The 283908-nt window shown below is 46.4% G+C and overlaps 10 protein-coding genes and 1 pseudogene across 20 annotated transcripts in view; 7 read left to right on the top strand and 4 right to left on the bottom strand.

Moving 5' to 3' along the window:
- H6PD (hexose-6-phosphate dehydrogenase/glucose 1-dehydrogenase) overlaps positions 1-18886 on the bottom strand; it is a 19507-nt gene extending 621 nt beyond the window's left edge. Inside the window, exons 1-6 of one of the 2 annotated variants that reach the window (XM_081016083.1) lie at positions 18766-18886; positions 15121-15237; positions 12871-13518; positions 7851-7968; positions 3574-3843; positions 1-3149 (exon numbers count right to left, since the gene is read on the bottom strand). The exon at positions 1-3149 is cut by the window's left edge and continues 621 nt beyond it. In XM_081016083.1, coding sequence (XP_080872209.1) covers positions 1789-3149; positions 3574-3843; positions 7851-7968; positions 12871-13500 — 2379 coding nt within the window. In that variant the 5' untranslated portion in view covers positions 13501-13518; positions 15121-15237; positions 18766-18886 and the 3' untranslated portion in view covers positions 1-1788. The remainder of the gene's footprint in view (positions 3150-3573; positions 3844-7850; positions 7969-12870; positions 13519-15120; positions 15238-18765) is intronic. The other variant, XM_081016084.1, reaches the window with a different exon arrangement.
- Positions 18887-25925: 7039 nt separating this feature from the next.
- On the bottom strand, positions 25926-33754 carry LOC308482727 (uncharacterized protein). 2 transcript variants are annotated; one of them, XM_081016174.1, is made up of 2 exons: positions 30315-33754; positions 25926-28564 (listed from the first exon to the last, which is right to left on the bottom strand). In XM_081016174.1, exons 1-2 carry the CDS (start codon positions 31214-31216, stop codon positions 28471-28473), a joined length of 996 nt encoding a protein of 331 aa, XP_080872300.1. In that variant the 5' UTR covers positions 31217-33754; the 3' UTR covers positions 25926-28470. The 2 variants fall into 2 exon arrangements, with proteins under 2 accessions (XP_080872300.1, XP_080872299.1); XM_081016173.1 differs by having other exon boundaries at positions 25926-32049; positions 32101-33754.
- A 23459-nt stretch (positions 33755-57213) lies between these two features.
- On the top strand, positions 57214-71557 carry LOC308482809 (uncharacterized protein). Its single transcript, XM_081016340.1, has 4 exons — positions 57214-58141; positions 58861-58899; positions 63130-63213; positions 68928-71557. The coding sequence occupies exons 1-4, from the start codon at positions 57987-57989 to the stop codon at positions 69010-69012; spliced, it is 363 nt and encodes a 120-aa protein (XP_080872466.1). The 5' UTR covers positions 57214-57986; the 3' UTR covers positions 69013-71557.
- Positions 71558-77771: 6214 nt separating this feature from the next.
- On the top strand, positions 77772-93707 carry GPR157 (G protein-coupled receptor 157). Its single transcript, XM_081016249.1, has 5 exons — positions 77772-78778; positions 85130-85343; positions 87505-87699; positions 91358-91647; positions 92813-93707. Exons 1-4 carry the CDS (start codon positions 78402-78404, stop codon positions 91583-91585), a joined length of 1014 nt encoding a protein of 337 aa, XP_080872375.1. The 5' UTR covers positions 77772-78401; the 3' UTR covers positions 91586-91647; positions 92813-93707.
- Positions 93708-94197: 490 nt separating this feature from the next.
- Positions 94198-113218, top strand: LOC308482721 (solute carrier family 2, facilitated glucose transporter member 5-like). Of its 2 annotated transcripts, XM_081016161.1 has the most exons (13): positions 94221-94368; positions 96061-96137; positions 97825-97920; positions 99164-99324; positions 101502-101626; positions 103034-103186; positions 104834-104959; positions 105890-106077; positions 107577-107687; positions 108699-108800; positions 110538-110613; positions 111223-111350; positions 112807-113218. In XM_081016161.1, exons 2-13 carry the CDS (start codon positions 96096-96098, stop codon positions 112981-112983), a joined length of 1485 nt encoding a protein of 494 aa, XP_080872287.1. In that variant the 5' UTR covers positions 94221-94368; positions 96061-96095; the 3' UTR covers positions 112984-113218. The 2 variants fall into 2 exon arrangements, with proteins under 2 accessions (XP_080872288.1, XP_080872287.1); XM_081016162.1 differs by lacking the exon at positions 107577-107687 and having other exon boundaries at positions 94198-94368.
- A 4138-nt stretch (positions 113219-117356) lies between these two features.
- On the top strand, positions 117357-142967 carry LOC308482718 (solute carrier family 2, facilitated glucose transporter member 5-like). 3 transcript variants are annotated; one of them, XM_081016156.1, is made up of 14 exons: positions 117386-117501; positions 119975-120064; positions 120808-120878; positions 123584-123682; positions 126656-126816; positions 127810-127934; positions 130517-130669; positions 132448-132573; positions 134893-135080; positions 135423-135533; positions 136762-136863; positions 139186-139261; positions 140745-140872; positions 142093-142967. In XM_081016156.1, the coding sequence occupies exons 2-14, from the start codon at positions 120025-120027 to the stop codon at positions 142264-142266; spliced, it is 1554 nt and encodes a 517-aa protein (XP_080872282.1). In that variant the 5' UTR covers positions 117386-117501; positions 119975-120024; the 3' UTR covers positions 142267-142967. The 3 variants fall into 3 exon arrangements, with proteins under 3 accessions (XP_080872283.1, XP_080872284.1, XP_080872282.1); XM_081016157.1 differs by lacking the exon at positions 119975-120064 and having other exon boundaries at positions 117357-117501; XM_081016158.1 differs by lacking the exon at positions 135423-135533 and having other exon boundaries at positions 117382-117501.
- A 1810-nt stretch (positions 142968-144777) lies between these two features.
- Positions 144778-171217, top strand: LOC308482701 (solute carrier family 2, facilitated glucose transporter member 5-like). Of its 2 annotated transcripts, XM_081016119.1 has the most exons (14): positions 144780-145273; positions 147266-147349; positions 150960-151058; positions 152036-152199; positions 153329-153453; positions 160223-160375; positions 161927-162052; positions 162823-163010; positions 164415-164525; positions 165307-165408; positions 166465-166540; positions 168009-168136; positions 169762-169944; positions 170056-171217. In XM_081016119.1, exons 1-14 carry the CDS (start codon positions 145184-145186, stop codon positions 170410-170412), a joined length of 1986 nt encoding a protein of 661 aa, XP_080872245.1. In that variant the 5' UTR covers positions 144780-145183; the 3' UTR covers positions 170413-171217. The 2 variants fall into 2 exon arrangements, with proteins under 2 accessions (XP_080872246.1, XP_080872245.1); XM_081016120.1 differs by lacking the exon at positions 164415-164525 and having other exon boundaries at positions 144778-145273.
- A 2907-nt stretch (positions 171218-174124) lies between these two features.
- Positions 174125-200849, top strand: LOC308482719 (solute carrier family 2, facilitated glucose transporter member 5-like). The gene is made up of 13 exons (XM_081016159.1): positions 174125-174258; positions 179125-179206; positions 180122-180217; positions 181225-181370; positions 187486-187610; positions 188526-188678; positions 190083-190208; positions 192516-192703; positions 193902-194012; positions 194594-194695; positions 196662-196737; positions 198190-198317; positions 200597-200849. The coding sequence occupies exons 2-13, from the start codon at positions 179138-179140 to the stop codon at positions 200813-200815; spliced, it is 1539 nt and encodes a 512-aa protein (XP_080872285.1). The 5' UTR covers positions 174125-174258; positions 179125-179137; the 3' UTR covers positions 200816-200849.
- Positions 200850-208396: 7547 nt separating this feature from the next.
- On the bottom strand, positions 208397-208869 carry LOC308484051 (elongin-B pseudogene; annotated as a pseudogene). The gene has a single exon. The product of its transcript is annotated as an elongin-B pseudogene (transcript).
- Positions 208870-209158: 289 nt separating this feature from the next.
- On the top strand, positions 209159-247621 carry LOC308482717 (solute carrier family 2, facilitated glucose transporter member 5-like). 2 transcript variants are annotated; one of them, XM_081016155.1, is made up of 12 exons: positions 209159-209412; positions 231840-231938; positions 232377-232537; positions 233628-233752; positions 233924-234076; positions 235870-235995; positions 237651-237838; positions 238939-239049; positions 240103-240204; positions 240788-240860; positions 242027-242154; positions 242977-247621. In XM_081016155.1, exons 1-12 carry the CDS (start codon positions 209371-209373, stop codon positions 243211-243213), a joined length of 1545 nt encoding a protein of 514 aa, XP_080872281.1. In that variant the 5' UTR covers positions 209159-209370; the 3' UTR covers positions 243214-247621. The 2 variants fall into 2 exon arrangements, with proteins under 2 accessions (XP_080872281.1, XP_080872280.1); XM_081016154.1 differs by lacking the exon at positions 209159-209412 and adding an exon at positions 225910-226556.
- Positions 247622-247662: 41 nt separating this feature from the next.
- CA6 (carbonic anhydrase 6) lies at positions 247663-279139 on the bottom strand. Of its 3 annotated transcripts, none has more exons than XM_081016152.1 (10): positions 279022-279139; positions 269186-269328; positions 265270-265449; positions 258232-258380; positions 256312-256407; positions 254913-254979; positions 254544-254701; positions 252350-252473; positions 251387-251485; positions 247663-249753 (listed from the first exon to the last, which is right to left on the bottom strand). In XM_081016152.1, exons 2-10 carry the CDS (start codon positions 269262-269264, stop codon positions 249140-249142), a joined length of 1566 nt encoding a protein of 521 aa, XP_080872278.1. In that variant the 5' UTR covers positions 269265-269328; positions 279022-279139; the 3' UTR covers positions 247663-249139. The 3 variants fall into 3 exon arrangements, with proteins under 3 accessions (XP_080872278.1, XP_080872279.1, XP_080872277.1); XM_081016153.1 differs by lacking the exon at positions 279022-279139 and adding an exon at positions 270831-270978 and having other exon boundaries at positions 247663-249585; XM_081016151.1 differs by lacking the exon at positions 279022-279139 and adding an exon at positions 270831-270877.
- Positions 279140-283908: the final 4769 nt, after the last annotated feature.

Genomic DNA, 283908 nt, shown 5'->3' with positions numbered 1-283908 from the left:
AGGGCACAGGTTCCCCCCCCCCCCAGCTCTAGGCAATGAATTTCAGGTCGCATCCACACCACATTTCTTATGCACAATTCCTAGTGGTTCAGCAATAAAACTGCAGCACATTTGCAAAGCTGGTATGGTTTCAGATTGGATTGGGGGCCACATGTTGAGATTCCTGCCTTGCAAAGCATTGGGCTACGTGACTCTTGGAATTCCTTCCAACTCTATGATTCCATGGCTTCTCCTCAAAAATCCTGGGTACTGCCATTTGTTAAAGGTGCTGGGAATTGTAGTTCTGATATGTAACCTAGCATTCCCAGGATTTTAGAGGGACCGTGTGCTGTGTAAATCATAGAGTTGCAGAGCTAGAGGGGACTCTGAGGGTCATCTAGTACAACCCCTGCAATGTAGGAATGTATGGTGTGGCTGCGATTTGCGTTCATGCAGTCCTATGCCACATTTTATGGGAAAATCAGTAGGAACACAAAAGAGACTTCGAAAGCCACTATTTTTTTAAAGCCTAGTTTAAAAGAAACTCTTAACAAGAAAAAGTGGAAAACTCATGTAACAGCACCACCTTGTGGCAGAATCTAGTCGTCTTTCCTCTTTTTGCCATTCTGCTTCGATGCTAGGAACTGGCTTTGACATCCACCACCCTGCAAAGATGAGAAAATCCCCTAGGCTAGCACCTCAATGCAGCATTGAGCTAGGCTCACCTAAGGACACCGAAATTATCAGGCGTAGGAAAGCTTTCCTCCTCCCTGGATCAGGCTGCAATCCAGCTTTCACAGGAGGAAACAAGGTTTTTGGGACGGCTGGTGTTTTAATACTCTGCAGGAGGACTTGCTCAGTGCAAAGTGAGATCTCAGGTTGTGCAAAAGTTCATGAATTTGCTCAGTGCAAAGTGAGATCTCAGGTTGTGCAGAAGTTCATGAATTTGCATATTGGCTCCCTTTGCATGAATTATTCAGAAGAGGAGTTGTGGGTATGTTTGTATACCAGCACAGTGTGTGTGTATTTGTGCACGTGTGTGTGCGCACACACACACTATCTTTTATATATTTATATCTATATATGGAGAGATGCACCGTGGAGCCATTTACCAGGAGCCAAAACCTACAAATTTCCAAAGGGCTATTTAAACAAAGATTTCCACTGTGGATATTTTAGGGCATTTGTGAGAGGCAGATCATTTATAAGACCCCCCTCCTTTTCCTCTAGAGGAGAGGGGAAAGTGAGGCACACAGCTGTGAAGAGACTTGAGCATGGCAGAAGAAAGAGCCAGGAGGACATCTCGGCTCTTAAAGCCACCACTCATAAGCTCACAGGTCCCAATCGTTAACCGACGGAACTCACAGCCCCAAGATGTGGGAACAGGCATCAGCACAGACAGCTTTAAAAATCCCAAACAAAACAGGATTAGACAAATCCCACAGGGTAGAATGGGTTGATCAAGGGCTATGAGCCATGATGTCTAAATGGATCCTCTGCGCACGGTGGCAGTGTAGCACAATAGGGACATACCTGAAGGGCTTGTCACATCCTGCTTTTAAGTTTGCGGGCCAATGGTGAAATAAGGCCAGCTGTTGTCAGAAGCAGCAGGTTATCAGACAGGCCTTGGTCTGCAGATCTTTCTTTAAAAAATAAAATAAAAATACAGCCTCATTAACAGCCAGTGGAACTCCCTGCCACCAGACAGAAGAATTTTCCTGAAGACAGCTGCAACAGCTGCCCGATATCCTGAATGCCAAGACAGGCAAAGGGCGAGGGGGAGGTGGTGAAGGCAGCACTACCGGGGCATCATCCAAGCAGTGCCTCGTAGTCCACATACCATGCTATCTGGCCAGAGCTGGGGCTGACTCCGGAGACGGGCCATTTCTTGGGTTCGTGCCCCACCCTGCTGACTACCGTCACAATGTCATGCTTGCCCTTCCCCATCACCAGCACCGACACCCGCTTGGCCTTGTTGATGAGCGGCAAGGTGAGGGTCATGCGCTGGTGCGGCTTGACGGGGCTCTCGGTGAACACCACGCCCTGGCTCCCCTCGAGGCCCACGGGCGAGTGCGGGAAGAGCGAGGCTGTGTGCCCGTCGGCACCCACCCCCAGCAGCACCAGGTCGAAGCTGGAGTTGGTCACCAGGGCGGCGATCTCGTTGGCGTACAGCTCGGGACCCTTGTCCTCTTCCACGCAGAGCCTTCGGTTGAGGTGCACCGGCATGGGGTGGATGTTGAAGTAGGGGACTCGGACGTGGCGGAGCAGCTGTTCATGCAGGGTGCCGAAATTGGACTCCAGGTCGGTAAGAGGGACACAGCGCTCATCCACCAGCCACAGGTGGGTCTGCCTCCATGGGAAGCCGAAGTGACGCGTAGCCAACTGCCGGAACAAAGCCAGGGGGCTCGACCCTCCCGAGAGCGCCATGTGGAACTCCCCGGACCTCCGGACGGCACTTGCCGCCGTCGCTTCGATGTCCGACGCCAGCCGGTTGATCAGTTCCTCCGACCAAGCGGTGATCAGCTGGCTTTGCCGAAACCTGGACTGGATCGTCTTGTACTTGTCCGGGGTTTGTTCGTCCCTCGCGTCCATCAGTTCAATGGTCTCTTTCGCCACGAAGGACACTTCCCTGCCCACCATCTCAAAATCCAGGAGCTGCTCGTTCTCCCGTCCCCCTGGGTACAAACGCGGGACCTGGCTAGACAACCCGTCCAGCAGTGGCGTCCAAAACGCCCAGGATGCCAGCAGGTTCTCCACAGTGATGAAGGACTCTTTCTTGCCAGAGTAGATCCTGGAGATCAGGACTGAGTAGGCGTCCCTCTCTGCTACCGGGATGTAGACGTAGTAATCAGAGAGGGGCTGTCCGAAGATGCGCAGCTGGGGGCGGTCGCGGACTTCCTTCCAGCCGCTGTCCGGCATGGTGGGCTTGAAGAGATTGCGGCTGACCAGGATGGCGGGCGAGTTCAGCTCTCCCTGCCCGATGTGGAAGATGATCTGCCTGGGCTTGCACTGGCTGCTCTCGGGGTCCCACATCGTTTCGTTCTGGGTGCAGTAGGCCCGGTTCTTGAAGAGGATGCGTACATAGCTGATCCGTTCATCCAGGACTTTCCCGGAGGCGAGGATGAAAGGGACCCCTTCCCAGCGGAGGTTGTCCAAGTGAACCAGCACACCTGAAACAAAAGATGCAGAAGTGTTGTTATTATTGTTACGTCGCAACTGTCTTGGTTGTGAGTCCTGGAAGACCTGCTCCCTGACTCAGTGGGCTTTCCCCAACTGGCCTGACTGACTCCAGCTACAAAAGCTGAGGCTGCTGAACAGACTCTTGGACTGGCATATAGCTTAGGCCCAGGGGCTTTTGTTGGGGGGTGGGGTTGTTGCTGTTAATTGATATTAATTTTTTGTATCTTTTATTTTAGATACAAAAATTACTGGGGGGATGGAGAAGGGCTCATGCACCTTTAACAGGGAATTCCACCAAGTGCCGTTTAACAGGCAAGCAGCTATTAAAAGTGCCAGAGCCCCGTCCTTTTTTGCACCCGGGGAAGGTATTTTCTGACTTTTGCACTTGGCCACGCTTACCCCCACTGGACTTACCTGCGAAGGTTGGAGTCCTGCTGAAGTAGTCCTGCCCCTTCTGAAGCTCCTCCCTCACGTGGCTGTTGTATGCCACGTACTGGCCAATGACGGCGCTGGTTATCTCTGGGCTCTGGAGCGACGTGAAAGCCTGCAGCTTGCTCCGGATAACGTCTTTGGAGCTGCTGATATTTGCTGGGAGCTCCATGGCAAGGAACATTAAGATCTCGGTGAGGTGGTTCTGGTGGATGTCGCGGATGACCCCGTATTTTTCGTAGAAGCCAGTGCGATCTGAGCACCGGGGGTGGGAACAACAATAACAACAACAATACATAAATGATGCCCAAATAGCGAGAGAAGCTTGGCAACCCACTGGTTTATTTATGGTAAGGGCTGTAGCTCAGTGGCAGAACTTCTGCTTTGCATGCAGAAGGTCCTAGGTTCAATCCCTGGTATCTCCAGGTAGTTCAACCCCCTGCAATGCAGGAATCTCAACTCAATAGGCCCTCCTTGGATACAATGATGCCTCGGATTATACTACTCCGTGTAGACCAGGCTTCCTCAACCTTGGCCCTCCAGATGTTTTTGGCCTACAACTCCCATGATCCCTAGCTAGCAGGACCAGTGGTCAGGGATGATGGGAATTGTAGTCTCAAAACATCTGGAGAGCCGACGTTGAGGAAACCTGGTGTAGACAATACTGAGCTAGATGGATCTATGACTTCAAAAATCTTTACCCCAGTGGGTATCTGTCTTGGATTTGAACTGATTTTATTACGTGTTGCTGTTTTAAACTGTTTTTGTATTTATAATTGCTTTGCTAATTGTTTTTAGATATACAATTGTTAACTCTTTTCATACAAGTGACTGATGTATACATGCTGCTATATTTTAAATTGCATTGAGATGCCACAGTGGATGCGATTCATATATGAGATTTATAACAATAACAACAGCAACAGTTTGTAGACCTACAGAAATTAATAGGCCCATTAATCATGCTCACTAATGTCAATGGGCCTACTCAGAGTAGGACTAACATTGGAGACAATCCATTGAGTGATATTCAACTAAGTTTTGGTCAGAGGAGCCCCACTCAACTCAACAAGCATGACTAAGTTAGGCCCACTAATTTCAGTGTGTCTTCTCTGAGTAAAACTTAGTTGAATACCTTCCAATATTTCTATGCTGCCCAACAAGAAAAGTTTCCTGAGCAGCTAAGAATAGAGATTTTTTAAAAAATGAATTAAATGCAAAAGCATTTAATCTAGAATTTAGGAGATTGGCTGCCTCTTAACATGGCCATCATGACTATATTATTATTATTATTGTTATTATTATTATCCAGTGAGTTTCATGGTTGTGTGGGGATTCGAACCCTATTCTTCCATGTCTTAGTCCAACATTCAACCCACTACACTATGTTCACAAACCCATCCCCCATGAATTTATCCAATCCCTTTTTAGAACAACTTAGTTTTAGAACAACTAAGTCATAAATGTGTTACTATAACAGTGGCTGTGGACATGCCATACATTCAAAGCACACGCCCCTCAAAATAATCCTGGGAACTATAGGGTGTTGGGAATTGTAGCTCACTGAGGACTTAACTACAGTTCCCAGGATTCTCTTTGGAGGGGGGGGGGGCGTTCTTGAAATATATGTTGTTTATGCAGCCAAAATTTCCCTACTCCAGCTGAGAACCTAAGAAGTTTTAAGCTTCTGCTGTGCATGTTTGCAAAACACAGGCAATAGCCCTGTTCACCCGTGGGCTGCTACTGAGCTCCTCGGGAGGAAGAGCCAAGCAGAAATGAAACGGAACAAGAATAAATTGAAATAAAATTAAAAAGTCAGACTGGCTGGAAGGAGCGAGAGGTCCTGCTCAGCCTCATACTGCAGTGCCCTTGAGAGGTTACAGAAAAGGGTTAGCTGCAGGCCTTCCTTTCAACAGCCCTGGCTGGCTCATATCTTAGGCTGCACACATGCACCATCCCTTTAAAGCATCCCTTTAAAAAAACTCCTCCTCCAAAGAATTCTGGGAACTGTAGTTTACCCATTACAGAGCTACAATTCCCAGCATTTTTAAACTACGGCTCCCAGGACTCAGTGTGTGGTTGTGCTTCAAATGTAGGAAGTAGGAGCCATTCAACTTTACGCAGAGTAGATCCATTGATGTTAACAGACATAGCTGTTCATTTCAATGAGTCTACTCTGATTAAAACTGAGCGGGCAACCAGCCATGGTGTGTACACAACAACACCTGAAGATCAGGTGTGATGCATATGCTGGGGGGGGGGGGAGAAGTGGGAGGAAAGAAAGGCAATTTATCTCTAGGAGAACCCCCTCCCTCATTTCTCCTTGGTGCAGATGATCTCTCTGCAGATGACAGTGCGACTCTCTACCCTCTTAAAAACTTTGGAACTGAGAACACCCCATCTTCTTCCACATTCATTAACGTAATCAATGCTGCACACACATTTTGGCACAGGACCTGGGCAATGCAGGCATCACTTGAGCATTTGGGATGGGGGTGGGGGCTGGTGGCAGTGAGCTGTCAGCAAGTGAAAGATCACCCCTTGGAAGTCTTGCAAGGGGGAGAGAAATAAGGAGACAGCCTGATGGCATTGGGTTAAAGCCAATGCTAGACCTACTCAAGAGCAGACCCACTGAAATCAACTGCCACGGCTTGCTCAGGTCTGTTCATACTGAGTAGGTCTCAGCTGGCGACTATCCCCTTTTTTCTCTCAACCAGGATGCAGGGAGCAAACGGGAGTTTGCCAAACCACAACAACTTTAAAAAGAAAAGAAAAATCACTCAAGTATATATTTTTTTTAATAAGGCAATGGCTAACTGGCACGGCACCCCCGCTGCAGGGAGTGAAGGGTGGCCAAGTGGCTGCCCCCAGAACGGAGGCAGGCGGCAGGTGCAACCGGCGCTGCGGAAGTAATGCAGCAGCCACTGCAGGGAAATTGAGCACAGCTGTGTCCTTGAGTTCATGGGGACGTGAGGCCTGGCTTGTCCTGACGGAGCTGAGAATTGGGGTCGCAAGGAACAGGACCACAGCCAGCTTCCAGGCTGGGGGAAGCCCTGCAGCCTTCCCCACTCCTCAATAATACTAGAATGGAAGGTGGGGAGGGGGCTTCATTCAATGAGGATTTGCAGCTCAGGGAAAACCGCATTATACTGACTCCGGCGACTTGTGCATTGGGCATGAACACAATTATTATTATTATTTATCAGACCACCCATGTATTAATTTCCCCCTAAACCCCCACTGTCTCAAGGCAATTCCCACGTGAGAGCCAGTTTTCCATAGTGGTTAGAGCGCTGCACTAGGACCTGGGACATAAGGGTTGAAATCCTGCAGTGAAACTCACTGGGTGACCTTGGGCCCCTCACAGTCTCTCAGACTAGCTGACCTCACAGGGTTGCTGTGGGGATGAAACCACTGTCTTACGTTGATATCAGGTAATTCAAAATACAGCGGTACTTCTTTTGTGTCTGTGAGTATCTTGTGCTTTATTCTTGGCCTCCCCCCCCCCCCGATAAACTTAGAAATTTCCTTCTGCCATCTTTTGAGGCAATCATCTTTCACCATTACTGGGACTGACTGGAAAAGAAATAGCATTTTTGGCAAAACATTCATTTTTACCGCTGCTATTTTTCCTAGCAAGGAGGGATTCATTCTGCTCCATATTTCTAAATTTCTTTTTATCTCAAACCACACTTTTTCATAATTATCTTTGTAGATATTTTTGTTTCTTAATGTTAACCATATCCCTAAATATTTGAAGGGGAAAATGGGGGGGAATGATGAAGATGATATGTTATGATGATTTGTTATATTGAAATTATTAATAAAAATCTTTTTTTTTTAAAAAGAAGAAGACACATTCCAGATCTGCAAAGGGTCCCCTTTCCCACGGCCATATCTGCATCAGATATTTAAAGCGCCAAAGCATCCTGGCAACTTTAGGGTTTTGGTTTTTTTAAGGGTGCTGGGAACTGTAGCTCCGTGAGGGGTCTCCTAACAATTCCTAGAATCTTTAACAAATTGCAGTTCACAGGATGCTTTGGGAGAAGCCATGAAAAGTGGTATAAAAGCGCCCCCACACAACACATTTAAAGTACACGGCTTCTGCCAAAGGATTCTGGGAACTTTAGTTTGATGAAGGTGTTGGGAACTGTAGCTTTGTTGTGGGCAAACTATAGTTCCCAGGATTCAGAGAGGGGCCTGTTTTATTCAAATGCTCTCGAGCTAGGCCTCCAGCGGACTTCAAATCAAGACTCACGTACTCTTCACATCCACTGTCTCCTTCAGGACAATTTCCACCCTTTCAACGTGATGCCGGTTCCAGATCGGATCCAAATGGTGTCGGTTCTGGTCTCGGAATGGTAAGATGTGAGCCACAGCCTTTGGGGAGGAAATAATTGAGATGAAAGGGTAGAAAAGGCAGGGGAAGACAGAAGAGATTTTTTTAAAAAAATCAAAAGCAGAGGGATAAATGTTTAATTGCTTCTGGGGACTTGGCACAGAATATAAATAAATTACTGCGACAACTACGGAGATGATGGGAAATTCCACACCACGGGAAATTCCACACTGAGAGCCAGTGTGGTTTAGTAGTTAAGAGTGTCAGACTAGGACCAGGGTTCAAATCCTCACACTTGGCCACTGGGTGTGACCTTGGGCCAGTCACTGCCTCTCAGCCTACCTCACAGGGTTGGTGTAAGGACTAAATGAGTAGCAGGGGAGAGCCATGTACGTCACCTTGAGCTCCTTGGGAGGAAAAGGTGAGATATAAACGCAAAGAATAAAATGAATACATAATAATTTCAAATAATAGTTTAAACGATGCGCAGCATGAAGAAAGTCCTTTTTTCCTTGAATATCCCAAAATTCACCTTCACTGGATGGCCCCAAATTATAGGACGATGAGAGAGAGGAGGAGAAAAACCTCTCTCTCCATTTTCTCTGCACCAGGCATCATTTTTTGCATCTTACATTCTTATAAACCTCTACTGTGTCCTTAACAATTTTTCTAAGCTAAAAATACCCAAACATATTTCCTCATACGTGTGTGTGTTGCCCCTTAATATCTGATTCAGCATGGGGTGGGGTCCTAATATTTAGTCAACCAACAAAAAACAAGTTAACATTTTAATGCACTGTTGCCCTCCCATAGCCAAACATTGGTTGAACTGAAATATTTTATTTTTGGAGGTTGGAGAGGTACTGACCCCCCCCCCAAAAACACCCAAAATTAATTCAAAGCTGTATTTATATTTTATTTTTACTCTGGTGGGAGGAATGCTGGTAGAGATTTTAAGTCACGACCCTTCCAATATTATATAACTTTACCTAACATTTAATTCGGATTTTGAGGGGGAGAGGAAATCAAGGTGCTGGAATTTAGTAGCGGGGGGAAGAGAGAAAATTGGCAAACGGACAAAACTCTGAAGGTTTCATCTGAAAAAGCCTTTACCTGCAATAAATAAATAAAAATGTACACACACCACACACTTTTGAATTCCCTGTGGACTCAAAAGTGGCTGAATCAGACAGATGCTGTGAAGATCTAACCCCCTGCCTCCCCAGGGGGATTGGAGTTGCTGAGGTAAATATTCAAAGGCCAATATTCACATTACCAATGCAATACAGTGGAACCTCAGGTTAAGAACTTAATTCATTCTGGAGGTCCGTTCTTAACCTGAAACTGTTCTTAACCTGAAGCTAATGGGGCCTCCTGCTGCCACGCCGTCGGAGAACGATTTCTGTTCTCATCCTGAAGCAAAGTTCTTAACCTGAGGTAATATTTCTGGGTAACCTGAAGCGTATGTAACCTGAAGCGTAACCTGAAGCGTATGTAACCTGAGGTACCACTGTATGGCTGTGGTTGGAGGGTTGGAGGGATATCTCTTTCTTGAAAACCGAATGCACAGCACATGGCCTCAGGGCCTTTCAAAATGGACACCTCAAGGCCCTTCTCAGACATCCAGGGTGCATTTCTTCCTCAAGTGATGGAGGCCTTGGCTCCATAGATGCTATTGGAAACAGTCCTGGCTTCCTTCAGGGAATCATAGGAATTGTAGTATTTAAGGTGCTGAAAGGAGACCCCCCCCCAATTCCCCTCACAGAACTAAAATCCCCAGTTTCCTAGGATGAAGGACTGGTTGTTAAACCATTCTGGGAAGTGTAGCTATGTGATGTGGGGAAAGAGGCCTCCTCTCAGCACCGTTAACAAGCCACAATTCCCAGGATTCTTTGTGGGGAAGCCATGACAGTTTAAAGTGGCATAATAGTGCTTTAAATGTATGGTGTGGATGAGGCCTCAAATAAAGGCAGTCAACCCGTGTTGGGACTATACCAGTTCAGACTGCAACTGGAGGGCTACATGAAAAAATGCTCCCACAGAGTGATGTAGGCAGGTGGGGGTGGGGGGAGCCTCCCCCCATGTAGAAAGCTAGCATGTCAGGAGCTTGGCTCTCCTCGACATGTTAGATATCTGTGTGGAGAGAATACTGCATTTTGCCACGTGCTGGTCACGTAACAGTCGCACACCCCCTTTTTGGGAAAGGAAAAATCGGCACAAAAGATGCAACTGCTATGAGGGGAAATGCTGTATGTTTGCCTGGAAAGTCCCCACCTGCAGTCCAGTCCAGACACAGATGGACTACTTTTGTGAGGATTATTCATTCAGACATACATTCAATTTATGGGAATACCTGTGGCCTGAAACCCCAGGGAGCCACTGCCAGGTGGGCCTATGGTTTGGATGGCTGGCTAGGAGAACAAAACAAAAGGCCTGTGTGGTATTATCTGTTTGTGTGGAACATGGTTGACACGTGAAAGGTTAAGATACACCTTAATGATCTTTGTGTGAAACTTGGGCTTCATACACACAAGACATTTAAATTGCATTCCACCCCCTCAAAGAATTATGGGAACTGTAGTTTACCTCTCACAGAACTATAATTCTCAGAACCATTAACAGATTCTTTGTGGGGTGTGTGTGTGTATGATACTTTTTAGATATATGGTATGAACGCAGCCTCAGAATAAGGCTACGTCCTTGCAGGAAAAAAATATATAAATAAAATTTATAATTGGGAATAAAATTAGAAAAATGCTGATACCACGTTTCAAATTTAGGGGTTTAACTGCATTAATACTAGCCTGCGTAACAATAACAAATACCTGATTACCACTATCCAGAATCTGCTTCCTGAACCAAGGAATAAAAAACCCTCATCCCTCACTGGCGCCACAGTGACATATCCCCCCCTCCCACCGCCCATTTTGTTACTGCCTTGGAGCTAAAGACTTTGCCCCCTTGTAAAGCTGCCTGATCAAAAAACAAACAAGCAAACGTAAAGGAGAATTGTGCGTGCTCCACATTCCTTATCAAATTAAAAGCCTCGTTTGGAAAATCTGGCGCTTGGCTGACTCTCCGTTAGCGAGAGTGTGGAGGGCGGTTGGCGGGGGTTGATGACTCAGCGAAATTGAGGTTTCTGACCTTGGTTGGGAAGTCAGGTGGATACAGCTTTGCTGGTGTGGCCAGTTTACAGCAGTGGTGGGAGCTAATAAAATAACGGGCCATTATTACTTGGGTGGGGGAAACGCCTTCGTCAACAGCAGCAAACTTTTTCAGGCGACCTCCCCCTTGGGGAGTTAAAATAAAAACTAATCTCCAGTGCCCCCTACCCTACTCTATAAAAAACAATATTCAGCATAGCAGTTTGCGCAACCCTCTAAGGAAGATCATGGCGTAATAAAATTCAAAACAGCAACGATTAATTGCACATTTGCTCAAAATCCAGGTAAAACTATTTCGTTTAATTAATTCAACAAAACGAATGGCACCAGCTTTTCAAAGTCTGAGAGTCATTTACACCTCCAGTGCCTCACTGCTTCCCTTTTGCCTCTTAGAACCCCCCAGGTAATTCCACCACACACATTCGGAGCACTGGTCTACAGCTTTATTTCATAAGAACATAAGAAGAGCCCTGCTAGGTGAGGCCAGTGTCCCATGCAGTCCAGCATCCTGTTCTCACAGTGGTCAGCCAGGTGCCTCTAGGTGAAGCCCTCAAGCAGGACCTGAGTACCAGAGCACTTTCCCCACCTGAGATTCCCAGAACCGGCATTCAGAAGCATTGCTGCCCCTGGCAGTGGAGGGAGGACATGGCTATGGAGAGCCCTATTCTTCAGGAATTTGTTTCATCCAGGTTGGTAGCCATCACTACATCTTGCAACACTGAGCCCTGTGGGATCAGGCCAACGACCCATCCAGCTCAGCATCCTATTCCAACCAGATGCCCCCCCAAAAGCCCACAAGCAGGAGCTGAGTGTGACAGCACTGGTCATTTCCAACAGCTGGTATTCAGAGGCACAACAAGTCCAGCATCCTGTTCTCTCGGTGAGCAAACAGTTGCCTATGGGAAGCCCTATCCATAAGTAAACACACTCCCCATTTGTATTCCTAGCAACTGGCATTCAGGGGCAACCTGCACCCAACAGTGGAGGTCAGGGTTAGTAGCCACGGATGCATGGAACTGAAGCCCACCTTAGCCCAGGGGATGGGGAATTTGTGGCTCTCCGGGTGTTGGACTCCAACTCCCATCAGCCCTGACCAGCAATGCCAAAGGTCAAGCATGATGGGAGTACAATGACATATGGAGGGCACCACATTGGCTACCCCTGCTTTATTGTTTTATTTACAAATCCAGTACTTTTGAGGAATTTGACCACTATGTGCTATTGCACATGTTGATTCAGTCTTGCTTTTTTCCAGGGGGGATGTTGCCAGCCTCTGCTCACCTGCCCCAACCACCCTGGGCATGTTTTCCAGAAGACGAAGTTAAGAAAGCCTGTTTTAGAATGTCTACTTTGCAAGTAGAAGGTCTAACATTCAACCCCTGGCATCTCCAGGTAAGGCTGAGAATGTCCCCATCTGAAATCCTGGAAAGCTGCTCCCAGTCAGTGTGTCCAATACTGAGCTAGATAGTCTAATTTGCGATAAGGCAGCTTCCTATGTTCCTATACCTTACGGGAAGAGCTGTAGCTCAGTGGTAGGGCATCTGCCTTGCACACAGAAGGTCCCAGGTTCTATTCCAAGTGTTTCCAGGTAGGGCTGGGAGAGAACCCTGTCCAAACCCTGTCCAATAATGCCTACACAGACTGCTGTCAGTCTGTGTAGGCAACATTGATCTAGATGGACCAAGCCATTGGCTTGACTCATGTTTACTTACTATGTTTACCAGCAGCTTCCCATGTTTACCAGGTTATATCCCCTCCAGTTTTCACAAGGAGACTCACCTGTTTGCCAAGGTAGTGGTCCACCCTGTATATCTCCTCTTCCCGGAAGAAAGTCCTTAGCTCATCAGCCAACTCCTGGGCTGACCTGAGATCATGGCCAAAAGGCTTCTCCAGCACCACCCGTAGCCACAGCCCTGGTGGCGGCCTGCAGCTGCTGTTGATGTGGCGGGCAATCTCTGCGTAGGCAAACGGCGGCACGGAGAAGTAAAATATCCTGCCTGCTTCTTGCATGCCTTCCTGGCTGAGCGTGGTCGTAATCTGCCGGTTTAGGGTGGCGTAGTCCTCTGCTGTCTTGAGCTGGTGATAATCTGTCAGTTTGATGAACTGGTCCTTCAACACAGCACACCTGTTTGGGGGTACGTCTGAGGGACAGGCCAGCCTCTTCAGCCGTTCAAAGACCAGCCTCCGCCCTCGCTCAGGCTCTGTCTGAGCGGCCCCATGGAATGTGAAGCTATGCCCGTGGCTCACCTCGTCCAGGTACAGCTGGAAGAGTCCTTGCCACAAGTACTTATTGGCAAGGTCTCCTGTGGCACCCAGGAGGACCACAGAGATGTGGCCACGGGACTCTCTGGTCTCAGAAGGGAGGACTCCCCAGAGGAAGAGGAGGGCAAAGATGGCTCTGAAAAGCATCTTGGGAAACACAGAGAGCTGGAAGGAAAGTTTTAAAAGCTATGATCATTTCCTTTCATTTACCTAACAGAAATTTGCATGCCACTTGATCATAAAAAACCTCTAAGCGGTTTACATAAAATAAAAGTTATCAGTAAAAGTCAGAAGTTAAAACAAGTTTGCCTAATGTCACCCCCGAAATACATACATACAATGAGTTAAAAAATAACTGTCCATGCCCATTCATAGAATCGGAAGGGACCCTGAGGATCTTCTAGTCCAACCCCTGCGATGCAGGGATACGCAGCTATCCTGTTTGGAGATCAAACCTGCAATCTTGGCATTATCAGCATCACGCTCGAACCAACTGGGCTATCAATATAAAATTAAACTTGAAGGATTGTAGTAACCAACTCAGTCCTATTCAGAGTGGACTCACTGACATTAATGGACATAAGTGATTGTTTCCTTGCATTGATATTCCACGGGGGCATACATGGTTCTCCCCCTCCTCATTTAAGCCCCCCCCAAACAACCCTGCAAGGTAGTTTAAGTTGAGAAGCAGTGATGGGCTCAAGGTGGCCCAGTGAGCTCTACAGTTGATTGGGGGATTTGAACTCTGGTCTCCAAGGTTCTAGTTCCAATACTCTAACCACTACACCACACTGGCTCTGGTGTGAGGAATTTTTTTCAATGTGTTTACTCTGGGTAGGATTAGTTTTGCAAACAAACCTAATAATGTATCATCCTCTTGATATGTTGGGGTTTTTTTTAATGCACATTTTCCATTCAGCTCTCAGTAATACCTCAACATGTATTATGGCTTTGTAAGCCGCAATTTTAAGATTTTAAAAACAAATATATCTAGAAATAAAACTAGTTATTACAAAAGCACCCTTACGACCCCAATTCAACCTCATTACAAGGAATCAGATCCCCCTAATCAGGGCACACTGAAATATCCTACAACTTAGGGAAGTGGGGTGAGCTCCTTTACCCTTTTTGGTAGCAGTATATAACAACCCAGGTAAGGTATGGAACGTGGGTGGTGCTGTGGTCTAAACCGCTAAGCCTCTTGGGCTTGCTGATCAGAAGGTTGGTGGTTCGAATCCATGCAATGAGTTGAGCTCCCATTGCTCTGTTCCACCTTCTGCCAACCTAGCAGTTTGAAAGCACACCAGTGCAAGTAGATAAATAGGTACTGCTGTGACAGGAAGGTAAATGGCGTTTCTGTGTGCTTTGGTTTTTGTCATGGTGTTCCATTGCGCCAGAAGCGGTTTAGTCATGCTGGCCACATGACCCGGAAAGCAGTCTGTGGACAAACGCTGGCTCCCTTGGCCTGAAAGCAAGATGAGCACTGTACCCCATAATCACCTTTGACTGGATTTAACCATCCAGGGGTCCTTTACCTTTTACCTATAACAATCCAGGGCCTGCCAGATGTTATGCACTACAATTCCCATCAGCCCAATAGCAGGGGCTAATGGGAGTTCTAGTCCAAAACCTCTGGAGGGCACCAGTTTGGTGAATGCTGGTTTAGGACCAGAAGACCTACAACTAGCTGTGCTCATCCTCCCCTACCTTCTAAACAAATGCCAATCCAATTTATTGCCTTTTGCTGATCTTGCCATATAGACTTACCTAAGCCGTGGAATAAATCACCTGCAGAGGAACCAGCTTCTTTCTAGTTCTGCTGCCTTTATGTCTTCTAAACTTGTGAGAAAGAATCTGCAAAACCAGTCTGGCTGCTGTGTTCAGCTGTAAGGTAAACAAAAGACTACAGAGATAAGCAACTTTTCCTGGTTAAACTAGACCCCTCCTATTCCGGGCGGGGGGGGGCGGCGGGAATAGTAATGCATACATTCCTCCCTCCTTACACCACCCTGTTTTATATTCACCATGGCTAACATCTGTCCCTCTCAGGGTGCATGGGATTGATTGATTTGATTAATTAATTAATTAATTAATTACACTGCAATTTGTTTGTACAAAAACAATACCCCCCACAGTTTAAAATACCATAGACTGTTTAATTAGCCAAAGACCTAGGAGAAAAGGAATGCTTTTGCCTGGTGCCTAAAGATTTGTAATGAAGGTGTCAGGGGAGACTCCTTGGGGAGAGCATTCCACTGCAGAAAAGGCCCGTTCCCGTGTTGCCGCCCCCTGGACCTCTCATGGAGGAGGCACATGAAGATGGGTTTCAGGTGATGCTTGCAGGGTCTGAGCTGGTTTTGTGGTCCTGAGCTGGTTAAGGTACACAAGGGTTTTAAAGAGGCACACAAAAGTGCTTTAAAGAAATAATTTGGGTTCCTTTATAAAGACACAGTTTTTATTATGTAGTTTGTGTTCTCATTTTGTATCAGCCTTGTAAATAGCTCTGTACAAGATTCTAGTCCACAGTACACCTAAGCTAGTCCCTTGCAGCTTGAAAGAGTCAACTCTCAAAAAGCTTCCCTGATTGGTTGCCCAAAGCCAATTCTTACTTGCCGAAGAGGAGAGTAGTGATTTGAACCACACCTGAGCTTGTGGTGTCAAATGTAATATCTACAAATGTGCAAAGTATGCCCTGGTGTGTGTGTGTGTGTGTGTGTGTGTGTGCGCGTGCGCGAGCATTTTTCTTTTGCTGACGAGACCACAATACCAGAGATGGATCCATTCATCTCCTTGGAGCAGATTCAGCAGCTTGAAATGCTTCTAACACATTCCTCCTCCCACCAGAAAACTCCCTAGTTACACAACACCCATCCAATTGCACAAAATTCACCTAGCTGTTCCAACAATATTTCTTTATCTGTGCCCAGTTGTCATGCAAATAAACCCAGACTATTTGAGGGGAGGGGAAGCTGATAATTTGCTTAACTGCTTCCACGTCAGATTGATCAAACAAGGAAGTGTGTGAGTAGCACTGGACTACTGATTTTCAACCATCATGTGAGCAAAAGCAACTGGAGCAGCCTTGTGGGTGAATTGCTTGGAATATTATTCCGTGGAATAAAATCCCAGGGATAGGGAATCTTAGGACCTAATGTGGCTTCCCAAACCTCTCTGTATCACCTTTGAGGTTCTTAACTAGCCCTGCACATTCTAGCTTTTGCCTGTTCTTGAACTGTGACTCTTGCTGGCCTGGATGGAGAGGGGTGTTTGCGTGTTTGCATGGCTGGGATGTACCATTCTGCACAAAGGTGGTGCCCATGGGAGGCCTTGAGCCCCGCAAAGCTTTCCCTGGCACTCAAGTAAGACCTCAACCCACTGAAACAAATATAGGATGTCTGGAGTCTTCTCCATGTTCATAGCAGTTTATCATAACTGTCCAAGAAGAGTCTGATTGCTGGATAGGACAAAGGCCCATCTAGTCCACCATCCTGTTCTCTCAGCAGTCAACCAGATGCCCCAAGTGCGAATCCTGAAAGCAGGACCTCAGTGTCACAGCAACTCTCCCAACTTGCGATTCCCAGAATCTGGTACTCGGACTATGGAAGTAGGAGAAAGTCACCGTAGTTAGTAGTCACTGATAGTCTTAACCCCATGAATTGGTCCAATTGTTTTTTTGAGCTAGCCGAGAAAAATAGGGTGACTAAGAGCGTAAGAAGAGCCCTCCTGGATCAGACTAGAGGCTTGTCCTGTCCAGAATCCTGCTCTCCCAGTGGCCAACCGGAGGTCCCAATGGGAAGCCTGCAAGCAGGACCTGAGCGCAACAACACTCTCCCCACTTGCAATTCGCAGCAACGGTGGTTTAACAACCAACCCCTCTTCCCAGGGAACTCTGGGAACTGTAGCTCAGCAAGGGGAAGAGAAGTCTCTAATCCACCCTTTGCAAACTACAGTTCCCAGGATTCTTTGGGAGAAGCCAGTGACTGTTTAAAATGGTATGATACTGCTTTGAATGTATGGTGTGGCATTTGATAGTAATCAGAATACAGACTAGGACTAAGGAACATTTTCCAAACCAAGGGTGTCATTCTCTCATGGGGCAGCTTCTGTCAGCCATGCCTGGGTGGTGAATGCAAACTTGGGCAGAACGATGGATGTGACTCTCAGTTTCTCCTTCTTGCAAACTATAGTTCATTTCTACACATTTCCTTATGAGTTTGCAATTCTTTTTTTAAAAGATGAAAAATTGGCAGGTTTGGGTTTTTTTGTAAATTTCCCCTAAGGTACACAAGTTCATATGCAATTTCCCCTAATTTTATGCATTTTTGGTACGCTACTTTCACTAATATATTTGTTTATATGTACACTCTCCCCTAGGGGACACATTCATTGGCTGCAGAGGGCTGTTTCAGTTCACTGTAACTGCAAATTAGGTAGGTTCCCATTGAAATGCATCCTGAGTCAAATTTCCCCCCACGTTCCTAATTGCAGTTGTGCAAAAAGTGAGAGGTTTCGACACACCACACAAAAGGAAAGGCCTCTCCAAACCCTACTTGCAAAGAACCTGGGACCTTCTGTATGCAAAGCAAATGTTCTACTACCCAGCATACAAAATTTCTATTCTTTTTAATCTAGGCCAGAGGTGAGAACCTGTGGCCATCTGTATGCTGTTGGGACTCCATCTCCCATCAGCCCCAGCCACCTCAGGCAACAGTCAAGGATTATGGGTGTTGTAGGCCAGTTTTTAAAAAAGCAAAAGCAAGCGAGGTAAAGCCACATGTTCCTCAGCCCTGATTCAGGTCACACCAACACCACAGGTTTAAAGCAGTCATATGCCACTTTTAACAGCCATGACTCCCCTCCCCTCAAAGAACCCTGGGAACTGCAGTTTGTTAAAGGTGCTGACCTCCCAGAACTGCAATTGCCAGCACCCTTAAGGAACTACAGTTCCCAGGACTCTCCGTGACCCTGCAGAATGACCCGGGCAATTCCAGCTCTGTCTTGATTAAATGGCTAGGAGTTTTATTAGAAGCAAACCCAGGCCGAAGCGAGAAAGCTTCCTGATTTGGCTACGGTGCACCTTTTTTTTTTTTTTTTTTTTGCCATGCTCCACTGCAAGATCAGCTGGTCTGGTGCGGCGGAAGGCCAGATCTGGAGGTGGCTGCCTTGCTTGCCTTTGCAAAGAAACAGTTAAAAATAAACTAAAATCTCGTCTCCTGGGTCTTCCTCCAGCAGGCTCAGAACGAACCTTTTTTCTCCCAACGGCGCAACGCAACACTTTCAATTTGCAATGGTGCAATCAGGAACCTCTTTAGCGGGCGATGGGGGTGGAAGAGGAGTGGACTTGATTGACAGATCTGGACCGCCCCCCCTTCCCATTTTGCTGTAGGTCCAATGCTGATCCAGGGCACTCACCTCCCTCCCACTGGCGGCGTGGGACCCCCAAAAGCGAATTTTGCGGCAAAGGTGAAGCGCGCTCTTGATCTGATTTCCTTGGAAGGGCAAGAAGGCTCCTCCTCTTCCAAATGACAAGCAGGGTTTTTTTTTTTTATAAAAAAGAAAATATTTATGGTTCGCGTTGCACAAGCGCAGGCAGTTGTGATGCGGGAGGGAGAGTTTTAGATGCCTACTCGGAAGTCAGTCCCGTTAAGTTCAGTGGGGTTTACTCCCAGGTAAATAGGCTTAGGCGTGCAGCCAAAACTGTAACTGGTAACCAAGTGGGGAGGAAGGCGCTTGGGGTGGGGGTGGGGGTGGGGAGCTCTTCTTCCAAGTAACAGACTGCAACACTCCTCAATATTGTGCACGCATTTGCCTAAGAGAAAGTAGCAATGAACTCAACGGGGCTTACTTCTGAGTAGATATCCGTTGGGCTGCGTTGGTAAGGCTTTTTATAAAGCGTGGGGGAAGTAACTTTTTTTTATAAAAGCGTTTTTTGTTGCAAGGCAGTGTTGACCAATGGTTAGGTGCAATTTTTAATCTTGCTGTTCTTAGACCGCACTTGTGATGTTGTGGCCTTCAACACTGCAATCCCATACACACGTGCAGTGCTTTACTTGAGAGTAAGGACTATATCCAGTGTTGGTGGGCCCATTGGAATGAATAGACATGGTCCATTCATTCCAATAGGCCCTGCTCTTTCGAAAACATTGAAGCTTCAGAATGCAGAAAACAATATTGTCTTTTTTTAAAAAAAATATGGCTTGCTTCCTCCAAAGCGTCTTGAAGCGATTTCACAACACAATCTGCAAAAACAATGCAAAAGCACACCTGCGAAACAGGGCATTAATAATAATAATAATAATAATAATAATAATAATTCATCACCCGCTCTTCAACCAGCAGGTACCAGGACAGATTATGACAACTTAAAATTCAGAATTAAACAACAGATTACAGTCACAGCAATCAAGGTGGCCTCTGAAAACACACGGCTCTGTGGTTAAACGCCAGGATAAAAAGTTGTGTTTAATAATAATAATAATAATAATAAATTTCTATTTATATCCCACCCTCCCCAGCCGAAGCTGGGCTCAGAGTGGCTAACAGCAATAAAAGTAACACAATTTACATAAAATCACAATCAACTAATTGAAATGCATTCTAAAATCAATTCATTCTAAAATCAATTCAAAATCAAATTAATGGCAACCATTGGGCTAGAGTTCTGTGAGGATTACCAAAGGAGGGGGTCAGACTGTGCCTTGGCCAATATAACAACAATTAAAACAAGTATAGTATTTGTTTAAGGTATTTATATACTGCTTAACTATTAACATTTCTAAGCTGCGGGTGCTGAAAATTACAGAAAGTAAAATCAGCCTTACAAAACAATTACATATAGAACTAGACCTACTCAGAATAGGCCCCACTGAAGTTAACAAACATGCCTAACTTAGGCTCATTCATTCTTTTATTTCATTTTCTTTTTTGGGGTGGTGGTGGTAGTAAAGGTTTTTCTTTTCTTTTTCTTTTTAAAGACAAACAGAGAGAACAGTTTTAACAACAGATGAAAATTAAAAGGCAAAAACCAAAACCAAAAAACAGCCATGCACAATAAGCACAGTTCCATGTGGGTTAAAATAACAAAGTCCAAGTAAAGAACATTAGTGTTAACTGGTGATTATTATTATTATTATTATTATTATCATCATTTCATTTATTAAATTTGTATACCACCCTTCATCCGAAGATGACATGGCAGTTTGCAATGCCATTCATTTCAATGGGTCTGCTCTGAGTAAAATAATGGCTGGCTGCAACCCTGGCTGCCACGAAGCATCCACTCTCCATATTGATCTGTGCAGGGTTTAAATCCCTTGCAGCTTTCACAGCTTAATGAGATGGGCTCCTTTCCATCCCAACCTTTCTTCTCTCTCTCTCTTTCTTTGGAAAAGACAAGGACATTGCACCTGCAATGTCTACCCTGGCTAGTGGAGTGGAGGAGCCAGCCGGCCTGGAACACTCTGCAGCCGGCCGCCAGTTGCTGCAGTGGAGCTGCAATGCTCACACGCGCAGCATGTCCAGAGGACACATACCCGATGAGTTAGGAACTGCTGCAGTTACAGAAAGCTTGGGGAACTGCAGAGGTAGGTAGGAAGGAGGGGGTGTGGGCAAGCTCCCCTGGTGCTCTCCGATTCCTGATCCTAAGTGAGGGGGGTTTAAATGCTGCTATAATCTCCCCTGCCCCATCTGGCTTCATTCTGCCTACCCTCACCCCAGCAAGAAGGCCTTAAATATACAAATCATTGCTACCAGCGGGACTGCAAATCAAACTTAATGCATGCCGCCAAATAATTAAGCTGAAAGTCGTCACACTCCATGCACGAATCCGTTTTGGGTTGCGGCAGAGCTTGGAGAGGTTGGTTTGGAAGGTGAATTTTCCTGCACCTCCTAAATATTAATAAATAATAATAAAACTGCTTAGAATAATTATAATGAGATAATGCATCATAACCACAAACCTCCCTCTGCAACCCCCCTGCATTTGTGGCAGGCCTTAAAATTAGTCATAGGAATCAGAATCGAGCACGGCTGGATCAGGCGAAATTCACAAGCAAATTTGAGCATGAGGACCCTCCTGTCCCGTGGCTTCCAGCTGCTGGTATGCAGAATCATTGCTTCCTTCAACCATCAAGGCAGGTCATAGCTATCATGTCTAGTAGCCATAGGTGGGGAATGGCCTTGCTTGCTCCCATGTTTTTAAAGGCCTGGTCCGCAAACAGCAGGTGAAGAGTGTGGGTTTAGCTGGCTCTCCCTCACCCCAAACTCTTTTTATTTTTTAAGAACAAAATAATTGGAGGTTTTTTAACCAGTAGAGACTCATTTGAATGGGCGAAAGTGCTAGCTAGCCAAAGAGGAGGAGGAAGGAAGGAAAGAAATGTCCATGGGGCATAGAGAGCTGCTGAATACTGAGTGAGACCATTGGTCTATTTAGCTCAGCGTTGTCCTGGCACAAACTGCCAGCAGCTCTCCAGGATTTCAGGTTGAGGGCAATTCCCAGCCACACCTGGAGGTGCTGGAGATTGGATTTGGGGCAGTGGGGCTTTCTGCATGCTAGGCAGCTGCTCTGCCCCATAGCTGTTGGCACTCCTACCATATCTCTGTTTTATGGCCCAGTTTCATCATTTGAATGTTGCATTTTTGTATAATACCATTCTGAGATTTTTCAGATATTAAGTGGCTTAGAAATGCTTTTAAGTAGATCAATGTGTGTATGAACTACTGCTGACACTTAATTTTATTCTACTCTGTTGACTTTTGGGGCACTGCTTTTAAATATACATTATGGTAATATTTATTACTTTTCCAACAATTAAGCACACACACAAAAAATAGATAAAAAATACAAAAAATACAATACAATACAAAAACACTACATAACACAATAAACTAACAAAACAAAACAAAAACAGTTTAGAAAACATCAAACAATTTCAATATCTTATCTTTCATTCACTTATTTCCACAACCTCCTCACACCTCCCTTTTTGTATTCCACTTCTGTTAATTGTTTCAGCAATTCCTTTCCATCTTCCTCTGTTTTCTATCCTGTAATTATCTTAACACAATCTAACTTTATTTTTTCCTTTAATACTCTATTAATCTATTTATACTTAATTCCTTATAACATTTCTACTCAAGCCATATAACTTCATTCCAACATTTTTCTAACATTCATTAATTTTACAGTATTTCTGTAAATAGTCTTTAAACTTTTTCCAATCTTCTTCCACCAACTCTTCTCCCTGGTCTCGGATTCTGCCAGTCATTTCTGCCAGTTCCATATAGTCCATCAACTTCATCTGCCATTCTTCCCGGGTGGGTAAATCTTGTGTCTTCCAATACTTCACGATGAGTATTCTTGCTGCTGTTGTCGCATACATAAAAAAAGTTCTATCCTTCTTTCGCACCAATTGGCCGACCATGCCCAGGAGAAAGGCCTCTGGTTTCTTCAAGAAGGTATATTTGAATACCTTTTTCATTTCATTATAAATCATCTCCCAGAATGTCTTAATCCTTGGGCATGTCCACCAAAGGTGAAAGAATGTACCTTCAGTCTCATTACATTTCCAACATTTATTGTCGGGCAAATGGTAAATTTTTGCAAGCTTGGCTGGTGTCATGTACCACCTATAAATCATTTTCATTAAATTTTCTCTTAGGGCATTACATGCCGTGAATTTTATACCTGTGGTCCATAACTGTTCCCAGTCAGCCATCATTATGTTATGTCCAACATCTTGTGCCCATTTAATCATAACTGATTTCACCATTTCATCTTGAGTGTTCCATTTCAACAGCAAGTTATACATTCTTGACAAATTCTTAATTTTTGGATCTAACAATTCTGTTTCCAATTTTGATTTTTCCACCTGGAAACCAACTTTTTTGTCTAGATTGTATGCCTCCATTATTTGATAATAATGGAGCCAATCTCGCACTCTATTTTTCAATTTTTCAAAGCTCTGCAATTTTAATCTGTCTCCATCTTGTTCCAGAATTTCCCAATATTTCGGCCATTTGGCCTCCATATTGAGTTTTTTCTGTGCCTTCGCTTCCACTAAATACACATTATGTATTTGGGATGTTGCCGTGGGCAAAGCCCTGTGAAAGCAGGAAAGATGGGTTATAAATGTTCCAAATTATTATTTGCTTCTCTGCACGCACAAAAGATGTCTTTCAGGCGTAAAGGGTGGCTGGGTAGTAATCCTAACTTGCAGTCAAACTGTGATTAATTTGGAGGTCTAGCTAATGTTGATCCTACCCCAAGGAGACCCACTAAAATTGGTAGGCTGAAGTTACCCATTTCCATGAACCCATTCTGAGCAGGACTAACTTAGTAGAACTGCTGCATTAATTGACATGGGCAACTCAGCTCCACGAGTTCCAGTGGGCCTACTCTGAGTAGGACTTAGTTGGAGACAATTGTTTGTGTTTTAGATGGGGACCACTAATGTACAGGACTGGGGTTGGTCTAGATGACCACTGAGGTCCCTTCCAACTCTAAAATGATAGGATTCTAAGTTTTGCAGAGTAACACAAGCAGACACAAGTGTGTGCAAGCACACACAACGTTCCCAGGCCCCAAGAACTTTCCTGCGACAACTATCCATTAAAAAGAAGATGTTCAGAATAGCTTTGATGCATTCATTGACTAGCAACACTCTCTGGCTTCCACATTTGCAAAAAACTGATGGAGGCAGAATGCTGCCTCTGACGTGGGGGTGGTTTTTGCCTTTCCATAGGAAGATGCAATCCTGCAAAGTAAGTGATTTAATATATTTAATGTCCTCCCCATTGACACCCCCCCTTTTCTTGTCTCCTGTCCCTGCTTAAACAGCTTCTCTGAGCTTCCCTGGATGCTATCCGTGCAAGGACTCCTTCCCAGGTCCTGCCTCCTGAGCAGAAGCTTGTAACTTTTTAACAAGCATCATTCCACTGAGAGGAAGGCAGAGCTGCAGATCACAGGTCCGGGAGAAGGCAGGTAATGTGTGTGTGTTTGTGAAGCAAGAGTGTTTGATAACCTGACTCTGATGCAGCGTCAATTTATTTGAATTTATTTTTATTTTAAAATTATATTTCTGTAATATGCCCATGGTCTCCAGGAATCAAAACAGTTCCATTGATTTGCAGAAATGACTCGGTTTCAGGGACCAGCCTTCCTACCCGACTCCCATGGAGAAGATTCCCAGCTGCTCCTTCAACTTTTGATTTGGAGCCGGTTGGAATTATCCTAGGGGATCCATAGAAAGAACAGCTGAATTATATTCCCGTTTCCCTAAAACCACCCTCCGGGTTTCAATATTATTTCTGATTTAAGTTGCTGTGGGTGTGGGTGTGGGGTGGGGATTGCATGTGTCTGCTTGAGGTTAGAGGGTGATTTGATGCTTATAATTTTTCAAATTTTTTTTTGCATGTGAAAGAAACCCGGGTCTTCCCTGGGAAGTTGCTTGCGGCATATCCATTGCATTTTCCCCTCCCCTCCCCCTTCTTTATTCTGATGCAGTCTCGCTGCAGTGGGAACTCTGGGGGGAGGAAGGAAAAAACTGCAGAGCTTTTCCCTCTCCCCCTTCCCTTCCCTGCTGCAGAAAGAGTATGCATCAGAGGGCATCCTCTTGCAGCAGAAAGCATTTAGCAAGAGAAGCAGCAGCAGCAGCGGGAGGAGGGATGGTCTTCCAAGAATAATCTCTGCCTTGAATTTCATTGCTTCGCCCTTCCTCCTGCATTAGCGTGTCTCTGCTGAAATGCTTGAGAGCAGCCTATAACATTGCAGGTTGTGGGTTAGTGCAAAAAGGCCCCAACACTCTCCTTCAAATTATCTGTAGTTGGGTGGTTTAGGGCATCTTTCACTCTCTCTCTCTCTCTCTCTCTCTCACACACACACACACACACACACACATGCCTGCTGTTCAACTCTCTAAACTTGGGAATGGATCCATTACAGAATGGGGCACAGCTCTGCTCAGCTGTCTGGTCTCAGATATTAACCAGGGTTATCTTTCGGGGTTAATTTAGCAGGAAAAGCTACAGTGTTTGGGACTTTATTATGAGCGGGGTAGAAGAACCAAGGGGAAAGTAATTGTGGTTTATAAAATTATGGATAGTGTGGCATCACTTGGGAATGTATCTATTATTATTATTATTATTATTAGTAGTAGTAGTAGTAGTAGTAATAATTGCATTTTTATCTCACCTTTACCTCCAAGGAGCTCAAAGTGGCATCCATTGTTTTCCGCTCCTCATTTAATTCCCACAACTACCCTGTGAGGTAGGCAAGGCTGAGAGGCAGTCACTGGCCCAAGGTCACCCAGTGAGCTTCATGTCCGTGGGGATTCGAACTCGTGTCTCCCAGGTGCTTGTCGGACACTCTAACCACTACACCATGCCGGCTCTTATTGTAATGGCTCTCATTACAGATTCCTGAGTTTAATTCTGCTCAGCTGTTGAATCACATAAATTAGCCAGGATTATCCCCCAGGGTTATTTTAACTGGAAAGGCTGCTGTGTTTTGTTTTGTTTTGTTTTGTTTTGTTTTGTTTTGTTTTGTTTTGTTTTGTTTTGTTTTGTTTTGTTTTGTTTTGTTTTGTTGTTTTTAGTTGGGGGACAGATAACTTAGCGGGGGTTGACTGAGGTTTATAAAACCCTGCCTTTGGACTTCCTGGAACCATCTAATTGGCCACAGTCAGGATTCTCATAGAATCCTAGAATTGTGGAGTTGGAAGGGACCGCGAGGGTCATCTAGTCCAACCCCCTGCAATGCAGGAATCTTTTGCCCAACATGGGGCTTGAACCCACAACCCTGATGTTAAGAGTCTCATGCTCTATCAAGTAGGGAGCAGCAGGCTGGGTGAGATGGACCCATGGCTTGATGCAGCTGGACTCTTTCTTATGTTTAGCCGCAACATGTTCTGGGTGGCAGGTCCTTGCTGAGAAATTCAAAGTTTCGTGCCTGCTCTAACTCCTCTTCCTCTTTCCTTGTGCCCCTTCTGCATAGAGTAATGCATGCTTGGAAACGAATTCATTTTAGTTTTTGTTGATTCAGTTATATTTGAGGGAGGGGAGGCAGTCTCCAGTGACCCTTGAAGGTCCAGCCACTTTCCATTTTCCAATTTCCACTTTCCACTGACCCGACTGTAGCGCTGTGTTTAGGCTAGTGTGGGTGGTTCCCCTCCACAGGGTGCTGAGCTGAGGGGGCAAATAGCAATAATAATAATAATAATAATACCACCTATATTTATCTGGATGCCTTGCTCTGGGTGCCATATTACCAAAGCCCACCCCTGCCTGATTGCTTTCAGAACAAGGAACCTGTAATTAAGAAGGCAGCAGATTCAGGCACCAGAGGAAATTGTTGTCAAAGTGAACCTGGAATGATTTCTCCCAAAATACAGAGAATACTAAAGAAGGATTGTGTGTTGATGGCAGAGCAGAAAGTCCTAGATTCAACCCCCAGCATCTCCAGGTAGGGCTGGGATAAATACCTCTGCCTAAAACTCCAGAGAACAGCTGCCGGTCAGTGTAGACAATACTGGCATACACAGACCAATGGTCTGACTTGGTATAAGACAGGTTTCCTGTGTCTTTGTGGCACTGGCATAGGTGATGTAAACTTTCTCTTCCAAATTCTTGCAAGTGTGTTTTTATCCCTTGATCAATGCAGAGGCTGCACCCCTGCTTGCTGCACTCACCAACCTCCATCATGCCATTCCCCCTACGTTCACCCACTCCCATGCCATGTTGTGGAACCTGCCCTCTCTTTTGCTCCCTTGTCCCACCCAGTCCAGGATTGCGATGACAAATCCTCCAGAGGGACCTGCTTTCTGACTTCATACAAATCCTTCAGTTGGGGGCTGTGCGATGAAAGCCTTACATTTTTTATGTACATAGGAGCACATGTGTGTGTGTATTTTGGCCATTTTGCATTAGGAAAATAGGGAGCTGCTTTACACCAGGTCAGACTGCTCGTCCATCGAGCCCAATAATGTCTGCTCTGACTGGCAGCAGCTCTCTAGAGTCCCAAGGTATGTTTGCAATGCGGCTTAAAACACAGCAAGGTCATTTTGCACAGTGTTCTTCACATCACAAAGGGGATGGGGATGGCTTAACCTGATGTCCATGAACTTTTTGGTTCCCCACCCCCGGCCACCTTTCTCTGGGAACTCCTATTCCTGAAGCTGTCATCTGAGCAGGCCTACTCATTTGCGCATGCACAACAGCTGTTGGAATATGTTCACATTACCACTTACTCCACATCCAGCTTTCTAGTCAACTTTTAATTTATTTTTTTAAATTGCATTTATATCCCACCTTTTTCTCCAGATGAGCTCAAGGTGAAGTACATGGCTCTCCCTTTCCTCGTTTAATTCCCACAAGAACCCTGTGAGGCAGGTTAGGCTGAGAGGCAGTGACTGGCCCAAGGTCACCCAGTGAGTTTCATGGCTGAGTGGGGATTCGGATCCTGGTCTCCCAGGTTCTAATCCAACACTCTAACCGTTACACTACACTAGCTCTGATTTTTAAAAAAATGCATAGTATTTTGTAAAGAAACGCCTTACCACATATGGACCCCCTCAACTGCTTCTACAGTGGTACCTCAGGTTACAGACACTTCAGGTTACAGACGCTTCAGGTTACAGACTCCGCTAACCCAGAAATAGTACCTCGGGTTAAGAACTTTGCTTCAGGATGAGAACAGAAATCGTGCAGTAGCGGTGCGGCGGCAGCGGGAGGCCACATTAGCTAAAGTGGTGCTTCAGGTTAAGAACAGTTTCAGGCTTTTTTTTTACAGTCTAGTGGTGTATAGTAAACAAGCAAACAAACAGGATTGATATGGATTGATACAAATTGAGTCAGTGGGTCCCTTGGATGGTGCTGGACTCTCCTTCGCTGAAGGTTTTTAAGCAGAGGTTGGATGGCCATCTGTCATGGATGCTTGAGTTGAGATTCTTGCATTGCGGGGGGTTGGACTGGATGACCCTCAGGGTCCGTCGTGGTCTATGATTCTATGATATGGATTGCCTTGAGTACATGCAGCTTCCAAAAGTAGCAGCAGTGGGAGCGCACTTGATGCAGAGCAAGCAGAAATGCGAACAGATACTCAAAGAATCTTCCCCTTTTTAATTAGAGATGCTGAAGGATTGATCCCGGGGCCTTCTGTATGCAGAGCAGGTGTTCTCCCACTGAGCTACAGCCCGTTCCCTGTTCCTTTGGCTTTCTAGGAATACAAATGCATGGAGAAGGGCTGTACAGGGATGCGCATCAGCAACTGTGACTTTCATTCCAGTGCAATAGAAACCAAATTTCCTGTGCTGTGTAATTTCTCCCAGTTACAGAGAATGTATGTATGACTAGCTAACGCAGCCTGGGCAGCAATTTTTTTTTTTTTAAATAAAAATGGTGGCAAGCTCATTTGCCTGCATCGTCCCACTCTCCTATTGCTGGCAAATGGAATCACTTCCCTGCGGTTTCCCAAATCATCGCCTCTCTTCTCTGGCCTGATCACCTGCATTGAAAGCTGCCTTTCAGGATTGTCTACCTCAGAGGTGGAGCTTTTCTAGCCTCTGGGCAACTCTTTGAGGGCCATGTGCCAGTGGTGGGCAGGGCCAGAGGGAAAAGTGGGCGGAGCAAGGTGTGTGAAACACCTGAGATGAGGGCAAAAATGTGATGTGAATAAGGGCCTGGGGAGAGCTATGAGGGCCAGATAGAGAAGCCACATTTAAACCCTGGCCTGGGCCTGAGATTCTGCCCTCCATGTCTCCAGGATTTCAGACAGTCTTTTCCCAGCCTGCCCCGGAGATGCCAGGGATTGAACTTGGGGCCTTCTGCATTCAGAGCAGATGCTCTGCCACTGAGCTACAGCCATTCACTTAAGATACAGGAACAGAGAAAGCTGCCTTATACAGAGTCAGAATTTCAGGTGGGGAGTTTTCCCCATGAGGTTCCCATCTCCCAACATTCCCCTCCCAGAGCTGGTTTAGCAGTCAGTCCTTCCTTCCCAGGAAACGCTGGGAATTGCAGCTCTGTCAAGGGAATAGGGGTTCCCCTACAACTCTCAGCACCCTTAACAAACTACAGCTCCCAGGATTCCTTGGGGGAAGCAGTGACTGCTTAAAGCAGCACCCCAGTGCTTTCAATGGACATGGCCTCAGTCGCATTCAGAGGAGGCCTCTTGAAATGGATGGACCTCTGCCGGCCATGCCCATTCATCTCAATGGGTTTTTGCACTAAGCAGGGCTGACGCTGGAGACCTCCTGAGGAATCTGCTGCTCCCTTAATCCTGGAGAGAGCAGAACTCCCTTCATTTTTTTGCTGCGGTTCCGCGGCATCCCCTGCAATAAACTTCTCGGCTCGTGAATCAATCCCGCCCCTGCCCCCCCGCCCACTTAGAGAGGGATTGCCCGTCACGCCACCACTGCCTTGCTCGGCCACTTCATTTATTTCTGAGTTTATTGATTCTCTCCCCTTCATAACTCAACGTGTGGCACGTTCCCCTGGCTCCGCTACCCAGCACTGCAGCAAACGTGCATTTTTGTAAATCATTCGCTCTCCCCCTCCCAGCCCATCTCTGCAAGGCGTGGGCACGTGGTCGGCAAAGGAGGGCAGTAGGTGCAACGAAGAGGGAGCCTTCCAGGATTAGCGGTTCGAGGTTAAAGGATATGGGCAACCCCACATACTGTACCAAGGTTCCATCGAACACTTCCAAAAACTCTGTGATGATGGTGTCAATTTCTGACTGCAAAACGCTGTGGATGCCTGTAACTTCCAACCCCAGGGACGCAAACCAGTCCAGTCCCAGCAGGCTGGGCCGATTTTCATCGACCACGACTAACTTCAGCGGTCCCAAAAAGTCCTTGAAGGTCACTTTGAACTTGCCCACACCTACAACTGGAATGTTATTTCCCTGATAATCCCTCAAATGCAGGTAGGTGGAGTCCAGTTGTTTCTTAGATAATTTAGGAACCAACCTTTTGATGGTACTCCAAGAGACTATGGACATGGCAGGGCCCGTGTCAACTTCCATGTCGCATGGTTTGCCCTCAATAGTCACAGTGACATAAATTTTCCGGTGTTCAGACCCGCCAGCCCGGCCAACTGTCAGCTCGGCCGAGCAACGGCAGTTGGTGAGGGTGTGGCAGTCCTTGTTAGCATACCTTGCCGACGCCTTCTTGTTTCCCGGTGCCGGTAGCATATCTGCTGGAGTAGACGAGCAGCAAACCCTCGCAATATGACCCTTATGCGAACAACGCCGACAGGTGGCGTCCTTGAAACTGCATTTGGACCGAGGGTGGTTGCCACCGCAACCCGCAGTCTGATTGGTCCATCGTTCGCTGTTTGACCTTTCCACGTTCCTGCTTGATGCGGCAAACATCATCCTCTTCATCTGAGCAGCCCTCAGATTCGCTGATCTCTCCATGGTGGACCGAGGTTGGCTTCTTTGAAATTGTTGAGCTGTTGGCCTTGAGGATCTCCGCTGTTGACTTTTCGTTGCCTCTGCGGCTTGAGCTTCCTTGATGGCAAGTTTGAGAGTGAGATTGGACTTGGCAAGGAAATGGCACTGTAGTTTCTCATCCCTCACACCGCACACGATTCGATTCAGCAGGGCATCGTCCAAGTCCCGGAATTCACAGTGGTATGCAGCCTTTCTGAGGGCCGATAAGAATTTGCTGATTGTGTCCCCCTCAGTTTGGATTCGATGATGGAACACGTGACGGGCAGCAATTCTGGACACCTTGGGTGTGTAGTGTCCCTTGAGTTTCTCAGTCAGTGTGTCCCAAGGTGTGGCCTGCACCGCAAGCGGAGCCACAAGAGCCCTAGCTGTCTCGAAAACTTCTGAGCCGCAGACAGTGAGGAAAAGAGCTCTCTTCATATTTCCGTCAAATCAGTGAAAGCATTTGCCTCAAGGTAGCATTCGAACCGAGCGATATAAGACTGCCAGGACTCGGTTTCTGGCGAATACAGGGGTAGAGGCAGTAGCGATGCCATGTTTTCCCGGTGCCGGTTGAATGGTGAGGGATGGACGCTAGCCTCGGCGATATCTCAGCTATTGAGTGTTCAGCTCAGCAGTTTAGCTCTGGCTGTGTCTTGTTTCATCCGATCCCATCTTCGTCGCCAGTGTTGAATAGTGGAAATGATGGACGAAGGGCACTGCTCTGTTGGATTCACAGCTCTTTATTACAGCAGTTAGAACTGCTCCTGGAATCAGACTGACTGCAACCTAGCTGGCTGCTTTATATAATACTAAGTAACTTGTAACAGTAACAACTCACAACTAGCTAACCAATCAATGAGCGATAGTTTTCAATCCTTCATTTCTATACTGGTGGCCCTGAGTGAGAACTGCAACTAATCTTACTACATAACAGTGGCAGTTGTAACGACGACAGAAAGTAGTGACAGTAGTGGCGGCAGCCTGCGAGGCCTCTCAGCAGAGGCCTGCAGCGACTTGCAGCAATGACAGGAGGTGACAGCAGTAGCCGGATCCTGCGAGGCCTTTTGGCGGCAACAGGAAATGGCAGCAATAGCAGTGGTAGCCTGCAAGGCCTCGTGGCAACACAAGCAATGGGGTTTGCGAGGCCTCACCATGGTGGCAATAAGTGCCAGCGGCCAGCAAGTCCTCCTGGTGGTAGTGGGAAGTGGTGACAGAAGTTGCAGCAGCCTCCCTCAGCAAAGCCTTCAGGCCACCTCTGCTTCTGCCACCATCTCCTGCCGCCACTGCAAGACCTTGCAGGCCACCAGTACTGCTGCCACCACGACAAGGCCTCGCAGGCTGCCATTGCTTCTGCTGCCTAGCAGGCCTGCTGGCAGTCTGGCAGTCCCAGATTATTTGTATTCACTATGACTCATCACTGTACTTTGGATTGGCCTGAATACCACCATTTGGTAGCCAAGCTCCAAACCAAAAGTCTCATTTGGATGCATTTTGGCTTGCCTGCCGCTTAAAGTGACCATGTGGTGATTGATGATATCATTTATCAGTTCAAACATGATGTCGATTTTTTCCCCTTGTATCTCTAATATTTCCTCTGACGTAACGATTGGCACATATGCCCTTCTGGGCATTCTTTCTAGTCTTGGAGGTGCTGGTAGAGCCGGTGGAGAACAGGCTGGTTTTGAAGGGGGATTGGGTCTGTGTAGAGATCCAGATCCGCCTTGCTCCCGATTCTGCTCCCCATTACATAAATGTTTGGCAGTTGGGGGAACCTTGAAGGAGATATTTGATGTCTTAATTGTTGCTCCTTTTTATTTCCCCCCTGTCTTTTCATCTTTCAGGGGAGACTGGGGCAAAGGGGAGGCCGGCCGGCCTGCCAAGCACCCAGGGTGACGCTGAGCTGCTCCTGGTGCCATGCGCGGGTAAAACGGGGTGGCAGCGCTGCCATTGTCCCGCTCACTCCACTTTTGGGGGCAGCAGAGGCTTTTCAGAGGGGGATTGGGTCCCAAGGGGGTGCACAGGACAGGCAGCGGCCTTGGCAGGCCTCCTCAGCAGCCCGGAAAGTCGGCCTATGTGAAGAAAATTCACTTATCAGTTTTAGACCCTTAAGTAGTAGCAGTTGCCAGGACATTGTCCTGTTTGCCTCTGTGTAGTTCCTTCCTTATTTCAGATATGTGATATATTGATGTACTGTGATTTTTAGCTGGTGATATATCATGATATTGAAAACCAGTTATCGCCCAGCCCTAATATAGAGTTGGAAGGTAACTGGAGGGTCATCTAGTCCACCCCCTGTAATGTTGTTGTTGTTGTTGTTGTAGATCAGAGGCTGACAACCTCTAGCCTGTGGGCTTAATCAGGCACCTGTCAAACCTGGGCTGCAGGTAGAAGGGGGCATAATAGGGCTCTGGATCCAGTTCCCCACCTCTGTTGTGCAACTTCATTATTATTATTTCAAAAAGGTTTGTCACATGACAAATCTGAAGAATCATGAATTGTGTAGGATGTTTATGTTAGCCAGATTTAATATGTTTCCCTCGATTATAGTGAGAGGAAGATATTTAGCTCTCCCAGAATCAGAGCGTCTCTGCAAATGTGGTAAACAGGAACCTGATACTTTGAAGCACATTTTCTTTTCTTGTGATTTTGGCATTTATGCCAGAAGACAATTATTAGAGGCCTTACAACTAAATAGGCTGACTTCTACGCTACCAACGGTTCAGAACCTGCTTTCAGACAGTAATGATCAAATTACTTTAATAGTGGCCGAATTTTTGAGTGCTGTCCATGTAGAAAGGCTGGGGCATTATAAAGAGATTTAGTGGTTGTATTGTATTATTTATGCAAATTGATTTTCTCTGGAGTTAAAGATCTGACTGGGACAAACCTTGTTATGTTGAGCTTGTATTTTGCATAATTTGTATACTGTGTCTGTTTCATAATGTGTGGTTTGCTATGTCTAATAAAGGATATTTGATTTGATTATTATTATTATTTTAAAAAATAAGTTGCTCCAAGCATTGCTCTTGCAATTGGAGGAAGTGTTTCCAAACTATATCAGAAAAGAAAGGGACAAGAAATGGATTACTGAGCAATCTCAAAGCAGTTTACAAAAATAATAATAATAACATTGTCAGTAATAAAAGAGTTAAAAAGTACTGTTTAAAACATTTAAAAAATAAGATTCAGATGGCACAAAAAAGAATACAGTGAAGGTGTCTGTCTACCTGATTTCATAGGCAGGGAGTGCTGTGAGTAAAAGACCAATTTCTTACAAATGCAGGATGGGTATTATGGTAAGGTGATCTTGCAGGTAAACTGGTCCATGCCAAGTCTGTTGCAGCAAACAGCTAATTTAAAGAAATTCAGAGGCATAAGCATTTTCATGAGTAAGCCGTCTTTTTACGAAACAGAATACGTCGGGCTGAGGTGGGGAGAAAATCAAATTATTTAAGTGCTGGTGTTGCAGTCCAGGTGTTTAAACACCTGGAATTCTAACACACACACACACACACACACACACACACACACACACACCCCGCTGCTGTCAACACCTCAGATAACAGCAACCCAAAACCTCTTGCTGTTGGAGGTTGCCCATTACCGCTGCTCCAAAGCTTTCTCCTGTTCGTGCTGCAGCCATTGGTGCCGTGCTTTAAAGTGCTTTTAAATCCTGTTTCTTTCCCCCTAGTTTCTTCCAGCTGACTGCATCTCTGCAGAATCCAGAGTAACTATAGGAGTGGGGTGATTGGGAGATGATGTATACAAGGGGGAGATGCTGACTATTTAAGATTTTGGGAGTGGGGGCCGCCATGTGAATTTTTTTGGAGGTAGGAATACGGCCCACAGTCTGTGCATAGATGGTGTTCATTTTCAGTTATTTCACTTTCTTTTACCAAAATATTTTGGTAAATATTTTTTTATTTCATTTTATAATGCAGAGAGAACGGTCACAATGAAAGATAAAAAATAAAATATGAGAAGCAAAACACTGAAACAGGCACGTAGAATAAGTACAGTTGCACGCGGGTTAAAACAGCAAATTCCAAGTAAAGAATATTAGCATCATCTGATTATCAAGTATAGTTGCAGACTTTGGCTATTTCATTTCTAGAACGACGTCTGTGCTAATTGTTTGGAAGGGGAGAAACCCTGCCAAAGAGTCTTGTGACACTTTAAAAAAACTAACAATTAAAAAACAAAAGAGACTAGCTAAAGAAGGCTGACTATTTAGCTGGCCCTGCCTGTGGCGTTTCACCAGCCAACCTACCTCTGCGAAGAGCTTAATGGTTTTTAGCTCTATTCCCAGGTGCCCTGGCCAATTCTGCTTCCACCCACCCACTTTGCGAAACTGCATGAGGCTGCGTGATGGAGCGATAGCATTCCGGTGCCCTTCTGCAGCCAACGGCTGCACAGTTGCGAGGGCTGATGATTTGGCATGTTGTATGGAGTGGGAAAAGCAAGCAGGACGTTCTGCAATAACTGAATGGAATTTCCATGTGCCCTTGTCCCCTCTCTTGTCATGCAAGACGATCGGCTTCATTCAGTGGGTGGCAGGTTCAGGTGGCGCTTCCTCGCGCTTGTGGAACTCCCTGCTACGAGATTGCGGCAGCTTGCTTGAGCAACTTTGATGGTGAAAAGAGGCTGAAATAAATTTATGAGGGACTAACAACTTGTACCCAGTGTTGTTTGGGAATTCTAAGAAACAAAAAAAAAACACACCCACACCCCAATGTACAGTAGTTTAGATTTCAGTGGTTAAAATCAAGGCAATTTTGAAAGGTTCAGGGTTCCATCCAATGCTAGTCCTGCTCAGAACAGGCATATAGAAATGAATAGAAATAAATAATCAAGGTCCATTCTTCTCTGAGTAGAACTTGATCGGATACAACCCCCAGCATCTTGATTCAAAAGAGCATCCAATTGCATCTAAACAGAGACAAAAACCTGTTCCTTGCTCCCACAGAAACATAGGGACAGAAGCAAAGCCTGCTTGGTGAGGCCAGTGGCCCATCTAGTCCAGCATCCTGTTTTCACAGTGGCCATCCATATGCCCCAAATGGGAAGCCCACAAGCAGGACCCAAACACAAAATCGCTTTCCCCTCCTATGGTTTTCAGGAACTGGTATTCAGAAGCATTGTTGCCTCCGATTATGGAGTCAGAGCATAGCTATTGTGGCTAGTAGTTATTGATATCTTCTAAAGCAATCCAAGTTGGTAGCCATCACTGCCTCCTGTGGCAGTGAGTTCCATAGTTTAACTCTGCTCTGCGTGAAGAAGTCCTTTACCCGTCCTGAATCTTCCAGATTTCAATTTCCCTGGATGTCTGAAAGGTCTAGTGTTCTGAGAGAGGTAGAAAAACTTTTGTCTATCCACTTTCTCCATGCCATGCTTAATTTTATGAACTTCCATCATGCCACCTTTTCTCTAAACTGAAAAATCCCCAATGCTGAAGCCTTTTCTTCTTAGGGTAGTTGCTCCGTCCCTTCGATTGTTTGTTGTCTCAGCAACCGCCATGCAAAATGTGGTGTCCAAATGCAAAACGAGCAAACAACTTTCCCAAAAACATAGTAGCTTTGAGTTACAAAAGCTAAGTAGATCCTCCAGTTACAGAGGCAGTGTATCTCAGAATTCCGGGGCTCTTGGCTTCCTGCCCTGCTCTTATAGGAAAATTGGAAGGTGGAGTAGATGGGTCTTTGTTGTTCTCTAGTAAGGCAGGAGTGCGGAGACTTTTTCACCCCAAGGGTTGCGTGCTTGTGGGGGGTGGAGCTGGAGGCAAACTGACCAATCAACGGGTATAGACTTTATTACCTTTGTACCATAGGCTAGTTTCTATGCTCACTCACACACTCATTTGCCTCCATCCTGACACACAAAAGCCACTCACACAATTCAAGGATTTTTTCCAACTAGGCAAAAACATGTGAGGAGGGAGTGGAGCAGGCTTAGTAAAGGGTGTGACCTTGAGAGAGGGGACATGGCCTTAGGTAAGTCCCAAGGGCCAGACAGAGATGCCTGGGGGGCTTCATCCCCCACCCCTGCTAAAGAACCACACAGTAAAGAGACCAGAGGGGTTTTGCATCTTTAGGTCCTCCCTTCTACTCTCGCTTTCCCTCTTGCAATACAATTTCCTGCTCCCCTTTTTTCAGAGCTAACCATGGTTTCCTTCTCTGAACTGCACACCAGAGTTGGTATTAGAACTAGGTTTGCAAACCCTCTTTCAAAGTAACCATGGTTAACATTAGGTTTGGAGCCCCAGCAACATGAAAATGGCAGCGGGAAAGGGAGGTCTGCTTGAGCTTTTGAGGAATTCCTGATCTCCTAACCATAATTAGGAGATTGGGCTGCATTAGAGCCAGGTTTGCAAACCCTAGTTCAAACTAACCATGTTGAGGGGAGGGTGGGAAAATAAATATCTGGCATGCTGGGCCAAAAATGTTTCCTCGTCTTGGTTGTACCACATCACAGCAAAGTGATTGTTATCCCTCACCATTGGCTGTGATGGCTAGGACTGGTGGGAGTTCTTTCCTCCTTCCTTATTGTATCCTCACAACAACCCTGTGAGGTACGTTAGGTTGAGAGGCGTTGACTGGCCTGAGCTTCGTGGCCAAGTGCGGATTTGAACCCTGGTCCTCCTTGGTCTGGTTCTGGCACTCTACCTACTGCATCAGTAATGTGGAGGAGAGAAAGTTCTGGAATGCCCTTAATGGGGAGCCAACCTCTTTCTCCTTCCCCCTGCCCCACCTAGTGATAACCCCGATTTACCAGCCTCTGATGTGGGCTTTGGGCATGAGAGTCTCCTGTTGGCGTCTAAACGCACCTTGAGTTTGCCAAGGAGGATGCTCAAGCATCCTCTCCTGAGACTGTTCTGATGTGCCAAGTCTGCGCTGTAACGTTTGGCAGTACAGCTTGCTGGAAGAAGAGGAAACTACCTGGTGCGCATGTGTGTGTGTATGTTGATAAAGGTGATAGAGGATAGAAAACATGGTGAGATCATTCGAAGCTTGAAAGCAGCAGTGGGTTGGCAGGGTGCAAGGCAGGGAGCCTAACAGTAGGTGGCACCAGAGGCAATGACAGGCTGAGCCAGCTGAATCTAGTTTTGCCTCCATGATGAGTTCTATAAGGGGCAACACTGAAACTGAGGAGGAGGAGGAAGTGGACAGCCAGGGCCTGGGCCATCCCCTAGACTGCTTGTAAATAAGAAGGCAGACATAGATTAGTGGGGCAGTGTCTCCATTCACCCAGGTGGACCAGCCTCTGCAGCCGGAATGACTATAGCAGGGGTCAGCAGCCTTTTTCAGCCATGGGCCGGTCCACTGTCCCTCAGACCATGTGGTGATGGGCCAGACTATATTTTTTTGAGGGAAATGAACGAATTCCTATGCCCCACAAATAACCCAGAGATGCATTTTAAATAAAAGGACACATTCTACTCATGTAAAACCACTCTGATTCCCAGACTGTCCGCGGGCCAGATTGAGAAGGCGATTGGGCCGCATCTAGCCCCCGGGCCTTAGGTTGCCTGCTCCTGGACTATAGGCTAAAATTGGTCCAGGGCAGTGAGAGGAGGCTTCTTCTTGGATATTCTGCCAGCACTAACTGTGTGTGTGTGGATGTTGTGATTCAAGTGTGAGCTGGAACTCCGTCTCCTGAGCCAAAACGTCAGCTCTATCACAAGGAGGCCACTGGGCAGCTCTAGGCAAGTCCACAAGCCTCAACTTTCTCTCTTTTGCAAGGGGCAAGCAAAAGAAAGTGCATCGTTAAACTGTGGAACTTCCTTGTGCAGGAGGCAGCGATGGCCACCAACTTGCACTATCTCCCATGGGACAGCCCTTTACTACAGACAATGTACACATCATACAATTAAAGCACATGAGCTTCCTCCAATGAATTCTACGGGTTGTAGTTAACCCCCCGTAGATCAACAACACCCAGTACCCTTAAACTACAGTTCCCAGAATTCCTTGGGTGGGTGAGTGCATACTGTGTAAATGCATGTTGTGGGTGCACAGCCAATGTCATTCCCTAGCCTCAGCTGCCCCGCTTTGTAAAATGGGCATAAAGAGAGAGCTGCTTCACAGGCTATTTATAAAGAGGAGAAAATGCTGCAGTTGCCAATCGCTGCTATGTTGACAGCACCTTTCATCTGCATTCCTGAAACATAACTATTTTGAGTGGATGCTTTTTATTTATTTTTTAAAAAGAGCAAAATCCAATATGTGTCAACTGCAACCGTTTTTCATGCCTGGGGGCCTCCTGGCTTCTCAACTCTGTGCAAAAGGGAAAGGGGTAACTATTGAAGGTCGGCTGATGGTGTATGAATATCCGAAAGACTCCTGTGATGTTTGTACAGTTTTACAATTATTGGCAAGCTAATCTCCCCTTGCTTCTCCCTTTTTTCTATTTTGAGGGCTTGGCTGGGAGCCCAGTGTGATCAGAGTTTTTGCGGAAATCAAGGGCCGGAATAAAATGATGCAACTGTGGAGGTTTCCATGGGCAGCGAGCTGGCTTTGGTTTGCAAAACACACATCCTCGTGCAGCACAGGATGTGGGAGACCAGGAAGTTCGCTGAGCAAATAATTTGTCCTTAACCCCACTGGTTTACGGACTGAGTTTCGGGGACTCCTGTGGTTCCTCCGAATAGGGCTGGTGGCAGGGGTCAGAATCATTGGGCATCCGCCAGTGCCCACACCCTTGGAGGGGGCGGCCTTGGCTGAACCTCAGAACATCCTGGCTCGGCCGCTGCTTAACCTTGCTATCACTGCCTGTTTACCTGGCCTTTCGTTGGAGTCACTGTTGTAGCACAATGGTTAAAACACTGATCTGTGAACTGGGAAGTTCCAGGTTTGATTGTTTTCTGTCTCTTTAGCCAAGCCATTCTCTGCACCACCATTGGCTCTCACTACTTGCTCCCCAACACAATCTGTAGTATGGAGAATAACAATATTGAATTCCCTGATGGGCTAATTTCATTAGTCTGTTTATTGTTGGCCCGCCCCATACAGTACTTGAGGGTTCTGTTCTGGGGCTCCGTACGCAAAGGCAAAATTTTGCAAAGTCAGGAACCGCTGTCCTGAGAGGTGGAGGTTTGCATACTGGCCTCCAAGAAGGACGCACAAGGACTTTGTAAGTTCCCAAGACCCTCTTGCAACTTTCCCAGAGCTGGGTGCACAGGTAAGGAAAAAATAAATAAATGGAGAGCAGGGGACAATGGGCTTCTCCCGCTCTCCATTTACTTACTTATTCATTCCTCCCTCCCACATAAGGTTGCCATTGTGTACATAAATTGAGCGTAAGTTCTGGGCCCACTGTATTTGCAAAAAAATTCTCTGCCGCCAAAGCTAATTAAAAAATGATTACAGCAGAGTATAGCATGAAATCATGAATTATTATAATTTTATCCCGCCTTTCCCCCACACTGGGATTCAAGGCAGCTTACACAAATTAAAACAACTCAAGTAAAATAAGAAAGCTAGAAACAGAAAAAAGACAATAAGTTAAAAAGTAATTGAACTCTGAAACAATTAAAACAATATAAAAACACATCTATTTTAAAATATAGATTGTAAAAACAGCACAACACTATTTTAAAAAATTAGTCAGTTCCCAAAAGCCCACAGGTATATAACCTGCCAGTGGAAGGACAGCAAGGAAGGAGCCAGTCTATCTTCTCTAGGAAGGGAGTTCCAAAGTTGTCTGGGAGCAGCCACCGAGAAGGCCCTATTCTGCATCCCCACTAAGCGTGCCTGTGAAGGTGGCAGGATTGAGAGAAGGGCCTCCCACAGCAAAATCAGAGCCTGGGCAGGTTCTTCTTGGAGATTACGGTCCTTCAAATAGCTTGGGTTTAAGCTTTGCAGAGTCTGAATCTTGCCTCTGCCTAGTCAAGTCATTCTCCTTCTCTTTACCTCCTCCTCCCCCAATCTGCAATATGGAAATAATAATCTTGCACTCCTTGATGGTCTCATTTATTTAGTGCATTTATTTATTGATGTGTTTGAAAAAAAATTCTGCACTGCCAAAGTTAAGAAAAAGGACATAGTGGCAGTGAACAGCATGAAAACAAGAATAAAATTGCTTTCATAAAACAAGTCAGGAAATCCATCAGCAGATCAGTTTTATACATCTGCATAGCTGGAGTGCTCCTCGGGGGGCGGGGGGAGCCTGGGCAGTTAGGTGAGGTCTAAGCTGGTGCATAAATGCCAAAATTGTAAGTACTTCTCTGATACTTTCCCTCGACTGTTGGAGGCAGTATGCCCCTGAATACCAGTTGTTGGGAATCACAGGTAGGAAAAATTTCTGTTGCATTCATATCCAGCTTTCAAACTTCCCATAAGAGGTTGTCCACTTTAAGGATGCTGGACTTAGATAGGTGGCTGGCCTGATCCAGCAGGGCTCTTGATACCAAATAGTTAAACTAGGGAATTCATGGCCGCAAGATGTGGTAATGACCACCAATTTAGATGGCTTCCAAAGGATGTCTGCTAGCTGCAACGGTTGCATTCTACCTCCATTTGCCATAGGCAGCAATGCTGAATACCAGTTGCTGGAAGCTGCAGGAGGGGAGAGGGCTCTTGTGCTCAGATCCTGCTAGCGGGCCTTGTATTGAAGCATATGGGTGGCCACTATGAGAACAGGATGCTGGGTTGGATGGGCCTTTGGCCTGATAAAACGGGGGAGAAGCTTATAGGGATGGCATCAGGGTGGAGACTTCCATTCCGCTCACATTTGAATGCGTACCTTTCCTGAGCCAATTTCCCAAACTGAGGTGCCACTCTTCTTTGAAATGCATGCTTCTCCGAGGTTTGCAATGAAGTTCTTTGGCCAAAATAAAATAAATGTACACAAAGTGTGTATATTAGTGGGGGGGAAGTAGCATACCATATGCATTGCATTAGGGGTACTAGCTAGCAAAATAATGTGTATATTTGTGTGCAGAAATGCACACATTAGGACAAATGCATGCAGACTTTAGAATTTTTTTCAAAGGGATGCAGAAATGAGGCAAATTGGATTTGAGATTGGAAAAGGGGGGAACTGAGAGAAAATGACAGATTTGTTCATCTTTAGTAAGTCAGAAGAGCCCTGAAGCAGGATCAGTCCAGTGGCCCATCTGCTCTAGCATCCTGTTCTCACAGTGGCCACCCAGATACCCCAATGAGAAGCCTGCAAGCAATGGTATCAGGTTTTCGGATGCTTGTCTAGACCTGCAATTCAACTCATTGAAGGTGTCTTGGCAAGGATTCTGTAATTCAAGGTCTACACTGCTTTCAGACTTCACTGTGGCTTGGGGTGCATGCTTCCCCAGGTATGGTGTGTGACTTGGTAAGCCACTCCCTTAACAGATGGGATGTGTATGGTTATTTCAACCAAACAGTGTGCTTTTTCAAGGATGTGCTTTGGACATTGTCCAGGAGGGGGAGCTGTCTGCTCAGCTGGTGTAGAAAACACCTTTCTGCGCAGATTGGAGAGGGCCCTCTATCCTTAAGAACTTCATCACCTGCAGGGAAGCATTCATTCCCCCTAAGCAGGGTGGAGAAATGCAGGATAAACTCTGTTTTTTATGTGTACCGAAACGCTAAGCAAACCAAAACACAGCTATGCACTTCTTGTTGCAGTTCTCCAACTCCAAAAATATGTCCAAAAATGCATATATTAGAGGAAAGTGTGCCTTAAAATGCATATAAACATGCAGATTAATATAGAAATATGCATTATGTTAGGGGAATTCTGGACCTCTTCATGCAATACATATGGAACTCACTGCCACAGGAGGCAGTGATGGACACCCAACTTGGATGGCTTTAAAAGGGGACTGGACAAATTCATAGAGAAGCCTAGCAATGGCCACTAGCTACGATGACTGTGCTCTGCCTTCAACCATGCTTCTGAATACCACAGTGGGTGGGAGTGCTTGGGTTCTGCTTACTCACGGACTTCCCATTGGGGTATCAGGTTGGCCCTGTGAGAACCGGATGCTGGACATTTGTCTGATCCAGCCAGTTCTTTTTATGTTCTTATACTCAGATGTATTCTGCCCTCTCTATTTAATGCAGTTTCTTGTTTTGTTTTTTTAAAAAAACTGCTACCAAAGACCAGTTTACAATATCAAGCCCCCACCTCAGCTGGAAGTTAGACCTGGCCTCCTTTAGTTACTTCCGGGCTGGATATCTGCACTGACCTCTATGTGGGGTTGCTGCCGCCTTTGAAAACAGCCTGCAAAAAAAGCACCAACTCGTTCAAAATCAGGCAGCCAGACTTTTATCAGGTGCTGAAGAACTGGAGCACATAATTGCTCCAGCCTCGTTCCAGCTGCATCGGTTTGTTTGTGGGTTCAATTTAAAGCGCTGACCATTGATTGATTGATTGATTGATTGATCCTACCTTCTTTCCCCACCCTCCGCCACCCAAGGAGCTGAAGGTGCTTCTTCCCTTCCTCATTTGATGCCCACAACAAGTACATCCATTGGCTTGCATTTAATGTAGTGCTAATTAACTTGTTTTAAAAGGCAGTAAGACAAATTCATGGAGGAGAAGGCTATCAACCCAAGTGGGAGAGCTCAGCTGGTGGAGCATGAGACTCTTAATCTCAGGGTTGTGTTTGTGAGCCCCACTTTGGGCAAATGATTCCTGCATTTCTTGTGTTCCCTTCCAACTCTAGAATTCTGTGATTCTGTGATGGGCTACCAGCCACAGTGGCTATTTTGCACTTCTTCTGTTAGAGGCATTATCCTTCTGACTAGAACCAGTGTGGTGTAGTGGTTAGAGTGTTGGACTAGGACCTGGGAGACCAGGGTTCGAATCCCCATTCAGCCATGAAGCTCACTGGGTGTGAACATGGGCCAGTCACAGCCTCTCAGCCTAAACGCCCTCACAGGGTTGTTGTGGAGATTAAATGAGGATGAGGGAGAGCCTTGTACACCACCCCTGAGATCCTAGGGGTGAGAAAGGGTGGAAGAAAAATGCAAAAAATAACCAGTAAATTAAGAAATGCCAGTAGGTGGGAATTTCAAGTGGGCAGAGTGCAGAGTGGGAAGTTCAAGTGGGCAGAATGTTATTGGGCTCCTTTCCAGCTTGCAGGCTTCCTATAGGCATCTGGGTGGCCACTCTGAGAATAGGATGCTGGTTGGAGTGTGGTGCTGATAATACCAAGGTTGCAGGTTCGATCCCCGTATGGGACAGCTGCATAGTTCTGCATTGCAGGGGTTGGACAAGATAATCCTGAGATTCCCTTCCAACTCTACAATTCTATGACAAGGTGAGCTGTTGGCCTGATGCAGCAGGGCTCTTCTTCTGTTTGTGCAAGGATTTACACTTAAGCAATGGAACATCCCCCCTCTTCCCTCACCACACAACCAGTAAGTGTGTTCTGGGGGGGTTCTTCCATCTCTCTAGAGCAGATTTGGGGAGGAATGCGGGGTGGGCGGGCGGGCAGACAGAGTTCTGTTCCACAGGACAGACAAAAGAAAGGACTTCTTCATTCAGTGCATAGTTAAACTATGGAACTCACTTCCACAGGAGGCAGTTATGGCCACCAACCTAGATGACTTTAAAGGAAGACTAAACAAATGAATGGGGGAGAGGACTGTCAAGGGCTACTAGTCATAATGGCTATGCTCTGCCTATATCGTTGGAGGAGGCACTGCTTCTGAATACTGGTTGCTTGAAACCACAGGAGGGGAGAATGCGCCAAGGCTCAAATCCTGCTTGTGTGCTTCCCTTTGGGGCATCTGGTCAGCCACTGTGAGAACAGGATGTTGGACTAAATGGGCCATTGGCCGGATCCAGCAGGACTCTTCTTACGCTCTTAATCAGGTCATGACCATTAACTTCAGCGGGTCTGCTCTGAGTAGGACTAGCAGCGGATACAACCGAGTTACGACAATCAGGTTCTCCCAGAGGAAATTTGGACCTGAGTTCATATTGTTTTGGTTTGCAAGGGGTTAGGTGGGGTGGGCTTAGCAGCCGAGTGAAAAACAAGGCTCAGTCATAGACAGCTCATCTCGTCGTGGCTTCCCCTTCCTAACCACAACCACCTTCCTTCCTCGCTCTCCCGTGGCCTGAGTAGCCTCTGAGTAACCAGTGAGCACACTCTTGAACGCTGATCAAGGCCGTATGGTTCCGGTGACTCACAGAGGATGGGAACCGGGGCTTCGGAAACCCTTATTGTTACACGGACCTCTTCCGCCCAAAGTGGGGCCGTCAACATCCATCTACAGATGTCAAGTCCCAGATGCCTCTCTTCACCCCCCCTCCCCTTCCCCTTCTCTCGGCGGCGTTGCCACAACACTGCTCAAAATGGCAGCATGTCAGAGCGTGAGGCGGCTCTTAATTACTTGATAGAAATGGCAAAGAATGTGAAAGGGTGTCATTGCATATCCACACCTTCTTTGCAAGCAAAACGTCCCCCGTTCAACCCCTGGCATCTCCAAGTAGGGCTGGAAGAGACATTCCCTCCCCCCCAAAAAACCTCCCTAACTGAACCCACAGAGAGCTGCTGCCAGTCAGTGTAGACAGCACCCAGCTTGACAGAGCAGCTGTTTGACTAAGTATAAAATAGATTCCTATGTTCTTAGAACACAAGCCCTAATGCCTCTCCTGGCTGGTAGGTGTTTTTGCTGGCTAGTAGCCACCAGCCTGTAAATGCTGGTCATGCTGACACAAGCATTTGCTAGCCGACAAGACCCATTTAGGGCAAGGGCCGTAGCTCAGTGGTAGAGCATCTGCTTTGCATGCAGAAGGCCCCAGTTTCAATCCTGGCACCTGCCAGTCAGTGTAAGCAGTGCTGAGCTAGATGGACCAATAGTCTGATTCAGTACAGTGGTACCTCAGGTTAAGTACTTAATTCGTTCCAGAGGTCCGTACTTAACCTGAAACTGTTCTTAACTTGAAGCACCACTTTAGCTAATGGGGCCTCCTGCTGCCGCCACGCCGCCGGAGCACAATTTCTGTTCTCATCTTGAAGCAAAGTTCTTAACCCGAGGTACTATTTCTGGGTTAGCAGAGTCTGTAACCTGAAGCGTATGTAACCCGAGGTACCACTGTATAAGACAATTTCCTATGTTCCTGTTTCAGGGACTGGCACCATTGTGGGACAGATTTCCCAGTGTTTCTGCCCTGTATGTCTCTTTTGTAAGGATTTCTGCTATGTGACTAGCATATGCATCCCATAAAATTGAGGCCCTGGACCAGCTAAAATTAATCATGTCCAAGTCTCATCGAAAGAATAAGTAGCTTGAGTTGCTTTAGTGGCACATGAATCCCACCTAACATTAGTTGGAGTGCAGTCTTAATAATCTACAGTGGTACCTCGGGTTACATATGCTTCAGGTTACATACGCTTCAGGTTACAGACTCTGCTAACCCAGAAATAGTACCTCAGGTTAAGTACTTTGCTTCAGGATGAGAACAGGAATTGTGTTCCGGCAGTGCAGCGGCAGCAAGAGGCCCCATTAGCTAAAGTGGTGTTTCAGGTTAATAACGGACCTCCGGAACGAATTAAGTACTTAACCTGAGGTACCACTGTACTTCATATTTATTGTTTTGATTCATATAGAGTTTTATGCAGATTTTACTCAGTTTACTGAGCAAATCTATGCACATGTCTGTTCAATGCACGAGTTCAATAGGAGTAGGGATGGCGGGCAATTGAATTAAGTTTGAACCCTACCTAATTCAGACTTTTCACCGCAATACACAAACTGAAACCCAGCCGCCCTTTGAAATTTGCCCTTCTCCAAACTTCGCAATGCAGTTCTGTGGCCAAGCAATGTGTACAAAAATGCAGATACTGAGGTATAAGTGTGCATAAGGGATATAGTATTCATATGTGAAAAATAGCATGCAGAAATTAAGGAAATCTGCTGGGGGGCAGAGAATATATTAGGCAAAATTGCATATAGGAAATGTATGCATTAGGAGGAAATTTATGGCAGAATGCTGAAATATGGCAAACAATTTAAGAGTGGAAAAATGAGAAACTGAAGTGGACAGATTTCATAGAGTCATAGAATTGTAGAGTTGTAAAGGGACCCCTAGGGTCATCTAGTCCAACCACCTGCAGTGCAGGAATTTGCCCATCCCTACTCCCAAGTAAGCACATATAGGATTGCAACTGCAAAGAGCCAATTGAAACCCATGCAATGAACCAAATGCTGTTTGTTCAATGGTATGGCTGGCCTTGTTCCCCTCCCCATTGAGATGCAATCTTTCCCTGGAGAATTCTGCAGTCAGGAACCCTTTTTCTAATGGTTATTATTATTATTATTATTATTATTATTACTTTAAAAGTTGCCCTACGGAGACTCTGTCCTTAATGTCTAGCCTAAACTATTCCTTCCCTTTTGCCACTGAGGCTCTTGGCTGTTTATCGTCCTGCCTCCTTCTGAGGCTGTGGATAAATCCCTTCCTTCATTTAGCCTTTTACCTCTGTGTTATTTATAGAACTTCTGATCATCTCTGTCTGCTCTCTCGCTCGCTCCCACAGTCTTTGCATTGCCAGAATGCATCTCAGTGTCCCTGGCTGTGTTTCCCAGGTCTTATGACTGCAGTTACCTGGAGCGTGTCTCTACGTTTGTCTGTCTTAAAAGTCTTTCCAGGCCTTTTCAGCTTCTTGTTTTGTGCATTTGGCTGTTGATCTGTGTCAGCTGTATGCAGAACCTCAGGCACGCAGGCTGAATGTGGCCCTCAGGACCTCTCCACCTGGCCCCTGGCACTTCTAGTCATGGCACACTGCTCATTGGCTCAGCTTAGAACTACTTTGTGACTTGCGCTAAATCAACAGGACTTCACTTAGTCATGGCTGCTTTTCATTTCAACGAAAGATGAGCACAACTACTGTAGCTTAGTTAGATTCATAGAATAATAGAATTGTAGAGTTGGAAGGGACCCCGAGGAGAACTATGCAACTGTCACATACGGGTATTGAACCTGCAGCCTCAGCATTATCAGCACCATGCTCTAACCAACTGAGCTATCCAGGTTAAGAATATGCCATGAGTATTGACTGACAATTGCATGATCTATTTAGGGCTGCAATGCTTGGTTAATCCTCCAAATTCATCGAGGATAAGACTATCAGTGGCTACTAGTCATAATGGCTATTCTAGCTAGGAATGATGGGAATTGTAGTTCAAAAGCAGCTGGAGACCCAGGTTTGGGAAATCCTAGGTTTGATTAATCCATTAAATAGCTTTTGATTTAAAATGATGCCCTTGATTAAACATATAGCAGGTTGGTTGTTGCTCTGCAAACTTATGGATAGTGGAGACCATCTTAGAAGAGGCATTTCCACTGTCCCCCCAACAAAGACAGAATGCCTTTTTCAACACATCTTAGAAGAGGCTTTTCCCTCAGATGGTAACGCCTCGTCAAAGCTGATGCCTATTGCAATGTGGGTAACCACCTCTGAGAAGAAAGACATAATGTTTTTGTGCTCTTCAGAATGATTGTTTTGTTCATCGGCTGAGATATGCAGTTGCGTTCAATTAACCAAATTAAAGCCCTCCCAATTAAGATTTCTTCAGTTGGGTTGCAGCCCTGATTCCAATATTGTGTTGGTTTTGGGAACACCTTCTGTTTTAATAAATTTAAAATGTGGTTCTTACATGTAAATCATGATCTGCCTCTTTAGAATGCAGATGACATCAGTGTTGTTTTAAATTGCTTCAATGTGTTTTCAGAAAATGCAGTTTGGTTCCAGGCTCACTCCTCAAACCATTATAAACATCCTGTATAAACTTCAAGTTTCTAGTCCTTAGTCTTTATTCAAAGCTTTTCCCTTCTCTGCACTTAACACTGACTGACCCCTCTTTCCGAGAGTGTGCCCTCTAAGAGTAATAGTCCTGATTTTGGGTAAGCTTTCTGTTTATATGGGAAGGGATGCATGTAGCTTTGCAATGTAGCTCAGATGCATTTTGTTTGTGACACCCTCGCCCCCACCAGAGATTACTTAGATTGCTTATCAGAGCTACTTGTGTGGGTTTCATTAATCCCTCTGTTATCTTACTTTTGTTGCATCCATCTGTCTCCGGAGACAAAGGACGAGTTTGTCTTTGGGGGTGAAGTCAAAGTGTTGGAAGTTTGCAGTGCTTGCTATGGCTGTAGAGACTGATAGTGGAGAGACTTTTTGTTTCAGCTGGGGCAGCTGAAGGCATCGGGTTGAATGCAGCACGTATAGGAACATAGGAAGCTGCCTTATACTGACTCCATCTAGCTCAATATAGTTAACACTGACTGGCAGAGGCTCTCCAGGGTTTCAGGCAGTGTTCTCTCCCAGCCTTACTTGGAGATGCCATTGCGGGGGTTGAAGCTGGGACCACTTGCATGCAAAGCAGTTTGCTACGGCCAGTCACTTCTGCTCTTACTGATTTCAGTAACCAGAATGAAATGGGTTTAGTCTTAAAGTCCATTATTATTATTATTATTATTATTAGTTGCCCACCCTTCATCATAAGGCCCCAGGGCAGGTAACAGCAACTTTAAGTTCAATATTAAAACAGTTTAAAACAAGTTACATTTCTAGGCATAGGGTGTGTACTGAAAATGCTATCTCAGGTGTCAATGACCTGAGATGGTGTCTTTAGCATGTGATGGAAATGATCCAATGAAGGTGCTGGATGCACTTCTGTGGGGAGGAAATTTCACAGCTTCTGGTTTGCCAATAACAGTGCCCACTCCTGGACTCCCCCCCCCAACTTCTGGGGTGGTGGAACTACCATGAGAGCCCCTTCTGCCAATAGGAAAACCCGAGAGGGTCTGTAAGGAATGAGGCGGTCTTTCAGATATTGGGGACCCAAGTCGTTTAGGGCTTTAAACACTAACATGATAGCCTTCAATCAAACTGGCATCCCATGCATCTGTTTTAAAACAGGGGTTCTATTATTTTTAAACTGAACCCCGGGCAGTAATCTGGTTGCTGCGTTTTGGGGATTAGGATTGCTTGGCTCTGGAAATAGGTGATCTGGAGACAGATGTTCCAGGTAGATCACTCTACTTCTAAACAGCATGGGTTGTCTCCAACGTTAGAGTCGACCCATTGAAATGAATGCACAGGGCGAAACGTAGGTCTGTGAATTTCAGTGGGTCTATTATGAGCAAAACCTAGTTGGCTGCAACTAGGAATGGAGGAAGAATTAGATTTTGTTGGCATTTGAAGGAGAAATCCCCCAGTTTGCACGTCTCAAATCGAAACAGCTATCTGTTGAAATTCATCCTCCTGTGAATTTTGTGATGATTCCATTCTCCAACCTAGCAGTATGTACAAAAATGCATCTGTGGGCAGTTGTTGGGCACATAAATGCCTACATTACTGAAAATGACACAGACATCCTTTGAAAGTCACACTTCTCTGAATTTTGCAATGCGGTTCTTGAGGCAAGTAATGTGTACAAAAATGCATTATATTAGGGTAAGTGGCTTGCAAAAATGTGTATATTATCAAAACTGCATACAAAGAAATGCATCAGCCCAAAAATGCTGATGAATTTTCATGCAGATTTTTTTATATAAAACCCCCCCAATAATTCACAGTTTGCTGTGGAAATGTGGGGACCTGAATTTAAGACTGGAAGAATGAGATGCTTAGAGGACCAAAACTGACAGATTCTTCCATTCCCTAGATCAAGCCCCAACGCCTCTTTTTCCTCCTCCTCCTTGAAGAAATAGAGAAGCAGGCTGGGGAAAAATTCAATCCATTGGCCTGAACTTAGTAGTATTAAGCATGGGCGTTATTGTCATGAGGTGGCTGAGACCCTGGAGTCACTGGCCCCTTCCTTCCTTTTCGAAACTTAATTTTATATATTAAGGCGGGGGGGGGACACCTTTGCATATAGTTTATTATATGCACAATGCAAACTGCAGTAGTGGTGAAACCCTGGTCACCCACATCTTAATTTCCCGAGGCATCTACACAAAGAAATTAGCATATGAAATGTCTTGGGTCCTGAGTCTTAGCAAAACCTCCAGCATTGTAGGTGTGTGTGTGTCTTTAAAGTCCTAAAGGCTCTTTTGGGAGAAAGGGTGAGATTTTAATGATAATAAATAACAATGGTGATAATGAATGATAATGGTGATGATGAAATTGGCTGGTTTAGCATCATTTTTTGCAATCACTTTTGCTGTTGATTCAATGCATTAAAACATTCCTAAATAGTAGCGTGTAACTGATTGACAAATACACGATCTCAAACAGACGGTTTTGCATTTACACACCATTAAGACGAATGACTTTGCACCTCTAATTGTTTCAAAAGGAATTTGTTCAATTGATAGTTATTCGCACACACCTGCCTGTTACGAAATATCCCCCAATAAAGAGGATGGGTCTCATGAATCCTGTGTTCTACTTATTCCAGTGGGTGGCCGATATCAGGCCCAGGGTCCAGGTGTGACTCTCTGGGCTCCTCTGTCTGGCCCTCAGAAGCCCCCCCAGGCAACAGCCCTAACTGATTTTGCTTTGCGTCTTCCTTGAGTGCTTTTGCCTCACTGGAAATGTGTCCTTGAATTCTGCCGTTTGCTTCCTTGGGTGGAGGATAGAGAGGAGTGCGTGAGTGCGTGCAGAAACTAGCCTGCGGTACAAAGGTAAAATTTATATCCATTGCTCCACCCACTTTTGGCTCCACCCCCACTGGCATCTGGCCCCTGGGAGGTTGCCCAGAAAGGAACGTGGCCCCCGGCTGAAAAAGGTTTCCCCATCTCCTACTTATTCCAAAGTAGAACAAACAAGCTCTGCTTTTCAAGGAACCTGCCGCCTTTCGCACTGACTTCTCCCTCGAACCTGAGGCCAGGCGGTTACCAGCTCTGAACGGGTGGTTTCCTGGTGGCCAAACTGATGCCCCTAAAGGGTAGCCCACAAGCAGGACTTGAGCGTGAGAGTAACTCTCCCCGCTTGTGATTTCCAGCAACTGACAGCTTAATGCAGTGCATAAGCTTGCCCTCCCATATGTTCTCTCCCCACAACAACCCTTGGAGGTAGACCACAGCTGGCCCAAGGTCACTGGATGCTCTTCGTGGCCGAGTGAGGATTTGAACCCAGGCCTTCCCTGTCTCAGTCTGACACTTTAACCATTACATCGCAACTCACTTACATTCAGGCTGCTCTCTGTGGTGGTCTTTTTTCCAGATCTCGGTCCAGAAGCTACACAGGAGCTTTCTGGGCACTAGGTGTGCAAAAGCACAAGGACCAAAGTCTAACAGAATCAGTGCTGGTGGCCCAGTCCTCTTTTTGTAAGACTGGGTGAAAATAGCTTTGCATTTATAGGCCCCAATTTTCCTTTGCTTGCTCTCTCTAAATGGGGACGCTTAAAAAAAACAACCAGGACGCACCTTTAACTAGCAAGCTCAGTCTGCAGATAGCCAGGTATTCTGGAATTCAAGATCCCACCTCTCAATGGGACTCTGTTGTAGACACTTTTTTTAACCGTGGTGATACTTCTCAGGCTGTGGACACACCATTCATTTAAAGCACATTTCTCCCGACTTCCCAAAGAATCCCAGGAATAGACATTTACCCCTCACAGATCTACAGTTCCCAGCACCCTTAACAAATGACAGCTCCCAGGGTTCTTTGAGAGGAGGAAGAGATGTGCTTTAAATGTATGGTGTAAAAAATGGGGCTAACGCTGGCCAGCAATGCAGGGCCGTTGTGCGGCTGCATGGGATTAACAGAAGCCTTCCTTAAGCCACCACAGTAGTTCTTTACAGGACAGAGTTGAATAAAGCAGCTTTCATGCGCAGTTTGAGGCCACTAAAAAGGTGTGCAATCAGCTGGGAATGTCTCTTCTGCGTGGCCTGCTTGGGGTATGCTCATGGTGTGTGTGTGTGTGTGTGTGTGTGTGTGTGTGTGTGTGTGTTTGCACTGGAGCACTGCAGTGTTCTTTCCTTTGCACGTCCTCCTCCGTCCCGGCGCGAAGCCATGCCATGCGCAGGTGATGCGCGTGCAACCAAGACAGCCGTTCAAACTGTGGTCCCAGGGAGCATCCCCGCACACTTAACAAATATCTCTCCTCTGCTAGAATGAGAGAGAAGAAGAACAGGGAAAGGAGGGGGGGTTGTCCAGATGACCTTGCTGATGCTCTCATGCGCCCTTGAGCCTGCGACCGCCAATCGCACTCCTTTTAATTAATTAATTTCCCCCCCTCACCTCCCCCACTGCCTTTATTCCCATGCCTGCCTTTGGGGCTTCTTGGAGAGGGTGCCTTCCCCTTTAAGAGTCTCCTGAACATGCTGATATGCAGAACTCCTGCAGCTCTGTGTTGCGGCACTGTGGGGGGAAGTCTGCTGAGCTGAGCAGTTTGCTCTGCCAGAGATCCCGAACAATGTCATTGTGTGCGAGAGGGAGAAGAAGAAGACACTGCAGTCAACTTTCAAGCCAGCTAAGCTGGCTAGCCGACTTCTCTCCATCCATCCATCTATCCATCCAAGGCTCGCCTCTCCTTTGGACGCTTGGACAGCAAGGTAAGTGACCTTTCTCTCCCTTTCTCTCTTTTAAATTCTACCTTTCTCCAGGTGTTAAGAAATAAAAATGAGGTAGCAAAGGTGATCTGTATCACCCTCTCTTTCTCTAAAATAGGAGGAAATGCAAATCCTTGTGTCTGGTTTGACTTCGGGTTCCATCCTCAGTCTCTGAAAGCTGGGGGAGTCTCATCTTGCGCCTCTGCATGGAACTCTTTCGGACCCACTTTGAAAAGCCAAAATCCTTTTGGATTTTAAAGTCGGTCCTTACAGCTCAGCGCCTGGATTTCTGCAAGTGCTGTAGCTTAAGTGGCTTGTGGATTGAACTAATTATATTTTACTTCTCTTCCCCATCTTTGTCCTGCTCCATTTGAGTTTTGAATTTAAATTTCATTAGGCAGGCTAATGAATATATATTTACAGATTCAGTATGTGTGTGTGTGTATTTAGTGAGCTTGGGATGGACTGGAATTAGCTGAAGGCTGCAAAGCCCTATTGCATGCTTACCTGGGAGTAACTTGCATCAAAGTGTGTGGGACTTACTCCTGGGTAAAATTTATGATCTAGAAGAGAGTCGATATTGTCATCTTCGCTACTTCTGGAAAATGGTCACTGGAAGTATCCGACGAAGTCCTACTCAGAGTAGCCCAATTGAAACTTAATGTCCGTAAGTTCATCATGCGTCCAGTCATTTCACTGAGCTTGCTCTTGAGTAGAATTAATGTGGGAGATGACCCACTAGGTGTAAATGGAATTTCCATTTTCTAAATTATTTTTGAGTTACGGTTTAGAAGAGGCTATCTTCTTGTTTCAAAGTGCTACCTGGATTCTGCATTTAAAATTTGTGGGTTTTACACACACACACACACACACACACACACAAACTCCCCTCTGGCAAGCGATGTCGGCTCATCTTCTGGAGTTTGATTACTGCAGGGAAAAATTAGTGTCAGGATAAGTTACGATGACACTCAGGACTCCATTAGCTTTTGAGATTTATGGCTGGTTAAAAGCTCATTGGGTGACACTGCTTTTCGTTTTGTTTTCAAGACTTCCAGGAAAATAATTTTCGGTCCTCTCTCCACAGAGCCAGATCGGAGGCTCGTTCTTACAGCTCTCAAAAAATACCTCAGACAGGACCAGTCTCTTTATTGCAGCACTCCATGTTTTAGTCTTGAATTCTCTGTTGCCGTGCTCATAGCCAGGAAGGTACAAATTTATGGTTGCCCGCAGTAGAGGCCTTTTTAGGACACAAGTCTACAGCTGGAGGTCCCTATGACCAAGAGGGCTAGAAACTTGAACAGGCTTTCATTTCTTTCTTTCTTTCGAGCCTCATGGCTTTCCATGCAGAGGAAAAAAAATATGAGTGAGTTGAGAGAATTGGCAGGTGCTCCGGTTTCGAGAGTTTGGCTCTGTGGGAGAGGTCTGCTCAAAGCTGTGCTTTCAGGCCATACTACTAGGAAGCAAAACCCACTGAACTCAATGGCCCCTTATTTCTGGGTTCAACACTTTTCCGTGCAGAAACCTACTTAATATTGATGGGTTATCAGCGCACTTAACGTGCATGCACCAATTGCAATTTTGCCGCAGTTCTAAAAAGTATTGAGTTGTCTCCACCGCTGGCCCTACTCAGAGTAGACCCATTGAAATTACACCACACTAGTAACTTGGGTCCATTAATTTTAGTGGGCTCGCTCTAAGTAGGACTTAGTTGGATACCATCCTCGGATAGGGACGGTGGGGGATCCCAATTACTTAAGCATAGCTTGGTAAGGGACTTTGTGTATGTATATATATATAAATCTGGAATAATGGGCTTTCATTAACAATGCTTCTGAATCTGAGCATCACCCAGAGACCGAAACTGAAGGAAATAGGTAGCAGAAAGAAGGCAGGCAGGCATATCTTGAATCTTTTATTCATGTGCATTGCAGTGGGTCCCCTCCTCCCTTCTTCTTTAGGTTTAGCAAGAGTGATGGGCACCAGCTTGAAAGCATGATTTTTGTATTGCTGTTTGGAGCAAGTTTTAGCGAGAGGAGAAGAGGCAGGAGGGAGATGGTAGTGTTTGTGGTAAAGTTGGGGGGGTATCAGTAACAGAAGCAGATGGACTAGCTAGCTTACATGAGTTGAACGTGGCTGTCTAGGCTCGTGGTTTGTGATGTCATCGCTGCAGTATTCTGTCCTCGCCTGCCGATTTGGCTTTTCCAAATCACTCAAGTGTCTATGCCATGGGTGACTGCGAAAATGCTCACCTTCCGTGGCTGTGAGGAAGGCCTCTTCTACTCATCGTCAAACACTCTTCAAGCCACGTGTGGCGGGGCAGACAGAATGGATGATGAGCATGGCTGGATCAGGCCAAAGTTTTTCCAACTGTGGAGCAGCCTCTAAGAAGTAGGCCATGAAGAGAATGGATTGCTTCTTCAGAGGTACACTGCCATGGGAGATGGGGCTTCTATCTAAAAGCCATGGAGCTGTTGCCCACAAAAACATCCTGCAGCAGAGAATTCCACAGAGTGTATGCAAAAAGACCGTCTGCTGTGAATTGTCAACCAATCAGCTTAACTGGATGAGCCCCTAGTAGTATTATTGAAAAAATTCTCTCTATTCAGAATTGTATTAACTTCTATCATGTTCTCTGTTTAGGACGCCACCCAGCCAAAAAAAGTATATTGCTTAGGTGCAATCTCAGCGCACTTCTCTATTCATGCGCTTCAGCCACAGTCAAAAGTGCGCATTTGCCCAGGATAAGTGTAATCACCCCGTTTTCTGAATCTCACGCCTTCATGCTCAAAAGATCCCACAGATGAGTGCAGCGCTGCTTGAGGGCCTGTGTAACTCCAAACTTGCACAGTTAGGTGGCTAACACCTATTTTACTGTATTCATTCTCAAGAAGCTGCGCTGCACAAACGTATTTTTTAAAGAATGATCAAATGCTTCCAAAAAGGTGCTTCCCCTTTGGGAATCGACAGTGCTTGAAATGCACATCCTATTCCAAGTTAACTGTCTATACGCATTAGTATTTTTGCTTTTTATATACTACCCTTACAACCACTACTAGTTTTTGAAAATCATTGTCAGCATCATTATTTATGGCTTGCATCCATTTCAGTTATAAACTCAGAGTAAGCTCACTGAAATCAATGAGCTTACTCATTAAAGCCATATCCATTAATGGCAACGAGTCTACTTTTGAGTAGGGCCAGCACTGGATGCAACATGTTATGGTTAGACTATATTGTGCTTTCAAAGCATCTTCCATACATTCACCCCAATCCATCAACAGGCATCCATGCACACAGTCAGTCTTCTACGTGTGCCGCCAATACAGACGTCAATGTGCATTGAAAGCTCATTTCCACATGCACCGAAATACTTGGCCAACCCCTGATGAATCGATTGAAGAGTTTTCTGATGGGCATTGCCATGTAATTACCCCTCCCTGCCTCCAGAGCCACCAGTAGCTGTGTGCTACTAATTTGCCCAGGGCTAGATCTGCCCTTGGACCATTTTATCAGCAATCCTTACAACAACCCTGCAAGGTAGTATTTTTCGCTTATCTTCAATCTTCAAAAGGTGTGTGTATTTCAGAAGGTCACTGAGAATGAGCGAAGGTCGCTGTCCTGAAAAGTTTCTAAATTCAGGTAGGTAGCTGTGTTGGTCTGACGTAGTCAAAATAAATTAATAAATTGTCCAAGGTAAAGGGACCCCTGACCATTAGGTCCAGTCACGGACGAATCTGGGGTTGCGGCGCTCATCTCGCTTTATTGGCCGAGGGAGCCGGCGTACAGCTTCTGGGTTATGTGGCCAGCATGACAAAGCCGCTTCTGGCGAACCAGAGCAGCGCACGGAAACGCCGTTTGCCTTCCCGCCGGAGCGGTACCTATTTATCTACTTACACTTGGATGTGCTTTTGAACTGCTAGGTTGGCAGGAGCAGGGACCGAGCAACGGGAGCTCACCCTGTCGTGGGGATTTGAACCGCTGACCTTCCAATCGGCAAGCCCTAGGCTCTGTGGTTTAGACCACAGCACCACCCACGTTTGTTCTGGGTGTAAGCTTTCATGTGCATGCACACTTCTTCAGATGTACTGAAACAGAAGTCACCAGACCCTTAAACATAGTGGGAGAGTGGGGTAGGGCTTTTCTCAGGAAGGTAGTAGGAGATGGGTGATTGACTCAATGGGTATGGTAAACCTGTTGACAACTGTTGACAACTGCAATTAGTCCTACAGGAAAAAACAAGGGATAGTATGCAGATGACCAAAAATAGTTTTAGCATATGTAATGAGACAAGACTCTGATATCTCTATTCAGCCCAGGTCTCTCCATAGTTTTCAGTTTATTAAGAAGTTGTAATTCAGCAACTTCTCTAAAAAGTTTCTGCGTGAGTTTATGACCGGGTTGGTCTTTGAGCGGTTGTTTTATATTTTTATTCATTGCATTTATATCCCCACCTTTTTTTCTCCAATGAGCTCCAGGTCCTCCACGCACTTGGTCCTCCACGTCTTCATCTAATCCCCGCAACAACCCTGTGAGGTAGGCTAGGCTGAGAGGCAGTGACTGGCCAAAGTGAGCTTCATGGCTAATAGGAAGATTTGAGCCCCAGTCTCCCAGGTCCTCATCTGACACTCTAAGCTGGCAATCAAGTCTTGTATCCTCTGCCTCCTTTCCCCTCTGATGAAGAATGCTGTGTGAACTCAAAGCTTGCATGCTCCCACACTGCTGGTAGAAAGATAAGCTGAGCAAAAGATTCACCGCTATGACGGCTGCTGGCTTCCTCGTGATCTGCCTGGGCTTGCCTGGACTTGTTCAGCCACTTCACTCAGAAGCCCCATCCTGGTGCACCAACGTTTTGAAAACTCTCCAGAGTTTCCCTTTCACTTCCAAGTATGCTAACTTTCCAGGTTTGTGCAGGTAGGATGTATATATTTTGCAAAATTCATGATCTGCAATGCACATTTGTTTTGTGTGTGTTTTTTGTGTGTACACTAACTCAGTACAGGAATATAGTGGAATAAGTACAATGCATTCATCAAATATTGCTTGGCTTCTGGAATGGGGGGTGGGGGTGGGAGCGGTTAGAGAAAAGGCTAGGAAGCTCTCTGCACATGTACATAGGATATTTATAATATCCTATATTATAATATCCTATATTATATTATTTATAATATCCTATATTATAATATCCTATATTATATTATACCTGGTGTATATTATACCTGGTGCGAGAGGTCAGCCAGGCTGCAAAAAAGCCAGGGTGCAGAGGAGTTAACTAAACTACAGGAGCTGCTGTCGTGGGGGGGGGGGAGCAGGGCCTTGAAGCCCTCCTCCCAACAGTGTAGCACTATTTAACACGTGACACCCTTGTTAAAACATCTGCACTGGCTGCCCATCTGCTACCAAGCCAGTTTCAAGGTCTCTGCATTGATTGACAAAGCAGCTTAGGTCCAGGGTACTGCGAGGGTCACCTGAACCCTTATATCCCAGCTCGATCGTTCAGATCATCTGCAGCGGGGGTTGTTGGTGAGTTTCATTTGGTGGCGACATCAAACTGAGCCTTTGATGTCATCTTCCCAGCCCTGTGGAATGCTCTGCCTTCTGTCCCAGCTCTGAAAACTTTTCTGTTCCTTCAGGCTTATGCAGGGAAGGAAGAATGCATCTTTCCACAACAGGTGATTTCAACTTTTAAAATATGGTTTTTTTTCTTGTTATAAGCCGTATTTTGTTTCTGTTCATGAATGGCAGAGTATATTCTTGCTGTTTGCTCTAATTTTATTTCGTTTACAAATAACGTTCAATGTTACTGTTTTAAATGGAGAATCCTGGGACCTGTAGTGTGTTCAGGGTGCTGGGAACTGTAGCTCTTGTGAGGCATAGCTGTCAACCTTCCCTTTTTTTGTGGGAAATTCCCTTATTCCAGTGCCGTTTCCCGCTGCTTCCCACTGCTATCCTGAATTGTTAGATATCCCGTAGACTGTCCCGGGATAGGTGAGGCTGCTGATCCCTTATTTTTGAGGCTTCTGATCCCTTATTTTCAAATCTGAAAGTTGACAGCTATGTTGTGAGGTCAGCACTCTTTACACATGGAGGTTCCCAGCATTCTCCATGACTGTTAAAGTGGTATAATAGCTCGCTAAATGTACGGTGCGGATGTGGCCTAAGTTTTCCTCAAAGTTAACGAGTTGAAATTAAGAGACTTGAGTTAGTTATGTCCATCAACTTCAGTGGGACTACTCTGAGCAGGACTGGTATTGGCTGCAACCCTACATGTGCTGCCTCTGAGCTGCAGTCCTCACCCCCCAATTTAGCTGGCCCCGAGGATTTCTTGAAATGCATAAAAAAGCCAAAAAGCTGGTTTTCACACAGTATCATTAAAGGAGGGAGGGGGTGTTTCAGGAAATCATCTTATCACAGCGGTGGCAGACGTTTTGAAATAATCTTTGGCAAGTGGGTAATTATGTGCCCTTTACTGATGGTCTTACATTTATGGATGGGTTTTGTATAGATTGGGATGGGTGAACCTGTCAGTATCAGTTTCTCATTATTCCAAATGTAAGTTAAAGGATGCATTTTTGCATCAGCTATTACGCCCCCTTAAGTCGTCATGAAAATTTGCCACCGTTTCCTTTACATACATATTTTGTGTGTGCAATTTTGCCTAAAAGATGCATTCCTCCTGAATGATTCCCCCAATATATGCATTTGTTGTTGTTGGAGAACCATACCGCAAAAACCAACAAACCGTCAATGGGGAAGGGTGGCTTCATTGCAATTCACACATTGTTTTGGGAACAAATTAGGTAATTTTGCATTAAAATTGTAAACTGCACTGAATTGCTCCTGTGTCCCTATATATAGAAGATTTGATAAATAAAACCTGACTATTGCTATTTTAGAGGGACGCGGGTGGCGCTGTGGGTTAAACCACAGAGCCTAGGACTTGCCGATCAAAAGGTCGGCGGTTCGAATCCCCGTGACGGGGTGAGCTCAAGTTGCTCGGTCCCTGCTCCTGCCAACCTAGCAGTTTGAAAGCACCTCAAAGTGCAAGTAGATAAATAGGTACCGCTCCGGCGGGAAGGTAAATGGCGTTTCCATGTGCTGCTCTGGTTCGCCAGAGGCAGCTTGGTCATGCTGGCCACATGACTTGGAAGCTGTCTGCGGACAAACGCCGGCTCCCTTGGCCAATAAAACGAGATGAGTGCCGCAACCCCAGAGTCGGTCACGACTGGACCTAATGGTCAGGGGTCCCTTTACCTTTACCTTTTTATTGCTATTTTTTAAGCCACACAGAATGAGATCAACTTTTGTCCTGAATTCAAAGGAACTACATAAAGTGAAGCAACGTCTTGATACATATAGATAGATGATAGATAGATAGATAGATAGATAGATAGATAGATGTGTGTGTGTGTGTGTGTGTGTGTGTGTGTGTGTATAGACAGTGTATTCCTACACATAGTCCCATTGAGCTCAGTGACACTTGCTCCTAGGTAAGTGTCTATGGGATTGCAACCCAAAGGCCCATCTGCACTATGCCTTTAAAGCAGTATTATACCACTTTTTAAACTCCCAAAGAATCCTGGGAGTTGTGGTTTGTTAAGAGTGCTGAGAATTGTTAGGAGGACCCAATTCCTCTAACAGACCTACAATTCCCAGAGCTTTGATTGTCTGAAAAAAACATCCCCTGATTAATTAGGTGGCAGACACATTTTTTCAAAAATGCATATGTGAAATTTAATACAGATACGTGCAAACCCTGCAGATGACAAGCATCGTTTTAGAAGAGGTATTCCCTTCTGTGTGGAAGAGAATTGGCGACAGGGAGATGAGAATGCCTCTTTTGACATGGTCCTGGCAACAACACTTTGCTGCAGCGTTCTGAAATAACCTTGGAAGTGGGCGAGTCATCTGAATACTGATGATGAGATGTGGCAAAATCACCTGCTTTCTCTGGGTGACTAGAAGGAGAGCCAGAGCAGGCACTCGCACAGAGAGGCAACGGGAAGCCCCTTTAGTTGGGTGGCCTCACACAGAAGCCTGAAATGTTGTTAGTTCATGTCTCACAAGGTACTCATGCAAACTTGCCCTAGCACAAGGTTTAAGAATGACTAAGCTAGTTAGGTAGCCTTTACCTTTTTGAGAGAGTTGCATAATTACTGTGGCTTTTATAGGCCCTTGTCAAACTGGGTCGTTCAGCCTGCTGTTTGTTCCCGGGGCCTGTGACTCAGAACTGACGCTGTGTGTGTTTTAAGGGTGTGTGAGTTGCCCTTTGCTCGATCCCATCTCTTAGCCTCAGTCCTCCTTCCCCACACCCTGCCCTTCGCTGTGAATACAAGTCAACCCACATGGTTAAGCCAGTGCAAGGATTACAGCTCTTAAAAAAACAGGGGCAGGGCCTGAGTGACAGATGGGTGGCTATTACAGCCAAGAAGTTTTGATCTCTTTAAGATGCCTTTCTTTCCTTCCCCCTTGTCTTTTGTTGAGGGAGTGTATATTTGCCCACTGGTTAGTTTTGGGTTAGTATTTTTGCCTTGTTTCAACAAAAGGCTCACAAAAAGTGAGCAGAGGTTGGATGGCCATCTGTCTTGGATGCTTTAGTTGAGATTCCTGCATTGCAGGGGGTTGGACTAGATGACCCTTGGGGTCCCTTCCAACTCTACCATTCTGTGATTCTGTCATTCTAAGGTGATTTACAGAATTAAAGGGTTGTGTCTGAATAGGTTCTGCTCAGGGTAGACTCAATTTTCACCCAATTTGCACCAAAGCCAGAATGGGGACTCGCGCAGAGTGGGCAGCCTCCCCTAGAGTGATTTATTATTTGCAATCTGAGCCCCATTCAGAGCAGACCCATTGAAATTAATGGACCTAAGTTGGTCATGGTCATTAACCTCACATTGTCTACTCTGAGTAGATCTAGCACTGGAGACAACCCAATGATCATGAATAAATTGGGCCTGTTCATTTCAGTGGGTCTTCTCTGAGAAAAACTTAGTTGGATACAACCCCCTGGTAGGCATGTTCAATAACTTCAGTGGGTCTACTCTGAATTGGACCAGCTTTGGATACAACCACCTAATGAATCAACTAATGAACTCAAGTTAGTAATGTACATTGACTTAAGTGGCCCTACACAGAGTTGGACATTAGACACACACCTTTCTTTTTCAAAACATAACACAGCTGGTGCTGTAACCTTCCAACAGTTTGATTTCACCCCCAAAGGTTCATTCCTCCATTGTCTCCTGAGACAGACGGATGCCAACCAATAGGGATACTCTTAAAATAATAATTTTAGGGAGCCAGTGTAGTGTAATGGTTACAGTATAGGTCTAAGAGCTATACCAGCAGGTTCTGGTTACCATTCATCCACGAAGCTCAGTGGGTGATGTTGGGACAGCCACTGCCTCTCAGCCTAACCTACCTCCCAGGGCTGTTGTGAGGATATAATGGAGTGGGGAAGAACTCTATACGCCACCTTGAGTTCCTTGGGGGAAAGGTGGAGTGTAAACATTTAAAAACAAACCAGAAACTAAAATGACATAAAAACAGCACTTGGAAGAGAGTCATAAGGACTAGCAACTTGGGTTTGTTTTTTTAAAAAAATTGAGATTCCCCAGGAAGTGAGATTCAACACTTGGTTGCATTTATCGGGCTCTTGCTCTAAGCCCTGGGCTGGGTGTCTCAGTTCTTGGAATGTCCTAAGATAGGCAGGTCCAAGGGGGGGTGGGGAGAGAGAGAGAAATCATAAGAATGGGCTGGAAGGGCAACCATGGAGGGCAAAGGGGTGAAGCGTCACTCTGTTTTGCTTCAAAACTTTCTGCATTCAGCCTTATGGATGACTCATCCAGAAACTCTTTCTCTTTCTCTCCGTTTCCTTTTTTCCCTCTGGTTTTGCTTTTCAGAACGCCAAAGCCTGGCCAAGACGTCTCACGTTTCCTCCTTCGACTCTCCCTTGTCCATCCAGGTGCAGGGATGGCAATGGGCAGGTGAGGTCAGTGGGTCAATGAAACTTCGGAGTTCCCTGTCCTCGCACAAGGAAGCGTGGCTTTTTGGAACAATGTGTGAGTGTGTCTCTGTGTATTTCAACACTAGGTTAAAGTGCTGACTGTGGGGCAGGGGGGCTCCACCCTTCGGCGGGGAGGAGACTGGCTCCTTCTGCTGCCCGGCTGATATCCTCGGCAGTCGTCCTGTTGACGACCGAACAGGATGCTAGTCCTGAAGACCTTCGTGGAACAGGTAAATTGACTACTTTTCTGTTTCTTTCGACCTTACGTCTCCTAATGCCACATCTGGGCAGCTTTAATTCTATGGTGGGGGAAAAACCTGTGTCCTATTCCAAGTCTATTCCAACACTGGAAGCTGCCTTCTAGCTTGGCTTTACCTACACTGACTGGCAGCAGCTCTCCAGGAGCCTCTTCCAGCCCTACATGGAGATGCCAAGGCTTGAACCCAAGACTTTCTGCTGCTCTGCCTTCACTTAAGACGCAGGAGCTTTGGAATCTGTCTTATACTGAGCCAGACACATTGGTCCATCAAGCTCAGTATTGTCTACACTGGCTGGAAGCAGTTCTCCAGGGTTTCAGGCAGGAGCCTCTCCCAGCCCTACCGGGAGATACCAGGAATTGAACTTGGGACTTCCTGCATGCAAAGCAGATGCTCGGCCACTGAGCTATGGTATTTCCTGTAAACGTAATGTAAGATTCTGGTCCTCATGATTCAAAATTAAAGGCTGATTTAAATAAGAACAAAGGAAGCTGCCTTGTGCCTAGTCAAGACCATTGGTCCAGATATCTCAGTACTGTCTGCACTGACTGGCAACAGCTTCCCTGAGGTTTCAGGCAGGGCCTATATTCTCAGCCTTACTGGGAGATGCTGGGGGGTTGAACCTGGGAACTTCTGCATGCAAGGCAGATGCTCTGTAAAAATATTCTAGTCCTCCTGTTTCTAAATAGAGAGCTGAGTTTCCATTATGGGATGGCATGATGGTTTTGCCCTAGGGCGAGGTGGGATTAGATGTTAGCAGGGGCATTTCCCCCCTTTCCTGTGCTCAGCAGCCTGGCCCCCAAACCCTGCCCCAGAGTGCCCTTGCGTGTTTCTTTTCAAAGCCCCAGATTGGCGTTTTCCTGCCAGCCTTCTGCACCAGCCAAGTTCCCCCTTTTCCTGCTGGCGTGGCTGCTCGCCTGTGTCAAGACGAATCCTGTGAGTCTCCGATGATTCATGGGTGCACCCCCTGTAACCCCACTGTGCTTTCTTCCAGAGCGCTCTGTTTGGGGAGAAACAGGGTGGAGCTGGGAAAGGCAACCCTGTGACAGTCTAATGAGTGAGGGCAGGAACGTGGCTCAGTGGCATCATGGAATCATAGAACTGCAGAGTTAGGAGCGAACCCAAATGGTCATCTAGTCCAACCCCCTGCAATAGAGGGCACTTCCTAGAGCAGCCTTCGCCAGCCTCATGACCTCCAGACATTTTGGACTACAGCTCCCATGAGCCTCTGCCAGCACAGTAGACGGGAGCTGGAGGGCACCAGGTTGGCAAAGGGCTGCTCTGCAATCACGCCTAAGTGCGGACGTCTCCCACTGTCTTGTAGATCTGTGCTTTCCCATGCAAAATGCAAGTTTCTAGGCCTTAATATCACAATGGCTTTCCTTTACAGCGGCAGAGCATCTGCATTTCGTGCAGAAGGCCCCAGGTAAGGTTGGCACACAGGTAAGGTATAGGGACACGGGTGGCACTGTGGGTTAAACCACAGAGCCTAGGACCTGTCGATCAGAAGGTCAGCGGTTCAAATCCCTGCGACGGGGTGAGCTCCCGTTGCTTGGTCCCTGATCCTGCCAACCTAGCAGTTCGAAAGCACGTCAAAGTGCAAGTAGATAAATAGGTACCACTCCGGCGGGAAGCTAAACTGTGTTTCCGTGCGCTGCTCTGGTTCACCAGAAGCGGCTTAGTCATGCTGGCCACATGACCCGGAAGCTGTACACCGGCTCCCTCAGCCAATAAAGCGAGATGAGTGCCGCAACCCCAGAGTCGGCTATGGCTGGACCTAATGGTCAGGGGTCCCTTTACCTTTACCTTTAAGGTTGGCAGCAGGCCCAGGTAGGAGTGGAAATGACCCCTGCCTGTAAATCCTGGAGGGCTGCTGCCAGTCAGAGTAGGCAATGCTTACTAGGTGGACCAATTGTCTGACTCGGAAGAAGGCAGCTTCCTGTGCTCTTTGACATTAGGACAGACTGCGCTAACCTGGCGCCCTCCAGATGTTTTGGACTACAACTCCCAGCTGAAGAACACCAGGTTGGTAAAGTCTTACATCTTTCTTTGCTTCGCTTTGAAGGTCAAAATATTGGCTGGGGCAGAGGGAGAAATCTAGGTATAGTAAGCATTTTAACATGAGCCCTACCTAATTCACACATCTTGAAAACATTTTCAAACTGAAATGCAGCTGTCCTTCGAAACTCATGCCTTCCCAAATTTTGGGATGCGGTTTTCTGAACAAACCATACAAAAATGCATGTATTGGTGCATGGAAACATGCAGAGTAGTGAAAATAATACACAAAAATGCATTATAATAGAGGAAATTGCTGGCAGAAATTTGTATATTTGGAGAAACGTGCTTTAAAATGGGGATGGATTTTTAGCCATTTCTATTTATTTAACACTGTATTTTATTTTGTTTAGACTCAATGAAGTAAACCAAAATTTCCATATACTTGCACTATTACAACAGGTTGAAAGCAGCATAAAGTTGAACAATATAATTAATCTTATTCCAAAAATCCCACCCATTTTTCCAAAAACCTACTAGGTAGATTTATGTGTGTTCTTTTCTAATAGGTTAACTTGACTTAATCATTGTTGCTATAGATCTGACGTTTCCAAGCCATTTGCATACAGTGGGAGATATACTTTAGTCTTACATTTTGCTAACAGAAGTGTGACGAACTAAATGCAAGATTGGAAAAATGAGAAACTGAGATGAATGGAAATTGACAGACTGGTCCACACCTAAGCTTGACCCAGAATCCTTTTTGTTGGTGCAAGGGATTCTGGGATGTACATAGCTCAGGTGGGGTCAGCCATGACCCAATGAAGATCAATGGACTCATGGGTCAGCTCTGAGAATGACTAATGTGGAATACCATCCAAACTAAAGAATTGACAACCGACTTCCCTTTTAATAGGATTCTATTGATTAGTTTCTGTAAAATATTTATAACTTGCCCTTCATCAGTGCAGATGCAGAACACAGAATAGCCAGCCAAATAATAAAAATGACAATAATCTGTATTATAAAACAAACCACGAAACTGAAAGCAAAACAGGAGGAAAAAAACAATATCACAACAGCTTATCGAGAGAGCATACCTGAGCTTAACTTTTTATTTATTTACTTAGGTGACTTAGAGCCTGCCCTTCAGTCAAATCAATCTAAGATTGGAAAGCAACATAAGAATATATACAATACATAATAACAAAAAACAATCTTGGGGGGGGGGGGGATCAAACCAAAGTAGGAGGCGTTTGGCTACCTTAAGAGAGGAAGTAGTTGGGAGATTAGAGGATTCCCTCCTGGAAAGTCATGCGGGTTGGGCCTGATGGGAGTTGGAGTCCCACAAGATCTTGAGGGCCACAGGTTCCCCATCCCTAATGGTAGAGCCAGCCTGGCTAGAGAGAAACAGAATATCCTAAGGACAGCAGAAGAGCCCTGCTGGGTTGGGTCAAAAGGACCACCTAGCCTAGCATCCTGTTATCACAGTGGCCAACCAGATGCCCCAGTATGAAGCCCACAAGCAGGACCTGAGTGCAGTAGGAACCCTCCCTGCTTGATATCCCCAGCAACTGTAAGTACGATGCACATTGCCTCTGGCAGAAACAGTATTATTATGATGGCTATGTATGCACCATCCCTTTAAAGCATATTTCCCTCCCTCCCCCCAAATAAAAAAAAAAGAATCCTGGGAACTGTAGTTTATCACAAACCAAACAAACTACAGTTCCCAGGATTCTTTGTGGGGTGTGTGCTTTAAACATATGGTGTGTACGCAACCTGTATCAAGCCATATTAAGCCTGTAACATAGCTAAGTCAAAAGGATGTCCTTGGCCGAGACCCTGCCAAAATCTAGGTGCTGGTTGTGGCATCAAGCTTCTAGTCCTCTTTGAGTAAACCTTTTTTCCCCTCTTCTTCTTTTCTTCCCAGGGCTTTTAACCTCAAGAAAGAAGGTGAGGTGGAGAGGCTGGTGTCTTTCCCTGTGTCTGCCTCACCGGCCAGCTCTCTGTGAGTGCTTCTCTGGCAGTGTCTTAGCTGGTTGTTGTGTGCAATGATGGAGGAAGCAATCAGCAAGAATACTGCTGCAGAAGTGCTACACACTTTCATGCCTGCTGAGCTTTTCCTCCTGCAGAGCCAAAGCGAAAGGACTCCTATTCCTGGAAACGGGATGGGCCTCTGTTCATCCCACACCTACTCTGGACAGCTTCTAGGAAACCAGGAGGACTTCAGGAGCTACAGAAAGCACCAGGTTCAGGGAGAGGAGGGTAGGGTAGGGTTGTCAGAAGCACCCCCAGACACAGAGGTTTTAGGACCCAAACCTGAGACCTAGGGGCTTCCCTCCTGGCAGTCATGGGAGGTGGGGGTTAATTGGGAGAGGGAAACAGAGGAGGGCAGACCCCACTCCGAGTTTCTGTGCTATAATTTGAGGCCAACTCCTGCCAAGCTGAAGCTTGCAAGCTGCATGTGCACTCTTCTGAATAATTTTGTTAGTACAATTTTGTCGTTTTAATTTTATAATTAAAGGCACTCTCGCCCACCTGGAGATTCAAGCCCTCCGACTGCCACCTGGAGGGGGCCAGGCAAGGCTAGAGACTTCACATCTGGAGGTCTGACAACCCTAACACGACCCTGAGATTTAGAGTCCCATGCTCTGCCGACTGAGCTGTGTTGAGACTGGCTGATTTCTCTGCCATTAGACTTTATTGCCATGCTTCAGCTGCTCATTCGGAAATAGCACAGGAGCCCTGCTTGGAAAAAAAGTTGGCAGCCTTCTACAGGATCTAAGGACAGAAGAGGCTGTGGGCGTGTAGGTGGGGTTAACATTCAACATAGGGACTTCGGAAGTTGCCTTATACCAAGTCAGACCATTGATCTATCTAGCTCAGTACTGCCAACACTGACTGGCAGCAGCTCTCCAGAATTTCCAGCAGTGGGCCTTTGCTCATCCCTCCCTAGAAGTGTCCTGTATAAAACCTGGGATCTTCTGCATGCAAGGCAGGTGCCCTGCCACTGAGTTATGACCCCTCCTCAATAAGGTTGCCACCTTTTCTTTTGTCCCAGCTCCTGTGCCTTTCAACAGCAACCTGAACACAAAGAAATTAAGCTAGGGGAACCCTTGCCCACCACTTCTGTTTGTGTCAGTAAAAAAAAAAAAGTTACCAAGCTTCAGCATATCAATCAAGCTGATGCTAAATGCACAAGAGCAGGGTGGTGGGGTGGAGTTGGCAACCAAAGCCATGCTTCTGGGTGAGAGGAAACTAGTTCTACTCAGAGCAAACCCATTAAAATTAATGGAGATAAAAGGTTTCTGGGAAAAGATATATAATGAACTGAAAAAGATGTTGAAATACACATTTGTTAAGAAACCGGAGGCCTTTCTATTGGGATTGGTAGGAAATGAAATAAATAAAGATTGTAAACTTTTCCAATACACAGTAACAGCAGCGAGAATACTTCTGGCCCAAAAATGGAAACAGGAAGAACTACCAACAGTGGAAGAATGGAGATCGAAATTGACTGACTATGCAGAATTGGATAAATTAACAGGGAAGATTCGATATCAGCGAGACCATGAGTTCATCGAGGACTGGGGAAGATTCACAGATTATCTGAAAAGTATATGTGACGAACAGATAACGCTTGTAGGTTTTCAAGAGGCTCTGTGAAAAACTGAGGAATATTGTAAAAAAGGGAATAAAATGGGGGAGGATATTTTTAAAGGCAATATTAAGTGTAGATATGCGTTAATAATATAAACTAAACGGAAGATTTGCAGAGAAACTGAGGGAAGTAAAAAAAAAGAAGAATGTGTGATAAAATGTGATATGTTGTATAAATTTGTGTTTCAAAATGAATAAAAATATTATAAAAAATATATAAAAAAATAATGGAGATAACTAACTTAGGGCCATTAATTTCAGAAGGTGATTAGAACTTAATTGGATACAACACTACAATTTTGACAGGTTAAGCTTTTGCAGTTTTGGGGTGTGTGTGTGTTATATATTTACTCTTTGGGGTGTAACTCGATAGAAAGCAGCAATAGCCTAATCAAGTGGCGAAACTGATTGACTGAACTAATTAAAAGCCTCATAGTAGCAATGGGTCAATACCAGCAATATCTTGAGCATATTTAAAGAAGATAAGAGAGCGCCTCTCTTGACTAAACTTCGGAAGCGAATCATGGGGAGCTGTAACAAGAAATGGTATAACCAGTTATGCAATAAGAACACAAAATGGGGCCATCAAAGATCTCCCCCCGCCCTCCACAAAGGCTAATTAATGGTGTGTTCTCCATTGATACCAAGTTGCAGCATTATGGACTTTTTGGTTTGGAGAAAAGGTGACAGGATAGAAGTTTATAAAAATTATGCGTGGCATGGAGAAAGTGAATACAGAAAAGTTCCTCTCCCTCTCTCATAGCACCAGAACTCACAGACATCCAGTGAATGTTGAAATATTCAGGACAGATAAAAGAAAGGACTTCTTCACGCAGTGCAAAGTTAATCTGTGGAACTCACTCCCACAGGAGCCAGTGAAGGCCATCCAACTAAAAGAGGATGGGACAACTTTACCCTGGAGGCTACATTGCTTCTGACAAAGAGTGACATGTTCTCTGTTGAGGCCAAGAATTTGTGGGAGATTTCACTTGGTACAGCATGAGACTTTTAATCTCAGGGTCGTGGGTTCAAGCCTCACATTTGGCAAAAGATTCCTGCATTGCAGGGGGTTGGACTAGATGACCCCTGAGGTCCCTTCCAACTCTACAGTTCTATGAAATTGATTGCCCTCCTGGGAAATCACAGCATTCAATGACTTATAAAGGAACCCTAACCATAAGAACATAAGAAGAGTGTGTTGGATCAGGCCAGTGGCCCACCTAGCCCAGCATCCTGTTCTCACATTGGCCAACCAGGTGCCTGTGGGAAACACGCAAGCAGGATTCAAGCACAAGAGCGCTCTCTCTCCTCTCCAGTGGTTTCCAGCAAGTGGTATTCAGAAGCCTTGCTGCCTCTTAACTGCAGAGACAGAGTGCAGCCATCCTGGCTAGTAGCCATTGATAGCTCTCTCCTCCAGGAATTGGTCCAGTACAATAATCCTGCAAAGCTGAGCCCATGCATCAAAAATTGCCCTCAGGGCTTAGTCATCTGCAAAAGGCAGCTCCGGTGAGTGCTTGACTAGGGTTTTTCCAAGAATCTCAAGTGTCTGGCCAAAATTCCAATGTGTGGTTGCAGCAGAGTTGGTGCACAAGAATATGTTGACAAGCGTGTCTTCAGTACAAGAATGTTTTCAGGGAGCAAAGGATTGGCTGTGTCTAATGGGCAAGGAGAGGGGGGAAGGAAATACCCAAATCTCTGAGAGTTCAGCAGCCACCCCCCCCCCAGACTTTCAACAAGTATAATGAGGTCTAGAAACTTGCTTTGATGTTGTTGTTGTTTGAAAAAAGGAAACAGAATTGCAGAGAGCTGTAAGGTAAAGGTAAAGGTAAAGGGACCCCTGACCATTAGGTCAAGTCACGGAGGACTCTGGGGTTGCGGTGCTCATCTTGCTTTATTGGCCGAGGGAGCTGGCATATAGCTCCCAGGTCATGTGGCCAGCATGACTAAGCCGCTTCTTGCGAACCAGAGCAGCATGCAGAAACACTGTTTACCTTCCCGCCACAGCGGTACCTATTTATCCACTTGCACTTCGTGCTTTCGAACTGCTATGTTGGCAGGAGCAGGGACCGAGCAACGGGAGCTCACCCCGTTGCGGAGATTCGAACCGCTGGCCTTCTGATTAGCAGGTCCTAGGCTTTGTGGTTTAACCCACAGCGCCACCCGTGTCCCTGCAGGGAGCTGTACTCTGTGCCAAATACCACATTTTGCAGGTTTTCTTATATACCTACAAAATAGGAACAAGCTATGCCTAACACAGGTGGAGGCAAAAGATATCAGAGGTCACATCCACACCATACATTGAAAGCACATGGGTTTCCCCCAAAGAATCCTGGGAATGGTCATTTACCCCCTCACTGAGCTACAATTCCCAGCACCCAGCACAAACTACCGTTCCCACGATTCTTTGTGGGAGGCTATGTGCATTAAATGTGTGGCTGTGACCAGAGTCTTGGCTGAATAAGACTGATCTCTGCTGCTGCATTCCTGTTCCACTTTCTTTTTATAAGTCAAAAGAGTTATACTTTGGGGAGGGCGGTAGCAATAGTTTCAACAGCTGCAGAAACCCACCTGCGGTTAAAAAGTGTCGGGAACCTCAAGCCTGTAGATTATGTATGGCCCTCCAGCTCTCTCTATCTGGCGTTCAGGACTCATCGTAAATCAGGGATCGGCAGCCTAAGGCCCATGGGCCACAAGCGGTCCATGAGGATCGTTTAACTGGCCCATGGACCCCTGCCGCCTGCTTGGCTGGCTCTCATGCGCGGAGCAGAGTGGGGACCGCCCTCCGTGACACTGGCTGGCTTCCCATTGGCTGCAGGAAGCTCCTGCAGCCAATAGGAAGCTGCGCACGCCTCCTCTGTGCCAGAAATAGTGTTTGCTCATGTGCACATGCACTCCAGCCCACTGCAACGTGTGCAGGACCATGGCTCCACCCCCACACCCCTCCACAGGCCACACCTGATCTGCACCTGATCTCCTTTGCCTCTGTTGCACAGATGGGCCATATGGCTCCTGTACAAAGCTAAGTCTCATGTATTGCCCTACGCACAGCTTGACTTGGACCACACCCACTCCTGAAATGTGGCCCCTTGAAGCTTACTCATGAAAGAATGTGGCCCACTGAAAAAGGCCCCCTACCCCTGCTCTAAAAGTTGGGCTTTAGAAGTTGCTTATGTATGATCCCAAAGTGAAATTTTATTTAATAAAATACAATAAAAACAAAGTACATGCTTCTCTTCTTGCTTTTGCTACCTTGGATGCTTAAGTTGAAAGACCTAGGGACAGGTGGGTGAAAAATATTATCCGGTCCATAGTTAAAAGGTGAACCCACCTAATTTGCCATGTCCAAAACAACCTGCAAAATTCACACTTTTTCGTGTCTACAAAAACTCAGGGTGCATAAAAATGCATATGTTTGAGAAACGTACGAAGATGGGTTATTATTTCTTTAAGATTCCAGGGCAGATTATAACATTAAAACACAATATTAACAATGGTTTAAAACAACTTCTGGTTGCAGATATTGGGGGAAATGTGCATACTGGGCAAATTTGTATCTTAAGAATGCGTATCTTGGGAGAAATTTGCTTTGAAGAGTTTTCATGAGGACTTAAAAAACACACACACCATAAACTGATATAGAAATGTGGAGAACTGAAGACTGAGGAAATGAGACACCTAGAGGAACCAAAACAGACAGATCTGCCAGTCTCTAGACACATGGGTGACACTTGTATGTCACCCTTGTGTGCTCTTTCTCAAGTCATTTCACTCCTGCACCTCCCAACACTTGGGCTCCAAGCCTGATATATATTGACTAGCCAAGATTAAAAAGCAAGAATGCTTCACATATCTCCATGACAAGAGAGTCCTTCTACATTCCACTGAGAGTAAATCCACCGGACTGAAAATAATGCTGGCGCCAGCCTAAGGGTGAGACTTTGGTTTTATTTCCTTTTTTAAGGGGCTCATTCTAAACCTGTAAACTCTGTTTCCGCCTGTCCACTCTACAATCCCAGTGCTGTGTTTCCAACAGAGGACAGTTGGGTGCTGATGCTGAATTCATGAGCTAAATACATGAATGTTCTCGTTTTAACCCATTGTTTTCCCTCACCCCATGGTTTTCGGTGGTATACTGGTCCTGTGCATGGAGGTTCACTTCTACTTATCTATCTATCTATCTATCTATCTAGACGATTTCTCTTCCACTTGATTGCCTAAAGACGTTCTCAAAGCAGTTTACCAAAATTTGCTGTATCAATCAAAAACATTATCATTCAAAATTATATATTCCTTTTCAACGCATCTGGGTCTTGAAGCAGCTTAAAATAATTGCACCAAACAACATTTTATAGCCTAACTTAAAATATCAAAGAATAAAATACCGGAACAGCATTCACGGTGCAAAGAAGCCTCCTGAAATAAGTAACCTGGCAGCTGAAACTCTGCAAAGTTAGTACCTGCCTGAGTTCTAGTGGGAGGGAGTTCCACAGAGATGGGCCCCCTACATTGAAGACATGTCTCCTCATCGACATGAGGTGTGCTTCTCAACTAGTGGATCATTAGTAGTGCTCCCTCAGATGATCACAGTGGTCAACCTGGGATGTCTGAGGCAAGGCATAAATTAAGGACAAATGGGGCAGTGCCCTACCAAGGCAGTAAGGCCACAGCAAACCCTGCCTTCTTACAACCAGCCCAGGGGGTGGCAATGCCTGCTGCCTCCCTCCTCATTCACAGGGAGGAGGATGGACACAGTTAGAATCAGCTCTGTCTCTCATGGGCTCTGGCGCCACCTACTGTTGGGTTCCCTTTACAGATAGGTAGCCGTGTTGGTCTGCCATAGTCAAAATAAAAAAAATCCTTCCAGTAGCACCTTTAAGACCAACTAAGTTAGTTCTTGGTATGAGCTTTCGTGTGCAAGCACGAAGAAGTGTGCTTGCACACGAAAGCTCATACCAAGAACTAACTTAGTTGGTCTTAAAGGTGCTACTGGAAGGATTTTTTTTATGTTGGGTTCCCTGACTTCCATCCCACCAGACCCAATAGGCCCCAGTTCATATGGCAGCCTTATGGTCTAAAGCAGAGGTTTTCAACCTTTTCGAGTCCACGGCTCCCTTGACCAACTACATTCTTTCTGTGGCACCCCTGTGGGGCTCAGGAGCCCAGTTATGTCACCCCTTGCCTGCCGAGCTGGCAGCCTCTCACCCTTTTTCGGACACCCTCCCTTGTGGATGGTTCCCTCAGCCTCCTATCCTCTCCTGTCTCCTTGGGAGTCCTCTGGGCAGCTGCTGCTGCCATCCCTGGTTTCTGAGCAAAGCCCCTGCCCCAAAGAGAGGTGCCTCCCAGAGGTATCATTCACCTGCGGAGCTTATAGCCAGGGCTGCTGCAACGAACAGCTGTGCAAGCCTTGGGGAGGCAGAAATGTGAGAGGGCATCAGAGGAGGGAGGGAACAAGAGAGGTTCAGAAGCCAGTGTTGCCCATGGCACCCCTGACCACCAGTCAAGGCACCCCAGGGTGCCATGGCACACTGGTTGAAAACCACTGGTCTAAGGAATTACAGTGGTACCTCAGGTTACATATGCTTCAGGTTACATACGCTTCAGGTTACAGACTCCGCTAACCCAGAAATAGTACCTCGGGTTAAGAACTTTGCTTCAGGATGAAAACAGAAATCATGCTCCGGCAGCGCAGCGGCAGCAGGAGGCCCCATTAACTAAAGTGGTGCTTCAAGTTAAGAACAGTTTCAGGTTAAGAACGGACCTCTGAAACGAATTAAGTACCGTATTTTTTTCTCTATAAGACTCACTTTTTCCCTCCTAAAAAGGAAGGGGAAATGTGTATGCATCTTATGGAGCGAATGCAGGCTGCGCAGCTATCCCAGAAGCCAGAACAGCAAGAGGGATTGCTGCTTTCACTGCATAGCGATCCCTCTTGCTGTTCTGGCTTCGGAGATTCAGAATTTTTTTTTTTCTTGTTTTCCTCCTCCAAAAACTAGGTGCATCTTGTGGTCTGGTGCGTCTTATAGAGCGAAAAATACGGTACTTAACCCGAGGTACCACTGTATTCAGGTCTGCCCTCATTCTTGATCTTCCCTGGTGCTGCTCTTTTGACTTTTGTGCTGTTTTGAAAGGAAAAAAAAACCCTGTATTATAATTGCATTCCTCTTGTACAAACCCTTTGAAAATAGAAAATATGCATTTTCAGTTCATTCATCGGTAAAACATGCATTGCGCACATTTTTTACGTGAGATGCATATTTTTGTAATGCACCGAAACTGACGTGCAAAAATTCAGAGGGGTGATTAAACTGCATGGGAGTTGCATTCTGATCTACAGGCAATGTAGACACTGATTCCGGCCCCCTGGGGGAAAAAAATTCCTGCAAAAAGTGGACTGAAGAAATTCCTCCCCATTCGTAATTTATAGTAACCTGTTCTGTAAAAACCCAGCAGATAAGCTGTCTCAAGGTATAAAATTAAGCATATATCTGCAGATCAAGCTGCTGTTAAAGGCACAGCAACAGAGGCTGATTGAAAAGTTGGCAACCGTACTCCCAAAGATAACTCTCTCACTTAAAAAAAAAAAAGATTGAGGAAAATAATTCTCCTTCTGCTTGATATCTGACTTACCTAAGTGTTCTGACTGTCTGGAAAGAAATGTCTCTTGGAGCCAATGGGACTGATCAGATTAAATGTCAGGGACAGGATAGCAGGCAAGGCAAACATTTCTCATTGTGGAAGGGTGTCAGAGGATGCACCAGTCAGGAAGCTAGATGAGAACTTTGTTATCTCTTAGACAATGGTAGAAACTCCTGATTCCACCCAATTATGACTAAATTCAGTGCCACCAAGCAACTAGATCAGCCGTGGGGAACGTCAGACTCAAAATGCAGCTCTCCAGACCTTTCTGGCCCTTTTTTGCATCTTTTTTGCACCTGTTTGCCCTTTTTTGCACCTTCCTCAACTGCCTTTTCAACACTGGCCTGGTAGAATGCTCTGCCTCATGAGACCAGGGCCCTGCAGGATCTGATTTCTTTCCTCAGGGCCTGTAAGACAGAGTTGTTCCGCCTGGCCTTTGGCTTGGAGCCAATTTGATTCCCTCCCCCTCTTTCTTTTTTCTTTCTCCACCTGTGATGAGGCTGCATTTTAATATTTTAATGTTTCAATATTTTAATGTTGTATTTTAATCTTGTTTTTAAGTTGTATTCATTCAACTTGTTTTCATTATTGCTTGTTAGCCACCCTGAGCCTGGGGAGGGCGGGCTATAAATAAAAAATATTATTATTATTATTATTATTATTATTACAAACCCCAAAATCTGAAACCTGTGCCAAAGTTTTGTAGGATTTGGTAGCAAAACCCCCGTGTTTTGTATGTCCCCCCAAACTGAGTAAATGATACTCAAATTGGGGTCCTAGGTATCCCCCCCAAAAAACCAAAATTTGGGGGTTCATGAAGCTCTCTCACTGTGCCTCTTCCTGGCCTGAGGGGAGGACAGAGAGTGGTGTGTAAATGTGTGTGGAGACCGACTATCTTGCAAAGGTAAAATTAGCATTCATTGGTATTTTTGCCTCTGGCCAAAAAGTCTGCCCCCCCTTCATCATTGCCTTGTGGCCCCCAGAAGCTCACACAGAATAGAATGCGGCCCTAGGGAGGGAAAGGTTCCCCCCAATGGGATTGCAGCATAAAAACTATCCACGCATCTCACTCCCCCTTTTGTTTGAAGAAACTAAAACAAATCAATACTGATTAGATTTTAGTACCGGTAATCTGTCACTTATCTCTAAATGACGGGTGGGGAACAACCAGCCTGTAGTCCGGATGCATCTTGCCGATAAGATCTTACCTCCTCCACGCCTTGCTCCTCCCGATGAAAAGAATTCATCTGCTAAAAGGCTACTTTCGATCCTAATTGTGACACAGAGGTGGCAGTTTTCAGGGGAGGGAGTCGCAGCTGGGGAGGGAAGAGTTAACCCTGCAATGTCCGGGAAAATTATTAGGATTCCATTGTAAGTATCTGTCCTGGTTGGGATCTCAATTATCCCAGGAACTCACTAAATTGCCTTAAATAGACTACACTCTATCTGCTCCCCGCCACTCCAAACTACAATCTGGAGAGAAATTAAATGTACAAAAAAGCCCTGCTGGCACAGGCCCATCTTGTCCAGAATTCTGTTCTCACACTGGAGAATCAAATGCCTGTAAGAAGCAATCAGGCAGGAACCTTAGCACAACAGTAACACTGGCCTTCCTTACAGGTTTGTTGTAAGTTTCAGCATAATATAATGACGATAGCTCGGGCACATGTTTGCATCCTGAGAGCTTGATCTGGGACAATGCTGACATCTAGAGGTCGAAGTGGAGAATGCATGCTCTGAAATAAAAGCCGAGACAATGCGCGAGTCAGTACCACTGATTTCCACTGAGGCTTACTCCCGCGGAAGTAGGTATAATAGGACTGCAGCCAGGGATAACCCGTAGATATTATTGAAATAACGAAATAATAAATAATCCAACGAATAATAAAACAGACAGTGAAATTAAGTAAATAATGACTGTATTAATACAAACAAATTAAGAAAACACATAGTCCACATGATAAAGATAGGACGGTGCTGGTGCTGCTATCTTAGAGGAGGGCGCTCTGTGCATGCTCAGAAACTCAGCTGCTGGGGGGAAGGGGCTGGGCCACTTCAAGAAGGAGGCATCTGCTGGCACAGCCTCCTTCATCCAGTCCGCTGACTACGGCGCTCCGAAGAAGGCACGGACGCGAAAGGAGGAGCCAGCCAGCAGCCCCCGGCCTGGGTGGGAGGGGACGCGGCGTCGAGGCCTCCGCCCGGGGCTTGAGGAGCGGCAGGGCGGGACGGAGCCGAGAGCCGGAGCCGGAGCCTGCTCTGCCTTCTGCCTCTGGGCGCCTCAGCCGGAGTCCGCAGCCGGCTCCTCCCTGCGCGCTTTGTTTCCCTTTCCTTTGAACTCCCGGGCTCTCCCCCGCGTTCTTCTCCTTTCACTTTTCCAGGTCGCTCTCGCTCGCTCTCGCTCTCTTTCCGCCTTCCCTGCAAAGACACCCCTCCCCTCCTCACTTTCCTTAACTTTCTTCCTCCGTTGCTCCCCTTCCTTCCTCGCCTCCCACTGCGCGCCCTTCCTTTCTCTTAACTCCTTCCCTGATTTGCCCTGCTGAGATTTCTCTCCCCCCCCCACACCGCCCCACTCCGACCCCTTGCCTCTGCGGCCAGGCCAGCCTCTCCTTCCGCCATGCCCCACGGCGCTCTGCAGACGGAACTGTACCCCTTCGAGAGGGTGACGGTGCTGGTCTCGTGCGCCCTCTCCTTCCTAGGGTCCAGCCTCTTGGTGGGCACCCACGCGCTGTGGCCCGAGCTGCGGACGCGGCCCCGGCAGCTCCTGCTCTACCTCTCCTTGGCCGACCTCCTCTCGGCCGCCTCCTACTTCTACGGGGCCCTGAAGGACTTCGGCTCGTCCACGTGGGAATGCGTGGCCCAGGGCGCCGTGTCCACCTTCTCCAACACCAGCTCCTTCTTCTGGACGATGGCCATCGCCTTGTACCTCTACATCAGCATCGTGCAGGGATCGCCGACGGGGACCAGCCTCCTCTGCTTCTTCCACGTGGTGAGGTTCGTGGTCTTCCCCGTCTCTCCATCTTCCCTGTCCTCGGGGACTCCCCTTACGGGCCACTGCCAAAAAAACCAAGCAAGGAAAACAAAGGTTTTCCTGGAAGTTTTGAACTGAGGAAACTTTCTGGGGAATTTTCCCAGGAAACTTTCTAGTGCGAATTAAGGAAGCTTGTTTTAGGGGACCTTCCCCCGGGGTGAAGCAAATAAATTTGGGAGCCAAATTGCATGATCTAATCTGGCATAGTTTATCTTCCGTGTATTTAGTAAACCACTCCCCTCGCCTAATAATTGTAATTGCGACTGGCAAACCAATTCATTGATACGAACAACATTTGTGCAGAAAAATACAGCACGGGACTTTCCCACCCCAACACATCGCTGCCCAGTCCTGGTGTCCAAAGGAGAAATATACAAGCTTCTCTGGGCAGAAACTCGCCTCTTTATGTAGCTCCTGGGGTGTCCCTCCACAGTGTGGTGTAGTGGTTAGAGTGACAGACTTGGACTTTGGGGGAATCATAGAATTGTAGAGTTGAAGGGGCCCCTTGGATCCTCTCATCTAACCCCCTTCAATGCAGGAATTTTTGTAAGGGGATCAAACCTACAAACTTAGCATTGTCAGCACCATGCTCTAACCAGCTGAGACCAGGGTTCAAATCCTTGCTCAGCCATGAACCTCACTGGGCCAGTCCCTCGCTCTCAGGCTGCTTGGCTTCAGCTGGTAGACCTCAAGGTTCTTGCTAAAATAAGAAAAAAGCAGTTTCCACAACCACAAGCCTGTAGTCTGCTCCCCTCTAGCACTCTCCATCGCCCTTCACATACTGAGATAGACCAATGGTTCATCCATCTCAGTGTTGTTTACACTGACCCGGCAGCAGCTCTCCAGGGTTCCGGGCAGAGATTCTCAGCCTTACCTGGAGATGCTGGGGATTGAACCTGGGACCTTCTGTACACAGAGCTAGGATCCATCCCTTCCCCCTACTCTCTTATCATGCCTACTGATGGAACCTAGATTGTCAGTTCCTTGAAACAGGGTGGGGTGAGAATGCGATCAATAGGTGACCTAACAAGAGAGCTTGGGGAAGGGATCAGCGAAAGAAACAGCAGCTTTAATTCACTTGCTGGGGCTTCCCCTGCCTCCCTCTGTGAGCCGATTTGCCAAGTCGAAGAAAAGCCTTTATTATGCCATGTGAGATGGGCAGTGGTCACATGCCAGCCTCCAAGCTGCGAGGAGTGACCCTTTGACGCCTAGGCCTGCCAGCTGTTCGGTCTGAATTATTTTAGAAGTCATCTAGTTCAGCAAGGGGGTATTTGTTTAATAGGTTACTTATCTTCTTTTTATTTGCTCCCCCCCGGTACCTTTTCAATTAATTTAATGCCAACTTTGTTAATCTGGTACCCTCCAGATGTTTTGGATTATGACGGCCCTGATGGGAGCTGCAGTCTTAAACATCTGGAGGGCAGCAGATTGGTGAAGGCTGGTTTCATTCATTTCAGCAGCCGCTTGCTCGCCATAAGCGACGGGATTCCACAGAGGCACAAAAATACAGCGGACAGAGAGCACTTCCCTGCTCTCTGAGCCCCCAGCGAGCTAGCAAAACATTTTGCGGGCTAGTAATTTTTGTGGGCTTATTTACAAGGCTGCTTTTGTATAGCTCCAGCTTCCCCTCTATTGGGGCGGTGGGGGTGGGACTTCTCAAGGCAGCTTACAATGCAAAACCTTAAAATGAAATAATAAGCAATTAATCGAATAAACAGTGCTGCACTAAAACCGCAGCACAGGATATTATCCTAGGAGAGATGCACAAACCATTTCTGTTAGATGAAGAATCACGGAAGCAAGGTGGACTTAGCCTGGTTCCTAGAGCTGCAGTCTCATGCCCATTTACCTGGAGAGAGGATCATAGCTCTGGCGGAGCACCTGCTTTGCATGCAGAAGGTTCCAGGTTCAATCCCTGGCATCTCCAAGTAGGAGTCAAAAAGGGACCTTTTTTCAGCCCAAGGGTTGCGCTCCCTTATGGGTGATCTTCTAGGGGGCCCATGCAAGTGGTAGGCGGGGTCAGAGGCAAAAGTGGGTGGAGTCACGACTGCGGCTCCTCCCGTTGTGCAATACAGTGGTACCTCAGGTTACATACGCTTCAGGTTACACACTCCGCTAACCCAGAAATAGTGCTTCAGGATAAGAACAGAAATCGGGCTCCTGCGGCGTGGCAGCAGCAGGAGGCCCCATTAGCTAAAGTGGTGCTTCAGGTTAAGAACAGTTTCAGGTTAAGAACGGACCTCTGGAATGAATTAAGTACTTAACCTGAGGTACCACTGTACAGGTTTCTTGGCATATCCCTCTCTCTACTCATCCTAGCAAGCAAGATGGATTTTCATGATTCTTATGTTGGATGGATCAAAGGTCTGGCTATGGAAGCATTGTGTGCTCAGTCGTTCTCCCGGACCTCAGGAGGAAAACCTGTTCTGCGCTTGTCCTGGCAAGGATTTGAACTCTGCCCATCCTAGTCCTGACATGCTGTTTGGCATGTTTGTCTCCTCTCTCTCTCTCTCTCCTTGAGAACTTGGCCATCATCAGAACAGAGCTTGGGTGTGGCTTGAGATTACCTTTGCTTGTCTCCCAGGATAGCTTCTGTTCTCCTCAGTAGGTGAGGCCTGTCGATTGGAGTAAGAAGCTTCTCTTTCCCGTCCAAAACACGCTTTCAACCTAACCTATATCTGGAGGTAGCAGTACCCTGGCAGTAAGTTTTTGCCAAGTTCGATAGCATTCTGGGTGGCTCAGATTTTGTCTTTGGAACTGCAGTGCAAAATAGCAAGCTCCACACTCAGTTTTGCCCTCTGCACATGCTTTTTGCGCTCTACGGTCGAGATCCATCGGTAGGAACCTATAACAAGCTTAACAGGTGGTTACACTGGCTTTTGGCCCAGCCAGACTCCATACATACCAATCATTTGAAGCACGTTTCCCCACCCAAAGAATTCTGGGAATATGATAGCCTTTGTGGTGTGGTGGTTAGAGTGTCGGATTAGAGCCCGGGAGATGAGGGTTCAAATCCCTACTCCGCCATGAATTAAACTCAGGAATCTGTCATGAGAGCCATTACAATGAGAGCCGGCATGGTGTAGTGATTAGTGTCAGACAAGTACCTGGGAGACACGGGTTCGAATCCCCACTGACATGAAGCTCACTGGATGATTTTGAGCCAGTCATTGCCTCTCAGCCTTGCCTACCTCTCCAGGTTGTTGCTGGGATTAAAGGAGGGGGTGGAGAACCGTGTCCACCACCTTGAGCGCCTTGGAAGAAAAGGTGGGCTATAACGTCTGGTATGCCTCTGGGAGGTGCATTGCTCCTGTTGTGGTTGCTGAGCAGAACAGCTGTCCCAGAACAGTGACTCATGCAGAAACACGACAGGTAGACTCCTTGGAGATGAGGTTTCCTTAATATGGACCATTTGGGGAGGAGGCTAAAGGTGAAACAGGGTTCTTGGCATGACGAGCTCTTTGGAGAAAAAAAGGGGGATATGAGCCAATGCAATGTAGTATTGCTGCCCCACTCTTGTACCTGGGGGGTTGCCTTTGTCTGTTAGAAACTCTCAAAGCACTTGGGTGCCAGTATTGGAGCGCCTTGCCCATCGATGATGTTTCTCAAGTGCGTAAGAGGCTTTTTTGTTTTGAAACTCTTTAGGGCTGGCAGTGAGATTTGGAATGAAAGACTAGACGGGCTGGTCACCTGCAAAGGGACATCAACAAGCAGTCAGCCTCTTAGCTTGTGACTAGGGCATATTTATAGATCACTGGAGAAAGGGGAGGCCTTTCAGAAAGCCAGCTGATTCTTAGGCAGCCAGGCACAACTTATATTCATTATTTATTTGCATATTCATGACCCACACTTTCATAACCTATGCCAAAGGTGGCTTATGTGACTGAAATGCTTTTATCTGTGTTTTAATTTGTGTAGGCGACTTTGAGCCCCCAGTCTTGGGGGGGGGGGAGGCAGGATATAATAAATAAATTTGTTTGTTTCATGGAGTTTATGCACTGCTTGCTTGTAAAAATACAAAAAAATAGAATCATCACCAAGAAAAATTAAGAACAATAGTTTAAGGCTTTTGAAAAGTTAACTCGCATCAACTTTCTAAACATCTAGGTAGGTTTTTCTAAACAAAAATGTGTTTAGCAGGTGCTGAAAACAGTACATTGATGGCGCCTGCCTGATATCAATAATACAATAAAATCAATCAGTATCTGTAAAATGTAAATTTAAAAACATGGATAAGATCAAATAGGTCAAAAAGAAAAATTCATACTGTAAACACCTGTCTAAAAAGTAGAGTTTGACAAAGTCATCCCAAGAGAAGGCAGGGGTGGTTGCTGCCAAACCTCAAGCAGCAGGGAGTTCCACAGGGCAGGGCCTGCCACATGAAAGACTCAGTCCCTGGTGAAGGCCAACCTAATCTCACAGGTGTGTGAGGAACCACCAGAAATGCCCCATCAGAGGATATACCAGTGATCAAGGTGGAGTATAAGGGATCAGGGGGTCCTTAGGTTACTTTGGAGGCAAGGCATTTAAGGCTTTCTGAATTGACACAACAGCCTTGATCTTGATAGCAAATCAGGAGTGTTTAAGCATCTTGGGAACACTGAGTGGAAAGTGATAGTATTATCCACCTAGCTTGTTTGTCTGTGAATTGGCCACCTCACAGTCACTTGATTTGGCTGCTGGGACGCGGGTGGCGCTGTGGGTTAAACCACAGAGCCTAGAATTTGCCAATCAGAAGGTCAGCGGTTCGAATCCCCACGACGGGATGAGCTCCCGTTGCTCAGTCCCTTCTCCTGCCAACCTAGCAGTTCAAAAGCACGTCAAAGGGCAAGTAGATAAATAGGTACCACTCTGGCGGGAAGGTAAACGGCGTTTCCATCTGCTGCTCTGGTACGCCAGAAGCGGCTTAGTCATGCTGGCCACATGACCCGGAAGCTGTACGCCGGCTTCCTCGGCCAGTAAAGCGAGATGAGCGTCACAACCCCAGAGTCGGCCACTACTGGACCTAATGGTCACGGGTCCCTTTACCTTTACCTAGCATGCATTACAGATGTAAACCAGTCTTGCAGTCTGTTTAACAGTTTTGATGCCAGACCAAGGCGTGGTGGGAATTGCAGGTTGATGAGGGATTACGAACATAGGAAGCTGAAATCCCAGAGAGCTGTTGCCAGTCAGTATCAGCAATAGTGAGCTAACTTAGTGGCTCGGGCAACCCAGTCAGATGGGCAGAATTATTATAGCTATGGTTATTCTAGTATACGGCAGATTCTATGTCTTAAGAAAAAGGCTGCAGCTTAGTGTTAGAGCATCTGCTTTGCATGCAGAAGGTCCCAATTTCCACTGCCAGCATCTCCAATGAAACCCTGGAGTGTTGCTGCCGGTCAGTGCAGACAGTGCTGAGCCAGATGGACCAGTGGTACAACTTAGTAAAAGGCAGCTTCCTCCCTCTTAAGGGAAGGGCTTTAGCTCAGTGGTAGAGCAGCTGCCTTGCATGCAGAAGGTTCTGGGTTCAGTTCCAGGCAGGGCTGGGAGATACCCCTGTGCTGCTGCTAGTCAGTGTAGACACTACTGAGCTAGATGGAACCTAAACGTGCAGCGTTAGCCAACAGATTTAGAATAGACCACACACACACACTTCTTTCCCATGCTTTGGGATCAAATGCCTTCTCATCAATTGGTCAGTCACGTCTCGGGTCAACTGGCTGAAGTCCGTCTTGCTGAAGTCAATGTTTGCGTCTCGCTAAGGTTGCAGCATAACGCCTTTGCACAATTGAGCAAACAGGCTTGTCCTCTCATAAACTCTGTTCTAGTTCTGGGATGGGAGGGCAGAATATCCAGATGATAAGGTAAGGGGAGGCAGGAAATTAAGAGGCGATTTCCTTAACCCTTGAGAGTGATTTCTGGAGTTGCAGGCGCCAAGGATTGAGATGCAACTGTGTCTGCTTAGAGCACCACCTGGAATGGGTATCTCCACCGCCCAGACTGGCTCCTTGAGATCTTCTGCAGGCAGCTCAGGTTGTGGCTTGTCATCTCTAAAGATTTGGAGGGTGAAGACCGTGGTACCTGGTGCTCCTTGAGAGTGGTAGGGCAGAGGACAAGGGTGCGTGTTGGACAGGGGATTCTTCCCACTTGCTTTTCTTGCAATGAGGAGAAATTGATTTGAGTATGAACCTTCCTAATTCAGGTTCCGTGGATTGCTGTACAAACCAACACATGGCTATCCTTCAAAATCAAGTCACTATCCATGAATTTTTTGACACAGTTCCTGAACTGGAACCAAAACATGCCTTAACTATTCCCCTCTCTGCCTGCAGCTGGGGAGTCCCGCTCGTCATCACTGTGTTGGCCGTGATTCTGAAGAAGATCGGTTACGACGCCTCCGATGTCTCTGTGGGCTGGTGCTGGATCGACATTGAGGCGGAGGATCGGATCCTGTGGATGCTCCTTGCAGGGAAGCTGTGGGAGATCCTGGCCTACGTGACTCTCCCGGTCTTCTACATCCTCATAAAGAAGCACATCAACCGAGCGGTAGGTATTTCTTTTTTTCCAGGTAGGGGAAGACTAATTGTCTAGGGTGAGCATGAATTTCCTCCAGGATTCAGGGATGCAAGTGGCCATTTGGGGCCTAAGGGCTATGCTTTCTTGTTGTCATCATTGCCTCATCCAGCAGGGATGTTGACACAAAATTGGAGGCTGCAGGAGCACCGTGTGGGAAGTCAGGGATGGGTCAGGCTTGGAACTGATTGCAGGAGGAGCTTTGCGCCTGAGACTAGAACTCCCAGAGGAACATCCCAGACCAACAGGGCCTATAGGCCAGAACCTGGACCCCTCACATTCTCCTGAAAAACCAGGCCTCCCAACATTCATTTCATTTCATTTATTAGGCTTATAGGGGAGCAGAACTGAAGCACGTGACTTCACCTGTAGATGCGTTCTTTTCCACTGCGTGGTGTCATCGCAGTCCCCAAACCTGCGAAAATAGTTTTGCAGTTAGAATGCCCATGTTGTTATGCTCATTTTGCAATAAGCGTCTGTCCCCCGTTGGTGGGTGCGTTTTGTTTCTTTCTTTCTGGCTTTTCCTGGTGGTGGAGAGTAATTTTCTGGCAACAGAAATAATTCCAGATTCTCATGCCGTTCCATCCTCCTCTGCAGGGGGCCAGACAGCTGCCCTAGTCGTCTGGCTAAAAACAAGTCACGATTTGTGTGTTGGAACAGGTGTTGGCAGCGGGACGGTCCTGTAACCGGATCTGACCCAGGCAGCCGCATTCCACGCCGGGCGTTCCAAGCCAGCGTCTTTCCCTTTGCTTATCTGTATTTGAGCACGAATGACTCCACCTTCGATATCCCTGAGCCACCTCCAAAGCTGCTGGGTGTGTGTGTTCCTCACTAAGTCCTGCTCAGATCTGACCCATTGACATTAAGGGACATAAGAGAGCCAGGGGGGGTGTAGTGGCTAGGGCCTGGGAGACCCTGGGCCAGTCACTGCCTCTCAGCCTAACCTACCTTGCTGGGTTGTTGTGAGAATGAAATGGGGATGAGAGAACCATGTATGCTACTTGAACTCCTTGGACGAAAGGAGGGAGACAACACAAGGAAGGAAGGAAGGAAGGAAGGAAGGAAGGAAGGAAGGAAGGAAGGAAGGTGACGCGTTTGGTGGGTCAGTAAGCAGGTCTCTGGCTGGCGCTATACATAGGTGCAAAGAGTGTTCCTCGTTCAGAGTGACAGGCATGGTCAGGGCTAGTGTCCAGGGTTGCCATATTTTGGCAAAATCACACAAAAAGAAGTTGTTGACCTATTTTTAAGGGAAACCGCCAAGTACGACATTGCCCACATGGGTTGCCATACATCCAGATTTTCCCGGACACTTTGCCTATTTCCGCCCAGACACTGCTTCTGACTGTAGCATTCCGACTATTTCTGGGAAATTCTGGACATATGGGAACCCTACTAGTGTCAAAGATGGGTGGAGCAATGAAAGCGGATGTTACCTTTTGCTACTTTCTACGCACTGTTCTACGCATACAATGGTCACCAACTTGGATGCTTTACACTCCAATGGCAAATTGATGGGGGATAAGGCTATCAGTCGTGGGACGTGGGTGGCGCTGTGGGTTAAACCATAGAGCCTAGGACTTGCCGATCAGAAGGTCGGTGGTTCGAATCCCTGCAACGGGGTGAGCTCCCGTTGCTCGGTCCCTGCTCCTGCCAACCTAGCAGTTCGAAAGCACGTCAAAGTGCAAGTAGATAAATAGGTTCCGCTCTGGCGGGAAGGTAAACGGCGTTTCCGTGCGCTGCTCTGGTTCACCAGAAGCGGCTTAGTTATGCTGGCCACATGACCCGGAAGCTGTTCGCCGGCTCCCTCGGCCAGTAAAGCGAGATGAGCGCTGCAACCCCAGAGTCGGCCATGACTGAACCTAATGGTCAGGGGTCCCTTTACTTTTTTTTTACACGCTCTTCTTGCACGCCCCTCTCTCTGTCCAAGCGAACAAGAGGCACGATCAGAGTTCAACAGCACATCCCTGAATCGGGGTTGGTGAGGTGTGTGGTGAGGGCCTGGCAGGAGGACTTGGGGGGCCGCAGTCAGCCTCTGGACTTTGAGGTTCCCCACCCTTGAGACAGATGCTAAATTGATCCTGCCCCCACCCACGCTTTCCCCTCGCTCCTCATGGTGGTCTTCCTTTTCCCAAAGCATGCTGCGCTGTCAGAGTATCGCCCTATCCTGTCGAGGACCCCGGCTTTACACCTGAGGACTTCCGTAGCGGATAAGAAGCTGATCCTGATTCCAGTGATATTCATTTTCCTCCGAATCTGGAGCACCATCCGGTTCGTCTTGACGCTGTGCAGCTCCCCTGCTGTTCAAAACCCGCTGCTGGTGGTACTTCACGTGAGTAACTTATTTGATTGTTTGATTATTTGATTGTTGTTAGCCGCCCTGAGCCCGGCTTCGGCTGGGGAGGGCGGGATATAAATAAAATTTATTATTATTATTATTATTATTATTATTATTATTATTTATTAACTTAGCTATAAGGCGGGTGGGAGGTCCTGGAATCTGGTCACTTCATCCTAGAGGTTCCCAAAAGGTCTATGAGGCAGACTTTCACTTAATTTATTTTTATTGTGACATGAATATTTATTTTTATTGTGACTTTAAAACTTTTCTTCCAAGGACCTCAAGGCAATGTTTGTGGTTCTTCCCCTGCAGTGCCTAATTTTATCCTCACAACAACCCTGTGAGGTGGGTCAGGCTGAGAGGTTATTTAGTAGCCAAAGGGCTCCTGTTCAGCTTCAGGGCTGAGTGAGAATCATCATCATATTTATACCCCACCCATTTGGCTGAGTTTCCTCAGCCACTCTGGGCAGCTCCCAACAGAATATAAAAAATGTGCTAAAACACCAAACATTAAAAACTTCCCTAAACAGGGCTGTCTTCAGGTGTCTTCTAAAAGTCAGATAGTTGTTTGTTTCCTTGACATCTGATGGGAGGGCATTCACAGGGCGGGTGCCACCACTGAGAAGGCCCTCTGCCTGGTTCCCTGTAGCTTCATTTCTCGCAGTGAGGGAACTGCCAGAAGGCCCTCAGAGCTGGACCTCAGTGTCCTGGCTGAATGATAGAGGTGGAGATGCTCCTTCAGGTATACTGGGCTGAGGCCGTTTAGGACTTTAAAGGTCAGCACCAACACTTTGATTGTGCTTGGAAACGTACTGGGAGCCAATGTAGGTCTTTCAGGACTGGTGTTATATGGTCTCGGCGGCCACTCCCAGTCACCAGTCTAGCTGCCACATTCTGGATTAGTTGTAAAGATTTGAACCCTGTTCTCTTGGACCTCTGTCTTTTTATCCCCTGCAACACACACCTTTCAGTATTTTGAAAAGCATGGTGTAATTAATAATAATAATAATAATAATAATAATAATAATAATAATATTTTACCCCACCCATCTGATGGGTTGCCCTGGCCACTCTGGGTGGCTTCCAGCATATATAAAAACATAGTAAAACCTTAAACCTTAAAAAGCTTCCCTATACAGGGCTGCCTTCAGATGTTTCCTAAATGTTATATAATTACTCATCTCCTTAACATCTGATGGATAGATAAAGGCACAGCTTGATACTCATTTGGATCAGCCACTGGTCTCTGCAACTTGAGTTTGCAAAATGCAAACGTGTGTAAACTACTAAGCCAGCGACAGAAAAATTAAAATTAAAAAAAAGCTAATGCAATTTTAGGCTGAATCAACAGAAGTAGCTGGAAAGTGGTGCCAGCTGCATTGATAAACCCTGGGCAAAGAAACAGCCGATATATAAAACCATTTGGGCCAGTAGTCATTGCTACCCTTATCTAATCCCCTTTCTAAGGCATCCAGGGAGAATGCAATGAATAAGAAGATAAAAAGAGCCCGGTGTGATTAGACCAAAGGAGCTCTTTAGCACACTATTTTGGGCTGCCTACACACCATATATTTAAAGCATGTCCCCTTCTACTTTCCAATAATCCTGAGAATTGTAGTTTACCTCTTACAGGAGGAGATATAAAGGAAAAGGAGCCTATTGATGCATGTGGTAGTCTTGCAAACCAGTGTACAAATTTGGGAAGAGGTAATAAAGGAAATTCCTGATATAATAGGTGCACCACTGCCTTTAAGCCCCAAACTGTGCCTAGTATCAATTTTTGATGGGACAAATGCGGACTTAATATGTAAACTACTTTTTCTATTAATAGCTGCTCATTTGACCAAATCACAGGACTGGGAGGAGTTGTTGGGGTTTGTTTGTCGTTTGTTTGAAGATTTATGTCCATAAAGTAATGTTTATTCTCACGTCTGAGAAACTGACTTATGAAACTTAGTTGGGGTGCAGCTAAATCTCCATTGGTTACTTATATGATTAGTCAATCATAGAGATGGCAAGTTCTGATGGAATATGCCTTTATTTGGTGTTCACAATATTTGGTTTGTAGTCTTTTTGTGTCGGGTTGTATCTTGTATGGCATAGCAGAATTGGCTGCATAGAATCATAGAGTTGGAAGGGACGTCAAGGTTCATCTAGTCCAACCCTCCAATGCAGGAACCTCAACACAAGGTCCCCCATCCAATTTGAAACCATATTGGACCCTGCTTAGTTTTGCAATTGTGCTAGCAGTTTTATTGCTGCACCACTGGGAGGCCATAAGCCACATTCTACATTTGTAAGAACTCCAATATTTTAGTGTGGCATCATCTGCACTTTGGAACTCCCTGCCTATTGATATCAGGCAGGCTGCCTTCACCGTACTCTTTTTTGGTGCCTGCTAAAAACATTTTGGTTTAGACAGGCCTACACAGATGCTTAGAAGGTCGCTGTGAGTCTTAATCTGTTTTTAATTTGTTTTAAGCTTCCAAATGGGACGCGGGTGGCGCTGTGGGTTAAACCACAGAGCCTAGAGCTTGCTGATTGGAAGGTCGGCGGTTTGAATCCCTGCGATGGGGTGAGCTCCCATTGCTCGATCCCTGCTCCTGCCAACCTAGCAGTTCGAAAGCACATCAAAAGTGCAAGTAGATAAATAGGTACCGCTCCGGCGGGAAGGTAAACGGCGTTTCCGTGCGCTGCTCTGGTTCGCCAGAAGCGGCTTAGTCACGCTGGCCACATGACCCTGAAGCTGTATGCCGGCTCCCTCGGCCGATAAAGCGAGATGAGCGCCGCAACCCCAGAGTCGGCCACAACTGGACCTAATGGTCAGGGGTCCCTTTACCTTTACTAAGCTTCCAAATGCCTTAAATTATTGCTTGGTGATAATTTTATCGTTTTATCTTTTTTTGTGTTTGTGTAAACCAGGGGTGGCCAACTCCCAAGAGACTGCGATCTACTCACAGATTTAAAAACTGGCTTTTTTAGGGAAGAGGAAGGCCCGTTCTTTAGGGGTTCAGGTCAAAGTTCTTGAGCTTCTTTTTATGGGCTGCAGGGCTAAAATGTTTAGCTTTTTTTAGGGGAGCCAAAGTTCTTGGGCTTCTTTGCGGGGAGCCAGTGATCTACCGGTAGATCACAATCTACCTGTTGGCCGTGCCTGGTGTAAACCATTTTGAGGTTGTATTTTTACAGTCAAGTGGTGTATACTGTTGGCTATTTGCAGTTTAGTTGCGCTGCAGAAAGCTTGCTGGGGAGACCACGCATTACAAGGAACTTAAAAATAACTTTAACAAGGTTTTAATAACAAAAAGAAAAACTCCTTTTACACTAAATATATCAACAAGCATAACCCGTCCCCCCAGGGTTACTGAGAGAGCTAGGTGCTGCTCTTTACATACTATACCCAATTGCTGACACAGCTTAATTAACACAACTTATCAGCACCTGCTATGCTGTTTCACAGCTGTAAAACTGGGTCTCGATATTTGCTCTGGCCCTTAAAGACATACACATCTGGTGGAACAATAATGAACCTTCACATTTAAAGAGACCATTCAACATTTTGAGGTTGTATTTTTACAGTCAATTGGTGCATACAATTTATGAATTGTATACTGAGCTTTTCCATGAACCGCCTGCCTCTCTCCCTCCCCAGGGCATCGGTAACACATTCCAAGGTGGCGCCAACTGCATTATGTTCGTCCTTTGCACGCGGGTCGTCCGGAACAAGCTTCTTTCCTCCCTGTGCTGCTGGAGATCCAGTAGCCCAGAGCATTCCCTGGCGAGCCCAGAGAGCCACTCCCAGGGCCCTGATTCGGCCACCAAGGACTGGGGGGATGCGCGAGAAGGCGACCGAGCGAGAGCGGAATTCTCAAGCACCTGATCCTCCAATGAACGCCCCTGTTTCAATGGAAGACGGGGCCTTGTCCAGTCAGGATTTTATCTGTGAGTGTTTTCAGCTTTTGGGGGCTTCTGGCAAAGATTTGGGGCTGCCCCCAACTCGAAGCGGACCCACTGAAATGAATGTACCTCAGCCATGCTCATTTGTGACAGTGAGTCTACTCTTGAGTCAAATCTAAAACCCTCAGCCAGGTATTTCACAAAACGCGGAATCGAGGCTGCCTCCACACTGAGAATTTACTGTGGACTAGCCGCGCTCTGTTCACTCACATTTTGTGTGGCGTCTGCACAGTGTCGTTAGCAAAACGTATCCTGTTTCCCTTTTTTGGCTTCTCTCCCCCCCCCCCAACCTGCAACAGAAACCCGACTTTTTAAAAATGCAGTGGAATTTCCCCTGACTCAGAATGCAGATGGTGCTGCTATTCTGGCCAATTACATTGCTGGAGCCGTTTTCGAGGTTGTGCCCTCTAGCCACTTCCTTCTCTATGGTCTGCCTCTCCTCCCTAGGAATTAATCCCTAGCATCTCCAGGGAGGCTGAGAATGTCCCCTGCCTGAAGACTCTGTAGAAGGTGTCTTCCTTCCTATGCCCCTCAGGGGGGAGGTGGAAATGGAAGGGATGTTTCTGAGCCATAGCTGTCAACCGTCCCTTATTTGGCGGGAAAGTCCCTTATCCCAGCGCCGTGTCCTGCTGCTGTCCCTTATTGATGATGTCCCTTAAATTTCCCGGGTTTCAAAGGAAGCAGCTCCTCTCCCTCCCTCCCTGACGGCCAGGGAGGAGGGAGGCTCCAACTGTGTTGCTTGGCTGCGTTGCTCACCCAATAAGGAGTCTAAGAACAACTGGGGGGTGGAGTTTGCATGCCTTGTGCCTATCAAATTGGCCGCGTTGCCTGGAGACTCACCTTTGCTCAGAGCTTCCCAGCGGAGAGGTGACGGTGGTTTTCCTTGCTGCATCCCCTTTGCTGGGTTGCTGCGCCGTGGGAACCACCGCTTGAGGCTTCGTTTGGCTGCTGGCTGGACTTTCTGCCTTTGGCTCGGAGGGGCTCAGAAGTTGAACATACCTGTGCTTGGAAAATCCCTTATTTTGGCTGCTGATCCCTTATTTTTGAGGCTGCTGGTCCTTTATTTTCAAATCTGTAAGTTGACAGCTATGTTCTGAGCACAACTAGCTCTCCTCTCACTGACTCACTCTTTGTTTTGCTGTCTGGGCAGGTAACAGAAATGCCTCCAAGTGCCTACAGAGGGAGCTACTTGCCTGAGAAAAAAGTAGCCAAAGTTTTCACGGGTCTGCGGTGAGGGGGCTTTTACGATGAACGTGCCCCTTTCTGGAATCCAGTTCCTCGACTGACTTTTCACTTCTCTCTCTCTCTCTCTCTCTCTTTTTTATCATGGGGGCGTTGCAAAGATACTTCCCAGCTTCCACTTTTAATTCTCCTCCTCTAAGGCTTGTTTTAGTGCTGTAGTTTTCTTTTAAGAGACTTGGGGAATTCTCAAAGCTTTAGCAAGGGCTTCTTTTCAGGCGGGGAAGAAGGCGAGGAAGAAAACCCTGTAAGGGATTTGACTGCTGCAGATTCACTCCAAAGAGAGGAAGTGCTCCAGATTTTAGGTTTTGCATGATTGGTTGATTTACAGCGGCTGGTGCGTTACAAGCACCCTCCAGGTGTGTTTGACTGACTACAACTCTCATCAGCCCAAACCAGCTTGCCAGAACATTGGGTCTCCACGCAGAGAGGTGGGTTTTTCTTTCACAGTGTGCTCAATTCAGAAATTTCTACAGGATGAAAGAAGAGAGGAAGAGTCTGTGATTCGCTACAGAGCTTTACTGTGCAAATAGATATAACCCGTGAGACTCCCTGGACTTGTATCTTTCCAGAGGACTGTGGACTGAACACTGTTTAAAAAGACCGTGTTTCCTGTTGGAATTGTCATAATTATGCACTGGAGTTTTGTGTGTGGTTTTTTTAATTATTAATTTTTTTATAAAACAAGTAGACAGAGACTAACTTTGAGCTGCTACCTTAAGTTTTCTTGATTTTCTTTCTTTCAAATTTTTTTAAAGAAATGAATAAATAAAGTAGCTACCATTTTGGTGAACAACCTATAAGAACTACGAATCCTCTGTCTATCTATCTATCGTTACTGTTGTTTTAATTTCGATTCATGCGTCCCTTCCCATGAGGTATCCTGGAGCGATTTGCGATAGGAGAACATATGTAAAAACATTTATATAATTATAATATATTTTTTTTAAAAAAACAAGTTTAAAGCAACAAAAGCCCATATATAAAATCAGATTTCAAATCCAAGACAGGATCTTTATCCACTGGGATAAAGATTTAGAAGGCTCTTTGAAAGAGGGAATATTTAGCAGGAACATATTTAGCTAGAGCTGGCATGAGTCTGAATGCTGGGAATCGCTCTTGCAGGGAGAGTACTCTTGCACTCATAACCTGTTTGTGGGCATCCCATAATAGGCATCTGGTTGGCCACTGTGAAGACCGAGTGCTGGTCTAGGTGGGCCATTGGCTTCATGCTGCAGGTTATACCAGTTCTGTTGTGCTGGCAACAATTCTGATGTGCTCCTACATTGGCCTTCTCTATTGGGCCTTCCAACTGTCAACAGCTGCTTTCCCCGGAATCTTCCAGCTTCCTTCCTCTGATTGGCTCTTGCTATACCGTCTGCCTTTTGATGTCTTCCTTTCAAGGGAAAACAGAGCTTGGCTGATTCCCCCCCCCCCCCGCTCTCCTTGCCAGGGCAAAAAGCTGTGGTAAGTTTCCGTGCCTCTGGAGGAATGCACCAGGTGTGTGGGGTGGCTCCATAATAGAGGGGCTTCACCGCTACCCACTTCTGGGATTCTTGATCCAATCGACCGCCCTGAGAGAGAACGGCTGAAGTTCCAGCTTTCGACTTTGCTTCAATCTGGGAGTGGGGGAACCAGCCCCCCTCCAGATGTTGTGGGACTACGACAACTACCATCTCTGCCAGCAGCTGGGATGGATGGGAATTGGGAGTACAACAATGTTTGGAGGTTCCCTCGTCCCCTTTTTAAGCTGTCTTACTAACGGCCAGAGCAGCCACTCATGCAGAGACATGGCAGGGAGCCTCCTTTCCGAATGGTGCTCCTGCGGGCTTTTCAGATATTGCTGGACTACAAATCCCACCATCCCTGATCCCTAATCAAAGTGTTTGGGGGATTGTAGATCTGGGAGTTCTCCTAAGAACTCTCAGCCCCCTTACCACACTGCAGCACCCAGGATATTTTCTGGAATTGTTGATTTCAGAAAACTTTTTAAAAAAGGTTTTTATTAAATACTTTATTGTGTTACAAAACAAATAAACAGGGGAAAGCATGTCTGTGCCCCCACTACCAATTCATAGAGTCCTTTTCACAGTTCTTTTATATGTGGTGGGAGACACTTTTGTCGTAGACATCTTGCAGTTGGGGGGGGGGAGAGAAGGGAGGGAGAGAGATGGGGTTTTTGTTCTTATAATAATAATAATAATAATAATATAATTTATTATTTATACCCCAGCCACTCTGGGCAGCTCCCAACAGAATATAATAATAAAAAAGCGATAAAACATCAAACATTAAAAACTTCCCTAAACAGGGCTGCCTAAAAGTCAGATAGTTGTTTGTTTCCTTGACATCTGATGGGAGGGTGTTTCACAGGGCACCACTACCGAGAAGGCCCTGTGCCTGGTTCCCTGTAACCTCGCAGTGAGGGAACCACCAGAAGGCCCTTGGAGCTGGACCTCAGTGTCTGGGCTGAATGATGGGGATGGAGACGCTCCTTCAGGTATACTGGGCCAAGGTTGTTTTGTTCTGTTGCACAGTGTTAGTGTAGGGATTTGTGTCAGCATCACACAGGTATATCCTTTGTTACAAAGAAGCTGCACTGCAATCATGAACGCAAACCAACCAAGCTCTGGAGCCCTTAATCTCTTGCAATGTCAATAAAAACAAACAACAAACAGTGTAAAGAAAGCATTGCAAAAATACATGGTTGCATGTAAAAATGTTACATTAATACAAAGTTACCAATATATAGAAATCAATATCGGTTAATTTTCCTTCCGACACACCCTCCCTCTCAGACTCTGGGTTTTCACCCCAGGGTCCAAACAAACTCTCAGCTCACCCACAAAAGTCTCATAACCAAAAGAGTTCCTGGAAACAGCAAATGTCGCCTTAGTCTCTCATTGTAGGCTTGCTTTCTATGAGCAGGCCCAAGGTGGATGTTACCTCCCTAGGCTGCTACAGCTGTGTCCCATTCAGCTGCCTTCTCCACACTCAGTTCCAGGTACAACAGGTTTGTTGATTTCCCCAGGGGGTCCAGAGGATGGGGAAGGGGCCCCCTTCCACTCACAGCTCTTTCTTCACCCTCTGTCCTCTCCTCCTCCGACTCCTCTAGTTGATACCATCTTGGAACGCCCAAATTCTTCTTTCTCCCTACAGCTCCTTGCCTATTTTTCACCCATACCCAGGGAACTATGGAAACTTCGAATACTTCAATTCCCAAACGCAAGAAAAAGGTGAGTTCAGATGCATCCTGGCTCCCCCTGGTGAGATTCAAATCAAAATCAGCCACAATGGTTCAAAGTTCTAAAGCTGGGCAAAGCAAATGGGTACCAGAACTCCCCACTGTCCCTCCTCATTGGCCATGCTGGCTGGGACTGATGCGAATTCGAGTCCAGCAACAATTGAAGGCCGCCATCTTAGCCAGTGTGGTATGGTGGTGAGGTTGTCCAATGAAGACCTGGGAGACCAAATCCCCACTTGGCCATGAAGTGAAGAAGAAGAAGAAGAAGAAGAAGAAGAAGAAGAAGAAGAAGAAGAAGGGGCCACTCATGCAGAGATGTAGCAGGCAGCCTCCTACCTTGATGATGTCCCAGCTCCCAGGCACATTTAGTCCAGGGATGGGCAGCCTGTGGATTTCCATATGTTGTTGGACTACAACTCCCATCCTCCCCGACCGTTGGCCAGGCTGTTTTTGGGCAGATGGAAGTTGAAATCCAACCAAATCTGGAGAGCTGGAGGCAAAGTTTGTTTCTGCCTTTGCTGTTGCCTCTGCTTCTTTGCAGTTGGATTTATCCCTAGTAGTAGTAGTAGTAGTAGTAGTACAGTGGTACCGCTGGTTATAGGCTTAATTCGTTCCGGAGGTCTGTTCTTAACCTGAAACCGTTCTTAACCTGAGGTACCACTTTAGCTAATGTGGCCTCCCACTGCCACCGCACCGCCAGCACACGATTTCTGTTCTCATCCTGCGGTAAAGTTCTTAACCTGAGGTACTATTTCTGGGTTAGCGGAGTCTATAATCTGAAGTGTTTGTAACCCAAGGTACCACTGTAATTAATTAGTTAGTGCCCATCTAACTGGATGGCCACTCTGGGTGGCTTCAAACAAATTTAAAAGTGAGACATCAAACATTCAAAACTTCCCTATAAAGGACAGCCTTCAGATGCCTTCTAAAAGTCAGATAGTTGTTTGTTTCCTTGACATCTGATGGGAGGCATGACTACCGAGAAGGCCCTCTGTCTGGTTCCATTGTAACCTCACTTTTCTCAGTGAGGGAATTGCCAGAAAGCCCTCGGAGCTGGACCTCAGCGTCCGGGCTGAATGATGGGGGTGGAGACTCTCCTTCAGGTATGCAGGGCCAAAGCCATTCAGGGCTTTAAAGGTCAGCACCAACTCTTTGAATTGTGCTCAGAAATGTTTCCCAAGAAGGGGTGGGCTCTTCACCGATAGGGCAGGTGCTGGAGTCACCCCAATGGCTTGTGAAGTCGTGCTCAGGGTTTCTGGTGCCGTGGGATGTACCACTCACCTGAAACACCCACACCCACCCGTCCTACTTTGCATGCAAATTGCTGCCTCTCAGTCTGCCCGGACTGTAGGTCCTGCTCACTGAATCAGGACAACCGTGCCTGTGCAATTTTTGCCTCCTAATGTAGCCTGGGGATTGTGGCAGACCACATTTGACCACTGGCTGAGAAAGGCAGTGACTGGCCCAAGTTCACCCCAGTAAACGTCATGGTGGAGCAGGGGATTCAAACCCTGGTATCCCAAGACCCAGACCGACATGCTAACCACTACACCACACTCTCTCTGGAGTGTCTGGCCATGCTTCGTTTTATGGGTAGGGCTGGGTTTTCACTAGTAGGTGTCTCTAACACACCTGCACAGTGTACAACCAGCAACCCTGTCTACTGCTCTTTCCTATAGGAACTGACATCCGGACTTCTAATTGCTACAGTGATTCCCTCCATTGGATCCTTGCAACTGGGATACATCTACTGGGTTGTCCTCAACCCAGTGACGGTATGCCAGCCCTATCATCTGTGGGACTACTTAGAATCATGGAACTGTAAGAGTTGGAAGGGAACTCCAAGAGTCATCTAGTCCAACCCCGTGCAATGCAGGAATCTACATAGGGCAGGGGTGGGTCAATGCATTCACTTGGAAAAGCCGTAGCTCAGCAGTGGAGCATCTGCTTTGCATGCAGGAGTCTCCTGGTTCAAAACCCGTAACATCCCCGAGCAGGGCTGGGAAAGATCAGAATCTGAAACCTCAAGAGCAGCTGCCAGTCAGTGCAGACACTACTAGGCTAGATTGGGGGGGGATGCTTCTACTGGTTCTACCAGGGACTTAGGTGGTGTCATGGGCTGTTTGGACACAGAGGATTGGTGGAGGGCACCAGCTGGGGAGCCCCCAACGGAAGAAAGTGGTGGGATGACAAAGAATGGTCAGAGGCAGAAGACTGGGGAAAGGAGGTGTCAGAGCTGAAGAGGTAGCAGGGTTGAGTGAGCAGGGGGAGTCTGTGGGCCATAGCTCAGTTTTAGAGGGCAAATGTTGCATGTGGGGTGGTCCCGGGGCAACCCAAAGCATTTCTAGTTATTGTTTTTGCTGAGGGCAGCAGGTGATGGTAAAGAGCTCTGCTTGAGACTCTGGGAAACTGCTGCCATTCAGAGTACAGTGGTACCTTGGTTCCCAAACGTAATCCGTTCTGGAAGTCCATTCCAAAACCAAGGTGCGCTTTCCCATAGAAAGTAATGCAAAATGGATTAATCGGTTCCAGACTTTTAAAAACAACCCCTAAAACAGCAATTTAACATGAATTTTACTATCTCATGAGACCCTTGACCCATAAAATGAAAGCAATAAACAATGTACTGCAGTCACACAATCAATCCATCAGTAGCTGAACTGGGTTCCACACAGTCACAGAAACAAAACAAAAAGAGCCGCAAAAACGAAAACGCAAAGTAAATAGCAAAAACAAACAGACCTCAGTGTAACGTTCAAAATGGAAGCATGGCACTCAAATCGGAAGCGTAACACTCAAAACAGAGCATGTTTGGCTTCTGAAAAAAGTTCGCAAACTGGAACGCTTACTTCCGGGTTTGCAGTGTTTGGGTTCCAAGTTGTTTGAGTACCAAGGTGTTTGAGAACCAGGGTACCGCTGTAGGTGATACTGCGCTGGATGGTATAAGTTAGTTTCCTGTGTCTCAGATCCTGTGTGCTTGTCCCACTCTCTTTCATCTGATGTCTCTCTTCCACTTAGGTCTCACATATAAATTCCAACATAACGGAAGAGACCGAAAGGATGGACATCAGAATCGAAGAGACTCTGAGTGGCCGGATGGCCTTTAACGCTATGGTCTTCCCAATTGGAGGCATCATTGGGTCGCTGATGCTCGGCACCTTGGTGGATAGCTGCGGCAGGTACAGAGATAATAGGGGGATGGAGAACAGTAGGCACAGCAAGAGGTGTTGGGGGTGGGGAATATGACTATCACTGACCCACATCCCCCACAGATCTCTAGTTAAGCTATGTGTTGGGTCATTGCCTTAGAAACATAGGAAAACACAACACAAAGGAATACAGATAAATAAAGAAAAGCGGCTCACATGACTCTGTATGCAGTTATATAGAACTTATATAAAAGACAACATATAAAAAAAAGACATTTATATGCCACCAAGCATCCATTTCTTTAAATATAGCCTTTACATAATACACGGGTGGCGCTGTGGGTTAAACCACAGAACCTAGGACTTGCCAATCAGAAAGTCGGCAGTTCGAATCCCCGCGACGGGGTGAGCTCCTGTTGCTTGCTCCCTGCTCCTTCCTACCTAGCAGTTCAAAAGCATGTCAAAGTGCAAGTAGATAAATAGGTACCGCTCCGGCGGGAAGGTAAACGGCGTTTCCGTGGGCTGCTCTGGTTCGCCAGAAGCGGCTCAGTCATGCTGGCCATATGACCTGGAAGCTGTACGCCGGCTCCCTTGGCCAATAAAGCGAGATGAGTGCCACAACCCGAGTCGGTCACGACTGGACTGAATGGTCAGGGGTCCCTTTACCTTTACATAATATATACAATACCAAAAAGATGCTCAATATGGGACGACTCAAAACCAAATTTCCGTCCAAATGTTCCTTCATTCAATACAGAGAAAAGAATCTCTGCAAATATACTTATTGCTAAAGGATAATCCACAAACAGGATAGAGTCATAAAACTGTAGAGCTGGAAGAGACCCAAAGAGTTATCTAGTCCAGCCTCCTGTAATGCAGGAATCTACATAGAGCAGGGGTAAAAAGGTAAAGGGACCCCTGACCATTAGGTCCAGTCGTGACCGACTCTGGGGTTGCGGCACTCTTCTCGCTTTATTGGTCGAGGGAGCCGGCGTACAGCTTCTGGGTCATGTGGCCAGCATGACTAAGCCGCTTCTGGCGAACCAGAGCAGCGCACGGAAACACCGTTTACCTTCCCGCTGGAGTGGTACCTATTTATCTACTTGCACTTTGACGTGCTTTCGAACTGCTAGGTTGGCAGGAGCAGGGACCGAGCAACGGGAGCTCACCCCGTCGCAGGGATTCGAACCACCAACCTTCTGATCGGCAAGTCCTAGGTCAATGCATTTGCTTGGGAAAGTTGTAGCTCAGCAGCAGAGCATCCACTTTGCAAGCAGGAGTCTTCTGCTCTCGATCGCTCAAACCGCAGTAGTAGTGCCCCAGCTGTGTGAAATCCCATGTGGAACTCAGAAGACAACAAAACCACTTGGTGAAAAAATCTGTTTCAAATATCTTCCTGTGGTCGGCCTAGAATGGACTGAAGACAGCAAAACTCCTGCTCAAGGAGATAAGTCGGCTGCATACACTTGCTCATTCTATAAGGGCTGATTGCACATGGTGGAATACACGTCTAATTTTTTACGTTTTGTCTTTGGGCTGTTTCAGACTGTTGGTTCATCTGAATCAGTAGACCAGGGGTCAGCAAACTTTTTCAGCAGGGAGCCAGTCCACTGTCCCTCCGGCCTTGTGGGGGGCCAGACTATACAGTGGTACCTCAGGTTAAGTACTTAATTCGTTCCGGAGGTCCGTACTTAACCTGGAACTGTTCTTAACCTGAAGCACCACTTTAGCTAATGGGGCCTCCTGCTGCCGCTGCGCTGCTGGATCACGATTTCTGTTTTCATCCTGAAGCAAAGTTCTTAACCTGAAGCACTATTTCTGGGTTAGCGGAGTCTGTAACCTGAAGCATATGTAACCTGAAGCGTATGTAACCCGAGGTACTACTGTATTAATAAAAAATAAAAAATGAACGAATTCCTATGCCCCACAAATAACCCAGAGATGCATTTTAAACAAAAACACACATTCTACTCATGTAAAAACACTCTGATTCCTGGACCATCCACGGGCCGGATTTAGAAGGCGATTGGGCCGGATCCGGCCCCCGGGCCTTAGTTTGCCTACCCATGCAGTAGACAATCAGCGTTGTCTACACTGACTGGCAGCAGCACTTCAGTCAACTCCGCAGCTGCCCTCCCTCCTCTACTTTTTTCGCTGCTTGGGGCCTGCTCATCTCCTCCTCACCCCCCTTTCTGCTGTCTTTTCAGGAGACGCTCCTTGATGCTCAATAATGCTGCAGCCGCCGTTGCCTGTGGATTAATGGGTGCTTCCGACGCAGGGAAATTCTACGACTTTGGCATTTTTGCTCGCTTCCTCGTCGGGATATCTTCAGGTGAAAAAAAAGCGCACCGCATGTAGTCTTTGAATTGCCTTTTAACAAATCCAAGCCAAACAAAAGCAGAAAGCTGCCTTGAACCCGTGTCTGTGGTTTGACGCTTTGACTCCTGAACCCAGATGCCTAGGCTGCTTATCAGCATTAAAAAGTTAAGGAGCTGTGCACAATGTTAATCCTACTCAGAGTAGACCTGTTGAAAATAATAGGCGTGACTAACTTAGGGCTGAGTTGGCTCCCATTTGCAATGTACGTTCAAAGCAGTATCATACCACTTTAAATACTTATCCAATAGAGGATTCTGTTTCAACTTTTAAACCCCTCTGGGCAGCTTTCAACAGAATGTTAAAAACACGATAAAACATCAAACATTAAAAACTTCCTTAAACAGAGTTGCCTTCAGATGCCTTATAAAAGTCAGATAGTTGTTTATTTCTTTGACATCTGATGGGAGGGCGTTCCACAGGGCAGGTGCCACTACCAAGAAGGCCCTCTGCCTGGTTCCCTGCAGGGTAATTTTTTTCCATTTGTCTCTCCAGCTCTGACCAGCGCACTTCTCGTTTTCTTGCTGTGCATCATTTTTATTTATTTATTTTACTTTCCCCCTGTTTAGCGCTCATAAAAAAAAAAGGTGATCAAGTGATCTAGGTGCAAAATTTGTGTGTATTCCCGCTCGTTTGTGATGGCTCCAATCGCAACTTTATTTTCTGTCTTTAATAATATGTATTCAATAATACATATTGGAAAGATCCCGTTTCCTTTTACGTATGTCAAATGATTGTCTGATTCATCTGGTTTCCTGGTTTTCTGATTCTCTTCTGATTCCCTGCCATGGGTGGGTGCAGCTGAAGGTGGAGACAACATGAGAAGCAGGCTATACAGTCATGGAGTCATAGAACTGTAGAGTTGGAAAGGACCCCAGGGTCATCTAGTCCAACCCCCTGCAATGCAGGAATCTTTTGCCCAATGTGGGGTTCAAACCAACGACCCTGAGATTCAGAGTCTTGTGCTCTACTGACCAGGCTATCGCAGTTATATTGATTATAGGAAGAATAAATGGGATAACGTAGGGTTTCTGGGGTCTTTCCCCAAGTAAAATTAGAGGCAAAAATCCCAGGTGGGAACATGCAGTCCCAGATCAAATAGAAAATGTGGCAAAGAGGTATGGACTTAAGAGAAAGTGTGGCTGGGCCCTGAGTTCAAGTGGTGGGAGGCAGAACGGCTGGGACCAGCAAAGTTCTACTCACAGCAAACCCACTGATATTAACAGAGTTAGTTGTGTGCACTAGTCTGTTCAGAGCAGGATTAATAGTGGTTGCAGCCGTATGCCACAAATGTTGAAGTAACGCCATGGATGAGGTCCCTCTGCCAGTTGTGCCTGTGACCCTTTGATTCTCATTTAACCAGGCTTGTTTTCCACTATGATCCCGTTATATGTTGGAGAGCTCGCCCCCGTAAGCATGAGGGGGGCCTTCACGATGATGTCCATACTGTTCTTCACTGTGGGTCTCCTCTTGGCTCAGGCCATCAGCAGTCCCAACATCCTTGGGAACAAGAAACGTAAGTTGGAGAAAAGAGGGCGGGGTCAGGGATGTGGGGGTAGCGCTATGGTCTAAACCACTGAGCCTCTTGGACTTGCCAATCAGAAGGTCGGCCGTTCGAATCCGTGCGACGGAGTGAGCTCCCGTTGCTCTGTCCCAGCTCCTGCCAACCTGGCAGTTTGAAAGTATGCCAGTGCAAGTAGATAAATAGGTACCACTGTGATGGGAAAGTAAACGGCATTTCCGTGCGTTCTGGTTTTCGTCACGGTGTTCCGCTGCGCCAGAAGCGGTTTAGTCATGCTGGCCACATGACCCAGAAAGCTGTAGACAAATGGCGGCTCCCTCGGCCTGAAAGCGAGATGAGCGCCGCAACCCCATAGTCGCCTTTGACTGGGCTTAACCCTCCAGGGGTCCTTTGCCTTTTACATCCTATGATATGTAGGCAGACTAGGCATGGCATCCTACTTCATAATTAAGAAGAGCCAATTTTAAACAACTTTTTAATCTCATCGTGTATCATTTCCCCAAATACCCTTGCTTTCTTGCAAGCCCACCACATATATAGTAGATACAGTGGAACCTCGGGTTGCAAACGTGATCCGTGCGGGAGACACGTTTGCAACTCACAGCATTCGCAACCTGCAGCACTGCATCTGCGCACGCGCGGGTCACGATTCAGCACTTCTGTGCATGCGCAAAGCACCGAAACCCGGAAGTAACCCGTTTCAGTACTTCCGGGTTCGGTGCGTGCACAACCCGAAAACGTGTAACCTGAAGCGTCTGTAACCCAAGGTACCACTGTATATACAATCCATCTACCTTCTTTACACTTTCAGCAATTGTTAGGAACCTTCTTATATATTTTAGATCATTTGTTAAAATGAGTATACCAAAAAAGAAGCCAGAAGCATTTTTCTATGAGGGATTATAGGCATAAATCCCAAAGAAAATGTTAAAGTTGTTTATATATGTAACGACAACAGCTTTATGTGCAGAAATGGAAGGAAGGAAGAAGTTCCCACCAAAGAAGAATGAATAAGTGAGATAATGGACTATGCAGAACTGGCAAAATTAAGAGAATCTCACGATGATCGTTTTATGGAAGAATGGATGTCTTTTTTGAACTGCTTAGAGAAATATTATAGTATGATGAACTCATGAGCGAGATGCGAGCAATGAGCAACTGAAGTAATTAGATTATAATATAGAAGATGGGGGCAGCAGAAGCGGAGAAGCCACAAATCCATGGAAAACGGGTTGGGAGGTCAAAAAAATAAGAGAAAAGATGAAATTGTGCTTTGATTGTATATGTTTAAAAAGTTGAAACTTAATAAAACATAATTGAAAAGAAAAACATAACAAGAGCCTTCCAGAGCAAGCCAGTTGCCATCAATCGCCCTTTCCTCCACGAGTTTGTCCCATCCTCTTTTAAAACCATCTAAGTTGGTGGCCACCCTGGCCTCTTGTGGAAGTGAGTTCCACAGTTCAGCTCTTCCTGTGGTTGGCCCCTTCTTTTCTCTGCCCTGCATTCAGTTTTGCAGGATGCGTCTTGGTCCTGGCGTTAGGAGAGGGGGAGAAAAGTGCTCCCCCCTCCACTGCCTCCACTCCATGCTTCACTTTGTAAACGTACCTTGTCGCGACTTATTCACATGTCTTGTTTTCTTAGGTCTGCCAGTGATGCTGGGCCTGACTGGGATAGTTGCTTTCTTCAACATCCCGCTCCTGCTCCTGTGCCCTGAAAGTCCTCGCTACCTGTTTATTCAGATGAAGAATGAAGCAAAAGCGAGGAAAGGTATGCTGGCTTTGTAGCTTTGTGTTATGTACTGAAGTTCTCACCCTGGGCCAGCAGGGGGATACTGTATATAGTTTTCACTCAGGTCCACATATGCAAATAAGGGATTGAAAGTGACGTTCAGTGATTGGCTAGTTACAGAAAATGGTTACTGTTGCGTTCTAGTGGAGCTCTATATAAGCAGGCTGGCTGAACCCTTCAGTTCAGTTTTGTTCTGGCCTGTGAATAAACAAGAGCTGTTTGAAGAATTGCTGTGTCGTCTGATATGTTCACCCACAACTGAACTCTTTGTATGCAGAAGGCCCCCGGGCCCAATCCCTAGTGTCTCCAGGTAAGGCTGCGAGGAGGTGGGAACTGATATCGGGATTGACAGTGAAGCGTTTGCTCCTCCTGCCCGTCAAAGTTTGCCTGGGCTGTGACTGATGTCAGACCCTCCAAGTGTCCCTATTTTCCAGTCCCGGGATTACAGAAGCCATCCCAGTTTCTGATTTGATCCTGGAATGTCCCACTTTCCCATAGGACGTCCCTATTTATCATCGGATAAATATTGGAGGGTATGGTAGGGTGGCCCCTATTTTCATCGGCGAAATGTTGGAGGGTTATGGAGTCATGCAACCCTCGAGCGAAGGAGATAAGTAAGTATACAACCTTTAGGAGATAAGTAAGTATACATCTGAAGGCAGTTTTATTATGTTTTTATCCATGTTGGAAGTCTCCCAGAGCAGCTGCGTTCAACCCAGTCAGATGGGTGGGGTATACATAATAAAAGTATGATGGAAAAGGATGTTTCTATTTTCATCGGAGAAATGTTGGAGGGTATGTGATGTTTACGCTCTAGTCTGGACTGTGCATAATGCTTGAATGCTCTTCCTCAGATTCTCTCTCTCTCTCTCTCTCTCTCTCTCTCTCTCTCTCTCTCTCACCACCCAGCCTTGAAAATGCTCAGGAACAAGGTTGACATGGAAAATGAGATCGAGGAGCTCCGAAAGGAGGAGAAGTATGAGATACAAGAAAAGGACATGACGATACTTTCGCTTCTGAAAAGCCATAGTCTCCGCCGCCAAGTCATCACCGTCGCCATCTTGTTGGGGGGCCAGCAATTTTCTGGCATAATTGGGGTGAGGAAGCCAACGTTCCACGTGGCTCAGGAGCTGTGGGAGAAGGGATGAGGAACCTTTCTCTGCCGGGAGGGGGCATGTTCCTGTCCCAGAAAGTGCCTGAGGGTCACATGATGTTGGTGAAACTCTTTGGCTCCTGTAATAATGGGGGAGACCCCCTATTTTTTCAACTGGTGAATGAAGGAAAGAAAGGGTTAAGGAAAGGAAGACCAGAAGGAAAGCGGACTGAGACTTTTACGTCCTTCAGCAGTGAAATGATATAGTAAAGCTGGACCCACAGTTGTGGCCAAAATTGGCAGATTTCAGGGAAGCCAGATAACCTCCAGGGGAGAACTGATATTCTTTAATGGTTCAGGAATATATTTCTTCAAGCTCCTCTCGAACCATTGAAGAATTTCACTTATGTTTGTCAGAAAAAACATCCTCTGAGAAGCTTTGCGCTATAATCAGCATTCAGAGGCTGTAACACCAGGTTGCTGATTTGTGTGTGTGCGTGTGTGTGTGTGTGTGTGTGTGCGCACACACACACACCAGACAAGGAATTCCAGAACATTCTCCCAGGTGAAGAGGTGGGGAACTGAATCCAGCTGGAGGAGCAATTTTGACACCCCCAGCTCTCGCAGGCCAAGTTTGACAGGGTGGGGGCAATTGCCTCTGTTATGTACTGAAGTTCTCACCCTGGGCCAGCAGGGGGATACTGTAGATAGTTATGCAAATGAAGGATCGAAAAGTGACGTTCAGTGATTGGATAGTTTTGAATGCAAATGAAGGATCGAAAAGTGACGTTCAGTGATTGGATAGTTTTGAATGCAAATGAAGGATCGAAAAGTGACGTTCAGTGATTGGATAGTTTTGAATGCAAATGAAGGATCGAAAAGTGACGTTCAGTGATTGGATAGTTTTAGAAAATGGCAACAGTTACATTGTTCTGGAGCTCTATATAAGCAGGCTGACTGAGCTCCTCAGCTTAGTTCTGTTCCAGCTTACAAAATAAAGAGCTGCTTTGGAGAAATCGCTGTGTCGTCTGCTATGTCAACCCACAACTTAACAGCCTCATGTCACGTGTGGCAACCCTGTGTTGCTGTTTTTTGCCAGGCATTTTAACTGAATTCCAGTTTTGTCGTTTTAACCGATTTTTATTTTGTTGCCGTGTACACCTCTGAGGGAAGGATGAAATCAAATGTGGGTGTATTGCCTAGAATAGAATGCATAAATAAATATCCTCCTTCATTGGAGGCATTGAAACAGAGCTTGAAGGGCCACTTGCCATGGGTTTGTTAGGCGCGATTCCTTCATTGCAGGAGATGAACCTTGGGCTCCATTCCAGTTCTTTGGCTTTATGATTCTAAAATACATTAAAGGCAACTCTCATCAGCGAAGGGTTGTTTGGGGTGGTTTCTATTTTATTTCATTTTGCTTTTTCCTCTTTCCTGAAAATTCCCGGTAGCCGGCATCATCTTCCGCAGCTGATGTCTTTGTTTGCTGTGATCTGCTTGCAGGGCTACTTCTACGCAGAGAAAATCTACAGGTCGCTTCTAAGCAAAGAGAGCCATATCTTTTATATGAATTTGTTTGTGACGTGTTGGCTCTTGTTTGTGGCCTCCATAATGGTGAGCCATCCCCTCTTTCCTTCCCTTTCAAATCTCCAAACTCAATCCCAGAGAGACTTGCATTTGGCCTATAGTTTTCCCACCTTACCAATTAAAGAGAGGAAAGTTACATGATGTTGGCCATTTATCTATTCACTCTGGCTTGTTGGCAAGGAGGGTTTAGATAAGGCCACATCAAAGCAACTTTTCTTTACGTTCCTCCAGAACTTTCCTTATTGCAAAAAGTTTGATCTTTTGAGGGATTTTTTTTTTGGGGGGGGGAGCAGTTTTGTTGCACAAGACACCCAATCAATTGTATAGAAAACTTTTAACTCTTTTTATTTATATTTTTATGTTCCTTGTAAGCCGCTTAGCTTTCTTCCAGTCAAGCAGTATGTAAATTTTCTTAAATAAACTATAAACACTTGTAAGAAATCGATCTCTTAGCATGGCAGCACCTATGCTATTGACATCAGGCAGATAGATACCTTTGCTGTCTTCTTTTCAGCAACAAAATTGGTTTAGCCCACAGTTAGTTTCGTTTTATTTCTTTTTCTCCCGTTGGTTTTAATAATATTTTGGATATTTTTAAAAAATACATTTTTATTGATAATTTTTCATATTTCCTGCGAACTAAGAAGCTTCATGGCAATCAAGTAGGATATAATTTTTGTTAAATAAATATACGCAGGTATTTGCATGCATTTAGGAAGTTTGTCTTGAGGAAGACAGCCCAGTTCCTCACTTGGTTTGCTGGTTGGCAGCAGCTATTTTCGGGCAGAAACCATGGAGAGAGGGAGAGGGGAGATCTTGGATTTAAAATGTTCCCATAGGAAATAATGGAAATTATCAGCTCGTTATGTGAACACTAGCCTAACGAACGATTTCCTGGGAACGCCTTCTGTCTGGTAAGCGGGACCTGCATGTAAAATCAATAAATCAGCTGTAACTCTGCAGCCTGAAGCTGTTGGCTGTGATCAGAGGCTTCCTTTCTCTCTCTCTCCCCCCCCCCCCCGCCTTTATATTCCCTAGATGTCTGTGATTGACTCTGTGGGGCGGAGGTTTCTCCTACTTCTGGGATTTCTGATCTGTAGCGTTGCCTGCGTCTTGCTAACCTTGACCCTCGAACTTCAGGTGAGTAAATCGCGACCGGCAGAATGCAGAGCTGAATGTCGCTCATTAAAATTAGCTATTCTGCTTTGTTTAGGCCATTATTATAATTATATAATAATTCTTAATAATAATAATAATAATAATAATAATAATAATAAGTATTCTAACCTGGCCTTCACCATAAACAACTCAGGTCCTCAATACCTGAGGAACCTCCTCCTTCCCAGAATCCTCTTGGATTCTGAGATTTCAGAAGCGGGCGCTTTTGTTAGTTTTGTTAGTTCCTCCACCCGCAGAGCCGCAGGGTGGTGGCAGTGGCGGCCAAGGAGAGAGATTCCTCTACGGTGGCCCCTAAGTTATGGAACTCCCCACAGAAGTGTGTTTGATACCTTCTTTACGAAGCTTCTGGCAACTGCTGAAGACATACCTCTTTGCCTTGGCTTTTGACCCTTGTGGTGTGTATTTTTAGGACGCAGCTAATTTTTTGAGATTGCAAGCTGTTTTAAACTGTTTTTAATATTGTGTTTTAACCTGCCCTGGGACCTTAGGGTAATAAATCAATCAATGACAACAACCCCACGATTCTTGAAGGAGATGTTTCTAACCGAAACTGTTTTTAGATTTTTATTTTTAAAAATCTCTTAACTTTTATGACTGTTTCAGCTGTTTTTGTGAGAATCAGTCCTACTAGAAAAACCAGCACAGACTGAGGTCAAAAAAGTAAGGGCAGATTTCATTCCATTTGGCATGATTTTATTTTCCATGTCAAAAACATAGAACATATCCACTCTCCCAGCTATAAATGCTGTGGATAATACAATAAAATGGGAATACATGCTTCTTCTTCTTTGGTGATCACTCACAGCTGAATAAGATTGTCCTCCATGAACACGGTTTTAACAGAGCATCTGTAAGTGACTGTGGAGGCCAGTTCTGGGGCCGCACATCCTTCCACAAGTGGGGACATAGGTTTCCGGGTGGGCAGTAACGTTTGCTGGAAATACACCCCCTAGAAAATAAGAGATATCGATGTTGATCACATTTTTACCTTTATAAACTTGTTATATAATTCCTTTTATACCGTAAGTGTGGACTGTGTTACTGATGTCTCTGGCCCCTCTCTTTATCTCTCCTTTGAGATTTCATGCCTGTTTTCCATGATGATTTTGTACTAAGCTTGATTTTATTTTCATTATTGCATTTATATGCCACCTTTTTAATCCAGGTGGGGTACCTGCTTCTTCCCCCCCCCCCCAATAGACTAGGTTTGAGAGGCAGTGACTTCGTCCAAGTTCACCCAGCAAGCTTCATGGTCGATTGGGGGATTTGAACCCTGGTCTCCCAGGTCCCCAGGATGACACTCTAACTGGCGCTCTGATTTGGCATTTTAATAAAATTGTGGCTGTGTTGGCTGCCCTGGGATCCTCTGAGAGGAAGGGCAGGGTATAAATTCAATAAATAATAAGGTCCCAGGGCAGGCTCCAGCTATGGATGGGGGAGAAGACTCCATTCAGTTTGCTTTCAAGGGGAAATCTAACCAATCTGTGCTTTCCATAGCAATTCACAAATGGAGGCAAAATTCACCCTGCTCTGGATGCAAAGGAGTTCAAGGAATGTACTCAAAGACATGTATATGGGGGAGTTATGTGTGTGTACAAAGATGCCTATATCGTCCAAATCAAAGGGTGTGGTGATTCCCCACCCCTGCCTCAAAATGAGAGGCAGCCTCGCTCATGCACAACTCTCTTTCTGCAACAGGCCATGCACCCATGGATGATTTACTTGAGCTCCGTTTTAGTCATTGCCATGCTCACTGGATACATGTTTGGGCCAGGTAAGGGCTCAGGCGACACACAAAACTTATTTGAGGCGGGTGAAGAACACAGGCCTTTTCTGTGGTGGCTCCCCATTTGTGGAATGCTCTCCCTGGGGAGACTCGCCTGGTGCCTTCGTTACATATCTTTAGGTGCCAAGCAAAAACGTCTCTCTTCGACCAGGCCTTTGGCTCATTAAACAACCTATGGCCTTTTAAATGTGTTTTTTTGGGGGGGGCGGAGGGGAGTTATCAGTTTGTTTTTGTTTTATTATGTGTTTTGAGTTCTCATGTTGTATTTTTGTGTTGTGACCTCTGGGTGAAGGGCGATATGCAAATTCAATTAATTAAGATGGAAAAGACATAGATCCAGCACTGGAAGGGAGTTATAGCTCCAAATATCTGCAGGGCCCTATCTGTACTGTATGTTGAAAGAAGTTTCGTATCACTTTAAACGGTCATGGCCTTCCCCCCCAAAGAATTCTGGGAACTGTGGAGTGGGTAGGAGACCCCCCTGTTCCCTTCGCAGAGCCACAATTCCCAGCGTTCCCTGGGAAGAGGGTGTGACTGTTAAATCACTCTGGGAGGAGGGAGCCAAATTCAACACCCAGCTTTGTTCTGTCCTCCCAGCTATAATCACCTACGTGGTCACTCTCGAGATCTTCCTTCAGTCATCGCGGGCTACAGCCTTCACGTTGGGCGGCATAGTGAACTGGGTCACCCGCTGTTTTGCTGTGGGGATCTTCCTTAAGCTAGAGGTGAGTGGTTCTGCCAGGTCCCTTTTATCGGGAAACAAATAAATAAAACGGCAATAAAAATCACATTTCGTCGAGCCACAAACGGTATCTAGCAAACACAACAGCTCCGCCCCAACGGTAGGAAATGACGTGGGAATGCTGGGAGAATGCAGGGAACCAGTTTGCATCTGTTGCTGTTTAAAAGAGCTCAGCTCCAGCTTGCTCCTTGCTCGAGCAGCTTCTGAGCTCAGTTGCTCCCCAGAGCACAGCCTTCATGTTTGCAGACGGCTGGTCCCACTTTGCCTTCTGCTTGGCTTGAACCTCATCTCACCCTATACCCCGCAGGGCAAGACAACAAGCCCCTGAAATTGGTAGGCCAGGTGAAGTTCCTGAACTGAGGACTGTGGCCGTTCCGCTTTTGCATGCTCGACAAAACGACCTTTCCTGGAGGTCCTGGATCGGCAACTGGACACCGTGCATTAAATGGAAACCGAACCCTGGAAAGACAGGATCCCTATGGGTGGGCTCTTCCACGGTCCAGGTGTCAGGTCCACGTGTATGTTCTGGGTGGGGTGGCACCCCCGTGAAAGCGGAGGTCAGCAGACCTTCCCGTCCCGAGGGCCGCATTTCCTTCTGGGGGCCACATGAGATGAGCAGGGCCAGCGGCACAAGGAGGGTGTGTTGAGCAACTGTGCTGGTCCCAAGGGCTAACCGTGCAGCGAAGTCCGAGTCCAGTCCAAGGTCGAGGGTGCAGTATGGAGGCTGTCCATCAAAGCTGAAGCGGTGTCCAAGGCAGGGAGTTGGGTGAGGTCAGGAACTCTGGCAGAAGAGCAGGACAGGGTTCAGGCAGGAACAGGCTACCAACAATGTTGCTCCCGCAACCTGGGACCGGGCTGGCTGGCTTTTATCTGCCCCAAGGCATAGGGCGGCCCCGGTCCACAGGTGACCTGCCTCTCCTGGCCTGGAGGCGAGCACTCCTCCTGCGAGAACTCTTCCTGCGAGAACTTAATTCCCTCCACCTCTCTGCCCTGAGCCTCTGCAGCTCAGGAGAGGCTGGAGGATTACCGGACCCAGAGGCAACCTCAGCTTCTCCTGACGGGGCTGAGAGTGGAGCACCTGCAGGCAATGGGTCCTCCATCACCTCCAGAGCAGACTCAACTGGTGCCTGCACCTGAGGATCCAGCACAGGTGAGGACCCTTCAGGCTCAAGCCCCAGCCCCGGCTCAGCTGCTTCTGGAGGTGGGGACTCCTGTGCAGGCTGGGATTCCTCAGGTTCAGCCTCCGAGTCCGAATCCCAGGCCATCACAGCAACACATGCAGATTTCCTCTTTGCACGCTCGGTTACAACTCACAAACTGTGGTGGAAATGCCCGGAGCTGAAATGGAGACTGGGAAAACAAGGAGCCCGCTGGGACACATTGGTCAACCCCTGCTTACCTCCCCCTGTTCCCTCCCCCTTTTGTCTTTCCAACTCCAGCCGCTCACTGGGCCTTACAGCCTCCTGATCCTTTGGCCTCTCTGCATGGTGACCTTTATTTATATTTCCGCGATGGTTCCGGAAACCAGAGGCATGACCTTTCTTGAAATCCGCAAGTCCATGGATCTCCAAGCCAAGGAGGATAAGGAACAGATAGATAGAAACCCAGATAGTTAGAAACTCAGAAGGCGTCGATGCTGTGCTTAATTGTTATTTTTTAAGATACAACGGTCCAAAGAGATCCCCTTCATGCTGTCCTTCAGTCGCCTCAGCTCTGTTAACACGTACGGCCATTTTCCTTTCAGTCCAGAAGAGCAACCCAAGCTGTTTCCCCTTCCCCTGTGTGCACTTTTCTATTGTTCTACCACAAATGTTGTTTCTTTATTAAATTACGAAGGGTGAGCACAATCAATCCAGAGCCAAATGTGTGAAATGACTCTCGAGCCCACAAAATCATGACCGCCGGCAATGGGCCTTCATTCACCACAGCTTTCCTTGGTCAGAACAGCAGCGGCCTCTGGGGAACCCACAAAAGTGGAGTCCCCAGGCCTATAAATCACACAGAGGCATTTGCACACACAGAGAGAAATCAAGTCACGTTCACAAGCAGAGATTGCAGTTAGATTAATAATAATAATAATAATAATAATAATAATAATAATTTATTATTTATTATTTATACCCCGCCCATCTGGCTGAGTTTCCCCAGCCACTCTGGGCGGCTCCCAATCAAGTGTTAAAAACAGTACAGCGTTACATATTAAAAACTTCCCTGAACAGCGCTGCCTTAAGATGTCTTCTGAATGTCAGGTAGTTGTTTATCTCTTTGACATCTGATGGGAGGGCATTCCACAGGGCGGGCGCCACTACCGAGAAGGCCCTCTGTCTGGTTCCCTGTAGCCTCACTTCTCGCAATGAGGGGACCGCCAGAAGGCCCTCGGCGCTGGATCTCAGTGTCCGGGCTGAATGATGGGGGTGGAGACGCTCCTTCAGGTATACAGGACCGAGGCCGTTTAGGGCTTTAAAGGTCAGCATCAACACTTTGAATCGTGCTCGGAAACGTACTGGGAGCCAATGCAGATTTCTCAGAACCGGTGTTATGTGGTCCCGGCGGCCACTCCCAGTCACCAGTCTAGCTGCCGCATTCTGGATTAATTGCAGTTTCCGGGTCACCTTCAAAGGTAGCCCCACACGGCCTTCCTCTGGGCCCTGACCTGCTCTCTTGGAGCATTAGCCACCGTGGAGTAGGCTTGGGCCAGACCTGGGCTTGGCCACATGTCCTTGCCCTCCCAATGCTCTCCTACCTTTCTTCCTCAGTAGCGGTAGAGGTGTGGCAAGGTTGGGGCTCCCCTCTTTTTTGTCCTTCCTCTTTCTCTCTCTTCCTTCTTCTTCTCCTCTCCTCCTTCTCCCTGCATTGGTTCCGGGGTTTTCTTGGCCCCAGAGCACTGCTGGGCAGGTGGCCGGGCTCTCGCTCCTGGCTCGATTTGGGTCATGGGGGGGGCGTCAGTGGTTCCCCCAGTTGATGCGCTGGGCATCCCCCGGTTCCCCCTTGGCAGTGGCGGTGGCAGCAGCAGTCTCAGCAGCCTGGAGCCAGCCTGGTAGCACAGTTGGCTCTGGCTGGCTTCAGGAGCTGCTCACTGCCATGGTGCCCGCCATTTTGCCTCGCCGGAAGTCCCCATATGATGTGTCTTGTGCCGTTGAACCAATCACACAACATTCATTCCCTACTAATAAATCTATAACACTTAAAATATAAATCCGGGGACATTAAATGAAATCCGGGGACATTCCAGGGATGGATTTTGTCCGGGGACAGATTTGTAAATTGGGGGGGCTGTCCCCGGGAAACGGGGACGTCTGGTAACCATAATCTATCGGTGTCTGCAAATTTCTTTGCACTTCTCCATGGACATCAGCCTGGATAGCTCAGTTGGTTAGAGCATAGTGCTGTTAATGCCAAGGTTGCAGGATCAATCCCCATATGGGACAGCTGCGTATTGGTTGGACTAGATCAGGGCTTCCCAAACTTGGGTCTCTAGCTGTTTTGGGACTACAACTCCCATCATCCTTAGCTAGCAGGACCAGTGGTCAGGGATGATGGGAAGTGTAGTCCCAAAACAGTTGGCGACCCAAGTTTGGGAAACACTGAACTAGATGAGCCTTGTGGTCCTGCCCAACTCTACAGTTTTATGATCTCAGGTCTTTTACAACATCCTGCACCCTCCTCCTTTTACTGTCTATGTATCTTCAGTGTGTTATGTCACTATGTTTTCCAACACAGCATGGTGGGTCGGAGCTGCCTGCCTGTCCCTGGCATTGTTGTGGGTTGCCTGGACAGAGGTGGGCATGGGGCTGTGGCAACGCAATGGGTGGGAGTAATAATAATAATAATAATAATAATAATAATAATATATATTTTTATTTATACTCCGCCCTCCCCATCCAAGACCGGGCTCAGGGCGGCTAATAACCAATAATAAAAACAAGTTGATTAAAATACAATTTAAAAGATTAAGATACAACATTAAAACTACATTAGGCTGCAGTCTCTTCATAGGAGGAGAAAGGAAAAAGAAAGAAGGGGAGGGAATCAAACTGATTCTAAGCCAAAGGCCAGGTGGAACAACTCTGTCTTACAGGCCCTGCGGAAAGAAATCAGATCCCGCAGGGCCCTGGTCTCATGAGTACCGGATTGGTTCCACCAGTGCTCCCAGCATCTCCAGCACCCCACTGATTCATCATATTGCCAGGACGGATGAAACTCAATATGTACATACCCATTCGTCTCTGGTAACAAAGGTTTGACTCCAGGTGACCAGACCTGATCCAATATAAATGGGATTCCTTCTCTATTTTTTTCTCCCACGCTTCGGGTGAACCAGATACCTTAAAATGATTAGCATTTATGGGCAGGCTTGCTAGCTAAAAGGTTTGTGTGGTCACCTTCACCTTTTAGTAAGCTGATTTGCAAGGTTGGAGTTGCACCATGGGAACAAGCGTCATTGAAATTTGGTCTGTAGGAGATCTGGGTTTGAACTTAGGGCATCAAAAGCCTGGGTAGCAGAGAAGAACAAAAGGCGGTCCCGGGTTCAAATCCCCAACTGAAATCTAGATTTGCCAAGTGTGGCCACACACCCCTCACCTATGTTCCTGATTGCTGAGGTGGACATTGACCACAGTGGTGGCAGCCCAGTTACAGTGAGGGTGGGGCACTGTCCCAACAATTTCAGTCTGCGCTCAGCCAGCCCCCACCTGCCTGATTTCTTTCTTGCTACTTGAGGGGTATTGGCACCAGTAGCGTAGTGGCAAACTGAGAAGTGCAGGGCCCTTTCTTGATCGTCACAGCCTCGCCCCTTCTAAGATTATACAGCTTCCTAATATTATACTGTACAGTAATTTTATAGTTGCACAATAATAATAATAATAATGGATGCATTGCAGCAATCAATGCAGATCTTTGTGTCTTGCCGTTCAGCTACATACACTATTTTCTGTGCACAGAAATTTGGAGCGCTCCGATGCCTTCTTTCCAAAGTGACTTCAGTTTTGTTTCCCTTGAGGTTCCATTGTGCATAACGGCACTTGCAATGCATTGTTCTCTCGGAACAGAGTGCTCCTAAATGCTCAGCTTTGGCGCAGAACTAACTGCAGAGTGACCCTAGGAGCCAATCCTCAGTGGCCAACTCGACTTCACTCAGATTGTCTCCAAAGATCACAAAGGGAGAGAAGACTTCTTTTCAATGGCTAGCAGGCTTCTGCGTCATGCTGATTGGGCAGCTGTAGGACTCTGGAGGGAAGGCCCCTGTTGTAAAGGGCCTTTGACCTCTACAGTCCCAGATCACTACATCTGTGGGGGGGCCCCTGCCTGTCAGCTCCTTGTAGAATTCAGCAGGGAGGAGGAGGAGGAAAGTGGGGACAACTCTAGAATTGGTTGGCTCTAACTTTCTTTGGGACGCGTTTGGGGCTGTGGGTTAAACCACAGAGCCTAGGACTTGCTAATCAGAAGGTTGGCGGTTCAAATTCCGCGATCGGGTGAGCTCCCGTTGCTCGGTCCCTGCTCCTGCCAACCTAGCAGTTCGAAAGCACGTCAAAGTGCAAGTAGATTAATAGGTACCACTCCGGCAGGAAGGTAAACGGTGTTTCCGTGCGCTGCTCTGGTTCGCCAGAAGCGGCTTAGTCATGCTGGCCACATGACCCGGAAGCTGTACGCCGGCTCCCTCGGCCAATAAAGTGAGAAGAGCACCACAACCCAGAGTCGGTCACGACTGGACCTAATGGTCAGGGGTCCCTTTACCTTTACCTTACCTTTCATTGGCTCTGACTCCAGTTACCATTTGGGCTCCCTGCCTTCCACTCCACCTTCCAACACTGTCTGGCCACGTGGTAAGGCTGTCAGATGTGGTTGGAATCTGTTGTGCACAGAGCTCTCTGTCCAGGGTGCCACTGAAGCCTTCAACATTCCTTTTGTACCACTGGGGGCCATTACTCGGAACAGCACTGTTCTATCCCCGCCTCCTTCCTGCCGTGATTGGTTCTCACCTCCACTGCCAACTGCCAACAGCTTCCCATGGAACTTCCTGGCGCCGTTCTCCCGATTGGATCTCGCAGTGGTGTTTGGTTTCCTGGTGCCTGTTTTCAAGGGAAAATAGGGACTGGCTGACATCATTCTCTACTCACCTGTACAGAAAAGCTGTGGTCAGTCTGCATCCTCTCTGCCTATTTATCCCCGAATGTCCCTGTGGGAATTACAGTGGTACCTCGGGTTACATACGCTTCAGGTTACATACGCTTCAGGTTACAGACTCCGCTAACCCAGAAATAGTACCTCGGGTTAAGAACTTTGCTTCAGGATGAGAACAGAAATCGTGCTCTGACGGCGCGGTGGCAGCAGGAGGCCCCATTAGCTAAAGTGGTGCTTCAGGTTAAGAACAGTTTCAGGTTAAGAACGGACCTCTGGAACGAATTAAGTACTTAACCTGAGGTACCACTTTACTCTCCATCGGTTTCATAGGAACATAAGAAGATGCCTTACAGAGAATCAGACCAATGGTCCATTTAGCTCCAGGTTTCAGGCAGGTGACATTCCCAGCCCTACAAGGATATGCCCTGGGATTCAACCTGGGACCATATGTAAGCAAATCCCTTAAGACAGGGATGGAACAGCTCAGCCCCCTGGGCCAAATCTGGCCTCCAAGCCTCTGTATTTGGCCCTCAGAATTCTCCTCAAGTCACCAACCACCTCGGCCTTCCTTTACACCCTTAGTACTTTTGCCTGCTTGGAATGTATCCTTGAACTCTTGCTCACCTGGATAGAGGAGAGAGAGGGGTGTAGAAACTAGCCTACTTGGCAAAGGTCAAGTTCACATTAATTGCTCCACCCACTTTTGCCTCTGGCCCCGCCCACCACCACTGGGCAGCCCAGGCAGTTACCCAGAAGGGAAGGTGACCATTGTGTTGAATTTTTTCCCCCAAATATAGGAAATGGCAGGGACTAGCAGGATGCTGACAAGGGTGCACTGGGGGAAGAGGGGCTGGAATCTGGCTCGGGAGAGCGGGGCAGTAATTCATGGGGACATGTACTAGCCAGGAAGCAAGAATCAAAGGCTGGGGAAGCTTCGGAATGGGAGGAAGAGGTAAGCAAAGGGCTGGGTGCTTCCCCACCTTCCTCTGCATCACTGTCTCCCAGAACCAGGAGCGGACTGAAGTGAGAAGAGCAGAGGCAGCTTCCACACAGGCGTAGTCTCTGGCTACGTGCACGCAGCTCGGTGGGGGAAGGAGAGTGGTCCCCAGTTGCTGCAACTGCTCCATAGATCATAGACCTGGGAATGGCTGCCTAGACTAGTGTACATAGTTCTGCAGAGCTGAGTGACAATAAAGAGTTAACTCTCGACTGTGTGCATTCCTTAGCTGGGAAGCGCTCTGGACACAGGAAGCTGCTTTCTACTGAATCACACCACTGAGCCATCAGATCTGTGTTGTCTACACTGCCTGGCAGCACCTCTCCTGAGCTTCAGGCAGGGGTCCCTCCCAGCCAGGTCTGCAGATGCTGGGAATTAAACCTGGGACCTTCTGGGTGGGAGTCAGATGCTATACTACGGAGCTACAGCCCTGTAGGCAGGTTTTGCAACTATCCATGCAATCCGTTAATTCATGTATTGGGCTCCCTGCCTTCACCCCTACCAGTCCAAATGGTCTCCTGCCACCCCTCTTTGACTACTTGGCAAAACTTCTGGCTTTGCTTAAATCTTCCAAGTGTGAATTTGAGATTTGTTGCCACATATGTGTGATGGCCACTGGACTAAGATGCTGGTGGTCAAAGAGGAGGTCCAAGTTAATATCCATGCCCTCCTTATGAGCTTCCTGGAGGTGGCTTGCTAGTGGATGCTGGACCAGATGGGCCTTTGTTTTCACATTTTTATTCTTTTACTCAACAGCCTCCTAATAATATCCCCCTGCCTCTCCATCCTATAAACCAGGGGTCAGCAACCTTTTTCAGCCATGGGCCGGTCCACTGTCCCTCAGACCTTGTGGTGGGCCAGACTATATTTTGAAAAAAATATATGAACAAATTCCTATGCCTCACAAATAACCCAGAGATGCATTTTAAATAAAAGCACACATTCTACTCATGGAAAAACACGCTCATTCCCGGACCATCCGTGGGCCGGATTGAGAAGGCGATTGGGCTGCATCCGGCCCCTGGGCCTTAGGTTGCCTTCCCCTGCTATAAACCATGCTCTGTTCAAAAGCATTGCAGAGCCCTCAGTCTGGAGCCCTGAAGGGGAGGTTAAACAAGCAAACCTTATTGTCAACACAAATTGAAGGGCTTCAGAAATAGAAATTCCAGCATGCTGTTATCAAAGCCACTGTTACAAGACGGGCAAGGCCATAACCAGGCAGACAAACAAAGCAACTGTTATAAGACAGGGAAGGCCGTAGCAGGCAGACAAACGAAAAATGAGTAAATTAAGAAGTGTTAACCTTCAAAAGGAGAAACATGGAATGTTAGAGCCTGATTGGATAAGAATGTAAAGTCTCACTCTCTGTTTTTTTGTATAGTCTATAAAAAGTGGGCGCACCGTGACTGGGGTGTGCAGATTGTGAGCTTATTGCTCTGTACCTTTGTCCTGCATATGCATTTCAAATAATTCCTTTCGAATCCTGCAAGGTTGATTGCCACTTTGTGTGAATCTGTGCTCCGGGGGCCCAATAGCAGATATGGAACAGGTCCAACAAAATGACCCTGTGAATCTGGAGAGTATCAATAACACATAGAGCAATTCTATAGACTAGGAAGGGATCCCCAAAGATCATCTAGCCCAGTCCCCTGCATGGCATGCTCTTGTGCATGGGTCGGCAAGGTTTACCTCGACTGGGTTCGCTCCAGTGGAGATCCCTCCGTGGGCCGGATCAAACACGCGCAGCCGCGATTTTCAGCGTCTGCGTCTGAACAGATGTGATTTTCGGCACCGCAGAAACGAGTCCCCGCGCCACGCTGCACCAGTTTAGTGCAGCACGTGGGGACTCGCCAAGCGGGCGGCTCAGTTCAGGGGTGGCTCGCAGGCCGGTTAAACGGCCCCCGTGGGCCACTTTTGGCCCATGGGCCTTAGGTTGCCTACCCCTGCTCTTGTGTATTACACTTTTTATTGTGATGTATTCAATTTTTAAAAAAAATCAAACTCTTGTTATGGAAATTGCCAGGGTGGATGTGTTTTATGCTTCTTCACTCTTCCAGAGTGGCTAAATATTGTATTTACTGCAACATGTAAAACTTGCCAGGGACTGTTTTGTTTTAAAAAAAAAAAAATTAAGCAAACTTAAAACTATAAGTTTTAGTTTTCTATGAAAACTATAAGTTTTCTATGCCTGGCATTCTAAATCATGGAACAGTTATTAGTAATTTTATTGCTGTGCCCTTCTGTTTGGTTTGGCATTGTTTTATACATTTGCACAGTTTCTTTTCTGAATATTGCTCATCGACTGTTAATTCCTCTTCCACAGCTGAGCCCTGGTTTCTGAGCCCTGCTTCAGAGAGAATGAAAAGCGAAGAGGAAGACAAACCCACTGAAAGGGTGAGTTGGGAGAGTGCTCTATCCAGTTGCATTTATAAATCATTGGCCATCTAAAGTAGGGTTGCTGTACATCTGCGATTCCAATGACGGAATCAGCGTCCGGGGGGGTGGGTAATCAGCAAAATGTCTGGGTTTTTGAAACTTTCCCAAAGCTCAAAAACATTTTGTGTCCGGATTTGTATTTCTTGAAATATGGCAACCCTACCTAAAGTAGAGAAGGGGAACATCTGCCAGACTCTAGATTATTATTATTTTATTTATACCCTGCCGATATGATTCAGTTGCCCCAGCCACTCTGGGCGGCTTCCAACACATATAAAAAACCGTAACAAAACATCGACCGTTAAAAATCTCCAGTTACAAGGCTGCCTTTAGATGTTGTTGGACTCCATCTGTTTTTTTTAATATAATTTTTATTAACAAACCAATCAAATCACATCAATTCCAAATTACAAAGCCAAATTTTTAAATTTTTGTTAGGGGTACCCATGCTTCGAGCTCAGAAAGGAATCCAAACATCTCTCTTGCTGCTGCTTTAATGTTCACAGTTCTGTCCAAATAATATTCACAGTTCTGTCCAATCTTCTCTTTATTATTTTCCTCATCTTCTTGTTGTTATCATATATTCCTTTCTTTGTGACCTCTGATAGTCTCCACGAGCGGGTTGAAAACAAACGTTGTTATATCCTGTGTGGATTTTCCATTCCTCCAAGAGCTATATTCAAACAGACAGATGCCATTTCCACACTTCCGTACAAAACATTCTTAAAGTCTGCCCATTAATCCTCGCAGGCCTGTCAGTCTCTCCTCAATCTTCTTAGGGGGTTCTGCCAGGTCAAACTCACAGTCCGATATAATAACAAAGCCATGGTCTCCTCCCCCTCGATCATAAATCCTGTAGCCAGACCTGCTTCCTAATGATTCTCTTTTTATAAGTGCGTCATTCCTTTCCAGATATTCCACAAGCCATGTCTTTGATTAGTAATTCATTTCCACACAGTTCTTAATCATCTTCCCGCTTATAATCAGTAATTGCAACGATTCTTCTTGGGGGAGGATTGTTAGGTACTCACATATGATAAAAAAAAGAAAAGTTTCCCCCCTCCATTCCGTCCCGTTCCGACATAACGACCCTTTGATGTGTCTTCTTCGTAATATATTTTCCTGTTAAATCCAGCCCATTGCTCGACTTCACAGAGGTCACTTCAGTTAGCAGTCTTGACTCCCGTTCTTCACTCGAAATATGTGCATTTGCTTCTCTCTAATTGTTTATTTTGAGCTCCTGCAACCAGGCCGCGCAATCAGAGACAGCATCCGGGAGAGCCGTCCCACACGGGTGCTGTGCGCCTAGTGCTCTCACCCCCTTCTTTCGAACTCGGGGGTGATTTATGGCAACCACAGGCGAGGCAGTGTTCCCCATTCCCTTGGGGTAACAAGGGAGGCTGCATACTCCCATATCAGCCTCTTAATTATCTCGTGTGAGCCGGAGAGATGGTATTGTCGGCCATCTTCCAATGCGCCCCTAGCGGCCCCCGTTGTTGGACTCAGCCTCAATTGCTGTGGCAAGAGATTATGGGAGCTGGAGTTCAGCAATATCTAAAAGGCCACACAGTACCCAGCCAGTAATCTAAAAGGCCACACAGTACCCTGATCAATCTGATGTACAACAGCCTCCAGATGTCTATTAGGTCAAAATTATCAACTAAGTAAAAAAAAGTCCTTGGGAGTGTTCCCTGTTTGGACTTTTTCTTTTTTACTGATCTATCCATTTCCGGCATCACCACTCCATTACAGTCCCCCATTAATATTATTTTCTGGTCTACAGTTTCTATCAATCTTTCTTCCAACCTCTTGTAAAATTCTGCCTTATTTACGTTAGGTGCATAAATTCCCACCATGATCAGTTTCTCCCCCAGAATGTAATTTGCACCACAATTATTCTCCCCTCCTCATCTTTTGAGATTAACTTAGGTTCCAGTTTCTCTTTAATATACATTACCACACCTCTTTTCTTATTAACTTCCGAGGATATAAACTCAGTACCCAACCTCTTATTTTTCAAAATATGTCTGTGTTTCTTTGCAACGTGGGTTTCTTGCAAACAAATCACGTCTAAATTTCTTTTTTTCAAAACATTTTCCACTTTATTTCTCTTAGATTTCTCATTTAGCCGGTTTACATTCCAAGTTAACAGTTTCAAATTCATAATAAAAAAACACTCAAACTTAAACTTTAATTTAGATCTGGGTGGTTTTTGACCTCTAAGATCTCCTCCTCTTCTGCTTCTGCTTCTTCCTCATCTTCTATTTCTTCCTCTTCTCCTTCATCCTTTTCTTCCTCTTCTTTATTTCTTTCCTTTCTTCTTCTTTTTTCTCTCTACTGGTAAGAATATTCATTTCCTTCGTTCTACACTTATCTACTGCCGGGGGGGGGGGGGAAACCGATTCCCTGAAGCCTGACCATATTTCAAAAAGCGAAAATCCAGACATAAAAGTTGTAGAGCTTTTTTTAATGTTTTTGAGCTATTTTTAAGGAAATTCACCAAAAACGACACTTCTGACATGGGTTTCCATATGTCCGGATGTTACAGATGTCCGGCCGCTGTTACAGATGGCCGAATCCCATGCATCAGGAGCTAACAAATGTTTATGGAGGATGGACCCCGTACTCTAAAATTCATGGTTTCTGCTGCTCTGTTCCAATAGAAACTGACAAGCATCCTGGTGCTAGCTGCAATGACTGCTGGTTTTGGATCGTCTTTCCAATATGGCTACAACGTCTTTGTGATCAACTACGCAGCGGAGGTATGGTCTGTTATTATTTGTTCAGAGCATTTGCACACTATTCTTAATATATGTAGGGTTTGGTGTCAGCGTTGCTTGTGCAGGTTCTTTGCTGTTCGCTTGTTTCCTTTGGTGGTGAGAAAGGTTAGCGTTGGCCTAGGGTGTGGTTGTTCATTTGTGGTTGGCTGTGGTGGTCTTTGTTTTTTCATGTGTGAGTGGGGTGTGTGTGTGTTTTGGATCAGGTTAGCCATATCGATTTGTATGGATTGGTTGATGGATTTTTGTCATTGTCTTGTTGGGCTGTGTGTGTGATAAAGGGCAGCCATACCGGTGTGAAGGCGTCTTCTTCTATTTGTCTCCATGTCAGTTTCAGTTTATTGGTTAGTTTTTCTAGTAAGGCTGTTTCCTGTACTATTTGGTACCATTGGTCCATGCTTACTCCTGACAGGTCTCTCCAGTGTCTGGTTATGATGTTTCTATTCTTTAGCCAACAGGACTCCCAGAGTGGCTTAGGTGCAGTTGATTATAACAAAACAATCCCTGCCTGCAGGCTTACAATATAAATTCACAACATGCAAGGAAAAAGGACAGGGAGGGAAGGGCATGGGGAAATAAAATTCAGGCACCAATTCTTCAATGGGAGTTCATCTAATGATCAGCAGGCACAGCAGTGGTGTAGCATGGGCTTCCAGTGTCCGGAGCCATGTGGGAAAGGAAGGGAGGGAACTGGCATGCACATTCAACTCCCTAACGGCATAGCTGTCAACTGTCCCTTATTTAGCAGGAAAGTCCCTTATCCTAGTGCTGTGTCCCACTGCTGTCCCTTATTGATGATGTCCCTTAAATTTCCCAGGTTTCAAAGGAAGCAGCTCCTCTCCCTCCCTCCCTGCCGGCCAGGGAGGAGGGAGGCTCCAACTGTGTTGCTTGGCTGCGTTGCTCACCCAATAAGGAGTCTAAGAACGACTGGGGGGTGGAGCTTGCATGCCTTGTGCCGATCAAATCGGCCGCGTTGCCTGGGGACTCGCCTTTGCTCAGCGCTTCCCAGCAGAGAGGTGACGGTGGTTTTCCTTGCTGCATCCCCTTTGCTGGGTTGCTGCGTTGTGGGAACCACCGCTTGAGGCTTCGTTTGGCTGCTGGCTGGGCTTTCTGCCTTTGGCTCAGAAGTTGAACATACCTGTGCTTGGAAAATCCCTTATTTTGGCTGCTGTTCCCTTATTTTCAAATCTGTAAGTTGACAGCTATGCCTAACGGTGTCTGCATCAACCAGGAGATTGCAGTCACTGAGATAAGAAAAGAAGAATCGTTTCTCTGGGGAGGTCACTTCCTGGTTCACATGGAGAAGCAACAGAAGCACACAGCTGTATTGCGGCAGCACTAGGTGTCAAAATTTTGCGACCCTAACAATTTTGCGCCCGGGGCAACCACCCACTACACTGTGCCACAGTTCAGGGGCAGGAGGATGGAGCTGAGCTTTGGGGCAAAGCTGATGGAGCGAGCTCAGCTTCCCATCTCTCCCACTGGTGGAATGCCTGAGGGAGAGGAGGCGCAACAGCCTTGCAGTGTGGGCAACTCCTTGCAGGGGGTCAGTGCAAATGTTCTACCTTTTTCTATTTAGCACAGACATTTCTGGTATTTGTTCTGTCATTTGCAGAAGATGGGGGAGGGGGGAATGGGACCTTGGACCACTTGCACACAATAAGTTTAATAAGAAGCAGAGAGACAGAAGGTTCAGGTGAGTAACACGGTCCATCGATACGCTAATCCACACCTAGACATGTTTTCTCCCTTCATGGTGGAAAGATCCACACTATATATTTAAAGGTAAAGGTAAAGGGACCCCTGACCATTAGGTCCAGTCGTGACCGACTCTGGGGTTGCGGCGCTCATCTTGCTTTATTGGCCGAGGGAGCCGGCGTACAGCTTCAGGGTCATGTGGCCAGCATGACTAAGCCGCTTCTGGCGAACCAGAGCAGCGCACGGAAACACCGTTTACCTTCCCGCTGGAGCGGTACCTATTTATCTTCTTGCAGTTTGACGTGCCTTTGAACTGCTAGGTGGGCAGGAGCAGGGACCGAGCAACGGGAGCTCACCCCATCGCGGGGATTCGAACCACCGACCTTCTGATCGGCAAGTCCTAGGCTCTGTAAACTATATATTTACTATATATATACATATATATATATATATATATATATGCAGTAAATATATAGTAAACTATATATTTACTGCACATTTAAAGGACATGACTTCCCCCAAAGAATCCTGGGAACTGTTGTTCTCCCCTTTTGCAGAGCTACAGTTTCCAGAACCCTTAACCAACTACAGTGGTACCTCGGTTAAGTACTTAATTTGTTCCGGAGGTCCGTTCTTAACTTAAAACTGTTCTTAACCTGAAGCACCACTTTAGCTAATGGGGCCTCCTGCTGCTGCCATGCCACCGGAGCACGATTTCTGTTCTCATCCTGAAGCAAATTTCTTAACCCAGGGTTAGCGGAGTCTGTAACCTGAAGCGTATGTAACATGAGGTAAAGGTAAAGGGACCTCTGACTATTAGGTCCAGTTGCGGACGACTCTGGGGTTGCGGCGCTCATCTCGCTTTATTGGCCGAGGGAGCCGGCATACAGCTTCTGGGTCATGTGGCCAGCATGACAAAGCCGCTTCTGGCAAACCAGAGCAGTACATGGAAACTCCATTTACCTTTCCGCTGGAGTGGTACCTATTTATCTACTTGCACTTTGACGTGCTTTCGAACTGCTAGGTGGGTACCACTGTACAGTTCCAAGGATGCCTTGGGGAAAGCCATGTGCTTCAAACGGGGGTTGAGAGAGTGTGCGTTTGCCCACAAGGATGTTGAACGAGAACCACAAACACGGTAGTCAAGGCTGCCTTGCCCCTCCTGGTCAGATCTGCCTGGCCCCCAAACCATGGTTTACTGTGGCTTAATGTGCAGGAAGAAGACCCTGATGCTGACTGTTGCACGCTCTTCTCCCCTAGTTCATTAAAAGCTTTTACAACGAGACCTACCGATGGAGGAATCACATCAGCATAGACCACAGCTTGCTCCTGTTCCAGTGGGGTCTGACGGTTTCATTCTTCCCAGTCGGAGGCATGGTTGGGTCTCTTTTGGTGGCTCGTCTGGCAGATAATTGTGGCAGGTACAGTGATAACCCTGGAGATGGAGGTTAATTGGGAGAGAAAAGGAAGGCGTGAAGTAGGGCAGATACCCCACCATGAGAATCTGTGCAATAACTGGCAGTCTTGCAAAAACTGAAGTGTACAAGTGACACACATAGTCTTCTTAGTCTCTCTATTTTGCTTGCTTTCTTGCCACCTGGAGATTCAAACTTTCCCTCTACTGCCTGGAGGGGGACGGACGAACCTGGAGATCTGGCAATCCTAGTGAATGACCTTCTTATCCCAGGGCCTATGAAAGCACTATGGGGAGGGCATTGGAGGGGAAAGGTTGTGTGGCTTCTCCTGATCCATTCTTTTACAGGAAAAGAATCTACATCAAAGCATAGGAAGCTGTCTTATGCTCAATGAGGCCATTGGCCTATCTAGTTTTGCCAACACTGACTGGCAGCAGCTCTGCAGGCTTTCAAACAAGGGAGATTCCTCGCCCTACCTGGAGACGCCAGGGATTGAACCTGGGATCTTCTGCTTGCAAAGCAGGCGCTCATACTGCTGAGCTATTACCCCTCCTTTAAGACAAATGGTCCACCTAGCTCAGTATTGTCTACACTGACTGGCAGCAGCTCCCCAGCTCAGCGTGGTTTACGCCAGTGTTCTTTGACCTTGGGTCCCCCAAAATCGTTGGACTACAACTCCCATCATTCCCAAGACAGCTTAACCAATGGTCAGCGATGGTGGGTGCAGCAGTTCAGCAACACCTAAAGTCAAAAAGTAACGACCTACACTGACTGGCAGCAACTATCCAAGGGAATCAGAACAGGGGTGTTCCTAGTCCTATGTGGAGATGCTAGGGAGCAAACCTGCTTGCCCTTTCCAACAATTAACGAAACCAGGACAAAGTACCAGTAATTGTAACAGTAGCATAGCAGTTGCAATTTCCTCTCCCTTATGCTTTTCCATCTGCTTTTATACATCCATCAGTATCCACCCTGCCCTTTCCCTCCTTGCCTTTTCAGAAAACGTACTTTGCAGGTGAATAATATTTTGGCCATAATCTCTGCTGTCCTCATGGGCTGCTCCAGAGCAGTGCACTCCTTTGAGTTCATCATCTTTTCACGTTTGGTTATTGGAATATGTGCAGGTGAGTCGGAGACAGGAGGTGTTGTTTAATATATATGCTGGTGATGCACTTCCTTTGACCTGGGCCTCTCCAGACATCCTGTATATTGTGCATTCACAATTATTGTGATCATGATGGTATTGGGGTGGTATTGGCTTGTTTACAATACTGTTTTGTTCCTGAAAATGTTTTGGGGGTGGCTGCTTTGCTTCCAACAGACAGCTGTATAGTGGTCCGTGTTCATAGGGGCGGGAAAAGAATCATAGAGTTGGAAAGGGCCCCCAGGGGGTCGTCTAGTCCAACCCCCTGCAAGGCAGGAATCTCAACTAAAGCATCCGTAACAGATGAGCATTCAACCTCTGCTTTCAAAACCTCCAAGGAGAGCCCACGGTTTTCCCAGCTAAGTTATACTCATAGGAGACCCATTGAAATTAATAAATTTCAGTGAGCCGTGTCCATTCACTTCAATGGGTTGTTAGTCCAAGATTAGTCCTACTTAGAGTAGACCCATTGAAGATAATGGGCATGGCTCACTTACTGTAGGTTTATTAGTACCTATGAGATCATATTACCCCATATATGCTCACTTGATCACTTTGATCTGCAGAACTGGCACTGTTGCAGGTTTTATTCTGCGTTTGCCAATAAATTGATTTTTTACCTACACTTTGGAACTCACCGCCTATTGATATCAAGCAGACACTTTTTGGCATGTGTGTCTCAATGTGACTTTTAGCTTATCGTTGATTTAAATCCTTTTTCTTTTTTTTTTGAAGTTTATAAATAGTTGGTTTTAACCAATAATTTCTTTGTTCTATTCTTTTTGTAAACTGCTGTTATAAGACTGCTTTAAGGTTGGTTGTTTTTTTTTAAAGTATTATATAATTTTTGTGAAATAATTAAATAATTTCCAATAGGTCTACTTTGAGTTACACTGTGTCTTTTAACCTTTTTGTACACGGTTTGTATTGTATGTTTTTATGTATTTTCAGTGCTTTTCTTCGGGGCAGACGAAGGGTTACGCTTACTCCTACACATTTTGTGAATCTAAGTTTGGCCTCATTGAGGGGCAGTATTTCAATATGAGTAGGAAAATGAGAGTACCCCTAAATATTTTTTAAGAAAAAAAGCACTCTGTATTTTTGTTATAAACGCCCTAAATATTTTCAGAAATGGAAAAAAGAAATCAACACCTGCTTGGCAACAGTCCAATGAGTCTTGTTATAGATCTGGGGCCGTGGGGGTGGGGGAGGGAATCCTCCTAAGCCCTAGGAATGAAGGAAATGTTCGGATTTTGATTAATTGGGATATGGACTAAGACACCAACTGCAGAGTTGGGCCAGACAGGGAAATCCTGGGCTGGCTTATGCAAACCAATCTTGATAGCTACAGCTATCAAGAGTACAACAGAGGCCATTAACAATACAATGGAACTCCCTTGTCGCCCCCAGATGTGAACAGAGACTGGGGATTTGGAAGGTTGCCAGGGTAACTGCTCTGGGGGAGGGCAAGGGGTTTTCTGGGAGGTAAAGGTAAAGGGACCCCTGGGGTTGTGGCACTCATCTCGCTTTATTGGCCGAGGGAGCCTGTGTACATCTTCCGGGTCATGTGGCCAGCATGACTAAGCCGCTTCTGGTGAACCAGAGCAGTGCACGGAAACACCGTTTACCTTCCCGCTGGAGTGGTACCTATTTATCTACTTGCACTTTGATGTGCTTTCGAACTGCTAGGTTGGCAGGAGCAGGGACAGAGCAATGGGAGCTCACCCCGTTGCGGGGATTCGAACCGCCGACCTTCTGATCGGCAAGTCCTAGGCTCTGTGGTTTAACCCACAGTGCCACCTGCGTCCCTTGCTGGGAGAAAGAAGGGGCAAAAAAAAAGCTGAGATCTATCTTGGAGAGGGAGGTGAAAAGTTCCCTGTGGGCCATGTTGTAAGATCCGGACTTCCTCCATGCAGACAGAAGGTGTAAATAGGTGAATGAACCATATTTCTTGAAGCACGACAGTCTCCGCCGCATCTTCTGTTCTCCAAAGGGACACAGACCCTGCGTGTGTGCCTGGGACCCCATGGGCCCTTGCCACCACTTGGCAGAGGGAGGAGCAGGCACCCAGCTTTTTAAACAGTCTGCTCTGAGTAGGACTTTGCATTGTCTGTGAAATATACTCGGAGTCGAGTGTGGATTTCATGCTCTTTATTCAGCTCATAGTAGTGAGGAATGAATGTTCCCCCCAAATATCTGCTTTATATACATTATTTACACAATGGGCTGCACGTGATTGGCTAATTCCGGGATTCTCCCGTGGGCCAATCAGGTTGCGGATTCACTTCCACCTGGAGCTGGATTGGGTGGCTCCTGCTTACCAATCATACTGCTGCATTGTTCTAGGACCAATCAGACTGCTGCATTCTGAATCCTATTGTTCTAGGACCAATCAGACTGCTGCATTTTGGATCCTATTGTTCTAGGACCAATCAGACTGCTGCCTTTTGGATCCTATTCAACTCAGTACATAACAGTCTGCCAGCCCAGAAATATGTTCAGATGCTTCTGTGCGTAGCCTATGCACATTCAATTATCTTTTGCTTTTTACCTTGTCAACAGGGATCTCCTTCAGCGTGGTTCCCATGTACCTCACAGAGATTGCCCCTGAAAACCTGCGAGGAGCCATAGCCATCACTGGCCATTTCTTTATCATCTTTGGTAGCCTGATGGCTCGCATATTTGGCCTTGACAAACTCCTAGGGACCCAAGAAGGTAAGTCTGAGAGATGCCCCTTTTGGCCTCTTGGGCTCACATTGCTTCAAGGGACAACCCTCTAGCCACGCCCACTTCTACACTCTGGCCATGCCCACAAAGTTTGAATGTGAGCGTGGCCGGCCCATTTAATTTTTAAACCCACCCACTCACGCACACTTGGCATCCTGTCCAGACATGTAGTTATTGACATGTGGTTTAATAACCAATCTCAGTGGCGTAGCGTGGGGGGTGCAGGGGGGGCCGGCCGCACCGGGCGCAACATCTGGGGGGGGTGCGCTCGCACTCGCAGCTCTCTGCCCCTACCTGGCTCACTCACTCTCTCTCACTGCAGTGCTGGCTGTGCGAATCCGATCCGAGCCGCTGGGTCGCCGCCCACTGTGGAGGGGGTGGGTGCCAGGCGTGCGGTGCGGAGAGAGAGCGAGGGACTATCTGGGGGAGGGACAGTGCAGCGGCCGCCCAGCGCAGCGCTGAGCGCGGGAGAGAACCACACCAGACCAGACCAGGCAGCAGCAAGAAGAAGCTGGCAGCGGCGGCAGGTTAGGGGTTAGGGGGCGCAAATTACTTGCCTTGCCCTGGGTTAGGGGGCGCAAATTACTTGCCTTGCCCCGGGTGCTGACAACCCACGCTACGCCGCTGACCAATCTGTCTCCATAGGGAACTCTGGGAACAGTAGTTCTGTGAGAGGGAACAGGGGCAACTCTCAGCCCCTTTTGCAAACTATAGCTCCCAGAAGTCTTTGGGGGGAGAAGCCATGAGGGTTTAAAGTGGTATCATAGCACTATAAATGTATGGTGTGAATTTGGATCCTGTGTGCAACATGGTGTTATGTGAAAAAACTGCTCCTTTTTCCTTATGTGGTATTCCCCTATAGAGTCCTTAAGTGGGTTTCCTATTGGTAGGAGAAAGTAACAGAGGCCAACCAGAGTATATTGAGAAGCCAAGTGGCTAGTAAGCCTGATCTTTATTCAAGGAACTGTTGTAACAAGGTCCCCACTCACCACACACAGGAGGGAGGAGAACCCTGAACAATGGTGCACAAGCCCTTATGTAGACTTTTGAAATTGCCCACCCTGTAGCCCAACCACCCCCATAAAAATCATACATCACAGAAGGAGGCGGTCTACAGCAGAAATACATCACAGGAGGTGGTCTACAGCAGAAATCCTGTCTGCCAGGATACCTGATAATGGTCTCTGATTGCATTACCTGGGCAGTCCAGCCATTCTTTTGTGATGGTTAATACTTTAGTTCCTGAATCCAGGTCACAGGCTCATCCTATTCATACACAAATGCACCCTTGAGACAGGATTTGTAAGCAAAAGACAATGGGAAGGCTTTCCCCATTTGCCTCCCTGACTGCAGAGGAATATTTAAGGTCATTGGGAGAGTCAAAATGGCTTCAGGATTGCTCTCTCGTACTATTTCAGACACATGGTAAATATTTTTAGATATGTGTGCATTTATGAATATTTATTCTATATTTGAGACCTTAAAATTCTTATAACAATGGTCTTCAGGTTTATGCCTTGGTCCTATAATGCTTGGCTTATATTGTTTGGTTATTCCTATCCAGTCATAGTTTGCTTTTTCTTTCTTATTGTTTATAACGAAAACACCATAAAAATGATTTTTTTTAAAAAAAAATCACATTGAGGTGGCGGAGCTGGGCGGGGGACCAACACACACCTTGGTGGGGGCCAGATACTGTCTCTGGTCTATGGATTAGCCACCTAGTTGTGCTATCACATTTCATGTCTCTTACCATCTATGTGCAGGTTGGCCGTTCCTGCTGAGCCTCACTGGGGTTCCGGCATTATTTCAGCTCATTTTCCTGCCGTTCTTCCCCGAAAGTCCTCGGTACCTCCTGATTCAGAGGCATGACGAAGAAGCAGCCAGAGAAGGTAGAAACTGAATGGAAAAACATGTGGATGTGGTTATTATCATCAGTCTTCATGCCCCAAACCTTTAAGCCCAGGGTTGTACGCCACTAATTAGAGTAGACCCACTGAAGTGAGTGAGCACCAAAAGCGCTGCTGTTTTCACTTTCTGTGTGAGGTAGCCTAATAAGAACCTGCTGGATCAGGCCAATGAACCATCTAGTTCACCATCCTGTTCTCACGGTGCCCAACAAGATGCCTCAATGAGAAGGAACAAGCAGAAGATATACGGTGGTACCTCAGGTTAAGTACTTAATTCGTTCCGGAGGTCTGTACTTAACCTGAAACTGTTCTTAATCTGAAGTACCACTTTAGCTAATGGGGCCTGCTGCTGCTGCCGCACCGCCGGAGCACAATTTCTTTTCTCATCCTGAAGCAAAGTTCTTAACCTGAAGCACTATTTCTGGGTTAGCGGAGTCTGTAACCTGAAGCGTATGTAACCTGAGGTACCCCTGTAGAAGCATGATTAGTCGCACCAACAGGGTAAAGAACAGCTTCTATCCGTGGGCTGTTAGGCTGCTGAATGAAAAGACAACAACAGGGCAACTGACTTTCGGGTTTGGTGGGTGTGCGACAGTAAACGAGGGGAATTAAGACTAAGAGAGCTGAGTGGGGGGTGCTCGTGTAATCTCACTGTATTCAAGTTATAGACGTGACAATAAAGTACAGTGGTACCTCGGATTACATACGCTTCAGGTTACATACGCTTCAGGTTACAGACTCCGCTAACCCAGAAATATTACCTCGGGTTAAGAACTTTGCTTCAGGTTGAGAACAGAAATTGTGCTCCAGTGGCGCGGCAGCAGCGGGAGGCCCCATTAGCTAATGTGGTGCTTCAGGTTAAGAACAGTTTCAGGTTAAGAACAGACCTCCGGAACGAATTAAATACTTAACCCGAGGTACCACTGTATTTCAATTTCACTTCAGGACCTGAGCACGAGCCCTTTCCCCTCCTGTGGTTTCCAGCAACTGAGATTCAGAAGCATTCCTGCCTCCAACCGTGGAGGCAGAACGCAACCATCAAAACTAGTAGCCGTTGATACTATAGCCTTCCTCTCCATCAATTTGCCCAGTCCTCTTTTAAAGCCATCCAAGTTGGTGGCCGGTCGCTGCCTCCTGCAGGAGAGAGTTTGGTAGTGCACTGAAGTCGTTTCTTTTGTCTGTGCTGAATCTTTCAACACTCAGCTTCCTAGGATGTCGGTGAATTCTAGAGAGAGAGGGGGGGAGAAGCTTCTCTCCATCCACTTTCTCCATGCCACACGTAGTTGTAGCACAAGAAAATTTGCAGGGTGCCTTCCGAACTCCTGCTACTTTGCAAGAGGGATTCCTGTGTATCCTTGAACAGTTTTGCACATTGAAAGTGATTTTAAAATGCTATTTTGCCCTAGGACAACAAATCTACTTCTTCTTTTTTTTTAAAAAAAATCGACTTTTGGTAGTTTGGAAAGTGATGGAGGAAAGTATGGAATGAATGAACGGTTAAAGGGAAATGTAAAAACAACCCAAAAGCAAACCAGAGAATGCTCCTTGTCATATTGTAAAGGTAAAGGGACCCCTGACCATTAGGTCCAGCCGTGGCTGACTCTGGGTTTGCAGCGCTCATCTCGCTTTATTGGCCGAGGGAGCCGGCGTACAGCTTCCGGGTCATGTGGCCAGCATGACTAAGCCGCTTCTGGCGAACCAGAGCAGTGCATGGAAACGCCGTTTACCTTCCCGCCGGAGTGGTACCTATTTATCTACTTGCAGTTTGATGTGCTTTCGAACTGCTAGGTTGGCAGGAGCAGGGACCGAGCAACGGGAGCTCATGCCGTTGAGGGGATTCAAACCACCAACCTTCTGATCAGCAAGTCCTAGGCTCTGTGGTTTAACCCACATCGCCACCCGTGTCCCCCTTATCATATAACCACCCCGTAAAGATATCTGAAAGAATGTTAAATATAGACTGATTGTTTGGTGTAGTCTAATCTCTGCATAAACTGGCTATGTTCTCCTTAGGCTCAGTGTTGAACTCAGCAGGGGGGGACGAAGAAGATGGGGAGAAAGCTAGAATTCATTGGCTTTACCTACCATTGGCTCTAGCACCCCTAGCCGTCTGCTCTGGCGCCCCCTACTGTTGACCTCCCTGAGCTCTGCCATATCAGTTCCAGCGGGCACCAGCCTCCACTGCAGGAAGAGGCGGTGTGTACAGACTGGGGGTGGGGGGCCCTAAGAACCCTCCATATGCTGCTGAGCTGACATGGGTGGTCTGTGGCACTCGTAAGCCAGTTGTCTCCTTCCACACAGCCTTAGTGAAGCTAAGGGGCTGCGACAACGTGGAGGATGAAATCGAAGAGCTCCACGAGGAGGACCTCTCTGAGGAACTGGAAAAGGATATGGACCTCTTTACGATGTATCACTTTGATGACATATGGAACCACCTCGTCTCTGCCGTCGTCTTGATGGGCGGGCAGCAGCTCACTGGCATTAACGCGGTAGGGCAATCTCCCCGAGGAGAACGGGCCTTTTCGGTGGTGGCTCCTTTGTGTGGGATGCTTTCCGCAGGGAAGCCTGCCTGGTGCCCTCGCTGGCTGATTTGAGGTGCCAGGCAAAAATGTTTTCAGCCAGGCGTTTGGCCTTTAGCCTGGGGAACTGTAGATATTGTGGCCTCTTCCAGTGGGTGGGATATTGAGCAGTGAAAAATCCCCCTCCTCACTGGATCTCTGTGGAGAACTGAAATTAAGACTGAAAAAACGACAGAAACTGAAATGGACAGATTTGTCTGTATCCTGATAGAGGGTCATCATTCCACTAAGAATGTCTGTTTCTCCTTTCAGGCCAGCTATTATATGGAGATACTCTACATGTCTATGGGGTTAGAAAAGAAAATTGTCGGGTATATCAGCATAACGATATACATTTTGCTTATGTTCATAACTCTCCTGGTGGTAAGATTCTCTCCCATTTCTACATCAACGCCAACATGGTGAGCTCCAGGTGTTGTGGCCTACAACTCCATAATCCCTAAGCATTGGTCACACAGGCTGGGGCTGATGGGAATTGTAGTCCAAAATGTCTAGAAGGCACCATGTTGGTCTCCCCTGATATGAATGTTTAGCTCCTCCTTGTAATGCTTCTACCCTTGGCCTACTCCAAAGGCCAGCACTTCTATAGTGTGCGTCTGTGTTAAGCTGGCCGAGTTGTTCCAGTTTCCTACAGACAAACTACAAGTCCAGGTTCGGATGGCACGCAAAGACAAACCGTGGCTTAGCTCACAGCAGGAGGATCAGAGAAGGGGCAAAAAGGCTGCCATCGCCTCTCCAGAGATCTGGGTAGAATATAAAAAACGCTGCGGAAATGCTTTTGAAAAAAAGTTTTGGAAAATTTATTGGATTTGCCATAGCTCACCATCGCCATCTAGTGTCACATTTGTATAATGCACTTTACAACACAGTTTAAATGTTTTATTTGCAACTGTATAGCTGAGTCCCTGGTTTGGCTTAGGGTTAAGTAAAAACAGAGCTTCCGTCTCTGGGCTCATCTAGGCTGTTGCTAATTTTGGGTGGGATTCAGATGGGCTCAATCCCCAGTTGCATCTCCAGGTTGGGATGGGAATGTACTCTGCCAGAAACTCTGGAGAGCTGCTGCCAGCCAGTATAGACAATACTGAGTTCGATTGGCTAATGGGCTTCACTCAATATAAGATAGTTTTTTATATTCCTACGTCTGTAGGGCTATAGTTCAATAGTAGAACATCTGCTTTGCAGGCAGAAGGTCCTAGGTTCAATCCCCAGTATCTCAAGGGAAGACACCCTGGCTGAAACCCTGCAAAACTACTGCCAGTCAGTGCAGACATTGCTGAGCTAGAGGGATGCAATGGTCTGACTTGGCACAAGGGAGCTTCTCAGGTTCCTAATCACATACTAGCCAATTCACATCGAGCAGCGAGAGCTGATTGGGAGGTTTAGCGCAACAAACCCTCTTCCCAAAAATGCAGGAAACGACAAGGAAATGCACTGGAATTATCTAATCTCCCTGTAAGATAATAAATATGGCCACCCATTAAATAGCTGACATCTCCCTGCAAATAAATCAGAATGTATTCTCAATAGACAAGCCATCTTGAAGCACCCTTCCTCTCTCTTTCTAACTTTTCTGCTTTATTGTATCCTTTAGATACGTTTTGCTGATTCTTCGGGGCACAGAAATCTGCTGCTCAGTGGCTTGGGGATTTGCAGCATCACCTGCGTCCTCTTAGCCATGGCGATTGAATTACAGGTCTGTATTGCAAGTCTACAAACTCTTGAAGTCTGACGCTAAGCACCCACCAATGCAGTGCCCTCAGTTCTTAGGATAATGATGATAATAATTTATCTGTTGCATTTGTTAGTCTTTTTTGTTTGCAGAAAGTAAAGTCCCAAAGGGACTTGCAATGTAAGACAAGAATGAAAACCAAAACTGAAATAAAATAAAAGCTAAAAGCACTCTTATGCATGAAACAAAGGAGGCCACAACAACAACAACAACAACAACAATTTATTATTTATACCCCGCCCATCTGGCTGAGTTTCCCCAGCCACTCTGGGCGGCTCCCAATCAAGTATTAAAAACAATACAGCGTTAAATATTAAAAACTTCCCTGAACAGGGCTGCCTTCAGATGTCTTCTGAATGTCAGGTAGTTGTTTATCTCTTTGACATCTGATGGGAGGGCGTTCCACAGGGCGGGCGCCACTACCGAGAAGGCCCTCTGTCTGGTTCCCTGTAACCTCACTTCTCGCAATGAGGGAACCGCCAGAAGGCCCTCGGCGCTGGATCTCAGTGTCCGGGCTGAACGATAGGGGTGGAGACGCTCCTTCAGGTATACATGACAGTATCCCAAACTCCCCGAGCCTGGCTGAAAAGAAACACTTTTGCCTGGTGCCCCTAAGTAGTTAGTGATGGTGAACCTCCCTGGGAAGAGAGCATTTCATAAGCAGGTGCCACCACTGAAAAGACCATTCTCCAGTTGCCACTCTATGGAGATGGCACATGGAGGAGAACATCAAATGATGAATGATGCTGATTTTGTGTAGTGGATGCTGTTTAATGGAAATTATGGGTTGCAGTCAACTGAATCCTACTCAGAGGGAACCCATTATAATTATGTGGTGTGGTGGGGAGCTGGTGTAGTGCAGTGATTAGTCAGGGGTCAGCAAACTTTTTCAGCAGGAGGCCGGTCCACTGTCCCTCAGACCTTGTGGGGGGCTGGACTATATATTTTTTGGGGGTGGAAATGAAAGAATTCCTGTGCCCCACAAATAAACCAGAGATGCATTTTAAATAAAAGGACACATTCTACTCATGTAAAAACACGCTGATTCCCGGACCGTCCACGGGACAGATTTAGAAGGTGATTGGGCTGGATCTGGCCCCCGGGCCTTGGTTTGCCTACCCATGGATTAGATTGTCAGATTGGGGTGTGGGGAGAACAGGGTTCGAATCCCCACTCGGGTCACAAAGCTCACAGGGTGTGACTTTGAGGCCAGCCTCTCAGTCTACCGTACCTCACCGGGTTATTGTGTGGGAGATTAAATGAGGAGAGGGAGAATCATGTGTATGCCACCTGGACATCCTTGGAGGAAAAGGTGGGATAGAAATGCAATAGATAATTAAATAATAAATGAAGAAATCCATTAACTTCAGCGCTGCATACCAGCCAAGATGAGCTAAAGTCCATTAACTTCAGTGAGTCTGCTCTGAGTTGGACTGGCATTGGATAAAACCCTATAATTTTATTTATTTGTTCATTTATTTCTACAGTCATGGAACATGAACATTTACACATTGACAAAATGGGAGCTCTATGGGGGAAGCTCAGGAATTTCTGGCACCAAACTGCAATTCTAAGAATTGCTTGCAGGAGGTGACAACAATTGAACTGGTATAAAACTGAGGAATTTTGCAGGACAGAGCAGATAGGCTGTTAATTAAACCATGTTGTTGTTTTGTTGTTGTTTTGATTTTTCTTCCTCCCTGCCTCCCAAAGGAGCCCAGGGTAAAACATGCAACAATGATTATTTATTTTATAAAAAAAAAACCAACGCAACTCAAAGCAGTTTTAAAACACTCTAAAACCAGTTAAAACCCTTTTTATGTATTAAAAGAACAGTTAAAAACACTCTTAGCTGGTGATCATAGGGTTGCCAGGAGCAGTGTCTTTCAGCTATCAAATGCCTAGGTTAAACAAGAGTGTTATTAAATTCCTGAAAGTAAGTAATGAAGGGAGAGGGTGAGAAACGCATCACACCAGGGAGGACATTCCACAGGCAAGGAGCCACCATTGAAAAGGCCCTGTTATGTGTCAACACCAACCGGGCAGTCCCCAGTGGCACCACCACCAACAGGGCTTCATCTGCTGATCGTAGGGCCTAAGATGGTTGATTCTGGGGAGAAGAAAGCACCACTGAGTTCAATGGAGCTTATGCCCAGGCATAGGAACACAGTCACGGTCCTATTAAATAGGGTTTTCTGATGATAATGACTGCAGTAGTGGAGTATCTATGTCATTTGCAACCACAACACTGTCTCTGCTTGAACTGTGAGTCCTTTTCTCCAACAGAAGACCATCTGGTGGATGTCATACGTCAGCTCATCTTTCGTTACCCTCTTCCTCATTGGACAGTCCATCGGGCCAGGTAAGCTCTCTGATGAAGATGATTTATGAGACTTGTCCATCTCTCGTTACACTGAGCTCTCCAGTACAGTGGTACCTTGGTTTACGAACTTAATCCGTTCCGGAAGTCCATTCTTAAACCAAAGCGTTCTTAAACCAAGGCATGCTTTCCCATAGCAGGGGGGGACTCACTCAACAGGAAGTGGAACATGTTCTGCTTCCAAGGCAAAGTTCACAAACCAAAACACCTACTTCTAGGTTTGGAACATTCTTAATCCAAGTTGTTCATAAACTAAGCTGTTCTTAAACCAAGGTACCACTGTACTGACATAGTTGGACAAAGACATGCTCAGTCCATAAAAATATATGCAATGCCACACAGACACACCCCAAACAGCTATGTAAGGGTGCTGCCAAACATCATAAGTCTGAAGGGGAATCCAACATTCGTGCTGCCCAGAGTAGATCCATTGAAGCTAGCAAACGTGGCTAACTTCAGTTCGCTAATTTCAGTAGGTCTTTTCTGCGTAGAATTTCACTGGCTACAACCCTAAGTCTTTACCTGGGCCACATTCCCAACCATACATTTAAAGCAGAATCATAGCACGTCAAGCAGTCATGGCTTCCCCCAAGGAATTCTGGGAGCTGTAGTTTGTTATGGGTGCCGAGAGTTATTGGGAGAATCCTCTACTCCAGGCATAGGCAAACTCAGCCCTCCAGATGTTTTGGGACTACAACTCCCATGATCCCTAGCTAACAGGACCAGTGGTCAGGGATGATGGGAATTGTAGTCCCAAAACATATGAAGGGATGAGTTTGCCTATGCCTGCTCTACTCCCCTCACAGAGTTCTCTGAGAAGAAGAGTTGGTTGTTAAACCAGTCTGAGAATTTCAGCTGGGGTGGGGGGATAGGGGCATCCTAGCCACTCTCTGCACCTCTAACAAATGGCAGCTCCCATAATTCTCTGTAGGAAGCCACGACCATTCAAAGTGGCATCGTAGCGCTTTAAATATATGGCCAGGATGTTCAGGGCTCCTTGAGGAAGCACAAGAGATGAGTAGCATAGATAAACTTCCCTGTTTAGGAATTTTTTTAATGACTGATATTTTAATGTACAGTGGTACCTCTGGATGTGAACGGGATCCATTCTGGAGCCCCGTTCGCATCCTGAAGCGAATGCAACCCACGTCTGCGCGTGCGCGGGTTGCGATTCGCAGCTTCTGCGCATGCACGTGACATCATTTTGAGCATCTGCGCATGCATGAGCAGCGAAACCTGGAAGTAACATGTTCCATTACTTCCGGGTCATCGTGGAGTGCAACCCGAAAACGCTCAACCTGAAGCAACTTCAACCCGAGGTATGACTGTACTTTTAATATTTTGTTAGAAGCTGACCAGAGTGGCTGGGGAAACCCAGCCAGATGGTCGGGGTATAAATAAAAAAATATTGTTATATTGTTATTAGCGAAAATGAAAATGGGGCATTCTCTCTCTCCTGGCCCAGATCCGGTTCCAGTGGTGATTGTAGCAGAGCTGTTCCTTCAGTCATCCCGGTCCACTGCCTTCATGGCTGGGGGCTGTGTTCACTGGTTCTGCAAATTCGTTATCGGAGTCGTGTTCCTTCAGATGGAGGTAAGTGGGTTTGGCTAATACATCCAAGGTTCTCTTAGAGGAGTCCCAGGTCATCGAATCTGAGCTTCCACAGACTTTACCCGTCATGAGGCACCATTGGCAGCAGCAGCAGCAGCAGCAGCAGCAATGTTCTATGCTTATGATAATATTTTATTCTCCGGATAATTGTGCTGTTTTAAATGTGCATTTGATACTTGACTTCCTTTAGCAATGTTTTCTTTTGAAATGTTTAAGATAATGGTTTTTTGTGTGTTGACTTTGCTGCATTAAATGTGCATTCTGTAGCTGGCCTCCTTTGCAATTAAGATACAGATTTCCAAAATTTCTCAAATTAGATAATTACATAACGACTATGTTTCATAGATTGGCTTCCCTCCCACCCACCCCCTGTGTTTTTATTCAAACCCTTTTCTGCTGCGTTATATAACAAACTCTTATCTGTTACAAAAAAAAAATCTCTCTAGTACAATTATTTTATCTTTTTTTGTCCGCTCCTCGTATCTCGAAACCTGCCCGCAATTTCATTTGGCTATAATGCTTTTTCAAATAGTCCCCAAATGGCCTCCACTCATCTATTAAAAAGTTTGTCATTTCGACCTCTTGGTTTTGCTGTCAGCTTTGCCATTTCTGCATAGTCTGTTACTTTCAGAAGCCATTCCTCCTTCAGAGACTGGTTTGCTGAAGCACCTGCCCCCTCCATTAAACCTTGCTTTAGCTGTGTTGAACAAGGGTGTTAAGTTGTCTGTGAACATATCAGACGACACAGTGGTTCTTCAAACAGCTCTTGTTTATTCACAGGCCAGAACAGAACTGAACTGAAGGGTTCAGCCAGCCTGCTTATATAGAGCTCCACTAGAACGCAACAGTAACCATTTTCTGTAACTATCCAATCACTGAACGTGACTTTCAATCCCTTATTTGCATATGTGGACCTGAGTGAAAACTATCTACAGTATCCCCCTGCTGGCCCAGGGTGAGAACTTCAGTACATAACAAAGGGTGCTTCAGAGAACAGTTTGCCAAACTGCTCTGAGAAGTGCCTCCAATCTCTGCCCCGTTAAACAGCTTGCATGGGCTGCCTGCCACCCATGCTGCTTGCTTGCCTGCCTGCCATTTTGCTTGAGTTGGTGTGGCTGCTACTATCTTTTTCTCTTACACACATTCCATATCGTGCCCAAGTCCTATATCTCTCTATCTTTTTCTCTCTTTTTTCTCTCCAGATACACATTGAGCCTTACAGCTTTCTCCTCTTTTGGCCTCTCTGCGTAGCCATCTTAATTTATGCGTTCAAGCAGATCCCGGAAACCAGCGGCCAGAACTTCCTGGATATCAGGAGGACCGAGGCAATCCGAATGACCAGGACCCTCCTGCTCATGCAAATCTCAGAGGACTAGAAACTTGGGAGACAGTCCATGCAGCGATTTAGAGATATTCTGTTCGGTTGGCCCATTGGTGATCGCAGCTGTTTCCCTTCTGGTCTAACTGAACAGCCTGGACTTTATTCCTTCTTTTTCCTACACTGGACTCCGACTGCCACCACCTCTCACTATTGGCTTATACACCTACCTGACGGGTCATAGGCTACCCATCCGTGTTTTAATCAGTCTTAATAAAAGCTGGATCAGCCACTCATGCAGAGACACAGCAGGGAACTTCATTTCTGGATGATGCGTCCAGCTCTCAGGCACCTGTAATCCACATATGGGGGACCAGATGTCTCCAGATGTTGCTGAACTGTGACTCCCATCACCCCTGACCACTGGCCATGCTGGCTGGGGCTGATGGGAGTTGGACTCCCACATCAGGAGTCCCCCATCCCTCCCACAACATCACGAGTTCCCCATCCCTCCTCTAACAGATATAGAGTTATGCCCAGTGGCCATCCTGCTCAGAGTAGGCCCATTGAAACTAATGAACTCGGCTTCCTCAATATCTTTTTTTAAAAGAAAAAACTGTCTAACCTCAGGCTATTTTTCTATTGGTGCTTATTGCTCAGCCTTCATTATCATTATTACATTTTTGTTGATAATAACACATGCTGTATAAACTGAAGTATAATAATAATAATAAATCCATGTGTGATGTATATCCCTGTTTCCAGGAAGTCTGTGTGTTTCTTTTCATAGAATCATAGAATTGTAGAGTTGGAAGGGACCCTGAGGATCATCCAGTCCAACCCCCTGCAATGCAGGAATATGCAGCTGTCACAGACAGGGATCAAACACACAACCTTGGTGTTATCAGCACCACACGCTAACCAAGTGAGCTATCCAGGCTCTAACAACCACAAAATTACAATCCTGCCTGCTTCTCCAAGGAGCTGAAGGCAGCATCCATGGTTCTCTCCTCCATTTTGCCCTCACAACAACCCTGTGAAGTAGGTTAGGCTGGGAGGTGGTCCCAAGGCCATCCCAATGAGCTCCCAGATACTCTTTGCTGCGAGAAGCCACAATTGACGCCTTTGCCTCGAAGGCCTGAGATAAAAGTGTCCCAAAGGTTTCTTAAATTCAGTCATGAGGCATGTGGAGGAGATGCCATGGAGGCGACGGGTGGATTCCAAAGAGATGGTGGGGCCAGCAAAGACGGAGGTGGAGTTAGATGGCCCAGAAGAAGGCCTGTGTGAGGTGAGGGAGGCGGAATTGGGGCGTCAGGGAATGTTGGAGCTTGCAGAAGTGACAAGGGATCAAAAGGCTCAGGAGCCGGATTCTGGGGAAGGTTCTGGTGGGTTGTCAGTGGGCTTGCCGATGAGAAGGTTGGCAGTTCGAATCCCCGCAACAGTGTTGCTCTGTCCCAGCTCCTGCCAACCTAGCAGTTCGAAAGCACGCCAGTGCAAGTAGATAAATAGGCATCACTGTGGTGGGATGGTAAACGGCGTTTCCATGCACTCTGGTTTCTGTCACGGTGTTATGTTGCACCAGAAGCGGTTTAGTCATGCTGGCCACATAACCCGGAAAGCTGTTTGTGGACAAACGCCGGCTCCCTCGGCCTATAGAGCAAGATGAGCGCTGCAACCCCATAGTCGCCTTTGGCTGGGCTTAACTGTCCAGGGGTCCTTTACCTTTTTACCTTGCTAACAGCAACCTGCTGGATCAGGCCTAGTTCAGCATCCTGTTCCCCAAAATTCCTGTGAGAAACCGGCAAGTAGGACCCGAGCGCAAGAGCACCCTTCTGTGGCTCCCAAGAACTGGACTTCTGAAGCATCACAGCCTCCAACTATGGAAGCACAGTACAGCCATCTTGGCTAGTAGCCATTGATAGCCTTGTCCTCCATGAATTTGTCTAGACCTCTTATAAAGCCATCCAGTTTTGTGGCCATCACTGCCTTTAGTGGGAGGGAGTTCCACAGGTTAAATGCACACTGCATGAAGCAGTCCTTTCTTTTCTCTGTCCTAAATCTTCCAACACTCAGCTTCGTTGGGTGGACCTGGGTTCTAGTGTTATGTGAGGGGGAGGGGAAAAAACCCCTTTCCTATATGCTTTCTCCATATCACAATGCGTAATTCTATACATCTCTTGTCAGGTCACCTCTTTTTTATTCTCTAAAGTAACAAACCCACAAATGTAATGTTTCCTCCCATAAGCGCTACACGAATGCTGAACACTTGAAAGCCCCATACTAATTATTATATTACCCTTTAAAATCCTCCGGGATTTAATGGGAAATTCTAGCAAAAGAAGAGTAGCTCCAGGCAATGAAAGCAGCGCCGTTCCATCCCTACCGGGATGAACTTCTTATATCTTCAGCCATCATGTAAAGTAGATCAATATATTTAATACTGTATTTAATTGTTGTGGGGCGAAGGTCATGTTGTTGTTGTTGTTGTTGTTGTTGTTATTGTTATATAAACACTTCAAGCTCCTGCTTTGCAATTTGGAGGGGAGGAAGTGCTAAACTCAAGAGTGTGTGGCTTTCCTAAGGCCATTTTGTGTGCTTGTGTTAAAGGTGGTTTTAAGTCAGGATTTGCTGATGGTCCCTTAGCCTGGTTTCTTGCAGAGAGGATACATAATCCTGTTAATACTCTGAGTAGCTATGCTACACCAGCTGTATTACTCAGGTTGCAAATCATTCAGATCTGATACGCTCCAACATGGGCGTCCTTTATTGGGCCTTCCAACTGTCAACAGCTTCCCCTGGAATGTTCCAGCCACCATCCCCTGATTGGCTCTTGCAACGCCGTGAACCTTCCGAATGACTTGTTTCAATGAGAAATAGAGCCTGGCTGCCTGTTCCGCCATTCACCAGTTCCGAAAGCTTGGGCTAGTCTGCGTGTCCTTTGCCTCTCCGTCCCCTACCCAGCCTAAGAAGGAAGGATGACTGCCAACAACCTAGAACTGGAGAACCAGTTGGACGCTCCAAATGTTGGACTCGAACCCTCGACTGCCAGCCTGACAGAGGATAAGGTATGATGGGAGATGTACACCAATGAGATATTCAGCGGGACAAGGTTATCTCTGCATACAAACTCAACAGGGAGGACAGGGAAGGATGTACTGTAAGTGACATCCCATAAGAAGAGTCCGCTGGATCGGGTCAAAGGACCATCTAGTCCAGCATCCTGTTCTCGCCATAGCCAACCAGTTGCCCCAATGGGAAGCCCATAAGCAGGACCTGAGTGCAGCAGCAACTCACCCTACTTGTGGTTCCCAGGCACTCCCAGGCATACTGCCTCCAACAGAGGAGATAGAACATAGCCATTGTGGTTAGTAGCCATTGTTAAGCTCCGGAATTCACTGTCACAAGCTGTACAATGGTCACCAACTTGGATGCTTTACACTCCAATGGCAAATTGATGGGGGATAAGGCTATCAGTCGTGGGATGTGGGTGGCGCTGTGGGTTAAACCACAGAGCCTAGGACTTGCCGATCAGAAGGTCGGCGGTTCGAATCCCTGCGACGGGGTGAGCTCCCATTGCTCGTTCCCTGCTCCTGCCAACCTCGCAGTTCGAAAGCACGTCAAAGTGCAAGTAGATAAATAGGTACCACTCCAGCGGGAAGGTAAACTGCGTTTTCGTGTGCTGCTCTGGTTCGTCAGAAGCGGCTTAGGCATGCTGGCCACATGACCCAGAAGCTGCACGTCGGCTCCCTCAGCCAATAAAGCAAGATGAGCGCCGCAACCCCAGAGTCGGCAACGACTGGACCTAATGGTCAGGGGTCCCTTTACCTTTACTTAAGGCTATCAGTGTTTTTTTGGCCTTGATGGTGTCCAGGTATTGTCAGGGACTGGACTGAGGAGGAATGGTAGGGGCCGACCTCCCTTCTCCTGAACCTTCCCAAGAACAGGAGGACAGTATAGATTTAGAACAGTGGTTTGCAGAAGGCCATAGTTCAGAGGCTGCAGAAGGGAAATATTGAGAGAAGAACAGCAGGAAGAAGCAGCGCTGGGGGAGAAACAGCTGACAGACTCAGTGTCTTTGGAAGGCCTTCCTGAGCCCCCCTCTTCCAGGACTAGGCGGGCATTGAGAGTAGTAGAACAGAAAACTCAGAGGCAGAAAGCTCAGTTCAGCCATCGCAGGGATGACAGAGGGGGTTGGACTTTACTCGGAGCGATGCCATTATTTAATAGAGACTGCATTCCTTCGTCTCTCTCTCTCTGTGAATACTGAATAAATGACGTGGTAAGAACTCTTCTTGTTTATCTGCTTTTTGGCTGCCATCGGGGGAGGGATCGGATTCACTGAAGCCTGACAGGTATTTTAATTGCTGGTTTTAATTGTGTTGTGGCACCCTTTAATTTATTTTAACCAGTGTGTATTTCTTACTCTGTACCTTATAACTGAACTTCTAAAATGTTGTAAGCTGCTTTGAATCCCTACTTGGGAGAAAGGCAGGATATAATATATTTATACCTTATAATATTTTACCTTATAATATATTAAATAATGGCAACAACAACATTTGTTTGTTTGTTTGTTTGTTTATATGCTACCCAACCACCACTCTGGGTGGCTTCCAGCAACTTAAAACACAATATGACATCATACATTAAAAACTTCCCTGAACAGGGCTGCCTTCAGATGTCTTCTAAAAGTTTGGTAGTTGTTTATTTCCTTGACATCTGACAGGAGGTCGTTCCACAGGTCGGGCACAACTACCAAGAAGGCAACAGAAGGCTAATGCTATGTTCTAAATAAAAAAATTCCTTCCTGTAGCACCTTAAAGACCAACTAAGTTAGTTCTTGGTATAAGCTTTCGTGTGCATGCACACTTCTTCAGATACACTGTGTGCATGCACACGAAAGCTTATACCAAGAACTAACTTAGTTGGTCTTTAAGGTGCTACAGGAAGGAATTTTTTTATTTCGACTATGGCAGACCAACACGGCTACCCATCTGTAACTGGAGCTATGTTCTAAAGTAATTTGCAGCAGTCGATAACATTTTCCTTTTCCCCAGGTAAGCCAGTCATCTGATACTCAGCATCGAAAATCCACGGCAAGCATTTCAATAAGGAGAAGAAAGTCCGGATCCCGCAAATGGGTAAGTTCAGAGGGTTTGTTCACCCAGCGAGGTTTTGTTAAACAAACTGATGTCTGTTTGTTTCCAGAATGCAAATAGGTCTGGCAGGAAATCCCATCAAATGTATTTATTTTATTTATTGGGGGGCGGGCGGGGCGGGAATGTGTTAATGCGAAAACTCTTTTAAGGCTAAATGGGTTACATAGTAAAATGCAGTTAAAATGAGCAAAATGTTTCAAACCAAATATGCATAACTAAATCCTTTTGTCTGGGTCAGGCTGCTGTCTAAAATGATATAGCGAGGGTGCTTGCCTCATACAATATTATTGCTAAAACTTGTTAGAAACAAAGGAGAATAATTGAGGAAATAAAGTAGCAGAGCAGGGTGTAAGAGGACAAAATGCTTCTGGGTTTCTTTCACTGAGACCAGCAGGACATTTTTCAAATATAGTCGTACCTCGGCTCCTGAACGCCTTGGGAGTTGAATGTTCTGGCTTCAGAACGATCGAAAACTGGAAGTGAGTGTTCCAGTTTTTGAACATTCTTTTGGAAGCTGAATGTCCGATGGGCGAGGACTGTGGGGAGTGGGACTGTGGGGAATGGGTGAGCTGGATGAAGGGTGATGGAGACAATTTTGGGTTGGAATCCCCCAGAGACCTACTCCTCAATGAGAAAGGAAAGAAACTAAGACAGAGACCAACAAGAGACAAGGAAAAGGGCAAGCACAAACAAGATGAAGAAGAATTGCAGAAGGGACATGGAAGAGATTTAAGGGCCTCGGACATAAGGCTTCCAGGTTGATGGACTAGACGGAATGGACAATAAGGACAATAAGGACTGACATGACCCAAGACCAGGAAGAAGAGACGCTGGATGATGATTGGAAGAGAATTTATAATGGAAACTCTTTTATTTTAGAATCAGCTAATGAATATTAGAGAAAATGTGGGAATGAAACTATACGACTCTAGCAGAAATGATATTAGGAGTTATGTATATTTGAAATTTAAGATTTAAATTTTAAGGCACTTAGGGGTAAGATAAGGTTAAATAAATTAAGGTAATCTGAATAATAGAATATGGGGAAAGATGGTAAGGATTTGTTGAGTTAATTATTAGGTTAAATTGTTAAGACAAATTTTATAACAAAAATTGAGAAAGATGGAAAGAATTTGCTGAAATAATTACTAAACTAGAATACAGAAACGGAGGTGTGAGGAGGTCAATGAAACAAGCAAATGGAAATTATGGCTATGCAATTTGGGATCTGTGTTTCCCCCCCCCTCTTTTTTCTTCTTTTTTACTTTTTTTATTGCTGTATTGTTATATTGGTTTTCACATTTTGTGCTTTTCTCTTTTTTTATTGTCTTCTTTTTCTTTTTTCTTTTTTTGTATTGTAGTGTTGTTTGCTATTTTTTATTTTTCTTGTAATTTTGAAATTATCAATAAATATTATTTAAAAATAAATAAATGAATGTCCGATGGGGCTTCCGTGGCTTCTGATTGGCTGCAGGAGCTTTGTGCAGCTTATCAGAAGCCGCACTTTGGTTTCCGAACATTTCGGAAGTCGGACGGACTTCCGGAACGGATTCTGTTCGACTTCCGAGGTGTGACTGTACATGCATCTCAGATCAGATGCATATGTAAGCGACTCCCCACTTTTGCAGCAGTTGCATTCCGGTGCCCCATGCACATAACTGAAAATCACATAAGTGGGGGGCACCCTCCAAACACCCTTTAAATGCCCTCTCGGACACTCTCTATCCAATCCAAATTTTAAAAAAATACTGTACCACAATATATCCACAACTGGAATTGGAGCTGTGGGCATAGCTGTCAACTGTCCCTTATTTGGGGACTCGCCTTTGCTCAGCGCTTCCCAGCGGAGAGGTGACAGTGGTTTTCCTTGCTGCATCCCCTTTGCCGGGTTGCTGTGCTGTGGGAACCACCGCTTGAGGCTTCGTTTGGCTGCTGGCTGGTTCTTTCTGCCTTTGGCTCGGAGGGGCTCAGAAGTTGAACATACCTGTACTTGGAAAATCCCTTATTTGGGCTGCTGATTTTCGAAGCTGCTGGTCCCTTATTTTCAAATCTGTAAGTTGACAGCTATGGCTCTGGGGCTGGCTGGATGCTGGAGGATGTGTGGAGAAGCAGCTGCTGCTGGGCCGCCACATGCATCAGCTGTTGGGCGGGGAGGCCGAGCAGTCTAAACAGAGTCCTGCTACATCTCCAGTCTCTTCTCCACCCTCACTGAAGTCCCCTTCAGGCTCTGGGGAGGGTCTCCTTGTGACTCTCCAGCTCTCACACTCCATTTCCTGGTATGAATTAAATTACTTAATTATTTCCCAGAGCTGCACAAGTGAGGAGCCCCCCCGTATTCTTTTCCCTGCACACTTTCTCTACACCACGTGTAAATATCATAGGGCACCCGTGCTGGAACCTGGTAACATTTATTTGTAAGCAGTCCTCTTACAACCTTCAAGCAGAGTGTTCATAAAAGCTTGCAATGTCAGCACTTAATAATGCTTTCTGCAATATTATAATAGGCAGTGCCTTTTTTTCAGGGGATACTCAAGGCACCTCTTTTTGTTGTTGTTGTTACAGTAAGTGCCACACTTTTTAACAACTTCATGGCAAGTACCGGCACCTATTTTTCTAGGGGGAAAGCACTGGTAATTGGTGATTTAAAGATTTAAAGGTACTACTGGGTACAAACTGCCCATGGATCCTCTAAACACCAGAAACACCAGAAATTAATGGTAAAAATGTAAGAACATAAGAGCCTCCTGAATCAAGCCAATGACACATCTAGTCCCATATTCTTAATTAATTCTAATTATTAGTTTGCTTTTTCCTCCCTTTTTAAAGTACTTATTAATGTCTGTAAATAAGAACAAGAAAAGGGGGGGGGGATTTGCATGCAAACAAAAGAAAAGAACAGGAAAACATATTGCAAGAAACCAGTGTTTTTGCAATATAGCACGCTTTTATTTTATTTACAAATGAAGACACCCATGATTGTATGATGCTTCCTGTTTATCCCAAGTTGTGGATTTTGTGAAAGTATGTTTATGTTGACATATATTCTTTGTCCTTAAATTTCTGTTGGGGTACTAGCAGTTGGGAAGCAAGGGAAACAATGATGTCGACTTTTCATTCCTTCATTTGTATGTGAATTCCTTAGTTTATGGGAATGTTTCGTTTCCTTGCAGGAAGAACCCAAATAATAATAATAATAATAATAATAATAATAATAATAATAATAATTTATTTATACCCCGCCCATCTGGCTGGGCCTCCCCAGCCACTCTGGGCGGCTTCCCAAAAAATATTAAAATACTGTAATACATCAAACATTAAAGGCTTCCCTAAACAGGGCTGCCTTCAGATGTCTTCTAAAAGTCTGCCCTTTGCCACTTAGAGATGTTTGTGCTGCTGAAATGTCTGGCCCAGATCCTTGCTTTTTGGATTTCTCTGCTAGACCAAACCAGGACAGCGTCAGACCTCTCTTTTACTATGTGTTTAAGTTTCTTTTTCTGAAGTTCTACATGTATTGAATAAACTATCAATTTAAAAGGATGCTTCGCCCTCTACACTCAAAGGCCTCAGTATCTACTTCTGCTCCTTCCCATAGGCGCTGACAAGGCAGCTTCTGCTAGTTACATTGCTTACTTCCTCTGGCTCATCTCTACAATATGGTTACAACCTCTGGGTGGCCAGCCATCCATCTACGGTAAGATCAGACATGTAATGGTCTGGGATTGCAGAGGGTCAAAGATCTGTTACTATTTCTGCAGCAGGGACCCCATGTCATCTGAAACAGCATGAAACAGGAGCTTTTTAGCCACCTGTCAAAGAACGAGCCAGCAGCAAACTTTATTAGCAAAAACACAATCTGCACAGCATTGGCTGAGTGTCAGGCCTAGTGAGCACAGCAGCTCATCTCTGTTAGGCCTTATCCCATCAAATCCCTGCCTCTCCAAGTACCATCGTCTCCAGGGCTTTCCCCAAGCAATCAGAGACTACTCCTGCATGCAACCTGCCACTGCTCCACCCGTTTCAGCCCTCTTCTGGTTCTGGGAGACAAGCAGGGAGGGGAGCTTGCCGCAGCAGGGGGGAGAGACACACACGACTCTTCACCAACCTGGCTCTTGGCCTCTCCCCTCCCACTTACTGATTTCAGTTTCTGCCTCTGATTCCAGACTTCTCTCCGCAATCAAGTCAGCGGGAGTCAGCATCAGAAACGCCGCTGCTTAGGGTGATATGAAGGGTCAATTGTGCAAGGCCACCTACACCTCGTCGGTAGCAATTCTATCTTCCGCATTTCCGCTACAGTGCCAATTTGCCCTCAAATTTAAAACCCAGCCAACGAAAATCCTCCAGGCGAATGGGCAGCACCCAAAATGCCCACAGCATGTGTCCCATGTCCCATGAGATTATGCTTCACAGCAGGAGGAAGCAGGGGAGGTGGTTCGGGAAGCTGCACAACCTGTTCCAAATCTATACTGTCCTCCTGCTGGGAAGTTTCAGGATCCTGATCAGGAACAGGAGCAGAGGGAGGCTCCCACCATTCCTCCTCAGCACGGTCCCTGACACTATTGCACGAAGGAGTTGAGTGCATACCAGAACTTGATTTGTGGGCAAATCAAGTCCATTAAAGGGCTCTGCTCTCCCAGGGCAACCATTCATATCTACTCCTCCCTTTCCTAGCTCATATCAAACTTTTACAATGGCACATATCAACAGAGGAAGAATGCCAACGTAGATGAAGAAGACTATATTGATTTCCTCTACACTTTCACCATTGCAATCTATTCCCTTGGAGGCCTGATTGGGTCCCTTCTGGTCAGCTTCATGGTGGACAGATATGGCAGGTAAAGAGGGAATATGTTTATGGGGCTCTGGCACAGGGGTGGGTCCTTTTAGGCTTTGCAGGCCAGATGCTTCTCTGGTTCTAGCCTTAGAGCTGCTTGCCTGTCAGTCGCCAAATGTCACAATGGCATTAGGTGATTGGGTGCTTTGAAGTCCCAATGTCAGGACTTCAAAGCACCACACAGGAGCCCATGGCGGTGCTCTGAAGTGCCCAAGGCTTCTATTTTAACAAAGCTGACGGGTGGTAGAACCAGTGTCTGATTTCCCTTGCCAATGCCACTTTAAGGCTCCTCCCTGTGCATTGGCAGCTATGCCTCTATCTGCCCCACACTTGACGTTACATATGAGGTCAAGCAAGGACAAGTGGGTGTGCTTTGAGGGAAACAGCCTCATAGGCCAAGTCTGGCCTGTGGGCTGGAGATTCCTCGCCCCTGTGTAGTGGGGTAGGAGGTGTTTATTAGGGGACATTTGGGGGTGGGGGGGGAATGCAAACAGATGTGAAAATGTGGAGAGCTGAAAAAATAGGAAATGGAAATAAACAGATTTGCCCATCCCTAGCCAAGATGCAAAAGCAACTTAAATAGAAATACTTGCAAGTATAAGATTGGCTTAGGATTTAAATATGTGATGTTATAGAATAATATGTTTAAAGTTAATATGAAAAGAAAGAAAGATGTTACTCGACTAAGTAAATTTTATGAGAAATTAGTTTTGGAAAACCGTTACAATGATACACATTGAAACTCAGCCAGGGGGATTTGAGGAAGTCACTTAATAATGTTAACAAAAGTGGAATTATTACAGTTAGGATTTATGTTTGTCTGTTTGTTTATAAATTTGGAAAATCAATAAAAAAATTTAGGGGAAGGAGATGAAAAAGCAAGTTGCTAGTCCATGTGAAGTTGGCAGCTGAAGTCTCAGACGTCAAAGGAGGGGGTTGAATGGGGTTTACAGTAGTTGGGGGTTTCCAGGAGCTCTCCTGCCTTGCATAGCTCCTTGTCCTTCCCATAACTATTGAAAATAGACCAAATTGCCCACCAAAAGACCTTACTGCAATTCAACAGCTCCTCTCCTGCTTGTACATGTATTGGCTCCCTCTACCTCTCCTACCCCTTTTCCCTGTCTTTTCAGGAAAGGGGCCTTGGTAATAAATAACATTATGTCCATATTCTCTGCTGGCTTCATGGGATGTTCTGCTGTGATACATGCCTATGAATACACCATATTTTCACGCTTGGTCACTGGAATGTGCTCAGGTGAGAGAGGGCCCTGGGCTTAGTGGTTTTAGCAAAGCCACTTAAATAATGCAAGGGGCATTATCAGGGTGCAATTCCAGCCAGGCAGGAAGCACTGGAGGAGGGTTTAAAGCTGGGATGGTGAAGGGTGTGCCCTGGGGGGAGGCGTGCATCTTGGGGAGAGTCCTCAAGGCCAGATAGAGAGGCTTGGGGTGCTGCATTTGTTTTTGTTTTTGTTTTAATAATTTTTTATTAAGGTTTTAAACAAAGAAAAAGAAAAAAACAACACACAGAAAAAAACAATACAAAGTTTAACAATAAAAACACAAAACATAACAATTAAAAACAAACTCTCTTTTCCATTCCCGATTTTAAATTACTTATTTTCTGGACTTCCTCATACCTCCCTCTTTTGTATTCCAATCTGCATTATTTGTCCAGCAGTTTCTTTTCCACTTTTTTAAACCCAATCTTTAATTTAATAAAATATTAAAATATATAGCTTCAACTTTTTTAAACATAATCCTTGTTCTTAATGTCATATACCTTTAAATTTTCCCCTTTTATTATCAAATTTCCATTTCTTTAAACATCTTTAATCTTGATCTTTAATCTTAATCTATCCTTAACTTTAACCTGTACAGCTGGAAACCGCTTATTTTCAATCCAACATCACTCTAACATTCCTTAATTTTGCAGTGTTTCTGAAGATAGTCTTTGAATTTCTTCCAGTCTTCCTCCATCGACTCTTCTCCCTGGTCACGGATTCTGCCAGTCATTTCCGCCAATTCCATATAGTCCATAAGTTTCATCTGCCATTCCTCCAGCGTGGGAAGTTCTTGTGTCTTCCAATACTTTGCGATGAGTATTCTTGCTGCTGTTGTTGCATACATAAAGAAAGTTCTATCCTTTTTTAACACCATTTGGCCCACTATGCCCAGGAGAAAGGCCTCTGGTTTCTTGGGGAAGGTATACTTAAATACCTTTTTTAATTCATTATATATCATTTCCCAGAAAGCCTTAATCTTTGGGCACGTCCACCAAAGGTGAAAAAATGTACCTTCAGTTTCTTTACATTTCCAACATTTGTTATCGGGCAAGTGATAGATTTTCGCAAGCTTGACTGGGGTTATGTACCACCTGTATATCATTTTCATAATATTCTCTCTTAAGGCATTACATGCCGTAAATTTCATACCAGTGGTCCATAACTGTTCCCAGTCAGCAAACATAATGTTATGTCCTACGTCCTGTGCCCATTTAATCATAGCCGATTTTACCGTTTCATCTTGAGTATTCCATTTCAGCAGCAAGTTATACATTCTTGACAGATTCTTAGTATTGGGTTCTAACAATTCTGTTTCTAATTTTAATTTTTCCACCTGGAAGCCAATTTTCCTGTCTAATTTAAATGCCTCCATTATTTGATAATAATGAAGCCAGTCTCGCACTTTGTTTTTTAGTTTTTCAAAACTCTGCAATTTCAGTCTATCTCCGTCTTGTTCCAAAATTTCCCAATATTTTGGCCATTTGACCTCCATATTGACCCTTTTCAAGGCTTTCGCTTCCATTGGTGACAGCCACCTTGGGGTTTTATTTTCTAGCAAATCCTTATATCTTATCCATACATTAAATAGCGCTTTCCTGACAATGTGGTTTTTAAATGCTTTGTGTGCTTTGACCTTATCATACCATAAATATGCATGCCATCCAAATACATTATTGAAACCTTCCAAATCCAAAATATCAGTGTTTTCAAGAAGTAGCCATTCTTTCAACCAGCAAAAAGCTGCTGATTCATAATAAAGTTTGAGGTCTGGCAGGGCAAATCCACCTCTTTCCTTTGCATCTGTTAGTATTTTAAATTTTATTCTAGGTTTCTTGCCCTGCCAGACAAATTTAGAAATATCTTTCTGCCACCTCTTGAAACAGTCCATTTTGTCCACAATCTGCAAAGTTTGAAACAAAAACGACATTCTAGGCAATACATTCATTTTTATCGCAGCAATACGGCCTAGCAGTGAAAGCTTCAAGTTTGACCAAATTTCTAAATCTTTTTTCACTTCTGACCAACATTTTTCATAATTATCTTTAAATAAATTCCCATTTTTTGCTGTCATGTTAATCCCCAGGTATTTAACTTTCTTAACCACTGTTAACCCTGTCTCATTCTGAAACCTCTCTCTTTCAAACGGTGTTAAATTTTTCTCTAAAACCTTGGTTTTTGATTTGTTCAATTTAAATCCTGCCACTTGACCAAATTCTTGAATCAGTTCTAAAACCCTTTTTGTACTAGATTCTGGCTCCTGTAACGTCAATACTAAGTCATCTGCAAATGCTCTCAATTTATAGTGTTTAGTTCCGACCTGTATACCTTTAACCATCTGGTCCCTTCTAATCATATTCAGCAACACCTCCAGGACCGAAATAAAAAGAAGAGGGGAAATTGGGCAACCTTGTCGTGTCCCTTTTTCAATTTTAAGTTCTTCCGTCACAACGTTATTTACAATTAGTTTAGCCTTTTGTTCTGAATAAATTGCACTTATACCATTCTCAAAACCTTGGCCTACCCCCATACCCTGAAGATTCTTCTTCATAAAATTCCAAGAAATATTGTCAAAGGCTTTCTCCGCGTCTACGAATATCAACACTGCTTTAGTGTTTATATTCACTTCTAGTTTTTCCAAAATATCAATTATATTCCTCAGATTATCAGACAAGTGTCTTCCTGGGAGAAAGCCCGCTTGGTCTTTATGAATCTCTTCCAACAGCACTTTTTTAAATCTCTTCGCCAAAATATCTGCAAAAATTTTGTAATCCACATTAAGTAATGATATTGGGCGGTAGTTCTTTAGTTGTGTCTTTTCAGCCTCTGTTTTTGGTACAAGTGTAATATATGCTTCTTTCCACGACTCTGGTGCCCTCCTCCCCTCCATTATTTCGTTGCAGACCTCTTTCAATGGTTGAATTAGCCATTCTTTTAAAGATCTATAGTATCTAGAGGTCAAGCCGTCTGGGCCTGGAGATTTACCCAGTTGCATGTTTTGAATGGCACCTTCTATTTCCTGTTCCGTTATTCTGTCATTCAAAATTAGTCTCTTTTCTTGAGATATTTTTTGTAATCCATTTGTTTTCAGAAATTGGTCTAAGTCTGTTTCTTTCACAGGCCCTTGAGTGTATAGTCTTTTAAAATACTTCTGGAAACAACTTCTAATCTCTGCAGGGTTCTGTATATTCCTTCCATCCACTTCTAGATTCGTAATCGTATTTAGTTTTTGTCTCTTTTTCATTTGCCATGCCAACAATTTACCACATTTATTGGCTGATTCAAAAGTCTTTTGTCTCATTTGTTTAATTTTCCATTCTATTTCCTGATTCATTATTTTCATATATTGTACTTGATATAACTTTAACTCTCTCAAAATCTCTTGAGATTTGGGATTTACTCGCAATCTTTTTTCACATTCATTCATTTTGTTCATAATTTTATCCTTCTTCTCATTTTGAGTTCTTTTCTTTATCGCGTTCTGTTGTATTAAGAACCCTCTCATAACAGCTTTACTTGCATCCCAGATTACTCTTTTCTCCACGTTGGAACTAAGATTTATCTCAAAGTAGTCTCTTAGAGTTTTTTGGGCCTTCTTAAGAAATTCTTCATCTCTAAATAAGGTGTCATTCATCTTCCATCTGAAGGAGCCAGTTGGCATTAGTTTCATTTCCATCTTAACAGTGTTATGGTCGGAGCAAATTTTCGGGCAGATTTCCACCTTTCTTGTCTTTGGTGCCATTCCTCTAGTTATCCAAATTTGGTCAATTCTTGTCCAAGTCATTTTGGCTTCAGAAAAGAAAGTTCCCTCTTTTGCCAAGGGGTTTCTAATTCTCCAAATATCCACTAAGTCCAAGTTGTCTGTCATATCAAAAAAAGTTTTCGGTAGTCTACCATCTTTGGTGACTACCTGTCTTTGTGCCTTGTCCATGTAAGTAGATACCACTCCATTCATATCTCCCATCAAAATTATGTTGTAATCCATATGGTCCATCAAGGTCTCATGCAACTTCTTAAAAAAATCAGATTTCCCGTCGTTTGGTGCGTAAACTCCTACAATCAAAAATTTTTCTCCTTGTGTTTGAATTTCAATTGCCACAAATCTTCCTTGGTCATCCTTGAAAACAAATTTTGGTGATAAATTGTCTTTTGCGTAGATCACAACCCCTCTCTTTTTAACTTTATCTGACGAAATAAATTCCTGACCAAGTCTTTTATTTATCAACAATTTCCTGTGTAATCTTGTTATATGTGTTTCTTGTAAACAAATTAGGTCTAATTGTTCCTTTTTTAATATATGAAATACTGACTTCCTCTTCTGAGAGGAATTCAAACCCCGGCAGTTCCATGTTAAAAGTTGCAGGGCCATGATGTTATTGTTTTAGTTCTCCTCCTACTGCACCTAGTGCCTGTTCCTCGTCCGTCGGTGGTATCCCTTCTTTCGAACTGTCTTTTGGTTCCGGAAATAGTTCTTTTTGTAGGTCTTCTCCGTGGTCCCTGTAAAATTTATCTTTATCGTCTTCCGATCTTATTTTCCTCTTCTTTCCCTTGTAACTAAAAGACAGGCCTTGAGGGAGTTCCCACCTGAAATTGATGTTGTTCCTTCTCAGCAGGATAACCAGGTCTTTGTATTTTGATCTGAGATCCAGAAGATATTTCGGAATATCTTTGAATATTTCCACCCTTTTCCGATGGATTTCCAATGTCTTCTTGAAATGTAGGCCCAAAATCTTATCCCTCTCTTCTTTTGTTCTAAAAGTAATCAGGCAGTCTCTCACCTTCTTCTCTCCTCTTCTCCCAAGTCTAAAAGCATTTACTATTGTGAAACTGTCTTTTGCCAGTTCTGGGTCCCAAAAGTCCAAAAATTCCTGCGTGAGAAATTCAGCTAAATTGTCCTTTTCCACCTCTGGTACTGATCTGACCCGAAGATTCACTTGCTTCTCCTTCAAATCTAACATAGACAGAGTTAGTTTGTGGTCTTCCAATTGTTTATGCAGTGTTGGTAGTTCCTCTTGAACCTCCTTAACATCCGTAGCAGAAGTTGTAGCAATTTCTTTAGCCTCTTCAGCAATCTGGCGAATTGAGGCTGATTCCTCTAATAATTTCTGAATAGTCTCTGTGTTAGTATTTACTTTTTGGCCCAAATTATTTATACTTGCTGTATTCTGGTTAATACTCGCTGTATTCTGATTGATACTTATTGTATTTTGGTCAGTCTTATCAGAAGCCTCTGCTACTTGTTGACTTATTTTATTCAAAGATTCATTAACTTTGGCCAAAACTTGAGCAAAGGCTTCTTCACTTGTCGAACTTTTTACCTTTGATTGTGCCGATGAGGCTATTGTTGAGGTTCCAGAAGGGCCTGAGGCCGAGGCTCTCCTTTGTAATCCTTCTTCTGTGCGAATAGTCCTCCCCGATCTTGTAGTCGAAGCATCCGCCTTCTTTATATCTGCCATTCCTTAGATAATTCTCAAGGTCAGACACGTAGTTAGAATTGAACAGTGGAAATTTCCTCCCAAGCAGTGTGAGAACTCCTCAAGCCTGCTACAGTTACAGTTATAACAAGTTGCAACAATTCCAAGTTCCACTAGGGGGACACTGTAACAGTCATAAAAGTTCTTGGATACTTTAGTTTCCTTTTTAAGCCCCCCTAGTTTGTTCAGAAGGAAAACAGTCTATCACAGTTTTCAACTTAGGACCAGGAGATATATATTCACAAAATCTATCCAAACTTTTATTTCCAGTGCAGGACTAGCTGTCAAAATATATTACAAGACAGTACCTCTCTTACTTTCCTAGGATCTGGAAAATCCTTCCCCAGGAAATTGAGTGATGGTTTAATCTCTTCTTTTCCACTCTTTATAAAGAAATCACCTCCAGAGATCTCCCCCTTTTTCCCTCAACTTATAGAGGGAAAAGTCCAGGTTAGATGATTGGATTAAAGTCCGCTGAAACGTACTTTCCAAATGCTTCCGCTTTCAAGTTCAATGCTTGAAATTTATCTACAATAAAGGAGGCTGACTTCCTTTTTAAACCTCCTTCCGTTTTCAGCCTAATTTCAGTTTTCAATTTGTACAGTTCCAATTTGAGTATATCCTACTCACGGATCGTTGATTTCCAGGTCCGGATTTTAAGGAAGAAAGGCAGCGCTCTCCGGTCAACAGCTTGCGGCTTCACACCACGAACGAGCAGACAGCCCACAGCACAGCGCTCTCCCCCGCTCCGATTTCAAGCCCGTTTCTGGGCTTTTTGCCGGGTTGGGGGGGGCGCCAAATGTGCCCGCTGGGTCCCAGGTTCACAGGCTTCCCCCGCCTGTGATTTTTAGGGGTCCCCCGCTGCGCCGAAGCGGGATTCGACCCTTTTTTTCGTGGCACTGATTCCCTCTAACCGAGGAAATCCGCCATCGACCGCTGGCGCCGCCTCCGGAAGTCCTTGGGGTGCTGCATTTGGTCCCCAGCCCAAAGATTCCTTGCCCCTGCCATCAAATACCGTATTTATTGATTATTGCAATGTCTATTTCCCCCGCCCCCCAAAGTAGCAATTTAAATGCCTGTTACATCATGGACCAATCTCCACTACCCAACATGCAGGGGCACAGAATGCCACTCTGAAGAATGCCACCCAAAGCTGGGGCGAAGATCAATTGGCCACCTCCACCCAGCGGAAGAACCTCCCATGTTCCTTGAAAATGTTGCCGTGTCCCATCCATGCTGTTAATCGTCCCTTTGTCTACCATCTAACCAGGCATGTTCTCCTGCATCGTCCCACTATACCTTGGAGAGATATCCCCTAGAAACATGAGGGGGTCCATTATGACGGTCCCTATGATCTTTGTCACCATTGGCGTCATGGTCTCACAGATCCTTAGTCTTCAAGAGCTTCTCGGGACTGAGAAAGGTAACCTTGGCAGATCATCACAAGGGATGTTGGAGAGTTTCAGCAGAAATGGAAAAGGAAGCAGGACGTGCGGGTGCTGCTGGTCAGGATGGCGATGCTCGGCCTCCACAGTTCCAAATACCTGTTGCTGTAAGCCACAGGAGGGGAGAGGGGTCAAATCCTGCTTGTGGGTTTCCCACAGGGATCTGGCTGGCCACTGTGAGATGAGGATGCTAGACTAAATGAGCCATTGGCCTGATCCAGCAGAGGTCTTCTTATAATCTTATGTTTATGTGATGATGAGGAGGAGGAGGATCAGGGGAGCCAACTTGGGCCCCCGATTATGGGTGCCCAGTGTGCGTGAAGTCATGATGTCAGGTTGTAATGTGATGTCATGATGTCACGCTCGCCCACTGGCCTCAGAATGTGATTTGTGGTGGTACCGGAAGTCAGGTTCCAGGACCTCGCAACACCTCAGAAAGCCCCCCAATTTCTGTTGCCACTGGAAGTTGGGTTCCAAGGTCTCAGAAGTTCTCAGAAAGCATCTCCGAGGCCTTGGAGATGCTGTCTGAGGCCTTGCAAGACCTCAGAAGTTGTGGGGGGAGGCCCTGTGGTGTGGGTGCTCAGGCATTCAGAGCCCCCATATTTGGCACGCCTGATGATGATAATTTTATTATTTATATGCGACCCATCTGACTGGGTTGCCCCAGCCACTCTGGGCAGCTCCCAACAAAGTATTTAAGCACAATAAAACATCAATGATGTTTGCTTATCCATCCCATGACTGGAATGGAAATCAATCAATCTGGCAAACTTAATCATTGTTGCCGTGGCTTTCTATTTGCAAATGATACATCATGGATTATGGTCCATCCATGTCAAGCTGCTGGTTGTCCAGGAATGTACAAAGACAAGGGAATGTTTTTTACCGTCCTATTTTTATTCAGTATTTAGAGAGAGGCTATAGAACCCAGCCTCTTGGATAATGGCATTGTCCCGAGTGAATCTCCACCACCTGTCTCTCTCACTTCCTCATTCGTCACTTCTGCGGGTGCTGCTATGTGCCCTCTGTCTTTGAGCTCTTTGCTCTCCTACTTTCAAGGCTCGCCGGGTTCTGGGAGAGGGTAGGTCTCTGTCTCTATCAGCTGCTGCCCCATCTGCTGCTGCTTCCTCCTCATCCTCCTTCTCTCCCATTATTTCCCAACTTTCCCCCTCATCTGCCTCAAACCCCTGCTGTAAATCTAAACTCTCTTCCTCTTCTCTGGAAGGGTCAGGCTGGGGAGGCAGTCTCCACCATTCCTTCTCTGCCCAGTCCATTCCGCAATTTGCATCGAGTTACGCTACTACGAATAAAATGTAGCAGCGTACTGGCAACATAATTTCCGTCATTAATTGCACAAATGCCGTGGGTTACATAATTCCCACACAGTGGACAGTGAGAGGGAAAATACTGTTTTTGGCAGAAGGCAAACTGCAGAGGAAAGGAAACAGTGCAGCTTGAGTTGGAAAGATGGCGGAAAGGAAAGGGATGCCTTCTCTCACCCCCAGTCGTAACCACATCTTCTTGTACAGGTTGGCCGCTATTGCTGTGCTTCACTGGAATCCTGGCGGTGTTTCAAGTCATCGTCTTGCCCAGCTTCCCCGAAAGCCCAAGGTTTCTCCTGATTCAGAGGAATGATAAGGTGAAAGCCAGGCAAGGTACAATCGCCTTGAGTGCACAGGAACATTACGGCATGGGGACCCTACATAGAGGCCTGTGGGAGTCTCTGAGCAAAGGCTGGCAGCTCCCGCTCTCCCATATACAGCACTGGGAGCATCCTCAGACCTACCCAGGAGACACAAGGGGGGCGAGGAAGATAGGAAGCTTCTCCCAGTCCCACCAAGAGATGCTGGGGACTGAAACTGTGGCCAGAGCTGGCCCAGCCATTGGGCAGGGTGAGGCCATTGCCTCAGGGAACAGAAGCCCTACCAGGTAGCACCCCTATGGGCACCCTGCCTGCCCTGCCGTCTCTGCCATTGGCACTGATTTCAGGCAAGATCTCACACGATTTGGAGTGAAAGCTCCCCCCCCCCAATCATTGCAATCTTCCTTGAAATCGGCGCTGGTGGTGGTGGTGCTTCTCTGCCGGTGGCAGAGGTGGCAGGGTACATGGAGTTGGCAGAGCAAATGGGGGCAGCGGCAGTAGCAGGGCAGGGTGGCAACACATAGGAACATAGGAAGCTGCCTTATACTGAGTCTGACCATTGGCCCATCTGGCTCAGTAAGAGGAGGCATTGTCCACACTGACTGGCGGCAGCTCTCCAAGGTGTAAGGCAGGGGTCGCCCCCCCCGGCCAGTCCTTACCTGGAGATGCCAGGGACTGAACCTGGGACATACAAAGCTCTACCACTATTCTTCCGCATTGTTGTTTCTTCATCTCTTCCTGCCCTGGTGGCTCAGCATAAATCCATTCCCTGCTCCCTTCCAGTCTTGCAGAGGCTGAGATGCCATGATGATGTGGAGAGTGAGCTTGAGGAGCTCAACCAGGAGAACGTCTCGGTAAGGGTGGAGAAGGAGATGAATGGGATGAAGCTGCTGTGCAACCAAGCCATGCGTTGGCAAATCATCTCCGTGGTCATCCTCATGAGTGGCCAGCAGCTCACAGGTGTCAATGCGGTAAGAGAGGCAGCTTCCCAGTTGGGCTAGAAGGCTGAGCGAGTGTTAATATTCATCCGAACGACCACTCATGCAGAGATGCAGCAGGGAACCTCCTTCTCTGCGTGGTGATCCCAGCTCCCAGAAGACTCTAGTCCAGGTCTAAGGCACCTGTGGACTCCCAGTGGTTGCTGAGCTACAGCTCCCATAATCTCTAGCTATTGGCCAGGATTGCAGGGGCTGATGGGAGTTACAGCTGAGCAACATCCTGAGGGTCAAAGTTCCCCCATCCCTGGACTAAAGGCTCCTGGAAGCTGAGAACATCGCCCAGGAAAAAAGAGGTTCCCTGCTGTGTCACTGTATGAGTGGCTGCTTTGGCTCAGAGAAAAGGCGAGCCATAGGTGGCTCAAGAGTTGCATAAAATTATGCAAGGTGTGCAAAAAGTAGAGAGAAGTTTTTGTCCACCTCTCAGCTACAGATGGAGGATAAATTTGATTTGGCCTTCATTCCATTGCAGACTTGCCTGATTCATACTTTCCAAAGCAATATCAGAACCAAAAGACAGCCCTCCATCAAAATCTGCACTCCTTTGAATTTTGCAATGCATTTCTCTGTTGTACTAACATGTCCAAAAGTGCATACAGTAGGATTAAAGTGTGTCTTAAGGTGCATCTACTGGTGAAAATAACAGAAAAATGTGTATTATATTAAATTGCCTTGCAGGTATGTGCATATTAGGGAAAACTATCCAAAAATATGTTTAATTGGGAGAAAAATGCACTAAAATGCTGATTAATTTTTAGGAGGACTTAGCAAAAAAAACCAACAACATGCTGGTGAAGAATACATGTGTAGAACTGGAACTCCAACTTGGAAAAATGAGAAACCGGGAGAAACCAAAATGGACAGATTCAGCCATCCCTAACCACAAGTGCTGGTGGGATTTTGACTACAGCTCCCACAATCCTCCCTGATTCTTGGGCCATGCTGGCTGGGGCTGATGGGAGCTGTAGTCTAGCAACATCTGGAGGGCCACAGGTTCCACAACTGCTCTGGAGTTTGCAGACACATGGGCTAATGACATGTTGCAGAATACAAACACTGTATATATATCCCAGGATGCATTTCATTCGCTCCCACAAAATGCTGGTAGTCTGGGAGTTAAGAGCATCAGAACATGAGAAGAGCCTACTGGATCAGGCCAATGGCCCACCCAGTCTAGCATCCTGTTCTCACAGCGGCCAACCAGATCCCTCTGGGAAACCCGCAAGCAGGTCCCATCCCCAAGAGCCCTCTCTTTTCTTGTGGTCCACAGCACCTGGTAGCCATCATGGCAAGCAGCCATTGAAAGCCATGATTTTGTCCAATCTTCTGCCATCCCTTCCTCCGGTTGGAGGGCATTCCATGGTTGTGGTTTGCTTCCAGGTGTTCTATTACTCAGAGAGAATCTATGCAACTTTGAGGGTCAAGAAGCAGGAAGCCCGGTATATCACTGTGTTGGCAAGTATTTTCATCGCAATCTCGCTGATGATCGTGGTAAGCCTCTCTCTCTCTCTCTCTCTCTCTCTCTCTCTCTCTCTCTTCCTAAAATCAAAAGTTCCAATCTGTTTCAAATGGTGTTAAAATTGTGCTGTTGTCACGTCAAAGAATCCCTGGGGGAACCCTTATAGGACATGTGCAGATGCTCCAAGTGTCCCTATTTTCCAGGGACAGTCCTGGATTTACAGAAGCTGTCCTGGTTTTCCTTAGGATGTCCCTATTTTCATCAGAGAAATATTGGAGGCTAAAGTAAAGGTAATGGACCCCTGGACAGTTAAGCCCCATCAAAGGTGACTATGGGGTGTGGAGCTCATCTCGCTTTTCAGGCCCAGGGAGCCGGCGTTTGTCCCCAGACAGCTTTCCGGGTCATGTGGCCAGCATGACTAAACCGCTTCTGGTGCAACGGGACACCATGACGCAAACCAGAGCGCACGGAAACGCCCTTTACCTTCCCGTTGCAGCACTACCTATTTATCTACTTGTACTGGAGTGCTTTCAAATTGCTAGGTTGGCAGGAGCTGGGACAGAGCAATAGGAGCTCACCCCGTCGCACAGATTTGAACCGCCAACCTTCTGATCAACAAGCCCAAGAGGCTCAGTGGTTTAGACCACAGCGCCAACCACGTTGGAGGGTATATGGAGTTATGGGACCCCTGAGCCATCCGAAGGCAGCCCTGTATATGGAAGTTACCTCTGTTGATTCCTGGTGGCCTCATTTTATTCTCTTTCTCATTTCTGTACGCAAACTCTCTTTCTTCTCTGTTCTTATACCCTCTAGGTTTATGCAGTGGATTTAGTGGGTCGAAGGATCCTCCTCCTCACTGGATTTGCGATATGCAGCATCCTCTGCATTCTGTTAACCATGACCCTTGAACTTCAGGTTTGCTGATCAAAACCTGGTGTGATTTAGCCAGTGTCACCAGCAAGGGAAGGGCTGTAGCTCCATCACAGAGCACCTGCTTGGCATGCAGAAGGTCCCAGGTTCAGTCCACCGCAGCATCTGAAACCCTGAAGAACCACTGCTGGTCAGTGTAGACCAGGGTTTCCCAAACTTGGATCTCCAGTTGTTTTTGGACTACAATTCCCATCATCCCTGACCACTGGTCCTGCTTGCTAGGGATGATGGGAGTTGTAGTCCAAGAAGAGCTGGAGACCCATGTTTGGCAAACCCTGGTGTGGACCAAACTGAGCCAGATGGAGCATTGGTTTCCTTCAGGATAAGGCAGCTGAAAATCCACTCAGATTTGGTGTCAGGTGGAAGAGCGGGAAGGAATGTTGTTGGCGGGTCTTTCCTGCAAAAATGTATCTGGCTCTTGCATTCCCAGCCCTCCATGCTCTGCTGCAAGTGCCTTGGAACATAACCCCCACATAAATGCCAAGTTGCCTGGATCTTAATCCAGGGGTGGGGTCCCTCAGGCTGGGGAAGGGGTGCAAATGTGGCCCTCTGGCTCTCTTTGCCTGGCCCTCAGAACATTCACTAGGCCACACCCCCTCTCACCAGGCCACACCACTCTCTGGCTGTGCTTTAACCAGGAGGGTTTTTTGCCTGTCCAGAACGTGTCCTTGAACCCTGATCACGCCTCTCGCTTGTCTTGATGGAGACATGTGTGAATGTGAGTGAAACCAGCCTACTGGGAAAGGGAGATTCCAATGGGCTCTCCTTCCCAGGAGGCTTTTTAATGTTGGATGGCCACCAGTCAAGGCTTCTTTAGCTGTGATTCCTGCATTGCAAGGGGTTGGACTAGATGACCTGGGGAGGACCCGTCCAACTCTATAACCCCTTGTCCACCCACTTTTGCCTCTGTCCCACCCGCCACTGATTTGTGGTTCGGAAGGCCCTCAATCTGAGAAGTGCTCCTCCCTCCTGCTTTAATTTAAGGCGTGCCAGGCACTCTCATTCATACATGTCTGAAGAACGCTCAACTTTTTCCCACAGGAAACCATGCCATGGATGACATACGTCACTTCAGTCTTTTTCCTCATCTTGATCTTTGGGCACATCCTTGGGCCAGGTAAGGTGACCTAGAGAGTTCCTTCAAAGAGGCAAACAGGGTGGGCCGCTTGTTTTATTTCTGTTTAAGTGGTGTTTTTTTTTAAAAATATTTATTGAAAAACAAAGAGTACATAATTACAAGTGCACAGAGTAAGATTAGACATAAAAAGAAGAAAAAATGGTACCCATGTAGAAAACAAAACTAATAATAATAATAATAATTCTATATATTACAGAAGAGAAAAAGATAAAGAAAATTGTTATTGTAGTTAACCAGACCATAACCTAATACAGTGGTACCTTGGGTTACAAACACCTCGGGTTACAAACACTTTGGGTTACAGACTCTGCTAACCTGGAAGTGGTACCTCAGGTTAAGAACTTTACCTCAGGATGAGAACATAAATCGCATGGTGGTGGTGCAGCGGCAGCAGGAGGCCCCATTAGCTAAAGTGGTACCTCAGGTTAAGAACCGTTTCAGGTTAAGAACAGACCTCCGGAACGAATTAAGTTCATAACCAGAGATACCACTGTACAGTAGAGTCGTACCTTGGTTCTCGAACACCCCAGAACTCGTACATTTTGGCTCCCGACAATCGAAAACCGTGAGTGTTCCGGTTTTCGAACATTCTTTTGGAAGCCGAACGTCCAACGGGACTTCCACGGCTTCTGATTGGCTGCAGGAGCTGCCGCCACCACCAGGTTTGTGGTGTGGTGAACCGGCTTATACTCGAGTCAATAAGTTTTCCCAGTTTTTTGTGCTAAAATTAGGTGCCTTGGCTTATATTTGGGTCGGCTTATACTCGAGTATATACGGTATTTGATTTTTAGAAGACATCTGAAGGCAGCCCTGTTTAGGGAAGTTTTTAATGGTTGATGTTTTGTTCTGTTTTTAATATTTTGTTGAGAGCTGCCCTGAGTGGCTGGGACAACCCAATCAGAAATAATAATAATAATAATAATAATAATAATAATAATAATAATAATAATGGCAATGGCTCCCCTGCAAAAAGGATCCTGGGAACTGCGCCCTCAGTGAGCTACCATACTTAGCAAACTACGGTGGGAGTTTTCCAGGGAACTTTGCTACTATTTCCCACCCAGTGATCTACACTCATGGTTTATAACCTTAAGGAAGGGTTAAGGAACGATTTTCATAACGTGATGGACACTTATGTTTTCCTTGTAACGTGAATAACGTGTTATTAAAATGTGATACCTGAGGACGCTGCAGAGCAACCAGGACCCGACAACAGGAAAACTGCATTGTTAAAAGGAAGCGACGTTTTTAATTTACCAGTTGCCCTGTGACGTTTTAGAACTATATATCGTTCTAATAATGTTTAAAAGGTCAGTGTAGATCCAGCCAAGGTTTCAACTAGGCACTTGAGAGCTCTTAACTGCATGGCACCAGTTCCTTTCGAATCGCTATGGATGAATGAGCAAGTCCATGAAAAACAGCCTCGAATCCTTTCTTCCCCGCCCAGGTCCCATACCCAACGTGATCATACTGGAGCTGTTCCTCCAGCCATCCCGCTCCATAGCCTTCATGCTCGGGGGCTTTGTGCACTGGTTCCTGCACTTCATTATGGGGATGATATTCATTCAGATAGAGGTGAGTTGTTTGGATGAGAAGAGGGGGTGGTCTGAACTGGTTTGGGAGCACAGGAAGATGCCTTCCACTGAGTCAGACCATTGGTCCATCTAACTCACCCAGGTGAGGAGCTTTTGGCCTTCCAGGTGTTGCTGAAGCTCTTCCCTTGTAGGCTCGTCAAACCAGAGTCTGCACATCTTCCAGAAACTACAAATGATGTCAAATTTTTTTAATGAAACTACCTGGAGGTGGACATAATATTTCTTACCTATTATTGCATTTATATCCCGCCTATCCTCCCAGAAGCTCCAGGCGGCTTGCCTGGGTCTCCCCCGCACCTTTCCATTTCATCCTCACGAAAACCCTGCAAGATACTTAGGCTGAGGGTTCATGACTGGCCTAAAGTCGCCCAGTGAGCCCCATGGAGCAGTGGAGATTTGAACCCTGGTCTCTCCCAGCTCCCGGTTCGACACTATAACCACTCCACCTCACTGGCTGTGTACTGGAGGTGGGGAATACTGGCCTGCAAGATGTTGATGAAATAAGTCCTACTCCAGGGAGAGCTGCTGAAATTAATGGACTTTAGTAGTTAGCCATGTCCATTCACCTCAATGGGTCTACTTCGAGTAGGACTATCTGTATATGTGTTGTTGCTGGCATCTTGAGAGACAATGGAGTGGGGGGTGAAGTCAAACCGCTGCATTAGTAGCACCAAAGTGACCTCTCTGGGGTGTAAGCCTGGGTAGAGTGTATGGAGCTCCTGAGCTGCCAAGAAGTCAAGACACTTGACATCATCAGCCTCGATGATGTAGTCCAAAGGAAAGCAAAGTAATACGCCGGGCACCAGCTTGGCTGCAGGAGTTGCCAGGAGGCATACAAGGCGCCAACCAACCGTCTTAGGGACTCCACTTCTCCTGAAGATATCCCACAAGGCTGCAGAGGTTTAGGACAGGGGTCAGCAACCTTTTTCAGCCGTGGGTTGATCCACCATCCCTCAGACCTTGTGAGGGGCAGGACTATATTTTTTTTTGGGGGGGGGGGATGAACGAATTCCTATGCCCCACAAATAACCCAGAGATGCATTTTAAATAAAAGGACACATTCTACTCATGTAAAAACGTGCTGATTCCTGGTCCGTCCGTGGGCCGGATTGAGAAGGCGATTGGGCTGGATCTGGCCCCCGGGCCTTAGGTTGCCTACCCCTGGTTTAGGATAACAGTTTTCCTTCTCCTAGATGGGTTGCCTTCCCAGGTTGGCGAGTCCTATCTGCTCCTCACTGGAAGTTGGGTTCAGGGGGCTTTCCAAGGTCTTGGAACTTGATTACCACCGCAATTCAGTTTCCGAGGCCGGGTGTGTGTGTGCATGACGTCATGACGTCACGTTACGACCTGACATCATGACTTCACGCACGCTGGGTACCCATAATCAGGGGCCCAAGTTGGCTGCCCTGATTATTATCATCATCATAATCATCACATAAACATAAGATTATAAGAAGACCTCTGTTGGATCAGTCCAATGGGCCATCTAGTCTAGCATCCTCATCTCACAGTAGCCAACCAGATGCCTGTTATATATTGTGGTTATGCCCATCTCCCTTCCCACCCCCACCCCTCTCATTTTCTTATTTCAACGTTCCTTTCTAGACACGGATTGGTTCCTACACCTTCCTCCTCTTCTGGCCTCTCTGCGTGTTCAGCTTCGTTTACATCTTCAAGGTTATCCCAGAAACCAACGGCAAGACCTTTCTGGAAAACAAGAAGTACATGTCGTCAATGGCCAAGAAGGTGAAAGTCCAGGTCCAGTTCCCAATCCGGCGGACGTTACAGGTATTTTTAGTCTTTTGTTGGAAGCCGCTCGGAGTGGTTGAGGAAACCCAGCCAGATGGATGAAGTATAAATAAATTATTATTATTATTATTATTATTACTACTACTACAGGACAAGGACAGAAGGCGGTCAACACGCCACAGCGTCAGAAGCGACAGCGTCAGAAGGGATAGCATCAGACCCGATAGCGGCAGACAGGATAGCATCAGACCCGATAGCGGCAGACGGGATAGCGGCGGCAGACGGGAAAGCGGCGGCAGACGGGAAAGCGGCGGCAGACGGGAAAGCGGCGGCAGACGGGAAAGCGGCGGCAGACGGGAAAGTGGCGGCAAACGGGATAGCAGCGCCAAACGGGATAGCAGCGCCAAACGGGATAGCGGCCCCAAACGGGATAGCGGCGGCAAACGGGATAGCATGAAACACAAAGAAAGCCTCAAAAGAAAACAAAGACCGTCCGTCGTTTCTTAATGCTACCTGCCCTTCGCTGGTATACGAACGACGGTTGCTTCTCTTCCTATCCAAAACCTACTCTTTTTCTGTTCAGACTTTTCTACTCTCCTACCATGAATTACTGCTATTAATATTATTACCAAATACACACCTAATTGTAGAGTCAATTATATATCTATATATAAAATCACATTAGAAACAGGTAACAAAGAAAAGACAATCATTTGCAAACACCAGAGTGAAATACTTTATACAGCAGTCCCTCACTTTACTCAGGAGTTCGGTTCCAAGGGTTTCATGTTCACATGAAAATCAAAGCAAATCCTTGGAGCTGCGCCACTCCTCCAGCAAGGCAGAGAGCGTAAAAGGTCATTTTGTACCAGGTCCACTCAGGGTTACCTGGCACAAAAAGAGCTTTTAAGCTCTCTGACTTCCTTGCGGGGTGAGGCCCTCTCAGTACGCTGGCTCTGGAAGGCTAGGGAGACCACGTGGGGAACTGACATTGCTCCGCGAGACCTCATGAGAACATCCCAGAGCTTTCCAGAGTTGGTGTGCCCAGTGGGTCTTGACCAGCAAGCTTAAAAGCACTTTTCACACCAGGTAGCCCCGAACCGACCTGGCACAAACAGAGCTTTTAAACTCTTCACCCTGCTTGGGACTTGACTTGTGCAATTTCAGCCTCCCAGGATTGAACTCACATGCAAAATGAGCAGTTACTCTTTGCCATATCGGCTTCTCCTACAGTTCTATTGTTCTATCTTATTCAAGGATTAAAAGGTATTAAAGAACAATTATAAGGCGGTATATTATTGCACACCGAGTATTACTCATTGCCCTTTTGTTAATAATAATAATAATAATAATAATAATAATAATAATAATAATTTATTATTTGTACCCCGCCCATCTGGCTGGGTTTCCCCAGCCACTCTGGGCGGCTTCCACAGAAACCAAAAATACACTAAAATCACACACTAAAAAACTTCCCTGAAACTTCCCCTGTTCTAAGTCAATGTCAGGTTCCCATCCCAAAACACGACGTCTCTTCCTTGAGAGTAAAGGGGAGATCTTTATATAGGATAACAGCAGTATTGACTCAGCAGCCAAGCACTGGGTCCGGAAGTCAGGATTCTGAGGTAGTCAAGATCCCAAGGTGAGTGGGCATGGCAAGAGGTTCATAACCGAACAGACACTACAAAGATGTCCCTACAGTTGATGTGCTCTTCCCGCCAAGCTCTTAAAGACAAGGCAGAGTGAGCTCATGCACAAGACTCTCTTGCCCAATGCTCTGGGTGGGTGAGTCTGATCCCACCTACAAAGGTGTTCCCAGGTTCTTGAAGATTAGACAGTCATTATTATTACCTTTGCGACCCTGGTGACGCTGTGGGTTAAACCCCAGAGCCTAGGATTTGCCGATCAGAAGGTCGGTGGTTCAAATCCCCGCAACGGGGTAAGCTTCCGTTGCTTGGTCCCTGCTCCTGCCAACCTAGCAGTTCGAAAGCACGTCAAAGTGCAAGTAGATAAATAGGTACTGCTCCGGCGGGAAGGTAAACGGCGTTTCTGTGTGCTGCTCTGGTTCGCCAGAAGTGGCTTAGTCATGCTGGCCACATGACCCGGAAGCTGTACGCCGGCTCCCTCGGCCAATAAAGCGAAATGAGCGCCGCAACCCCAGAGTCGTCTGCGACTGGACCTAATGGTCAGGGGTCCCTTTACCCTTTACCTATTATTACCTTTATAGCCCACCTTTCTTCCAATGAGCCCAAGGTGGTGTACACAATTCTACCTCTCTTCACAACAACCCCATGAGGTAGGTCAGGCTGAGAGATGGTGACTGACCCAAGGTCACCTAATAAGTTTCGTGGTCAGTTGGAGGTTTGAACCCACGTCTGCCAAGTTCTAGTCCAGCACTCTAACAGTTACACCACCATGGCTCTCTGGTCATCAGTCTCCAACTCTGCCTCTACCCCTACCTGTTCAGCCCCTTCCCCTTGCTGGTCAAGAGGGGCAGGGGAGAGAGTCAGCAGTTCTGCCCCCCCCCCGCCTTGTACCTGACACAGGGACCTTCCTCTGCCATCCCTAGGTACCAGTCTTACAGCCCGCCACCTGCTCCTCCTTCTTCCTCCCATCTTGGGCTGCCAAACCAGGCCAGATTCGAGGGCCTGCCAAGGATATTTTGACACCTGAGGCAAACCACAAAATGGTGGGGGGCACCTCCCAAAGGGCAAAAGGGGTGAGGGAAGATCTAATATCAGGAGCAAGGAAAAAATAACGATCTGTATCAAAAGCAAGGGTGGGAAGGGATGAGCAGTGCCTCCTATTTGCCAAGATGCCTCTGTAATAATAGTAGTAATAATAATAATAATAATAATAATAATAATAATAATAATTTATACCCTGCCTTTCCCGGTTCAAAAACCGGGCTCAGGGCGGCTAACAACAAATTTAAAACAATTGTAAAAGCATCTTAAAATACAGCATAAAAACATGAATAACAATAAAATTCAAAATTCAGAAATCAATTTAGGGGAAATAAGCATTAGATAATCCCCAGGGCTAGCTGGCTGAATTGGTCCTATTTGGGCCAGCAAGGAGGCCAGGGGAGAATTAGCTGTGGGGTCTCAGAGCGGGTAATCTTTATAAAAGAGGAGGTGAGGGAAGAGAAGGGAAATAAAATATCAGGCTGAATTCAAATTAAAGGCCAGGCGGAATAGCTCTGTCTTACAGGTTCAATGGAAGGAGTTAAATCCTGAAGGGCCCTAGTCTCATGGAACAGAGCATTCCACTAGGTCGGAGCCATCACTGAAAAGGCCCTGGCCCTGGTAGAGGATAGTCTGACTTCCTTAGGGCCTGGGACCTCTAAACTATGGTTATTCATGGACCTTAGGTCCTCTGTGGGGCATACCAGGAGAGGTGGTCCCGTAAATAGAGGTGGCATTGGGGGGCTGCTGGCTTCCAAGGAGCATGCTGGGGCTGTTGCTCTCACCATGGCAGTGGCAGCAGCCAATGCATTCATTGGAGGCCGAATCTGCTGTCCCTATGAATGCTGCCTCCTAAGGTGGTTGCCTCAACTTGCCTCATGGTTGCGCCGGCCTTACCAAATCCTTACAGGACTGAGGGGCACACAACAGTAAGCTTTGTCATTTACGTAATTTCCCACTTCCCACCCACCCAATCTACTGTAGCTGGAAGATTTTAGTTTTTCCAGAATTGGGCCACGCATCATCATTATTTTGCCCCAATCAGCACACTACTGAGCAGTCCTGTATTAGGGGCTCTTAGCTTCTTGTTTGCAGTGTTTTGAGATTTCCTGTGACTGCATCCGGGAGAACTGCCTACAAAAAACGTGTCTGTCGGGGGAAATTTGCCCCAAACCCCTGATGAATCTTTGTGAGGGCTTTAAAAATCAGAAACCGGTTTAATCCCCACAACAACCCTGTGAGGTAGGTTAGGCTGGTCCAAAGTCAGGCCCAAAGAGCTTCATGTGGTCAAGAGCAGGGGAATCCGAACCCTGGTCACCTATGTCCTAGTCCAGCTTCCCAACCACTACGCCATGCTGGCTCTTTCGATGGGTCTACTCTGAGTAGGGCTCGGTTAGCGACAACCCAATAATAACAATCTTGCACGTGGCTGAGTTAAGGCCGCCTAGCATGCTCACTGCTCAGCTGCTCAGCCACGATGGGATCCTGGTATACCTAATTCAATCACCTGGCCTTCCAACTGCCAACAGCTCCCCCAAATGGAATCTTTCAGCATCCTTCCTCTGATTGGCTCTTGCAATACTGCCTGCCCTTTGATGTCTTTCTTTCAAGAGAAAACAGGGCGGGGCTGATTTCACCCCTCTACTTCCAAGAACAGAAAGCTGTGGTAAGTTACCGTGGCTTGCATAGCTGTCAACCTTCCCTTTTTTGGCGGGAAATTCCCTTATTCCAGCGCCGTTTTCCGCTGCTTCCCACTGCTATCTCGGATTGTTAGATATCCCATAGACTGTCCCCGGGACAGGTGAGGCTGCTGATCCCTTATTTTCGAGGCTGCTGATCCCTTATTTTCAAATTTGAAAGTTGACAGCTATGGTGCCTTGAGGGGGTGGGTTGGCTCCCTACAGACAGACTTCACCGCTACCCACTTCTGGGACTGTTGACCCAATGGATTACCTTGGAGGACAACTGCTTCGGTTTTCCCTCCATCGTTTCTGACTTGGTTTAAGTCTGGGAGTAGGAAACTTGTCCCCCCCCCCCAGGTGTGGTTGGACCACGACTCCCACCCCTGCTTCCTGTTGGCCATGCTGGCTGGGCCTGATGGGAGTTGAAGTCCAAGAACAGATGGAGCCCACAGGCTCCCTATCCCTGCCTTAATCAGTTGTATTAAAAAGCCAGAACAGGCACTCATGCAGAGACTGAGCAGGAAGCCTCCTTGTCTGGGTGGTGCTCCCAGCTCCCAGAAGTCTGCCTCTCTGTGTTCGTGATTTCTTTAAACATTCAGGAGACAAGTCACAGGCTTTAAGCATGTCCCTGCCACAAGCATTCACTACCACAAGACATACCTCTAGCTTTTTAGACTTTTTTTGTTTCCCACCCTGGGACTGAAAATATTCAGTGAAAAGTGGACTATAAACACCGCTATTAAGTAAGTAAGTAAGTAAGTAAATGCATTTTGTAGGAGGGTTTCCAGCACACAGGAGAAATTTAGGTTTGTGCAATTGAAGTGGATTAAAAGGCAATATCACCCCAGTGCAATAAACACACTTTTGAAAAGAAAAAAGGAACAGACTTTTTGCAGCTTGGAAAATGATGTGGAAATGCCTAGAAAAGTGTAGAAGGAAGGAATGCCTGACAAGCAAATCAGGCTGAGTGCTGAGCTCACCATCATATAATCACCCTGCGAACAATGTGGTATAGTGGTTAGAGTGTCAGACTAAGGCCCAGATGGCCAGGATTCAAATGCCTACTCGGCTATGAAGCTCACTAGGTGACCTTGGGCTGATCACTGTCCTCTCAGCCTAACCTGCCTCCCAGGGCTGTCATGAGGAGGTGGAGAAACATATACCGTATGTCACTTTGAGCTTCTTGGAGATAAAGGTGGGATGTAGACTGGATAACTTATTTAAAAAATAATAAGTGAGGAGGGTAGTGAAATTAAATTTAAAAAGTTTGAAGAATTGCCAAGTATGTTAATAAACTGGTTGCAATATTATCAACTAAATGAATTGTTTAAAACAGATAAAAAGTTAGGTTTTGGGAACCAATCATTCCAATTGGAGAAAGACCTGCTAGATAGTAATATTAAGGTAATTTCAGAAACGTATAAGATAAGCAAACAAAAGATGAGCAAGTGAAATCTTCTATGATACACTGGGCAGTGGATAGAAAAAAGGAATAAATCTGAATCAAATGTTTGCTGGAAGTGCAAAGAAAAAGAAGGTACCTTTTTCCATATGTGGTGGACTTGTAAGAAGGAAAAGCCTACTGGGAAATGATATACAATGAGCTGAAAAAAATGTTTAAGGTAACTTTTTATAAGAAACCAGAGGCTTTTCTTTTAGAGATTAGAGATACCTAAACAATATAAAAACTTGTTTATATATGTGACCACAGCTGCTCGTATGATATTTGTCCAAAGATGGAAAGAAGACAATGTCCCAACCAAAGAAGAATGGCAACAAAAAATTATTGGAATATGTAGAAATGGCAAAACTCACCGGAAGAATAAGAAATCAATACAACAAAGTATTTGATTTAGTGTGGAAATTGTTTATTGAATATTTTATAAACTATTGCAAACAGATACAATCATTAGCAGATTTAACGTAAAGACGTGCAGTGTGATAAAACTAATTTCCAATATATGGGTAAACTAATAATTAGGCTTAAACAGGGAGTTGCTGTAAAGATACTATAAATATAAGAAACCACAGAAAGGGAGGAGGCAGGCAGAAATGGAGTTTTGAAATTTGATGTAAAACAATATCTTTTTTGTTTGATGGTAAATGGAAAATGATACACACACACACACACAAATACCGTATATATAGGAGAAAGGTGGTATATAAATGCAATTAAAAAATCGATAAATCAAAGTGAACTCTCAGCAAAGACTGATGATTGGCGACTTCCAGGTTGGCGCCTCTGGCAATGGCGGATTTCCTCCGATCGGGAGGAATCCGCTCCGTGGAAAACAGGGTCTGAACCGCCACGGCGAGGCGGAGACCCATCAAAAACCACAGGCGGGAGAAGCCTGTGGACGTGGGATTCGGCTGGCACCTTTGCGCCCCCCCTACTCGCGGGGAAACCCTATTTTGGGGATCCGGAGCGACGTGGGGTGAGTGGCGCGGTGCTTTGAATCGACTGCTTCTTTCACAGAGTGAAGCCGCATTGCTGTTGCCGGAGAGCGCTGACTTTTTCCTGTGGACAATTGGATTTCAAACAACTGCCCGTGAGTAGAACGGAAAATTGGACTATGGAATTTCTTAATTAGGCACCAAAAGCGGGAAGGTCTAAACAGGAAGTCCGCCTTCCGCTTTTGTAGATAGATTGAAGCAAAGACACGGCAAGCTAGAGTTCAGAAAGTCGTTTGGAAAGGACTAAATTTTCATCATTTAAAATTACTGAAACCCCCTTGGAAGCAGGAGAAGAGGGGGGAACCTTTTTTAGACTGTTTAAACCTGCAGAAGAGAGAGTAAAGAAAGGTAATTTTCCATCATCTTGAACCTGGGAGCGGGGTGTCAAGACAGACGTTTTGGAGAAGCTCATTGACTATGGACAAACGTTTTTGACAGATAGTTAAAAGAACAGAAACATATTGATTCCATTGTTCCCTTTCGCTTTTAAAAGGAACAAAATATCGACAAAATATCCGAAAAAGGAAAACTTTGTTGCTAAATCTGCTTTAAAAAAAAAAGGGAAAAAAAGATGGATACAAATAGAAATTGTTTCCCCTAGAGGGAGCTTGTGAAACTGTTATTAAAGTCAAACTGGGGAGTTTTGCAGCTGTAAAAGATTAAATATCGTGGGACCAGACTTTGACCTTGAACAAGAATGTGCTCAGAGGCTTTGGTGCTTGCCTTTTGCAAGACAAGTGCTTTATTGGAACAGTTACATGAGAAAATGGATTTGATGACAGTTGCGATAGGAAATTTTGGACAGGCAGTGGGTACCTATATAGAACCCACTCAGGAATTAATCCAGGAATGTGCTTTGACAGATGAGATGAGGGAGGAGGCTGTTGTTGGACCTCGGGTGGCAGAGATGGAGGGAGCTGTGGCCCAGCAGGAACATGAGTCGTTGGATTTGACGAATGAACCTGGAAAAAGTCAGATTTGGAGAGATGGAGTTCTGCTTGGTTTGGAGATGGGGGGCTGGATGGACCCCCCTATGCAGGGATGTTTTGACTTTTCAAGTCTGGCTTTAGGCCGGGGGGAGCTCGGAGTTGTGGGGGCCCCTAATTTTGGAGGGGCCTTGAAACATGCCTTTAAATACCACATGGATTTCAGTGTTGACTATGGAAAAGGGGCTGACTTGTCGAGAAGGGACAAAAATATTGTCAAGTTGGAGTCTCCCAGAGTGAAAGGAGCAGAAGACAAAGTAAAGTACAGGTATAAACATGAAGAAGACCTGCGGAAGGGACATGGAAAAGACTTAAGAGCCTCGGATATAAGGTCACCAGGTTGATGGACTAGATGGATGGGATAGAAAGGACTGACAAAACCCGAGACCAGGAGAAGAGACGATGGATGAAGATTGGAAGAAAGTTTTAAAAATTTATTTAGAAAAGTATCGTAAAATTAATGAGTATTAGAAAAATGTTGGAATGAAATTATTTGGCTTTAGCAGAAATGTTAAAAAGAATTATGTAAGAATATGCTATGGTTAAAAGAATTCGGTATAAATAAGATTTAAGTTTTAAGTTTTAGGGTTTTTTATGGTAAGATAAGGTTAAAATAGATTAAGGTAATTTAATGACAGAATATTGTGAAAGATGGAAAGGATTTGCTGAGATAATTAACAACTAGAATACAAAAAAGGGAGGTGTGAGGAGGTCGATGAAATAAGTTAATGAAAGTTAAGGATTTGGGAATATTGGACTTGTTTTTAAATTTGTTGTTTATTTCTGTTTTTTGATTGTGTTGCATTGTGTGTTTTGTTTTTTCTTTTTGATTTTGGTTTTTATTGATTTGTATTGTTTAATTGTTACTTTTATCTACTTTTTTCTTTCTTTTTCTCTTTCTCTTGTTTTTTCCTTCTTCTTTTCTTTGTAACTTTAAAATTCTCAATAAATATCATTTAAAAAAAAAGACTGGTGATTGGCATACATTTAAAGGGGACTGTAGCTTGTAAAGGGTTTGGGGAACTGTAGGTCAGTAAGGGGAAAACTATAGTTCCCATTATCCTTTGGCGGAAGCCATAGGGTTTAAATGCGTGGTGTGTACATAGCCATAATCAAACCCCTGCAAAAACAAATCAGGAGGGATGCCCAGTAAACAGGCTGTCAGGAGGAGCTGTCCATGGACCATTTAGTCAAGCATAGGCAAACTCCGGCCCTCCAGATGTCTTGGAATTACAATTCCCATCATCCCTAGCTAACAGGACCAGTGGTCAGGGATGATGGGAATTGTAGTCTCAAAACATCTGGAGGGCCGGAGTTTGCCTATGCCAGGTTTGGCTATTCTTATGTTCTTAAAGAAGTTGCAAGAGATAATAACCGCCTGACAAAATGTCCCTCTTCTTTCCCCCACAGCTGAGACTCAATTATGAAAACTACCGGAAGAAGCATTGATAGCAAGGCAGTGCTGGAACCAAAGCCCGTAGTCCGCAAATGGGTGAGTTTGGACATGGCCAACTCCCTGCAATGCAGGAATATGCAGCTGTCCCACATGGGGATTGAACTTGCAGCCTTGGCATTATCCCCACCATGTTCTAAACGTCCAATTTGACCTAAGAGGCCATTTTTAAAATTCAACCCTCCCACATCAAACAAGTGACATCACACAACCAGAATACTGGGGAGCGTTCTGCTGTTGCACTCAGGTCCTGCTACCTTCTTTTCTAAATGATGCTGCCGGCTCCCAGAAGCCTTTGGTCCAGCAATAGGGGGAACTGTGGGCCTTCTAGATACTGCTGAACCGCAGCTCCCACTAACCCTGACTACTGACCATGCTGGCTTGGGGCTGATGGGAAATGGAGTCCAGCAATGCCTGGAGGGCCACAGGTTATATCACCTTGCACCATAAACACTCCTCCTATGAGCAGAACTCTGCCCACACTGCCTTAAGATCCAAGCCATTTGTCTTTCATTAACTATGTCCTATGCATTGATGGGGACACGGGTGGTGCTGTGGGTTAAACCACAGAGCCTAGGGCTTGCCGATCAGAAGGTTGGCGGTTTGAATCCCCGTGACGGGGTGAGCTCCCGTTGCTCGGTCCCTGCTCCTGCCAACCTAGCAGTTCGAAAGCACGTCAAAGTCCAAGTAGATAAATAGGTACCACTCCGGCGGGAAGCTAAACAGCATTTCCGTGCACTGCTCTTGTTCGCCAGAAGCAGCTTAGTCATGCTGGCCACATGACCCAGAAGCTGTACGCCGGCTCCCTCGGCCAATAAAACGAGCTGAGCATCGCAACCCCAGAGTCGGTCACAACTGGACCTAATGGTCAGGGGTCCCTTTACCTTTTACCTTATGCATTGATGAATGCTTTGCCTGACAGCTGCTCTTATCTGCTGCTTTGATTTCCTGTAGGAGGTGACAAATTCGCTTCTCCGAACAGTGCTGGTCACCAGTTTGGGATCTATCCAATATGGTTACGTCATCTGGGTAGTCTATTCCCCAGTGCTGGTAAGAGGACCCTGCGGCACAGGCGGTTTCTTACAACAGGGGCTTCTGACTAAGCTTCTGGGAGTTAGCAAATCATGGAACAGTAGAGTAGGAAGAGACCCCCAGCGGTCATCTAGTTGAACCCCTTGCGATCCAGGAATCACAGCTAAAGTCATCAGAGATATTTTCAGGTTGTATCTAGGGGTGGAGAGAAATTTGAAATAGTTTGTGTTTTAAGGGCACAACTACCTAGAATACACTTTCCAAAACAAGTTGCCAACTGGAACACCCTTCAAAATTCACACTTCTCAGAATTTTGTGGTGCAGTGTTTCAGCTAGTGTATACAAAAAATAAAATGTGTATATTATTAGTGCAGATAAATGCATATATATTAGTTAAAATGAGATAGGCTTCCCACCAGGTTTTACTCAGCATAGTGCCATAGGGGTCTCCTAACAACTCTCAGCATCCTTAACAAATGAAATCATTTGGTGACGATGGAGCCTTGGTTTCTTGCAGCAAAAACTCGAAAGTGTCTAGTGGGACTTTAAAACAGGTGTGGAGGATCTTTCTTCAGCCCAAGGCTCACATTCCCTTCTGAGCAACCATTGGTAGATGCCGTTGGTGGACAAGGCTGGAGGAAGAACCATTTACAGAAAGAAGAAAACAATGAAATGCTTAGGTTTTATTTTACAAAGTTGAAATCAACTATTTAAAACCTTTTTAAAAAATGAAAATTAAAATCAACGGTAAGCCGAAAACCAGATTCAAACAGACACCAACGCTCTATGTGTCTGTATAGGCTTTCTCAAAAGAAAACGTTTTTAGCAGTCGCCGAAAAGAATACAGTGAAGGCGCCTGCTTGATATCAAGAGGCAGGGAGTTCCAAAGTGCAAATGCTGCCACTCTAATAGAGAGAAGTTCTACATATGAGTATTATGTGGCACCTGCAAGGGTGCCAGTTCCTTCTGATTAGGATGTGTTGTGGATACACTAACCCTGCCCATGATATGATTTCCTCTCTTAGCTCATGGAAGACATGGGTAATGCTGCGAAGAATCCAGGAGAGCAGCAGTATCTGCTCTTCATGCTAGGCCTTGCCATCAGTTTGTTCCCTATTGGAGGCCTTACTGGAGCACTCGTCGCAGGAGTCATGGTGGATGAATATGGAAGGTATATATAGATGACCTGGTGATTAGTGAACTTCCAGTCCTAACTTTGGACGTGGGGCAGGTGGGCAGGGGAGTGGGGCTTCTGCTGAGCCCTGTCTCCCCAGCCGAGGCTCGATTTAACTTCTGGCTGAGGAGGTTCACCCTGTAAAAAGGCATCCCACATTTTAACAAAAGATATTCAGCCAGCTGAAATAATGCCATCATTTGGGTGGCATTCGACAAAGCTTTTACTCAGAGCAGACCCATTCAAATGAATGAGCCAGACTGAGTGAGCCCCCCCTGATTTCAGTGGGTCATCTCTGAGCAAAACTCAGCCAATGACTGCCCTTAGATTTTAAGCGGAAATGCAAGGAATCTTGCAAAAGATGTACTGTATTGCCATTGAGATGGCTGGTGTGGCTCAGACACCACATCAAAGAAAAGGAAAGAAGTACCAGCCTCTGCTTAATGGTTTCCCTCATTCTGTGGACTTTCTCCATGCTAATAGGGCTGCGTACATACCATGTATTCAAAGCACAAGGCTTTCCCCAAAGAAACCCGAAGACTGCAGTGTACCTTTCACAGAGCTACACTTCCTGGCACCCTTAACAAGCTACCATTCCCAGGATTATTTGGATTACAGGAACTACTGTTTAGAAAGTGCCCAAGTTTTCATTTGGATTTTCCTATTCCCTCCATATCCCTTTTCCTTCCGTGACTTTTGTTGTTGTTGTGAGAGGGGTTTTTTTAGATTGTAAGCCTGCAGATAGGGACTGGCTGCCTTGCTTTGGTTTTACTAAGCCTCCCTGGGATCCCTTTTGGTATAAAATTAAGCTAAACATATGATCAGAATTAAATAAGTCTTGAAAATAAGTAGCCGGGTTGCCAGGTGAAATATACTCAGAGTCGCAAAGTGATTTCATGCTCTTTATTCAGCTCATAGTGGTGAGGAGGAATGAATAAATGTCCCCTCACAGTATCTGCTTTATATACATTATTTACACAATGGGCTGCACATGATTGGCTAATTCTGGAATTCTACTGTAAGCCAATCAGGTTGTGGATTCACTTCTATCTGGAGCAGGATTGGGTGGTTCCTGCCAATCAATCATACTGCTGCATTGTTCTAGGACCAATCAGACTGCTGCATTCTGAATCCTATTGTTCTAGGACCAATCAGACTGCTGCCTTTTGGATCCTATTGTTCTAGGACCAATCAGACTGCTACAGTTTGGATCCTATTCAACTCAGTACATAACACCCCTCCCCTCTAAGTTCCAGTCCTGCCCGGGAGGTCGCATTCATAGTCCTCAAGGTATGCCGGCGGCCTACGTGTGCGTTGTGGCCTGGGGTGTTCCCTGGTCCGGGCTCCGGGTTCTGGCTCGTGTTCCAAGGATGCTGGCTGTGATGCGGCTGTTTGGTCTGGTGCAACCGGCTCGCTCAGTCGTGGTTCTGGTTCCGGTGTCCTTTCGGCCTCACGGGTCCTCTCTGTATTTACTGATTCTGCCTCTCCTGCTGGCCCCTCCTGCTCTATGGGCCTCACTGCCCCGCTGTTCCCTTGGGACTCCTCTGACCTGTCCTCCTCCTGGTTTTCTCCCGGGAATCGTCGCCGTATCTGGTCGCAGTGGCGGCGCCAGCATTGCCCCCCATCCGTTAGCACCTCGTACGACACGGGGCCAGTGACCCTGGTGATTGTGGCGGGTACCCATGCTGGGCCTGCCCCAAAATTCTTTGCGTACACTGGGTCCTGGGCCTCGAAGGTCCGGGGGTTCCTGCCTTCCCCCACCACTACCTCATCCTGAGCTCTATCGGGGTGAAGGCGGTCCAATCTGATTGCAAGGCGCCGACCCATTAGTAGTTCAGCGGGGCTCCGGCCAGTCGTTGAGCTGGGGGTGCTGTGCTGTGCTAGAAGGAATGTGGCAAGGCGGTACTCCCAGTCCCCTTGCGTCATGCGGCGAAGGGTGTCCTTGGTGGTCCGCACCATGCGTTCTGCTTGGCCATTGGTGGCAGGGTGGAACGGCGCCGAACGGATGTGGCGGATGGCGTTCTGCGCTGTGAAGGTTTGGAATTCTCCTGACGTAAATGCAGTCCCGTTGTCTGAGACGAGAGTGTCAGGGAGCCCGTGGGTTGCAAACAGCCTGCGTAGTACCCGGATGGCTGCGGACGTGGAAGTGGACGGTACCAGTGCGACTTCCAGCCATTTGGTGTAGGAGTCCACCACTATGAAGAATGTTTTCCCCTGAAAGGGGCCAGCGAAATCCACATGCAGGCGTGACCATGGTGCTCGGGCGGACTCCCAGGACTGGACTGGGGCCCTTGGGGGGTCTGGGCGGGATTCTTGGCAGGCCTGGCAGTGTTTGACCCAGGCCTCTATCTCTCCATCGATCCCCGGCCACCACACATAACTCCTGGCAAGGGCCTTCATTCTTACTACCCCTGGATGTGTCTCGTGTAGGGCTGTGAGGACCCTTTTGCAGAGGGGCTGGGGAACAACGACTCTGCTTCCCCATAACAGGCACCCCTTGTGGGCCGACAGTTCATGTTTGCGGGTTGTGTAGCCGGCGAATTCTGGCCCGGGGCTGCTGCTGGGCCATCCCCTCCACACCCAGTCCAGGACCCGGGAGATGACCCTATCTTTCTTGGAATGGTGTGCAACTTCTTGTGCCTGAATGGGGCGGTCGGGAAGCAGCTCCAGGCTCATAACCTCTTGTGCAGGTGCTGGGTCAGGGCCTGTTTCCGGTAGTGGTAGCCTGCTGAGGGCGTCCGCATGGCCCATCGCCTTCCCAGGTCGGTGAATCAGTGCATACTGGTAGCTGGCAAGGAAAATTGACCACCTGAGGACGCGAGGAGACAGCACTTGGGGGGTCTGCTTTTCGGGGGCAAACAAGCCAAGCAACGGCTTGTGGTCAGTCACCACGGTGAAGGGCCGCCCGTACAAGAAATCATGGAATTTTTTTACTCCCTTTGCGATTGCCAGACCCTCCTTGTCGATTTGCGAGTAGTTCCGCTCGGTTGTGTTGAGTGTCTGGGAAAAGTACGCCACCGGTACCTCTCTTCCATCCGGGAGTTGGTGCCCCAGGACAGCTCCAATGCCATAGGGTGAGGCGTCGCATGCTAGCACCACCGGCAGCCTCTCGTCGAAGTGTGCCAAGACCGAGTTTGAGACAAGCAAGTCCTTGACTGCCTGGAATGCGGCCTCCTGGCGCTGGCCCCACACCCAAGGGGCCCGCTTGTCCAGGAGTCTGTGTAGGGGCTCCGCTACCGCCGCCTTGTGGGGAAGGAAGGAATGGTAAAAGTTCAATAGTCCCAAGAAGGCCTGAAGTTCAGTCTTGCTCTTGGGCGCTGGGGCATCACAAATGGCCCGTACCTTGTCCCCAGTCGGGTGGACCCCTTCTGCGTCCACCATAAATCCCAGAAAGTCCACCTGAGGCACTCCTAGTAGACATTTTTCCCGCTTCACCTTGAGACCCGCCGTCTGGAAACGGTGCAGAACGGTGCGGAGGCGGTCCTCAAACTCCTCTGGTGTGGGGCCGGCAATCAACACATCATCGAAGAAGGGGGTGACGCCAGGAATCCCTTTAAGGAGAGAGTCCATTATATTCTGGAATATGCCTGGTGCCACGCTGACACCGAATTGCAGCCGCTTTACCCTGAACGCTCCTCTGTGCGTCACAATCGTCTGTGCCTCTGCTGTGGCCTCATCTACTGGCAGCTGTTGATATGCTTGGGCCAAGTCCAGCTTGCCAAAAATTTTCGACCCAGCCAGGGTGGCAAGGACATGGCTGACCACTGGCACTGGGTATGCGTGGGCCGTGAGGGCCTTGTTTATGGTACATTTGTAGTCTGCGCAGATGTGGACCGAACCATTAGGCTTGACGGGTGTGACGATTGGGGTTTCCCAGGGAGCATTAGGCACCGGCTCCAGCACTCCTTGCTCTACGAGTCGGTCCAATTCCTCGTCTATACGGGGTTTCAAGGCGAACGGGACCCGGCGGGCCTTGAGCCTGACCGGTCGTACTGCGGGGTCAAGCTGTAGCGCAATGGGGGGGCCCGTATACTGTCCCAATTTCCCATCGAAAACCCCTGGAAATTCCTTGCATATGGCGTCCACGTCCACTTGTAAGCTAGTGTGGTTCACCCCGGTGACAGCTAGCCCCAGTGGTCCAAACCATGCCAATCCCAGTAAGCTAATGTAGGGGCCCTTGACCACAAGCAAGTCCAGTTGCCGCGTCCGCCCTCGGTATTGCACCCTGAAGGTCCCCACCCCCATTGTGGGGACCTTACGTTTCTGGAAGTCCCGGAGGGTGAATGGGGCCGGCCTGAGTTTGGGACCCCCAGTGGGACACAGTTTCCTTAAGGTCCTTGCCGAGATTATGGATAGAGTTGAACCCGTGTCAAGCTCCATGCGGCATGGGGCCCCCTCTATCTGTACCTCTACATAAATTTTCTCTACGTTGGGGTGGGGCAACTGGTATACCTGGAAGTCCGTGAGCTCCGTCGAGTTGCCTTGGTGCGTTGGGCCCCGGGACCTGGGGCTCTTGGATTGGTCATCTGATGCCTGGTGTCGGGTGGGCCGAGCCCGACACACCCGGGCGATGTGTCCCGATTTTCTGCACTGCCTGCACTCTGCGTTGCGGAAACGGCAGGTCCTCCTCTCGTGACTCTCCCCGCAGCTTGCGCAGTTCCCTCCTTCTCGTCGAGGCAGCTGTGGTCTGTGCGCTGCTTGAGTGCGCTGCTGTACTCGGTGCACCTCCTCCCTGTCGGATCCTGAGTCGTCGGTGAGGTCTTCATGGTGGACCCTCGGTTGGGATGGCAGGCTCGGCCGTGCCTCTTGGGTCGACCTCTCGGCAGCTTCTGTTGCCAGGGCCTCCTCCAGAGCGACCTGGAACGTTAGGTCCTTCTTAGCGTAGAGGCGTCGTTGCAGCTTCTCATCCTTCAGGCCACCGACGAGGCGGTCACGAAGCATGTTCTCCAGCTCTGAGAAGTTGCAGAACCGGGCGGCTTGGCGGAGAGAGGTCACAAACCCAGTTATGGTTTCCCCAGGGGCTTGCCGCTTTGCGTAGAAGGCATTTCGACGAGCCACCACTGAGGGCTGCGGCGAAAAGTGCCCCTTCAGCTGTTCCATTATTGTTTTGTATGGAACAGTAGCGACGTCTTCAGGCGCAAGGAGAGCCCGGGCGATTTCAAACGTCTCCTCTCCGCAGACGCTGAAGAATATCGCCCTCTTCTTGGCGTCTTCTTCGTCGGTGACCCCTTTGGCTTCTAGGAGGAAGGTGAAACGGGAGGCGTACGCTTCCCAGTCTCCAGATGCTGGGTTGAATGGCGAGAAGCTGCTGTTGGCTGCCATTCTGAGTTCCTTGTGCCCCGGAGCTGAAGCCTGGATACACGGTGCGAGGCAGCGGTGCGGCAGTTGGCGGTGCTGCGGTGCTGTGTGTGGCAGTCAGCTCAGCGGGATCCCACCTTCGTCGCCAGTGAAATATACTCAGAGTCGCAAAGTGATTTCATGCTCTTTATTCAGCTCATAGTGGTGAGGAGGAATGAATAAATGTCCCCTCACAGTATCTGCTTTATATACATTATTTACACAATGGGCTGCACATGATTGGCTAATTCTGGAATTCTACTGTAAGCCAATCAGGTTGTGGATTCACTTCTATCTGGAGCAGGATTGGGTGGTTCCTGCCAATCAATCATACTGCTGCATTGTTCTAGGACCAATCAGACTGCTGCATTCTGAATCCTATTGTTCTAGGACCAATCAGACTGCTGCCTTTTGGATCCTATTGTTCTAGGACCAATCAGACTGCTACAGTTTGGATCCTATTCAACTCAGTACATAACACCAGGTTATACGGCTTTATGATCCCAACTAATTCCCCTCCCCTCTCTGGTCCTGCACCCACCATGTCCTTGGACGATTCTTCTGGGATGAACAAGGTACGCAGGTGTATCTTTGACTGAGCCGGGATTAGAAATTTAACGCCAGCAGAGCCAGGAGTCAGCCCGCTGAGACGCACAACCTCCTAAACTGCTCCTCCTGGCAGATCTTGCTTCCCCCAAAGGATGCGGGGAACTCTTCCAATCATTCCACATGTTCAGTGGCCCAGTCATTCCCTTCCTTTCCCCACTCTTTCCAGGAAAGGTGCCTTGCTGATCAATTGCTTCTGCTCCATGGTGTCCTCTATGTTTATGGTTTGCGCCACTGTGGTGCAAGCCTTCCTGTTCACAATGGTTTCACGCTTCATCGTTGGAATAACCATAGGTGAGTCGGGCTACTTCCTGGATTTAGTAAGGGTGTGGGGTTAAGAGAAAAATCTGAGTTGGGAAGGAACCAGTGCTTGCAATTCAAAGACGTCCTGTGCACATATCAAAAGAAGAACCTCACCACCACCACCATAATAATAATAATAATAATAATAATAATATATTATTTATACCCCGCCCATCTGGCTGAGTTTCCCCAGCCACTTTGGGCGGCTCCCAATCAAGTGTTAAAAACAATACAGCGTTAAATATTAAAAACTTCCCTGAACAGGGCTGCCTTCAGATGTCTTTTAAAGATAGGATAGCTGCTTATTTCCTTCACATCTGAAGGGAGGGTGTTCCACAGGGTGGGCACCACTACCGAGAAGGCCCTCTGTCTGGTTCCCTGTAACTTCACTTCTCGCAATGAGGGAACCGCCAGAAGGCCCTCGGCGCTGGATCTCAGTGTCCGGGCTGAACAATGAGAGTGGAGACACTCCTTCAGGTATACACTGCTTTGGGGAGCCTCCAGCCCATGGGCCAAACCTGGCCCATCAGCAGGGATGTAGCTAACAATAATGATAGCAATTATAAATATTTTTTAAAAGACCGTTTAGAAAGAGCAACAGCACACACATCAGCCAGATTTGGATCCAAGACAGATACCAGCTGCTGAAATAGCAGGTGCCAAAAAGGCAATAGAGAAGGCGCCTGCCTGATACGCAGTGGGAGGGAGTTCCAGAGGCTACGTGCCGCCAAACTAAAGGCATGATTCTGGCCATCATGTGGAATGGACCTCTTGGTAGGATGGCATCTGCAGGATGCCCTCTCTTGCAGAACACAATGACAGGTTGGGTAAGTGGGAGATGTTTGTATGCTTCTATGGCTGTCACATGCCTACTGTGAATAATGCCTTGATTTATCCCCTAACCAGGCATCTTCTCCATCGTGGTCCCATTGTACCTCATAGAGATCTCCCCACTGAACATGAGGGGAGCCATTGGCATGCTGCCTCACTTCTTTCTAGCTGTAGGTGTCCTCCTGGCTCAGTTACTCTCTTTTCCTGAAATGCTGGGGAACGAAGAAGGTAAATCAGAGAAGAGCACCTCTTAGCCCAAAGGTCATGGTAGAATTGTAGAGATGGAAGGTATTGCCAGGGGTCATTTAGTCCAACGTGCTGCAATGCTGGAAAGAGTCTCCAACAGATGACTCAACTCCCAATGAAGAATAGCTCGCCACCTTCTGAGGGAGACAGTTCCATGACCCCTCCAGTTCCATGTGGTGCTCACAAGCACCAGTGAACCCCCACCAGTACCACCTATGGTGCCCACAAAAAGTCTTACATATGCCCACTTGGATCCCAGGATCGGACAGCCAGCGACCCATCAGTTCTGAACAATGGAGAAGTACAGTGGTAGCTTGGTTCTCAAACTTAATCTATTCCGGAAGTGCGTTCCAAAACCCAAGTGTTCCAAAACCAAGGTGTGCTTTCCCATAGAAAGTAATGCAAAACGAATTGATCCATTCCAGACTTTTAAAAACAACGCCTAAAACAGCAATTTAACATGAATGTTACTAACGAGACCATTGATCCATAAAATGAAAGCAATAAACAATGTACTGCAGGCACACAATCAATCAGTAGCTGAACTGGGTTCCACACAGTCACAAAAACAAAAAAAGAGCCGCAAAAACAAAAACGCAAAATAAATAGCAAAAACAAACAGACCTCAGCGTACCACTCAAAATGGAAGTGTGGCACTCAAATCAGTGTAACACTCAAAACAGAGCACGTTTGGCTTCTGAAAAAAGTTCGCAAACTGGAACACTTACTTCTGGGTTTGCAGTGTTTGGGTTTTAAGTTGTTTGAGTACCAAGGCATTTGAGAACCAAGGTACCACTGTACAGAAACCTTCTCTCTGTGAGCAAGCATAGCGATGGCTGATATAGGTGCCTCCCCCTGCCTGTTGGTGTGGGGCACACCCATGGTTATGTCTCTTTTCTTTGCTTTTTTTCCGTTAAACGTGGCCACCATAACACCATGCCCCCACAACAGCCATTTCCCCACATCCCCACGGCAGCCATTTTGTATTATACCCCCATGGCAGCCATTTTGTGTCATGCTACGCTTTCCCTCATGACAACCAATGGCTAGCACCGATGGCACTTCCCCAAAGGTGCCCACTGACCCAGGAAGGCCATTGATTCCCTCCCTTAGCGTTGGGCAATTCTGTTGTGCCATCTGAGTTGATACCTTTCAAGAGCCAGGGTGGCATGGTAGTTAGATTGTTGGGCTAGGACCTGGGAGGCCAGGGTTCAAATCCTGACTCAGACCTTGGGCCATTCCCAGTCTCTCAGCCTAACCTCCCTCACAGGGTTGCTGTGAGGATAAGATGGGGAGGAAGAGAAGCACGTACGCCACCTTGAACTCCTTGGAGGAAAGGTGGGGTGTAAATGTAATAAATAAAATTAATTGCTCCTTCTTGCGCAGATTGGCCAATACTGACAAGTGTCCCTGGAATACTGGCATTATTTCAGACCATTGTCGTTCCTTCCTTCCCCGAAAGCCCCAGGTATCTACTGATTCAGAAAAATGATGAAGAAAAGGCCATGCTAGGTAATCACATACATGAACCACTTACATATTGGAGGGTGAGGGATAATAACATTCAAAGTCTTATTAGTGTTTACCTGAGAAGACAATCTGAGAATACAACTGATAGCGCCTAGTGCTTTTTCTGGATGAAACATGTATGTTTGGTGGGGTGAGTCTGGATGGCTTCTTAGGCAACACTCCAAATCTGTCATTCTTGGTTCTCAGAGAGAGAACAGCTGAAATCATTATACTGAATCATACCATTGGTCCATCTAGCTCAGTATTGCTTACACGGACTGGCAGCAGCTCTCTGGGGTTTCAGGCAGGGATCTCACCTAACCCTTCCCGGCGAGCCTTTTCAGTGGTGGCTCCCCTCTTGTGGAGGGCTCCAGTTTCTTCTTTGGAGGTGACCTCAGTTGTGTTTGTGGGATGTAATCCATTGGTGCAGTCAAATGCAACATTCCTTGTTTCCCTAGAGTGGGCACAGGCAGGGGACATCCAGTGTAACTTCCTGTTCCACTGCTCTGGAGCATCCTCCCCCTGCATGTGACCTGGGAGATGGGCGTGGCTCTGGCTGACTCCATAAAAGAGCCGAGTCATGCAGCTATTTTCTCAGTCTTAATTACTTGCTTCACTTGCTCTCTTGCTTGCTGCTCTCTTGCTGCCATGCTGCTCTCCTGCAGCCATTTTGTTCTCTTATTAATGTACCGTATTTTTCCATCTATAAGATGCCCCCATGTATAAGACTATGTGGGGTGACTCTGATTTAAGAAAATGGGAAATATCTATCCATGTATAAGACACCCCCAAATTTTGGACATTATTTTTTAGGGAAGCAACCTAGTCTTATACACGGAAAAATACGGTAATTTTTGCTGTCTACTGGCACTCAGCCAGCTCTGAACAACAACAAGCAACACGTTGGCTAATAATATACCGACAGATGGGTAGCCGTGTTGGTCTGCCATAGTCGAAGTAAAAAATTCTTTCCTGTAGCACCTTAAAGACCAACTAAGTTAGTTCTTGGTATAAGCTTTCGTGTGCATGCACACTTCTTCAGATATCTGAAGAAGTGTGCATGCACACGAAAGCTTATACCAAGAACTAACTTAGTTGGTCTTTAAGGTGCTACAGGAAAGAATTTTTTACTTCGAATATACCGACAGTATTTTTATAACACTATAAACAGAAGACATATAATATGTGCATGGAGTCACAAACTAATAAGAATCAGATAAATGTTCCATAACCAGGAATGGTAGGATTGGTAAGTCACTGTCAAGGATCACTGAAATAGAGGAAGAATGCCTTTCCACAGTCAATATCCTATCCAAAATATAGTTGGAAGTAAGTTGGAGCACGGTGGTGCTACGGGCACAACACTACAAACGTGAGATGATGGGTGCTCCAAATGTCGCAATAGGGTGCTCCGAGCACAGCAACAGGCAGAACAGTTCTTCCAGGATAATGAACTGTTTCAGTGATGGATCTTCGCCAGCAAATTAATAATCCCCAAAGGTACATCAAATGGCCGTGGATCAGCTATCACTCAAAAGTAAGCACATGAGTTCAGTCTTCATATGAGATGAACTCACAGTTTGTTGTGTAACCACTAAGTAAAGCCTGCCTTTCTGGGATCAAATTGTGAACTGAAATGTGAGTAAACTTTTTGTTACTTTACTCAGAAAGACTCTTGTCTCTTTATTCTTTTAAGGGGGAATAAACTTAACTAAGAGATTCAAAAGAATCTGCAAACTAGCTTCCAGCTATATTGAGGGGAATTTGCTCTGCTACATCACTTCACTAGCCTGAGTGAAGAAAGGATAATACTTATTCAATATATCCTTTCCTACTATCTTTAACATTCCCACAGTGTTTTCCGTGAAGCTCCACTGAATGTAGCAGAACACCCATCAATCGATTGATCGATTGACAGGTAATAGAACTAGAACACCATTCTCTTGAAACGGAGGCAGCTTATGTTTGCAGTGCTCCCAAACGCTTAGCTTTGGCGCATGCAGAACAGCTCCTCCTTGGTGTCTTTCTCCAGAGTGACCCTAGGAGCCAGTCCTCAGTGGCCGACTCACCTGTCTTCACTCAGATTGGCTCCAAGCATCACAACGGGTGAGGTGGAACATCTTCTCAGTGGCCAAAAAGCTGGCTGGGTGTCTCTGGGATGCTGGAGACCGGGAACCCGCTGCAGAATTTGTAACTGGTTTTTGCCCCCCCCCCCACTACACCTCTTGTGTTTGGTACTGCAAGAAACTCTCCCCACCAGCCTCTGTCCCCTGCTATTCAAAGGCTTTTTCCATTGCTGCTTCTTTCCAGCCTTGCAGAAGCTGAGGCACAATGAGGACGTGCAGGAGGAGATAGAAGAGTTGCAGCAGGAGAAGATGGCTGAGAAGACGGAGAAGAGCATGAACTCACTTAAGCTGCTGTGCTTCCCAAGCCTGCGGTGGCAAGTCCTCTCAGTCATTATCTTGATGTGTGGCCAACAGCTCTCTGGAGTCAATGCAGTAAGGAAGGCAATATCCACAAGCGGTTAGCACAAGGGAGGGGAAGTGGGACCTTTGGCCATCCAGGTGCGGCTGGACTACAACTCCCATCAACCCCAGCAAGGACGGCCAATGGCTGCGGGTGTTGAGAGTTGGCGTTCCAGGGCACTTCCAATGAAGCTGAGCTTTGGAAGATTCAGGGCGGAGGGAAAGAAGGACTTCTTCATAGATAAACTATGGAACTATAGCCCCACACAGGAGGCCGCGATGGCCACCAGCTCGGGTGGCTTTAAAAGAGGATTGGGCAAATTCGTGGCACAGGCAGTGCCGTATTTAGGGTCACAAGCAGTACGGGCGGAGCTTGTTTTGCATCCAAGCTCCGTCAGCCTTTTGGGGGCCCAGTGGCCATGTTTGGAATGTTGAGGGGAGTGCCGTGGGCACCAGTCACAAAATGGCTGCTGGGCAGGAAGGAGACATGAAACAAAATGGCTGCCACATCCAAAAGAGCAGAAAAGGGGGCATCACCCCCCAGATGGTGTGTGGATGCTGTTACAACCGCTGCCCCACCAACGGAGGTGGGGAGGAAGGCACCTACATCAGCAACTCTCAACCGGGACAGAAGCTCTTTGATGCTTGTGCTTGGCTTGCGGGTTTCCTGTAGGCATTTGGGTGGCCACTGTGGGAACAGGGGTATTTTTATGTTCTCATGCCCCTTCCCCGTTTTCAGAATGAGAAGGAAGGGTGAGTGTTCAGTCCTGGCTTCCAGTGCCTTTTGGGCATGTTTAAGGGGGCATGTTCAATGCACGAGTCTTCAGGAACTGAGCACAAAGAGCAAACAATCTCAAGCAGATTGTAGATTTTTGAGAGGATATTTATCAAGAGCGTTCACAGGCACCACAAAGGGTACAGGTAGGTACACGCGCCCCTTGTGGGCACGACTGCAGTGACCTTTGATTCCCATATAGTCAGAGATTCAGAGGGTTGCCTGCCTATGTATGTTGGCAACTGCAAACAGTTCTTGTCTGTGCAGAAGAAATGTGAAGAGCTGGATTTAAGGCTGGAAAAGAAACAAAAACGGACCAATTTCCCATCCCTAGTTTGGAGTTGGAGAGAAAAGATCTTAGGCTTCATTTTGTAGACAGTGCCTCCAAACCCTGAGTCAGCAACAGGACCATCGCCCAGTAAGCTAAAAGTCTCAGTTGTTTTGGTCTCATTTCAGGTATACTTTTATACAGAGAGAATCTACCTGTCTACAGGAACTGATCTAAGTAATGTCCCATACATCCGTGTAGCGTCAAGCGTTGCCATCATCACTGCAGTCTTTGTCGGGGTAAACCTGCCTTACTTTCGCCTTTTTTTCTGCCCCTTAAAGTCTCAAAGCTCAGTCTGCTCCAAAAGATGTTCCTGCGCTGCAAACATTAGCAGCAGTTTTGTGCCGGCACTTAGGAATACAAGAAGGCACCTTATTCCAAGTCAGACCCTTGGTGCATCTAACTCTGTATTGTCTACACTGACCGGCAGCAGCTCTCCAGGCTTTCAGCCTTTCCTGGCCCTACCTGGCCTGAGCCTTGGAGGGAGGGGCTCACAGCATTGACACTCCAACAGATCTTGCCTCCTCGTGAGGTTCCCGGGGAGATCACCAAGGCTAGTATAGAGCAGTATGTTCTTCTGTATGTCCAGCTTCCAGCATCAGCCAAAGTTCATACATACTCTCACGACACACAGCCCCACTTGGCTCCCTGTTCTCTATCAAAGTGAGGTGGTAAAAGACCCACCCGTTTGTTTCTGAGCCCTCTCTCTCACCCCCATTTTAAACTTACTAAGAACCCTGCAAGGTTGGTTAAGCTGAGACTGAGTGCTGCGTCCTTCCTTTTTCACATGCTTTCTTTCCCTTGCTGTTACATTCTCTAGATATTTTACATCGACTCAATGGGGCGAAAGTTCCTGCTGCTCCTTGGTTTTGGCATGTGCACCATCCTCTGCATCGTATTAACCATGAACCTTGAACTTCAGGTTGGTTGGTTTTTTCTGAACTCTTCAAGCACCGATGTCCTTGAAAGCCAAGCGTTACTCCGTCGATTGCTCCTTGGCTATGTGCACGCTAGCAACTGAAAGAGCATCACTCCTTTTGATGGCTCTTTCGCTGTGTACACATTAACACTTTGAAATGCAGCGACGTCGCTTCTCTTCTGCTGCGTTTCAAGTTGTGTTTTCACATTGCTGTGCACACCAGAGAGGAGGCACCTGGTGCATATTGCATGTTGGGTTTCCCCACCTCTGCAGTCCACCTGCCCCCAGACAGATGAAGCTGTCAACTGCATATTTCTTTCACAAAATTTATATACCACTTGTTCATTAAATAAAAAAAGCCCTCAGAGTTTCACAATAGGAATAAAACAATGAAATTATTTAAACAGTTTATAACCACTACAGTCGTACCTTGAATCCCGGACACCCTGGAACTCGAACGTTTTGGCTCCTGAATGCCGCAAACCCGGAAGTGAGTGTTCCGGTTTGCGAACATTCTTTTGGAACCTGAATGTCTGACGGGGCTTCCACGGCTTCTGATTAGCTGCAGGAGATTCCTGCAGCCAATCAGAAGCTGCAATTTGGTTTTCGACTTCCAAGGTACAACTGTATCTTTAAACCTTTATTAAAAAAATTAAAACATGTGCTGGCATTCTACATGTCACCTAAACAGTTGAGCTAAGTCTGGGACCTTTTGCAGACCAAGAACTGCATGTCAGTGGTGGGTGGGGCTAGAAGCAAAAGTAGGCTGAGCAATGAACTCACATCATTTGCCTTTGTAGAGTAGGCTGGTTTCTGCACACACCTTCCCAAACCCCTTCTCTCACCTCCTTCCAGGCATGCAAGAGGCATGATCAGAGTTCAAAGAGCACATTTCCAGCGGGGCAAAAACACACTGAAGGAGGGTGTGTGGAGCAAGGCTGATATGGCCTTGGAATAGGTCGCAGCTCTCTATAAATGAGTGTGAGTGATCGAGGCCTCGCATTAACATCACTCCTATTTACACAGTTGATATGTGGGGACCATACCTTATCAAAATGGTCATATTTGGTTTGGATAATAATAATAATAATAATAATAATAATAATAATTTATTATTTATACCCCACCCATCTGGCTGAGTTTCCCCAGCCACTCTGGGCGGCTCCCAATCAAGTGTTAAAAAACAGTACAGCATTAAATATTAAAAACTTCCCTAAACAGGGCTGCCTTCAGATGTCTTTTAAAGATAGGATAGCTGCTTATTTCCTTCACACCTGAAGGGAGGGTGTTCCACAGGGTGGGCGCCACTACCAAGAAGGCCCTCTGTCTGGTTCCCTGTAACCTCACTTTTCGCAATGAGGGAACCGCCAGAAGGCCCTCGGCGCTGGATCTCAGTGTCCGGCCCTCAGTCTCCACTCCACGATGGGGTGGAGACGCTCCTTCAGGTATACAGGACCTTCAGGCATACAGGACCTTCAGGCATACAGGACCGAGGATTCTAACAACCCTTCTGTACAGCACAAGGTGCTTAAAAAAGGACCAGATCTTTCCCTTGCTATCCCATCAGAGATGCTCCTCTGACACTGGCACGTTTTCAAGAAGGGGGCCAGGCCTCCCCCAAACCCTGCGGCAATCCTCAAGAGGACGCACCAGGACGAAGATGCTTGGCTGTACCGCGTCCTTTTGAGAATCGCCAGGGATGTGGCAGGGTGAAGCATGTTCGCAGGCCAAGTCAACCTGGCCAGGTTTTGGGGGGGGGGGGTGTCATGCGTGTGACATCATGCACATGTGGTGGGCACAACTCATTTTGGGCGCAACTCAGTGCCGCTGTCCTCTGGAGTCTTCCCAGTCGGAAGTGATCTCTCCTGAGTAAACACCGTCTGACTTACCAGTAGTATCAGCGATTACATCAAAAGCACTTTGCCCAAACCTAGCAAGCTTGACATGCTCCCACAACTCTCTCCAACAGGGAGATGCCTTGTGGATGTCTTACATCAATGCGTTTCTCATCAATATTTTCCTCATGGGACATGCCGTCGGACCTAGTAAGTGCTCAGGTGATAATCAGAGTTCCTTGGAGGAGGCGCAGGATGTGAAGAGCAGAAGGTTTCAAGGATCGAGGGTGGTCAGGCATCCAAAGCCTTTATTTATCCTCAGCCCCTTCCACCACAGTGTGTCAGGAGCCAGAGTCAGGTGTAGATCAGCAATAAAAAAAAACACAGTGCCAGCAAAAACTCTTACAAAATAGCGCAGCCCTAATGATCCCAGCAACTCTTCCCTTTCCAGTGAGGCTAGGCCGACTCTCTCCTTGTCCTTCCACTGGCTGGTGAAGACTGTTTTATTCTGGCAGGCCTTTGGGAACTGAGTGTTTTGTTGTTTTTAAGGAAAGGGCCTTGGTGTTTTTAGTGTTTTTATTATCTGCATTTTAACAAATTTTGGGCTTGGTTTTTTTTCCATTGTTTTAATCCTGTTACAGTTTAATGCAGAAGTCAGCAAACTTTTTCAGCAGGGGGCCGATCCTCTGTCCCTCAGACCTAGTGGGGGGCCGGACTATATTTTGAAAAATATGTATGAACTAATTCCTATACCCCACAAATAACCCAGAGATGCATTTTAAATAAAAGCACACATTCTACTCATGTAAAAACATGCTGATTCCCGGACCGTCCGCGGGCCAGATTTAGAAGACGATTGGGCCAGATCCAGCCCCCGAGCCTTAGTTTGCCTCCCCATGGTTTAACGTAATGGGATTAAATATGAGATTACAGTTTCGTAAGATCCCTTGAGTCTCAGGTTCTGTGGAAAGAGCAGGGTGCAAATTAATAATGAAAATAATAGTAGATGGGTTTCCAAGACTGAAGAATCTACTGGGCTTCGTATTGAACCGCAGAAGTGCCACGATCCTGTTTTCTGTTGATGTTTGTTAATGGTATGTTCAGAAGATCTCTGAATAAAAGTAGTTTGTAGCACTTTACATGAAAAACCCATTAAAAAAATGGAATGCCATTTTGAGGCCAATGGTTTTATATTATTCATGATTGTTTGAAAGATTTCTAATCTGCTTTTCGGGGGTGGGGGCTTCACAAAGTGGTGTAGAAAATAAGCATCAAAGTATGGCCCAACTTTAAAACTTTTTAAAAATCCACTTTGTGGTTAAAATATATATAACAACAAATGACCCCAACAAAATACCTCAATGTATGGGGGGGGGGGTTCTTGTTTTGTTGTTTTTGTTTTAACTAATTACTTGCGTTTTTACCTTGTATTTTATCCTGCGAACCACCCTGAGATCTTGTCATGAAGGGCAATATATAAAGCCAATAAATAACGATGACAACAGCAATGAGAAAATAAAACAGATAAACAGTTAAGCAGTTACTAAAAAACACAGTAAAGACAGGCAAGATTAAACCACTTAAAAAAAATAGTTCTCGTTTTAAAAAATAAAAATAAAAAAATCTCCTCCCAACGAGCAGTGAACCCTTTTCTCTATGCAGGTGCTCTTCCCAACCTGATAATAGCAGAGATTTTCCTTCAGTCCTCGCGGTCCTCAGCCTATGTGGTTGGGGGATTTGTGCATTGGTTCCTAAACTTCTTCAGCATTGTGACCTTCCTCAATATACAGGTGAGTGATTCTGGTAGTCCGTGGGTGTTCTGAACCTTCTACAGCGAAGGGCTGTAGCTCAGCAGTAGAGCATCTTCTTGGCATGCAGAAGGATGTTGAGGACCTAGGAAGCTGCCTTGTCCCTCGCTAGTCCATCTAGCTAAGGACTGTCTACACTGACTGCCAGAGGCTCTCTAGAGTTTCAGATAGGGAGTCCTTCTCAGTCCTACTTGCAGTCGTCGGGGGTTGAACTGAGCAACTTCTACATGCAAGGCAGATACTCTGACACTGAGCTATGGTATTTCCTGTAAAAAACCCAAAACAAAACGTAAGATTCTAGTCCTCCTAATTCTAGGTAAAGGGTTGAATAAGAACATAAGAAGCTGCCTCATATCAAGCCAGATCTTTGGTCTAGCTAGCTCAGTAGTGTCTACACAGACTGGCAGTGGCTCTCCAAGGTTTCAGAGAAGGGGCCGCTCCCAGTTTTACCTGAACTTGCCAGGGATTGAATGAGGGTGGCACTGTGGGTTAAACCATAGAGCCTAGGACTTGCTGATCAGAAGGTTAGCAGTTCGAATCCCCATGACAGGGTGAGCTCCCGTTGCTCGGTCCCTGCTCCTGCCAACCTAGCAGTTTGAAAGCACGTCAAGTGCAATTAGATAAATAGGTACCTGGCGCAAAGGTAAACGGCGTTTCCGTGCACTGCTCTGGTTCGCCAGAAGCGGCTTAGTCATGCTGGCCACATGACCTGGAAGCTGTATATATTAATTGACCCTCAGCCAATAAAGCGAGATGAGCGCTGCAACCCCGGAGTCGGCCACGACTGGACCTAATGGTCAGGGGTCCCTTTACCTTTACCTTTACCCCCGAGCCACAGCCATGGGCGTAGCCTGGGGGGGCAGCTCTCCTCCCCTCCCCCCAAAATCAAGTAATTAAATAAAAATACTTAAGTAAAAGTATAGGGACCCAGGTGGAGCTGTGGGTAAAAGCCTCAGCGCCTAGGACTTGCCGATTGAAAGGTCGGCGGTTCGAATCCCCGCGGCGGGGTGCGCTCCCGTCGCTCGGTCCCAGCGCCTGCCAACCTAGCAGTTCGAAAGCACCCCCGGGTGCAAGTAGATAAATAGGGACCGCTTACTAGCGGGAATGTAAACGGCGTTCCGTGTGCTGCGCTGGCTCGCCAGATGCAGCTTGTCACGCTGGCCACGTGACCCGGAAGTGTCTGCGGGCAGCGCTGGCTCCCGGCCTCTAGAGTGAGAGGAGCGCACAACCCTAGAGTCTGTCAAGAATGGCCCGTACGGGCAGGAGTACCTTTACCTTTACCTTTTAAAGTAAAAGTATAAATTGTAGAAAGATACTGGCAGATTTTTTTCCCCGAGGACTTGGGGTCAAAAGAAAGGAATTTAAAACAATCTGCTAGACAGAGCCAGACAGAGGATGATGACAGGTAGATGTTCTGCCCCACTCCAAATAAATCCTGGCTGCACCCATGGCCACAGACCTTCCCCACCTTAAGTAGGATGGATAATGCACATTCCATGCCTACCCTCACCTGGTCCCAATACTTCCCTTTTGTGGTGTTACGAGAGAGAGAGAGAGAGAGAGAGAGAGATGGAAACCAAGCCTTATGAGGAACAGTTGAAGGAGTTGGGTATGTTTAGCCTGGATAAGAGAAGACAGAGCAGTGATATAGAATTGTAGAGTTTGACTCAAGTGTCCTCTAGTAGCTATCTTCAAATATCCGAAGGGCTGCCACATAGAATACAGAGCAAGCTCCCCCCCCCCCGTTGCTCCAGAGGGCAGGGCCCAAACCAATGAATTCAAATGGCAAGAAAGAATATCCCAGGTAAAGATCAGGCAGAACTGTCGACAGTGGAACCAACTATCTCAGAGGATTCTCTGGCTGTGACTTCTGCATTGTAGCAGGGGGTGAGACCAGAACACCCTTGCCAGGGGGTCTCTTCCAACTTTACAATTCTATGATTCTACGAGATAACCCGGCCTTGAGTTCCTTGAAGGAAAAAAGCACTGGGAAATATAATGTGCTAAATTAATAAGCTTATGCCTTTCTGCGGGTAGATCTACACACAGGGAAAAAACCCCACTATAGATAAGTCATAAAAATTAAATCTTTATAACAAAAGGGAAAAAAAACCTGTATGTAAAATCACATAGAAAAGTTTCCTGCTCTACAGCGCCATATGGTGTTGCATGTTTATAACACATTTAAAACTCAGTTTTTTTACTCATGTTGCTGAGCCCTGTTTCTCTGTGTGTGTGTTGCTGCTCCTGTTGCTTTCCAGAAATACATCGGATTCTTCAGCTTCCTCATCTGCTGTCCGATATGTGCTGCCACCTTCTTTTTCATCTTAAAGATGATCCCAGAAACCACGCACCAGACTTTTCTGGAAATCAGGAAGCAACTGCCCATCTACGTGGCCCAAAGGCAGATCACCAAGATGGAGCGAATGCCGAGGAGAAACACCAGGCGGGCGTTGGGGGAGGGGCAAAACCCCGTGTAGAATTTGATTATAAACATTTATAATTGAGCCATGATCCCAAGGGAATCTCTACGGTTGTCCATCAGCTGTCTCAGCACCGTTGACACGCCAGTATTGAGGTTTTGCCTCGGTTAATTCATTGCCCACCCTCCACCCTAAAGTGTGGGCTCCAAACTTAGGTGGGGTCCGAAAAATACACATCTAAAGGGTCAAAAGCCCAGGTAGACAGGTGCATCTTCCGCATTTGATAGAAACTGCATAATGCCAGGCACATCGCTGTGGGGAGGGAATTCGACATCTTAGCGGATGACACAAAAAGGGGGGTAGCGTGGGGTGGGTGGGAGGCCATGGCTCCGGGCACAGATTTCTGGGGGGACATGAGGTGAGGCAACCACGTGCGCCCACAACAGGCTCCTTCATCAAGGCCAGAGCCAAAGGGAGGCAGGGCAAGGTGCACCCGGGCCTGGCCTTCAGGGCTGGGGTGGTAGTGGCGCTTCTTTCTTCTTGTGACCAGCGAAGGAATGCCCACGTACCCCCCACCCCTGGGCTGGCTGAGAGGGAGGGAGTGCGGGCCTTGCTGCCGTTGCCCACTGAAAAGAGGTGAGAGGCTCCACCTGGATGGGGAGGGCGAGAGGCAGGTGGGAAAAGAGCAGTCACGTTCTCCAGTCAGACCATTGCGGCTCAGTCGCTCCGGTGGCGTCAGCGGTGAGGGCTGGGATGGTGCGGCAGGCTCTGTTCAGCCTCCATTAGGGCGGTTCATTAAATTTTTTTTTTTAATGCCTGCTCCAAAGATCTTATCTTACGACATTATGGATTATATAGCTATATCTGAAATTTCATGCATATCAGTTAACATCTTGACCCTCCTCCACGAAAATAGCTATTTACTTGGCCGTTTTCCTATGTCGTGAAGGCTGAAATTTCAATTCAGTGGAGCAGGGTCAAGATATTAACTGACATGCATGAAATTTCACATATAGCTGTATAATCCCTTGTGTAGTAAGATAAGACCTTTGGGGCAGGCATTTTTTTTAAAAAAAAATAGTAATTTATGAACCGCCCTAGCCTCCGTGCCCCATCCCAGCATGCCCCACCCCCCACCATGCTCCCACGCACCTCGGCCTGCCTACACCCACCTGGGTGCTGTCAACCTACGATACGCTACTGGACACAAGGCTGTCACCCTACCTTACATGAGCAGGCAAGTCTTTAGCATATGCGCCGCCATAGCTGTCAAGTGTCCCTTATTTGAAGGGACAGTCCCTTATTCCAGCGCCATGTCCCGCTGCTGTCCCTTATTGATGGATGTCCCTTAAATGTCCCTTAAATGATGTCCCTTAAATTTCAAAGGAAGCAGCTCCTCTCCCTCCCTCCCTGCTGGCCAGGGAGGAGGGAGGCTCCAACTGTGTTGCTTGGCTGTGTTGCTCACCCAATAAGAAGTCTAAGAACAACTGGGGGGTGGAGCTTGCATGCCTTGTGTGTGGCTAGTTAATGCAAGCTGAGGAGGTTTTTGAATGCTGGACGCCATTTTGTTTCACATGCTGCTGCAAACTTTGCAGTGCAAAGCCAGGCCGGGGAGCCATCTTAAGGTGAGGCTGCATAGGCCTAATGGTGCATGTGATTCAGATTCTATTCAGTTGAACCTCTGGTTACAAAGTTGGTTGGACAGTGTTCTCGAAGCTACCAGCATGAGTTTGACCAGACTGCAGGAGGACAGGAAGACTGGAGTGCCTGGAACAGGTGAGGCTGCAGGTCCCTTATTTTGGCTGCTGGTCCCTTATTTTCAAGGCTGCTGGTCCCTTATTTTCAAATCTGTAAGTTGACAGCTATGTGCGCCGCCGGGGTGCAAAGATCCGCCCAGCGCCCCCAAATTTAGTTTAGCCCCCAAATTAACTTTTATTATGTTTATGTCAGACACCACACTTACGCCTTATCTCTTGTTTACAAAAGAAAGTAGGAAAAAGAAACAAACTTTTTAATGTGCTCATTTATTTACAATACTTCATGACTTCAGTACAGTCATACCTCGGGTTACATACTTCATGACTTCAGTACAGTCATACCTCGGGTTACATACGCTTCAGGTTACATATGCTTCAGGTTACAGACTCCGCTAACCCAGAAATAGTGCTTCAGGTTAAGAACTTTGCTTCAGGATGAGAACAGAAATAGCGCAGTGGCAGCGGGAGGCCCCATTAGCTAAAGTGGTGCGTCAGGTTAAGAACAGTTTCAGGTGAAGAACGGACCTCCGGAACGAATTAAGTACTTAACCCGAGGTGTATACAACACCACCACACTTAAACTTATAAGTATTGTTTAGGCACCTACTTAGGAGAAACATCAGTCGTGTCAAAGGTGCCGCTGACCCCGCTGTCGCATAGCAGTTCAATACGATACGTAACATAATATTTTGATGTAAGAGTTAATTTCATGTGCACGGCGCTGCTGAGAATGACAAGTGCCGCCGTTGTGAATGACAGGCGCCGCCGCTAGCGTGGCGCATCTTTGGTAAATGAGTGCACAAAGTCGAAAGTCCTTTAGTGAAATAGTAGGTATACATTTCAGTAATACCTAGGTAGATACGTATTTCGTTTTTCTAGCTTGATCAAAATTATTTATTATTTCATAACAGGTAGATGGTTAAAAGCTTAGGCGGCTTCAGTGGCGGGCACCTGGCACCCCCCAGAATTCGGTGCCCAGGTGCCCCGCACCCCTTGCACCCCCAGGTAAAGACAGCCCTGTACATGAGCATCCAAGGGCAGAGAAACCACTAAGAGGATGGAGGTGGTCTTTCAGATATTTGGGGCCAAAGTCATTTAGGGCTTTAAACATTCACTTGAGTGCCTTGAAGTGGCTCCAGATTACCATATTTTTCGCTCTATAAGACACACCAGACCACAAGACGCACCTAGTTTTTGGAGGAGGAAAACAAGAAGAAAAATATTCTGAATCTCAGAAGCCAGAACAGCAAGAGGGATCGCTGCGCAATGAAAGCAGCAATCCCTCTTGCTGTTCTGGCTTCTGTGATAGCTGTGCAGCCTGCATTCACCCCATAAGACGCACACACATTTCCCCTTACTTTAGGAGGGAAAAAGTGAGTCTTATAGAGCAAAAAATACGGTAGATCCCGTGAGTCTGCTCAGGAAGCTGAGGTCTGCAGATTCCTCTTCCACCGATTGTCCCCATGAGAACTATGAGCTCTACCCGTGAGCTGTGGCCTCTGAGCAGCAACTTCTTTGCAGGTTCACAGTTAAGCGTGGGGCCTGTTTGTTATTACCCTGAGCGCCCGTCTTTCAAAGTGTCTCGGCAAACATTATCCAAAAAAAGGTCACGTTAAAGCATTGCTCGTTGAAGTGGTTTGCAAAGTGTGAACCGCAATGCAGGAGTCAAATAAGAACAGAATAATTTGCCCCAAGGCTAGGGATGAAGGGGAGAAATTTGATTCTGTTCACATTTAAAGACGAAATGCCCAACTTTCAGAAACAATTCACAAACGAAGCACAGCCATCCTTTGATATTGGCGATTTCTGCAATGCAGTTGTGCATTGTGCAAAAATGCATATAAAGTGTGCATTAAAATGTACCTATTATAGAAGGTAGCATATGAAAAGGCATTTATACGTTGGGGAAATTCACCCACCCGTTTCATTTCACAGTCTGTCTCCGGTAGTAGACAGCCTCCGAATCCCCACAAACACAGCATGGAGACCAACATTCCCCGCTCTCTGTCGCCAACAGCCTTTAGTGCTATTGGGTTATTTTGCCTTTCTATATGGCTCATACACACTGATGAGACTTATTCTCCATGAATTGTTTTCAAAAGCCGTCTAAGCTGCCAAACCTTAATCAAGCGTATAATCCAATTCACAACCCACATAATTAAGCCTGGATTTCAGAATGAAAAGTCCAGTTATCCATTGCTTTTGGCAGACACTGTCTATAGTTGGAGAGAAACGGGGTGGGGGGGTGGGGAGTGGATCAGTCCAATGGTCTATTTAAGTCCCGCATCCTGTTCTCACTGGGGGGAACCAAATGCTTGTGGGAAATTCAAGCACAAGAAAACTCTGCCCTCCGGCAGCTTCGAGCAACTGGTGCTCAGAAACATTACATTACAGAGCACAGACATTGTGGCTGTTAGCCATCGACAGCCTTCTGCACCATGAATTTGTCTAATCTTCTTTTAAAGTCATCCAAGTTGGTGGCCATCACTGTGGGAGTTTAACTATGTGCTGCATGAAGAAGTCCTTTTTTGTTATCTGTCCCTGAATAATAATAATAGTAATAGTAATAGTAATAATTTATTGTTTATACCCTGCCCATCTTCCAACATTCATCATCACTGGATGTCCACAAGTCTAATGCTAAAAATCTAATTTTAAATTGTTGTAGCCTGCCCTGGAACCTACTGGTGAAGGGTGAGCAATATTATTATCATTATCATCATTTACTGCTAATCAGTCCTCTTTTAGTGCTTTTTAGGGTGCAGGCTTGCTTTACGAAATTCTCTCTCATCCTCAAATAGCCTATACCAGTTAAAGGAAAAGGTGACTTTTGAAAGCCACCTCTTGAGCTCTGTGGCTTCAAAAGGGAGCCAGAGGACCAGAGAACAGGGTGGTTGACCGAAAGTGTTATGTGCAAGAGCAGCAAAGCATCTCTGTGGAATTAACCCTTTGAGCTACAGTTGTCAACCTCTCTCACTACCAAGGAAATGTAACAGGCAAATAGAAAGAGAACCTACTCAAGTGATGCTGACACTAAACCCCAAACATACACTAAGGAAAATAATACATGTTTTACCACCAGCACCCCCCCCCTTCCTTCCCAACCTTAATACTGCATATAACACTAATGTCTCACAACAAATGTAACTGATTGTAGAAAACACAACCTTAAAAAAAGAGACAATGCATGTACTTTTGTAACCTAAGGAAATCTTTAATAAAAATTATATTTTAAAAAATAAGTGGTTGATAGATGCTACTTGGTTTAAGTCATTTTTTTAATTTACTTTTTTAGATTGTACATCTGTGGACAGGTGCTGTCTCGTTTTAATTGTATGCCACCCTGGGAGTCTTTTTGGGCGAAGAGCTGGGTAAAATGCTCTCAATACAGTCGTACCTTGGTTCTCGAACAGAATGCGTTCTGGGAGTCCGTTCGACTCCCGGAACTGTTTGAAAACCAAGGTGCGGCTTCCGATTGGCTGCAGGAGCATCCCGCAGCCAATCGGAAGCCACAGAAGCTGCGCCAGACCTTCGGCTTCCAAAAATTGTTCGAAAACCAGAACACTCACTTCCAGTTTTCATCGTTTGGGAGCCGAAACGTACGAGTTCCAAGGCGTTCGGCAACCAAGGTATGACTGAAAATAATAGGCACTAACCACCACTGCAGTCAAACTTAAAAATGTCCACTCCATCAGACATTCTACCCATGCTGACAAGGAAGCCGCTTGGAGTGGCTGGGGTAACCCAGTCAGATGGGCAAGGTATAAGCAATAAATTATTAGTATTAGTATTAGTAGCAATGAAGGCAATGATTTGGTGGGGGTTTTCAATTCTACATCAGGTATTGCACTGACGTGCCTAAAGAGGGAGCCAGAGGACCAGAGAAGAGAGCAGCCAATCAAAAGTCTTACGTGCAAGAGGGGCAATGGCATCTCTGTGGAATTAACCCTTTGGCTGCATTATTAGTAATATAAAACAAGGTACAGTTGTCATAAGTGGTCGATAGATGCGACCTGGTTTAAGTTCTTGATGTTAAGCCCAGATGTGTGTGTCAGGCTACCCAATCACAAAATAAATAATTTTCACTTTCTTGGAGGTGAGCTCTTCCTTGTTGTTACTTTATATCATAAAATGTGTTTGTACCCAATTTTATCTGTTTGTATGTATGTCTATGTATATATGTATATATATATATATATATATATATAGCATTTATATCCCACCTTTTCCTCCAAAGAGCTCAAGGTAGCATACAGGGTCCCTCCCCTCTTGTTTAGTCTCCACAACATCCCTGTGAAGGCTGATCAGGGAGAGAGGCAGTGACTGGCCCAAGGCCTCATGACCAAGTGGGGATTTGAACCCTGGTCTCCCAGATCCTCGTCCAAGACTCTAACCACTGTACCACATTCCCTCTCAATATTAGTCATAATCTGAGCAGATCCATCGAAATGAATGACCATGGGTTCATTAACTTCAATGGGTCTACTTTGAAACGGTGGTTTTTGTTGGGATTCAAGCCTTTATCAGGAGAAACTGGCCACTCTCCAGGCACCCGGCTTGATCTCCTGTTGACCTCCCTGTCTGCATTCCCCAGCAGGATCCAGGCAGAGGTCGTGATAGGCGATCCTTCTCAGAGTGAGAAGAACACCCCCCCTCTTTCCTGCCCCCCCAGGCAGGGGAAAGAGATAGACAGAAACGTATTTACATGCCTTTATTTCTGTCTTTGCAGCGTTACAGAAATCATGACTGCTCTCTTCAAGCTCCAGCAGTCGAGAGACAAACTCCTCCTGTACTTCCTGTACAGCTCATATTACACTCTGAGTTAATTCTGGTGCCCTCTGCACTGTGAATTGACTGTCCCACTGTTTCCCACGGAACAGTCCCAACATTCCATTATGTTTTGCTTTCAAGCTACCAGCTCGCGGCCGCATTGCTTCTATATCGTAACAGTTTTGTGGTCCACAGCTGGGTCCCTACCCTACAATAAACATCACCACATGCTCTCAAGTAGCCCTCTGTAGACATGCTTGCATGATCCATGGAAAACATGATCCATGGAAAATTGCATGATCAAGAAAACATGGATCAAGTAGGTACAGTTGTTGTTGCTATTATTATTATTATTATTATTATTATTATTATTATTATTACTATTTATACCCCACCCATCTGGCTGGGTTTCCCCAGCCACTCTGGGCGGCTTCCAACAAAGATTAAAAATACATTAAAATGTCACACGTTAAAAACTTCCCTGAACAGGGCTGCCTTCAGATGTCTTCTAAATGTGAGGTAGTTGTTTATCTCTTTGACATCTGGTGGGAGGGCGTTCCACAGGGCGGGCGCCACTACCAAGAAGGCCCTCTGCCTGGTTCCCTGTAGCTTTGCTTCTCACAGTGAGGGAACCGCCCGAAGGCCCTCAGCTCTGGACCTCAGCATCTGGGCAGAACGATGGGGGTGGAGACGCTCCTTCAGGTATACTGGACCGAGGCCGTTAACAGCTTAGCTTCTATATAAGAACATAAGAAGAGCTTGCTGGATCAGGCCAATGGCCCATCTAGCATGCTATGCTCACAGTGCCGACTCAGGTGCCCATGGGAAACCCTCAAGCAAAACCCGGACACAAGAGCACTCTCCCCTTTCCAATATTATTCAGAAGCATTGCTGCCTCGAACCATGAAGGCAGGACATAGCCATTGTGACTACTAGGCACCGATGACCTTATCCTCTATGAATTTCTCAAGTCCTCTTTTAATACCAGGTACAAAACACACCCATCTCCCATTGCACACAAATGGAAAACCGGTGCTGCAGATACTGTATTTCTCTTCTGGGGTTGGTCAGGTTTTTTGTTGTTGTTGTAGGTAGTGAGCCAGCTGGGAGTCTGGGATTTTGCAGCTCGCTCTGTCGCCCTCTGGCCTCTCACTGCACTGCTTGCTCGTTGGCGCTGCTGCCAGAGTCCTGGGGCTTCATCACGTCTGGGAGCTCTGGGGGGCTGGAGAAGGGATCAATGTGGAGGGGCTCAAAGGCATCTTCACTGGCTCTGAAGGCCAAGCCAACTGTTGCTGGGGCCTGAGGTCGTGCTGTTTGGCTGGTGAAGCCACAGTCTCCGAGGGTTTTGCTGTCATCCAACAGCTGGTCATCCTTGTACAGCCTTTATTCTTCTGGGCGTCTCTTAAGTATCCCCTCAACAATTCTTTTCAGCTCATACACCGTACTGGACTCCTTGGCGTCTGTGAAGATGGTCGTCTTGTGACGTCGGATCATTAAAAAGACGTCTAACCTCAGCCCAGACCCCCCAGAGAGGAAAAAGCAGCAGAACCCCCAGTCATCTGCATCCATGTTTTGATATCCACCCATCTGCTCATTTTCTTCCACATTCTCCTTCTTGCTGGCACCAGACAGAAAGAACCAGGGAAGCAGAAATTAAGCCAGGTAATAATTGCCAGCCCTCCTTTGCTGCTCATGTATCTCAGGAACATCTCCCTGCTGCGTGGGGTGTGTTAAGGTCATGATCTTCCTCTGTTGGCAACATTGAAACCTCCACAACAGCCTTGACAAGGAGCCGTGGAAGCGAAGCTATTCGAGCTGCCAAGTCCAGCCCTCGCTCTTTATTTTCCAAGAGCTGAGAAACCGTGGAGGATCAAGCTGGCAAAAGATCTTCCTCCTGGAGGCTGAAGAACAGGCAGCTCTAAGGTCCAAGAGGGCAGAACAAGCCTGTTAAGCAATTGGGGTCTTGGACAGAGTCAAAGTGCAAGAAAGAGACATAGCACAACCCTTCGTTTCAGCATTTTCTTTCTCATCCCGAACGCAAAAGCTCTCAGGCCCATTGCGGTTCTCCGGTCCTCGAGCGTGAAAATGGAGAAGGGCTCCGAGGCAACGCTCACAGGCAAGGAAGGGGTAAGTTTGCGGTGGGTTTCGTAAAATCATAGAATTGTAGAGTTGGAAGGGACCCGCAAGGGTCATGTAGTCCAACCCCCTGCAGTGCGATGACAGCTAAAAAATCCCCAACAGATGACCACCCAACCTTTGTTCAAAATCCTGCGCTGAAGGAGAGATTTGTATCCCACCCACCATATTAAAAAACTATCATAAAAGTCTGGACCATCAGAATTATTTTAAATGGGTCTGTCACTACGGCTTTGCCCATAAAGTGCTGCTAGATGAGGGGCAAGGTTTACAAAGAAATGTCATTGTTCCTTGATAGCTGGGAATAACTCTCCAGCCTTTGGAGTGCAATATGCATCAGAGCCTAGAGAGGGTGATAACCTGTTGCTAAGGGCTGATGTGAGAAACGGTTCAGATCCAATTGTGTAGTTCGAATTTTAAGGAGAAAGATAATTTCTGGATGGGGTTGACAGACCCTCCAAGTGTCCCTATTTTCCAAGGACATCCCTGATTTAGAGAAGCCGTCCCAGTTTCTGATTTGATCCCAGAATGTCCCACTTTTCCTTAGGATGTCCCTATTTTCATTGGAGAAATGTTCGAGGGTATGGAGTTATCTGACCCGCCGAGCTGTCTGAAGGCAATCCTGTATAGCTAAGTGGGTTGTTTTTTTAATGTTTAATGCTTTACAGTGGTACCTCAGGTTAAGTACTTAATTCGTTCCGGAGGTCCGTTCTTAACCTGAAACTGTTCTTAACCTGAAGCACCACTTTAGCTAATGGAGCCTCCTGCTGCTGCTGTGCTGCCAGAGCACGATTTCTGTTCTCATCCTGAAGCAAAGTTCTTAACCCGAGGTACTGTTTCTGGGTTAGCGGAGTCTGTAACCTGAGCATATGTAACCTGAAGCGTATGTAACCTGAGGTACCACTGTATTATGATTTTATGTTGGAAGCTGCCCAGAGTGGCCGGGGCAACCCAGTAAAATGTGTGGGGTATAAACAGTAAAATTATATTTTTGGAATGGAATGTCTCTGTTTCCATCAGAGAAGTGTTGGAGGGTCTGGGTTGATTTTAAAATGGGATGCAGCCTTGAAAGGGGGTCAGGCACTGGTTGCTTACTGGAGATCTGCAGAGGCAGGACCTAGACTCAGCCTAGATTGAAAGCAGCATGTTGAGAATGAACCCAAACCGTTTCGGATTGAGATGTGGTGCAAATAGGTTAGCCCCACTATGCAAAAACCCAGTGGATTGAAGCCTGGGGCCTTAGTATTTCTGAGTCCTTCTGGGTGTGAGCTTCCTTTGCCTTACTTTCATCAGCACCAGAAGAGTCCCGTCTCGCCAGTTGCACTCGAGTGTCACAAAGGCCGTTAGAAACCGAAAGATAAGTAAAACATCAGACCTCCAATGCTCACTAATGCAGCGTCTGCCTGGGGAAGGCGGTCTAAAAATGCATTGCTCTTCTGAAGACAGATTTCTGTTGGCCAGGTGGGAGAGTTGCCAGAGTCAGAATCTGCATCATCAAAGCAGATTTCATCCAGGCAAAAGTCCCCAGGCTGAGATGGAATCAGAAGTTTCCCAGGAATTGAAATACTTTATTGTCACTTGCACAACTTGTATACAGTGAGATTACACTGGCATGGAATGCTCACCGCTAAGACTGAATCTTAGAAATGATTTTTATTAGCTAGGGAAGTGCTAGGGGCAATATGGAGAGCAGGATTTGCCCTTGGCTAGATCAGCATCACTCAGTTGTTTACGAGTTTTCTTTGAATTGTAGAGTTAGGAAGGGACCCCAAGGGTCATCTAGTCCAAGCCCCTCATAGCTGTCAACTTTTCCCCTTTTTTAAGGGAAATTCCCTTATTCCGAATAGGATTCCTCGCAAGAAAAGGGAAAAGTTGACAGCTATGAAGCCCCTGCAATGCAGGAATAGCAGCTAAAGAATTCCCGCCAGGTGGCCTGAAAATAATGGTCACGACTATGGCTGTGCACACAATATAACTTTGAAAAACATCCTTTCCCTTATACAGTGGTGCCTCGGAAGTCAAACGGAATCTGTTCCGGAAGTCCGTTCAACTTCCAAAATGTTCAGAAACCAAGGCATGGCTTCCGATTGGCTGTAGGAAGCTCCTGCAGCCAATTGGAAGCCGTGGAAGCCACATTGTATGTTCGGGTTCCAAAGAATGTTCGCAAACCGGAACACTCACTTCCGGGTTTGTGGTGTTCAGGAGCCAAAACATTCGACTTGCAAGGCATTCGGGATCCAAGGTACGACTGTACTGAGTCAGACCATTGCTCCATTCTAGCTAAGGGTTGTCTCAGCCTACTCGCAATGATTTCAGGCGTGGGCCTTTCCCAGTCCTTCCTGGAAACACCACGGATTGAACCCAAGGCTTTCTGTGTGCAAAGCAGAAGTTCTAAGCACTGAGCTACAGCTCCTCCCCAACCTGGTATAGAATCCTTTGTTTTATACCAGGCTGCGAGCTGTCCTTGCAGAAGAGTTTATTCTGAAATGCCATGCATTTGGGCATCATTAAAGCTCTTCCCCCCCTTCATGGATCACTGCCTAAACGACTAAACAACAACAACAACAAAGCTCTTCCCTTTCAACAACGCCACCCACAACTGGCGCCTTCATGTCCCCATGCTCCTCATGTTGTTGTTTAGTCTTTTAGTCGTGTCCGACTCTTCGTGACCCCATGGACCAGAACACGCCAGGCACTCCTGTCTTCCACTGCCTCCCGCAGTTTGGTCAAACTCATGCTGGTAGCTTCAAGAACACTATCCAACCATCTTGTCCTCTGTTGTCCCTTTCTCCTTGTGCCCTCCATCTTTCCCAACATCAGGGTCTTTTCCAGGGAGTCTTCTCTTCTCATGAGGTGGCCAGAGTATTGGAGCCTCAGCTTCAGGATCTGTCCTTCCAGGGAGCCCTCAGGGCTGATTTCCACTTCAGCATTATTAAGTGCCAAGGAGTCTTGGTTTCAGATGCCAGCACTACATAGCTGACCATTAGCTTTTTTTCTTAACTGCCCTGAAGACTTGATAGATAGGCATTATTTAAAAAAGGTTAAAAAGACATGAATGAATGAATGAATAAATAAATAAATATTTTGTCTCCTGTTTCCATTTGCAGCGGCACTCCTGTGGTGCCCCCTACCCACCCTAATTAGGAGCAGGAAGGAGGGCATATTCCTGCCCCACATGCAGGGAGTCCTAAGAGTGCAAGCAACCTAGCACATGTCAGGCACTTATTCTTTAAACAAAGCCTGGGCATCCTTCCAACAATTATTTTTAGCGTTCTTATATCACTTTTTGATGCCACAGAAATGTTATATTAAATAAAAATAAAAATTCTTATTGTATAAATAAACCCCGTGAGGGCGAACTCAGAAAATCTTTCCCACTCTTTCCAGAGCTGGCATCTGGATTTTAAACCTAATTTGCAAAAAAAAAAAAAGGTAGCTACATTTTCATTGTTTTTTCAGTGTGGTGCAGTGGTTAGAGTGTTGGACTATGACATGGGAGACCAGGGTTCAAATCCCCACTCAGTCAGTTAGATTGACTTACCTCACGTGGTTGTTTTTGTTGTTTTTGGAAGGACAACAGCAGAAATCATTCAATGTGTTACTTAAAGGTTAATCCTGTTATTATCCATCAAGAAAGCTGCTTGAGGTGTACCTTAGCAATTAGCCAGACTGGCATGATGTTTGCTGAGGTAGCATGAATCCTGATTGGCTGTGTTGTTCTGAGGGAGTTTCTTTCCTCTGTGTGTTTGTTTGAATGTCTCCCTGCTGTGTACAAGGCCTGGTGTAAGAAAAACAAAACCTCTGGTCCTTTTCATCTCAAATTATATGCTGTTTTCTGCTCAAGTTTCCTTGGCAAAGCATTGTCAGGATTCCTGTTCTCTCTGGACTCCTATCCTTATGCCTCTAGTGCTTTGCAGGATTGCATAAGCAAAGTCGCAGGCCCAAGAAATTGCAATGGAAATGTCAACAGTGAAGGAGAAAGCAGCCAAAGAGCAGGAATGGGAAGCAGCTAGGGTCACAAGAGGTGAAGCTGAAACACACACACACACACACACACACACACACTTATTTTCAGTTTAAGGGAAACTTCACTGAGCTAAAATATTAAGCTAGAAGGGAGGCCTTGCTCTTGCCAGCAACTGCGCTGCAGCGATTTGCACTAAGTTCAGCTCCTGTGTCAAGCACAGCAAAAGCCCCACACAGAGCATATTGCAGTAATCCAATCCTGAAGGTAACCAATGCATGAACTACTACGGTCACATTTTCCTGGTCCAGGAACTGAGGGGTGTGTGGCCTGGGAAAACTCCTGAGGGCCAGATAAAAGAGCCATATTTGGCCCTGAGGCCTAAGGCTCCTCACCTGTGCTTCATTCAGTGGCTGCACATTCACCTGAGTGGACCCAAGAAGAAAAAACAAGCAAGGCCTGTGATTAGTGTGAAATAAGAACTCGTTGTCCTGGAGATACCGAGTTAATTAGGGACTCTGATTATCTGTCATGTTTTTCCCTGGGTACCTGCCTGCATTTCCATTAGCTCCCAATTTACAACCGGCAATTGATTTCTAATTGCACTGGCGGCCTGAGGAGCGCTGCTCAGGAGCAAGGCTGTGAGATTTACAAGCAGGCAGATCTGAGGTTCAGAGATTTATGGCTCAAGTGGAGCGGAAGGGAACTGGTAGTTGTTGTGATATATAGGTTTGAAAGATAAGAAGAGTTGCTATATAACCCTGCTGCGCACCCTGAATTCAAATGTTCCCAGGGGTAGGCAACCTAAGGCCCGGGGGCCAGATGCGGCCCAATCGCCTTCTCAATCCAGCCCGCGGATGGTCCAGGAATCAGCGTGTTTTTACATGAGTAGAATGTGTCCTTTTATTTAAAATGCATCTCTGGGTTATTTGTGGGGCCAGCCTGGTGTTTTTAGATGAGCAGAATGTGTGCTTTTATTTAAAATGCATCTCTGGGTTATTTGTGGGGCATAGGAATTCGTTCATTTCCCCCCAAAAAAATTTAGTCTGGCCCACCATATGGTCTGAGGGACTGTGGCCCATGGCTGAAAAAGGTTGCTGACCCCTGGTTCAGCCAATACAGCAGAGCAGGCCAGTAGGTATTTGATTCCTGCATTGCAGGGACTTTCCTTCCTTGGAAGTTTCTAAGCAGAGGTTGGGTGGCCATCTGTCATGGATGCTTTAGCTGAGTTTCCTACATTGCAGGGGGTTGGACTAGATGACCCTCAGGGTCCCTTCCAGCTCCATGATTCTACGTTTCTTTCTGCTTCAACAATATCTCATTATGTTCCTATCATTTTAGGTAATTGTATTTTGTATGAATTATTTTTAAAAACTATAAGTAAAACATGTTCTATTTACAAACAAAATATTTAAATAGCTACCTTTCTATTGATAGGATGGGGGGGTATGAGCGTAGCCAGGCTTTTTGTTAGAGGGGCAGAATCTCAGATTTGTACAGTGGTACCTCGGGTTACAGACGCTTCAGGTTGCAGACTCCGCTAACGCAGAAATAGTACCTTGGGTTAAGAACGTTGCTTCAGGATGAGAACAGAAATCGTTAGGCGGCAGAGCACCAGCAGCAGGAGGCCCCATTAGCTAAAGTGGTGCTTCAGGTTAAGAACAGTTTCAGGTTAAGAACGGACCTCCAGAACGAATTAAGTTCTTAACCCGAAGTAGGTAAAGGTAAAGGGACCCCTGACCATTAGGTCCAGTTGTGACCGGCTCTGGGGTTGCGGCACTCATCTCGTTTTACTGGCCGAGGGAGCCGGCGTACAGCTTCCGGGTCATGTGGCCAGCATGACTAAACCGCTTCTGGCGAACCAGAGCAGCGCACGGAAACGCCGTTTACCTTCCCGCCAGAGTGGTACCTATTTATCTACTTGCACTTTGATGTGCTTTCGAACTGCTAGGTTGGCAGGAGCAACGGGAGCTCACCCCGTTGCTGGGATTCGAACCGCCGACCTTCTGATCAGCAAGTCCTAGGCTCTGTGATTTAACCCTCTAACCTGAGGTACCACTGTATTAATTTTTACTTATTTGGCTACGCCCATGGGGGGGGGCACAGGAAGGAAACCAGGTCGGAAGGCGGCCACGGTCGGAAAAAGGTTGGGAAACACTGAGTTAAACCACTGTGTCAGCAGTGTTGAAGGAACTTCCCTGAGGCGCAAGCCTGGGCAGTGTGTACGGAGGCCCTAGGCTGCCCAGACAGCAAGATCTCCCTCTCAGCCTCGCCAATGTGGTCCAAAGGATAGCAGAGCAATACTGCCTCCGACATTGGAGGCAGGGAAGCAGACATCATGGCTAGTAGCCATGGACAGCCTGAACCTCCTTGAATTGGTCTAGGCCTCCTCATTGGAAGTCAGCCAAGTGGCCATCGCTGCAATATACAATTGCCTGCCCGTTAAATTGTTGCAGGGGAGATTGTGCAAAAACGAAAGCGTTTCCGTCTTTGGCAGCGATATTGCAGGCTTCATCCAGAAAAAACTGGCCTTCCCTGCATGATCTTTGCCACACAGTCCACAGGGAGCAACCCATATCAAAGCGACAGTGTAAAGTCTCCCTCTGATTGCTGCCCTCCAGTGTTATTACTGGAGTTGTGTAGTGATAGGAAGCCCTTCAAAGCCCATCTGATCTTGCTCTCTCAGCCAACTATTTCATGTTTTCTTTAGAAGAACTCGTGATCCTGTGTGTATCTAATCTTGTGTATCACCAGCCCTCATAATAGTGTTTTAACGGTGAGTTAATAGTCCAAATAAACCCTCTTCTTTCTTTCTTTCTTTCTTTCTTTCTTTCTTTCTTTCTTTCTTTCTTTCTTCCTGCTCTAAGACTGGGAAGGGGACAGGAGATCACACAAGACACATCATGTGCGCACAAGACACATCATATGGGGACTTCCGGCAAGGAAAAATGGCAGACACCATGGCAGCCAGCCAGAGCCAACTGGGCTCCCAGGCTGGCTCCAAGCTGCTGAGGCTGTCGCTGCCATGTTTCCCGGGAACAGATTTGCAAATCTGGGGACGTCTGGCAACCCTACCTTAAGGGCTAGGAACTTCCTTCACAGAATCATAGAACTGCAGAATTGGAAGGGACCCGAGGGTCATCTAGTCCAACCCCCTGCAATGCAGGAATCTCAACTCAAGCATCCATGACAGATGGCCATCCAACCTCTGCTTAAAAACCTCCAAGGAAAGAGACTCCACCACCTTCCGGGTAGACTGTTCCACTGTCAAACAGCACTTGCTGTCAGAAAGTTCTTTCTGGTGTTTAGTCGCAATCTCCTTTCTTGTAACTTGAAGTCGTTGGTTCAAGTCCTACACTCCAGAGCAGGAGAAAACATGCTTGCTTCATCTTATGTGTGACAGCCCTTCAGGTATCTGAAGATGGCTACCATATCTCTGCTCAGTCCCCTCTTTCCCAGGCTAAATATACCCAACACCCCCAACCATTCCACATAAGGCTTGGTTTCCAAACCCTTCCATCATCCTGGTTCGCCCTCCTATGCACACATTCCAGCTTTTCAATATCCTTCTTAAATTGTGGCACCCAGAACTGGACAAAGTACTTCAGGTGTGGTCTGGCCAAGGCAGAATAGAGTAGTACTATGAGCCCAGGGCTTGCTGATCCGAAGGTTGGTGGTTCGAATCCCCGCGATGGGGTGAGCTCCTGTTGTTCGGTCCCAGCTCCTGCCCACCTAGCAGTTTGAAAGCACACCAGTGCAAGTAGATAAATAGGCATCGCTCCGGCGGGAAGGTAAACAGTGTTTCTGTGCGCTGCTCTGGTTCGTCAGAGGCAGCTTAGGCATGCTGGCCACATGACCCGGAAGCTTTCTGTGGACAAACGCCGACTCCCTTGGCCTATAGAGCGAGATGAACGTGCAACCCCAGAGTCGTCTGCAACTGGACCTAATGGTCAGGGGTATCTTTACCTTATAACTTTCATTGTTCGAGACAGTATACTTCTATTGATTCAGCCTTGAATAGCATTAGGCTTTTTTGCTGCTGCATCACACTGCTGACTCGTGTTAAGTTTGCGGTCTACTAAGACCCCTAAATCCATTTCACATGTGCTACTGGCAAGCCAATTATCCCCCATCTTATATTGGTGCAGCTGGTTCTTCCTGCCTAAGTGCAGAAACTTACATTTGTCCCTATTGATGTGTGTGTGTGTAATTAAAATTCAAAAGGTATTGATTTCTTTGTCGAACCTTGCTGGGTGCAGCTGAGAAATACACAGGGCCCTACCCTGGGGATTATTCTGCAGATATTTACATAGCACCTTTGAAAGTGGGGAGGGAGGGATGCATTCTACCGCTCTCTGAATGGATCACATGACCTTTTTACATAAGAACGTGGCTTGACTTGGCTCCAGAAAATAGCTGAGCAAACATTATGCCAGGTACTATGTGTTGATGGTGGAAAATTAAAAAAGAAAAAGAAAATCCATTGCCTTCGGCAAACACGGAAGAACACAAAAGAATGAAAGGCAACCCTATCTAAATATTATGTTAGCATTACGGTTGTTTTAACACATAGGGTCGCTCCTTTCTTGAGGCTTTTGGAGATACTGTAAAATAAATACGGCAGGGCACTGGGAAAACACAAGAGGTCTTTTCCTCCACTATTTTACAGAAGAGAAAGAAAAGGTGGCATTCACTATGTCAGGGCTGGCTTAGCTATGTTTAGATGTTTGCTACCGAAACAAGTTAAATGCCCTCAATCCTGGAGCAGTGTAGCAGTAGCACTGATTCATAGCTGTCAACTTACAGATTTGAAAATAAGGGACCAGCAGCCTTGAAAATAAGGGATCAGCAGCCAAAATAAGGGATTTTAGACAACCAGCTGAAATACGAAGTTAAAAGGGACCAGATAATTTGGGAGAGCAGCGCCAGTTTTTAGCCCTTCGTTTCCAGAGGTTGCTGCTCAAGACACCAGCTGATGAAACACTGCAATTAAATAACTACAAGCAGCAACCACTTTCCGTGCAAAACGAAGTCCAAGCTACGAAGATGCTGCTGCAGTTCTGTATCTTTTCTCTCGTGCTCCATCTGCAGCTCTTAGTTCCATCAGGCGGGGCGGGAGGAGGGGGGGGGAAATAGCACCCAAAGTAAACCCGTAGATCAGACCATCTATGCTAGTCTACCACTACAAATCTATGGGAGAAGCGCTTGCGGTCCTTCCTCCGCTTTCTCCCTCTATGGTTAGCCCTTGGAACACCTGCCCGCACCTCCGCCTCCGCCTCCTCTCTCTGAACTGCTTTCTTTATTGTTGCCCTCGCTCTCCTCTCAAGGCTCCTTAGCAATTCATAGGCCGCGCCAGGCTGCCCATCTCATCCGGGTCCTTCGGCGGCGCAGCCACAGTACGGCCTAGCGGCAGTGGCGGGAGTCAGAGGGGAGGCCCCAGGCAGAGGCACTCAGTTCAGCGGCTGCGAGGAGGATGGCAGCGGAAGGGCCCAAGGCTCCTGCCAGTCCCGGTGGGGAGGGGCTCCCGGGGGCCGAGGCTGGTGAGAGGAGGCCGGAGGGGGGCGGGCTGGGCAACCAAGCAACACAGTTGGATCCTCCCTCCTCCCTGGCTGGCAGGGAGGGAGGGAGAGGAGCTGCTTCCTTTGAAACCCGGGAAATTTAAGGGATATCATCAATAAGGGACAGCAGCGGGACACGGCGCTGGGATAAGGGAGTTTCCCGCCAAATAAGGGATAATTGACAGCTATGCACTGAATGAGCAATAATAGACTGTGATATTGTTTGCTAATTTTAATCGCCCAATACCTGTCGTTTCTTATTTCCTCCCCTTTACAACTATAGGGGGTCAATGCCCCAGGGAGGCAATGGAGATCAGGAATGGTCTCTATCAGGGATGAGGAACGTTGTTTTTTTCAGGCCGGGGGCCACATGTCAATGGTGAGCAGGGCCAGAGGCAAAAGTGGATGAAGCTACAGATGTGACTCTGTGGTTTTAACACACAGCGCCCTCCATCCATCTAGGCATGCAAAAAGGCTTCATCACAGTTCAGTGATGCCTTCCAGCCAGAGGAAATCTCTCAAAGGGGGCATGGAGCAAAGCCACTGAGGGATGTGGCCTGACAATGGAGGGTGTGGCCTGGGAAGGGGGCGTGGCCTGGGAAGAGTCCCGAGAGCCAGAGAGAGATGTGCAAAGGGCTCTGTTTGGCCCCCTGAGTTTCTCCAGCCCTGATGTTTATCATGATGCTGAGACTGGAGGAGATATTAGGAGTAGGACTAGCAGATATCTGTCTATCCTTCACTCTGAGGTCCCGGGTTGCAACCGTTTAAAATACAACTTTAAAAATAGTCTGAAACAAATTACAATCACAGGAACAGCATGGGTCCTTAAGACATTATTTTTTGTGTTCTCCCTCTGCAGGAGGGTGGCAACACCAGAACAGACCTTTTCACTGCTGGCTACCTAATTGTGTAAAGCTCTCCCCAGGAAGGCACTCCTGGCCCCATCTTTATCTATTTTTAGGTGCCAGGCAAATATATTTTCTTTTCACTCTGAGTTATTTAAATAACAATTTTTATTAAGTTTTCAATTTTACATTTTAAAATAAACATTTTACAAACTTTAAGATATCCATTGACTTCCCTCCTTCTCCTCCCATGGTTCATTTTACATATCATACCTTCCTGCATATTTTACTAAACCATTCAAATCAGTTTTCCACTTTGGGTGATGGGTTTCAAGTACATTCTGTAGCAGATAGGCAGCTCGTACAGTTGCTTTAGCACAGGTGTGATATGACAGGGGGAAATTCAACAGCAGGGCTATTTCCCAGCGATGGAGGAAGCTGCAGCTGTTGCTCAGTCCAGTTTGCAGGTTTCTAATGCATAGGTCCATGTAGCCAAGATGCCTCCATCCAGGAAAGGGGGTAGCTGGTTCACCTGCTGAAACCAGTAAAAAGCGCTTTGGACCACAAAGGCTACCTGAGGTGCCAGTGACAAATATAGATCAAGGTATACCTCCCAGCTATGAATCTGCTCCTTCAGGGGAATTGCAAATCCACCAGGTGGATTGCCCAACCGATGCAGCTTTTTCCATTGCTGGGAAACAGAACTACAATTTACCGTATTTTTCGCTCTGTAAGACGCACCAGACCACAAGACACACCTAGTTTTTGGACAAAATAAAAAAATCCTTCCAGTAGCACCTTTAAGACCAACTAAGTTAGTTCTTGGTATGAGCTTTCGTGTGCAAGCACACTTCTTCAGATACACTGAAACAGAAGTTGCCAGATCCTTCTATATAGTGAGAAGGTGGGGAGGGGTATTACTCAGAAGGGTGGTGGGAATGGGAGATTGGCAGATAGCTGGGATGAGCCTGCTGACGACTCTTAACGACTGTAATGGGTCTTACAGGAAAAGGCAAGGGGTGAGAAGGTGAGAAATGGCTTAGTCATGTATAATGGGATAAGAATCCAATGTCTTTGTTCAAACCAGGTCTCTCCATGGTTTTAAGTTTTTGGAGGATGAAAACAAGAAAAAAAATATTCTGAATCTCAGAAGCCAGAACAGCAAGAGGGATCGCTGCGCAGTGAAAGCAGCAATCCCTCTTGCTCTTCTGGCTTCTGGGATAGCTGTGCAGCCTGCATTCGCCCCATAAGACGCACACACATTTCCCCTTACTTTTTAGGAGGGAAAAAGTGAGTCTTATAGAGCAAAAAATATGGTAATTTCTGCCTATCATCATACTACTTTTGATAGATGAACTGTTTATTTAAGTGTTGGAAATCTTTTTCCAGAGCAAAGAAAAAAGAAGAAGAAAAGCCATAACTGGTGATACAGGGCAGATTTGAGCTGCAACACAACCCCATAAGAATTAGTGGTGGTTCCATGATTCAGAGCTGGAAAGCCATATACCAGCCTGGAATGTATTATAAAGTAATTAAATTCAGAGGAGAGAAAGAAGCTGGCTACAAAGCAAAAGAATTTATTGGCCTTATGTAATCCTGTGTGCTAATAGGGTAGGTTTTCCCTCCCTATCACACTTCCTGGCTTTGAGGCAAAAAAGAAGCAAATGTGAGAAGAAATGCCAAGATTATTCTGTACTTTATTCTTCTTCTTTTTTTCCTTTTTCACCCCCATCATCACACAAGCCTAGTTTTTAAAGGACGGAAGTTCAAAGGAATAAGATAACAGGATTCTATGAAGCAGTCAAATTACAATCCACCAGGAAGGGCAGCCACAGCCACTTGTGGGTTTAAATCAGACTAAGGAAGTTGGTCAGAATAGCTGCCTCTAATGCCAGAATATCTGTGCTGTCTCTCACTCTTCCTTGTGAATGGTTCACTTCCCCTCTGCACGGATTAAAAGATCATCTCAGCCCTTATCACCAAGCTAAGAACATTAAAAAGCCTACTGCCTCAGGCCAGCGGCTCATTAGGTCTAGCATCCTGATCCTGTTGTTCCAGCTGGAAGATTCAGGACAAATGAAAGCTGTTGCTTTTTCATGCAGAGCACAGTTCAACTGTGGAACTCACTGCCACAAGAGGCAGTGATGGCCACTAATGTGGATGGCTTTTCCCCCCCTGCTCCCTTCTGAGGTACTAGCCATAATGCCTATGTTCTAGCTCCATAGTCAGAGGCAGAAATGCTTGTGAGTAGCAGTTTCTGGAAACCACTCGCTGGGTCATCACCTTGTCATGGTGAGTGGGCTTGCACGTTCCTATGACCCTTGCGAGCGAAGCCGTCGGGAGTCTGGTAGTCCCAGCAGGGTCACCCAAGGCGGTAAGGTCAAAGGGGAGGAGATAGGAGACAGACAAAGAAAGATGGAAGAAGTCCTCAACGGCAGTACAGGAAGAAGATAACAAGCGGTATGTTACAACGGCTGTGAAGGCGGATGAAGGCTGCAGCAGATAAGAACCTGCAGGTTGTCTTGACACTCATGCCATCGGAAGACTGTGTGTTGGTCAGGGTGCACTGATCTGATGAACTGATGGGCTTGTAAAATATGCTTGGCTTGATTTGTAGCTTTAGTATAAACATGGGCTTAGGGTTGTATCCAATGCATGTCCTACTCAAGAGCAGGCCCATTGAAATTGATGGCCGTGACTAATTTAGGTCTATTGATTCCAGTGCGTCTGAGTAAAATTTAGTTGCATGCAACTGATATAAGAAAAAAAAACTGCTCCTTTTCCCATATGGGGTACCTAAGAGCCCATATATAGTCCTTTTGTAGGTTCTCTATGGGTAGGAGAAAATAACAGACCAACCAGAGAATATTGAGAAGCAAAGCAGCTAGTAAGCCTGATCTTCATTAACTGTTGCAACAGGGTGCTCCCCCACACGCAGGAGAGAGGAGGACCCAGAGCCATGTGTGCAAGCCCTAATATAGACATTTTAAATTGCACTGGAGTTCAAGACCACCCCCAGAAACATCATACATATATCACAGAAGAGGTGTAGTCCAAGACCAGATACATCGTACCTACATCACAGAAAAGGCGGTCTACAACAGAAATCTGAGTGCTTTGTTTTTACCCTGCCAGGTTAACTGTTAATAGTCACTTGACTGGATTACCTGGGGAGCCTGGCCATTCTTTTGTAATGATAATGCTTAATTCCTGAGGCAGGCTCACCCTATTCACACCTTAAACGTGCCCTTAAGGCAGGATTTGTGAGGACAGAAACAATGGGGAGGTTTCTGCATTTCCTTTGACCTGTAGAGAAATATTTGAGGTGACTGAAAGAGTCAAAATGGCTTTAGGACTTTTCCTATGGGTTTCAGACATGTGGTTTATATATTTATATGTGTGTTTGCATGGTATATTTATGAATATATATATATATATATATATATATGACCTAAAAATTCTTATAACAAGTATAAACATGGGCTTAGGGTTGTATCCAATGCATGTCCTACTCAAGAGCAGGCCCACTGAAATTGATGGTCACGACTAATTTAGGTCTGTTGATTCCAGTGGGTCTAACCTGAGTAAAATTTGGTTGCATGCAACCTTTAGTATGTTTTGGGGGTTATAGCCAATGTTAGATCTATGCCGAGTAGACCCATTGGAATGGATGGACATTGCCTTCCAGATGCGACTAGACTACAACTCCCATCATTCCCATATTCTTTGCCATGCTGGCTGGGTCTGATGGGAGTTGTAGTTGGGAGGACCACAAGCTCCACATCCTGGCTCTAAGCCATCCTTCTCTGACCCGGCAGCCTTCGGAGATGCTTTGGACTACAAATGCCATGGACCCCAACACAGTGGGTTATACTTGGAAATCCAAAAAGGTTTGGAGGGCGTCGAGTTGATGGAGGCTTCTCTGAGCCCAAGATTTAGAAGTGTGTTCCAGGGAACACTGGAGTTCCTTTGAAAGCAGCATCAGGCATTCCTCAGTGAATGTGTAAGAAGGAATCCCATTGGGCCCATCTGTCCCAGCCTCCTGTTTCCAGCAGTGGAGAGTCAGATGTCAGCCAGAAGCAGAATGCGAAAGAGAGTCTCCCACATTGCTCTCCAACAACTACAACTGGTCTTCAAGTGGTGGTGGTGGGGAGAACGTTGCAAAAGAAGACACACGTGTCCATAAAATTTGCGCATGCTTGTCTATATGTGTAGTTGCACATTTGGAAAGAATTGCTGCAATTTAAATAGAAATATAACGCATCTCACCAGAGCAGGGTGGAGAGTGTCACCAAATGATCTGTGTGTCTGCTCAGTCCATGTGCCAACTACTGAGCGAAACTTACCACATCCACACATACCTAGAAAACCCAGAAAGCTGCCTTATACTGACTTAGATCATTGGCTCAGTATTGTCTACACTGACTGGCAGCAGCACTCCAGGATTTCAGACAGGGTTCTCTCCCAGTCCTGCCTGGAGATGCCAGGAATTGAACCTGCGACCTTTTGCATGCAAAGCAGATGCTCTGCCCCAAGTTATAGACTTTCACCAGTGTAAGAAGAAATAACCCTACTTAGAGTTATGTATCTTCTAACCAGACAGGCTTTCAAACAGGGCTCCTTCAAAGTGAGGACTCAAATGCCCTTCAAACAGCCAGCCTAGTGTTCTGCAGCATACTGTTCCTGAGCCTGGAGGTTCTACTTAGCTGTGGACTATAGCTGTTGTAGTTGTTTAGTCGTGTCGGACTCTTCATGACCCCATGGACCAGAGCATGCCAGGCACTCCTGTCTTCCACTACCTCCCGCAGTTTGGTCAAACTCATGTTCGTAGCTTCGAGAACACTGTCCAACCATCTCATCCTCTGTCGTCCCCTTCTCCTTGTGCCCTCCATTTCCCCCAACATCAGGGTCTTTTCCAGGGAGTCTTCTCTTCTCATGAGGTGGCCAAAGTATTGGAGCCTTAGCTTCAGGATCTGTCCTTCCAGTGAGCACGCAGGGCTGATTGCCTTAAGAATGGATCGGTTTGATCTTCTTGCAGTCCATGGGACTCTCAAGAGTCTCCTCCAGCACCACAATTCAAAAGCATCTATTCTTCGGCGATCAGCTTTCTTTATGGTCCAGCTCTCACTTCCATACATCACTACTGGGAAAACCATGGCTTTAACTGTTTATACAAACAATACACACCATATGTTGAAAGCACATTTAAAGCAGACTTTCCTCAAAGAATCCTGGGAACTATAATTTACTCATCACAGAGCTACAATTCCCAGCACCCTTGACAGACTACAGTTCTCAGGATTCTTTGAGGGGAAGCCATGTGCTTTCAACAAAGCAACTACTCTATTCCGAACTTAAAAATGGAATGCGTAATGCTGGTGGTCAACAAAAGAGGTTTAAAGACAAATCTCAAGGCAAATCTTAAAAAATGTAGTATAAACACTGACAACTGGGAAACACTGGCCTGCAAGCGCTCCAGTTGGAGAATAGCCTTTACCAAAGGTGTCATGGACTTTGAAGACACTCGAACTCAGAACGCAAAGGGAGAAACGTGCTAAGAGGAAGGCATGCTTGGCAAATCCTCACCGTGATCAACTCCCGCCCGGGAACCAATGTCCCCACTGTGGAAGGACGTGTGGGTCCAGAATTGGCCTCCACAGTCACTTACGGACTCATTGTTGAAACTGTGCTTATGGAAGGCAATCTTACTCGGCTACGAGTGATCACCAAAGAAGTGTATGCAGCCTGATAGATCTCCCATCCTTGAATTTCTCTAATCCACTTTGAAAGCCTTAAAGGGGGATTTTTAACTTTTCCAGATGGGGTTTTCCCATTATAACTTCTAGAGCCCTGGGGAAAGAACTCTGAAACTCTGGGGCTTTTATGTGCATGCTTGAAAAAGTTTTCTTTTAAGAGACATCCACAACATCTCCCCAAAAAAGACAAATTGCACACAGTGATTCACCAGAGACAGATAAGCCCGAAATAGGGTTGGTCGGTGTGTAGAAACCAAGCATTTGTCGCCAGCAAAATGTTTCTCTCTGACCACACTAGTGGTGTGACGGAGCTCCAATGCGCTGCTGGAATGAATTTCGTTCGTTATTGCTCAATCCGCCCCTTTGCAAGGAGAGACGGTCTTGGCAGCCTCCTCTGCTTTCCAGCAGCAGCAGCAAAGCAACGCTTTCCAAGAGGAGAGCGCAGATCGGGAGAGGGCAAGATTCTGCAGACTCACAGCCAGCACCCTCAACTCTGACAGGCAGCGGCTCTCTCTGAGCCGATCAGGCAGCGTGTGCATGCGCCTCTTCCACGCCCCTTCCACAACTCTGCCAACTCGGGGCTGCTTTGTATAATGGGACGTGGGAACGCCTATCTGCGGGAGCATGTGCTCTGCCACTGATCCTGGCTCGCAGCGCACTCCCTCCTTAAGACTGTTTGCAAACCCAGAACCTTGAAAGGAGCAAAGAGAAGCCGATCCACAAGGCCAGCACGAGACAGCCATGCCCATCTCGAGGAAGTTCAGAGGGCAAACTTCACCCACTGTTGGGCTATAAAGAATATTGCTGGGTGTTCCCTGCTCCATTCAAGGTGCATGTATGTGCATATACTGAAGATCTCGCTCTCTCTATATATATCTCTGCCTTATTTCCATTTGGGGCATTCGCTGCAAACAGAGCAGCAACTCAGAGCAGAGAACTGACAGCAGGAACGTTTAAAATGAAGACTGAAAATCAATATACGGGCGGCGTGCCATGCGAAGGCAGGAAGGGGGTGAGTGTCTGCCTGGCAGACGACGCTGTTTCCTTGTCTTTTTCTGTGGGCATGTGGGTCGAGGGGTAAACGGGCAAAATACAGTAGAATTTTGCCAATTGCAACACAGAACCTCTTGTTTTACAACAGAATATCCCAATTTTCATGCGGAATGTTGGAGGGTGTGGACTCAGACCACAGTCTGTTTGCTGCTGGATCTTGGAGACAGGCCTGTTTTTAAGGATTTTTTTTCAGGGTGTGTTGGTCGGGGGGGGGGGTGGCAGGGTCACTGCAAGACAGAAAAGGCTGGGGGTTTGGCGAAGTTCCCCTGGTCACAAAACCCCATGACATAAAGGTCCAAAAAGACACGTTGTCAGAAGAGCAGGTGGTTGTGCACTGAAAAATATTGGCATTTTATTTTTATTTTTATTTTTAGAAAAAGAGGCAATGGAGTTAGGATGTTGAGAATTTGAGGCACCCGGGTTTCAGCCCTACAGACATCTTTGCACAATATTGATTGGTCAACATTTTGGCACGCTGGCAATCAGCATCCGATGTCTGAGATTCCGTTTTCTGTAGTCTTTGAAGCACAGTGTAGTTTTTCCTGGGTCTGCAACATTCTTTTTTTGTTCCAAGCAAGGAGCCTGTGCATGCCCAACAGCACTGCAGGGAAACAAGGGGAGATAATCTGCCCTGCTAATTGCCAAAGGTGCAGGGGTGGCATGACTTGCAAACAACCCAACCCTGGGCTGGCAGGGTTTTTATTACTGCAGGCACGCATCCATAAAGCAGCAGGCAGTTCCACAGGTGCACTTTGAATCTCTTCACTGCTGACTGGTGATGCATGGTTTGGGTCATAGCCCTCAGAGAATGCATTGTAGGTCCGCGGAGAAGGCAGAGACATCTTGAGCCAACCCTAGGTAAAGGTAAGGGGACCCCTGACCATTAGGTCCAGTCGCTGACGACTCTGGGGTAGCAGCGCTCATCTTGCTATATTGGCCGGGGGAGCCGGCATACAGCTTCCAGGTCATGTGGCCAGCATGACTAAGCCGCTTCTGTCAAACCAGAGCAGCACACAGAAACGCCGTTTACCTTCCCACCGGAGCGGTACCTATTTATCTACTTGTACTTTGTCGTGCTTTCGAACTGCTAGGTTGGCAGGAGCAGGGACCGAGCAATGGGAGCTCACCCCGTCACGGGGATTCGAACTGCCGAAGCCCTAGGCTCTGTGGTTTAACCCACAGCGCCACCTGCGTCCCATTTGAGCCAACCCTACAGACCCATAAATGTGAGCTTGAGACCCAGGAGCCGTTTGTCAATGCCAAAACGCCCAGCCTAAAACATGTGAAGTAGTAGTGAAGCGAGTGCCTCTGAGCATGTACTGAGTTCCTAGTATTTAGTTCTTAATTGAGACTTTCCAGAGCCTGATTTTAGGTAGTTACGCTTTCTGGCCTGGATGCTTGACCCAACCCCAAGCCTGTAGAGGTTGGATGTGCCAATTTGGTAATGCATTCTGCACATGCTCAGAGTCATAGCATGGGGGAAGTGTCCCATTCTACCAAGAATAAATGTTGCACTTTTGCATGCTGTGGTATGTAATTTCCCCATGAGAGAAGCAGAAATGGCAAGCCAGCTGTGCACTAAAGTTGGCATCAGCCCCATATCTTTTCAAAATACCTGGAGGTCTCTTGCGTAGAAGATGACAAAGACTTGCAAGGCTGCCTTCACACTGTACATTTAAAAGAGCATGGCTTCCTCACAGAGTATCCTGGGAACTGTAGCTCACAGCGCCCTTAACAAACTACTGCCCCAACCAGCATAGCCACTGGTTGGGAAGACACAATTTGCAATTGAAGATAATTGCTCCATGGACAGTAGACTAGTCACTGGAAGTCGCTGAGAGCTAGAAGTTCAAAGGACTTTAACATCAGCTGAACCAGAATGACTGAAAGACTCCCTAATTCAAGAGAGTAAAACCACGTTCGCACCATTCATTTATAATGCTATGGTACCATTTAAACAGTCGTGGCTTCACCCATAGAAACCTGGGGGCTGCAGTTTGCTCAAGGTGCTGAGAGTTGCTAGGAGACTCCCTATTCCCCATTTAAAGTGGGATGATACTGCTTTAAATGTACAGTGTGAATGTGGCCTAAGGCTGTGCATACACTGAATTTTTAAAGCACATTGTTCCCCCTTAAGAATGCCGGGAACTGTAGTTCACCCCTTGGAACTATAGTTCCCAGCACCCATAACAAACTACAGATCCCAGGATTGGGGGTTTTTTTGGGGGGGGGAATCATGTACTTTAAATGTGTGGTGTGCCTATGTATGTTCTCTCCTGAGAGCAAATCGATCAGAAGGACTTAAGTGGAGGAAGGCTGATTGCATTTGAAAACTGACAGAAACATCTTCAACAATGGAACCAGTTACAGTACCTAGGAATTGGTGTTGGGTCTCACTTAAGAATGTAAGAGGAGCCCTGCAGGATCAGGCCAAGAGCCCATATAGTCCAACATCCTGCTCTCGCCAGTTGCCTTTGGGGACCCCTCAAGCGGGCCTGAGCACTGCGGGCTGTCCCAAGTTGATAGCTATCATTGCTTGCTGTGGGAGGGACATGTTACGGAAAAATCTAGGTACAAGGCTGCTCAGTCACCGGCAGAGCCCGTGGGTCCCTGCGGAATAAAGGAAGGAGTCCAACCACCAACTGGAGCAAATAGCTGTAGACCAAAGTTTATTGCGCAACAGGTTCAAAGAGGAATTTTGAACCCCAAGGATGGGGTGACAAGGACTTTTAAAAGTTTCTATCTTACCCCAGCATACAGTTCATTAAGCATCATCACTACATCATTGCTACATCAGAAAAGGGGAGGGTTATACATGATAAACATAGGAGGAATGTGTTGGGGCAACAGGCGGGTACAGGATATGTAGTGGGAAGTACATTCTAAGCACCTACTACAAAGGGACAATAGGACTTTGGTTTGCATAGTCTGCCACCACCTATGGTTTCCAAGTCCTTGGCCAACGAAGCAAATTGGCGGTGGAATGAAGGAAACTGGCAAAGGAGTTGATTTTATATGATTTTTAAAGCTAGGTAACTTCCCTGAGCTGTCAAGTCAAAATGATACGTTTATGCATAATATTTGTAACATTTAACAACTTTAAAGATGTGCCCTGCCCCGCCCCCCGTAATTTCCGTAACAAACTTTGTGCTGCACAAAGAAGCACATTTCTTTTATGAGTCTTGAATCTTCCAACATTCAGCCTCATTGGAACCCCACGAATTCTAGTGTTATGAGAGAGGGAGAAAAAACTTTCCCTGAACTGAAAAAAATCCCAAATGTTGCAACCATCTACTTGTTGCAGTTAGGGAGGCGATGAGCCAGCAATAAATCTGCCTCCGGGGTGCTTGGGTGGGCGCCAGAATATGTCAAAGGGGGCGGGGGGCAGGGAGGTGGGAGGAGCAGAGAGAGCAGAGAGGTCAACTGTGGTCATTGGGAAGGCCTGGGTCCTCAATGGAAAATATGATCCACCTTCCTGGAAGACGGAGAACGAAACTCTTTATGCCCTGGCAGTGTTTTTAAAAGCCCCCAGCTGCAACCTTGGCCAGAAACGCCACGTTGTTTATAGGCTGGTACCTTGTGATGTGGAAGGATCTTTCGGAACGTGCGTGGAAAGGTCATCCATCCTTCCGAAATTGTTCAGCTAGAAATACAGGACTTTTTTTCCAGGGGTGGGGGGTGGGAGGGAGTGATGGAAAAATCCAGATCGCTTGCCTTTCCAATATTTTCTCCATGTCTTTGCTTTTTAAATGTTGGTGAGTTTGGATCTGCATGTCGCTCTGGGGCTTTTTAAAAAGAGAAAGCAATGAATGAATGAAATGAATAATCCTAATACAGTGGTAAAAGGTAAAGGGACCCCTGACCATTAGGTCCAGTCGTGACCGACTCTGGGATTTTATTGGCCGAGGGAGCTGGCGTACAGCTTCTGGGTCATGTGGCCAGCATGACTAAGCTGCTTCTGGCGAACCAGAGCAGCGCACAGAAAGGCCGTTTACCTTCCCGCAGGCGCGGTACCTATTTATCTACTTGCACTTTGACGTGCTTCCAAACTGCTAGGTTGGCAGGAGCAGGGACCGAGCAACGGGAGCTCACCCCGTCGTGGGGATTCAAACCGCCAACCTTCTGATTGGCAAGTCCTAGGCTCTGTGGTTTAACCCACAGCGCCACCCGCGTCAATACAGTGGTACCTCGTGTTAAGTACTTAATTCATTCCGGAGGTCCGTTCTTAACCTGAAACTGTTCTTAACCTGAAGCACCACTTTAGCTAATGGGGCCTCCTGCTGCTGCCACCGCGCTGCTGGAGCCTGATTTCTGTTCTCATCCTGAAGCAAAGTTCTTAACCTGAAGCACTATTTCTGGGTTAGCGGAGTCTGTAACCTGAAGTGCATGTAACCTGAAGCGTATGTAACCCGAGGTACCACTGTAATGGCTCAAAGAAAAAGGGAGCCAGTCTTGTAAGGTAAGCCAGGCTAAGAGATCATGCCTGGCCCAAGGTCACTGAGTGAGTGTCATGGCTGAGTATGGATGTGTAGATATTTTTCAGCTTTGCAGGCGGTTGAGCCTTTGGGTCCCCTCCAACTCTATAATTCTATTAACTTTGAATAGGACGGCAGATCCATCCTTTTGGACCCGTACATGAAAAGTTAAGCTGCCATTTCTCATCACAGCACTGTGCTGTTTTGAACAGTTGGTAAGAGATGTCAGGGCAATGGTGTTCCTCTAGCTTTTTCCTAACCTAAGCCATACTTTCCTGGTTTTTCAAACAGGATTAAATAGGTTCTTGCAGGGTAAATGATTAATTAATATAAAAGGTTTGCCCTCAATGTGGGACAGAAACTTTCCTGGACCGAGGGCCGCATTCCCTTCTGGGCAACCTTCCGAGGGCCAAATGCCAGTGGTGGGTGTGGCCAGAGACAAAAGTGGGTGGGGCAATGAATGACCTTTTTTTTTAACCTTTTGCATACAAGGCTAGTTCCTGCAAATACTGTCCTCCATCTAAGCAAGAGGCATGATCAGAGTTCAAGGACGCATTTCCAGCCGGGGGTGTGGTCTTGGGGTGTGAATCAGAGCCGGCAAAGGGGGCGTGGCTTGGGAAGAGTTCCGAGGGCCAGATAAGAGAGGCGAGGAGGGCCACATGTGGTTCCTTGCTCTTTGCACGTTTGGGATAAGGAAGGACACTTCCTGGGCTGATTTTAGGAAGCTGGTTGACCCTCCAACCACTCTCGCCTCTTCTTGCCTGCAGAGAATGACCCTCGTCCTCAGCTTGGTGACCTTCGTGGCTGCCTTTGGTTCATCTTTCCAGTATGGCTACAACGTCTCCGTGATAAACTCTCCAGAACTGGTAGGTAGAGTCTCTGTGCTCGCTCACACCTTTCCCGCTTTGCATCACCGGAGGCCAGAGATCCCTTTCTCCTCATGCAGATGGGCCAGCACAATTAACTTGCTGATTTAATGCTGCATTTTACAATGTTGCAACCCACCCACCCTGTGACCTTAGGACTGGAAAGTATTAATAATAATATAAAGACGTTCTTTGTTGATAGAACTTTGAGCACCATCAACCAGAAATGGTGAACGTTGACACGGTTTACATCAGGTAAAGGGAAAGCTGTGGCCTCCCAGAGGTTGTTGTACTCCGATACCCATCGTCCAGAGCGACCAGTCCTCATGGATGATGGGTTCTGTAGTCCCACAACATCCGGAAATCCGCAGGTTCCCTGTTCCTGGCTTACTTAGAAGAGGGCATTGTTGATGAACCTTGATACCTCTCTTCTTCCAGTTCATGAAAGCTTTTTACAACGAAACCTACTATGAAAGGAATGGGGAGTACATGAGCAAGGACATGATAACAGCCCTCTGGTCGATCACAGTGTCTTTCTTCCCGCTCGGAGGGTTCTTTGGGTCACTTTTGGTTGGCCCCATGGTGAACAAATGCGGCAGGTAAGAAAAGCATGGTTCTGGCTCACATTGCTGGTTGTGGTGTGATGCAGAGGGGGTGCAAAGCAAGGGCAGCCAGGATAGGGCCTTCTAGATGTTGTTGCCCTAAAGGGTTTACAACTTCCCATGACTCCTGGGAGCACCAGCCAGAAAGGAGTCTCCCTCCTGCTCCTGTCTCTGAATGAGTGCCGTCTCTGACTTTTTATTATGACTGATTGAAACAGGTATGGGGACCTGGGGACTGCACCAGATTCTTGTTGTCGGACTCTGCTGCAAAAGTTCCAAATATTGGTATAGGAATTCAAGAGTGGCTTGTGAGAGCCATGCAGTTGAGCTGGAGCAACCAGCTCAAACCTCTTCCCAAGCTGAGCTTCTCAGGTAGACTGGGGAAGAACAAAGGCTTGCTTGTTGTTGACGCACCCGACCATAAGACACACCTAGTTTAAGAGGAGGAGAACAAGAAAAAAAATATTCTCTCCCTCTCTGCGCAGCGCCTCTCCAGCAAACCGGGAGGGGAAATGGAAGGGGATCTGTTTCTCCTCCCGCTTTGTTGAAGGGGCGCCGCACAGCTCCCCCCCTCTGTGCAGCGCCTCTCCAGCGAAGCGAAGTCAGAACAGCAAAAGGGATCGCTGCGCAGCGAAAGCAGTGATCCCTCTTGCTGTTCTGGCTTCTGGGACAGCCGTGCCACGCCCCTTCAGGGCAGGGGGAGCATTCTTCCCATTGCCCTGAAGAGGCTTCACGCGGCTATCCCTGAAGCCAGGAGAGTGAGAGGGATCGGTGCGCACCTCCTCCTGAGCAAGAGGGATTGGTGCGTACCGATCCCTCTTGCTCTCCTGGCTTCAGCGATAGCTGCGCAGCCTGCATTCGCTCCATAAGACGCACACACATTTCCCCTTACTTTTTAAGAGGGGAAAAGTGCATCTTATACAGCGAGAAATACAGTATTTCCTCTCAAGGGGAGGGGAAGTGACCTAGGCTAAGCCTGGCAGGACAGCTTACTCTACTATAGCATTAACCATTAACTTAAGCATGTTGGTTATATGAGATTGGTTATCCCACACCTCCCTCCCTCCCTCCCTCCCTCCCTCCCCAGAAAGGGCACCTTACTGATCAACAACGTCTTCTCCATCATCCCTGCAATTCTCATGGGAGCCTCCAAGGTGGCAAAGACTTTCGAAGTGATCATCGTCTGTCGGATCATCATTGGCATCTGTGCAGGTGAGCCCAGCAGAGCACCTGTGCACCTGTCTTAAGTTACCTTCTTAAGAAGGCCTGCATTTTTTGGAACCTCTATCCAGACCGTTCCTCTGGGTTGGGTTCGGATATGCTGCACCCTTTTGTTGCCGTTCCCAGATTCATCTGCATTTGTCTTGCTGTCTTTTCCACCAGGCCTGTCTTCCAACGTTGTCCCCATGTACCTTGGAGAGCTCTCTCCCAAAAACCTAAGGGGGGCCGTGGGGGTGGTCCCGCAGCTCTTCATCACCATCGGGATCCTCGCTGCTCAGATTCTGGGCATGCGGATGATCCTTGGAAGCACAGAAGGTAAATGAGGAATGCGTCGAATTTCCTGCTCTGATAGCATTTTATTTATCTGTTTAGAGGGGCTTTTAAAAAAAACTATAAAAAAACCCTCTGCTCTTCAGCCAAAGAGGCTCCCAGAATTGCTTGCATTAAAAAAAAACAAGAACAAGACAAGCTACCTAGTTCCCACATAGCTGTCAACCGTCCCTTATTTTGCGGGAAACTCCCTTATCCCAGCGCTGTGTCCTGCTGCTGTCTCTTATTGAGGATGTCCCTTAAATTTCCCGGGTTTCAAAGGAAGCAGCTCCTCTCCCTCCCTGACTGCCGGCCAGGGAGGAGGGAGGCTCCAACTGTGTTGCTTGGCTACGTTGCTCATCCAATAAGGAGTCTCAGACCGACTGGGGGGTGGAGCTTGCATGCCTTGTGCTGATCAAATCGGCCGTGTTGCCTGGGGACTCGCCTTTGCTCAGCGCTTCCCAGTGGGGAGGTGACGGTGGTTTTCCATGCTGCATCCCCTTTGCCGGGTTGCTGCGCTGTGGGAACCACTGCTTGAGGCTTCGTTTGGCTGCTGGCTGGGCTTTCTGCCTTTGGCTCGGAGGGGCTCAGAAGTTGAACATACCTGTGCCCTGAAAATCCCTTATTTTGGCTGCTGGTCCCTTATTTTCGAGGCTGCTGGTCCCTTATTTTCAAATCTGTAAGTTCACAGCTATGAGTTCCCAGAATTGCAACCTAAAAGACATGACACAAAAGAGGAAAGGGATAGGGAGGGAGGAGGAAAAGTAGAGTGAAAATAGTTGCAGAATGTGGGGGGATTGAATAAATTTGTGGAGGGCAAAGCTGCATACAGCTACTAGCCACAATGGCTTGCGTTCTGCCTCCACCAGCACAAGCAGCATGCCTCTAAATGCCCAAAGCCCTGGAGTTACTGCCTGTCAGTGTAGACAATACTGACCTCAATGGACCTATGACCTGACTCAGTGTAAGAGAGCTTCCTGGGTCCAACAGGCTGCTATTATTATCTTGTGAACTACCCTGAGATATTATGACGAAGGGTGGTATAGAAGTCTAATAAATAAATGGAAATAAAAATAGATGACTGACTTGTGCAGCACGTAGTTAAACTGTGGAATTGGCTTCTGCAGGAGGCAGCAGTGACCACCAATCGGAATGGCTTTGAGAGAGGGTTAGACACATTCCAGGAGGTCAAGTCTCTAGACTGCTAATAGCCACAGTTCTTCCTCCACTGCACCCAAGGCAGTAATGCTTCTGAATCTCAGTTGCTGGGAATCACAGGAGGGCTTCCCATAACGGCCATCTGGTTTGGCCGCTGTGAGGACAGGATGATGCAGGTGGTGCTGTGGTCTAAACCACTGAGCCTCTTGGGCTTGCCGATCAGAAGGTTGGCGGTTCGAATCCACGCGACGGGGTGAGCTCCCGTTGCTCTTTCCCAGCTCCTGCCAACCTAGCAGTTCAAAAGCACACCAGTGCAAGTAGATAAATAGGTACCACTGTGGCGGGAAGGTAAATGGCATTTCCGTGCACTCTGGTTTCCGTCACTGTGTCCCATTGAGCCAGAAGTGGTTTAGTCCTGCTGGCCACATGACCCGGAAAGCAGTCTGTGGACAAATGCCGGCTCCCTCTTTCTGAAAGCGAGATGAGTGCCACAACCTCATAGTCACCTTTGCCTGGACTTAACTGTCCCGGGGTCCTTTGTTTGTTTGTTTTTTTACCTTTGGCCTGATCCAGCAAACTCTTCTCATGTGTCTTATCCTGTTGCAGGCATAGCAACATTTCTCTTTTTTCTCATGTTGCAGGCTGGCCAATTCTGTTGGGTCTAACTGGGATCCCTGCAGTACTGCAGCTTTTCCTGCTTCCCTTTTTCCCTGAAAGTCCCAGGTACCTGCTGATCCAGAAGGGAGATGAAGCGAGTGCCATAGCAGGTAAAACACCTACTTATAAGATACAATCTCAAATGGAGGGAGGCCCTAAGCTACTGAAGGTAACGGGGACCTTTATATTTCCAGCTGTCCTTTGTCAACAAAAAAATGGCCGCTGTTTTTTGTGTTGAATATATGCTATATGGTAATTTATGGACCTAATAGGTATCTAAAGCCATTTGCACATGTTGTCATGCAACCAGTCCATGCAAAATGTAGGCACCCTATATATAGAAATGAGCAAACCAGTGATATTTTAGGGAGCAGGCTAGCAGGTGGGGCCCATTACTTACATCATAGTAGCCTACACAACACAAAACGCTGTTGCTGTATGTAGGTTTTATTTTACTTGTTTTTTGTCTTATATTTTGGAAATGTACATCCAGTTTTTTTCCCCTTTAAAATTTTTGGCGCCCCCAAGAGAGTGGGGCCCTAAGTTATAGTGTGTTTAGCTTATACGTAAATCCAGCACGGGAAGCGAAGCTGGGTAGAGAAGAGGGATGTGAAACTGCATCTAACAAGTGTGTATTTTACTACCTGCGAACTGCTATGGAGGTATACAAACAACTCCCTGTTCGGTATCCTGTCTCCGTGAGTGGTAGGATATCTTCTTGCTAGTCAAACCAAAGCTATCTCCTGCGGCCTGAGCTCAGGTGTGACACAGCATCTGATTACCTGTGGGCCCTCCCAATGATGCTGAACTCCAGCTCCTGTCGATGCCTGCAGGGGGTGATGGGAGTTGTAGTCCAAAACTTCTAGAGAACGGATTGACAGTGGTTTTCCAAAGGGGGCATTACCCCCCCCCAGGGGAGAAGTGGGATTGCCTGGAGGGTGCTAGAGGTGTAACTTACTAACAGTCTTTGAATCGCTGGATCAAGTCCATCTATTTTTGTTGAATTAATTGAACTAGTTTTAATTGGGTTGTGAATAAATGTGCAATTAATCATTACCAGGGGTGCCAACTTGAATAAAATATTGGAGGGGGGGGCAGGTAAGCCCTACCCTACATAATTCATGCACATCATTTGAATGTCGACGCCTGTCAACTTTGGGGGTGCCCTACTCCCACAAATATTTTATTGATCGTTACTGTTTTATTGATCATTACTCCACCCCCATCGTCTCCACCCCCATCGTTCAGCCCAGACACTGAGATCCAGTGCCGAGGGCCTTCTCGGTAGTGGCGCCCACCCTGTGGAACACCCTCCCTTCAGATGTGAAGGAAATAAGTAGCTATCCTATTTTTTAAAGACATCTGAAGGCAGCCCTGTTTAGGGAAGTTTTTAATATTTAACGCTGTATTGTTTTTCGTACTTGATTGGGAGCCGTCCAGAGTGCGCAAGTCAGTCTTCTTCTTCTTCTTCTTCTTATTCTTATTATTATTATTATTATTACTGTTTAAATGTTAATGTGTTACTGTCTTCCTTAGTGGGTTGTGCTGACCGCTGTTCTGAATAATGCCTTTTATAGAGTAGCCGGGCAGGATGGCACTGGGCTTGGGTCTATGGAACCGAGGACCCATAAAAGTTTAGGAACCACTGTTGTTAATGAATGAAAAACCTTGAGAGTGGCATGGGCTGCAGGCAAAGCACCTCCAGTCTTTTCTGCCAGGTTCCTGCCGCCTTGGTGACCTTCCTTCCTTCCTTCTTCCCATCCAGCCCTGAAGAAGCTGAGGGGCTGGGATGACGTAGAGGAGGAGATGGAGGAGATGCGCCTGGAGGACCAGGCGGAGAAAGCTGAGGGGCGGATGTCCGTGCTGACCCTCTTCACCTACCGAGGCCTCCGCTGGCAGCTCATCTCCATCATTGTGATGATGGCGGGGCAGCAGCTCTCTGGGATTAACGCCGTAAGTAAACCAGCATCCCAAGTCACAGTTCAGAGGGTTGTTGTTTCTTTTCTCCATGTGCGCTCGAACATAAGTTGGATGTGATTCGCCTCACTAGAAGGGGATCTAAGAGCAACTTCGCTGTGTCTCCTGACTCTGGGCTATGCATCACGCTTCTTCCTTTGCAGAGGTACCTTGCCAGAGCAGACCAAAGAGGCCTATCTAAGCCTAGCATCCGGATTCCCAGCATGCCTAACGATGGATGCTTAAGAACATAAGGAGCCTGTTGGATCAGGCACAGCCTGTATTTTATACTGTATGTGTTAAGTTGTGGGTGAACATATCAGACGACACAGCGATTCTTCAAACAGCTCTTGTTTATTCACAGGCCAGGACAGAACTGAACTGAAGGGTTCAGTCAGCCTGCTTATATAGAGCTCCACTACAACGTTACTGTAACAACTTTCTAAAACTATCCAATCACTGAACGTCACTTTCGATCCCTTATTTGCATAACTATCTACAGTATCCCCCTGCTGGCCCAGGGTGAGAACTTCAGTACATAACAGTATGTTATGCTGCTTTTACAATTAAGTGTTTTAAATTTGTTGTTAGCCCCCCTGAGCCCGGTTTTTGAACCGGGAAGGGCAGGGTATAAATAAAATTTTTTATTATTATTATTCCCATAGGGGTGTCCAGTTGGCCCCAGCGTGCTGGACTAGATGCTCCTTTGGTTTGATCCAGGAGGGCTCTACCTATGTTCTTACTCACCATTCGCTTCTTGCAAGGGAATCGGACAAATTTACAGAGGTCAAGGCTAGCAGTGATGCCTCTGAATAGCAGTTGCTGAAAACTGGAGGAGAGCAGAGAGCTCTTCTGCTCAAGTCCTGCTTGCGGGTTTTCCACAGCCATGTGTTCAGCTACGGTGAGAACAGGACGCTGGACTATTCCTGCATTGCAGGGAGTTGGACTGGATGACCCTTGGGGGTTCCCTTCCGACTCTTACCATTCTGTGATTCCATTGGTCCGATCCATCTTGGCACTCTTCTGATGTTCAGTGCTTTCCTGCTTGTGGGCATGACTGAATTTTGGTTGCTTGTTTGTCTTTCATCCAACCCCAGGTCTACTACTATGCTGACAGTATCTATAGGAGCTCAGGTGTGGAGGAAAACGACGTGCAGTTCGTGACTGTGGGGACAGGGGCCGTCAACGTCGTGATGACGTTGTTAGCGGTATGGCTTACCATATTGATTTATTATTATTATTTATTATTTATTATTAAGCACCAGAGCTGGGTTAGGTGCTCGACCTGTGTGGGGTGGGGAAGCTATTATTATTATTATTATTATTATTATTATTATTATTTATTTAACAAAGTTTATATTGATGGTAACAACCTGGAAGCAAGAAATATTAACCTTATCAAGAAAGGGGTTTCAAGGTGGCAGCCAACAAACAGCTCCTTCGAACTGCTCCTCTGATAAGCTTTTAATTTAACCTTATTAATTAATTAATTAATTAATTAATCAATGCATGCATGCATGAATGCTTTTAACATTTTAATACTCTCCTTTTATCTAAGCAAAATAGTAAATATTCCTGTAGTGGGGATTAAGCTGCTTTTGTTATAGGCATGCTACTAAAATGATTACTTAAAGACCAGGTTGAAAAACAAGTAGTGAAAACTTGTTTATTAGAACCTCACATTGGAACTCCCCAGCTATTGATAATTATGCATGTGTCTTCACTGGGCTCTTTTTCGCGCCTGTTAAAAACATTTTTGTTTTGTCAAGCTTACCCAGATATTTAGAACGCTGGTGTGTTTTTTAGGTTTTTTGCTGGTTTTGATTTTTTGAACATTTTAAATAGTTGTTTTCATCGTTCTTACCAATAATTTTATTGTTTTGTTCTGCTTTGAGGATTTTTACAGTCAGAATTTTATGAAATAAATCATTTCATTTCAAATTCACTTTTAGGATTAAATAAATAAAAATAAACCCATTTAAAGCAGTAAAATATGTACATATGAACTAATAGCTAGCAGCAGTTAAGAGGATCAATGCTCCCTACAGCTGCATAAAGTAGTTTGTAAAATAGCAGTGTGTGAAAACTGTAGCGATCCAACATGAAAAGCCCCGTTGGACTCAAAAAATGAGAATGTAGGGAGCTTGTCTTTAATCTCCTGGTGTAAGAATTCCATAGCTGTGGTGCCACCACCGAAAGGCCCCTGAATGAATCCCTTGCACACAAATTTACAGGCTGCTCTCTTCCTCCCTATCTTCTAGGTCCTTATCGTCGAGTCCCTGGGGCGGAGAATTCTGCTTCTGGCCGGTTTTGGGATCTGCTGTGTTGCCTGTGCTGTGCTAACGGTGGCTCTGAACCTCAAGGTGCGTTTAGTGAGCATCTTTGCCTGGGGCGAGGGGCAGCTGTGCTCATCAAGATTTTCTGCATCTAAAACATGCAAGTACCAACCACCGTGAAGCATAATAACAGTCCTCTCCTCCACCCTTTCACAGGCATAGATTATTTAATAGCCATAGACCTGGGTAAAGAGGAATGTTTTTGCCTGGCGCCTAAAGACATGCAATGATGGCACCAGGCAAGCCTCTATGAGGAGAGCATTCCAAAGTTGGGGGCCACCACAGAAAAGGCCCGTTCTCTTGTTGCCAGCCTTCGAACCTCTATGGGATGGGGGACATAGAGAAGGGCCTCAAATGACAAACACAGGATTGCCCTTCTAGAAATCAGTAGGAAAGAGGAGGATGTGGGCACAAGTAGTTAGCTCTGCCTGTTACTGCTTCTGGGTCAGCCAGTCGTTGAGCTCTGGCTCCCCCTACTGTTGGGCTCCCTGCATTCCGCCCAACGGGCACCAACCTCCACTGGTGTTTGATCGCCCTTCTTGTTTCCCTGTTGACGCCTCAACAGGGAAATTGAGAAATGGCTCTAAACAGCAACTCAATTCCTCAACAGCACATCAACGGGATGCCCTACTTGAGTATAGCCTGCGTTATCGCCTATGTCATCGGACACGCTATCGGAGCCAGTAAGTATGCTCAGAAAAATGAATGATTTCCTTACATCTCTATGGTATCATTGCTGGTGTGAATCATTCTCTTTAATAATCATTCCCTTGCTCACTCAATCCTTTGCACCTCAGGCTGGGGGAAACTCCTGTCTGGAAACCCCAGGAGCTCCTGCCAGGCAGTGTAGATAACACTGAGCTAGATGCACCAATGGTCTGACTCGGTATAAGGCAGCTTCCTGTGTCCCTGTATCTTAAGGGAAGGGCTGTAGCTTCGTGGTAGAGCATCTGCTTTGCATGCAGAAGGTCCCAGGTTCAATCCCCAGCAGAGTCGTCATCATCACCTCTGCCTGAAGCCCTGGAGAGCCGCTGCCAGTCAGTGTAGACCAGGTATGTCCAAAGTCCATTTTGGGGGCCTAATCCTGCCCACCGGTCAGTTTAATCCTGCCCCTGTGGCAGTTTATTTCCTGGGGTGAATGCTCAACAACTTCAATCCTAAAAAAAAGTCAACAACTTTGGTTGGTCCTTTGGTCAGCCCTCATGGCCCTTCACTTCATCAAATCTGGCCCTCTTTGAAAAAAGTTTGGTGTAGACAGTTCAGAGCTAGGTGGACCAATGGCAGTAAAAGGCAGCTTCCTGTTTATTGTGAAATTGCTTTGAAGTGCTTCATTGGAAGCAATTCACGAATGTAAATATTGTAATGCCATCGTACAAATCTATGGTGCAACCTCGCCTCAGAAAGGATATTGTAGAGTTGGAAAAGGTTCAGAAAAGGGCCACCAAAACAATTAAGGGAATTGAATTTTGGACGATTCAAGACAGATAAAAGGAAGTCCTTCTTCACATTGTTGAACTATGGAGCTCCCTTCCAAAGGAGGCAGTGATGGCCACCAACTTCGATGGCTTTGAGACAAATTCATGGAGGAGATAGCCATTGATGGCTACTAGCCATGATGACTATGCCCTGCCTCCACAGTTGGAGGCAGTCAAGTTTCTAAATACCAGCTGCTGGAGACCATGGGAGGGGAGAGGGCTCTTGTGTCTGAATTCTGCTTGCGGGTTTCCCACAGGTTGGCCACTGTGAGAACAGGATGCTGGACCACCTGGGCCACTGGCTTGATCCAGCAGGCCTTTCTTACGTCCTTACACATGATAATAAATAATTATCCCTTTCTTCCTTCTCCCAGGCCCGATTCCGAGTGTGATGATAATTGAGATGTTCCTCCAGTCGTCTCGCCCAGCGGCATTCATGGTTGGAGGCTCTGTTCACTGGCTTTCAAACTTCACAGTGGGTCTGGTCTTCCAATACATGGATGTAAGGAAATTGCGGATTCATAACATTTCTGCTTAAGGCAATTCAGTTTTATACAGGGGCAGCGAATATGTTTCTCTTCGGGGCAGCCTTCAGATCATTACTCTGATTTAGCCAGCCCAGAAGCCTCCACTTTTGTAAGGATCAGATTGGGACCCTCCTGGCTCCTTCTTATCACTGGATCCCTGATGACTTGGAAGCTGTAATACCACCCTTTGGCCATCCAGTGTGGTGGCGCCACAGTGCAGGCCAACTCTTTAGTATGCAAATTGCCCTGAGGTTGCCGCTCTAGGCACCCGAGCCATGCTGCCAAAATTCCCTACCGAAAGTCCCTAAATGCTTCCTGTCGGATAGCTCTTGGTGGGTGCTAGCCTTTGACAAATGGTAGACATTCGCTAAGGCCCACCCTAGTGGGGACTTTAGCAGAATCAAATGGTAAAGTTTTTCTGCTTTGGGTTACAAGAGGGGAAGGGAATATTTTGCAGCTTGGGGGCCATGTTCCTTTCTGTGCAACCTTCCAGGGGCCACACAACAGAGATTTGCTTCTCTTCAACAGAGGGTTGTCAACTCAATGTAGACCCATTGAAATGAATAGACCCAAGTTTGTTGTGTCCATTAATCTGAATAGGTCTACTCTGAGCAAGACAAGCACTGCATGCAACTCAGTGTGGTCCTAAATCGAGCCAACATCCCAATGCATTTTGAACCTGGTGATGGTTCTTCTGGAGTAAAGAGTAGGAAAAACAAAATCATTTTCCAGTAACTATCATTCTCATCTCATCTCTCCCTCCCTCTCCTGTTCTCACTTATTTTTCCTCTATATAGCAAGGACTCGGGGCCTATTCCTTCCTCATTTTCTCCGGCATCTGCCTGCTCACCGTCATTTACATCTTCCTGGTAGTCCCCGAAACCAAGAACAAAACCTTCATGGAAATCAACCAGATCATGGCAAAGAGGAACGGCACGGAAGAAGAGGCGGACAAAGAGGAGCTGAAGGATTTCGCCCCCATCTCACAGCCTTACAGCAAGAAAGCCGAGGCGCAGAGGAACAGCGCCCTTTAAGACGCCCCTGGTCCCTCGCCCAGGAGTGGCTGAAGCCCAACTCTCCTCCAGCCGTCTTGGTGGCACATGCCATCCTTCGAATTTCCTCCCGCTCCCTGCATTGTCGTGGGCGAGGTGTAAATAACCCCATGCAGCTGTGCCCTGCGGTGCCCTCCTTGCTACATCCTTCTCACATGGACAAAAACTCCCACCAGCACCCCCCAAAAAAGCTATTGCCCTTTCTCTAGCATCAAAGACTTTGCCATTTCCGGATGCCTTGCCTATAATTCACCTGTTCAAGACATATTTCTGAAGAACCAAGATGGGGAACTTCTTCCCAATTCGGAAGCGTTTCCAAAGACGGTAACTGAGTTTGGAGGATGTTGGCAAAGTGATCTGCAGGCAGATGTGTGTTTGGTTGTTAGGCTGCTGTGAATCCGTCTGACCTGAGATTCACTGTATGGCTGGACCCAAAGTCCTCTTAGAAATGTAGCGTTTCCTCTCTGCATTTCAGTGCAGGGGGAAGCATTTCCTTCTCACGAAGCCATGCTGCTTACGCTGGGGTAAGGTGAACAGACAATTCTTCTGCCTTCACATCCCACAAACTGAAGCACAGACCTGGGGATGTACTCCGAGGTGACTCAAGATAATCTGACACCTAGCATGCAATTCCTCTTTGCCAAAGGCGGAGGACGTGCCAAAATTCAGCGCCTTGTAAAAGATACGAAGAATAATCAAGTGAGGCTGCACGGGAAAGTCTCACAGAGCTGGAATGGGCCTCAAGAGCATCCAACTGTGTTTAACAATTTTCCATGTTATGTGGAAATCAGGGACTTTGGCTGAGGCTTTGACACCCCCTATCACAGCAGTGGGGGACCTAATTGTGCTCCCCTGCCCCTCCGCCATTGACCCACAAGACCATTTCAGCCAAGCTGTCTTACTGGACCCATCAAAGAGAATGAACATGATTACCTTAGATTCATGCATTCCAGTGGGTCTGCATTGAGCATAATTCGGTTGGATACAATCCTGAGATCTTGTAGGACATCAGGTGCAGGCAGGTAAAAGACCTGACCCAGCCAAAAAGGGCTTCACCAAACCTACCCACCCCCCAATCAGCCCTAGTGCAACACAAACCCAGAGGCCTTTCATCTGCTGCAGCCCTTATTTTAACTCTGCATGGGGGCGGGCATGTGACAGAGTCCCTGTTTCATTGCAGGAAGCCCTGCCAATGGAAAAAAGTGAAACTCTATCTGTCCAATGCCTACACTGGCAGTTCTAGCCTTAAAAAGCCCCCACGCCCAACTTGATGGGGTTCCTAACGAGGTCTCAAATGACACAGTGGACCCAGAATAATTCTGAATTCCTTGCTGGAGAGTGTGTATGTGTGTTTGCAGCGGGGTCAAGATGTTTTGGCACCTATCTCTGCTCGTTAAGGAAGTGAAAGGAGTCTGTTACAACACAGTTTTTAACCTCAGCTCTTCCCCTGCTGCATTGATATCAATTGCCAGGCTATAATGGTTATAACTAAAACACTAATTTTAATCATTTTGATTTTCATTAAAGCACTAATGGAGCTCTAATTTTGATTCAGCCTTAGCTGAACAGGCAAATAAGTCTAGAAGGCAGTATCCATTGAATGCCTTCCATCTGACCGGCTTGAGATTTTGCTGCCTGCTTTTCCTGAAGGTGGACCTTTTCTTACCACCTAGAAACTATCATAAAAATTTGCAATTTAATTTTAAGCACAATTTGTGTGCATTACACTTAAAAAAGGTAAAGGTACCCCTGCCCGTACGGGCCAGTCTTGACAGACTCTAGGGTTGTGTGCTCCTCTCACTCTATAGGCCGGGAGCCAGCGCTGTCCGCAGACACTTCCGGGTCACGTGGCCAGCGTGACAAGCTGCATCTGGCGAGCCAGCGCAGCACACGGAACACCGTTTACCTTCCCGCTAGTAAGCAGTCCCTATTTATCTACTTGCACCCGAGGGTGCTTTCGAACTGCTAGGTTGGCAGGTGCTGGGACCGAGCGACGGGAGCGCACCCAGCCACGGGGATTCGAACCGCCGACCTTTTGATCGGCAAGTCCTAGGCGCTGAGGCTTTAACCCACAGCTTTACACTTACCATGTGCTTTAAAAAGTGGTGAACGGGTGTCCTTGCTCGTGGATGAAGTGAGGAATATAATAATACACATTTGAATTTTAAAATTATTGTTATTTTAGTATTGAACTGGGGTTATTTTAGAGGGGAAAGCAGGTTTTTAGGATTAAGGGATGTATAACACACATTCTAAGGGACGCGGGTGGCGCTGTGGTCTAAACCACTGAGCCTAGGGCTTGCCGATCAGAAGGTTGGCGGTTTGAATCCCCGCGATGGGGTGAGCTCCCATTGCTCGGTCCCAGCTCCTGCCAATCTAGCAATTCGAAAGCACGTCAAAGTGCAAGTAGATAAATAAGTAAGGTAAGGTAAGGTAAACAGTGTTTCCATGCTCTGCTCTGGTTGCGCCAAAAGCGGCTTAGTCATGCTGGCCACATGACCCGGAAAAACTGTCTGCGGAGTGGAGAAATGCTAGCTCCCTCGGCCTGTAAAGTGAGATGAGCTCTGCAACCCCAGAGTCGTTCGTGACTGGACTTAACTGTCAGGGGCCCTTTACCTTTACCTTTAGCACACATTCTGGTTTAAATCTGTGTTTTTCTGCTCTACACCGGGCAGTGGGTTATCTCAGCCAAGGGATACTGGCCAAGTCAGTGGAGGCTGGTTCATTAAGGGCAAATGGGGCACTGCCCCACAAGCATTCGTTTGCCCTAAGCCACACTCCACCTGCCTGCTTTATTACTCAACAGAAAGTGTAGCTTCTTTCCCTTTAGTTTCAGTATTGCCCTTATAGAACCGAATGGAGGAAGATGGGGACAAAACTAGTCAGACGGCTCGGTCTGTCATTTACTCTGGCTCCATCTGCTGGTGAGCTCCCTGTCTTACACCCTACCAGTTCCAACGGGAACCAGCCACCTCTGGGCCAAGGAAGGAATTGGGAGAGAACTGATAAACACAGAAGGTTTTTGTATCAACAGAACTAACAATTTCTCTCACACCGAACAGGCTTGATTCTCCTGGGTGGTGTGTATATATGGAAACAAACCAAAACCCCTTTCACATAGAAAACTCAGATTATTAGAATAGTGTTAACCTAGCCTTGCCCTTGACATGCTAACTTTCCACATGCAACCTGAAGTGGCAGAGCCAGGTTAACCATCTGTGTGTGAATTAGGCCTGCCTGAGTGGGTCCCTTTTCCTGGCCCAGTACTAAAGACTTAAAAAAAACAACCCAGAACAAAGGATTAATTGCTTTAAAACAAGGCAAATTGTTGGTCCATGTAGCTCAGTGCTGCCTACACTGACTGGCAGTGACTCTCAGCTTTCAGGCAGGGGATATATTCTCAGCTTTACTAGGAGATGCTGGGGGATTGAACCTGGGACCTTCTGTATGCAAGGCAGATGCTTTACCACTGAGCTATGGCTCTCTGGGGTTCCATAGAGGGCTCTTTCCCAGCCTTATCTGAAGCTGCCTGGGATAAAATCTGCGGCTCTCTAGACGCAGCTATGGTCTCAGCTACACACTCCATTTATTGGGATGCTCAGCTGGTCTCAACGATCAAGGTGGGCTCTCATAATTGACCCAAGCTGTCCTAAGGAATAGGCAATGCAATCAAATGCTTGTTTTTCAAGAATTTTGAGTCCCAGCATGTTCAGTTGATCTTGCTGCCCAGTAAGTTTTGAGCTTCAACCTAAATCTCCCAGTTTTATTATGGGTTTCTGTTTACTCACTGTCTGCCCCCTCCCATCCATTTTTAATTGTTGCTTGTTTGGACTTCATATAACAAGACACACAAGTTTAATCACAATATATGATTGATCTTCAAGTGCCTCCAGATTGCCTATTGTTAAGCATCCATTTTAATACGTTTGCAAGAGGTTAAATGAATTTGCATCACAGCAAGTATTAATCCAAAGTGTTCCAGATCATTTCCTCCATCACTTTCCTTACTACAAAAAGAGAAGTGGATTTGTTCTACAGACCCTCCCAAGCAACTATAATGGTGCAACCTGAATTTGCCAGGATATGATTGAATCCCTCTTGAAAATAGTGACAGTCTGGAAGTGTCCTTGGTTTCAAGGTGTATGATATGTTTCTCACCTGCCCCAGAAAACAACAAAACAGTATTTGTCTATGAACAAAGGGGAAGAGTGTTTAAAAAGACTATTTTGTAAAAGGAGCGGATATTGTGTGTGTTGTTTGCTGATTGATTGTTATTTTTCATCTCCCTGGAAGGGGGATACATTTTGTACAAAAGATCATTGTCTATTTTTGTAAATAGAGCAAAAAATATAAAATAAAAGCCATCTTATAAAGCCTGAAAAAAACACAAGGGTGTTTAGTGTTGCTAAAACTCAGGAATGACAAGCCAGGTTTAACTGGTGCATACTTTATTATCATTATAACATAGTTGTACTGCCTCTACGAGTCAAAGAAGAAAACAAAAAACCCCAAACATGTTTGTTTTGCCATGAAATGCACACAGCATTGATTTAATCCCCTCTCCAGTTTCCCAGGTGGAGTTGATTGAGGTTAAGCCCTAAGGGGTTTTGCAATTAATTCTGCTTCAAAGAGAGGCCTGTGTCCTCCTGTTATCATAAACCTAAGCTCAGTACTCTGATCACACCCAGATGATTTATCCAATCAATGCTTGGAGGTCTGTAAACCCCTCTGATTTAAATTCAAATGTGGTTTTTCTCAGGATCACGCCTGCAGGCTAATCTTCCCTTCCGAAACAAAATGGCAGTAACCATATATCAGGAAGTATATACGTCTATCCATGCATGAAATAAGATTCAGTTGCGTATTTTGAAAATGGAACAAACAATGTCACCAATACACACACACACATATCAGGATCCTGAGAAGTGCAGATGTGGTACCAATGACACCCATGCAGATATGAAAGCCTGTCTCCTGGAGGATATGTTTTCAGGACTTAAGAGAACACCCAAGCAGGGATCTAGGATGGCTCTGAATCATGCAAGATGTTTAGGCAGATAGGTAGTCATCACACACTATACATTTAACGCACTCTTACACCGCTTTTTAACAAGGCATGGCTTCCCCCAAAGTAATCCTGGGAAGAGTAGTTTGTTAATGGTGCCGAGAGTGGTTAGGAAACCCCTTGCAGAGTTATAGTTCCCAGCACCCTTAAACTACAGCTCCAAAGATTCTCTGGGGGAAGAGAGTGGCGTAAGGGCAGCTTTCAATGAATGGTGAGGATGTGACCCAAACTTGATGGGGATGGGAAGAGGGTGGGGGTCTCCTTCCCACCCCTCACATTAGCCACACAGGGCTAAACCTGCCAGCTAATCTAAGGCTTTGTCTATCTCTCATCACTGCCTTGATAAGGAGGACTCTGTGTGGCACAAACAGGTGATTTACTTTCACTTCTCCCAGGGTTCCTCTCTACAAGGATTATCATGCTATGCAAGGAGAAGTATCTGAAACGCAGACAATTCTACATGATCTCACAAGCAACAACAAAAAATCGAGTACAACCAGAATGAGGTTTTCTTTTTCTCTCCGCCTCTCGCCCTCTCCTGCAGTTTGTGTTCGTTTCCATTCCATGCTGACATAATCGGTAATAAACATGAAAGAAATATGGGGCATTCTCCTCATCGTAAGGCGAGATTTTCCTGAAATGAGAATATCCCCTCCTCTCCCCCCAAGGATCTGGCCCAGTCCTTAGAAGACCTAGAGAAGCTCTTGGTGTGGAAGGAGAATCAGTCTATAATCTGGATATCTTGAAGGAAAGGTGGGGAGTAAAGACTACATTTGCGTCCCAACCAATCAGGGTTTTTTTTTTTTTACCTCTCAGCACGGATTCATGCCTGATCAGCAGGAATCACCCGCAGCTGGTGTCAGCATCCACCACCACTCCCCCCCACAAGGTCATAGGTGTTTCCCCCCAAGATATGATATCCCCCTTCTGGTTGTCATGTTTGCACAGGGTGAGCTCCTGGACGTCGTCGTTGTCTAAGAGGCTGCTCCAGAGGTTGACGTGGCTCATCCAACCAGAAAACGGGTTGGCAAAGATGTCCATCACAGGGTTCTTGTACTTCCCAAGGAGTGCCTTCCCGCCGCTTTGGATCACGTAGCCTCTCTGGACGTCCTTGACCGTGCCCTTGGCTCCGTTGACCCACAGGTTGACGGTGCCCGAGTCGGAAGCCCAGGTGATGCAGTGGTGGACCCACTCCTCAGACTTGCGGTGCAAGTCAAACTGCACCGAGGTGCCCCCAATGGATACACCCACGCCGATGCCCACGGTGACCACCAGCTCATTGTCCCTCTCTGGGGTGGAGTAGAAGAAGACCGTTTGCCGCCCTTCATTCAAGTTCTGGGCCCAGAAGCAAAGCGTGAAGGTTTTGAGCATCATGGCCTGCAGGGGGCGCACCTCAGCGTAGCTGGCAGTGTTGTCACGGGAGAAGTAAAGAGCTTGGGCATGGACCGGGATGTGACCTGGAAGAACCAATCAGAACCTCTCAGGCGTGGGCTGGGTTTGAATGGACACTTGGGACAACCCATCGGAACTGCTCGTTCTGCAATAGGATGGTCCTCTTCCAGCAGAACCATAACCCACTGCCCTTTGTTTAAAGGGATGTGAGCAGCTGGATGAATTCAGGATGAATTTGAAAACATTCCTGTCCTAAAATTTACAGCATGCTGTACGTTGAAGGAAAATAATGTATTGCTGGTATTTAACACCTACTAAATTAGCAAAAGGGACGCGGGTGGCACTGTGGTTTAAACCACTGAGCCTCTTGGGCTTGCCGATCAGAAGGCCGGCGGTTCAAATCCCCGTGATGGGGTGAGCTCCTGTTGCTTGGTCCCTGCTCCTGCCAACCTGGCAGTTCAAAAGCACGCCAAAAATGCAAGTAGATAAATAGGTACCATTCCGGCGGGAAGGTAAATGGCGTTTCCGTGCGCTACTCTGGCGTAGCCAGAAGCGGCTCAGTCATGCTGGCCACATGACCCATAAAAACTTTCTGTGGACAAACGTTGGCTCCCTTGACCAGTAAAGTGAGATGAACGCTGCAACCCCAGAGTTGTCTGCAATTGGACTTAACTGTCAGGGGTCCTTTACCTTTTTAAATTAGCAAAAATGTATAGAACTGCTTCAAATGTATGTTGGAAGTGTAAGGAGAAGGAAGGCACGTTCTACCACATGTGGTGGATGTGCAGGATAACCAAAGCATTCTGGGATATGAGATATAAAGAGTTAGGGGAGAAATTATTAAAATAACGTTTGTGGAAAAATCAGAAGCTATTCTACTAGGAATTCTAGATGCAGAAATTCCAAAGTAGTAGAAAATACTATTTATGTACGTGACGACAGCACTGCAGATGCTACTGGCCAAGAGATGGAAAGAAGATAAAGTCCTGACCAGAGACGAATGGTTGATAAAGATGATGGATTATGCCAAAATGGCAAAAATGACCAGGAAAATCAGAAACCAGGAAGATAGAAACTTTAACAAGGAATGGGGGAAATTTGTAAGTTATTTAAGAGAACACTGTAAACAACTAAAAACTTTGGCAGGATTATAGCAACACTTGTGATATATGAAAAACTAAGGTAAAAATGGATTTTTAAGATAAATGGAGAAACTATAAGATGCAGTAGAAAAAGTTTGACAATGGAAACCATGGAGGGGTGGGTGGAAGTCTAAGGGTTCAGGGAATCCTATATGCTTATGATTATTAATGTTTAAATTCAAGTGTATATTGTAAAACTGAATAATTTTTTTTTTTAAAAAAGAAAACATTCCTGTCCACCCAGGCATTTAGTAGCTGAGGGATGCAATTCCCGGCGACCCGAAGATCACTGGATAGAAGAATGTTTTTAATCGCAACTGGGTTTTTTTTAGATGTTTTCAATTGTTATCATTTTTAAGTGTTTTAACCTGTTTTAAAATGTGTTTGCTTTGTTTTTGTTTGTAAATCTGTTTGGCTCCCTGGGCTCCTTGGAGAGGAAGGTCAGGGCCTAAATCCAATAAATAAGAAGTCTCTTAGCAACTTGCAAAATTTTAGAACAGAAAACGTGCCATAAATAATCAGGGCGTGGGGAGGGGGAAAAGCCTTATTCTCTTACCAGGTTTCCCCATGATAGCCAGAACGTGCTTCTTCATCGCCTGCAGCTGAGTCCGTATTTCATCAAGTGTGGAAGAGACAGTTGACGGGTGACACATTTCTGGAGCGATGGAAGGATAATGATAGTTAGGCTTAATCCTCTTCTTATTTTTATATACAGTTGTACCTTAGTTGTTAGCCGCCCTGAGCCCGGTCTTGGCTGGGGAGGGCGGGGTATAAATAAAATTTATTATTATTATTATTATTTGAACAGCTTAGTTCTCAAGACGTTTTTGGCTCCCGGACGCCGCAAACCCGGAAGTGACTGTTCCGGTTTGCGCACTATTTTTGGAAGCCAAACATCCGACGGGGATCTTCCTGCAGCCAATCGGAAGCCACACTTTGCTTTCTGAAGGTTTTGGAAGTCCAACGGACTTCTGGAACGGATTCTGTTCGACTTCCAAGGTACAACTGTTGTCTCAGTGGTGCTTTCTGCATTAACATAAGGCCGGCTTGTTATGTACTGAAGTTCTCACCCTGGGCCAGCAGGGGGATACTGTAGATAGTTTTCACTCAGGTCGACATATGCAAATAAGGGATTGAAAGTCACGTTCAGTGATTGGATAGTTACAGAAAATGGTTACTGTTGCGTTCTAGTGGAGCTCTATATAAGCAGGCTGGCTGAACCCTTCAGTTCAGTTCTGTTCTGGCCTGTGAATAAACAAGAGCTGTTTGAAGAATCGCTGTGTCGTCTGATATGTTCACCCACAATTTAACAAGGCTTATGCTAGGGGAGAAGGCTCTTGTGCTCGGGTCTTGCTTGGGTGCTTGGCACTGGGGCATGTGGTTGGCCACTGTGAGAACAGGGTGCTGGACTAGATGAGCCTTTGGCCTGATCCAGCAGGCTCTTCTCATGCTTTTAATGCCTAGGGTCCTCCACTCCTATCGCCTGCCTCCCTGCTGGCCTTAAGCTACTCACTTGTACCTTTGGTAACCTTGGCTTGGAAAGACGATTGGACTATCCGGTCATTGAGGGGCTGGACATGGCGGTAATCGTTCCTTAGGGTATTGTTCTCCCAGTCCAATAAGGCATTCTCCAGCAGCTTAACCTACCAAGAAAGCCAAGCAATATGTTCAAGAATAACAGGAATCTCCTCCTCCTTGACATTCCACCTCTGTCCTACCTTTGGAAACAGAACTGCAAGGCTCCTTCCTGTTCCAAGGCTTGCTGCAGACCCGACCTAGAGCCATTCCTCTTGGGAACAGCAGGTAGACAGCCTGCAACATCTAACATTCTGCTGCAGCATCCTTGCTGGTTCGTCTTTAACATTGCTTGGTTTTGAAGTGGGAGATGGAGCAAGCTGTTTGCTGGGGCTCACTAATCTATTCATATAGAGTAAATAATAATTGGGACCCCTTTACCTAAAGGAACATCTTTCCTCATATGAACTTGCCTGGGCCTTGAGATAATCTGGGCCTTGTGCATTAACTCCAGAGGGTGGAATAGCTCCCTGTGGGATGGTTATCCCAGGAAGGCCCACCCGACTGTTAGAATTCCTGCTCCATGATTGCAGTCATGGGATTTTTGTCTATCACATGACGGTGTATGTTTTGACTCCACAGAGTGGAAAGTGATGGAAACAGGATGTTTGTGTTACTGTGTTCCGTGAAGTGGGACTATTGTCCTTTGTTCATTCTCTTTGCTGTCTGATGCTAGAGAGAGAGAGAGCCATGTTGCAGTGCTCCTTGAGTGTTTATATGTAAATAAAGTAGATTAGCCAAAATGCGCAGTTGCTGAGGTCTGTAATGCAAGCTGCGAAGACCCTAAGTGTGCCAATGTCTGTTGGCATCGGTCGCTGTGATGTTCGGGCAGAAGAAAACTTATGAAACTCCCAAACGATCAACCAGGAGCGAGGGAACATGTCAGTCGGGCATGTGTCTCTACCAGGGTCCTACTCTTGAGTAGGACGAGCTCCTGACACCAACAACTGTTTTGACAGCATTCCCGTGCCAGGCAAATACCATACTTTTCCGTGTATAAGACGATGTTTCTTATTAAAAAGTTATGTTAAAAATTTGGGGTCGTCTTATATACAGATAACGCATAGGGGGGACATGGGATTGGTTGCTGCCGCGAGCCAGAGATTGTCGGCGGCTATTGGGCGTGTTATTGGTGGCTGCATCAAGGGCTGGTGTTGATTGGCTGTCGCTGCATGAATTGGGCGGGCAATTGGCAGCTTCTGCCGGCGAGGGGACAGACTAATGCTGGCTTTTGCGACACGCGCAAGTGGCGTGGTAGGTCATTTGGGTGAGCGATTTTCAGCATTCCCCCGTTTAAAAAATCTCAACAACTCTGCCTCCCCCTCCCCGAAAAAAGCTCAGCAACTCTGGGCAATCTCCCCCCATTTTCTTAATTTGGAGTTCCCCAAAATAGGAGGAGTCTTATACACAAGGGTGTGTTATACACGGGAAAATAAGGTACATTCTTGATTTCCCGGGTGTTTTGGTTGCCCCAATGAATTGATGTTTTAGCTGAGTACACAGCATCCTTTTGAAGCATGTGGCTCCCCCCAAAGAATCTTGGGAAATGTGGAATCATAGAGCTGGAAGGGACCCCAAGGGTCATCGAGTCCAACCCCCTGCAATGCAATAATATTTTGCCCAACATGGGGCTCGGACCATGTACAGTGGTACCTCGGGTTACATACGCTTCAGGTTACAGACTCCGCTAACCCAGAAATAGTACCTCGGGTTAAGAACTTTGCTTCAGGATGAGAACAGAAATTGTGCTCCGGCGGCGCAGTGGCAGTGGGAGGCCCCATTAGCTAAAGTGGTGCTTCAGGTTAAGAACAGTTTCAGGTTAAGAACGGACCTCCAGAACAAATTAAGTACTTAACCCAAGGTACCACTGTAGTTTGCTCCCTCTCAGTGATAAAATCCCCAGCATCTTTAACCACCTATAGTTCCCAAAATCCTTTGGAGTGCACAATGTGGCATAAATGTGTTTCAAATGTATGCTGTTTACATAGCCTATGGTTTTAATATGTTTTATACATTTATATTACTGTATTATAACCTTGCTGTAAATCACTTCGGGGGTTTAATTCTGAAAAGCGACTGATAAGTTCAACAATAAAAAAAAGGAACAGACAGACCAACGCAGACCAGTGCTTTCTTACCTGCGTGTGAGACAGCTTGATGGGTGAATCAAATATAGTCCAAATCACGTTCTCTGTACAGGGAGGTGTGGTCAGAGAGCCCTGGTATCTATAGAAATTGGCAAGGTTTTCTGGAAGCATGGACAGGAGATCCAGAGTGTTGAGTGTAGTTGACTGCCCTAAAAAAAAAAGAAAATACACACACATAAAAGCTTAGCAATTTTATGCAATATCCAAAGCAGATCAAATACTGGGCGACAGCTTTCAGCAGCTAGCTAGCACTGCAGCGATATCCCACTGCTCAAAACCAGGGTGGTAAAGAATCAAAATCAACCACCTTCATCTTGCCTGACCAGGAAATACCATGCCAAGGTTTAAAGGGAAACATACCTGCAAACTTGATTTTGGCCAAGTTGGCAATGAAGTCGCTATAGTAAGTGTTTTCTAGGTTGCCATCCTGCAAGAAAGAAGGGTAGTACAGTGGTACCTCAGGTACAGACACTTCAGGTTACAGACACTTCAGGTTACAGACACTTCAGGTTACAGACTCCGCTAACCCAGAAATAGTACCTCGGGTTAAGAACTTTGCTTCAGGTTGAGAACAGAAATTGTATGGTGGTGGTGCGGCGGCAGCAGGAGGCCCCATTACCTAAAGTGGTGCTTCAGGTTAAGAACAGTTTCAGCTTAAGAACGGACCTCCAGAACGAATTAAGTTCTTAACCCGAGGTACCACTGTATTTAAAATGGGGCATGTTCAAATGGGAAATGAATGTGGAGAATGTTTATATTTTTCTGATGGAACTCCTTATATGGGATTTGTATATAAATTTTCCCTTGGCTCTTTCTGCTGGCCCATGTAGGACCAGCATGGATAGTTGGCCCTGGTGAATATTTGACGTTTCCCCCCCTTATGGCTTTCATCTATAGGCTACCACTAAAACGAGGCTGCATTTTAAGCTGCGTTTTAAACTGTATTCTAACTTATATTTTAATCAACTGTTTTTGTTTTGTTTTGTTTTGTTTTTTAATGTTTTTACTGTATTTATATTCAGTGTTAGCTGCCCTGAGCCCGGTCTTGGCCGGGGATAGCAGGGTATAAATATATTATATTATATTATATTATATTATATTATATTATATTATATTATTATAATTATTATTATAGCTCAGTGGTTATAGCAACTGCTTTGCATGCAGAAGACCCTAAATCCAATACTTGACATCTCCAGATATGACTGGGAATATCACCTCCCTGAAATCCTGGAGAACCACTGACAGTCTGAGTGGGCAATATTCAGCTAGATGGATCAACATAGGGCAGCTTTCTATGTTTTCTCTCTCTCTCTCCACCCATTGATAATATGCTTTACCACAAGCACCCCCAACCTTTGGCCCTTCAGATGTTTTGGACCACAATTCCCATCATCCCTGACCACTGGTCCTGTTAGCTAGGGATCATGGGAGTTGTAGGCCAAAACATCTGGAGGGCCGCAGGTTGGGGATGCTTGCTTTACCTACATTTTGACACAGGGAAAAGCCACAGAGATAACATTCTTTCGCATTTTGCTGTTTCTTTTTGTTTGGCGCCCCCTCGTGGTTTTTCTCTTTTTAAAATCCAAATTGTTTGCAACAGCGTGCAAAGCATTCTCGCCAGAAGAAGAAAAACAAACAAACTTTCCGCCAATTCTAGATCTCAGAAACTGGGGCAACTGACTTTCAGGAATCTGAAACTTTTCCCAAATGCATCTTCAATTTAAATAGATAGATTCCACCTGGATTAGCCACCTACCGCGAAGAGAAAAGCCAGAACTGCCAAGCCATCCGGTTGAACCTTCGCTTGCTCGATGCTTGCGTACTTGGCTGAGTTGTAATGGACGATATGCAGCTGGGGAAAGGATAAGGATGGCAGTGGTTAAAAAGCCAGGCAAGGCCTTTAGCTGAGTGGTAGAGCACATGCCTTGCACATACACATTTGATCCTAGATTCAGGTAAGTAGCCGTGTTGGTCTGACGCAGTAGAAATAGATTAAAAAATATATTTAAAATATATTAAAATATATAAATATATAAAATATAAAAATATATTTAAAATGTCCAGTAGCACCTTAGAGACCAACTAAGTTTGTTCTTAGTATGAGTTTCGTGTGCATGCACGAGGTGCTACTGGACAATTTTTTTTATTTTTCAAAATGTATTTCTACATTTGATCCTGATAGTCTATGGAGAAATAAAGTTGTTCCAAGCCATTCTTCAATCCTATAGTTTGTCTGCGAAACCAGAATCATGATACCTTTGTGTCTCTCTAGTCCGATTTTGTTTTTAAGCAACAGTTACAAAAAAAAAATAAGGGGGTAGCTGTGTTATTCCCCTGCAAGAAAAGCAAAGCTTTTTCCTGCCTCTTCACAGAATGACCAATTTATGATTGCATGAGGTTTCCCAGATAATAATCCACTCTGTTGGATGCCTGATCCATGGCTGGTGGCAATTGTAATCAATGGGGGTCAGAAGGAAAAGAATTGCAGAGAAGGTGAGTCTGTGCTAATTGCACTCTTAACAGGCCATTCACACCCACAAAAGGTTGCCCTGATAACACAGACATCTTGGCGTTGGTAAGTGAATTAGCATTTGTAGAGCGATTAACAAGCAAAACAAAGCAACCTATTCTCCTGATTAAAACCAAAGGTGATGGTGCAAAACCTCCTGAAGTTAATTCAGAGGGTGTTAATTCAGAGGCTGCAGTTCTCCCTTCAATTTATTCCAGTAATAGGAAGTGATGGAAAAACTTTCTGTTCCTGACACTTGAAGAGCAGGCCAGATGAAGACATGCTGAGGCCCTAACATAAGTCAAATCTAAAAGGGCCCATAGCACTTTAAAAAATAATAATAATTATGGCCCCTCACAGAGCTACAATTCTCAAAAAATTACAGTTCCCATAATTATTTGGGGGAAACCATGATTGTTGCATGTGGCATAAGTGTGCTTTAAATGTATGCATGGGTGTGGCCTTAGATCGCTGGTTTGCGGTCTGCAGCACAACCATAACATTTGGGGATTTTAATTTTTTTTGTATTCGGAGGCCCCTCGTGATCTGAGGCCCTATGCTCTGGCTTACTTACCATGTGCTCAAATCCCACACTGCTAGGGAGTTGCTACCAGTCAGTCGGCAATACCAGCCTCAACCAGAAATAGTCTTGACCTGGTATAAAGTACCTTCTGCTTTTCCTATGGGTTTGTGAGTGCGGGTGTTTGGTTTTCCCCCCCTTTTTCCTCTGCATGGAGGCAAAGGAAAACAACCCCTCGACATTTTTCCTGAGGAAGCTAAAGACATTATAATGCCAGGATTCGATCTCGTGCCTTCGAACCAAGTGCTCAAACAGGCATGTGTCAGAATAGGCAATCCCCACCCATGACCAGAACACAGCTCAGATAGAGGAAAAGCTTGTCTGCCCATTTTTGCCTCTGGCCATGCCCACCGCCAGCATGTAGCCCTCTAAAAGCTGCCCAGAAAGGTGTCTTTCCAAAGCTAGGAGAGCTTCTGCCAGCTCAGTGTTGTGGTTAAGAGTGTCAGACTACAACTTGAGAGACGAGGATTCAAGTCTCGGCCCAGACTTAAAGCCCACTGGAGAACCTAGCGCACCACCTTGAGCTCCCTGAAAGGAAAGTTGGGATATAAAGGGGTGTTAATAACCAAACAAGCAATTAAATGTACCTCGGCAATGTACCTCATCCCATCCACTGTGTGTTCCGAGCCACTGGTCTCAAGATCCATTCCTCCCCAATGGAAATGGAACTGGACAGCCGTGAAGATCCCAGGTAGCCCTTTGGTGATGGTCATGGTTGAAGGAAGGTCTATCTGGACTGGGAGGCAGAATGAAAGCAGGAAGTGAGGTCAGGTGGAAAACAACTCTGTTACAGCAAGGCTGTAATAACCGCATGGGTATTGATTGATTGATTGATTGATTGATTGATTGCTCCACTGTTTGATTTTGTTCCTCGTTCACAACATGCAAGAGCAACGTAAAAGAATGTTGCAGTAACCTTTATAAACACAACCCTTGGTAACTTTTCTTTTCCTTTAAAAAAGTTGCACTTGTGAAGGTTCCCTTGCTGGCCAGTTCTCCCCAGAACTGTTAGAATGTTTGTGAATGTTCCATGGCACCACAGCTGCTCAGGCAATGCCAGAAGCAGAAGGAGTGAGAGCCAGAAAACAGTCTGCTTTGAGCCTCTTAGATTTTAAAACATGCCTCCTTGATGAATCCAAGATACATTGGTATTTAAAAAAACACACACACAACAAGCACCACCTAGGAGTAATAATTTTCCTTTCTGGTTTTGACGCTGCATTTGCATGTCTGTAATACAGGATAGAAACAGGTTTGGAAACATCATCCTCAGTTTTTAGATGCCAGCCTAAGGAATTTTCATTTACCCAGGCTTTTAGTGGTTAAGGTGGCTCATCTTTTAGCTTCTCTTTCTTATTTTAGGAATTTTATAATGTATACCCTTTTACATTTGGCTTTTGATTTGCTTGTATCTTATTTTTTTAATTCAGCTGCTTTGGGACATTTCTTTTTATTACTTATTTATCTCATAAAATTTATATACTGTAAAAAGCAACTTCAACAGGGTTAACAAAAAGAATAAAACAGTCAAGTGATCAGTAAATAAAACAGTCAAAAGCAACTATTTAAAACATTTCAAAAAGAATTAAAACAAAGAACGAGCTGAAAACATGATTAAGACACCCGTGAATGTTCAACATTTCTGGGCAGGCTTCTCTAAAAAAAAATATATGTTCAGCAGGCAATTAAAAGAGCACAGTGAAGGGGTCTGCCTGATATCAAGAGGAAGGGCGTCTAAGCCAACCCCAACCTCTCTCACCACCAAAGGAACACAAGTGAACAGCACAAGCAACACTGACACCAAACCCTACATACATTAAGCATAACAGAAACATCGCCACCCAACCCCACCCCCACCCATCTTCCCTCCCTCCACCCCTTCTTTTTTTCTCTCCCCCTAATGTCTCAACAAATGAAACAGATTTGTAAAAATGTTACATGGAAAAAATATGAGAGACATTACACTTCTGTAAAACAAGAAAATATTAAATAATTTTTTTTTAAAAAAAGGGGCAGGGAGTTCCAAAGTGTAAGTGCTGAGACACTAAAAGATCAATTTTTCACAAATGTGGAATGAATATTCTGTGGCACCTGGAGCAGTGCCATTTCTGTAGATGGAAGATGTCAAGAGTGCATACATGGGGTCAGGTAATATCCACAGTCAACGTTTCCCTTTTTTTAAGGGAAATCCCCTTATTCCGAATAGGATTCCTCGCAAGAAAAGGGAAAAGTTGACATCTATGGCAATATCTCACAGGTAAACTGGTCCCAAAAGACTAACAAACACAAATATTGTTATTTAGAACAATATTAACTTGGTCGTTACTTTAGTCTAATCCGGAATGAATGAGAGAGAGAGAGAGAGAGAGAGAGAGAGAAAGCAGGAAACAATTGACTCTTCCTCCTCTCTATAAAATCCCCTGCCAAACTGTGAATAGAACATTTCATTCCTTTGCAAGGAACATGAGCAGATCTGATTCCCATCCTGCTTTGGAATTCAGAAGGAGATGAGTGCTTTTGTTTAGGAGCTCTCCCGAGGGCAAGCCAACCGAAAACATGTTTCTTTCTGCAGATTATACCCTTTGTGAGGGATGGGATCAAAACAAAAACCAAAGTTAAAGTAAAAAATACACCCACAAACACTGCCTGCAGCAAGTGCCATAATGACATACAAACCAAAAAAAATGGTTTAATTGTGTAATCATGCATTGAACTGTGGTTTCATAATTGGGGTTGTTCCCTGTTTACTTTTTCTGAGCAGCCTGGTCGACATGGGGAGGGGAACGTGGGGGGAAAGCAAAACAGAATTGCAAAGAAGGTCATTGGGCCAAACTGGGAGGAAGGTCCACTGACAACCAGGACCACGTTTTTGTTTTTTTACACCCCAGCAAATACACTTTGGAAAGAGCAAACCTGACTTCTTTTTGTGGTTAGGAATGCAAACAAACGAATAAGGGAAGACTGTACAGCCTCCCTCCACTGTCAGAGGCAGGTGTCTCTGTGTACCAGTGGCTGGCAAAGGCAAGTGGGAAAGAACAATTTTGGCCCGGCTGGCTCTGTCAGAACAGGATGCCGGACTAGATGAGCCTTTGACCTGACCCAGCAGGGTTCTTCTTATGTTCTAAGTCAGGGGTCAGGTCAGCCAACTTTTTCAGCAGGGGGCCGGTCCACTGTCTCTCAGACCTTGTGGGGGGCCAGACTATATTTTGGAAAAATAATATGAACGAATTCCTATGTCCCATAAATAACCCGGAGATGCATTTTAAATAAAGCACACATTCTACTCATGTAAAAACACACTGATTCCCAGACTCTCCGTGGGCCAGATTTAGAAGGCGATTGGGCCGGATCTGCCCCCAGGCCTTAGTTTGCCTACCCATGTTCTAATCTAAGTCATCTTGCTCTCCTTCAATGCCTTAAGAGGGGGATTAGATGAATTCTAGGGCATAAGGTGCTAATCATGATGGCAATGTTCTGTCCCCTCTGTTGCAGGCAGTAATACCAGTTTCTGGGACAGCATCTTAAAAAGCAGAGACATCACTTTGCCAACAAAGGTCCGTATAGTTAAAGCTATGGTTTTCCCAGTAGTGATGTATGGAAGTGAGAGCTGGACCATAAAGAAGGCTGATCGCCGAAGAATTGATGCTTTTGAATTGTGGTGCTGGAGGAGACTCTTGAGAGTCCCATGGACTGCAAGAAGATCAGACCTATCCATTCTGAAGGAAATCAGCCCTGAGTGCTCACTGGAAAGACAGATCCTGAAGCTGAGGCTCCAATACTTTGGCCACCTCATGAGAAGAGAAGACTCCCTGGAAAAGACCCTGATGTTGGGAGAGGTTGAGGGCACAAGGAGAAGGGGACAAAAGAGGACGAGATGGTTGGATAGTGTTCTCGAAGCTACCAGCATGAGTTTAACCAAACTGTGGGAGGCAGTGGAAGACAGGAGTGCCTGGCGTGCTCTGGTCCATGGGTCACGAAGAGTCGGATATGACTAAACGACTAAACAACAACAAAGCAGAGAAGGATGGCAGGGAGATTGCAGAGGCCGGCATGAGAAGCAGTGCCTTCATTCCCCCTGTGCATGCACAGAGAGTGAAGGATAAATACCCCAAAAAATAAACTGAAGGGGTTTGGACTGGATGACCCGTTGGGTTCCTACCAACTCAGAAGTTCTATGGTTCTGTGACTGAGGGGCTGTTCTTCCTCCAAGTGGAAATAAATCACCAGGGTTTTGCCAAAGCCCTGGGTAACCAATGCGCTCCTGACAAAAATTGGTTCAGGCTGACCAGCAACAATGGTGCTGTTAATGAGCCTGGACGCAAAATACAGAGCGCTAAAGAGACGGAAGGGGTCCAGGGGAAGGGAACTCGACAAAAACAGCAGTTCACCAAAAAAGCAACAACTAATGTTCAGAGAGCAAAGGCTGATAATACTGCTGTGCTGAAACCCCCTAATGAGAGGCTGGTCATACACCGCCGTGTATAATAAGCAGGCAGCCTCAACAATGATCTCTTGGGGCAATACAATTAGAGATTCCTTTCCCTGGAGACAGTTTGTCTCAATGCTCCACTGCTTCCCCACCCCCACCCCCCAAATCCGTCAGCCATCCATGGTTTCTTGTTTTTGCTTCTGATTGCATTCCTGCCTCACCTTTCTCTCCAAGGTCCTCCCCTCCTCCTCATTTCATCCACACAACAACCTGTGAGGTAGGTTAGGCTGGGAGGCAATGACTTACTTACCCAAGTTTCATGACAGAGCGGAGATTTGAACCCTGGTCTCCCAGGTCCTAGTCTGACACCCTAAGCACTACACAAATAGAGAGAATAATACCACTTTAAATAGCTGTGGCTTCCCTCAAAGAACCCTGGGAACTGTACTTTGCTAAGGGCTCCTGAGACCCCCTATTCCCCTCACAGAGCAACAGTTCCCAGAGTGGTTTAACAAAGGACCCCCCTCTTCCCAGGGAACTCTGGGAATTGTCGCTCTGAGAGGTCAGTAGGGGTCCTCTCCTCCTAACTTAGCAAACTAGAACTCCCAGAATTATTGGTATCACAGTGCTTTAAACATATGGTATGAATGTTGCCTAACTTAAAGGTAAAGGTAAAGTACAGTGGTAATAATAATTATAATAATTTATTATTTATACCCCGTCCATCTGGCTGAGTCTCCCCAGCCACTCTGGTTACATAGTGGTGCCCCGCAAGACGAATGCCTCGCAAGACGGAAAACCCGCTAGACGAAAGGGTTTTCCGTTTTCAATGCGCTTCGCAGGACGAATTTCCCTATGGGCTTGCTTTGCAAGACGAAAATGTCTTGCGAGTCTTGAGATTTTTTCCCCCTCTTCCCCCCCTTTTTCTAAGCCACTAAGCCTTTAATAGCCTTTTAGCAGCTAATCCGCTAATCCGCTAAGCCTTTAATAGCCGCTAAACTGCTAATAGCGCTAATCCGCTAATCCGCTAATAGGGTTGCTTCGCAAGACGGAAAAACCGCTAGACGAAGATACTCGTGGAACAGATTAATTTCGTCTTGCGAGGCACCACTGTACTTAATTCGTTCTGGAGGTCCGTTCTTAACCTGAAACTGTTCTTAACCTGAAGCACCACTTTAGCTAATGGGGCCTCCCGCTGCTGCCGCGCCACCGGAGCACAATTTCTGTTCTCATCCTGAAGCAAAGTTCTTAACCCGAGGTAGTATTTCTGGGTTAGCGGAGTCTGTAACCTGAAGCGTATGTAACCCGAGGTACCACTGTAAAGGTACCCCTGACCGTTAAGTCCAGTCGCGGAGGACTCTGGGGTTGTGGCGCTCATCTTGCTCTATAGGCCGAGGGAGCCGTCGTTTGTCCGCAGACAGCTTCCGGGTCATGTGGCCAGCATGACTAAGTTGCTTCTGGAGAACCAGAACAGCGCACGGAAACGCCGTTCCCACGATTCTTTGGAAGAAATCATGTGCTTTAAATCTATGGTGGCTATGCAGTCTTGGTAGCTATTGCCCACAGCTAAAGAGAACCTCCAGGCTTTTAGGAGTAGTATGCTGCTAACCACTACAATAGCCATTTGAAGGAATAACCCCTGGGAACTACAGTTCCCAGGATTCCCAAGCATCTCCAGGTAGCACTAGGAATGTCCCCTGTGTGAGCCCCTGAAGAGCTGCTGCCCGTCAGTGTAGACAACACTGAGCAAGATTGACCAATGGTCTGAGATGGGATAAGGCAGTTTCCTGTGTTCCTACATTCCCCCTGCTTTTCAAATTCACATTATACTGGTATATAAAAAAACCACACACAGTGAGTTTATCTATCAGCTCCGCTGCTCGTCATGTTATGCATTGTCAGAAATAAATTCTAGAAATATCCCCATAGTGCACGGGAAGGATTAGCCAGCATATAACTTTGGAAGCTGTTCTTTTGTCCTTTTATTTTTTAATGTCTCATGAACAAATGCAAACATCTCCTACATTCTCGATTGTGTACATGGTGCTGACTGGATCGCCCGCCTCTAGTTTGAGAAAATCAGCACAAAATTAGCAGAATAGATTTTTTTCAAAAAAGAAAAAAAAGAAAAAGAAAGAGATGACAAAGCAAGAAGTTGAAATAAACGAGATCAGGAGAGGCAGCTCGTTCAATTAAAAAAAGAAGCTTTTGTGAATGACAGTCAGCTGAAAATGTAAAAAAAACACAAAACTCTGACTTCAACCATCACTAGGTATCTGAAAGACATTGCAGGGTTGATGTTATGTATCACACCAAAATTCACACCACGCTTAAAACAGGGGCTATTTGGCACTTATATCCGGCTTTTAACCTTGGTTGCAAACAGATTTAAAGCCCTGGTTTCAAGTGGGTTTAAAGCTAGCTTTGGTTTCAGATTAGTTTCAAGCTAACCCTGGTTTTAAATGGGATTAAAGATAACCATGGTTTCAAGGGTCATCTGGTTTTCAAATGGGTTTGAAGCTAACCATGGTTGCCTTAAATTTGGGGAAACCAGCTACACCATGGTTCATGCTGATTAGGGAAGGGAGTGTAGCATTTGCATGGCAGAGAAGAGGAGAAAGAGGCTGAGGGAGGCTACAAGTTTCCAGAGTTCTCGATCTCATAACCATGGTTAAGGCGGAGATTGGGAAATGCTATGTTTTCATGGTCTTAGGCAAGCTACAACCCCACAGTAGTAATACAAAGAATAATGATGCTCAGTTACTTTACAGTCTCATAATAAATGTCCCTTGTTAAAGAATAAGAACTGTTGAAATGTCTTGTTGTTATCAACCGACGGGCTGATTTATCAGCCTTAAGGGCTTGCATATCTAGAAAATAACCCTTGTCTTGAATTGTTATTCTGCATTTGGGAAGTGAATCGGGACTTGACATGGCAGGTAGACACATTCCCAGGAACACAAGGAGCTGCCTTATACCAAGTCAGACACTTGCTCCACCTAGCTCAGTATGGTCTACACTGACTGGCAGCAGCTGGCCAGGGTTTCAGGCAGGGGACATTCCCAGCTGTACCAGGAGATGCCATTGGGGATTGAATCTGGGACATCTTGCATGCTCATCCACTGAGCCATGGTCCTCTCTTCCCCACAGCCATTCAGCAGATTCACCACCTTTTTTACCTGTTGCTCATATTCACCTGAATGCCCATTGTTAGTCATGGTGAAGGTTCCTTGCAGGGGCCCAGCATAGCCGTGGAGCTCCAGCGGTTCCAGTTCCGGAGAGTATTGGACAGACCTCTTCCGAATATCAATGGGGGACTGACGCTTTCCCAGGCAGTCTGGGAAGTGATTTCCCCAGTGCACTTCATCCAGTTCCCCTTCAGAAGCAACGTCAGAGAGGAGGGAAGAGAGGAAGAGGAGAGGCTGTCAGGCTGAGCTTGCAATGAAGAAATTGTCTTAGGTAGAAGTTCTGAGGCACACAGCCTGGCAGCTTGAGACAAGGATACCTGAACTATCATGTCTCTCCTCTTATATACCCAATTGATCACTCACACTCTACAAGAGAGGGCCACCTGCAGGAGGTCCATATGATACAGGAATAGGGCCTTCTGTGTGGTGGCTCCAGCCTTTTGGAATTCCCTCCTGTTAAATATTAGGCTGAAAGTACACCATACAGTGGTACCTCAGGTTAAGAACTTAATTTGTTCTGGAGGTCCGTTCTTAACCTGAAACTGTTCTTAACCTGAAGCACCACTTTAGTTAATGGGGCCTCCCGCTGCTGCCGCGCCGCCAGAGCACGATTTCTGTTCTCATCCTGGAGCAAAGTTCTTAACCCAAGGTAATATTTCTGGGTTAGTCGAGTCTGTAACCTGAAGCGTATGTAACCTGAAGTGTATCTAACCTGAGGTACCACTGTATATTTAAAGCACATGGCTTCCCCCCATCAAAAACAACAACATGGGAACTGTAGTTTGTCAAGGGTTCTGGGAATTGTAGCTCTGTGACAAGTAAACTACAGTTCCCGGTATTTTTTAGGGGGAGAGCCATGTGGTTTAAATGTGCTTTAAATCTATGGTGTGGGGCAATGCTTTATGCGCTAAATGCTTCCCTAAGAAGTTGTGCTCTTATGCTCTGACCACTCAGACGCATCTAAGTGAATCTCTTCTTGCTGCCTGCCACTTTCTTAGGGTGCTATTCCCTGAAGTTGGTGTATAAACACTCTAAAGACGTTGCTGTTGCTGTGGTTTAATTAATAAAATACATTCCATGACATCACAGCAAGTCAGCCAACCGCAGCTTGTAAACAACAGCCTGTTTAGGTAGTGTGGTGGGGCTTGCCTGTAAAAGCTCCAATATTCTTTTAATGTCCAAATCTTCAAAGCAACTCATGCAAATAGACAAGGCTCTTTCCTCTCTCTCTCCCTATGTCTATCTTATCAGTATATTTAGCTCTTACGGCCTGGTAGGGGCCTCAAGGTTGCCTCTCAAACCTCCCTGCTTTGTTTGCAATCGATATGGAAACCTTTCCTCTCATCTTTGTCAGTTCTCTTGTTGGCGGTCAGAGGCATTGATCCGTTCCGCCACACTCACCGCTTTCCAAAGGAAAGTGCGGCAGAGACGAGGCAGAAAACAGACGAGCTGGCCTTTTTGCAGCAGCCTCCGAAAGAATGGTTAATGGACAAGGATGGTGGAGGCTGTAGTCCAGCAATGTGGGGGGCAGGGAGACACAGCTTCCCCATGCCTGGACTCAAGGCTCCTGGGAGCACCTTCCAGAAAGGAAGCTCCCTGCTGTGTCTCTGCATGAGTGGCTGTTCCGGCTGCTATTAAGACTGTTCAAAACAGGGACAGGAACCTGAGGCTTTCCAGATGACGTTCGACGGCAACTCCCTTCAACCCTTAGCCCCCAGGGCCAAACATCAGGATGATAGGAGTTGTGGTCTGCAACATCTGGAGGGCACCAGGATGGCTATCCCTGAGTTGAGAGTCACAGTGAAGAGAGCTCCCGTTAGTGCCCAGGTCAGCCATAATGCTCCCTAGTTGAGCCTGAGCCAGCTGCTCATTCCAGTCCTAGATTGATTTGGTCATATGAATGGAGGACTGGAGTCTGGAGCTGAGCAGTTACAGAATCTGCTTTGCCTACAGACGGGTTCCAGGTTCAACCCCTGGAATCTCCAGGAAGGGAAGGGAAAGATCCTTGTGCGCAGTCTTGCAGCATTACTGCCAGTCTGTGTAAGTGCTACTGAGCTCGGTGGACCAGTGGTCTGGTCTGACTCCACTTCTTCTGGGCCTGTTTTGTGGGGAGCAGCCTGTAATCCAGGGATAGATTCTCCCTACTGACAATATATCTGCATTGCTGATACAATCATACCTCGAATTGAATGTGCTTCGGGTTGAGCACGTTCGAGTTGCGCTCCGTGGCAACCCAGAAGTAACGGAGCGCGTTACTTCCGGGTTTCGCTGCTTGCGCATGCGCAGACGCTCAAAATGATGTCGCGTGCATGCGCGGAAGCGGCGAAACGCGACCCACGCACGCGCAGACGCACCGTCGCGTCTTGCGTTCCGTTCGGGATGCAAACGGGACTCCGGAACGGATCCCATTTGCATCCCGAGGTACCACTGTAATTGCATATTTATATATAATGTACATAGCTAGGGCTGTTATACATCCGGAATTTCCAGGACATATCCGGGATTCGTCCGTCGGAAATAGAGTCTGGGCAGAATTTGTGAAAATCTGTAAACATGCCCAGGAAAACCCAGGTGTATGGCAACCCATGTCAGAAGTAGTGTTAGAAACTGAGATATGAAAGCTAGGAGCTGAATGGCACCTTAAACCTAGTTTACAGGCGCAACAAGGGAATATCTAGGCACACCTTTTAAAATAACAATACAAAGCTGAAAATGAATGAACTGCAGCTAAAATATTATGTTCGTTTTTCACATGGTCTAGTCCTTCCCCTGCCCACCCCTCAATATTCTTAAGAGGGTCTCTTCTCCAGTCTTCAGAGAGTGACTGGAAGTGGGGAGGCAGAAAAAGGTCCTCCTTTCCTTCCACTCTGCGGTTTTAATCTGAAATCTTAGGCGCAGTACTGCGGCCAGAGCTCAGAAAATGCTCACACCAATGAAATTCCCTGTCGCAAAATGTGCCTAGAACAATGGGAGTTTTGAACACTGGTCGGAAGTGTTGTTTTTTGGGCAAATTTCCTTTAAAAATAGTTTTAAAAAGCTCAACAACTCTCGTGTCCGGATTCTCACTTTTTGAAATATGGCAACCCTAACATAGCATAAGAGGTGTTCAGTTCTTGCTTCGTTTTATTAAGGGGGTTGCATTACCCTTCCCCACAAACAATAAGTATTTTTCTGCAGGCATGGAATTTTCCTTTACACAGAACATTAAAAACAACAACAACTTGTATATCTCCCATTATAATGGTACAACCCACACCACCACCTCAATTTATATTTAGTCCTTTGATACCCTATGTTTCCCCCAGGGAACTCAGAAATAAATAAATCCTCCCAACAACTCTGTGAGTCAAGCTAGCTGAGATGTTGTAAATTTCTCGAAGTCATCACTTCAGAGCTCAAAAGGGGGATTTGAATCTGTAACCATGTGCACACTATAAAGCACATTTCCACCAAAGAACTCTGGGATATGTTGTTTGTTGTGAGAGCTAACAACAGCAGCTCTGTGAGGGATAAACTACTGTACAGTTCCCGGGATTCTTGGGGGAGAGGGAATGTGCTTTAAATATATGCTTGCATCTCCCCAATCTCTCGTCTGACGCACTAGCCACTATGCCACACTGCCTTTCAACCCCATCATTCCGTCACATGCACAGACTTGGCATTGTTTTGAAGCCTACATGCGTAGAGCTACGGCGCTGATGCTGCAATCCTGATCCTATTTGCTCCGAAGGAAATCTTGCTGGAAGCCAATTGGATTTATGTCTGAGCAAATATGCCTAGCTTATAGCTCAGTTTCAATCTAAGCCTTTCGTTTCAACCGGGGTGTCAACCCTGCAGGTTTCCAGCAACAGAAGGGAGAATGTTAAACGCAGCGCCTACCCCCCCTTCTCCTCGCACCCCATCCCAATCCTGTCTCCTTATTACCTTTGTAGGTCCAGTGCAGGACATGAGAAGAGCTCAGCTGCAAAAGGAAGAAGGGGAACACCCAGCCACTAGTCCTCATGGCTCTCCCAAGTCTGAGAGCAGGTGCCAGCGAGGAACCAGCCCGTCTTCTTCTCTTATTTATTCTGGAAAGAGTAAATAACAATTTACTTTAAAGCCAGCCTTCCCCCCGCCCGCCCCACCTTTCCCTGCTCCCTGCCAAAACAATAACAGATATCATCAACCTACTGGGGTATTCCCTCCCCCCAAGCTTACATCTCCTAATGATATCTTATTGACCCACCTGGGAGAAGAGCTGCCAGGCACTCTAATGGGATGGCAAAACAGCAAAGAGCACAAGGTCAATGGCACCACGGCAATGTAACGTTCTGTACTTTTGCAAAGCTCGCGGTCTCCACTCTCGGGAGCCGGCGTTATTGGCCTTCTGTACAGCAGCGTCCTGGAAGCATTAATGTTTAATGCTTCCCAGCATGCATTAGGGCAGGGAGGGGGGTAGGGAACCTCCAGCCCAGGGGCCAAAGGCAGCCCTCCAAGACTCTCTGCCTGGACGTCAGGATACACAAAACACACCCACTTCCCAGAGCAGACCCTCCACCGGCCCGGCTCTGGGCTTCATTCCCCGAAATCTGGGTGGGATCCCCTCCAAACTGGTGCCAAAGCTTTGCAGCCGTTTCGCACCAAAACCCCCACGTTTTGCGCACACAGCCCCCAAAAAACTGAGTAATTTGGGGGCATAGGTATCACCCCCCCCAACCCCAGCATTGCCCGATTGACTCCAAACTGGTGCCAAAGTTTTGCAATGTTTTCACCCTTTTGTACCATGAACCCTACGTTTTGCACCGCCACCCCCAAACTAAGGAATCAACATTCAAACAGGGAGTGATAGGTATCTCCCCCCCCCCCCCGGAAAAAAATGCAACATTGTCCAATTCACTCCAAGCTTGGGTGTTTTTGCCTGGCTGCAAAGTGCCCTTGAACTCTGATCATGCCTCATTAGCCTAAACGGAGGACAGAGGGTGTGTGTGTGTGTGTGTGTGTAGAAAATAGTCTACTGTACAAAAATAAAGTTTACATTTACATTTGTTGTTCTGGTCACCTTTGCATCCAGCCCCTCCCACCCCTAGCATGTGGCCCCTGGGAGTTTTCACAGAAGGGAATGTGGCCCTCGAGCTGGAATAGTATCCCTACTAATGCACTGGGTCTATAGCATAAAGCAGGGGTCGGCAACATGTGGTCCATGAGCAGGATGCGGCCCACGAAGACCATTTTACCAGCCCACGAGCCGTCCCGAACGGAGCTGCCCGCTTGGCGAGTCCCCCGCGCACTGTGCTAAACCAGCGCAGGACAGTGTGCGGACTCGCCAAAAATCATGCCGGCGTACATGCAGATACTGGAAATCACGTCTGTGCATGTCCAGATGCCAAAAATCGCTTCTTTACAGGTGGGATTTTCGGTGTCTGGACTTGCGCAGAAGCGATTACCAATGCTGCAGACATGTGCAGACACGATTTCCGGCGCCGTGCAGCACCAGTCTGGCCCACGGACAATCTCCGTGGGAGTGCTCCGCCCCGTGGCCAGTAAACCTTGCTGACCCCTGGTATAAAGGCATGTGGTGCAGCCAACGTACTGAAGGAAAGCCGGTTTGTGTTTGGTCAGCATCCGGGTGGGTGGCCGTTCAGGGCCTCAGGTGCGATGCAAATTTCATAAACAAGACTTCAGGCACACAGATGGATCCCCAAGGAGAAAACGTCAGACTCGGCACCAGTATGTAGCAAGTTTGTACCACCAGCTTGGGCTCCCAGACCTGGAAGTGCAAGAACACCATCCCAGAATAATATGCTACTGAGGAGGCAGTGCCCAGGCCTGTGCCCAGGCTCCATCCAAATCCCTGACCCCAAAATGAATCCAGATGATTCAGGTCGACCCAGGATTTGGCTGGAGTGAGTTGAGGCACTGGAGTTATCTGGATCTATCAAAGCAGGATGGCGAGATCTGGTGGCAAGGAGGGTGGAGGAGACTGCGCAAGTTTGGTTCAAGGTCCAGATCAGGTCAGGTTGGCTCCAGATCATACTGGGTCAGATTTTCCTCTCACTTTTTGGGGAGAGGAGTCTAGTTTGGATGCTGGGTCTTGTTTTTCTCCTGTCCTTCATAAGTTGTACTCTACATCTGGAGGACACCAGGTTGACTGCACTAGCCAAGGCACCCTCATTCCCATCATTTACCTTCAAAACAACCTTGCAAGGCGGGATAGCGTTAGAGAGGTGACACCTGGCCAAAGTTCACTCCGTAAGCATTGTAACTGAGTGGGGATCAAAACCCAGTTCTCCCTGAATTTAGCCCAGTGCTAATTATTGCACTAGCTGTCCCTTTATTGGTTTAAAACAGAAGCTGTGGACCCCATCGCAACAGGAAAACACTTTGCGTGTGCTGAGAAATAAGAAAAGGTAAAGGGACCCCTGACCATTAGGTCCAGTCATGACCGACTCTGGGGTTGCGTGCTCATCTTGCTTTATTGACTGAGAGAGCCGGCGTTTGTCCGCAGACAGCTTCCGGGTCATGTGGCCAGCATGACTAAGCCGCTTCTGGCGAACCAGAGCAGCGCACGGAAACGCCGTTTACCTTCCCGCCGGAGCAGTACCTATTTATCTACTTGCACTTTGACATGCTTTCAAACTGCTAGGTTGGCAGGAGCACGGACCGAACAACGGGAGCTCACCCCGTTGCGGGGATTCGAACCGCTGACCGTCTGATCAGCAAGTCCTACCTTGCTATTAAATTCTTTGCTGTCTTAAAAACAAACAAAAGAGAAAACCTTTGGTCTCTTTCACGAGGATCCATACCTCGGATCAATGTTTTTGCAGCACTGGCAAACACCAGATCTGTGATTTCAACTGTACAGTCTACCAACATGATTTTTAACAAATTAGAGGGCTCATTACATCAGCTTTGCCAACAGACCAGCTGTATCAGGAACCTCTTACCTCTGAACTATGTCAGCTGGTCATTATCAGAACAACTTTTTAAAGAATTGGTGCCTGAGTTTGCTTTCCTCTTCCCTCCGTGTCCCTTTTCCCTTGCGTGTTGTGGTGGGCGTTGGGGTTTAGACTGTCTTGCTTTAATTAACTGTAGGTAAGTTAATTAACTCCTGCCAACCTAGCAGTTCGAAAGCACGTCCAAGTGCAAGTAGATAAATAGGTACCGTTCCGGCGGGAAGGTAAACGGCGTTTCCGTGCGCTGCTCTGGTTCGCCAGAAGCGGCTTAGTCATGCTGGCCACATGACCCGGAAGCTGTACGCCGGCTCCCTCGGCCAATAAAGCGAGATGAGTGCCGCAACCCCAGAGTCGGTCATGACTGGACCTAATGGTCAGGGGTCCCTTTACCTTTACCTTTTTAAGTTAATTAAAGCACCTTAGAGACCAGCTAAGTTTGTTACTGGTATGAGCTTTCGTGTGCATGCACACTTCTTCAGATACACACTGTAGCTAAGTCAATCTGGGAACCCTTTTAGCTGAAAGTGGGGTAGAAATGCACTAAATAAATAATATAATAATTTAGTGGCAGATTTGTTGGCCAAGTGTGGAGGGCTGCCACCCACAAGCATTCATGAGGAGCTGCTTTAATTCTACTAGATCTGATCTTTTGTTCTGACTCCATGGAAAAACAAAGCATATTTTTCTTTATGTGCACACAAGCATACATGTCCTTTGGGGGCAGTTGGATTGTGATGCAGGTCTGGGGAGGTGGAGGGAAATAAGCAACCATGAGTGTATGCCCATGGCACTCTCTCAAAATTCAATATATTTTCACTGGCCCGAAAAGGTTGGTGACACCCATCTGCCAACAGCCCATTTTAAATGAATGTTAGGGGCTCTGATGTCACATTCCCCCCCTCCTCTGGTGAATCTAAACTCTACATTCTCAACCTCTGAGCAAGGGAAAGGATACTTTTGAACACAATCATTTCAGGCTTGCAAAGGCAGCAGAATGGAGACGCCTGTGCAGAGGTGATGCTCTGCGGTGGAATCCCTTGTAGGTGATGCTGGTATAAATGGCTAAGTTGCTTTTCTCTCAGCTAATTTCAATGACTATTTAAAGTAAAGGTAAGGTAAAGGACCCCTGGATGGTTAAGTTCAGTCAAAGGCGACTATGGGGTTGCGGCGCTCATCTTGCTTTCAGGCCGAGGGAGCTGGCATTTGTCCACAGACAGCTTTCCAGGTCATGTGGCCAGCATGACTAAACCGCTTCTGGCACAAAGGAACACCGTGACGGAAACCAGAGTGCACGGAAATGCCATTTACCTTCCCACCGCAGCGGTACCTATTTATCTACTTGCACTGGTGTGCATGAGAACTGCTAGGTTGGCAGAAGCTGGGACAGAGCAATGGGAGCTCACCCTGTTGCACAGATTTGAACCCATAGCTGTCAACGTTTCCCTTTTTTTAAGGGAAATTCCCTTATTCCGAATAGGATTCCTCGCAAGAAAAGGGAAAAGCTGACAGCTATGTTTGAACCGCTGACCTTCTGATCAGCAAGCCCAAGAGGCTCAGTGGTTTAGACCACAGCGCCACCCGCTCCCTCAATGACTATTTACCCAGCCCTGGATATACAAGGATTACGCAAGGCACTGTGGGCCATGTTTAGCTCTGCGTTGCACAGACCAATGCAGATGTCAAAAGCAATGACTCCTCCAGGAAAGGGGAGGTGGGGGAAGCCGGGAAGGAATAACACCATCTGATCTTGAATGCATCATGCGGAATAATAATGAATGAGATGGCGGGAAGCTTTTTTTAAAAAAATTAAGCATTTGCAGGCAGTGAGTTCCCAAGCAAGCTTCATGTTTTGTGTAATGCTGCCATGGTGGGAAGGGGAGTGGTCACACAGAAAGGCAAAACCTCTCTTTTTATTTCTCCTTGTAGGATGCGCTGTTTGCATTTAGTTTAACTAGTAATGCACTATCTGTTTCTCTCCTCCCTGAGCTCCATCTGCCCTATTCAAAATGCATCAGTTAACACTGTAAGTTGATGAGCCCTCAAACCCTGAATTCAAATCTCGTCTCAGTCTTGACTCAGAAGCTAGCCTTAGCCCAGCTGTCCTATCCAAACTCAGGCCCTGGACTGGACCAATATGAAGTGTAAGACTCTGTACAGCCTTTCAGGTCCCACAGAATCCTTTGGCAGCTGGGTACCTTATCACTGCGCCAGGAGTTCTGTTTACCTCTCAGGCTTGCAAAGGCATTTACAACAAAGGCTTTCTCCATCTTGCCAAGTTGCATCTATTTTGGCTGGTGGTGGATTGCCAGAGTATCTGTTACATATATTCCTCATCCCCAGCTACCAAATCCTTTTAAATTTAGATGCAAGTGTTTCAAACTGGGATCTTCCACATGCAGATCATTGTGCTATGGAGTCCCTCCCCTTAAGGTCTAGTTTGTTGTTGCACCTTGGTCAGCTGGGACTGGGCTTGCCAACTTATTTTAAAAAGCGTGACCACGGAGCCCCCACGCGCGCAACCTTCTCCCGGCAGCCTTTGCGAGCGGAGGAGCAGGGAGACACTGCAGCAGCTTCAAGATGGCGAACTGACCCGTTCCAGTAAAAGATGTGAGGCTGCTGGATGTAGAAGTGGGGCAGTTATATGAAGAAAGCAGGTATCGGTTGCATGGCCATGATGCTAACTGCTTATGTGGTTTTCAGCTACATCTGGAGCTTCGACCGTATAAAGCATGATCCCTGGAGGAAGTATCACTGAAGCTTGATGGACCAGAAGAATACAAGCTGCCATACTGCGACTCGTAGTGAGTTTGCTTCAACTGAATGCAGATTGGCTCTTACCTTCTAGACTCAACAGTGCATTCTGTGACCAATAATAAAATATTTACTTTCATTTTTTTTAAAAAAAGTGTGACCACACACTTGAGGTGGTAGACAATTTTGTCTACCGGGGTTCCACCATAACCAGCAACCTCTCCATCAATGGTGAGCTGGACAAGCGTATTGGCAAGGCAGCTATGGCAACGGCTTGCCTCTCCGAAAGGGTGTGGGAGAATGTGATGCCAACGTTCAATACCAAGGTGAAGGTCTACCAGGCCTGTGTTTAGCACATTGCTTTGTGGAAGTAAGTCGTAGGCAACTTACAGCCATTAGGAGCAATGCCCCAACATCTTCCACATGTGCTGTTGGTAAGGAAGATTTGTGGTATCACAGGGCAGGACACAATTCCAAACAAAGAGGTGCTCTCCCAATCCCACATTCCCAGCACGTTCTCACTCCTGTCTCAGCAACATCTGTGCTGTCTTGGTCACGTCCACAGAATGGAAGGTGGCAGGATCCCCAAGGACATACTCTATAGAGAGCTGGCTTCTGGCACCAGGCCAATGGGCAGACCAACTCTGTGCTACAAATATGTCTGCAGAAGGAACAGGAATGCTGGTAACATCAACCCTGCCACATGGGAATCGCTTGCAGATGACTGCAGTGCCTGGAGACAGGCAGGCAATTTGTGTATCCATAGCAGTGACCAGAGGAGAAATGACCACTGGGAAGAGTGCCGAGAGAAGGAACGCCATGGTGCATCTGCAGCAACACAACCGGACACCTTCATCTGCCCCAGCTGCAACGAAACATGTCTCTCCTGCATCGGTCTCTACAGCCACAGCAGGCGCTACAACCTTCCAACACCTTGACCTCCTCCCCAGAAGTGCACTGCTCCATTGTCTCCAAAGAGGGGTGAGGGGAGAGACTTCATCAGGCAAGGCCTTCTTCCACCTGCCTTGCCCCACCCTCCAGTCTCTGCTTATCAATTTGTATTGTATTATGTTATGCACAGTGGCATGCTGTTGTTTACTGATTATAGTTTAGAAATCATTTATTGTAATTGTTAAGAGTGGATTTCTGTTTAACTTTTATATGCCGATATTATTATTCTATATTATTCTAATGAATGTTGAATGTTACTTTATTTGATGTAGGTTGCTTATTTTAAAGCTATGTTTTATTATCACATTTTTTGTATTGCATTAGTTTGTTATAAGGTGTACATTCTTTGTTTCTTCAGCTTGTAAACCGCCTTGAGTATTGTAAGATAGAAAGACGGTATACAAATTAAAAGTGATGATGATGAAAGACAGGTAGATGCCAATGTTACACAGAGGATGGAGCAAACTTGTTTTTCTCCTGCTCTGGATTCAAGTTACCAGAAAGGAGATTCCGCCTAAACATCAGGAAGAACATTTTGACAGTAACAGCAGTTTGTCAGTGAAATTGTCTCCCACAATAGGTGGTGAACTCTCCTTCCTTTTTTTGTAAGCAGAGGTTGGATGGCCACCTGTCATGGATGCTGAAGTTGAGATTCCTGCATTGCAGGGGGTTGGATTAGATGGCCCTTGGGGTCCCTTCCAATTCCACGATTCTATGGCAGGGAGAAAAAACAACATTTCCCCCCTTCTCTTTCTGGAAATGCTTGCGTAGAACCGCTCCCACACTCGGCTTGATTCCTCTGGCTTTTCAGCTGCATTGTGCATTGAGGAGTTGTGACATCCAGTGGTCAAACACAATGCTGCTTTCGTTGGGTAGAGAGTTCTTCATGCATGCCCACAATAACACAGGCCTTATGGGGCATTTTTCCATCTTCCAAAATGCTAGCCAGACACTTTGGGGTTTGTTTGGTTTTTTTGTCTGACTGAGGGGAATGACGAAGAGAATACAATTTTACAACACCAATGCGAGGAGAAGGAGAAGGTGGAGAAGCAGATGTTCTTCTGTGCCACCAACAGCAATCAAACAAGGAATTATAAATAATAATTTGTAGAGGCTTAGCAGTTGTTTATTTGCAGATAGGCTAACTTGTGGTGGCCTGGGCGGGGGGGGGGAGAGTAGGGTATAGGAAAGTCCGTAGCTCAGCGATAAAGCATCTGTAGAAGGTTCCAGGTTCAATCCCTGGCATCTCCAGGTAGGACTGGGAATGTCCCTGTCTAAAACCCCAGAGAGCTGCTGTCAGTCTGTGTAGACCAGTGGCGGCCAAACTTGGCCCTCCAGCTGTTTTGGGACTACAATTCCCATCATCCCTGACCACTGGTCCTGTTAGCTAGGGATGATGAGAGTTGTAGTCCCAAAACAGCCGGAGGGCCAAGTTTGGCCACCACTGTGTAGACAATACAGGACCAACTCTTCAGCTTACTTGCTTTAAGCTAGTCTGTCACTTGGGATGGGCTTTGGCCCAGAAAAGCAACCTAGAAATATTTTAAAATATATATATTTTTTTAAATGAGGCAGAGTGAGGGGGCCACCTCTTTTTAAATGGGGCACCATTTAAAAACATAGAAGAGCATAGGGACAAAGTGGCCAGGCCCCAGTCCTCGCCTCAAGTATCACTGCCCTGTCCACTCATCCTATTGCTGCGGCTGCTGCGGCCTTATCTCGCCACTTCCACAAGCAAAGTTTTACAGGCGAGCGGCACTGCCCACCCCTCAGTCACCTGACATCAGTGACATCAGGTGATCCCAATAACCTGTGCGGTTTGCAAGCAAAACGTTGCAGCTACTCTATTATGCATTGGTTTCCTCTGCGATAGCCTTCCTTCCTTTAGCTTATAAAAGCCCAAAGAGTAATTAACGACAGCAAAAATTGAATTGTTGTGCAATCAAGATGTACCTTGGGAACAGCTCAGTGTGAATCAGTCCCTTTGACACTATGCTTTTAAAGCCCATTCTTTCCCTTAAAGAAGGTTTGTTTGTTTTTACACCTTTTGGGAGTAACGGATAGACCCCTGTCCCTGCCTGCCCAACCCCCCACTTCATAAATAAATGGGACACATCTGAACAGTCAGATACGAGCGTTTCTTTCGTATGTAGCTCTTGGGCCCAGTTCCTCAGAAGGAAAAAAGCAAGGAGAGGTGTCAGGAAGTGTGAGGAAAGGGTGTCAGGATTCTTTCTGCATTGCGGAGCTTCAAAATTGTAAAAACCAGGCCCTGAATGACAATACTGAAGAGACGCTTCATGGCTCTTGAATGAAATATATTCTCCATACTCCGTAGATCGGACTTGATTTTTGAAATATAATTATCAAACAAGACAGTCTACAGTTAAGAGTTGGTGCGACACTATGGCTAAGATGAATCAGGAAGTTGCAAGTTCAAATCCTCCCCGCCACAAACTTCCGAGGTGAGCTTAGGTGAAACAATTACATTACTTCATCACATTTCATCATCACTGCTGGTACACTCACCACACCCACCCTGGATGAAGCAGACTGTGAAGAAAAGTGCTTGGAATATGGAGAAAGGGAGAGTTTAGCTCCCCTCATGTCACACCCATTCCTTTTCGGTGCGTAAAATAGACCTGGACCACTCAACCTCCCACTTTATAAATGAATGGGGCACACATCTGAACACTCAAATAGGACGCTCCTGTCATAGGACGGGCCCTCATGGTCCTCACAAGGAGAAAGCAAGGAGAGTTATGAAGAAGTGTGGGGAAAGGGTGACCTCTGCCTGTGAAGAAAGGACAATGAGGCCTGATTTTAAGTCACATCGACTCAATACATTTAAAGGACTTAAAACACATGGCTTCCCCTCTAAAAGAATCTCTAGGTCTGTATTCACCTCCTGCACAGCCACATTGACACCACCCTCCCGCGCCACAAAGGGGTCAAAACTTTGGGAAACCCTCATCTAGATGCTTCCTTTATTGGAAAGATCTGTAAAATTGTGTCCTTACGCATGAATGGAAAATTCAGCGAAATAATTAATTATGATGCACAGTTCCACACGGATTGGAAAGCGGTCGCTATGTTCATAGTCTTTCACATACATGCAGTTTAACTCACCTGACCGATGCGCAGTGATGTAATTGCTATGAGATCTGAAAACGGTCCTGGCCTTAGAGATCTGGGTACCTTTGCCCCCATTCCATCCATGATCGCTGTGAAAATTCTCTCCGCCATATGTAGATCTGCTTGTGACATCACAAGAGGCAGCTGGGTTCTACTATTAAACCTCCCCATCTCCTTTCTTTGTCCCTTATTTACCATTATATGCCAGTCCATGAGCTTTGCTCATTCAACACTACCAGATTACGTTGCAGTAACAGTGGAGGGTGGTGCGTCAGGGCAAGTGGGGCACTGCCCCACCACTGCCCAATGTCAGGCCCCACTTGCCTGTCCTCTTACCTACAACCAGATCACAGAGGCCTGCCGGTTTCCTCCTCCTTAAGCCGCATTTGTGCCATACAGCACTATGATACTGCGGTGAACAGTTATGGCTTCCCCCAAAGAATTCTGGGAGTTGTAGTTTGCTAAGTGTGATGAAAGTAATTGGGAGGCACCTATTCCTGCCGGGTTTGTCCGTTGCTACTTCCAAATCAGGCATATTCCTGAGTTCCACAAGTTTATTTCCCCTACTCCTCAAATTCAGCCTCCGGAAGTGTTCCTGAGCATGTGCAGAGTGCATTTATATACCCACCAAATAACTACAGAAAGTCCCAGTTTTTCAAGGGAAGACTTACAAACAGGAAGTACCGTATTTTTTGCTCTATAAGACTCACTTTTTCCCTCCTAAAAAGTTAGGGGAAATGTGTGTGCGGCTTATGGAGCAAATGCAGGCTGCGCAGCTATCCCAGAAGCCAGAACAGCAAGTGGGATCGCTGCTTTCGCTGCGCAGTGATCCCTCTTGTTGTTCTGGCTTCTGAGATTCAGAATATTTATTTCTTGTTTTCCTCCTCCAAAAACTAGGTGCGTCTTATGGTCTGGTGCGTCTTATAGTGTGAAAAATACGGTAATTAATCCAGAGGGACGCGGGGGGCGCTGTGGGTTAAACCACAAGCCTAGGACTTGCCGATCAGAAGGTTGGCGGTTCAAATCCCTGCGACGGGGTGAGCTCCCGTTGCTCGGTCCCTGCTCCTGCCAACCTAGCAGTTCAAAAGCACATCAAAGTGCAAGTAGATAAATAGGTACCACTCCGGTGGGAAGGTAAACAGCGTTTCTGTGCGCTGCTCTGGTTCGCCAGAAGCGGCTTAGTCATGCTGGCCACATGACCCGGAAGCTGTACGCCAGCTCCCTCGGCCAATAAAGCGAGATGAGCGCCGCAACCCCAGAGTCGGTCACGACTGGACCTAATGGTCAGGGATCCCTTTTAATTAATCCAGAGGTGCAGCAGGTAGTTCACTGCAGCTGTCAACCATACAGCCCCCTCCCCTCAAGCCCCATCTTGCAACATCTTAAACACAAACACGTTTATAGTGACAGAAGTTTCATGGCTCCTGAAATGAACCAAACAATCCCCCGGACTCACAAGCTCGGAATTATTACATTCAACAGATTGTGTGCCCAGGACAAAGTTACAGTACTGTACTATACTGTTGCTGGAGCCTCTATCAGGGAGGCATCCGTGCTGAAAATCCTGGCATAATTCAGGTGTTGGTATTATTTTTCCTTGCATCAGCTTATTTCTTCTTTTTAAAAAATGATAATTAATAACATAGTATTGTACAGTTTGGCAGGAGCCATAGACTAGGGAGATAAGGCTTCCACAGCGGGGAGAGGGGGATATCACTGGTCATTCACTGATTTTCTGCTCTGTAGGCATTTGAAAAAATATTATTTCTTTGCTTCCCACCTCTGGGATAACTATGCGGTTTGCTTTTCCGTGAGAATCTGGATGTGCTGCCGATGGAATCGGGCGCTTTGCACGCTCGTTTTGAAAACAACCGAATTCTTTCTCACGATGGGGGCGAGGTGGGAACAGGAGGCGTTAAGTGAACAGAAAGACAGCACACGGATCTGCTTTTGCAGAAGGAAGAGCTGATGTGGTTTCGCAGTGTTTGAAGGGGCTGGGGTCAACATCTCCACCGGAAAAGGTGCGCCTTAATGGGAAACAGCATCCCAGACAATAACTCTCTGTGTGCATTTATTTAAAGTTTGATAAGCAAGGGGTTTCTTGAGTGATCCAGAAATTCTTAAGTCTTATAAGAAGAAGAAGGGGGGAAAGGCATGTAAAAATTAAAATTTGCCGTGTAGATGGTTGTTATGTGCATTGTAATTCCTGTACTGAGTAGAGCTTGTAGAGGACCACCAAAATCTATTCCAGCTCTGATCCTAATAATAATAATAATAATAATAATAATAATAATAATTTTTTATTTGTACCCCGTCCATCTGGCTGGGCCTCCCCAGCCACTCTGGGCAGCTTCCACAAAGACCAAAAATACACTAATATGTCATACATTAAAAACTTCCCTGAACAGGGCTGCCTTAAGATGTCTTCTGAATGTCAGGTAGTTGTTTATGTCTTTGACATCTGATGGGAGGGCATTCCACAGGGCGGGTGCCACTACCGAGAAAGTCTTCTGCCTGGTTCCCTGTAGCTTTGCTTCTCGCAATGAGGGAACCGCCAGAAGGCCCTCGGCGCTGGACCTCAGCATCCGGGCAGAACGATGCGGGTGGAGACACTCCTTCAGGTATACTGGGCCGAGGCCGTTTAGGGCTTTAAAGGTCAACACCAACACTTTGAATGATCCTAAGGCCCCATTCACTCTATTCATCTAAAGCATTCTTATTCCACTTTAAACAGTCTTGACTTTCCCCAAAGAATTCTGGGATCTGTAATTTGTTAAGGGTGCTGAGAGTTGTTAGGCGGCCCCGATCCCCTCATAGAGCTACAATTCTCAAAGTGCTTTTAGCAATCAATCCGGGAACCCTGAGAAGCGTAGCTCTGTTGGGGGGGGAAGGCAAATGACTGTCTAGTTTGGGGATGGGGAAGCTGTGGCCCTCCAGATGTTGCTGGATATACTCAATATAATCAGACCCCAGACAGCATGGGCAAGGCTTGGGGATGATGGGAGCTGTAGTCCAACAACATCTGGAGGACATCAGGCTTCCCGTTTACCTTCCCGCCAGAGTGGTACCTATTTATCTACTTGCACTTTGATGTGCTTTCAAACTGTTAGGTTGGCAGGAAGTGGTAAGCAGCTGGTCCCTTAGCCCTCATCTCTGTACTTAATCACAATATTAGGAGGGAAGGAGCGAGTGAGCGAGTAATAAAATATCATATCATAGCAACTTACCCTACAGCACGGTTGTAAGGTTTCCTGGGATAATTTATGCAAAAGTTCTCTGAATGGGCTGTATAAGTTACAGAGTTATGTTTGTGAAACATGCAGAACCCACCTGTTTGCAGCTGCTGCCTACAGAGGAAGTCTCTCCCACTATCTCATCTGCAATTTGGGTGGCCTAGTGGTTGGAGTGTTGGGCTGGGGCATTGGAGACCAGAGGTCAAATCCCTGCTCAGCCATGAAGCTCACCTTCGCCCAGCTGTCAAATCTCAGGCTCTAACCTACCCCACAGGGTTGTTGTGAGGGCAAAATGGAGAGAGGGGAGAACCAGACTGGCAAGTCAGTTAAAGAGAAAGGGGTTGTCTTATGTAACTCACTGCCACTTGGTCTATCCATAGCTATGTGCCTAAATGCAGGTCTATCCATAGCTATATGCCTAAATGGAGCCTCCATTTTCAGACGCAGTGTACATCTGAATGCTGGGAACAAACAAGGGAGGTCTGTTGCTTCTTATGCCCTGCTTGAAGGGTCTGCTGGAGGTAAAGGTAAAAAAAGGTAAAGGACCCCTGACAGTTAAGTCCAGTCGTGAACGACTCTGGGGTTGCAGCACTCATCTCGCTTTACAGGCCGAGGGAGCCGGCGTTTGTCCACAGTTTTTCCGGGTCATGTAGCCAGCATGACTAAGCCACTTCTGGCGAAGCAGAGCAGCGCACGGAAACGCCGTTTACCTTCCCGCCAGAGTGGTGCCTATTTATCTACTTGCACTTTGATGTGCTTTCAAACTGCTAGGTTGGCAGGAACTGGGACCAAGCAACAGGAGCTCACCCCGTCATGGGGATTCGAACCGCCGACCTTCTGATCGGCAAGCCCTAGGCTCTGTGGTTTAGACCACAGCGCCTGGGAAACATGATTCTGAACTCAATGGCCCTTTGACCCCATCCAGCAGGGCTCTTATTATTGTTCTCATAGTTCAGGGCATGGGGAGCCATACTCAGCTCCAGAGTCACATTCTCTTGTGGGCAATATTGCCAGGAAGGTGGGGCCACCAGCAAAAGATATCATTCTTACCTTTGTGCAGCCAGCCAGCATGCAAAAGTCAGATGTTCCCACAACACTATGTCTTTCCATACTGCTTTTAGGAAAGCAAAGAGGCACTTTCCAGCTTTCCATCCAGGCAAAAGCACTCAAAGAAGATGTGGCCTGTGACAGGGAGTGACGCCTGAGGCGATTCCAGAGAGCCATTTGCCCCACCCCCACCCTATTATTATTATTATTAGTAGTAGTAGTAGTACTAATTTGTTGGGCTCTAGTTGGCCTAGCAGGGCTCTTCTTAACTAGAATGGTCTTATTTCTGATGATGCATGTATAAGGATTGTACCAAGATAAGTACAGTGGTACCTCGGGTTAAGTACTTAATTCGTTTCAGAGGTCCGTTCTTAACCTGAAACTGTTCTAAATCTGAAGCACCACTTTAGCTAATGGGGCCTCCTGCTGCCGCTGCGCCGCCGGAACACAATTTCTGTTCTCATCCTGAAGCAAAGTTCTTAACCCAAGGCAATATTTATGGGTTTGCGGAGTCTGTAACTTGAAGCGTATGTAACCTGAAGCGTATGTAACCTGAGGTACCACTGTACTGTATATCATTAGATTAATCAGATCTTGTTTA

The sequence above is a fragment of the Podarcis pityusensis genome (genome assembly GCF_964106645.2).
Source record: "Podarcis pityusensis genome assembly, chromosome: 8".
In the NCBI taxonomy this organism is placed as follows: domain Eukaryota; kingdom Metazoa; phylum Chordata; class Lepidosauria; order Squamata; family Lacertidae; genus Podarcis; species Podarcis pityusensis.
Note: the sequence above shows the minus strand (reverse complement) of the source record. Positions and strands in the feature narration are given on the sequence as shown.

Bases quoted from the DNA above. Each gene is read 5' to 3' on its own strand.
- LOC308482719 (XM_081016159.1), top strand. From the start codon at position 179,138: ATGAAAACTACCGGAAGAAGCATTGATAGCAAGGCAGTGCTGGAACCA. The intron at 188,679-190,082 runs GTAAATCAGAGA...CTTCTTGCGCAG, and splicing joins AATGCTGGGGAACGAAGAAG to ATTGGCCAATACTGACAAGT. The intron at 194,696-196,661 runs GTTGGTTGGTTT...TCTCTCCAACAG, and splicing joins CCATGAACCTTGAACTTCAG to GGAGATGCCTTGTGGATGTC.
- GPR157 (XM_081016249.1), top strand. From the start codon at position 78,402: ATGCCCCACGGCGCTCTGCAGACGGAACTGTACCCCTTCGAGAGGGTG. The intron at 78,779-85,129 runs GTTCGTGGTCTT...CTCTGCCTGCAG, and splicing joins TGCTTCTTCCACGTGGTGAG to CTGGGGAGTCCCGCTCGTCA. The intron at 85,344-87,504 runs GTAGGTATTTCT...CTTTTCCCAAAG, and splicing joins AGAAGCACATCAACCGAGCG to CATGCTGCGCTGTCAGAGTA.
- LOC308482727 (XM_081016173.1), bottom strand. From the start codon at position 31,216: ATGAAGAGAGCTCTTTTCCTCACTGTCTGCGGCTCAGAAGTTTTCGAG.
- LOC308482809 (XM_081016340.1), top strand. From the start codon at position 57,987: ATGACGGCTGCTGGCTTCCTCGTGATCTGCCTGGGCTTGCCTGGACTT. The intron at 58,142-58,860 runs GTAGGATGTATA...CTGTTCCTTCAG, and splicing joins AACTTTCCAGGTTTGTGCAG to GCTTATGCAGGGAAGGAAGA. The intron at 63,214-68,927 runs GTGAGGTCAGTG...TCCAATACACAG, and splicing joins GCAGGGATGGCAATGGGCAG to TAACAGCAGCGAGAATACTT.
- LOC308482717 (XM_081016154.1), top strand. From the start codon at position 226,503: ATGAAGACTGAAAATCAATATACGGGCGGCGTGCCATGCGAAGGCAGG. The intron at 237,839-238,938 runs GTAAGTAAACCA...ATCCAACCCCAG, and splicing joins AGCTCTCTGGGATTAACGCC to GTCTACTACTATGCTGACAG. The intron at 240,205-240,787 runs GTGCGTTTAGTG...ATTCCTCAACAG, and splicing joins CGGTGGCTCTGAACCTCAAG to CACATCAACGGGATGCCCTA.
- LOC308482721 (XM_081016161.1), top strand. From the start codon at position 96,096: ATGGAAACTTCGAATACTTCAATTCCCAAACGCAAGAAAAAG. The intron at 96,138-97,824 runs GTGAGTTCAGAT...TCTTTCCTATAG, and splicing joins TTCCCAAACGCAAGAAAAAG to GAACTGACATCCGGACTTCT. The intron at 97,921-99,163 runs GTATGCCAGCCC...TCTTCCACTTAG, and splicing joins TTGTCCTCAACCCAGTGACG to GTCTCACATATAAATTCCAA.
- LOC308482701 (XM_081016119.1), top strand. From the start codon at position 145,184: ATGACTGCCAACAACCTAGAACTGGAGAACCAGTTGGACGCTCCAAAT. The intron at 151,059-152,035 runs GTAAGATCAGAC...TCCCTTTCCTAG, and splicing joins TGGCCAGCCATCCATCTACG to CTCATATCAAACTTTTACAA. The intron at 162,053-162,822 runs GTACAATCGCCT...GCTCCCTTCCAG, and splicing joins TAAGGTGAAAGCCAGGCAAG to TCTTGCAGAGGCTGAGATGC.
- LOC308482718 (XM_081016156.1), top strand. From the start codon at position 120,025: ATGGAACAGGTCCAACAAAATGACCCTGTGAATCTGGAGA. The intron at 136,864-139,185 runs GTCTGTATTGCA...TTTCTCCAACAG, and splicing joins CCATGGCGATTGAATTACAG to AAGACCATCTGGTGGATGTC. The intron at 139,262-140,744 runs GTAAGCTCTCTG...CTCCTGGCCCAG, and splicing joins TGGACAGTCCATCGGGCCAG to ATCCGGTTCCAGTGGTGATT.
- CA6 (XM_081016151.1), bottom strand. From the start codon at position 270,862: ATGCTGACCAAACACAAACCGGCTTTCCTTCA. The intron at 254,980-256,311 runs GTAGGTGGCTAA...TCTTTCTTGCAG, and splicing joins TTCTGGCTTTTCTCTTCGCG to GATGGCAACCTAGAAAACAC. The intron at 251,486-252,349 runs GTACAAGTGAGT...CCATCGCTCCAG, and splicing joins CCAAGCCAAGGTTACCAAAG to AAATGTGTCACCCGTCAACT.